The sequence below is a fragment of the Mesocricetus auratus genome, unplaced genomic scaffold, assembly GCF_017639785.1.
Source record: "Mesocricetus auratus isolate SY011 unplaced genomic scaffold, BCM_Maur_2.0 Super-Scaffold_100043, whole genome shotgun sequence".
Classification (NCBI taxonomy): Eukaryota; Metazoa; Chordata; class Mammalia; order Rodentia; family Cricetidae; genus Mesocricetus; species Mesocricetus auratus.
In genome coordinates this window covers 2,418,928-2,659,916 of record NW_024429220.1, presented here as the reverse complement: position 1 = coordinate 2,659,916, position 240,989 = coordinate 2,418,928, and the positions used below count along the sequence as shown (strand labels likewise).

Below are 240,989 nucleotides of genomic sequence, written 5' to 3'. Positions count from 1 at the left end.
ACACTTCTGCCTCCATTCTGAGAGCACTAAGCATATCCTAATGGAACATCCTGCTTTGCTCCCTCCTGGGACCACCCTCAAAACCAAACCTCTTAGTCTATCCCCTTCCTAAGGGTCAGCTACCAACACCTAGAAACACATTTTACCTGGATCCCCAGAGATCACCACATCAGGATCCAGGAAGAATTTCTTTCCAGCCAATACACAGCCACCACATTTTTCTAAGAAGAAAAGAGAGCAACAGAAACCAAGGAATAAAACACACATCCAACAAGAACAAAACAAAATAGCAGTACCTAGAATTGCAATTTCCCAAAACCAAGATGCCTAGATGTCATGGAAAAACATAATCAATAACAACCAGGACAATATTTCTCCACTGGAGCCCAGCAACCCTACCACAAAAGGTCCTAAGCACAGCAAATGACCTTAGAAATAACTATGAAAATGATAAAGGCCCTTAAAGAGAAAATGAAAATTTCCCTTAAAGAAACTGAGGAAGAGGGGAACCAAAAATTGACCAAAATCAATAAATTCCTTAAAGAAAACCAAGAGAAGCAAACAAAACACAATCAAACACAAACCACAGAAATTCTGCAAGTGGAAAGTCTGGGCAAACAAACAGAAACTATAGATGCAAATTTTCACCAACAGACTATTAGATATAGAAGAGAGAATCTCAGGCACTGAAGATACAATGGAGGAAATAGATTCATTAGTCAAAGAAAATTATAAGCCCAAAACATTCCTAACATAAAATATCTGGGAAATCTGGGACACGATAAAACACCAAACCTAAGAATAATAGGGTTAGAAGAAAAAGAATAATGACAATTCAAAGACATAGAAAATATATTCAGCAAAGTCATAGGAGAAACTTTCTCAACCTACATGCGTGTAAAGGTACAAGAAACTTACAGAACACCAAACAGACTGAACCAAAAAAAATTTTCACAAAAGTTCCCTCGACCCAAAATAACCAAAACACTAAACATATAGGATAACGAAATAATATTAACAGCTGAAAAGGAAAAGACCAAGTAACATAGGGTCTGACTCAAGGCCTCTGGTTTCTGCTACACTATTGATATGGGGCCCTCACTGGGGCTCCTCCTGTTGTCCCCCTGTGTCATGGAGATTGGATAGCTTTGAATCTGCAATTCCAGCCCCTCCTGTTACTGTTTAAAAATACATTTGACTTCCATGCAATTTGAGACTGCTATTTTAACTTTATTGTCTACTCGGGAGCTATTGCTATTAAATTTCTTTCTCAGCCAGGACAAGCATAAATATTTTGAGCTGTTGTTGAATTGTGCGAATTCTGGCATCCTATCAGCTTCCAAATCATCTGGGAACTTGGTAAAACTGCAGATGCTCAGGGCCTATACTGGTCTGAACTAGTAGTGTAATGTAGTACATGCTGACTCACACATGCCAAAGGCCTTGAGAAGTGAGGGGTGAAATCAGCTTGAGCTGGATTACCTGTAAGACCTTTGTTACCCTGTTGCTGGTATGAACTTGTGTTATAAGAAGGACATGTGAAATCAAAGCTGGAAAAGCATATTGGGCTGGAAGGAAATCCATCAGACAGGCATGTCATTAGAAATATTCTTCCGTTTGTCATTTACTCGGTTTAGCAGGTAAAATGATACTTGCTGACAGCAATAAAGCTACTCTAGATGGCAGAATGGAGGGTAAAATAGCACTACCTTTATGTTCCCTGGGTTTAATGGAATGAGTTATGTGATTTGCTCAACAATACGAATAGTCGTATTTACTGCACATAAAATAGGAGGCAGGGGGTGGTGAGAGGTACCAAGAGACACCAAGAGATGGGAAGATCTGCTTGGAAAGGGCAGCTTAAGGACCCAGTGGTTCCATGCAGAGCATAGTATACAGAACATCGTAACAGATAGGAGAGCTTCAACATGGGCAGAACCTGGGCTGTATCACATGTCACTGTATGTATATACCAGAGTAGCACACAGGAAGAACAGAGAAAGGAGGATGAGGATGATGTGGTCACCGTGATTATGAGCTTCCTGGGAACAACTGAGCTTATATGTATCATGAGCTGTAGCTCTGCCCTCAACTTCATCCTAAACAGCTGAGGACTAAGGCATTTGTGGAAATCTGGGTCTATAGACCTGGGAGAGGGGAGAGGTGTAGAAGGTGGTTCCACATATTCTCACTTCTACTAAATAAAGAAGATAATTTAGTTTGGGGTGGTTCCCATGGAAATCACCGAATGGATCTAGACAGAAGAAACTGTTAGATATCTCCTCCTAATACAGACTAGAGAAATCCAGAATTTTTTTGCCAGGGTCAATTTGAAATAGCAGTACATAGCCATGTTGCATATTTCCCCATAGATACCTCTGAAACACCTGAACAAGTTTACAGCTTATAAGTTTGTGCACCTGTGTCTATATGAGCTAACGATTTAGCAATTTTCCTTTATTTCCCCCAACTCTTTTCCTTCCTATGGTAGTTATTCACCTAGTGTACATAGAGATTGTCTAGGAAAGCATGAGAGGATTGGAGGCAAAACTCAGTGCTGTTAGGAATTTCTCCTGGGAATAACCTCTTGTCGGAAAAGTAGTGTTCCTTTGGCGCATTATATGTCTTTTCTGTTTTATTTAAGACAGTTAACAGTGTTAATGGAAGAGGCAACTAAAGATGAAAATGTTAACATATGAGATACCAAACATGATTTTTGTTGAAAATATCCAGGGATAGAATGAGCAAATGTACATGAGACCTGAAATGTACCGACACCCGTATCCACGTGTGTCATACATATGCTACAATTGCCCCCTGCTGGAAGCATGCATATTACAAACACCAAATACCTTTGGCCCTGAGTTCTCTCCAGATGTGGCCAGCTGTACCTGATCCGTGCTCTGTTTACTTCAAGAGTAAATCTTGCCTTACATTTTCTATTCTTGTTCTTACTTTCTCAAACCCAAACTCTTGACTTAATATTCTCTAAACATAAGACAAGTTCAATAATACACATACACACACACACAAAGTGAGAGAGGCGGGGACGTCTGCTCTCTGTCCCGCTTTTGTAAACTACTTCTGTCCACCCTACCTGAATCGTCTAAGTTGATTAACAAATCATTTTTATGTTTTGTTTGATATATTCTGTTCTGAAACTATACCTAGTGGTATACCAGTGAGGTGCCATTGGAGCAAGTTAGTTTTCTACTCAATATTATGGCACATACTAAGATTTAAAATAAGTTTCTCATTGCTTAGAGTAAATAATCATGCAGAATATGAAGAAAATTCAACATCTTGAGTAAATCATCAGCATCATATACAGGTGAAGTTTCAAATGTTGAAACGATTTTGGAAAGAATTTTAGTTAGTTAAGAAAGATAGGCAGATAGTACTGACATTTGTGGGGTAGGGGTGACAGAAGTAGCAAGGTGTGTACAGGAATGAGAGATGATCCTAGAGCCCACGGGTAAAAAAAGAAGATATTTGCAAGGATAGCCACGGAATGATGTGTAGTTTCAATCATTAGCACCGGTAAGTGGGGTAAACATTTATAATCAACAATTTAACCCATTGCCACGTCGGAGAAATATTTATAATCAAAGTTTAACATTCAACGTATAACATGGGGTGATTGATTTCTAAGTATTAAAAGTATGTTTAACTTAGTTTTATATGCATGTTGAGTAAGATATTTATCACTGTTGGACCATACTCTAGCTTCCCTAAATAGGAATCAGGGATTTTTTCTATTGAAGAACCAGTTAGAAAATATAAATTGTGATTATTTAATTGTGTATGATTTTATGATGCCTAGGATATAAAGGAGTCCTGATGAAGTGTTTAGTATTTGAAATGTTGGCTGGCTCCTTATTGTCAAACTTCTCAGTAGTGACTTCATGGTTTTCATTCACACTAGAAGCCACATTTTTTACTCCAAACCTACCATTTGGAAGATCACCACAAAATGTTTCTTAAACTTTATTGACAAATCTGGAAAACATTACTAACTGTGAAAGAGTCAGTGGCAGTTCCTAATGGCTGGTCTGTTCTCATGTTGTTCAGATTCCTCTAAGTAAGAGGAAAGGTACCATAAATTCTAACCATTTGTTTGATGAAGGAAATAATCAAATCTTCCTTTAAATTCTTTTTATATATTATTTTTATTTATTTAAATTAAGAACAAGTTTGCTTCATATGTTAATCCCAGCTCCCTTTCCTCCCCGCCCCCCACCAACTCCACATCCAATCCCCACTAGACTCTCCAGGGAGGGTGAGGCCCTTCATGGGGGATCTTCAAAATCTGTCCTATCTTCTGGGGCAGGGCCTAGGCTCGCCCCCATGTGTCAATGCTGAGAGAGCATCCCTCCATGTGGAATGGACTCCCAAAGTCCATTCAAATACCAGGGATAAATACTGATCTACTACCCAAAACCCCATAGGCTGCCAAGGCCTCCTCACTGACACCCATGTTCAGGGGGTCTGGATCAGTCCCATGCTGGCCTCTCAGCCATCAATCTGGGGTCCATGAGCTCCCCCTTGCTCAGATCAGCTGTTTTTGTGGGCTTCACCTGCCAGGTCATGACCCTTCTGCTCATCACTCCTCCCTCACTGCAACTGGTTTCCAGGGGTTCAGTTCAGTGTTTAGCTGTGGGTGTCTGCCTCTGCTTCCATCAGACACTGGATGGATGAAGGCTCTAGCATGGCATACAAGGTAGTCTTCAATCTCATTATATGGGAAGAACATTTAAGGTAGCCTCTCCAATATAGCTTAGATTGCCACTCTGCAGCCAACATCAGTCACCATCATGCAATACTTCTGTTCATGTAGCCTGACTTTCCAGAGTCATCACTCTGCTCATAGGCTGGACCCTTGATTGACAAAGAGAAGCTGGAAAACATTACGAACTGTGAAAGAGTCAGTGGCAGTCCCTAATGGCTGGTCTGTTCTCATGTTGTTCAGATCCCTCTAAGAGGAAAGGTGCCATAAATTCTAACCATTTGTTTGAGGAAGGAAATGACAGGCAACTGTTTAGTAATCCCTAGAAGCACAGAAGAGTTTTCAGATCTCTGTCAACTTCTAGAACAACTGGAAACAGCACCGAGGAGATGTGAAGCTGTGAGCAGCCTGCTTCCTGATTGGCTGCCGAGAAACTTCGGGACTGTGATTGGAATGTCTTGAGGATTTTGTGAAGAGACATGATTGCAAACATTTATATATTAAAGAGTAGTTTAAATAATTGGAGCTTCTCTCAAAGCTGAAAGTTTTTCAGGTTGTCTTTTTGAGCTGTGTTCCAGCCACACTTCCTGTAGTACTGTCCATCTATGTCTATTGTAGCACATTTACAATAGCTAAACTATGGAATCAAGCCAGATCTTTATAACCAGAAGAACAGATAAAGAAAAAGTGGTACAAATTGCATCTATTATTCTATATGTATTTATACAATGGGGCTTTGTTTGAGTATAAAACATGAAATTATTCTGTTGTCAGAAAAGTAAATGCAACCATAGATAATCATATAAAGTGAGATAATTTAGCCACTCATGACTCCAATGGATGGTACCATCTTCTGACTTCCATGGGCACATATACTCATGAGCACACACACACACACACACACACACACACACACACACACACAGACACACACAGACACACACAGACACACACACAGACACACACACACTTAAAATAAAAATTAAATCCTAAGGAAAAAAGTAGTACTTTTTCATTGGTGAATACTAGAGTGTATATGTGTGTACATGTGTATACGTATATATATATGCATATATATATCACAGACATACACATAAACACAAAACGCATATACTCATATGTACCTATATAAAAACATAACAGTATTTGAAATATCATTTATGTTTTTCTCTTGCACTGTCACTGACAGTCACTGGACACTAGTAATGACTACATAGTTTTCACTCTGCACTGCACGCCACGTTCCTGAGTTACACATCTATGGAAAGAGGAAGTGGGTGGGACACATGAGGACAGACACAGGGAAAGTGCAGGAAACACGTGAAAATGGAAACGCCTTATGAAGGTCATCACCATGACAAGTGCATGCCAATAAAACATATGAAAATATAAAAAAGAAACAAGTGTTTAATATGCTGGCATAGTGAAATACTCATATCTAAGATCCAAAGAGTGAACACATGGTATTTCCTACAATCATTTAGCTATATGACAGATTACACACTAGCTATATGGAAAGATTACACACTCTATAGAACTGCTGAGTAGTCAACAAACAAATAAGCAAGATTAATGCTCTTAGACACCATAATTCTTTTACTGCAGTGTCTTTGTAAACTTTAGCATGAAACACATTCTGTCTCTAGCAGATACCTGTGGTTTATAGAATTCCTACTGGACAAATATCGACACAGATGTAATATACCACCTCAGGACTTCTGTAAAATACCAATCATTCATATTCTGTATAGCTAACAGCTCCATGAAAATTTTACTTCAACTTTAACTTTCTGACTCATAGCAAAATTGTTCCACTTTGTACATGATGGTGCAGCATAAAATAGCTGAGATATTCAGGTTTCTTTTATTATGCACACAAATACATATATTGATTGACATACCTAGCTGTATATAGACTGTGTTTATATAAGAGCACGAAATGACGATGTTTCATTGAATGTTAGGTTTCTCATGTGAACATATACATGTACAAATATAAAAGATGATTATCTCATAAACATAAAGGATTACACAAAATTCAGTATCAGCTGTTCACCTTGTATCTCTTTTTAAAGAAATCCAGTATCATCAGATCCTACTTTTTAAAATTTTCCTTGAATTATGTGGTATGAGAAATTAAAAAGAAATGTAGCCATTACTAAAATTATACTGGTGTCTTGAAGTGCCTGGTCTACTCCTTGAGTGGCTTTTGTAACTATGTGCACTATGGTAAGAAGGATGGCCCTAGTTTTTTTTATTTTAAAATTCATGTTTCCAGAAACTATTGTACACAATGATGAGTTTCAAGATTCCTACAAACTACAAATATATATTGTTCCATGAAAAGGACTTTGGAAATGTAACAAAAGTTTCAGGGTTTTAGGGTTTGAAGCTGTAATAACTTCTTTAGCTTCCTGTTTAAAATACTTGATTCCTATCTAGTGGCTCTATAAGGACACTTTCTGTCAGTTTTGAAAAGAAGAGCTAGTTGGAGGAATTAAGTCTTGGGAATGGGTATTCATGGATGTATTTTTCCTAGCTTCTTCATGTCTTTCTCTCTACTTCCTTTCCCACAGTGAACTTCTCCATCATATCTTTCCCTTTGTGGTGGATGTAACCCTCTGAAGCCAAATAAATTTTTTATCTTTTGAGTTTTCTATGTCTTATGGTTAGACCAACAGCTAGGGAAGTGACTAGGACATCGGTATTATAGCAGGAAGAATATCAAGGATTATCTAGCATGCCTAACGAGAACTTCCTAATGTTCTTACACACACACACACACACACACACACACACACACACACACACACACCATATATATGTATATATATGCATGCATACATAAATAAATAGACAAGAAAAAATAGAGTTACATGAAACTAGTGTTCGATTAGGATTAAGGACACCACATAATAATCCATTTGACTGCATCAGGCTATATGTTCTTTTTTTATTTTTTAATTTTAAATAGCTTGTTTTACATGTCAATCCCAGTTCCCTCTCCCTCCCCTCCTCCCACATCCCCCCATCCCCCCCATCCTCCCACCCTATTGCCAATTCCTTCCACATAGGGGATATCTAGAGTCTATCATTTCATACAGGGTAGGGTCCAGGTACTTCCCTAAGAGTCCAGGCAGAGAGAGCAACCCTCTTTGTGTTATGGACACACGATGTCTGTTAGTATTCGAGGGATAAACACTGATCCACTGCTCAGGACCCCATAGGTATCCCAGGCCTCCTCATTGACTCTCACATTCAGGGGATCTCGATCGGTCCCATGCTGGCCTCCCAGCTGTCGGTCTGGGGTCCAAGAGCTCTCCCCTGTTCAGCTCAGCTGTCTCTGCTGGTTTTGCTAGCCCATTCTTTGCCAATTTGCTCTTGGCTCCTCTCTCTCTGTCGCTGGGCTCCTTGGGCTCTGTTCAGTATTTAACTGTGGGTGTTTGCCTCTGCTTCCATCAGTCACTGGATGAAGGCTCCAGGATGGTTATAGGCATCAAGTTCACTATCAGGAATAGGCATTCGAGGTGGTCTCTACACTATTGCTTAGCTTGCCAATTGGTGTCATCCGTTTAGATCACTAGAGGTCACACTGGTGCCTGATCTGTCTTCTAACCTATGATTCCCTCTTCCCCCTATCCCACCCCACCAGTCGACCTTCTAAGACCACAGAATACTCTACAAAATATAACAAGTTTTACATGATAAAATTAAAATAATTTGTACTTTTTGTCTGGTCACAAAGGAATAAACTAGAAACCAATCACTACTGAACTATAGAAGATAGCCAAACCAGTGCAAATTAACCAATGGATCATTGAATCCTTATTTCAATAGGGAAATTAACAAAAATGAAAACAAAAAAACTAAACAATAGCAGCAAAAACCCTCCAATTAAACGAAAGTGAAAGTATAAGAAATACATCTATAGCTGTAAATGCCTATATTAAAGATCAGAAAGTTAAAACAACCAGATAAAGCAACTCATAGCTTTATAAAATGAAGAACAAGACAAGTCCGAAGTTAGCAAAAGAGAAGCAATAATGGAACCCAAAAGGGCAGTAAAAATAATCAGTAAAACAAAGATTTGATTCTTTAAAAAGACTGGATAAGGTCAGGCAATGGTGGTACATGTCTTTATTCCCAGAACTCAGGAGGCAGAGGCAGGTGCATCTCTGTGAATTTGAGGTCAGGTTGGGTTAGAAAACAGGTGCCAGAACAGCTCAGATACACTGCCTGAAAAAAACAAGAGGAGGGAGAGGAACAGGAAAAAGGAGAAGCAGGAGAAGGAGGCAAGGAGCAGGAAGAAGAGGAGGAGGGGGAAGAGGAGGAGGGGGAAGAGGAGGAGGGGAAGGAGGAGGGGGAACAGGAAGAAGAAAGATTGGGTAAGATGGATAAGAAAGCAAACTAAGGAGAAAGGGGAAGGAGCTGAGGAGTAGAGATATGACCAGAGGTGAGTTATATACTCTTTTGAAAATATATACTTAATAAAACATGTTATATAAAAAATTAATACATTTCCACACAAATGGTGTATCAAGTTTGAATTAAGATTAAATCTTACTATACTGTGTAGACAAATGCTTATGGAACGCTAATACAGGTTTGATTTTTTTATTTTTTGATGTGATTTGTCAATCTTCCACTAGATGGCAGACAAAATCTAAGGTTAACTAGATGGAAAGGAAAATGAGGGGGTGGAAAAAGTTATTTTATTTTAAGCACAGGCTTCTGATTTTGACAAATGTATTCAATATATTTACATAAATTCTAGCACTAGATGAACATATGTATATGAACTTCATACAAATAACTTTGTAAACACCTTTCATTTGATGGCATGCCATGTCTGCATATGTAAACAGGAAGTTATTTGGTATACTGGATAAGGAGCAAAATGAAAGTTGAGTCCTAGTATAGTTTTTTCCTCTCTATTTGTCTGTCTGTCTGTCTCTCTCTCTCTCTCTGTCTCTCTCTCTCTCTCTCTCCTTTGTCCTTTGACACAAAATCTTACTGTATTACGGTGACTGCTTGGTACTCACTATGTTGACCAATGTGACCTCTCTATGTTATAGCCATTTTTGTGGCCATGATTACATGTAGGCACCACATCTTCCACCTTACATTTTAATTGCCATTGAAGGTCCTTAAAAATCTTTGCCCAAATAAGTTCATCTGCAAGGACAGACAAGACTTTTGTCTTTTGTTAATAAGTGGAGACAAGTGAGAAATCATGGAAGAAACAAACTGATAGACAATTTATTTTCAGGCTACTAGGTATATAAAATTGACATCGGTGGCTGTAGCAGCACATCTTACATCTATAAGTAGCTACCCTCCAGAGCAGGGATATTTGGAGTTCAAATGAACACTACCTAGTTATGTAGGACCTTGTATTCATTAGGTCACTTTATAAGGAAAACCAAGTAAGAAATGATTGATTTTGGCTGGATTGGGAATCACCTAGGTGATTACCAAAGGGCTTCTCTGGGTATGTCTATGAGACTATTACCTAAGAGGATGAGATTAGGTGTGTTATACTCCCTCAGTGTAAATGCTACAGGAGAAAAGAAAGATAAGCCAACCCAGGCATTTTGTTTCTTCATCCAGTTCAGAGATAAAACAGCTCTTCTGCTCATTGGCCAACTGCCCTGATGCTCCACCAGAGCATATACAGACTGAATATCTGAAACTGTGAGCCAAAAACTCTTTCAATTGTTTCTGTCATTATTTGGTCACGGCCATAGGAAAGCTAACCAGCCTAGAATTTTTATGCAAAAAGCCCCTCATTAAGAGTGATAATGAGCCGGGTGTTGGTGGTGCACACCTTTAATCCCAGCACTTAGGAGGCAGAGGCAGGCGGATCTCTGTTGAGTTCCAGGCCAGCCTGGTCTACAGAGTGAGTTCCAGGACAGTCTCCAAAGCAATACAGAGAAACCCTGTCTCGAAAAACCAAAAAAAAAAAAAAAAAAAAAAAAAAAAGAGTCCTTCAAAACATGGTGCTACTGTTTTGATAGACAGCTTTTTACCTACATAGTTCTATAATGACTGGTAGCAGACTTGGCTGCATAGATGGAACAACATGAAGGAGGTCAGGGGATGTATACATCAATAACCTTGATCTCCTGGGAGTTGGACAAGAGCTCCTCAAAAGTTCAAAGAAAATGGGAATCTTGCCTGTGTTGTACACTGATGAAGGATTGGGCATCTATAAAGCATTAAGAAGAAGCTAATACAAAACAGAGAGAGTTAGAACAAAATTGTGGGTGAAAGGGACTCTTCCTGACACTAAGAAAAGAAGTGAGTCTAGCAGACAATGCAGGCGATGACCCAGGGAATACAGCACTCAGGCTCCAGCTCTATGTGCCATCAAGTTGGGATTTAAGGTTTCAACTCAGCAATTTTGCCATCACTTTCAGTCTTTCTTACTAGATAAGTTTCTTGGAATCTCCTCTCCCAATTAGTACCATGCAAACACAGGCAGATGGCTTCCCACAGGTGCTTGTGGTGGCTTTAAAAGATGAATCGGTTTCCTGCATATCCATCCAGGACGGGATCCAGGTTCTGTTTTCTGCATGGGTTTGCTTCAATGACTAATTTCTAACTAATAGCACATGCTGGAAATAATTCTGTCTACCACAGGTCAGATCCTATAATATGGCTTTGTCCTTCTGCTGTAACATGTCATTCTAGACCATGAGATCCTCGTGAAATCAGCTAGGCTACACTAAGTAAAAGACAACATAGAGAGAGGGAAATGACTATAAATCCTCTACACTGCCATTCTTCAGCTAAGAGGTGAGTTCTCCATCTTCCTCAATATGTAAGTCAAAGGGACGTTTTTTTGATGGCTCTAGTCCCAACCATCATTGTGCTATAACAAAAAAATGAAGTACTCAGCACAAGTGAGCAAACATGATAAGATATTACAGACAGGCAAGGTTGAACAACTGCCTTGAGGTCTTCACTGAGATCAAGGTGTCCGTGCAGGCACATCCTACTCAGGACTGTTTTCTGAGTTATAGTAATCTACTACCTTCTTATGGTGGCGTCACATGACAGATAGTAAGCAAACACACAAACAACTGGCTCCATCAGACAAGCTTCCAATCTCACCATTTCATCTTATCCAAATTCTATCCCCAAGGCCCCATCTCTATGTGCCATCAAGTTGAGATTTAAGGTTTCAACATAAGAACTGGGGGCATGGTAGGGATAGCTGACCCATATGTAAATGGTTACTTGGGTCATGACACAAGAGTTGTAAGAAATAATAAAGGGCTGTGGTCGTTTTGTTTTATGAATTAAACTGCAGATAATTTGAGACATGGTAGAAAAACCAAATTTTAGGTGACTCCATTTCATGCTTCAGTTTTCTGCTATTTCTGCAGAAATGAATTGTCTCTTTTGCACTTCCTCATTTCCTCCAGACAGATCTAAGACAGACATTCCTTCTGTATCATTGTTCCCAATCTTTAATAAAATGCATATCAAATAAAAATCTGATTTACATCCCTACTATAAAATGATCTCTGAGGCATAATACCCTAGAAGGTCTTTTTAAAAATACTACTGAAGTATAAACATTTTAAAACCTCTAAAAGAATTCCTTAAGGGCAGAGTTGTTGGTAAAAGACATGGGGACCTTTGTTGTAGGACTATATATTATACCAAATAAAAGTTTGCCCCTTATATTTATTACCCATTATGGTATAAGTCAGCAAGAGAGTACTAAGATAGGAGAGAGCACAAAGAAAATCTTATCTATGAGTCTCCATTAATCTGAAGTCTTTACAGACATGCATGGTTTATATGTAATTATAGAAATTCAGCAGAGCCCCAGATGGTGATTAATACTGTAAACATTAAACAGAAGAGAGATTCCAAATGCGCTCAATTAATCGAATGATATTTATTGAGTATTTGCTGTGTCTGGATTCATCTTCTTTACTATGAAGGAAATAAGAGACATATAATAATTCTTTCTAGGCTAAAGCAAAGTACTAGGAATTGAGATAAGAAAAAAAATTACCTTCAGGCTATGGCAGTAGTAGCTCATGTCTTTAAGCCCAGCACTTAGGAGCTCTGTGGTTTTGATGCTAGGTTGGTTTACAAAGCAAGTTCCAAGACAGCCAGGACCACACAAAGAAACCGTCTCAAAAATAAATTACCTAAGAAACTCTGGAGAGACAATAAATAGCTTATCTGTGGTAGGCTATAGCAAAATAGGAAATAATCCATGTTAATTTATGCTCAAAAACAGTTTTTTCTCTAGTGGCTATATTATGTGGAAAGAGGAGGATATGAGGAGACAGAATGCAAAGTATGGGCATATGAGATGAATAAATCTAGAACCAAATATACAATCTGAGAACCACAGTGAATGCCGTATGAAGAATTTTTTCTGAGATTTAGCTGCTCCTGCCATTAACAAAATGGCAACCATGTAAGATAGTCAAGATGTGACTTTCTTCCTATCTGCCTGCAATCTGTGACATTGTATTACATGTCTTAAATATGATTCATTAACAAAAACTTTTAAAAATTCAGCATGTATTATTTAGCAGTCATTATTAACTATGCCAACCTGAAATGAAAAGAGACCTTTTTTTCCCAAAATGTAAGAAGTATATACAAACAAGTGTTCCCTGATTTGAACAAAAGTACCAAGTCGTTAAACTTTTGGAAATTAATGATAAACTTTTATTTATTGATTTCTGACTTTCAGTCTTTCAACTTTACATTTAAAAGATATTTATAAAATATTGTTCCTTGGTGATTTTAAGGATCAGCCTTTTAACTTTTTTTCTATAGAAAAAAATGCTACATTAAATTTGATTCCAGCCATCAGCTAAATTATGAGTGAGAATCATTTTGTTTCCAATTTTTACCCTGAGGTTCAACTTGGTAATTTTTTTATAAAAATATTAAGTTTTTCTCTCAAAAAAACGAAGTTAATATAACTGCAGAAGTAGGAAAATACCTAGGAGGTATGACAGGACAAATATTTAGTTTAGCACATTAATCCAACTGCCAATTCTGTCTTTTTCCTTTTTTCTTGATAAAAGTGAACGAGTCCTTCACTCATCTTGTGGTAACGAAGATCACTCCAAGTAGTGTCGATTTCCTGGGCATGCACACAAAGCAAGAGGACACAGAAATCTATTGTTATGTCCTGTGACAAAGGCAGGATGGAAGCCTATGGGAGCAAGCAAAAGAAAATAACAAGGAAGTATGGAAAACGTAGTTACGGAGAAAATCAAATCAGAGTCCCTTCTGGGAAGAATTAAAATCATATGAAGATTGACAATAGCAAGAGGGATAAAGCAGCCAAGCCAAGCACATGAGCTGTAGTGTTAAAGGCAAATTGGACACTGACTAGAGCCGGGCTGGCGAGAGGACAATTGTGTAAATAGGCAAAGGCTTCAAGCAGTAGGCTAATGGCTACTGGAGTTTCTGAGGGCAATGTGGAAATACGGAATCTTATAAAGGAGAGTGATGCCATGGAAAACAATTTAGAAATATTCTACTCTAGAGAACTAAATGCTGTTTAACCAAGTTTTACATAAGATACTAGAAATCTGGTACTATAGTGAAGTCTGATATTGAAATACCAAGTGAGTTAAGATTTACAGAGATCTTTCTCAAAGTAGACCCTGGTGCAAACGTAGGATAGGCTGATATGCTAATCACTTTCATAGCCAATGTGAAAGTAAAAATAATTGGAAATGACTGATGGTAGATTACCTATGCTTGTCCTTTGAAGCGCTGGTATTTCTTAGGTGTATAAAGAGCTTGTGACGAGAAAGGAGTAGAGATGAGGGAAGTAATGTGAAACCGCCTTGTTCACATGACTCATTGGGTAGAGGTAATTAAAGCCACAGATTTGAATGAAATTACTCAAGTCATGAGAATCAGTAAAAACATAAAGTAGTCTAAACAGAAATCTGAGGAGCACAGATTTAATGATGGGCTGGAAGAGGAAGTACTCTGACAGAGACTGAATGGAATGTTAGAATAGAGTAGCCGCAGAGGCCAAGGGAAAATGCCCCCTTTAGAAAGGAGGTTAGGTGGTGAGTGGCCCCTGTCCTATGGAAGACACTTTCATACTGTTTGTAGTTACATCTCAACATATATATATATGAGTGTGTGTGTGTGTGTGTGTATTTCGCTCATACATTACATCCCCACCACACACTCCCCTCCCAGTCTCCCCCCACCTCCTCTATCCCCCAGAACCATTCTTCCTTTCCCTTCAGAAGAGGACAGGCCTCCCAAGGATATCAACTCTGCATATATGTTATGTTTGTGTAGGGTAGTGTTGCTGTTGGACTACTAACAGTGGGAGCAGGGGTGTTTCTGGCTATTTTGTGTGCTTTGGGGACCCTTGCCTCCTGTGGAGTTGCCTTGTCCAGCCTTAATATGATAAGATGTGCTTAGATCTCTTATAACTTGATATGAAGTGTTTGGTTGATATCCCTATGGGAGACCTGTAAAGATCTGTGACAATGGTGAACAGAGGTGGTGATCAAAGAATGATTGAAGTACTAAGTGTAGAAAAGACAACAGTTCTTTCTCTCCAGACCCTGGATAAATCTTATCATATAGACTAGTCAAAACTACCAGGCAAGCAGAAAGGCTCAGTGGGTAATTGCACTTGCACGGGGCCTGACCAATTTAATTTAATTCCTAGAACCTACATGGTGGGAGAAGACAACTGAATCCTCCAAGTTTTCTTCTGACTGTCACATGCCACATGCATTCAAACACACACAAATAATGTAAGGACAACTTCCTTTAACAAGTGCTCGCCCTCAAAATCTTAAACACAGGTACCTGGAATTTTTTTTTTTTGGTTTTTTCGAGACAGGGTTTCTCTGTGGCTTTGGAGGCTGTCCTGGAACTCGCTTGGTAGTCCAGCCTGGTCTCGAACTCACAGAGATCCGCCTGCCTCTTATGACAGTTCCTCTACTGCTACTCTTCCAGTGCTGCCTAAGTGACACATTGTACCAAAATCCCTTGACAAGTCTTAGAAAGCCCAGAGGTTTCAGCTTACCACTAACGCCTCAGTGGGTAGCCAGCTTAGATCCCTTTCACCCCTTCCCAGTTATGCTCAAGTTCTTTTCTCCTCCTTCAAAATCAAAGAATTTTCTACTGTTAGAGGAATGGGAGTGACTCAGACCAAATAATGGCAAGAGCTTCACTTTTGCTGCCGGATAGGAAGAACACAGGCTTGAAGAATATCTCCAACAACCTTTAAGTACCATTATCAAAATTTGACCTCAGCTAGGCCTGTCTACTATGGCATTTCACATTTCAGTGTTCTGAAAGCCTCTACCAGGAAGATAGTTTCTTTTGTTTGTTTTTATTTTTAATGATTTTCGAGGTGTGTTTGCCTGAGTTCTTTTTTATCATGCCAGCATCAGTTGGCACAACTGTCTCCATAAGAGCTATCCTGGCACAGGATTCTACCCATACCTTTTCCTCTTCTGGATGTTGTGCATTACTATAACAACTTCGCATAAGCTATCACCAAATTAAACCTGTGAAGTAAATCTGCTTTTGATGACATAATTTAGACTCAAATGCCTGCCTGCCAAGGTTGTTTCAACCAAATAATGAAAAAGACTACAAACAATAAACTTTGTTCAAGACAGTCAGTCTGTTAGCAGATTAACAGAATTTCAATAATTCAAGAAAAGGGAAAAGGAGTGGAGCTTGAGGTAGTTTCTTCAGCAATGGAATTTCAATTCCTTTATTGTAGCCTTCCTGTGTAATTTTATATATAACCAAGCCAGTATGAATGCTCCTTATACCACATGAAATTATTCTGGCTTACTAGAATTGACATATACTTATCTCTTTTGCAAACATCAGAATAATCTTGACCCAAAGTGCTTTCATTCAAATCCTGTATCCATCTCTTACTAGATTTGTGACACTGGGAAAATAGTTTAATCGTTCTGTCATCAGTTTGCTCATCTCTAAGATGTTGATACTCATGGAATATGATCCACTGGGGCAAGACTTAATGAGTTAACTTTAGACTTTGACATAGTATATAAAACTACATACTCTGCCTCACACATAGTACATAGTAAAACAGAGTGAAAGGAAGATGTCCAAACTCTTCTGGGAAGCTAAAGTTACAGTGATAAAAAAAGCCAGATAGAGACACCACAAGACCAATAGCTATGAGTCCCAACGCTCCCAATAAAATGCTATGAGCAAAGTCTAACATACCCATGAGACCATTTTGCATTTTCCTTGGATACAAAAGCAAATCAGGCAACATGTTACACTATACTAGCAGACTGATTGATAAATCTATATAATTGTATTTGACAAAATTTAGCAGCGTTGTTTTTAGAGTAAAGACTTAGAGAAAAAGATTCTTCAAACCCATAAAAGTCAGTTTTGAAAATCTCATAGTTAACATGATAGTGAAAGGGTGAAAAGCCTGAAAATACTCTCCTAAGATCTAATAAGGGCAAAGATATCTACTCTAGCTACTTGGCCAACAGAGTTCTAGTAGGTTCTGGGGAAAATAAAGATCAGATAAGAGATAAAATTCACCCAAATAAGAAAAAAGTAAGATTATTCCAGTTAATATATTATGCTTTCTCACATGTCAAATGCCTAAAGAACTCATCATAAACACTGGAACTGATCAATGTATTCAATAAAGCTGAAGAATAGAGAAATCAGCATAAAATCATTTACATTTCTCTATTCTTAACCAAACTTTTAGTCTATTTAATTTATATATAGCTCCTTAGAAATTGTTAAAATATCTGTATGCATTTGTGAGTTGCAGTGTGATACACACACTATATATATATATAGTGTGTGTGTGTATGTATATATATCCATTAAATCAAGGAAATCAATAGATAGATTAAACCAATTAAAATATTTCTCCCAAGAGGAAATTACCATCTGCACCATCATGCTCTTCCCCATACCATTCTAAAAACTAAGAAATACAAACACTATAAATTCAATATCAACAGATAAAGAGAGAATATGGCACTCATTCACAGTAGAATTTTATTCACCACAAATGAGGAGATCCTGTCATTTTCAACAATATAGATATAGCTGATACCATTATGCTAAGTTAAACAAAACATGTATAGAAATAATATATTATCACACTATTTCTTTTTAACTTATCACAGTGAGGCTGAGAACAAAGTAAATAATGAAGAGGATAGGACTAAAGAAAGTTTAGACAAAGAATGATGATAAAAGAAGGAAGACATTTTGGCATGCTCTTAAATAGCGGTAGTCTATATTTCACTGTTGCAAGAAGTAGTTCTAAATGGAGTCATCATCATAATAATAATTAATATTTAAAGAGCTACATCTTTTTAACCTGTTTTAAGTTTTACACGATAAATGCCTGGATCAGAACATCACGTGGCTCCTGTTAAGTGGGTCTAAATTCTGTTGCTGACAAGATTGTTGGATTGTGATAACAGTCAAATTAACTACAGCAAATTTAATGTTTTAGACAGTTAAAATGATTGAATCTGAATTAAACATAAACAACTTTTTGTTTGTTTGTTTTTACGAGACAGGGTTTCTCTGTATTGTTTTGGAGGCTATCGGTCCAGCCCAGCCCAGCCTCGAACTCACAGAGATCCGCCTGCCTCTGCCTCCCGAGTGCTGGGATTAAAGGCATGCGCCACCACTGCCCGGCTATAAACAACTTTTTGTTTGTTGCAATGTTGCTCACAAGGAAAATAACCTGAGTACCTCTGGAGGTGTGAATGATACAATGTAACAGTCTGGGCCTTACCGAAAGGACATTCTTCCATTTGCAATGTCATGGACAAGCCTGGAGACATTGTCTTAAGAGAATAAGGCAATTGCTGTGATCTAAGGAAGAGGTACCATCTTAAAAGGTGAGCACACTGGAGCAAAGAGAAGAGTAATTTTTACTCTAGGCAAAGAACTGGGATAAACAGGAAGATTTTGATTAAAATGCACAAGCTTCAAAGCCAGTGGAGGTACAGCAGCATGATCAATGCTAACTCTACCTGGTGTCAGAAGCTCACTGAAGATTCTTCAAGGGACCTTCCTGGGGATAATTCACTTGCTGCATAGCAACATAATATGTTACCACACGAAAACATCTCTAATTAAAATAATTTTTAGGCAGTCTAAATCTCTTTAGCCCCCCAATTGGCTTCAGTCGCATATGTGTTGCAGGTTGCTGAATCTAAATTCTTAAGGCACAGTTCTCTACGTATTCCCACTTGCGTTTCCCTGCACACAATAATAATTTTAAAGTGACATTTGTCAGTTTCATCCCTGTGAGTAAAGGTCTACATAGCATTGAAGAATTAGAACCAGGGGGTGTTCTAACTGCATGCCAAAAAAGAAGACAGAGCTCTGGGAAGTACTGTAACAACATGAGTGTACCATATGCACACAGTGGGATTTCTGGTCAGAGCTGTAATATTCGTGCTAATAGCAAACATTTCCAAATGCTGAACATGTGATAAATGCTGCTATCCTGCCTGTTATGAGTTTATTATTACCAAGCAACTCTGGCTCACCATTGAATTCTTCCTGGCCTTACAGTCCTCCTCTGTGTATACAAATGACTCGGGTTGACGCTTCAGGCCTCAGGGGATCCTTTGGCTCTGCTCCCTCAAGCTATCTGCATTGCATTCAGCACAGTCCACACCTCATCGTCAGGCACACCCACCTGGACCCTCTGCCCCCTGGCTTGCAGTCCTGCCAACCTCTCCATCATGTTATTGAGTCACTATCCCTTGGTGGCCTTGCATCAGGCTGAGGGACCTGGAGAATTACAAGTCCAGCCCAGAATTCCTGCATGCTTCTCACTGCCAACAGGGATTAACATCTGTGCTGGACAGGAAAACCTTTCAGCTTTTCTGAACTAAGGAGTGCAGTGGGCTAAGGGTGTCATGGATGACGGCTGATCACATCCCAAATTCCCAAGCTTTCTGTACACAGCCAGTACTTAGAATTCCTCATTCCTATCTCAGTCTGTTGTACAAGGGCACACTCTTATTCATCTTTACATTAGCTATTGCTCAGTGAAGGTCACACTAAATGAAACTCAAAGAATTATCTTTTCATGGGATTAAGAAGCAAGGTAAAAGTATTTTAATGTGATAAAGAAGACTCCTTATTTAGCAAGGCTTACTTTACTTTGGCCATGAACAAAATTTAAGGTATTAAAGACACTCATCTCTGTACTAGGCTTTTTTTTCTTTTGGACCACCAACCAGCTCCCAAATCATGGCATGGAGGCTTATTAATATTTTGAATGCTTGGCCTATCTTAGGCTCATTTCTGGCTAGCAATTTTAACTTAAATTAACCTGTTTCTCGTTATCTACCTTGTGCCTAGGGTTTTTTTTTTACCTTTCTTACTTGCACTGCTTCTCATGTCTGACTTGTTTTTTTTTTGTTTGTTTTTTTTTTTGTTTGTCTTTTTTTTTTGTTTTTCGAGACAGGGTTTCTCTGTATTGTTTTGGAGGCTATCGGTCCAGCCCAGCCTTGAACTCACAGAGATCCGCCTGCCTCTGCCTCCAGAGTGCTGGGATTAAAGGCGTGTGCCACCACCACCAGGCCTGACTTGTTTCTTGACACAGGCACATCCCTGGTCGTTTCCTCCTTTTTCTTTCTTTCTTCCTTTTACTAGGTTTCTCCTCCTATTTACTCCCTCTACCTACCAGACCTGTCTATCAGCTCCCTGCCTACCTATCGACCTTTCAGCTTTTTATTGGACCAATCAAGTGCATTAGGCAGGCAAGGTGAAACAGATGCAAACATCTTCATATAATTAAAAACAACATAAACAAAGTAACACATCTTTGCCCAGTATAAATGATATGCACAATATTACTACTTATGGCCTGAGTACTAGTTCCAAAAACAATTAATGGTATTCTTAAACAAAGAAGGAAGGAGGAGTTGGCTGAGATGTGCTGGATGAGGAGCACAGAATTTAACATTGCTTTACTGCTAAATTCTTCTGCCATAAGTAAATATCAGTGTAGTATGCAGAAAATATTCCTCTAAGGGCATTGCTACTGACAGGCTCACACAAGTCATGTGAATATATCAGATATGAAGGTTTGCGTTAGTATGCATATCCATCATGCATAATCATCACCCACATTTCATACAGATTCCCTCATGGACTTAGCTCTGCAGAGTCTGTGCTTGATTGACTTAATTAGGTAACATGTTAATCAGTTGAACACACTAATGTCAATTTCAAATCCATTTCTTTATCCAGACTGAAAGCATAGTTAGCCTGGTTTCTTCACCAGCCAAATGCTTTCATGATCACTAAAGAGCCCATATAAATGGAAAGGTACAAGATAAGAGACATCTGAGAAGGTTTAATTTGCTTTTTTCATGTCTTTTTTTTAATTTTTAAATTTAAATTAGAAACAAGTTTGCTTCACATGTCAATCTCAGGTCTCTTTCCCTTGCCTCCTCCCATGCTTTCTCTCCAACCCCCAACCCCCTCCCCTAGTCCCCACTCCTTTCCCCAAGGAGGGAGAGGGCCTCTATGGGGGGTGTCCACTGTCTGTGATTTCATCCAGGGCAGGGCTTAGGCCCTCCCCCAAGAGTCTAGGGTGAGAGAGCATCTCTCATTGTGGGATGGGCACCCAAAGTCCATTTGTGTGCCCTGGATAAATATTAATCTACTACCCAAGGCCCCATAGATTGCCTAGGCCTCCTCACTGACACCCACCTTCAGTCATCAGTCCGGGATTCAAGAACTAACCCTTGTCAGATCAGCTGTTTCTGTGGGTTAAACAAGCCCAGTTTTGACCCCTTTGCTCATCAGTCCTCCCTCTCTGTCACTGGGTTCCTTGAGTTCAGCTCAGTGTTTAGCCATGGGTGTCTGCCTCTGCTTCTATCAGTCATTGGTTGAAGGTTCTGTTTCCCAGACTCTCTGGCAGTGGGACTGTAGGCCGGCACTGATCCATGTCTAAAATCCATATATGAGTGAGTACATACCATGTTTGTTTTTTGTGACTGAGTTATTTCACTCAGGATGGTTTCTTCTAGTGCCATCCATTTGCCTGCAAATTTCAAGATTCCATTGTTTTATTTTTTCCGCTGAATAGTACTCCATTGTGTAAATGTACCACATTTTCTCAATCTGCTCTTCAGCTGAGGGGCATCTAAGTTGCTTCCAGGTTCTGGCTATTACAAATAATGTTGCTGGTCTGATTACCTAGTGACCAGATTTTCTCTTTGCACTTACCGAAAACATGAAGGAAGTATAAAAGTACATGTTGAGAGTCTGGTGAATTCTATTCTTGCAGTTACACAGCTGAGAATGACTAATTCCTGGAAGACACAAAGGAAGAAAAGTTCCTATTGTCATACTGTGGTCAGAGGGGGAAGGGCTGGCATAGAGAAGCTAGAAAGTAATGAGCCCAGAATTCTCCAGTGCTGTGCCTGAGAGAACTCTGATGGCTTTTATCTGTGCATGGAAGGGCAATGAGTACTTAGAAAGGATGAGACAGGAGTTCCAGGACTGTGAATTATGGAAATCCCATTACCATATTTAAACAATTTTGGCAGAGATCTTATATAATAATACGAATTAAATTCCCACACTTAGATATAGAGTTTTAATTTATAGAATATGTATAAAATAATATATGATTAGTAGGATTGAAATTTGAATATAACTTTATAGAAAAACTTTTGGGAAATAAACTTCAGTTAGTTAATGAAGGTAATGTGAGCCTATAGTGATTCAGAGCATATGCTATTTGATCACAGTAAAGGGATATGTATGTATGCATGTATGTATGTATGTATGTATCTATAGTCCATCAGCTAATAAGTGGAGAAACAACTAGTGGTAGCATAGAGTAAATAGTATATTTTGAGGTCACAAGAATAAACTAGATTTTGATGATGGCTGAGGACTTCTGGACATATTGAAAACCACTCGAATGTGTATTTAAATGTGTGGGTAGTATGTATATTATATATCAAAAAAGTCATGTATGCAGTGGGGTGATCCTATGTTATAAGATCATTTTGCACAATTGTTATATGATGATTCAAAGGTTGTTGAATGTGTGTAACAACTGAAGGGAGACTGTTGAGCTATTTTAAACTAACTCCATGTATTTTTCCTTTACCTCTTCAGTCTTCAAATAATTCTAAATTTGCTCTGGTAGCCTTGGGAAGCCCCCCATTTCCCTCTCTCTGTCAATAAGCTCTGTGACTGTTTTGTTGACAGGATCTGTACTTTGTTTTTGATGTATGAAGGGTTTCTGCCATGCTGAAATTCTACTGGTTTGAAAAAATGTAAATTAGAAGATGTTTTGTATTCCTTTATTTTGGAGGTAACTCAGTGTTAACAGCATGCTGTAATTCCCTCTACTGAGATCTGCCTAGAACTGTGGGCTGTGGTTTAGTGTAAAAAAAAAGTAGAGTAAGAAATTCATCGATGATGTAAAGGAGTACAAGTCCGATTTCTCAATTTCGAAATCAGCGCAACAAATTTATCGCTTACTAGGTAACTCGGATTTTTAGAAACTATTTCCTTCACTTCCTGTGGGAGTGTGCAAGAGTAAAGGTGAGGGCCCTTGTGGATAATGCTGTCCAAGGCTGGAAGACTCAAACCACAGCTGTGATCAAATAAGGTCTTTGTCTGAAATGTCTGCCACTCTCCAGGTGCCTATCATGTCCCAAAGAGCCAAGATGTCTCTTGCAGTCTGGGAACAAATGGTTTTCCTTCCTTCTCACTCTCTAGAAAGCCAATTCTACCTCCTGCCACCACCATTCAGTCTTTCTTTGGGGGAAACTACAGCCAGAAATATTCTCCATGGCAATACACTTTTTAGATCAAGCTTTGCCAATCTCCCGAGGTGACAGGGGACACCATGGTTTAGGAGGAGGGAAGATGCAGTGTATGCAAATTAAACTGTGCTCAATCCATTCTGAACTGTTGAAATTCTTAACACTTCTGTAATTACAGGAAGCAAACCAAGATATGTCATTTGCCAGAGCTGATCATTCACATCCCATGATCCTTGTTACTCAGTGGTGATTCTTGCTGCTGATGCTGCTCAGTCGGCTCTTCAGTGGCAACCGCCAGCCACAGTACCAATGTCAGCTAGTTTCCCTTTTGCCAATGCCCTCCCATCGCTCTGCATGTGATGCTTCATCTGAGTCATGTGGGCCTCCAGGCTTTCTGCTAGACAAACTTGCACCTCACACAGCACATCCCCCCATCCCGCATTTGCTGGCTTTTTGTGGGTGGTGGTTTTGTGTGTGTTGGTTTATTTGTACCTGATTTCTCATGGATCTTTTACTCTCCTGGTTTATTTTTATTCTTTTAATTTATAGACTATGGTAATAAACAAAGACTACCATACATATTTGTAATTTCATCATAGCTTCTACAACATGTTAGTTATCGTGCTAATTATGAATATTTAAAACTAAAGATTAATAAATTATTGTTGTTTTAAATGAGATTATTTCTTTAACACACTTGCATACCAACCTGTGTGTCAGAGTGTGTGTGTGTGTTTGTATGTGTTCTTTCCTGTGTATGTCTGGAAGCAAAGAGTGAATAAAATATTTACATAAACCCAACAGGAAGGGAGACTAAATCCTCACAATTGCCATGCATTTTTAACATCTCAGAAAGCTTCAGTGGAATCCCTGAATTAGTTCACTTTGCAATGAAATAGAGCATTTAAATTCTTGTCCCATCCAGGAAGCAGGTAGGTCTGTATTTGAAAACTGTCTTTCTTTTTCTTCTCTTTTTCTGCTTAAACTAATAATGAGCAAGTGAAACATCTAGTAAAGGTAGGAACAGGAAAGCAACCTCTTTAAATAGTTCACTTTGTGTCACATTGCCTATTGCTTATGTCAAAGTCACCTGATGTGACCCTTCTGCAAAAATAAAATCAAAACAGGGAGCAGTGACCTCTGGAGGTATTTTTTTTTCAAATTCATATTCTAGGTACTAAGTATTCTTTTCTGAAACTTAAGAGAAGTCAGAGATTACACAAGGAACTGATTATTCATTGGGCTTATATTTTTTTGGGGGGGGACCATCCTTACATATGAGCTCAGGACTGAAACTGAGAGATGGTATTTAAAAATAAGATTGAAAAAGGAAAAGCAAGAAAAAACTCAGAGAGAAGGAAAGGACCAATGCAGAGTGGAAAAGGAGGGACATATATAAAAGCAGCACAGGAAGAGGTCAACAGTGAAGGAGGGACATATATAAAAGCAGCACAGGAAGAGGTCAACAGTGAAGGAGGGACATATATAAAAGCAGCACAGGAAGAGGTCACCAGTGCCACATGCTCAGCTGCACCTGGGTTGAGTGCCCGGCACAGTGGGAGGGTGTGGATGCCTGATAGACGTCAACTCCGTGTGAGCACATCACTCAATTCACCTTAGTCTCGTTTTTCTTTTGGAAAAGGGTAAACCTCATGCCAGTGAGCACCAAGATCCCTTTTTACTGGCAACTCCATCAAAGGTCACATACTAAGCCAGGTGGCAGCTGGGCAACTCCAGCAAATGTTTACATTCCAAACATACTCCAAAAGCACCCCATGGAGTTTGCACAGACCTCTGAATACATTCTTTAAAAAAAAAAGGGAAAAGAAAAAAATCTTAAATATGAACCGTTCTTTGGAATTTACTGAAGTGCTCTTTCATTCTTTTCTAAGAGAATTCTGTCTGAAGGAGCCATCTGGGAAATATTCAGCTCACATTTTCCTGTGGGGTGGAAACACTGCTGCCTGCTGACTGTACAAACCAACCCAGTGGTCACTCTCTGACACCGAACACCTAAATCACTTTCACCATAGAGGAGACATATGTGTTGGGATGGATCCCATTTAATTAGTCTGTTGTAGCTTAACTCCAGAGTGAATCAGGCTTAAGCCAAATCTTAACAAATCCAGCAGATTTTAGCATCTGGAAAGGAGGCCATCCAAAACAAATGATATGATTCTCATAGCATGCAGCTCTGGTGTGGTCATCTGATTCCCCAACAGTGGCCTGCACTGATTGTATAGGATGAACTTTTAACCCAAGACATGGCAGTGTAGCAAACAACAGCTGTACAGCCTTTTGCGGGTGGAACTGTAAAAGGTCAAATAAAATGATTTGTGTTTACAGATGTATTAGCACTTCAGTAATGGCTATTTCTTTCAGAGTCAGAAAATGAGAAAGCTTGGGGCTCCCCATCAGGAGATAAACGGTAGGCTGGGTTATTTTTCCTACCCTGAAACAACTGGATTCTTTTCATTATTTTTTTTTACATCTGAAAATTGCATGGTGGTACCATAAATTCATCTGTCCCCGTCCTCATGTGGACCACCCCCTCTGACTCAGTGTGGGATTACTTATTGCTGCCACTGTAGGCTCTTCCAGGTCATCGTTGATCGAATCTGCACGCTGAGCTGCAGCTGATGGCGTTTTGTTGTCAGTCTCTTAATTACTTAATGTAGTCTCTGCTGATCATGACAATACATACAATGAAGGGGCGTTGTAAATAGAGCGGGGATGTGATGTGCCAAGGCAATTTCGGTAAAAGCTCCTGCACCTAAATAGGAGGTATCACATATTCAGTTAGACAGAGAATTGCAGTGAATGAGATACATTATCTTAAAAAGCCATTGGAATAATGGTGTACATTGTAGACAAAGTGACCAAATTTAAAGAATCAAAGAACTCTCTGTCTTCTCTTTCTCCTCTCTGTCCCTCTCTTTCTCTCTCTCTCTCTCTCTCTCTCTCTCTCTCTCTCTCTCTCTCTCTCTCTCTCTCTCTCTCTCTCTCTCTCTCTCACACACACACACTCACCTGTGATCTAGGGTTATCTGGGAAGTTCTGTGATTTCTTTGGCAGTACATTTGCTTTTCCAGGCAAAAATAGGAAAGCACCATTTGTATAGTCACTGAGCATAGTTCTGAGAGACTTCATATCAAGGACTTGAACCGTGTCCTCAGAGTCAGGGAAGCCTCTCTAAACAGTGAGTGTGGACACCGAATATGCCACAGCAGGGAATCAATTCATCTACACATCTGGCAGCTTTCTACAAGTTTAAAGAGAGAATAAAATGAATTCTCTTGCTATTCTCTATTTTTTGGTAGGTTGAAGGTAGTTTGATGAATATTATTTTGGTGATTCATTTGTTTTTCCTCCCTCCCTTTTGCTTTTTCTCTCCTCCTGTTTGGCACAAAAGGATTTCAAGGAAGCATTTTCTATTTTTTTTTTAGAAATTTTGATACTTAAAAAATCCTTGCAGCACCTGAAATGTATATTTTCACGATTAATTATTTCATGCATATGTTCCCATCAAGGCTTGTATGCATTTTCATTAGGAACTTTACCAATAATAAATGTATCTTGTTTTTGTAGAACTACTAAGACTCACTGTCCAGTGTTGAAATGCTGTGATATATTTCATACAAGATCCTGTGTGTTTGTGAGCATATGTGATTTTATACACACAGAAATATAAGTGTATATATATGTGTGTACACACAATCAATATATAAATATTGATATAACTTTGAAAACTGCAAAGTAGATAAAGGTTTTATCACCAAAGGCATTAATGTTTTTCTGACTTTTATAATTACTTTCAAAAGGTAGTTAAGTCATCACTTCAAAAGACTAATATAATCTACTGTAGAAATATTTCATGCTGATTTTGTGATATAGGAAGGGCAGTGTCCTTGAGAAGATGAAGTTATTTTCTCACCTGAAAACCAATTCAATTTGTTAATAAGCATAAAAAAAGACTGTCAGAGAAATTAAGCTTTGACCAGGAACTAAATACATTCTAAAGGCATAAGCAAGTGTGCTATGGATATTGATTTTTGAAAAGTTCAATTGCTTGTTGTTTTTCTATGTGGTCATCAAAGACATCATGTCTGAGATCACAAGACATTTCTTTAAAGCTAAGGAACTTGAGTCATTCTCTTGTGACACGGAAACCGCAAGCCCTGTGCCAGTTTAATTGCACTGTTGACTAGTTTCATCTTTAATAGTAGTGACAGACAACTTCCCTTTGCTGACCCACTGCCAGCTGTCATCCTGTATCCCACCTACAGTACATTGAAGGAGCTACAGAAAACAGGTTTTACCCTGGTGAGGTCACTGCCCAGCCAATGGCAGCTGACTGGGTCACTGCAAATATCCAAATTACTTCCAAATGGAGGTGCTGACAGACACTGTTAATAAGCATGGCTTTGTCAGATTATTTATGACCTTTGACAACATCTTTCTTCTAGACTGCCAAGGTTAGTCTAATCTCTCTCTCTCTCTCTCTCTCTCTCTCTCTCTCTCTTTCTCTCTCTAACATCTAGGTGGCATTTGACACTTAAATGCACCTTGGAAAGTAATCTCAACATAGTGTCTGCAGATGAAGTTGCAGAAGTGATAAAACCAATGGAATAGTTACCCATCCATTAGCTAAGATCTCAGTACAGACCTAAGCCTGCATCTCTGGATGACTATTACCGAGGAACTAGCTGTGAGGTAACGTACGTGAGTCTGAACATTTGTAAGTAAAGTCCAAAGATGGTGACAGAGGAAACAGTTCTCTCCATATTGCTGAATTCTCCCATTCTGCCTTGCCTCTGCTGGCAAGTAAAGTATAGAACACAGAATAAGAAAGATCAACTTATACATTTCATTCATAAATAAGGACATATGCCTATGCTGATCTTGGGCTATTGACAAAACTGCCAGGCACATTGTTTTCAAAAAACTCTTTAGAGCATATTCTCAAATGAACAGTGTTTGTGGTTTCCTAACACCTGACTTTAAATTACATGACAGAGCCATATTACAAATCACACACACACACAAAACACACACACACATCTCAAGACAATATACAAACATAAACCAAGACACATGAAGGATGAAATAAGATAAAAGAAAAGACATAAACGAATACTCAAATAAGGCACTGGGATATGCTTTGAAGAAGACAGTCTCGTTAGCAAGTGGTGCTTTGGAAACTGTATATTCACATACAGAAGACTGTGGGTACCCCCAAAATGGTCTTGACCCCTTTGCTCATATTATTTCTGATCCTTCTCTTTGACTGAACTCTTGAAGCTTGGCTCAGTGCTTAGTTGTGGATATCATATATGCCTCAATCAGGTGCTGGATGAAGGTTCAACGATGGAGTCATCAATCTGATTACAGAGGAAGGCCAGTTCAGGTACCCTCTCCACTAAAGCTTAGGATCTTAGTTGGAGCCATTTTGACATCTTTGTGGATTCCTGGTAATTTTCTTCATGCCAGGTTTTTCACTAGTCCCATAATGACTCCCTCAATAAAGGTATCTCTTTTCTTGTTCTCCCTCTCTGTACTCCCCCTATCTAAAAAAAATAATATATGAATCTAAACAGAGAATTCTCAACAGAAGAATCTCAAATGGCCAAAAGACTTAAGGAATTGCTCAACATGCTTAGTCATCAGAGAAATTCAATTCAAAATGACTCTGAGATACCATCTCATACCAGTCAGAATGTGAAGACTGAGTTTCTGTTCCACCTGGTCCCTCAGGCCTTAAGTCCCAAATAAATATAGAGAAGCTTACATTAATTGTAAACTATTTGGCCGATGGCTAGGCTTCCTACTGGCTAGCTCTCTCTTGATTGTTAATCCATTTCATTAATCTATGTGTTGTCAGGAGACTGTGGCTTACTCGTAATGCTCCTGCATGATACTTCTTCAGCAGCCTCAAGGCATCTGCCTCTGGCAACTCTCTGCCTTTTCTCTTCCCAGCATTCTCCTAGTCTGATAGCCCCACCTATACTTACTGCCTGGATACTCGACAATCAACATTTATTCATCAACCAATAAGAGAAACATATATTCACAGCATACAGAAGGGCATCCCCCATCATCATGGCTAAGATCAAGAACACCAACGATGGCTATCTGGAGAGGATGAAGAGTAAAGGGAACACTCCTCCATTGCTGGTGGGAGTGCAAACTTGTACAAACACTTTGGAAATCAGTATGGTGGTTTCTTAGAAAAGTAAGAATCAATCTAGGTCAAGATCCAGCCATGTCACTCTTGGGCACATATCCCAAATATGCACTTTCATACCACAGCTTAACTGTGTTTGTAGCAGTATTAATCATAACAGCCAGAATCTGGAAACAACATAGATGTCCCTCAACCAAAAAACGAATAAAGATAATATGGTACATTTACCCAATGAATACTAAACTTAGTAGTAAAAAACAATGATATCATGAAATTTGCAGGCAAATGGATGGAACTAGAAAAAGACCATCCTGAGTGTGGTAACACAGACCCAGAAAGACAAGCATGGTATCACTCATAAGTGAATATCAGACATAAAGCAAAGGATAGCTAGCCTATAGCCCATGACCCCAGATAAGCTAGGCAACAAGGAGTGCCCTAAGAGACACATACATGGATCACCCTGGAAAAGATAAATAGACAACATCTCCTGAGTAACCTGGAAGCATAGTAGGAGAGATAAGGAAAGGTGGAAGAGGGGGGAGAGGAGAGAAGAGGATGGGGACGTGGACATGAGGGAGCTCAGACTCATTTGTAATTGCCTGCTCTGTCAGGATTTCTCTAGCTCTCTTCCAGACTAAAGTTTGAAGGCTGCTTCCCCACTACTTTACCACTTCAGACAAGTAGATGTTTCCTCAGAGGATCCATACTTTGTAAAGCTATAGTCACAAGATATTATCAAAGACATTCACTCTATCAACCATTCTGTTTTTAATGAAAAAGTTGTATGAGAGATGTAGATTGTTTTCATGAAAAGACGTTTGATCAGAGTCAACATTTATACGGCTTTTCATCTGCAATGCAGTAACTATTTTTTAAAGATCATGTGCTGTAAAGTACCGAAGATTTTTAAAATATTCCTATGATCTAATGTCTCAGGAAAAAAATCCGAAAGTGACTGAGACATAAATAAAAACCTTGACACAACAGACATAGAGCTGTTGAATATGATGGGATCATTGCTATTCTTTGTCCTTTGTAATTTTGTTCAGTTATTTTTTCTTTCTTGTGTCCTCTCTCTCTCTCTCTCTCTCTCTCTCTCTCTCTCTCTCTCTCTCTCTCTTTAAGGAGAGTAACAGTCTATTCTCCAAGATTGGCAAATTAAGTCATTCTCTTTCTATGTCCATGTTAAATAATTCTACACTAGGTTCTTTGGGCTTTTTCCTGTCAGTGATACTTTCATCATGAAGGCAAGCAAATGCTACCTTTGAAAGTCCCCATCAAGTAGATCAAGGGAACTGCTACTACTTCACATATGTGCACAATCCCTCCAATTCAGATAATGTCTTGATGAAAGCGACTTTATTTGGAAAAGACCATACCAAAATAAAATGAATTTACTAAATGATTGCTAAGAAGAAAGCAAAACAGAGTGTCTCAGCAAAATCATCACTGTATAATATTCCAAAAGATGTCAGTACTTAGATGACAAAGAGAATGTTATAGTCTCAGTTGTTTCTATCAATGTTTGCAGAGAAATGAATGTATAGCATTTTACTGTGAAATGCAAGGAAGAAAGGAATGTAGAGCTGAACTCTATCCTCTTCTATGATTTCCTTTCATTCCCTCTATTGCCAATTGTAAGAGTCTTGCCCCTGGAAGTTTGTGCTGACGTTCAGCAGCCTGAGCATCTCAGAGGAAGCTCAGTGACCTGTACATCTCACAAGACGGTCAGCAGCCTAAGCATCTCAGAGGATGGTCAGTGGCCTGCACACCTCAGACGATTGTCAGTGGCCTGAGCCTCTCAGAGGAAGCTCAATGGCCTGAGCATCTCAGAGGATGGCCAGCAGCCAGAGCATCTCAGAGGATGGTGGTACAAGTGTAGAAACCTCCTTCAGAGTTTCACAACTTTTGCATGAAAATCTACCTTTCATCAAAGCTCACAAGTGATTTGTCATTACACTCAACATTCAGTAGCAACCAATTAAGATAAATGGAAAGGGAGGTGGGAGAGGAAGAGATAATGAACGGTAAAGTGATTTCAGGTGATGTCATCAGGTGTTTGATACAGTGCCTTCTCCAGGAGGACAAGACACACACTGGGGCCCAATTGTCGCTTTAAATAACTGCTTCCAGAGGCCGTTTCCATTCCAAACAGCTTTGACTCCTCATCTTCCTCTTGATGCCATTTTAAAAGGAAGATGAGGCTGACAAGACAATTCTTAACTACTGTTGGGGAATCTAGAGAAAGTTAACCATTTGTCCTGAAGGCTGAGGCTTTCCACTTCTTCCCCAAGCAGATGTAAATCCATGGAAAACAATATTTTCCTGTCATTTTGACCTGTTTCAAACGAAAGCCCATGTGTGGCCAAGCAAAGCCAATGGAGACAGGCAAAAAAATGAAAGAAAATCTGGCTTAGTTATACAGGGCAGCTGAACAGCTGCCAGGCCATGAACTAGAATTCCAGGAATTCCTGCCGTTTCTTAATATGATGCTGACAGCCCAGAAGAATAACTGTCTAGTCATGTGTGTATTTTTCTGCTACATAATCACGTCTCTGGGTCACTCGAGTATATGGAGAAAGCACTGCAGGGAGCCATGGACGACTTGGCTTTGTTGTGAAATGTATAGCCTCTTACTTTACCGTCTGCACATTGCTCTCCTTTGACAGGTCTGGGGACAACCTTGGTTTTCCTACCTGCCCTCACATTTACAGTGCAGACTATACTGTTCTGTGGGAACCACTTAACTAAAAACAAATTGTTCCCTGGCCCCAGATGTTTCATCACATCCTGATCATGTATTTGCTTTGCCTCCATGCTTTTAAAAGAGCTTTAAAACCTTACAATAGGTTTGCCTCAAAGCGTTTCTCAATTAAAATGTGTACAGATTTGCAGATTTCCCAAATAAATGCATAACTGTTAACTTCATACTATTTATTGATTTTCTTGTGATAAAGTATATTCTGAAAATGTTTAAATTATTAGCAGTAGAGGTCCTAAGATCAAATGATAAAATCATTATATATCAAGAGGAACATCTATAGATGGAAAAAACAGAACTTCTCATTTAGACAAATCACATTGATGCTTCCTGTACTATCACCAGCATTAAAAACTGTCAGAGTCTCAAAGGAATGCATTTAATAGTTCTGCCTAATGAAATATATCACCAAAGTTTAGCAAATTCTGCTCTTGTTAATGTAGCTTCTTAGTATTTTTATGCTCCTTCACTTGTGAAAGGAAAACAGTAGCAGTAGCTCCATCTAAATTTGAGCAACAGAACCAAACAAGATCATGGCATAGACAACAACCCCAGTAACCAATCAGCTTTCTTATCATTTCCTGCTTTTAAAACTATTCCTTTTAAAAATTGTTAAAATTCTGTAGAACTCAAATGTGTTCAACAATTATATACTTAACCAAAATTGAACATTTGTGTTTTGGCAATACATCTACTAAAAGAATAGTTTCAGTGTGCTTGAAGAATCATTGAAAAAGTTAAACTATTCTTATTAGCATAATTCTCACTGTTGTGGTTTCTGTAAAATTTGGTCTTGTGGTCTTAAGGTTGCCCAACCTCAGATAGCCCTTTTGGGTACGACCAGGTTAGAGAAAGGCAGGATTTCTGCACAGAGTGATTGCTGTTGTGGGAGATGAGATAGCAAAGCTCACTCTGCTGGAACATATAAAGTCAATTTCAGGTTTCACAGAGCTGGGGTGTGAACAGAAGACCATGTGTAACCTTGTGGTGCGTAGCTCAGCCGAGAGGGAAGTGACAGAGACCCTGGGCATTCTGCTTTTCTTTACATGAATCATGAACAAAGGGAGACATTATTTACATGACGCTAGTGCTGACCATCATGCATTACTGTTGATTTTCACAGTGAAATGAGGAACACATAGACCATAGGCCACCAACCACAGAGAAAGTTTCTACCAGGCCAATGGTGATAGTGCATGAGGGGTTGCAAACAAATTGTCAAACCTAAAAGTGGATGCCAAGGTAACTCTATTAAACAAATGCATGATGTGATGACTAAGCTTCATTGACCTCTTGACTTTTTGTTCCCCTAAACATATTCCAGACTGGACAGCAATCAGTTAATTCATCAGTAAGTGTTTGCCCTCATCCTTTTTTCTAAATATGAGCCTAGGACTTTCTACACTGATGAACCTTCTTTAAATTTACTTCTACCTTATCTTTGTATATATAAACCATAATATCTTTCTTGGTGCCAGCTTCTAGTTCTTGGGTTGGTGACAATTGGAAACTAACACCAAAAGACTGTAAGTCTGTCACTTGTTTTCTCATTCTCAGAATAATCTTCTTTACACTTTTTCTTCTCCAAACGTTCATAATTATTCTGTCACAGAGAAAGAAACGAGAATTTTCTCCAGTTTCCATCTTCAATGCCACTCAGACATCTCATGGAAATCTGCAGAACACATTTTTTAGAAATGGGAGAGGCATCATGAGAAGTGACAGTTCCTTGTTTTGGTGCTGCCCTCTGATCCTTAATCAAAGGCTGAGGTCCCAAACAAAGCATCTTGCTCTTCCATAATGGGTTAAGGAACACAAACTCCATTGTACAAATATCCTTTCACTTAGCTTGTTTCCAAATCCTGGAGCAAAATACATCCTTTCCCTGTAAGTAATGTCAGGATTAAGCAATAGGGTATTGAGGCACAAGGCCTTACAGAGAGTTGATGCATCGACACAACTATTGTATCTTCAGCTAATGTTTATCTTAGTCTGTTACCCAGAGACGGGACTGCAGCCTCTAAGGTGTAGAGCCACTGTGTATGGGACACAGCTGGTCTTAGACATTAGCAGCCATACTGCACATTGTTGTTTTTGTTTCCCCTAGTGAAACCTGAGTCATTTATTCCTCTGGATATTATGGTATTATAAATCCCCCTGACAGTTTCTATGTTTTAGTTTCAGCATCATAGCCAGAGCTCCCTTGACCTCTTTCTGATGCTGCTGTTTCTCCCAGAGCAACTACCTGACACTTGTGGGATGGAGATCAGTGCGTTTTACCCCTTCTCTCCATTTCAAAGGTGTGTCCTAGAAGAGACTTTTACAATCCTTTATATCTTTGTGTAGATGGAAGACAACACTTTGATGTATTGATTGTCTTAGACCCTAGTTGGATGTCCTGCTTTCTTCCTTCCTTTCTTCCTTCCTTTCTTTCTTTCTTTTCTTTCCTTCCTTCCTTCTTCTCCCTCTCTTTCCTCCCCTCTCCTTCCTTCCTTCCTTCCTTTCTTTCTTTTCTTTCTTTCATTTTTCCATTTTAAAGAATCTCTAAACAGAGCCAGATGTATATTCCGTAGAACATAAACCATTACTGTGACTTTCTTGACTTCTATAATGTTAGAAGCAAACATAAGCGACTCATTTGTGGTCAGCTGACCCTGATGGCTTGACTGATTGACCACACATTTTTTGTTTGTTTATTTAAATTAAGTCTTGAATTGTCTCCAACCGAGTGCCTTACTGGTTTGCTCCTCTGTCTGGAATGCCCCTTGATGTATCCAGGATCCCTGCACCTCCCTTTTTTTTTCTTTCATACACTGAGTCTAACTTACAGGACACTTGCTTGGCTGCCCATTTCCTTCCACATGTGGAGAGTTTCACACAGGCAGGATTATTCCTGTATTCTCTGCTACGAACTCCATGTTTTAGCACATGCTTTCTACCTAATGAACACTCCACAAATACTTGGTGAAAAAATTAACAAGTAGTTTTTTTTAATAGCAGAGTCAGTTTTTAAGAAGTGGCCAACTTTTTCTGATATTAAATATTCTTTTTACATCAGGTAATTACTACCCATTCTACGTGAATAATCTCAATTAACCTTGACCACAGGGCCATGTGATGTGTGTTATGATAACTGTAGATCTGCATAGTTAAGAGTAGTGACAAAGCATAGGCATCTTTAGTTCATGGCCTCAAGAGTCCTGCTAACCAAATTACAAAGCCTGTTATATACAAAACCTGAGCAAATGAGCTTGTTTTCTAACAAATATTGCTGAAGATGCGAAATGCTTAATGTCTATAACCACATGCTTTGTTCTCCATATTTTTTAAGTCATTTAACTAAAGGCAAACTCTAAAGGCATCAGACACATCTAAGCACATCAAAAATAAATTTGCAATCTACGGAACAAACTACGTATTGGTATTTCAGAACATCCTAAGAAGAAAATAGACATTTGTGCACAGCATGAGCTCACAGACAATGTTCCATCAATGGACATTAGTAAGGAGATTGGAATCCTTATGCTTCCTTAACTTTTACATCGAGATCTACATCAAGGTGTTTGGATGTGTTGCCTGGGTGAAGTCAGAATGATGCTGCAGGAGACCTGGGTAATTACAATGACAAAACCTTCATGAGGCTTTAGAACAGAGAACAGACAGTGTTAAAGTCAAGATCCTTAGCTGCTGGGCCTACGGAGAGAGCTCACTGGTTTACAGAACTCTTTGCTCTTCTAAAAAACTTGGATTTGATTCCCAGCACCCACAGGTTGGCTAACAACTGTCTGTATGTAATCCCAGTTTCATGGCATCTAATGTCCTCTACCACACTCCTTATGTGCCAGAAACTCACATGTTTCACGTACATACATTCAGGAGAAACACCCATCCTAATAACAAAATTAGATTTAAAAGAAGAAAATGCAATAATTTATTGAAAGGGATTTAAAAACATGTCTAAGCGTAGGAGATAGAATAGAAATCTGAAGCAGAAATTGAAATTTATTCTGCAATAGTTAGTAAAGTAAATCGGGCTTGTCTGTGAATATATGTACATAATACATAGATCCACATATACATATAAGCCTATAAAGAAATTACTAGGACAGTCTGAGGTTTGTGGGTCTCTGTTACATTGTGCTTCCTGTGGCCACTCTTCCCTGTCCATGAAACAAACTGTTGGCATCACGTCACACCTATAAACTGCAGTTCCTATGGCCTCAAAACAAGTTACCTCATCAGTCTACACTCTGTGCCCCAATATCCGAGACGTGAATGGTTAGTAAAGGGGATTATGATTTATCCTCAGATGAATACAAAGAAAACGAAAAGGTGTAACTTTTTTGTCTCATTTCAAATTGTAAGAATGAAATTTTGACAAGACCTGGGAAAACAGAAATCTTTTCATGTCATGTGCCATGGGTCACGTGCACATTGAATGACATTCAAAGAAGCAATGATGGTGATTTATTTTCATAATAATCCATTAAACAGCCATTATTCCTTGCAAAAATAATTCACTTTTGACCTCATAAACTCTTTGGATGGCATTATTGCATGCATAACTCAAAAGGAAGAAAAACACTTGAAGAATAGCAACTTACCCTTTTATTCTTCTTTGGGTAGAGAGGTAACCTTACATAGAATAAACAGTTTTAATGTGTTTGTTATAATGTCATTCTTTAATAGCTCTTTATGTAAGGAATACTCAGGCATGGCAACATAATAGCCCTGAGAAATACACAATTCTAACTATTTGGAATATAGAGTTTTATGAGGTGAATCAATAAATACATTAGAGTCACTAGAACAAAGATGACAGTTGTTACATCATGAAGCTTGCTCTTCTGTCTCTTGATGCCTGTATGTTGAAGATAATATTGTTGAGGAACCATGAAAATAGTAATGTAAATCAAATGTCACTTATGTGAACAACTTATTGGTGGTAACATTCACCAGTTGGCAGGCACTTGTGATTTGTTTTGTTTTTGCAGAGGAGTTTAGATTCTTGTGAAGAATTTTATCAGTTGAAAAAATGGTGATTAAACTCTTACAAAAATAAAACATTTTCCACAATTATCTTCTACTACTTTATTGTCATGCACACAATTCAGCAAAACTCTGAATATCCAGTTAAATAAACCCTGTGGTTTACTTGGTCTGCTTATGTCTTTGTCTAAACTTCAGCTTTTTAACAGCCTTAAATACATGGTACAGCAAAGCTGGCTGCCTCTCCTGACTTTAGTTACGCTATTACATGTCGAAAACTGTTGACTGTTACCCCAAATTTCTTCAAATAGATAAGAAGCATGGAACATCGGAGGCATATTAAAGTTTTCTAAAAGCACATTAAATTATTTTTAAAACATAACTTATAATTCAAATATGAGGCAGAGTCCTAACAAGCATGAGGCCACTGAGTTAAAGCCCAGTTATCTTGTTGGATGAGGTGTTGCAGCACCTCTCTGTCTCTTAGCACTCCTGCTGATGCAGCCAGATTCCCAAAAGAAGGCAGGAGAAAGCTGCAGTGGCCCAGTCACTCTGATGCACCATATGAGCCATCTGTGGCTTCCTCCTCATGTTTATACAGCCCTCTCCACTTGGTCGGGTACCAGCCGACCCTTTGACAACAGGTTTTCTACCTGGATAACTGACACTGAATTGGACATAGAATACAAATGAAGGATTCTTTCATATTCTAGTGAAATTGGGCAGTGTCATAACAATTTTGACCATGTGCATATATGATGTGTTCTGTCCTATGCAAAATATTGAAGGGCCTTATGGAGAACATTAAGGAAGAGAAAATATTAAATCTTTCCCAAACTAAAATCATGAGCATGAACTTAAATGTAGGTGGAGTGGATCCAATCATTAATATTTCCAAAATATAGCTATTGAAAATTATAATATGTTATGAATAACTACAATAGGTATGGGTAAATCTAAAATACCGAGGTTAAAATGTATTGATTTAGATATTCTAATATATGAATATACACAGAATGTAGAAGCAAATGAATGGATTCATGTTTTGGCTTGAATAAAGGCCACTGGTAAAAGAGATATATGTGTTCTAGAATTCTTAACTTATGAAGTATTTGCTGGTTTGCTTTCACAAAACCAGATATCTTTAAATGATAATAATAATTTAGTAGTTACTATCACATTATCAAATACTATGCTAAAAAGAAAAGTGAAAGGCATCATCCAAGGAATTCAATGTTTTATTTTACCAGACAAACGATTTCTTCAACATCTAATTAAATTTTCATGTGGGAACTACATCTCATTTTCTTTCTCTACACAGGTTGAACATTCACTGTTTCATCATGCTATGTCTATTCACAAACCTACACTTTGGGGGGAAAGTGCATTTCTAGGTAATTTTATATACAATGCATATGAAAAACATGTTAAATCATCAAATTGCCCAAGAACACAAAATAAAACCAACTAGTCACCCATATTCAATAAGTATTAATTATGATTTTGAGAAAAACTGTGTATTTTACATTGGGCAGGGTTGTGATGAATAGTAATTTCTATATTCTTAGAAAAAGAAATGAGTATTTAAAATGTAATTATGGTACCAACAGGAGATAGCAAGTAGAACAAATAATAGCATAGGATTTATCATCCCCATCCAGCAGTTTGAAGCTATGTGGAACCAGGGCTCTGTGCTTTGGAAGTCATTTTACTTTAACTATGTGCATACAATAAATAAATTTTAAAAAACACAGAGGACCATGTTAGCATTGCATCAAAAAACATTGCTATTTTTGCATATATAAGAAAAAATAAAATGTGAATGTTTAAACATGAAAACATTTGCATATGGGAACACTACAGATTTTTGTCGCACTGTACAAATTTGAACAATAGTGTAAAAACAAAATTGGATGAAATTTCTTCTCTTTTTTTTTACTTTTTTTCCCCCTATGACACTGAGGTCCCCTTTTAGAACACTAAAATGAGCATTAAAATTTACCATCACTTAACTAAACACATTTTTATCTTCTGATAATGGATTCCTCCATCTTTCCTCTCCTTCTTTTCCTCCTTCCTAACCTTCCTTCTTTCATGTTTGTCTGTCCTGCCTCCCTGCCTCCCTGCCTCCCTGCCTGCCTGCCTGCCTCCCTCCTGCCTGCCTCCCTGCCTCCCTGCCTCCCTGCCTCCCTGCCTCCCTGCCTCCCTGCCTCCCTGCCTCCCTGCCTCCCTGCCTCCCTGCCTCCCTGCCTCCCTGCCTCCCTCCCTCCCTATCTCTCTTCCTTTCTTTCTGTATGAGCCCAGGTTCTGTGAATGCTAAATGTATAATCTACCACCAAGTCACACCCCTATACGTGATTTCCTTTCTGGAGTTTTGTTCACAATACTCATAAAGGAGGCAGATCCCCTTTCATTACTTTCTTTATGAACTGTTAGTAAGAACTATGTTTCACCGTACGGTGGTGGCACACACCTTTACACCTTTAATCCCAGCACTCAGGAGGCAGAGGCAAGCAGATCTCTGTGAGTTCGAGGTTGGGCTGGACCGACAGCCTCCAAAACAATACAGAGGAACCCTGTCTGGTAAAAAAAAAAAAAAAAGAACTATGTTTCAATAGTGTTTAGCACAATTTTTCTTTTTCTCTGGAAATATAAGTGTGTATTAAAAATAAATTTAAATTTAAAAATGGAAGTTCTATCATTAAAAGAACTATGAGGAAATTTTCCATATTTATCCATCTAGATTTTAAATTGGAGAAAATAAGTTTAGTTACAAAACAATCCAAACATTTTGATGGCTTTGCTCTGCATGGAGAAGTTGGATGTTTTAACTATATTTTCTCCTTGTTTTGTTTAATTTGCCAAGTAGACTAGAAAATTAAAATCAAACAGTAAATCAATTAAATAATGTAAGAGTATATGTAAGTCTATAATAACTTAAATAACTTCCAAAAAACAAAGTGCTTTTGTTTGGAAGATGATTAGCATAACAGTAGAAATGTCAATGCCTTACTGATACATCTCCCATCAAAGATTTGGATGGCACAGGTAATTCATTTTATCTTCCTGAAACAAAAGAACAAAGATTGATGGCAGATCTCAGTAACTGACACACATTATAATCTTAAACAAAGAATGAGCAAAAATATAATTCACTGGGAGCATATGAACTCATCACATTCTCTTTATGAGTCACTCTTGCTTTTAAATAACATCTGGATGTTCTCTTCCCTGTCATTTGTCTAGCCTACATGACTTTGGATGGCTATTCTGTCACATGCATTTATATGACATTTACTATGTGAAAATTGTGAATTGGAGTTCACTGTCATGTATAAAAACCACTGACAATTAAAAAGCTAAACCCCTAGAGCAGAGTAGGAATAGCACAGATTAATTTATGCCCCGACCTCAACCGAGGGTGTAACAGTTCTGTCGCTGCATTGAAGAAAAGACACATTAAGATATAAATAACATCTGGGACAAGTTAAATACTTCTATGCACCATGAGGACCATGACATGTCTAGTGCTAGTAGGTATCATACAAGAAGATGCATGCTCATTTAAGTTCACAGAGAACACACTTGAGAGCGAGTCTCCAGCTTTTGTCAGGAACTTCTCATGGGTAAAGCACAAGACTTTGCTCAGTAGTTGACCGGTGAAGACAGAGCATTTGTTACTGGAAGCAAAGCCCCACAGATGAACGCTTATGACTCTGGAAGCTGATTCCTCCTGTTCCTGCTTTTCCTGCTGTTGATGAGAGCCTTCAGCTTGCCATAGTCCCCCCTCGTCTTCTGTGGTTCTTCTCCCAGCTGCTGCTGCCGGGTGTCCTTACAGTACTGGTTGATGAGCTGCATCTCAGAGTGGCTGAACGCCCCCAGGATGTCCTTTGGATGATAGGGTAGAGCCCTCACAGAGCCAGCCCATGTCCATGGGGACCACTTGTCTGTCACAACGGCCACCATTTCTGAATCTAAAACTTTGAAGTTAATCTTGGCTATGGTTTGCTTGAAGCTGTTCTCAGTGGCGATGCAGTGGTACAGCCCTTGGTCTGAATCCTGGACAGATCGAATCAGCAGTCCTTGAGAAGTGGCTATAATGCGCTCATTGAGCTTAACCTAAAAGACAAACACCATGAGTGTCCCAAATGGAAGACTACAATTTCTAAGACAATACACCGAATATATACAAAACTAGTTGACTTTCACAACTAGGCAGAAGCATTGGGGATTTCCCTCTCAGAGTACACAGCGTTATGATTAGTTTCACTGCACCCAGGCACTCTCTTGTCTACAACGGGCAATCTTGTCTCCGCCGGAACTACTGAAAATGATAGTGACGGTACCATCCACACAGGGAAATCTCAGGTGAGCTCCTGTGCTGGCTAGTGTCAAATCAGTTTGACACAAGCTAGAGTTATCTGAAAGGAACATTCGAGAAGATGCCTCCATAAGATCCTGCTATAGGTCATTTTCTTATTAGTGATTGGCAAGGGTGTGCCTTGTCCACTGTGAGTGGCACCATCTTTGGGCTGGTGGTCCAGAGTTCTGGACGGTAGTAGGCCGAGGCAATCATGGAGCCTACATGGGTCTGTGTTAGGTCCTCTGCGTATAGGTTGTGCTTGTTTTGCTTGGGGTTTCTGTGGGACTTCTAACAGTGTGAATGGGGGTATTTCTGACTCTTTTGCCTGCTCCTGGGCTCCTGGGTACTGGCTACACACATTAGATCCACTTGCTTTACAATTAATTGCCTTACAATTGTAGCTTTTGTGTTATCAATGAAGAAGTTGATGACAGACTCTGGAGACTCCCATGGAGGGCCTCACCCTCCCTGGGGACTGGAGTGGGGATTGGAGGGGCTGGGGGGGCTGTTGGGAGATGGGAGATGAGGGTAAGGAGAGGGAGCTGGGATTGACCTACGAAACAAGCTTATTTCTAATTTATATTTTAAAAAAGAGAATTCATATGCTAACAAGTTTTCAGGCATTTATAATATGGATTAACTCTCTTTGAATAAAAATGAAAAAGGACCAAAAATCATGAATGGTAATACATGTGAATATTTTTATATTACCAAATTTCTGTACAAAAGTACATTTCATTGTTAATAAAATCCAAATAAAAGACAGTATTTCAATTTAAAATATGTAATCGTGAGTGAGTTAATAAGCCTCATGTACCTACTGGTGCTAGGCAGCAGAGGTCAGAGTAATTTGGATTCTCAGAAACTGGAGTAGCAGTGGTTTGTGAGCTTTCTGATGTGGTACAGGGGCCCAAAGGTAACTGGGTCTTTGCAAGATCCTTAATCAAAACTTTTAACTATCAGTGGATTCAGGGGAAATGGGGAGCACCAAGGCCCACTTTCCCTGTCCTTTCCTCCACACAATTGAATTTCCACTTATTCAAATGGTAATTGGCCTATGATTTCATCTTTCAGGCTCATGGATTCACAGTTAGGAAAGAACACATAACACATTTGAATAGGCAAGGGTGAGGGCTGGACAAGTTTTTCCCTATGGAGTCAAGGTCCTAGTCACTTTGACACTGTGTCTGTGTTCCACAGCTTGTAGTCATGGGCGCTTACATCTCCCTGATTAACACCACACAGAAACAAAGTCACCTACAATGGAACCCACACAGATGCATCCAACTTCTGCTTGACACCATCAAAATTGATGGTATAGTAGCAACGTGCATGTAATTCTTCTTCCCACTTATCCAGACAGTGTGACATCAACTTTATGGAATTTGGTATTTACAGTAAGTCACTGTATACCAACTCGCATTGCCATTCTTTTCAAACAGTTCCTTATAACCAATAAAAATCTGGAGTAAGGATGTATTTATTCACAAGTCTAGGGGTCTTTTTCCTTAGTAATGAATAAATGCGGCGGTCTCATAAACAGTGACTGCGCAATTTACCTGAGTGTCACGTAAGGGTCATGAATGCTAATGCAATGGAAACATGACCACATAGCAGAAAAATGCTCCTCGCAACAAAGGGCTATAGTTCAACATAATTTCTTGCTGAGGGAAACGGAACTGTGGCTTTGCAAAGCTCCTTTATCTTGTGACTCACACAAAGGTGCTGTTGTACGCGGGGCTAGCTTCTGGGTGTGCACACATCTTGTTTCTTTCCCAAGTGATCCCTTACATCAGTACTCCATCCTGGCTCTTGAGCTATTGTTACAAACACTGAGGCTACAGAGGTGGCTGGCCAAGGGGATTTCTAACTAATCCTTCAAGTCTAAGGACAAAGGATTTTGGAGAAGATGGTAATGACGGGTCACTGACATCAAAGGATGGTTCCATGTCTTTACTTCCAGTTTCATCTCTGCCTCCCTGAGGAATGGTGATTCAGTGTTCCTCCCAGGTCTTGATGGATGGCTGGGGAGGTGGGGCAGGCCACTCACCTCTTTCCTCCTGTCTTTATCTTTCTGCAGCAGCCACCTGATAGAGGCCTGTGGAGACTTGGGGGCGCACTCCAGGAAAGTGCTGTTATTTCTGACTCCGTACTGAACAATTTCAGCTGCATTTCTGTATGCTGAAAAGCAGAAGTCAGAGAAATGAGAAAGAACAGATTTTAGAGATTACCCCTCTGTGTGAACATTTCTCTCTCTAAAATTGTGCTCAGGGCGGTTGTCACCATATGGTAGCAGGTACAATTTATTGGTCTAGCCATTTTGTTTAAATGTAAAGGAAAAGGGACACTAAAAGCTATCTAAAGTTGTGTTGGTACACATTTATCACTCTGCATTGAGGATTGTCACAGCTTCGATTGTCTAATTATTATAACAGCTTTTTAGTTAGATTTTCTCAGTTGCACAAATGAGACCATGAGTCATGAAGATATATATGCATAAAATATCTGTACATATATAACATGTGTAATATATGAAGGAAGATAAGATGGGAGCTCAGTTTATGCCATCAATGGATATATAACTCAGTGTAGAATGGAAGAAACTCAAATAGAAAACACGGTATGTCCACAATATGATACAATCGTTAAAAAGCCAGGCTTAGGAGTAAAAGGAACCTGGGGTAAATTAAAGTACATCCATACACACTACTGGTTGTGTAACACGATACCATTTACTTGAACCATCTCTGTCTTCTTTATTCATTTCTAATATTTCTAAACTTTTAATTTTTATGGCAAATGAAGCACTAAGTGAAATCAGGTAGACATTAAAACAGGAGCAGAAAGCTTCATTCATAAATCAGGGATAGAAATAGATGCTAGTACAGGGTTTAAAAAATGAAGAAGGTCGTTACAAGGAAGCACTTGAACCGAAGCTCAGACCCACAGTCAGCACAGATACTTGACATTACTTCAAGTGTCTCGCCACTGCAACCAGGGGCATTATAAACAGGAACTGACATAATGGCTTATAAAATTGCTCCATGAATAACAAATGACAAAGTGGATAAATCCCCTAAATTAGATGTATGAAACAAGAAAACAAAAGTCTATCTCAGAGTTGTATCATGGAATTAGCATAGTGATGGGGATGTCCTTCTGTATATAAGTTTCTCTTATTGTTTTTTTAATAAAACACTGATTGGCCAGTAGCCAGGAAGGAAGTACAGGTGGGGCTACCAGATCAGGAGAATTCTGGGAAGAAAGAGCTCTTTGGTAGAGAAAGTGATCCATGAATAGCTTAACAACATAGCATTTCTTTGTCAGGACAAAGAGAAAGGGGTTGCTGTAAAACAGGGCAGGCCTGCAGTTGAGTCTCTGAATAGATCTTTGAAGGATTAGTCTCTGCATCTGTAGTACCGGGAGCAGTACATGTCTTTAGAAAGGGATGAGTAAATAAACAAAGTGTGCTACAAACATATAATGGATTTTATAAATAGGAAAAAGTCATACCCATGTTAAAGAGTAAAGGGACTCTGAAAACATGAAAGGAACCAAGCATAGCACACAGATCTGGTATGATTCCCCCAAACAAAGTGTCTAGAATGCTCAAATTCTGAAGAAAGTAGGTTAGTTACTGGCAGGCATTGGGGAAAGGAGATGCTGGGTAAATATTTAGTAGATGCCGTGGTTACGATGAGGAAGACAGTAAGCATCCTAAGATACCTGGCAGATGGCTACACAGCATGAATGAACTAAAGAGTACAGTGGTCTACAGTTCAAAATAATTAAAATCATAAATATTTTCTTATGTATATTTTCTTCAGTAGGATAGTATTTATTGTGTTACTTGTTAGTAAATTTTAAAAGCAGTACTTTTGCTTCAGAAAGAAATAAGCAGCTAGGAAAATCTGTGTGAGAGGCCTGCCCTACCCGCTCACACACTTGCCGCCACACACTACAGAACATTTGTTTTTGTATGATTCTCCATAGACACACAAATAGCACTTAAGGTTCATTACCACGAATAGATACTTTACAAACTCGAGGTGACACATTCTCAAGCGAATGACTTGAGTGAAGATCCCCTACTAAGTAAGACACAGAATGTTGCTACCGGTCACCATGTTTAAGGCCTTCCCATTTCTGATACCTTTTAGGTTGAACCCTCGGCATTGAGTCAGTGGGTTCCCGTGCCTCACATCTTGTCTTCGGCTCCTCCTGTAAGTGCGGCAAAATGACAGAGGGATTTGTCATTACTCACAATTATGCTACATTAAAAGCATCCCCATTTTAAACTTTTCAGCCGCTTGATTGCCTAAGATTTAGTTTAGAAAGCAAATAGGGGAAGTTTCATTATCTCTTGCAGCTCCCTAACCAGTCATGGTGCCTGAGTGACACGTGGCATCCATCCTTCCTCTAGATCAAGTTAGTCCCTCTTTGTCTGTCATCTCTGATGAAATAGCCACAAAATTACTAGTATACATCACTCCCAAATAGGTGCTGGATTGTCTAAATAAATGTATCAAATATTATTTCTCAGATATTAATCCAAAAATGCACTAAAATAAAAAACTTATCAATGGTAAACTAAACAGCATTTTCTCTTCTTTTAAAAGTTTTACTATAATAAGCACACAGTTATTTAAAAGTCAGTACTCTGTAGATGCTTTAAACACTTTTGAAACATAAATGGAATTCGTGAATATGTTTACTTGAAAGACGTTAAGGTTTTCAAAAATGGATATATGTGTACATTGAATTCTAGAATGTTTGTATGCACAATTTTTTTCTATATATGCTATATTTTCTCTCATGAAAGTACATACACATAATAGCATATTTACTGTTATATAGATATTTAGAAAACTTTTAGAAATGAGATATAGTTAAAATCTTACCCTATAGACAACAATATTAATATGCTAAAGGTACTAATATTTATCTAATAACACCAGTGAATATATGGGATAAAATATTTTCTCCATTCTGCAAAATACTTATAAGGAGACTCCTTGAAGTTTAATCATACCCAAGTCAAATAGATTCTTTGTTTGGAACATACTAATAGAAAAAGCATTTCAAAAATGAGTTCTAACCTTTGTAAATTGAAAATTAGTCATACAAAATGTTTTGGTATTTGTTCATTAATGATTTCACTTCTTGAGTTTCAGGTTTATGAGGGCTCTGAATTTTGACTTCATAATGGATATGAGTGTGACAAAAGACAGCAGTTGGATACAGAGAGCCACCCCTGAAGCCCATGTGGATACGGACTTTCAATATTGGGAACACACAGCTAAATGATTTATGAATAATAATACCATTTAATTTGATTAAGCAAAATGAGCAGAAATAAAAATGCACACCATGACTATTAGACATAAAAATAATATCAATCTCAAAGTCACTCATGACTTAAAAATCTCAAGAATTATCAGAAATGGTTAATACTTTATGCTAACAAACATATTTATGGAGTTATCGGTGTATATAAATTGTACCACTCAATTCTATATGTGTATAGCATCACACACACGTAGAAGTACCAGTCACTCTCATATAAGGAAATAGGACCAGTGTCCTCCTATTCTAGACCAGCTCCATGTCCACTTTTACTGCCAAACATTTGCATTTTTTACTACCGTTGATCCTAGACAACCTTTTTGAGTGCTCTTAGGGATGAGCTGGTCATTTCTAGCCTTCTAGACACTGAGTGTCATTCACGGCGCCTAAATTTATTGTCCTGTAGTCAGCACTGTAGGGTGTTACTCGTGCACAGTATATATTGTCTCAAGCTAGGCAAAGCGAACTTGCCACATCAGCTTCCAGGCATCCAAATAGAAAATCTTGTTAGAGCCCTTTTTAAATGATGAGATCAGCGAGAGCCTTTGGTACATGTCAGTTTCCTTGAATGCATTCCTATTGCATAGCAGAACTATGCTGGTAGGCAGCGTAATATTACATTACACATAGGATTTGGCTTTGGCTGACTCTGCTGATGTGTCATCATTGTTCTCAATTCCTTCGGATAAACAATGAAATCATTTTCTAGCTTCACAGAAAAGATATTTGTAAAGATTGAACTGATTATCCCATCTTACATTTTCCAGCTATATGCCTGAATTCAAGATAAATAACATTAGTATTAATACACACAAATAGGTAAGATACTTCAGAGTGATGAGAAAAAGTGCATAGTGTTTACTATATACAACTCATTAAAATTGAAATACTGAGTCAACATTTAATGTTGTGTGAATATATGGATTTTGCTCCTTTCTGGCTGTGTCTCTGCCTCTTTGCTTCTATACAAATGGTATTTTTTCTTTAATTACAATGAGTTCATCTATGTAGTATTTGCTACAGAGAGATAATCCAAAGACCATAAAGACAAAAAATACTAGTAAAACAGTAAATGTAGAAAATATTGCAAAAAGTCTTTTCCATCCCTCACTTTTAGTCACTATAGAAAATAAACAGGCAAACTGTGTCAATTTATTCTGAAAATGCACGTTATATTCTCCGCATGATGTTTGAGTTGGAAATAATTTGAAATATTTAAACAGTATAGGTATTTTTAATGAAACTTCTATTCACTAACCAAGAAAGAATATGTGGTAAACTCATCCAATGTGTGTGTGTGTGTGTGTGTGTGTGTGTGTAGTGTGGTGTTTGTGTCCATGTATGTTGTGTGTGTGTATGTGTATGTGTTTGTGTACTGCATTTTCTAAGTCTTCAGGGTAGAATTAAGATACTGGTAAAGATATTCAAACAGCTATTTAAATAATTGACACTTTGATTTTCAACCCAGAATGCATGCTTTAATTCTAGGCATGGTATTGGAAGAGAGAACAAGTGCAAGTCACCATCAGTACTTTTTACGTAAAGATCCAGGACTAATTTCATGGTTTGTGGTAGTATAATAGTAATGTGCAACCCATGTTTCAGTATGAATCTTAAAAATGTAACTGGATTTGTAATAGGTGAGGCACTGTGTGGACATACTTTAAGACCTCCACACATGGAATGAAATTTTACTTGAGAAGCATTGCTTGTGTGAAAATTAAAAATTCCTGTTGGCATGAGACAAAGTCTTTGCAAGGAAGGGGTTCCACCCTTCCATTCTTTCACATCACAAACAAGGACTGATTTATCTCTAGGATGTGGCAATGCTCAATTTATGTTCACTTTGCTCTTTAGAATGTATCCTGTACTAGCTTTGTTCATCAGTAAATCTGGTTAAAAGACCAAAGACTCTAACCCTGGTACTGGAGATGCCATACTTAGCTCTAGAACTTTTACCAGGAAATAAAATGTATTGTCAGGCAAATATTTAGCTGTGGGAACACTTTCACACACTACTTTTATTATATTTAGAGCTATATGACAAATCTACTAAAAGTTGAAAAAACAAAATTCATTTGAGATCATGTTTGGAATTTGCATCCCTCACACTCTGTATCCAGGTTCTGATCTCTTCAGCCAATGCAAATACAAACAATTGCAAGGGAATGATCGTCTGTAAGAAAAGGGAAATTGACATGCGTGAAGGAGAGCCTGCCCGACTCCTACGACAAATGTGGGAGGATACTGAGTCTCTGAGCACAGATGCAAGACGCCTGGTTCAAAGACTTGTGAAGAAGGGGATCCAGTCCAGGCCACCCTGCTCTACTTCAGGCTCACATTTCTTTCTCTACTCCGTGCCCTGGCTGGAGTGTCCCATAGGCGTGCTTGGATTAATCTTTCTCCCACACAAGTGCTCCCTCCACAGGGTTCGCTCTCAGGCAATGATGCCATGTTTCCTAGTGCTCTGGTTTTAAGAAACGTGGACTTTTTTTATTCCTATAGTTCTCTAAGTCCCCATACCTAGTATTTGATGACTCCTCTATCTGGCCTAAATTATAACCCCATTCTGCATCCTTTGTCTTCTTACTCTTTTCCAACTACTTCCAATGCCAGTGTTCCAATGGAAACAACCACAGCTAGTGATCTTTTTGACCAAGAATCAGGTGACTTCCATCCTAAACAAAAGGGCTGAGTGCTGGTAAGTTACAGACAAAATCCTACCTCATTTGACGTTGGAAACTTCTTTCTTTCTAGCCTTTCTTCTCTCGTCATAGGCTACTAAGTGCCAGCACGGGCGTTGGTGTTGTCTCTTGACTGTTCCATGGCATACTTCTGAAGTGTTATTCCTCCAGAGGATGCTTCGGTGCCACCCTTTCCTCATTTTTTGCCTGCTTCACTCTTCTGTCCCCACTTTTGTCCTCTCTGACCATCTGTTCAGCCTTTCAAGCTGTTTCCCATGTGTCCTAACCCTCTTTCCTTTCATATCCAGAAACCTCATGGTTGTGTGACACGTTCATGGGCTTCTTTATGTGTTGTCTTCTCTCTACAGACCATTTTGTTTTATACCCAAACACAGGTTTTTGTCTTTTGTTGTTGTCTTTCATTTTTGTTTCCTTTGGTTTTAAAAGGGGCAAGATTAGCATATGAAAATTCAGTGGCATGGCTCTAGGAAAGCTCAAAACACATCTACAGTGGGATCCAAAGGTTTTTTGTGTGCTTTAAATTGATTACAATTTTTTTATTTGTTTTGTTTTTAGGCATGATTTTATTTTGTTTTCTTGATTTGGGGAGTTTCGTTTTGTATGGAGGTTTTGTTTTATGAGAAAGAACTTAAATTTGGGTAGGTAGGGAGAGGGAGATGTGGAAGGACTTGGAGGTGGAGGAGAGTATGGTCAAAATATATAAAATTCAGAAATATAACAAGATACAAACTACTGTATTATACAAATATGATGTAATAAAAACAATTGAAAAAAATCACCCAGTGCTTCCAGGGACAGTTCATTGATTCTTAAGACTGGAGTCATTTGCTTCTGCCACTGACCCTAATTTTTAAGACGTTTTGGTGCACTCATTCATCATAACTTATATCTCAAAAGTTATTGCAAATATCTAGGAGCTCAACCAACTGTGAGTTCTGCATATTCTTTGCTGCCTCAGCAGTTTTTCCTCTGCAAATGCCTTTCAACTTGCTTTGAACATTTCTGGGATGTTACTTAGACTGCTTATCCTATACAACAATCATGCTGTCACTGTCCAAACAGTGACAGGTAGGTTCTCAAAGCAAGCCAGGTGGCTATCTTTCCTAGATTCTGGCAAGCATGATACAGGCAGTTGTATTCAAAATACTAACTTTTGAAATTCATCTCCTTTTATCATTTATATGAAGAACAAACACTCTTTACTATAATTAAGCAATGTGGCCATACCTAGCCATGTGGTGTTTAAGGCTACAGTGACTCAGAGGACACAACAGAGCCACACATTAGTTAATTTTAACACATAGTTAAATGCCACCCCGTGCATTGGCAGGTCTGAAAGCACAAACTTTCCGTGAAGAAGAAGAAAACAAAACGTCAAATGAAGTACAGCATCTTCTTCAGCAAAAGGGTGTATGTAGTGTTAAGCACGTCACTGTTTCTTTAGATGAAAGCAGCCATACAGCTGATCCACATCTCTGCACTGCCCTATTAAGTCCATTTGGATTTCCACATGAATGCTTGGTACTCACCGCTTCCCCGTGGGGTAGAACCTGGAGCAAGAGTAACCATCCCAGGCACAGTATGGGTCCCTCGCCAGGCAGCAGTCCGCACAAGCTGTGCCATAGATGTGGCAGCGATGCAGAGACACTTGGGAAACCCCCTCATTGGAGCTCACGTACAACTGTTGCTATAAAGAGGAATCATGAGGATTTATTTAAGATGTGGAAGTTAAAAGACGTTCAGCAGGGGCATATGGCCACTAATCCGTGGATTCATTCAGAAACAGGCTCAAAACAAGAAGCAAAGAGGGTATAATGCCAAAATAAATAGAATGTTCCTACCGTTAATATGCCTACAACATTACCACTTCTACTAAAAATAACACCTCTCGTGTACCATATAGAATGGCAATGTGTTTTAAACATTGGGATCCATTGTCCTCTCAGACTTGAGCTAATATGTTGCATATTTAAATTATGATGTTTTCTTTTTCCTTTGACTTATGCCTCTCAGCAAATCACAAGGAAGCTTTCATATATTTCAAGTCCAGCAGCAGAAGTCAATTTTGAAACAGAAGACATTTTGTTTAGAAGACAAAGGACTAGGTAATCAGTCATAGTCAAAGTGAAAACGGTTAAATAATTTCTTTGAAAGTAACACATACTTATTAAAACTTTTTTTAAACATTATTTAAAAATTTCCAGTGCTTACTTTTTACATGTAAGTGTGTATTTGGGCTTGTATGTCTGTGTGATACATGCATCTCTATCTCTCTCTCTCTCTCTCTTTCTGTGTGTGTGTGTGTGTGTGTGTGCACGCACACGCACACTGGTGTACTAATGTAGAGGCCAGAGGAGGACATTGGGTATTATATTTTATATATGTGACTATGTTTTGGGGCTTGTATGTTGACATATGCATGTGTGTGTGTGTGTGTGTGTGTGTGTGTGTGTGTGCCTGTGTACTCTTACAGAGGTCAGAGGAGGACAATGAGAATTTAGCCCTATCCCACTCTGCCATAGTCCTTTAAGCAAGTTACTGAACCTGGAGATACACTGGCACCTAGCAAGCCACAGCCATCTTCTTCTTCCCTGTGTGGTACAGTGATGCTCATGGCTACCTCTTGTCATTTAAAGTAGATTCTGTGGTACAAACACAGGTTCACACGTTTAAACAGCAAGTATTGTTACATTTGGGCTGGTGAGATGGCCTGGTGAGTCTAGAGATGTGCTCAGTGGGAGAACACGGCAGGCATTCAGGAGGCCTCTGAGCTCAGTTCCCAGGGAGTGTTTATTGAGTAATAAATATATCCAAAGGACACAGACAAATAACAGTGTCCAATTAATTAAAAAATAGTTTTAGGAACACTAGTTTGTTTGAGAAAAAGGCAAAAGGTAGATTTGGGCTATATACTTTAATAATTTAGGTATGTCAATATTTTTGCAATTGGGTACAAGAGTATGTTGAAAGGAAAATATGTAAGAAATATATGACTGATTAATTGAGTACTGGGAAAGGTATCAAATTCATAATACTTATACACCTTCACAAAATGCAGTCTTACTACCTCAGGAAGTAGTACAGTATTTAGTAAAGCCAGCAAGTTTCAGAAAAATCAAGTCACTACACTAGCTGTGAAGCTCACTGCTTTCCTGAAACATATTAAACTATCTGCAGTGTCAGATGTTGAAAACCAACATAACATATGACCTATAAATATGCTAGACATACATTTTATATATGACCACCATGACACAAACATGACTGTGAAGATGGTGGATCTTGTTTCTATACTGTCCCTTTCCATTAAGCCATCGTAAACCAAAGGCTTCCCTGCTGGCTTCAAAGACGATTCTGACTTGAGGTCAGCTCCGCTGGACATTAGCAAAATGAAAAATGAGTTCTTGCTACTTAGGAAAATGTTTGCTATGCTCCATGCAAACATTTTTACAGATGAGGTCCTTAACTCCATTACGTCATATTTATTTGTTCTCATAAAATTTGGTCAAGTGCAAAGAGGACAAGACTGACTGTGGAACCACATTGTGTCTATCCAGTATACTGGACACAGCAAAGAGCACTGCAATTATGAAATCAGTTGTCCAAGCATCTAAAGACTTTGGTCTCTGTCCCAAGAAAAATAGAAACTAAAGTTCTTACAGACAGTGCTAGCTAGTGCCATTTTATCCTAGGCAATTTACACACATCATTTGTGAGAAAGGCGATGCTTTCTAGACTAAAAACTTAGGTCAGGGAAGTTAAACAACTGGCCTATAATTTATAGTCAAGTGGGGATTCAGATTCATATAAAGCTGACTCAATCTGACTCTAGGGAGGCAGCTCTTAGGGCTTTGGTTTAAGATAATGCCTTTGATACTTAGAGCAGGGTGCATCATAGACAGAAAATAATTAGGATTGCCATCTCCTGCTCACGTTCATGTTCTGGGAAACTTAGATTAGCTAGTTCTTAATAATCACCATCTCTCAGTCCCATCTCAAATCCAAAATTGGTGGATAAGGCACACTAAGGGTTTTGTAGACATATGTAAATCATAGGAAAAAGCATTGCATAATTGTTTCAAAGATATATGGCAATGGCAGGAAAGAAGAAGTGGGTGGATAAGAAAACTTTGATTTTACAGTAGCTTAAACATGATGCTAAATTCTCTTATTAGAATGTTGATTTTCATTATACTGGACCTCATGAGTCATAACAGCTGAGGTGTGGCAAACACAGAACACTGGCATGCCTTTCTGCATAGATGGTCTGCTCTCATTAGCTTTTATGCAAAACCAAACTATTCCGTTTTCACTAACAGAGAGTGAGGTCTATATCAAAGTAGAGATTATTCTATATGATTTTCAATAGGAAAACTAGCTTTTTATCATACACAAAATAGAAAAAAGTCTCAGTTCTTACCTTCTTGGATGAGATTTTCATTGTTGTTATGGGAACATGATTCTAAAAAATTAGAAAATGGAAATTAGTTGCTCATATGATGTTAAGAGCAGTTTTGAATGTAAAAATTGAAGCTTTGTATAAAAATTCAAAATGTCATGGTATTCTCTCAGTGCATAATCTCTCTGTAAAATACCTTCCTTCTTTGGACTAAGACTAGACTTGCTGTGTGACATATGCTTAAACTTGAAAGGAGTACCTTTACCATACACTTACCACAAAAGGCGTTAAAATGCATTGACGATTGAGACAACTGAAAGAAGTGTTTGAGACATTGAGTTGAGGGTTGGAACTGGGTGTCAAGTTGGGGGGTGTGATAGGAGAAACTACAGGAATCATGCCAAGGGTTGTTTAGGAAATGTCATAGTCTAAACTATCAAGTTTTACCGGTGAAACAAAGATATATGTAATCAGAAATGTTATTTTTTTGGGAAAGAATTCCCTGCAATAGTAGTCCTTCTGAAAGCCATTTGATAACTCTACTTCCTAAATATTATTAATTAGTTTTAAACTTCAAGTTAAATTTCTGATAGCCTGATAATGATTCATGAAAGCTTAAATAATTTAAGCAGAAGCAAGCTCTCAAATTATTACCATTATTGTTTTTTTTCAGATTACATGGATTTGTAAATATTTAAGATGGAAAAATGACATCACTAACACTTAGTTCCAAAATTCTTGTTATCCTTATTAATATACACACATACATGTGTAACAGATTTGACAATTTCTAGCCACCAAATCAACTACCAAAGTTGTAACTCAGTTAAGTTTAAATTAAAGAACCTAGACACCTTTAGAAAACATGAATATAGGATTAAAAGAAGAGATTATGCTTCGATGCTCTGTAATAACTCTGCCTATTCTTTTCGGCTCCACTGATATTTCTCGACTATTTCCAGATGTATATTTAAGGACATTTTTCCTACTTAAATCCATTAAGTCCTTACATGATCATCACAATATTTCACGCACACCCAATTACTTTTACCTCACCTCAAAAGTGTCACACAAACAAATGCCAAAGACAGTTACTGCATTTGTTCAGAGTGTCTTTTGACTCTTCTTATCAACAAACCACACAGGCATCAGTAAGGAAGTTCAAACACCTTTTAGGATGATGTCTCCACATCATTGTGACTGGCTGTGAATTTCCACTGAGAGGGATTCTTGTCCTTGATGATAACAATGGAGCAGGTCGTGTAACAGCCCATTCATAGATCTTACTTGATCAGGATAATGTGCATGTCATTACAGCTTTTTCAGAACATATATGTTTAGACTTATGTCAAACTCACTTCATTAAACATTTCCCAATAACGACAAAGATACTCCAGTATTAAAAATGAAGTGTTTGTACTATATAACTTTTCGTTATCTTCAGGAGTCACCAACTTGTTCCTAGTTGGTTGCATGAGAAAAAATATGCATAATATGTAACACAATTTTAGTTAATGCTGTGAAACATTTAACTTCCTTACAAAACTAAGCAAAACCTGCTGTGATAGATGCAGGTACCATTTATTTTTTGGGGCATAATTTTAATGTGCTAGTCACAAAGAACCTTGTGCAAATTAGAGTCAAGTATTTAAAGTGATAAATTTAATAACACACTGGAAAGTAGTGTGCCTCTAGCTTATATTAGACTCCATTCTTTGTTACATTTTTTTAATGTTTGAATAGTCTCATTTCTTTTTTGTTACATTCTTTAATTTTAAAATGTAATCACGAAATCTAACAGTATATTAAGTGATTAAATACTTATAAGACAAATAATCCTAGTAACCACAATAATGATCTTAATAAGACAAAATTTTCCAAGTCAAGTCAGCTAAGTGAGACATCCAAGTGGACCAAAGATGCTCTGTTTCTGGGAGTTCTGCGTGCCACAGAGTAAAATCCTCAATCAGTGGCAGGCTCTGTGCTCCGGGAACCATTGTGTCTTAAATGGCTTAGTCATGAATAATGGTCTATGAAAGAATTAAATCTAAGCCAAAGTTTCCTTGGATTGTTTTGCGGTTGTTTCCCCTTAGTTTCCAAATGCAGAAAAGGACACTCATACAACAGCAGTGGTCATGTAAAGAGTAAGCCAGCAAGGCAGGACTACTCAACCAGTTCTGCTGGTTCTCAGAAACTTAAAGAAATGGCAGCTAAGGCTGATGGCCTCAGTTTGTAATCCCAGCGCTTGGGAAACTGAGGAAGGCAGGTCCCAAACTGGAGGCCAGACTAGAGGGACAGACTTTGTCTAAAAGTAAAAAGAAGGAAAGGGCCTCTGGGTCTGTGTCCTGATTGGCAGAGATCTTATGCAACTGAAATACTCTATGTATACTTTTTACTTTTGCTTTTGTGGTTCTTCCTTCCTGCCTGCCTGCCTGTCTTCCTTCCTTCCTTCCTGCCTGTCTTCCTTCCTGCCTTCCTTCCTTCCTTCCTTCCGTCCTTTCTTTCTTCCTTTCTTTCCTCTCCCTAAATACAAGGAGACTAATACATTGAAATCTCAAGTAAGTGCAGAACATAAGGCTTTAAGTGCTTAGAAGGAACATTTTTTTTTAACCAGAGTGACATGTGAATGGCAAACAATCAAACAACAGCAGTTTTTCTTGAAATGACTGGTTGCAAAAATATGAGGAAGCTTATCTAAAATCAGTAGTGTGAAGGCATTTGGAGTACAGTGGTTTGTGAAGGGAATGATAAAACCCTATTTATGACAATCTCCTCTAGACCTTGGCCGTAGGGGCTCATTTTAAAAAAATAATGATGACCAAATTTCTTAGAATTGTGATGATAGCTGAAAAAAATGTAAGCTTTTTATGTTAAGATAACTTGAGATATAAGAAAACACTTCTAAAAATATTTGTTTTCTATTTCTCCTTTTATCTTATGCTTTTCTACTCTTAAAATTTATTACAGTTGCTTATTTAATCTTTTATTAGATATTTTTATTGGCTAGAGGAGTAAAGGAGTGATGTCATCATGCATGTGTTGAGATGAATAGAAGCAATAGGAAAACCTTAAAGACTTGCAGCTCCTCCAGAATGAGCTCCCCGCTGGCAGAGCTGTTGCTAGGAAGGACCACCACCTTCTGGACAGTGCCCCGATCTAGATGGGAAAGAGAAAAGCAGACACTGTCAGAGTGTTGTTAACAGAAGAGCCCGGCCCTCAAATAGACCAAATGTTAAGCAAATGCTATTTGTAACAAATTGAATTTATGTCTAAGCCCACATGTTTAAATTAAGAATTCATACAACTAAGAAATATGTCAATCTTCTATTTTTCATTTTACCTAGTGTTGAATCACAGCTATCAAAGAAGAATATTCAAGTCTTAAGTCAATAATGTGAGTAAGGAAATTGTGCATATGTGTGTGTGTACACAATTATAAAAAATAATTCTGTAAAAGAACTTGTGAGCCAAGTACATATTCTGGAAATATAACAGGAAGTATTAACTTTGGTCATTAAACACATTCTTTACTTCTCCAAGCTAGCATTATAGAATGATACTCCTATGATTTAACTTGTATTGATTTCATTATCTGAGGAAGTAGTAGTAGAAATGGTCGACTATCACAATAGCATAAAGACCCTACTATGGAACAATAGACATTTGATCTATTATTCTGAGTTTAGATAGGATAAAATATCTCACTCCAACTACAGTGTACAGTTGAAATAAGAAATATAAATGAGAAACATAAATAAATTGGTTTATTTCAGGTATGCATACCATTTATAGACCAAACATATCGATACAATTTTACTTATAATTTGGCCACTGTTTTGGATGTTCTTAAAATATGGGAAATTATTTTTAAATTACATGGGTAATGTAAAATAAAAATGTTCTTGTATCTTCTAGCCATATTGTACCATATTGTATAATAACAGTACAGAAAATGAATTTTGGATGAGTTCTATGAATCAGATGTTTCAAAGTCATGTAGACAACTTTATGCATATAATTTTGCTTTACCAATTACATGAATATTAGACTTAAGAAAACTAGTTGGGCTTTAATGATGAGAAGATGAAAAATAAATTTCTCTTAAAATGATTCATAAGCTAGATGATAATATGAAGTTATAAATACTATCAGTTGTGATAATGAAGTTATAATTTATAATTACCCACCATAATCAACAGATAAGATGGCTTTTTTCAAATTTGGCTGATAAATGTCCATAGGAAATGTTATGTAGAAGTAACCTGTGCAGACTTTCCTAGCTAAGAATCATTTATGTATTGATGCTACAAATCTTAAACCTTAGCATCTAAAAGCATTTTATAAACCTTATCAAAAGACTCTCAGAAGTTTTCATTTCAAAAAAATCATGGTTTAAAAAGTGGTACAAACCAACAGAATGGTTTTTTATAAACAAAGGAAACTCCTAAAAGACATCTAAACAGCGAGACCTGGTGTGTGCTAACCAGCCACTAAAGTGAGGCTGGAATGGTGGGTGTGTGGTGTCTGTGAGTGTAATTCACAGTGTAGACAAGCTGACCCGGAGTGAGGGCTCTGTAGCACCGGAGACTGCAGGAGTGCTTTACAGACTGAAATGGTTGTGCTTGCAGTGAACAGCTTCCATAGTACCAGCCCAACTGATGATTTGGGATATTTTTGTTCCACAGGATCATGTAAATAAAAAATTTGCAATAAGAAACCTCTTAGAGATGTTAGATAAATGTCATAATGGAAAATGGATGAATGTGGTTACATAGCTCCTCATTTTTGAATGACGATACATCAAAATGAACAGTGGAGATATCTAGAGGAATATCATATAACCAAAATTCCTAATCAGAGAACCTTGAGATTATGACAGTTTATAGAAAGGTGTGTGGTTTTGCTCCCCTACCCTTATCTCCCCTGTGTGTCTATGTCTGTGTCTATGTCTCTGTGTGTATAAGTATTTACATGCTGCTATTGAATACATGAGTCACTGATCGTAAAGGTGTACAGAAATAACGGCAGGAATGAGAGCATCCAATTTGACTGACATCATGCTATGATAAAGGTTATACTCTTTTCTGGCTCCTTACTCTGATGTGTAAGGACTGTCAGCACCCTAGACTTTCTGTGGCAGCATCCTCCAGCAGATGATGAGGACAGGCTTGTGTACCACAATCACAAGAAGAATTCCACGAACATGTATCTCAATTGCAATGTCTCTCAAAGATATATAACTTAGCTCTGAAAACATGTGCAGAATACCTGCTTTGCAATATAAAAGAAACATAGTTGCATGTTCTCAGATGAGTCAAGTGTTTCTTAATTGCTTTTTCTATTGTGTGAATGTATTATGACAGCAAAATTTTTATGAATCATCAATCACTTCAAAAATGTTTTTGGTAGAGATACATTATTTATCCATTGATAAAAGATGAAAAGCTACAAAATTCGCTGATAAAATATGCTGAAGAACATGCATTTGACTCACTCATAATAAAAAGCAGGAAAGCCTCTTGCTTTTCTCATTTTAGATTTTTAAAAATGTATCTGGTATGGTGAACATGGAAAATATTTTTTAAGTATCTTAGGCTGTGCAACTCACTATACAATAAAGTAAATTTAGGTTATTTGCCATCCATTAGAATTAACTGACTTGATAAAAATAATTATCAAGAATCTCCACTGAGTCAGTCTGAAGAGAAGAAAAATAGACATAATAGTCCAGTGTGGAGTCTAGAATTTATGAGTTTTTAAGTCATGTGTTCACATTAAAGTGTTAGTCATCATAAGATATACATTCCAGAACGGCCATAAAGTTCCCTAGTACTGACACCCACATAGAATCATCTTTGTCCCATTTCATTTGAAGAAAATGTGGTTATCAGAGATTTTCCTTTCTGGGTGCTCCGAATGGTTTTCTTTGGCAGTGTGCACTATTTTACATCCTCTCCATGGCTTTGTTTCTTAGGGGGAAGACTCATGATCATGATAGACTTACAACTTCCACCTGTTTTTCTTCTGCTTCACTTGGCTTCTGTGTAAACAGAGTCTCACTACACTTTTGCAGTAGATGTTGGTCTCTACAGCTTATGTGGAATCATTTTCTCTTCTTGTACATCTTGATTATTTAATTGCCTTTGTTTATTAAATATCTGAAGAAATTTCCCCAAATAAGCATTCTTTCTGATTCTTCATTTTATACTATGTAGATTTCCCTTTGATTATAAGAGATCACAGCAATAATTGTTCAAGTGCTCTTCTATCTCTAACCTAGAGGCCAGGCTGCATGTGTTCCACAGTAGGTGTTGCTGTCTAAAGCAAGTGATGATGCATAGCTCATTACTCAGCAGGTCACTGGAGTCAACATTGGTATTTATCCCCTGGTTGCATTTTAACTGAAGTACTCCTCAGGTTTCCTGGGAAACAAGCTGTGCTTGCCTTGGAATGGAGGAACACTGCCACCTTAATCAGATCTAGTCCCTCCCTTCTCAGTGGTTGCTAACTAATGCAAGAATTCTAGTCAGACTGGATTCCTCCCTGAGTCACCCACATAATCGCATAGGCACCTATGCACAGGGACTTGACAAGTTTGATTTAAATTTTTTTTGTGTAGGGTCACATCTATCTTCTCTGTTTCTTTTTCTTTCTGTAATTTAAATTAGAAACAAGCCTGCTTCAAATGTGAATCCCTGTTCCCTCTCCCTCCTCTCCTCCCCAGCCCTCCAACAGCCCCCCATCCCATTTTCCCTCTGCTCCCCAGGGAGGAGGAGGCACTCCATGGGGTTCCCCAAAGTCTGTCACATCATCCAGGGCAGGACCCAGGCCCTCCCCCATGTGTCCAGGCCAAGAGCACATTTTTTTCCAGGCATCTGGTTCAGTCCCATGCTGGCCTCTCAGCCATCAGTCTTGACCCCTTTGCCTGTCACTCCTCCCTGGGTTCCAGGAGTTCAATTTGACACTGTATTTTCTTATACCATTTCCCTACAAATTACGCTCCCACTTGTGATTCTGAGAGCATGGTAATCAACAGTCATTCACACAAAACTAAGAAGCAGCCTTACTCACTCACGTGAGAAAATACACAATCCCAGATCACACACTAATCTCTTTCTTTTTCTCTTTTCAGCTCAGTGACCCAGAGTGTCAAAACTGCCGCATAGTGCATGGCTTTAACACAACTGTCATGCAAGTTCTAATATTTATTTTTAAACTCAGACCTTACAAAACAATAAGCAAATGTGTTAAATGCTCACATTCCCTCATTATATTTTTCAGAGTCAATTCGTTTATGGAAGGAACAAAAGGGTAAAGTCTAGCAAAAACTGAAAATCTCTGGCAAGTGGAAGCAATTCAGACAGGAAAGAAGCATCATTAGGTTTCCATCACCTACAGTTTCAAACGCTGGATCTAATCAAGTGACTGCTTCATTTAAAGCCCGGTCAAACATCCATTCTGAGTGGAAGTCATTTTCCTGTTTGATTATCAAATCACTGCTGCTGTATTCTTTTATTGCTAGTTTCATAATTTGAAAATGAAATGGAAAAACAAGTGTTATTCTCACACACTCCTGGTAATAATTGAAGAAAGTGATATTGACATTTTCAGCATGCCCCGTCACAGGTGCTGACTCCAACAAATTCTTAGTTGTAAGTAGCATCTTAAGTGTCTCCATTTAAGAGGACACACTTGGGGTCATAGCACCCATCAAAGCTAACTGCACAGTTTGCTGATTCGAGAGTTTATAGGGTCACATAACTGTGAATGTAATGGGTGTACCTAAATTAAAAAGGGTTTCGTGGGGGAAGAACTTTTCAGAAAGGTAAAATACTTCTCTACATTGGAAAAAAACAAATAAAACAAAATAGGATTTGATGATTATCAGTTTCACTTGCTGATAGCATTTAATTTTACTTAGCTCCTTAGCACTTCTGGTCAGGTTCAGTTATGTAAAATCCCAAACACATGGCCTTCAGATTACCTCAGCCAAAGTCACCTACAGAGTTTACCAAAAATACAGATGTTGTCTCCCATGTTAAATTACAGAAAGAATTTTTAGAAGTACTGCATATGCATAAACTTTACAGAGAAACATATGCCTGATCAAATGCTTGAGACTCCCAAGTAACAAAGAGTATAGTTGATATAAATGTATTTAACTTCTTTGTAGTTGTCTATATCCATCTTAAGCAAAACCACCAAATCAATTTTGATATAATCTGTGAAACTTTACTTCCATTTTGTGTCAATTAAGCTGAAATAACACATTTGTAATTAATATATGAAATAACTTATGTACTCTTCTTTACATTATGTAAAACTTCTATAAAAATTATAATCAATAAATTTCAGATACTTAAAAAACTGGACAAATATGTTTTACAAAATTTCACAGGGCTACCAATCTGCTTTGATGAAAGCTGAAGCAGATACAGCAATAAGGAAAAAGGATATCTCAAACACTTTCAAAAGATATATGAGGAAAATCATTCTGGAGGGCACTTATATCCATTGCCCAATGGAATCAAGGGTGCTGGGGAACTTTGCCACAATGAACAATGTAAGATTGGGTAAACTATCTGAGGAACTCTTTCTAATTTAGTTAGTTAATTATGTGAATGTATGATCACTCAGCCTGCACACCTGCCGTGTGTGTGAGGAGGTCAGAGTAGATTTTCTCTGATTATCATGTGCTTTATAAGATCAAACTTGGGTCCTTTGGCTTGAACACACATGTCTTTTCCTGCTGAACCATCTTGCCTGACCCATAGGCAACTTTTTTTTTTTTTACATCATATGGCACCTTCAGGGTCACTATACTCCCTGCCTGGGGACAATTTCCCAAAAGAGGTTCTGAGAGTCCAAGTACAACAGTGAATCTTGGAGATCACACTGAGATGAAGAGCAGATATTGGAATTTGGAGCAACGGAACAGGGGATGGGCTATCCTTCAGGGCAGCTGGACAAGACCTGATTGGGCTAACATGACTGAGAACATGACTGTGAGCAGAGTAGAGAGGATATATTGGAGGTTCTACAGTTGTTGGGAGGGGAGACGGGAAACAATGTTGTGGGAAGTCAAAATGTTAGCCTCATTCAGATTTCATTAACACTTTACTAATTCTTGATCTCCCCCAAAGACTGAGATTGAAGTAGATCATATTTGCAAGTGAAGACCTTGTTTAGGTCTAACCTAAACATTCAGTAACCTGACTTAATAAGGCTAAGGAAAGAACTTCTAGCTGGGTCCCAGCAAAACTGGAATGGTTTACATGCAGCCAATAAACCCAGCAACCAGAAGAGTGAGACCTAATACGGTCAAAGTCAATGCCATAGCATGCTCCCTACAGTAATAATGAGTTCTATTTAGGAAAAGGCAACAGATCCATAGGCAACAAGGTCTTTTCCATACATCCAGACACCAACAACAAAGTTCATTAAACATAAATACCAATAAGAAAATAATAAGTCCAGGCACACAAATATTAGTGTTAGTAACTAATAACCTTGGGACAGATTTTACTGAATATGGTGACCCACATCTATAATCCTAATGCTATGTAGTCCAAGACAGGAGAATTGACCGAAGTGTGAGGTCAGCATAAGCTACAAGGTGAAGCCATGTTCCCCCCCCAAAATAATTAGCAATATATTTGACTATTAGTTATCATAAATATGTTCAAATAATCAAAAGCAAATTTAAAGAAGTAGAAGTAAATTTATTCAAATATTAAAAGAAGGCGTGGCTTTACTGAGTGAACTGGTGGAAAACTCCGATGATAAATCTATTTGGAAAAACAGAATTTTAGTTCTCAAATACATAATAACAGAAGTAAAATATTCACTCTACCGGCTAAATACCACACTAGGATGTGTCAGTTGAGTGAATAAAATGTCAATGACCTTAGATAAAAACCAGCAATATCCTACCTGACCCAGAAGAAGAAAAAGAAAGAAAGGAAGTTCTCAGACTGGCCTGCATGCTGTCAAATGCCCTCTCATTCTCAAGTGAATAGAGCCCCATATGGCCAAGGAAGGAAGATCAGAGAAAAAATAAAAAACAATATTGAAGGAACTAATGGCTGAAAGTTCCCACACAGATGGAAGCAACTACATTGCAGATCTATAAGAATTTATCAAGAATTAAGTTGAAGAAAATGAGTCAAGGCTCAGTGCATTGCATGTGGAAGGATTCGGGCATTATGCTTGCCTGCCCCTGTCACCTGGCAGAATGCACTCAGGCAGTAACCTGGTCAGCCCAGCGTTCCATGGTTTCATAGGTGCATACTGGTGCAAAGGAGCCCTTTAAAAGAAAGACCCCCACCCATTTATGCCCTCCCTCTTTCATACTGTTCCCCTGGGGCAGACAGGACTTTTCTGTCTCCTCTTCTGTCCTCTCTGTCTCTTTACTTCGTTTCTCTTTCGTTATCCCCTTTCCCTTTCTAATAAAACTTTTTCACTAAACTTTGTCTGCCTGGCATGTTTGTCCCCTGCCTCGGGTCACCCTCTCCTGACACAGAATCGGCCAAGGTTCCCCTTGTGCTTTATCGTAACAGCATGGAAACTTCTGAAAACAGAACAAAGGATCAAAGGAGGAAAAATCTTCGGAAGCATCAACGACAAAAAGGCACTAGCAGCACAAGAGTTGGTAACATTTAGGAAAATATTTGGAAGCCAAAAACCCAGGAAAATAGTATTTTCTAAACAATGAAAGAAAAAGACACAGAGAATTCTGAATTGACAGGAAGTACTCTGCAACTGAAAGTGAAAACAAATTTTCATTAAAAACCTTGTTTGCCTACAGAACGGATGCATAGAAAACCTGCTTAGTCATCTTTTAGTTTACAGGAAACAGCCCAACAAAGAACCCTGGTCTTTAAGGGGAAGATGGAGTAAGACGGGTCTGTTTCACCAGGGACACCAGTGTTGAAGACCAACCGCACAGAACTGCTGCAGTCCATCAGGAACACAGCCAGGGCTAAGGTGACGGTGCAGCCCACCACATCCCCCTCCTAAGAAGAACAGCTAAAAAAGTACCTAGGAAAGATTCTGGAGACCCCTTAATCCATATCTAAGGCGTGCCACACTATCTTTTTCTGTTTTAGGGACCATTAAACTGATTAAGTAAGCAAATGCACAAGCAACAATACTCAGGATCCAGGTGATAGAAAAACAGGATACTAACCCCCCCAACAGTGAAACTGATCTATTTGCGTTTTCTGACCTTGTAAGACGAATTCAGATTCCCATAACAACTTCCATATGAGTTGAGGATCACGGCATTTTTAATATGACACCATTCATTAACTATACACAACCCTAAATTTTAAGCATTGTAGTGTTTTTGTCTGCTTAAAATTTATGTAAACAAAGTCTGTCCTTGACTAATTTTTTATAAAGTCTGACCTGTATGGATATGAATCTATTTACTTTGATTGGCTTGAAGATTTATATGTAGACAACAGTAGAGTGTGCTATTATGGTGCTTGCAAGGCATCTTGTATATGTACACATTCATATTTTCCCTTCAAAATATTCTGAATTTTAAATTACATTCTGAGGCAGTAGGGCCTTTAATAGATCCCTACTAGGCAAACCGGTCAAGCATGGGACAACAAATAGGTAATAAAGACAGCACAATTTCATATCCCACCTTACAGCCTCACACTTCTAACTGAGAAGAAGGCTTTGTCTCTTGTCAGTAGGCCTTTCCTGACAATGCGCCACCCAGCTAAGTTCAAGACTTGGACCAGAATATGGTTACCTCTCAGTTGTGTCTCTGTCTTTGTTCAAACTGAGCCACCCTAAATTAGGGAGAAAAGACACATGTAAGGAAACTTCAATTCCCCAGCCCTCAGATTTCAGGCCTCTGGGGACTCCATGTGCTTGAAAGGATCTTTCTCTCTGAGATCCTTGCTGTCTCTTCATTTCTTTCCGTCATTCTGTGTCTGTGTGTTCTCCTGGTGCGCTCTGTCTATTCTATTTCTACTTCTCTGTGACTTTGTCAGTGTCTGCCTGCCTGCCTGCCGGCCTCCTCGTCCCCGCCCCTGTGTGTGTGTGTGTGTGTGTGTGTGTGTGTGTTTCCACAACCCTCACAAAAGCACTTTTATCTGCTGTGTCTGATTCTTCCTCTGAGAAGTTCCAAGGCTTTCAAAAATAGCCAGACTGAGGTGCCTAGATGTTAATAATTTGGTTCGAAATTAGGTATGGTAAACTACAATCTATTTTTCTTCTTTCATAAACATGTTTTTTACAATAAACATTTGCAACTTAAAAAAATTAAGAGCTGATTCCAGTAAAACTGTACAGGGAAATCATATCATGTTTTAAAGCAAATAGTTTGCAAATTCCCCAGAAGAAGAGTGGCTTAAGGTCCCCTGCTAATTATGGACCCCACAGCTGTGTTTCCCCAACAGCAATTGTCTTGGGCTGCTTCCCACAACTGCACCCCATGATGAGCGCAGGTATGCCCTGTAATGGCTATTCGAAGTAAGCACTTGGTGGGGACAGAGCTGCTTGCCCCGAGTAGCAGAGTTAACAGTGCATCTGGAACTGCTGCTCAGCAGATCATGCCCATAACCACGCAATCCAAAATTGTGGCTTGTAAATTTTCCTTTGTGTATTAAATATGAGTATTGCATTTTCCCTACACACCTGACAGGCTGTTAAAGATCAAAGGAGACAAGGTGTATGACGCTACCTGTAAACCCCAGATAGACTCTATAACTGAGCTTCTTTCCCTTGGCCACATCTTCCCAGTCTCTAGCACCCAAACTCCTCATAAACCAGTGCTGTGTTCTTTTCTCTCACAAATGCCATCAGTAGCCCCAGCAGGGATTTGTCACTAAAGTTAATTTCTCTTTCTTCTTCTTCTTCTTCTTCTTCTTCTTCTTCTTCTTCTTCTTCTTCTTCTTCTTCTTCTTCTTCTTCTTCTTCTTCTTCTTCCTCCTCCTCCTCCTCCTCCTCCTCCTCCTCCTCCTCCTCCTCCTCCTCTTCCTCCTCCTCTTCTTCTTCTTCTCTTCTCTTCTCTTCTCTTTCTTTTCTTGGTTCTTGTCTCCTCTCTTGGCATTCCTTTCGTGTCTCTGCCCTTGCTATCCTCTCCTCTTTTGCCAGAAGTGAATATCTGTAACTCTAGCTTGGGGTGAGATGGGAAGACGTATCCTCGAACCTCACATTCTAGCCATCTAGTGATCTTGAGTTCCGTGAGAGACTGTCTCTAATAAAAGGATGGAAGTATGATTAGAGGACACCACTTGGCATCTATATCTGGTGCACACAGACACACATGCACTTTACACACGTATGTACACATTAAGAAAAAAAAACCCAGTTTCAAATGTTAAACAAATACACTTTCCACAGAGGAGGCAGGCATGCTGTGTAAGGTTCTTCTACTCCTATTCAGGAAGCAAGGACAAATTTCAAACACAACTGTGCTCGGCCTTTCTACTTCCTCCTAATCACCCAGGGAAAGACATGTCTTCTGAAATAAACGAATTGTGTGATCACAAATGAACCCCTTTCTCCAGCGCCATTTTCATCACATGGTGAGCTCTTCTGCTTTTGTTTTGAAGTTCAAATCATTTGTGCAAAATGGCTTGGAACGTCCTTGTTTCTGGCTTTTCAGTGAAGGAAGCTCATTCGCCTGTGGTCACATCCAGACCGACCATTAACTTGCTCTTGTTGGCCTTTCCCTTTTTTCTGGGTACAACTGTACAGATGGAATTGTTATTTTCTCTTCAATGCTGCTGGTTTACAGGAAGATAGCATACTGGGGGAAGCAGCCTGTGACAAGGACATTCAAATATAACGGTCTCGTCCATGACTTCTTCCTCCCTGCCTTGTCTTTCTCAAGGTCACCGTAGGGCTGCTTCCTTTTATTCTGCACTTACTTTCATGATCATTCTTCACCCTTATTCTCAAGTACTTCTTAATTTTCTTGCTCATTCAAGGAAGTCTCAGAGTTAAATGTTTATCATTGCAGTTCTCTAGACTGGCCTCAGCACTGTCAGGGATTCATCTAACACACCCTTGGCTAATGAGGCTCCTCTATCTCTAGCACAGCACTCTCAGCTGAAGTACATCTGTAGTAACACCCTCTTTGACTTATCAGGAGAGTCCACCAGAGCTTCCATCCATTGTGACACAGACTTTGGCTTTATTTCAATGCTGCTTCTACTGACAGTGCAACTCGAAATAAGCCATTCAGTTCATCAAATTCTTAGTTCATACGCTTAGAAAAGGGAAGGAGAATTTTATTTGTTGGGTCTTTGATACTTGGAGAAAACATTGAAATTTGTGTTTATTATGAAATATAATATTAAGCATATATTATATTGTTAAATTCAATTATACATTTGTATTTTTTGATGAAAAACACCCACTGATGCATAATAGGTCAAAAAAAGGCATATTTTCTAATCTTCATGATAATATATATAAAATTCATATTATATATTCATGCTAATATATAAATCATACAATCAATATTTATGATGACAACAAATTTGTTATCATTTCTTCTCTTCCTCTGTATAATTCTTGATCTAAGTAATCCTTTTGAAACTTCAGCTTCCAACTCCTATTTTATACAGGCATCATTTCCTGCTTTTGATAAACAAAGACTGTCTTTTCTCTTGGCCATTTTAATGTACCTTCTTCATTGGTATTATAGGACAGATGAGATGGCTCAGTGGGCGATGGCAATCCCCCTCCCTGAGTTGGTACCCACATGGTGAAAGACAAAAACGAGCCCCAGATCTCTGCTGTGACCTCCACATGTGTGCCATGTCATGGTAGCACATTGATGCTTGCATACTTTCGAAACAAGCATTAAAACATAACACAAAATTACATTAAAAATGAATATAAGTGTGAACAGCACATTCTGTTAACTCCCTATAATGCACATGGTTATAGGTGCATGTGGCCTGCTTGTAGGTAATAGCAGAAGGAGAGCTGGTAAGACCTCAGTGTCATGGTTGTGCTGTATTATATGATGGCAGTCTTAACAGACTGGGAAAGTGTCATGCACACCATCAAGCATTGTGATTGCCAGGCACTGTTGTAGTTTCTTACTGCATTGCACCTCTGCAAATGAGAAAGAAGCTTAGTCTGAGATTTTCACCTTTATGCAGTAGTGAGTACTGATTTTCCTTTCAGAGTATAAACACAGGAAATTTGACTAGCACTTATTTTTAAGTTCTTTATATTTATCAATTAAGCTAGAATTCACAAAACCGATTTAATTCTTTTTAAAGGGCTACAAAAACGATTATCAGCAACTTAGAGTTTTTGAGTAACACACATTGCTCCTCTTAGCATTGTGGGACTAGAAATTCAACATGGGTCTCAGTATGCCAAAACCAGTATTTTGAGCATCACAATCTGTATGTTCTAGGGAAAACTGGTTTTCTGTGGTTTAAAATTTTTAGAGACATCTTATCTTCTTCCATATATGTTTGCTTTCTTCCAATTCCAGGGACGCCAAGTGACATTCTGACATTGCTTCCACTGTCTCATCTTTCTGGCTATAGCAAGGACAAGCTGTCTTTTTATTTTCATTTCGTTTTTTAACAGTCACATGTTTGTGTTGAGCACATCGACACAGTTCAGAAAAATGCCCCTTTCTCAGGGTCAGAAACATCAAATACACCTGGGAGAGCCTTTTTCTAATTAAGTATCATATCTCCAGTTGCAGGAACTCTGCGAAAGATATTTGGATGCTCGGTATCCTGCTACTACATCAGTAGAGCAGTAAACCAAGGATACGTGTAAAGAACATCATTTTAATCCCACATACTTAGCTCTGAAGTTCTGCATTTAAACTTCTCTACTCTAATTTTTATTGCATTTCTCATTCTAAATAAAACACTTCCTCTGATTTTCTAAAATTTAAATTTTCCCCATGCAATCTCTTTTTTCTTCAGAGCTGGCTTCCACACAGCCACCACAACAGGGAGTCACAGGAGGCCCCGTGCATTCTTCCCCTAGGACAAGGGCTGCAAGGGCTGTCCCTAGGGAGCTGGCAGCACTGCAAGAATAAAAACCTAGCACGGTGATTTACACCCCACAATCAGACAGCAGACTTCATAAATCAACGTCCGAAGGGTCAGAAGCATCCTTACACTCCTAAGAGAACAGGACTAAACAAAAGCAACAAGTAGGAAAAATGTCAGTGATCAGTGGAAAATGAGCCAATCTGATGGTTGAGAGCCTACACACTTGCGTGTTCAGAAACCCTTAATGTATCAGCCCATTGTGCAGAATCCATGTTAATTAAATAGGGAGAAACACATCAAGGTTTCCTATGTGTTCTGGTAAACGTGTCACACTCTTTGGATACAGGTATACTCTAAATTCTTAAAAAAATAAATAAAATCTGTAAATGTTGGGATATTCCAAAAACTTGGATGTGTGCCTCCATGTCAAAATGGAATATAACATACAAGAATGTTTCAAATTCACAGGTTAAATTTTAGAACAGTAAATCTATATTCAAAAACTTAATACACTTCATTGAAAAGATTGTCTTTGTCTTCTCTGTCGCCTTGTTAGACACATGTGACTCACATGTAGGACTTGGTGACAAGGTTTAGATAAGGTTAAGTGTGTGATATTGTTCACACAAAGGAATTCCAAGGCCAGTGTCCTGTCAAGTCATCAGCACCATCAGTTTGACACGTGCGGATTAAAAAAAATGTTGTCCAAAGTCAAATGAGAAAATGAAATTAACTTCAGTGAAAGAAAAATGAAAATAGACTACGCTAAATAAAGCAGGAATTTGAAGATAAATATTTAGAGTGTGAAATCAGTTAGCAGGCATTTTCATTCTGAATTTATTATAGTCAATATAGAAATGACTTTACATGATCTTGAATTACATCTGAACCAATGCTGTGTAATACAGGAAACCTATTCTCTCATTCACCCAAAAATTCCTATAGAGCAGATATTCTGGGTAACATATAAGTCCAGGATTTTCAATACTAAATATACCAAACCAAGTTTCCTGAACCCCTGAGGTCTACCGTCTTGATAATTTGGTTATCAGACTAGCCTTTATAGCTGAGCCATCTCTCCCCTATGGAACCTAGCTACATTCTTTTTGTCTGTTTGTTTTATTCTTCTCTTGTATATTTTATCCTAGCCTCAGTTTCCCTTTCCTCCACTTCTCCCAGTCCCTCCTCTTCCCATCTTCCACCCTCTCCCCCAGATCGATTCTTCCTGTTTCCCTTCAGAAAAAGAGCATGCCTCTCAGGGAGGCCAAACAACCATAGCGTAAAAAGCTACAATAAGACTAGGCTCATACCCTCATATCAAGATTGGCGGAAAGCAGCCCAGCAGAAGGAAAAGGGACCCAAGAGCAGGCAAATGAGTCAGAGACACTCCCACTTTTAGAAATCCCATAATAAAACCAAGCTATATAACCATAACACGCAAACAGAGAACCATCATAGACCCATACAGGCTCCCTGATTGTGACTTCTGTCTCTCTGAGCTCCTACGATCCCAGATTAGTTAATTCTTTAGGCTGTGCTCTTGTGGTGTCCTTGACCCCTCTGGCTACTATAATCTCTTCTCCTCCATGTTCCCAGTTCCTCCTAATGTTTGGCTGTTTCTGCATCTGTTTCTATCAGTTGTTGGACGAAGCCTCTCTAATGAAGATTGTGGGAGGCTCTGGTCTATGAATATAGCGGAGATATCATCAGGAATCATTTCATTGGCTTTTCTTCACAGCCTTGCTTGGCTTACCCTAGATCTCTGAGCTATCTAGTCTCCGGTTCTAGGCACTCCAGGCAGTGTCAGGGGTAGGCTCCTTCTCCTGGCATAGGCCTCAAATTGGACCAATCATTGGTTGGTTACTCCCACAACTTCCATGCCACCATTACTCCAGCACATCTTAAAGGAGGATGGATTGTAGGTCAAAGGCTTTGTGGCTGGGTTGGTTTCCAAGTGGCATCACTTGGAAACCTTGCCTGGTTACAGAAGACGGCCAATTCAGGAAGCCTACATTCTTATAATTAACTATTCAAATAAGAATATTTATGAAGGATAGATGATATCATTCATGTATTCTGAAAAATCAAGCATCATTTTAATAATACTAAAATATTTCAGAAATATAAGCATTTACTTACTGAAATACAGTGATACCCAGTATGTATTTTAAGCAGTATAAATAATAATTATATGAGACTTCTACCTTTCAAAGAATGTATTTCCAAGGAATGGCTTATAAGAAGACCTTCTGCTGTTTGAAATAATTATTTTCAGAGATTTAAAATATATTCTGGTTTTAGTAAATTGTCATCCCATGGCATATTTTAAATAGATTGTGTGTGTGTGTGTGTGTGTGTGTGTGTGTGTGTGTGTGTGTGCATGTGTGTGATGTGAGCGTCTGTGCATGTCTATGGTCTTGCATGTGTATGAATGAGTGCTGCCAAGCATGCCCTGGTTCCTATGTGGAGGTTGGTCAACAAAGGAAATCACCTTCATTTTGACATTCTGTCTTGTTCACTGCTGGTATGCTGCGCTCACTGGCCTAGAGACTTCCAGGGAGTGCCCTATTTCCATATCCTGTCTCCTGATGGAGGTGATGACAAATGCATACGCTACTGCCTCTGGCTTTTAAGTGTGTTCTGCAGATTCACACATAAGCTGCCAGGTTTCCATAGCAAGGACTGTACCCACTGAATCAGCTCCTCATCTTACAGGGCACAGTTCATGTGAGAGCATTTGTCTTTGCACAAAAGATAACTTGGAGACTGTCCTCTCCCTTTCTTATTTCTTTTCACAACTTACCCCTTTGCTGCTCTTTACATGATAAAGCATCCATGGAAAAATGAATTACCATTTTTCTCCCCTCATTACTGTCCTGGCTCTGTCGTGTCCCACCAGTACTGACTGCTGTGAAAAGCCCTGCTGAACAGATGATAAACTCTCAGAAGTTTCCAGAGTCCATCACTGATTTTCAAGAGTTGTGTTCTTCACTCAAATGAGGGATAAATGTGTGCATCACCCTTAGAGGATTTTCATGCATATATCTCAAAGGGTGGTAGTCTTTTCCCAAATCAAACCCGTTTCTCCAGCTATCAACTTTTACATGAGCATTTTAGGGAGTTCTTTAAAAACTCAGAGTTCCTGGCACAACAGCTCGTTCAGGATGCCATTTCAAGAGCAGCAAATGCCAACACCTCTAGTTATGAAGCAAGTGGTTATTCTCCAGCGTTGCCAGACAGGCATTTTCAGGCTTGCTCACACATGTGGCACATGCTTCAGAATTCCACATACTGGGAAGACTTCCTGGAGCCAACATTCTGACTCAGTTCTCATCCAGCTATATGAAAGCTAATAAGAGGCGTGAAATGGTATAAGGCATATAAGGGTTGTGGTGGAGGACCACTCACAATAGTTCTACCTCAGAAAGCCACAGCACTGTTAAATCCTCCTAAATCTTTAACACCCATTCACAAGAACACTTACCCTTTCACCAAAAGTCACATCATTCTGATTCATGTGCAGTGCTAAAAATGTAAACTTGACAGAATGTGTCTGAACCTTACCCAGACACTAAAAATATTTTCATAACTCCAGAAGCAAATGGAAAACAGGCTAAAATCTCTTGACTGTGTATCAGAGTCTGCTCTGGACCAATGGTCTCAGTATAATTGGTAGGTGGAACGTTAGTAGAGAAAAAGTATACCCGTGAGAGCCTTTGCCTGAATGTTACAACCTTCTTAAAGAATAAGAAAAAAACTGAATATTAATTATTAAAACAAATAGTTGATTTTACACACACACACACACACACACAAAATGAGGCTTTTAAGGGTAGTAGCAGGAATTATATGAAAATAATTAAGCATGTAGTATATAAAATAAATTTTTATTGGGGAAACATCAATACCTATATAGCCTCCATGGGCTAAAAAATAGCGTCTTTAACTTCGTGAAAATCCTATATTTATCAACACAAATAAGCAAAAGTAGTCTTTTTCTGTAAAAGGCCAAGGAATTTAGGCTTTGCTGGCTGAAGCACTCTCTGTCTGTCCCCTCCTTGTTTGACACTCCTACCCTTGTGTCTCTCTTCTCTCTACCTTTCACTTACTTAATTTGCTTGGAACTTCATAGCACATAAAGGAAACATTTATCTTGGATTTTGTAATTTGGGCAGTGAGCTTTAGCCTTTAACTAATGAGCCACCTCTTCAGCCTGATAATTTACTTGGCTGTCTGGTGATGAGGTTGGAAAGTTAGATCATTAGCATTTGAGACTCAATTAAATTCTATAAATGATGATATCAGGCTTTGAGCCCACATAGCCAAATTGGAGGCTCTAGCAGCTACATTTTCATTCATGGTACTCACACTGGGTACACTTCTATAATCACATAATATCCTATTTGAATTCCAATGACCTGGCACATCAGTTTTCTCCATGGAAACTTTCTTGACAACTGGTGCTTTCATTGAATTGCCCCGAAGGTCTCAAGATAACAGAGAAGAAGGTAAAACGTGATAATTTCTTTTTTTATTGTCACCAAAATTGGTGCATCATTATTCATCCATGGCAATGGAAATTCTCTCCTGTACTTAGAAATTTGGCAACATCTAAAAAAATTGATATTCTCCCACTTACACACAGAACTAGTTATGCATAGGATAATGATGCATGATCCTTCAAAAGTCATTTCAGGAAGAGCTTAAATGGTTTTTTGATAAGGATACTTGAAGTATTCTTTTTCAAAGACATTTCATTTCATATGAGTGTCCTCATCATTCCAGTTTTATAAATGTTGGGACAATGTGGACAAGGATCCGTTAAGACAGTGACCATCTTTCCAGAAAGATGCTGTGGGCAGAGGCCTTGCCACAACATGCACTCTACTACTTGGACAGAATTCTCCAAACACTCATGAGGCTTTGCAAGTAGTCATTACTAAAGCCTCCACTACAATTCAAAGCTTATGCCTGAAGACAGCTTTTGAAATGACACACGTGTTTAAATACACATAAAAAAATCCATTTCAAGGAGCCAGAACTTATGCGGGAAGAAGAGCTGAAGCATCTTTGCAGAAATATGCTTTTTGCTGTCTTCTATTTAAATAAACATTGCTGAACATTTTCAAAAGACTTGACAATTCCACCCATGAAATCTACATGTATTATGTAGATTTGCAAAAGAAAAGAACCGTATGGTGACAGCAGCATCCACCTTCCAAACAGGCATCAAAAGAAGCAAACACAAACGAACGATTTAGCTGACATGAGAAATTGAGAAAATTGGGACTCTAAACTGTGACTTTCTTTCAAGAAATACAGGGGAGTTTTTTTCAATGCAAACTCCACCCTGAATATTCTGTTGGTAGAAGTACAACTCTTTTTAGTAATTTAGGAATCATTTATGAAGACAAATATATATGCAAATGAAGATTGTCTTCTGGGGGCATGCACGAATCGATTGTATTGCCTGTGTAACAGTATCATACACATGTTTGCTTTTAAGTTCAGCCTGACAAATATTTATTGGGCTAACAAAACCCTGTGATATGCCTATAGAGAAATTAAAGACTACAAAGAGATCAAAGCATGGGAAGAATGCGCCACAGTGGATCCACTATGGGGGAAGTGCAGTAAGTATTAGTTAGAGAGTCTTGGAAGAATATAAACGGAGTGATTAAAATTCCAATTCAACTAGTGAGTTTCCAAGGATTAATGACACACTTTTAAAATTTGCTATCACATGATACATAATTAAAGTGAATAAAATAAGGTGTAAGGGAATAGGAGGACATGGAAAAAACCTGCAGCTACAGCAATATACAAGGAGAATGAGGACAAGAACTACGTGCCATGCCACATGGTTGAACCAACAAAGAGAGATTCTGAAACACCATAAGATGCAAGAGCAGGGTTTCAAACAAAAATCATGGGTGAATGAAAGTTCCAGATCCAGGGTCTTAGCTCTAAGAAGGGATAAAATAAGAACTCCATGAGAAGAGCAGGCTGAAAGTTTTAGTTAGCCAAGAAAAAGGAACCACATTTGGAAGCTGACTGAAATATGAGTGCAAGTCCTTCAATTCAGAGGACATATCCCACACCCGCCCCATTTCACAATGTCTTTCACAAGTCTGTTTTATATCTGCTTCCTTAATTAGAAGACACATTGCATACCTCGTGGAGCTGTTTTTGCATTCTAGAAGAACAACTGATGAGATCTGTATCAGTGCCTACAAGGCAGTAAGTGTGTGGAATTCTGCTGCTTGGAGGAACTTTGCAGACACTGTATAAATGGAGTCAAGCAGGAATGGAATTTGTAATCCTGTCTACTCAGCAGGAGAAGGCTCCTTTCTCCCTTCTAGTGATTTGCAAACTTAGTGTGCATTAGAAGCACCAGAAGGACTTGCAAAAGCACAGATGGCTGTGTTTTGTATCTGGCATTCTTGGAGGAGGGCCTACAAATGTATTTCTAACAAGGTCTAGGCGATATTGATCTTGCTGGTCTGAGGACCACACTGTGAGAGTCAATGCTACAAAACACTTGAAACTCATCGACCCCAATAAAGCAAGTCTTTGTAAATAACACTATTTTCATTGAATTTCTAGCAAAAGAATTAGAAAATTTAAGAATATTTGGCTCTACTAACATAGCAACTACAATATTTTCCAAATAGCTATCCTTACTTAAGTCTACTTTCCAATGTTACAGAGAATATCTTATCTATCATTATCACTGTGGAAATGAGTCCAAGTATTGATTAATAAGTCACTGATTCTGCTTCACTTCAGAAGAACACTGCTCGTAGTTAAAACTTCCAGCCCTAGTTTATCTGATTATTTTTATTTTCCACTTTAATATGGATGAGGAACTATTTGGGATGCTTTCAACATGAACTTCAGTTGTTTCTCACAATCACATAAGTAATTTATTCTATTAACTCCATTTACAGTTGTGGGGAATGAGGCGGGAGAGATAAAACCTCCCACTGAAGGCTAAACAAAATGAAACGTTGGTCATATTTTGATCTTTCCTTTCTACCTAAATTGCTGACCATTCCTTTATAGTACAACATGAGCTCCATCACTCACCTGTCCCGAGGAACAGGACATGGTAACGTCCGTCAGCAGCATTCACGCGGTCCACAGCTATCTTTGTGTACTTGTAGTCGGTGCCGATGCGAACGATTAGAGGTCTTCTGTGGACAGGGTAGATGGAATTGTACATGAGAGGATGGTTCCGGATAAAAGTGACAACATCATCTGGGAAGTCCTTGGTGGTTCTCATATTGGGTGTAAATGCCCCTCCTGGACACTGAAAAAAGAAAAGAAATTAGTGAAATGGTCCCTTTGTCTTAATTATAGTCATTTTCAAAACACTTATTGTCATTGGAGATCTACTGAGAAGAAAACGAATAGTCTGACCTTACAGACAGAGAGACCACTACCTGCAAAATGTTAATATATGTGATGCTCTTGATTAGATTTAATTAGTCTGTAGGTCTTGCCCTGTGCAGCTACCTATCTGACTTTGTCTGCTCCAGGCTCTGGCTTCCCTTGTTTTCTCATTCCGTGTTCACTTCAAAAGGTACTTTTTCCAGTGTGGTCACACACATGAGACCAGCCCTGTCTCCACCTCTGCTCTGTCTCCTTGGCAGTGTTTGCCTTCACAGTTGCTTGTGAATGGTGCTTTATACACTGATTGCTTCCATGTTTATTGCATGCTTGTTGACTAGATCATAAGCTGTGTTACTGGTGATTGGTTCTGCCTACCTTGCTTATTATCTTGTCATACAACAAATCTGGCACTAGTCGGTGTCTGGTGAATATAGTTGAGAGAGTAGTTATGTTCTTAATTAGATGATCTGGCCTGGACTTCTGGTATAAGGACCAGATGAAATGGGAGATTCCCTTCTGTCCAGAAGAGGAATGATTAGTTTTCAGGACAGATAGGAAGCAGCTATGGCATTGGAAAGTAACAACTAGAAAGCTTCCACAGTGAAAGGGGGTCTAACAGAACTTCAGAGGAGGAAGATTACTCTGGTACCCAGGACCAAAGTTCAGGTAAAATGGGACTGCTGAAGTTTGAGCTCAAACACACTCACAAATAGCATCTGAGAGTTAAGTTCTGTGAGCCAAGTTGTCAATAAGTATGTACAAAGAGTATGTGCCTAAATCTACCACATACTTCATAACATTACTTTCAGAAGCAAAAATGACTTTCATATTTTTCTTCAGGGAAAATTCCTCTCCTTCGCTTTTATTTTACAGTCTTTCAGGAAGTTCTGTATAAAACACAAAGGGAAATGGCCATTCTTAGCATCTTGGTAACTGTGGTATGGTATAAGGACTGGGACCCACTAAAAGTTACGCATCACTCAAAGCTGACAGTGACCCATTATAACCACCTCTTTACTCCCATCAGGACCATAAGGTGAACACTGTCATATTTTAACAGAAGACAGAAATGGGAATTTTGTGTGAAATCTGTCAAATCTTTACTGTCAATTTTGTTAAGAAAGAGAAACAATACTGGAAACTGAGAAGATGTGTCATTCTCTGTGTTGAATCCTTGATATATATAGCTATGACATCAGTGCCATTGGATCAACATGGATAGGCAAACATTTGTAGGAAAGTTTCAGCAGAATCCAAATGCAAACCCATTATCATCATGAATGTAAGTTTTAAACAAAGACCAATTTAGCCACAGACATTTTACAGGACATACAGATATAGACAAACACACACACACACACACACACCACCACCACCACCACCAACAACAACACACATATTCTCTTTTTGGAGAAATGCAACAGGAACAATTGAATGACTGATGAAATAAGTAATAAAAGACAGCCTGTCATATTCCCATGACCTGGAAATATGTTTTTACTATAAAAAACATTATATTTAAATGTTCCTGTTTATAAATTCCCCAAAATGAAGACCAAATGGGGACAAAGAATTTAACTTGAGGTTGTTCAAAGCTGACAGTTGTGCCCCACACTTCTTCAAAGTATGGGTTATGGGTGTTTCCAGCCCTCATTTTTCACACAAAGTGGAAAAAAGGCAGTGTGCTGCCCACTGAATGAAAATATGGAAAGAACAATGCAAGGGCAATTTCAGTAGCTCCAGACTCTCCGAAGACACCACTAATTATGGCTGGCTGTGTCGATCAACCTCCTTAAGTATTTGTCTGAATTTTCATTGCTAGGTCCTAAAGAAGTACACAGTTAATGTACATTACTAGAAAATTTGTATAATTTCTAGTCAGTTTTGTAGTTTTGATGTGTGATTAGTATTTCTTTTATATTTTGATATCATGATATAATTATGGTTCACTCCTCCACTTTTCCTGCCTCTGAACTCTGTCATGTACCTCTTCTTGCTTCCTTGCAAACTCATGGCTTCTTTTTTCACTGAACATTGCTATATACAGAGCCCTATTTAGAGCTTCTACTTAAAGAAAATCTAATGAAAGCTTTGTTAAAGTTGCTCAAAATCATGCTAGTTAAATAGGTAACACAAACCAGTATTTCTTAAAATTTGTATTTTTATTATTTTTACATTACTATTACAATTATCATTGTTGCTGATGAGAGTATATGTGCGTGTGTGTGTGTGTGTGTGTGTGTGTGTGTGTGTGTGTGTGTGTGTGTGTGCATTAAGGACATCTTTGTGGAGTCAGTTCTCTGTTTCCACTTTTACATATCTTCCAGGAATCGATATCGAATTACGGTCATAAGGCTTGACTAGCAAGTTCCTTTATCTGCTAAGCCATCTTGCCAGCCCCAAACTAGAGATCTTTACCTTTCTACCTTCAATAACTCCTCTTCTCACACTTTTGTCATTGATGAACAATGTACTCCTACTTTGGAAATGATTCCTTAATGACATAATTTTCAAATTTAGAAAGGAAGTAATTCTGATTATGAATCATTCTGCTGATTTGTGTCATAGGATCAGCAGTCAAGACAAACTGAGTCGTAAAAATGGTGACAAGATAAGAAGTTGACTTCTGCTCTCAATATGCAATGGTGAGTCTCCTCATTCTAAACCTGGCAAGGACATTTAGTGTGGAATAGCTCTTTTATTGTCATCTGGTACAGGGAAGCACATCTACTAGAACCTTGGGATAATATAAACCATATCTTATTCTATAAATTTCAGCAGTTCAAATTTCACACTGAAGTCTTTTGTCTCCTCAGAGTTGATTATTGGGCAGGCAGTGTTGTTTCACACTTCATCAATGAAGCTTCTTTCTGCAGCAGATGGAGACTCTTATAGGGAGTCACAATTGGTCAAAAGACAAATAGATGACCACGGGGTACCCAAGCCCAGTCAGCAAATCCACAATGTAGGTCCTACACCTAAGGATTGGAGAATCCCCAATAAAAGAGGGGCAAAGTTTTGTAAGAGTAAGAGAATGAGGACACTTGATGTCCCCTAGATATGACTGGAAGGCTGCATCTATGGGATCTTAGCACACATGCTCACACACACACACACACACACACACACACACACACACACACACACACACACACACACACAACCTGCCTAGGGGTAGAGAGATGGCTCAGAGTTTAAGATCACTAGCTGCTCTTCCAGAGGGCTTGAGTTCAATTCCCAGCAATGGCATCGTGACTTGCAACCATCTATAAATGAGATCTGGTGCAGGCAGAATACTGTGTACATACCTGCCTAATGAATACCAGTTCACATGCCAATGTGAATGTGAGAAATTTCCCAAAGTCCCCGTACTAGATGAAGAGCTCCTGAGAGACTAAGAGTCAGTTTTACCCAAAGACCAGACCCCTGATAGGTTAACCAATCTAATTTGGCCACCCCCGATGACATGTACATAGGAGCAACATCAAATGGGCTCAGAAAGTTGTGTACATATATGTGTGTGTAATAGTAATTATAGAAATGATTACAGAAAAGGTCATGAATTTGAGAGTGCTGGGAGAATTGGGAGGGGTAAAAGAAGGGTGAAATGATGTAAATACTAAAAGAAGAAAATGACGTAATCACTAAGCACCATCATAAAACATTGACGTTCTGTAGTTAATTTCATTAGACAGATAATCACCAAATCCTTTTAGTTAAACTCCTCCTTAAGTGTTTCTTTTTCCTCAGTTATTTTATCCTACTCTTATGAAGCAGCAGTAAAAACCACTTTCTGAGACACTTTGCTTTAAGTGCCATAGGAAAAGCTGAAAAAAACTACTGCCATGTAAAAGAAAGATGAACAGTTGTGCCCTGCCTAACTCCTGAGCTGCACTCAAGTGCTCATAAGCACTGCTGCCACTAGTCTTCCTATGTTCTCCTTCTCAGACCCATGATTAACATTTTCAAAATCAATACAGTTCCAAACTAATACATATGCATACCTTTCTTAGTTTATTCAAATGCCATTTGATGACTCCTATAGTGAGCATTAGAACTAGAAATCACTGTGACTTTCTAGATCCAAGCACACTAACAGAGTAGATGAACATCTGTTTTTGACAGCAAAGTCATAACTGGAGACACACTTAAAATATAAATGACAGAGCCTGATTCAGTACCAATTATCTTGCACATGAAAGAGTCAATATTTTAAAAATGGCGAGGGCTCAGCAGGTAAAGGCATTTACTACAAAAACTTGAAGAGTTGACTCTCATTCCTAGTACATACATGGTAGAATCCGCAAATTGACCTCTCCCTACCTACACACACATATCATTGAACAGGTAATATTTAGGAATACAAACATATGTATAAATATATGCATGGAGCAACACTTAGTGAAATAAGAGGCCATGAAATTGAAGTAAAGTAGAGAGGGGTATATGGGAGGCTTTGGAGGGAGTAAAGGGAAGGGAGAAGTGTAATTAAGCCATAATCTCAAAAAGAAAAAAGAGAACAAATTAGAAGAGTGAGTACATATGCCTGCTAGGATCAGTGCAGAAGAGAAAGAGAGACTGTGCTTTTTAAAGAACTGTCCTCCTTGGGATCCTGGAAGTTGAGGTTCTGATATACTTCAAAATAGGAGTTAAAACTGATCGCTTTATTAGGCTCTGCTTCAGCAGGGTGTGCAGGCTATACAAAAAGCCTACAGAAGCCTCACCCTCACTGCAGCATGAAAGGTAACTCATTAGCTCAGTCACAGAGTCTCTGCAGTCTCGCATACCCTTCGCAACATACCAAAGGTGTCTTGTTTCTTCCACAAACTGAGATACTTATGGGAAAACATTATGACACACTTGGCAGCCCTCCACGCTCTTGTGTGTGCTTGCCGGTTGGGCTGTTCCCTAGCACGGTCACACACCCTGCTTTGAAGAAAGCACCTACAGGGAACTTGAAGATGAGGGTATAAGATTTCTGCCAGTGTCATTTATTTTAAAAACACAGTTATATATTTATGAGGTTGACCCAGCAACCAGACTACTGTGTGAAGAAATAAAGAATGACAATCGCAGCTGATCCCTCATTGGGAAGACTTCAGAGACAGACATAGCATTCTTGACCTAGAGGAAAAGGACTGTGGAGTTCACTTGGCCAAAGATCTTCTGGCTACAGAAGCAGGAAGTGCCGGGCTGAGGCAGCCACTGGCAACTGCCTTAGAAAGCTGACTTCATGCTGTTTTTCTGGGCTCAGGGTGGAGTGACCAGATCTTTGGGGAAGCATACTTCTCTAGGAGGAGTTTCGGGGTCATTCCTCCACCCTGCCCCGTTGATTCCCCAAGGATCACTCATCTGACAATTTCTGGATTTAAAGGAGCTGTTGTGGTCTCAATACCAGATGTAAGAAACCACATTATAGAAAAATGTCTCAAGTACTGACTACTCCCTTTTTGCTTGGAGTCTGTTCCAGATGTGTGTCACTAATCCTGGGCTTATTCCACACTGTTTAGGACAGAGGAAAATGCTTACTCTTAAGAGCTTTAAAAACTGGGACTGTTAGCAGAATTTTCTAATTTAGCACTGGTTTATTTGTGGAAAAGTGTTGGTCTCTTCCTACAGTGTACACAATTATGTTTGTCGACACAGTGGTTCTCTAAGTGATACTCAAAGCCCTGTTGTGTCAAGGAGGCCTTCAAGGAGCAGTGTAAGTGAAGAGCCAGCGGGGAAGCGAGGCTGGTTTCAGCTGCATGACTATCCACAGCACGGCTAATTGCAAGTAACCGCTGCGATGTCTTTGGTTGAGCAAAGGTACAACTACCATACTCAGGAGGCAGCAGCAAGTTGGCTTTGGAACATTCTTCATGAGACTCGGAGGCCTCAAATTAATAACGCAATTATAAGCTCCAGGAGGGAGGGGTGAACATTTTCTGAGTTTACAAACCAGTTGCTCCTGCACTGTTTGCTAACACAATGGAGAAAGTACATCAAATGACAGCATCTGTGTTAAAGTATAGGCTTAATTAGGTCAACTTCTCATCATCTTAAAAAGCATAACTTACTTTTGAATCAGCTAGTAGTTAGGCTTCTGGAAATGCATGAAATGATTTGAATGAAGTAAAGAGAGACTTATACTTAAAGTGCACTATTCTCAGCCTTTCCCCTCCCTTCTCTCCTCCTAGGTCATCTTTGCTCCATATCTACTCTCAGACTTGAAGTACCCTGAGATGACTTTAACTGTGGATTGTTTTCCTTGGTAGTAAAAGCAATTAGTCAGTGTTCCGCCCGTGTTTTTTTTAACTGTGAGCATAATGTAGGCACAATGTTAAAGGTACTTGTGAATTCTATGATCAAGTTAGTTGTTAGATATGATTAAGTGTGACATTTTAACTACAGTGTTTTTAGGGACTGATAGTGAATCTCATGATTTTCAAAAGCAACTAAATGTCAGTTCTTCTATATAAAAACAAATCAATGTTCAGTCTTTGAGTTTCTTATCCAGAGAATCAAACTCTAGTCTTTTTTTAAATTTTCAGGAGATAGAGAGTCCCTGTGTACTTAATAGATCATTAAAAAATTGATAGAAAGACAAGTATGGTATGAATTCACTCATATATGGATATTAGACATTGAGCAAATGATTACTAGCCTACAATTCACACCACTAGAGAAGCTAGGGAAATAAAGAGAACCCTAAGAGAGACATGCATGGTCCCCCTTAGAAGGGGAAAGTGACAAGAGCTCCTGAACAAATTGGAAGCGTGGTATGGGGGTAGGAGGAAGAGAAGAGAAGAAAAGGAGGGGGAAGAATAGAGGAGAGCAGGAAAAGAGATACATTAATAGAGGGAACCATTATAGGTTTGAAGAGAAATCTGGCACTAGGGAAATGTCCAGAGATCTACAAGGATGACCTGAACTAAGAATCTAAGCAATAGTGGAGAAGCTACCTTAAATGCCCTTCACCTATAATGAGATTGATGGCTACTTTACATACTATCCTAGAGCCTTCACCCAGTAGCTAATGGAAGCAGAAGCAGACATCCACAGTTAAGTACTGAGTTGAACTCCTGGAATCTAGTTGTAGAGAGTGGGGAGGAATGAACAAAGGGGTCAAGACCATGCTGGAGAAACCCACAGAAACAGATGATATGACCAAGTAGGAACATATGGACCCGAGTCGAAAAACTGGAGAACCATCATTGGACCAAACCAAGCCTTCAGAATGTGGGTGTCAGTTAGGAGGCCTGGGAAGTCTATGTGACCTCTGACAGCAGAACCAGTATTTATCCCTAGTGCACAAATGGAATTTGGGAGTCCATCTCCCATGGGGGATATTCTCTCAGTCTAGATACACAGGGGAGGACCTAGGCCCTCCCCCAAATGATATGAGAGACTTTGATGATCCCACATTGAAGATTTCATTCTCCTGGGGAGTGGATGGAAGGTGAGATGGATGGGGGGGTGTGAGTGGCATCGGAGGATGGGAGGGAGAGGGAACTGGGATTGATATGTAAAATAAGATTGTTTCTAAATAAAAATAACACTTGATAGTAGAATATCTTACAATGATTAGAAGACAAAGGACTGGGCAATATAAAACATGTCCTCTAATAACATAAAAATTAGGTGAACCAACATAAGAACTCTTTTGTGAGATTCATTTCTTGAATAAAAATATTATTAAGAATATTTTTATCCACCAGGAAGACAGGGAGGAAGAATTGTAGGAGTCAGAGGGATCAAGAACAGGGTCCACAGAATCAACTAAGCAGGGCTCATAGGGGCTCACAGAGGGGCTAGGTCCTCTGCAAACCTGTGTGGATGTCTGGCTTGTGTCTTTGTGTGAGACTCCTAACAATGAGAATGGGGGTGCCTCTGACTCTTCTGCCTGCTCTTGGGACCCTTTTCCTCCTGCTGGGTTGCGTCCACCAATCTTGATATGAGGGTTTTTGCCTAGTCTCCTTGCATCTTGTTTGCCAAGTTCAGTTGATAACCTTGGGAGACCTTCTCTTTTCTGAAGGGAAACAAATAATTAAACTGGGCGAGAGAGAAGGTAGGGGCACTGGACAGAGAAGAAGGAGGGGATACTGAGGTCAGGATGTATTATATGAGAAAAGAATAAAGAAAAAGAAAAATATTATTTGTATCTGTGTTCACAGCACACAGTTTTGTTTCATTTTGTTGTGTTTTTATCTGGCTTTACTTTCAAGATAATATTGTGTTAGTGGAATTATTTTGATAGTGTTCCTTCTTCTTTTATTTTATTTTTATGAATAGCTTGATCAGTACTCTTGTCAGCTCTTCCATAAAAGTTTGGTAGAATGGATCAGTGAACACATCTGCTTCTTTTCTTCTTAGGGAGATTATTTTTTTAATTGCTGCTTCAGTCTCCTTGTGTTACGGCTTGTTTAAGCTGTTTGTGTTTTCTTAATTTAACTCTGGCAGGTCAAATGTACTAGAAATCTAGGTTTACCAAGATTTCTGGAATACAATAGTATTCGCCAATAAGAATGTGTGTTTCATCTGAGTGCTCTCTGAATGATTTTATTATTTTGAGTCTTCTTTTCCCCTTTGTTAGCTCAGCTAGGTATCAGTCAATCGCATGTATCTGTTGGCTATATTACCCTTGATTGATTGGATGTATTGTTCTTTGCATGTACATTTCATTAATATCTGCCATGATGCTGGGTTGTGGTGGCCCATGCCCTTAATCCTGGCATTTCTGAGGCAGAGGCAGGTGTATCTCCAAGTCTGAGACCAACCTGGTCTACAGAGTGAGCTGTAGGACAGCCAGGACTGCACAGAGAAACCCTGTCTTGGAAAACAAAACAAAGCAATGGGCCCAGACCTTCCTTACCTTGCTTTCCACTGTTTCTGAACTTGCTGTTGTCTTACTTTTCCAAGACTATTAAGCTCATGGTGGGTTATTTGAGGTATTTTGATATTTTATTACATTAATTCATTTTATTTGATCTCTCAGTGTTTGGCCTGCATGTATGCAGGTGCATCATGTGTGCACCTAGTCCCTGAAAAAGTCAGAAAAGGGCAGTGGAACCCTGGAAATGGAGGCATGGATGTCTATGAACCTCCATATGGGTGCTGAGAATCAAACCTGGGTCATCTGCAAGAGCAACCAGTGCTACTAACTGCTGAGCGTTCCAGCTCGCTTAAAAATTAGACTCATTAATTTTATTTTATATGTGAGTGTTTTACCTGTATGTTTGTATGTCTGTGCATACTTGGTCCCCACAAAGGTCAGAAGAGGGCGTTGATATACTGGACCTGGAGTTATAGATGATTATGAACCAACACATGGTATGCTGGTATTTGAACCAGGGCTCTCTTCAAGAGCAAGAGTTGATCTTAACAGACAAGCCATCTCTCCAGGTCATTTTGACTTTTTAATGTAAACATTCACAGTCATAAATTTTCCTTTTAGTAGTCATTTAGCCCTACCCTCAAAAGTTTTGGAAAGTTATGCTTTCATTTTCATTTGGTTCAAGGATTTAAAGAATTTCCTCATCATTTTTTTCAATTAACTGCTGGTTATTCAAGCCAACTCCTAGTCAAAGAAAAAAAACCCATTTAACATGAATTGTCCCTAAGTTAATATTCATGTGAGTATCATTATATGTTAGGAACTTTCTTAATGTAAAAATGTAAAGAAGTATTATTTTTAAAAAAAGAACAGCTAGCAGGATGGGCATGTTGGTACACATCTTTAGTCCCAGATCTTGGGAGTCAGAGGGAGGTGGATCTTTGTGAGTTCAAGACCAGTTTGGTCTACTTTGAGAAAGGAAGAGGTTTGGGGAGGGGGGCATGATGGCACAAGTGTTAACTTATTTAGTTTTCCTCTGAAATTCACAAAGAGAAAGCTTTAAAATTAGAGACAAAATTCTCTACCATATTTAAATAAATTTGTTTTGGAATGTCCGTGAGAATTTCTTGGTAATTAGAGCAGCTACAAAAATTGAATTTATATCATTTGTAGCAGGACCTTGGCCCTCCCCAATGTATCTAGCCTGAGAGAGCATTCTTCTATAGGAATAATGGGATAAACACTGGTTCCACTCCCAGAGGCCCCAAATGAAGTCCACTTTCAAGGGGCCTGGTTTAGTTCTATGTGGTTCCCCAGCTGTCAGTCTGGGGTCTGTGAGCTCCCACATGCTCAGGTCAGCTGTTTCTGTGGGTTTCTCCTGCTTTATCTTGACCCTTTGCTCATCACTCCTCCCTCTCTACAACTGGATTCCAGGAGCTCAGCTCTGTGCTTAGCTGTGAGTGTCTGCTTGTTGATCTCCCATGTGAGGCCTCACCCTCCCTGAGGACATGGGGGTGGAAAGGGGGTATGGTTGGGGGAATGAGGACAGGAGGGAGAGGGAAGTGGGATTGGTATGTAAAATAAGATTGTTTTTAATTTAAATAAAAATTAATGTTTAAAATTGCACTTTCTATAACATACATGACTTATTAGCAAATCTCAAACCAGACAAGGATAAAGCTAGAAACATAAAGCTGAAAAATTATAATGAACATACCCAGAGGATCATTGTCAAATTTAATACATGGGAATGTAATATTTGCTTAAGTAAGATAAAAGTAAAGTCCATAGATACTTACAGTTCCAGGGCGAGGATATGGAATTCTGCCTTGATAGGATATCAGCTGGTGATTGGGTCCTTCTTTGTGGGCAAAAGGCCCATTGAATACAGTCTGTATATCAGATAAATGATACACGCACACTGCAGACCCTTTAAAAACAGAGCTGAAAATGAAAACAAGGAATCTGTTTTACTTTATTTAAAATATATTTCATTTGTGCCAGTGAGAATTCAAGCATTCTGGCTTGGGAAGCAGATCAGTGCCTTACTCAGCCATTGGCTCCTGCAACAGATGGGAGCCAGTACAGAGACCCACAGCCAGACAATATGCAGCATTAAAGGCCCTGTAACACTCCAAGAAAAACTAGAACATATTTTGAAAATCAAAAATATTGTCGTATTACAGAGAAAGGAACAGAAGCGACCAGTTTTTCTAGCGTCTCATAGTCATCACTTTAGATGACTGAAGAAGTGAAAGCGATTTCAATGCAAATTCAGTATTTTTAAAATTTTAATAATGCATATTTATTATACAAATTTAAATAATTAAATATATACACTTCTCTGACTTATATGTATATACCTGTACTACCACTGTCAAAATGCAGGAAAGAAACATATTCATCACCACCAAAACCTTCAGTTCTGATCTTATTAAAATTATTAGTTTTGTCGTTTAAACAAAATACTTCAAGCACTTTGCTTCCACAATTCATACCTTTGTTTCTTCTGGAGAACGACATGTGATTGTTTAAAATGCTTTGTAAACTATTTGTGTAGTTCAGTAATCTGCAAGAGTGAACAACATGAGAGGATTGATTGTTTATCAGAAGAGCTGCAACTATTTAATAATTACCTGGAGGTGGTGAAGATGCCGTATACTAGGGTTGTCCTCGGATTGTCAGTTTCGAGCAGAAACACGTCCTCTACAAAAAGGCAAAGCACATCCTTTTAAAGTTTCCAAAATTCTAATTGCTAATTCGAATTACCCTAAGACAATAATTTCAGCTATGAAAATTAGTTCTCAGGAAGGGATTAATGGGCAATCACACCAGTTTCGTGTAATGAGATAAGTAGTTGTAATGTAAATCAAATGCTAGTCTGGCACTGAAGGCATTCAGGAAGACTCTATCTCTGTGGAAATGATGGTGTGTGTATAAACACTAAGTGGAAAGTCCCAAAGGGTGAAAAATATAGAATAGAACCCCCAAAACCTTAATACACTAAGTCTGCAGATATGACAAAATGTGACCATGGTGTTTATAGTAGGAATGCCACATATATTTATTGTTGCATGTTTCTGTGTCTCCTGAAAATCCTCTCCTGTTGGTACATTAATTTTAACTTAAAAATAATTCAACTCCCTATTGAATTCAAGGAATTGCAATCTGTGATTTAAAAATGCTATTCTGAGTGTCTTTGAGACTTTGCTAAGGCACATGATGCTCATAAAGTCCCCCAAACACATAAAGTCCTCATTCTCACGTCCACGCACCTAATTCATCAAAATGTGTCTCAGGGCCATCTTCATCTGTCACGGAGCACACAAGTCTTGCCTTTAAGAATGTGGTCCACTTGTTGACAAGACTACGTTGTCCGCCAGTGTCATTCTGAAACAATTTTGTAAATACAACTCAGGTGATTGGAGAAACAATTGTGTATTACAAATTCAACTAGAACTTTGATTTTTAACTTATATAATATAAAGATTAGAAGAGATTATCATCAATATAACATGCAAGGATCTAAAGTATTTTATGATTGATCTTTTGTAGTACAGTATCAACTAGAAATGGAATATCTGGTAATATAAGTATTTGGCTCAATTTTTGTAATACATGACATAAATATTTATATATGGTGAATAGGTAACCATTTGCCACTTGCTGAGAAAAAATATTTGTTCTCTTAAATGAAAATGAAAATTACTGCATACAGTTATAGTTTTCAGAGTTTACTATGTTCAGGAGAGTAGGTATCTCCCACATCAGAAGGCTCCAGACAGTTCTATTTTGTCTCCAACTCCTCAGCAACTTCACTTAATATTTCTGAGTGGATGGTTTGTTACATACGTTGTCCTAGCCAATACACAAGGCATGGAATTTTGCTCTTTCGTACAATTTACTGGTGACTTTGGACTTCTTTTGAGTCCATCAGCCTATTTCTTTCTGCTAACTTTGCCATATTAACTCAAATTATTGAGAAACAGCTGAATTCCAATCAACAGAATATTGCAATATTTAAAGATAATAGACACTGGTTGCTTAATGAACATTTCTGGCATAGAAAATAATCACAAATATACCAACAAAAGTCTATAAAGGGCATACAGAAGAGTGCATCATGAATTTTATTCAGTGTTTTTATATGTAATGCTAGTACACTGACATTTTGTTCTTTAAAATTAGAACAGTAAAAATTTTCTTAATTTTCCACTGTTAAAAGCAACGCCACCATAAAAATGTTTTACTTACATTCAGATGCAGTTTATTTACAAAAATTATTATGTACTCTTTGGCAATTCACAATTTCCCATTTGTTAGACTGCAACACAGCAAATGGAATTGCTAAATTAGCCAAAACTAGTTCTGTGTTTAAAACAACAATCAAAATATTTCCTTGGATATTTTTTTACTGAAATACAGAGTGATTGTCTCGCATAAACTGTGAAATACATGCTGTGCTAAAAAATCTTCTCTCTGTATTTTATTCATTGGTAATAGTAAATGATGAAACCACTGAAATTTTGCAAAACATATTACATAATTTGAATTATTTCTTTAACTAGAAATTCCAGTGCACTTACAGGACATATTCTTGCAATCATGGAATGAATCTGTTTTGTGCTCCTATTGTTGTCAGTCAGTTTTTCTTTGAAGAAGAAATACACCTTAGCATCATTTGGATCAGTGCCATCTGGGATCACATGTGCATCCACAAACATTGGTTCTGCAAAAGAAATATGGAAACTATGTTCTCATGATAAAAAGCTACCTACCGTTCTTTGAAATAGACGACACATGTATTCCTTTCTCAGCAGTGAATAATTTACAGTTCATAGACCAAATTTCAAAAAGCGGTAATTGCATATCAACATACTTCACGGAGATTAACAAATTATAGCTCTAGTGTGACAAACCAAACTTCATCCTTCATCTCTGTCTGATGAACATTTAAGAAATATACTAATGTAGAGATTCTTTGTACACAATTGCATTTCAAAGAAATTGAATATTATTTTGCCAGTTATTTTCCATGTAATTTAAGGCTTGTTTTATTTTTATGTTGGCTTTTAACTGTGGTGTTTGCATTCTAGTGTATGTAAGTTTAATTGATTGAAACAGGTAACAAAATGGGAGAAAAGGACGAGAAGGGATGAAGAGGAGTAGGAAAAGAAGGAGAAAGAGGAAGACGGGGAAAGAGGAGGAGGAGGTAGGAGAAGAAGGAACTGTGGATGCAGTATCAAAAATATGAGTCTGTTTTCCCTTAAGGTACAGCAAGAGAACAAGGGAAAATGTCTCGAGGAAAAAATGGAGTCATTGTAGACATAGAGGTTTCCTTATTTCAGGAAGAAATCAACTTAGAATATTCTATTTCCAGATGTGCTGGTTGAATAATGGGATGAAGTAAAAGATAATCAATGCTTTCATGTGATGACCTATCAATGAAATAAAATGCCTAATTGTGCTGATTATTACTGAACTACATCATTAACTAAATAGGCAATTTAGAGTGTGCTTGGCCATCTCCTGAGGATGGAATGGCAAGCACTCAGTGGCTTCCTATACCCTCTACATAGCAGAAACTATCATAAAGTAAAATCAAAGTAGCTTCCTTTCAGGTTATGAATTCCTTATGACCTTGAGAATTTGAATCAACTAAACAAGGATTATCATAAAATCATTGTACCATCATACATTTAACACTAGTCAATTTTTGAAACAGTGATATGTAATATTCAATAGTTGCAGACTATTAGTGTAAGCAAACACAAAGCGTTTATATATCATTAATAAATCATCCAACTGGAATAAGAATGATGGCTATGTATCTGTCTTAAATATTTGGTAATAAAGTATAGAAATATAACTACTCATGTAAAAGCCTGGTACCTTAGATTTAACTTCATTCCCTATTATCAATATAGAATTAAATGTTAATCAAGATATCATAGAAGAAAATGACAGTAAATATTTTCTTACCACTCAGCCATTTTGAATTGTGCTGATCAGTTCGAACTGCATTCCTCTTAGTTAAACTTCGAAAAATAGCAGCATCTGTTCCCATGAAATCTATGTACATTCCTGAGAAAAGTTCCTCATCTATGAAAAAGGAGCAATTGTCAGAGATATTCTAATGCCTTTGAACTCACTTGAAGTTCAAGGAGGCTTAACTCAACACACTGTCCCAAATACTAGAAGAGATTTGTAGTTATGAATTAGTTTCTGTTGCCCACCAACTTTTCAAAGGACTCATTTTAATAGGCTCTTAGTGAGATGATTCTGTAATTATAAAACCAACTCCAAGAACTACTTGTTCCAAATTTAGCAAGTAAGCAGCAAGCATGGTTTATGGGTGATGTCATTCAAAATACTGAATCTTAATATTTTCATTTCTAAATCATAGAAATGAGCTACTATCCTAATAGCACTCATCACATAATAAACATCTAAGATCCGACTTGATAGGGTGGACATAAAGATTTTATTATTTTTATTACTATATTACATAGAAACTATATTAATATTGGAAAAATATTATTGATAAGAAAACTAATCATTCAAATTGTACATTTTGATCTTTAGCACTACAAGGTTCCTAATGACATGACATAGGCAGATTTTTAGCAGTAATCTGTTATAAAAGTTAAATTGATAAGAAACTATGTTAAAAATTAAAAAGTTGTCCAATTTGTCATAAGTGAACTGTTTAGTTATTTAACCTGTTTGTGTGTACCTGTTCTCACTAAATATGTGTACATTTATAATAATTTTTGTTGGAAAGGGCAGAGTCCAAAATGAAACACTTCTAAAATGAGCTCATCACGTTTTGAACTGGGTCTCTATCAATTAAGGAGCTGGTATGATAGGCATCTTGGTATCAAGGAAGGATAGAAGGCCCATGACAACATTTTAGAGGTTAACGACAACAATAAGAATGAGACATTTTAAACAGTGCAGCTGATTAAATATTTGTTTAAATATCTTCTGTGTATAGACATGTGTAGATTTGGTTATTAAATCAATATAATACATAATTATTCCCCATGTGGTTATAGCTCACTAGTCAAAAAACCATGGATTATAAATCCCCACTGCTCTATGTCATCGATGAGCACAGCTCTCAATAATATTTACTTACAGGATTGGGGATAAGTAAGATACTCAGGTTGGCTTAGCGCTTATTAACTCTATTGCACAACACACAACCAATTATAGCTTAAAACTTACAAAACCCTGCATATCAAACTGATTTCATTTCTTACCCCTTACATTCTTGTTTCATTTTGTATGAGTAATAAATTCTTAAATGATAACCCTTTGGGAAGAATTTTAAGAGAATTTTCAGGATTTCTTTGTACAGTTTTATGGAAATATAAACTTGTGCCTTTTACCTTTAACTCAAAAAATATTGTGCTTTCTAGTTGTACAACCACTCACTCAAAGAACTTCAGGAATTCTGTGAGGCGTTCTTTAAAAGACAACATCTGACTTCTTTGTAGTCCTACGTTAAGTTGCCTAAATAGCGAATGATCACTGGATTTTCCAGTAGGTTAGATAATGCAACTGTGTTGTAAAATAATGACTTCTAATTCATAATGTGTCTTGGCATTCAGTGAACAGAAGTATGCCATACTTATGTGTTCTTCAATGATCAAGAAGAAATGGCAAACACAACCCAGTGACCACACAAAGTATGAGAGGTAATTTTAGGGTTACAACCCTTTGGGAAGGAAAGTTAAGTACATACTTAAACAGACTGGAGATCTCATAGACAACTTTAAAATGTTTTGTTACATAAACTAATTAATAAGCTGTGTGGATTGTTATTTAGAGCACCCTCCCTCTTTCACATTCTACTTACTGATCATGACAGACAAAGTGTTCACATTGGGATTTCTACTTACTGATCATAACAGACACAGTGTTCACATTGGGGTTGAAGGAGCATCGTCCTTTTCCAGATTCACACTTAGAGTCAATCATGAAAACTTGGTCCTTTGTAACAGAAAAAGGTAACAGATGATAATGATACAGCATAATAAGTACAATGAAATATAGTTCTATCCAAGTTACTTAAAATGCTTGTTATTTAACAAAAAAGACATCTTCTTAAATACTTTCTACTCCTATATCTCCAATATGTATATTAAGAGCCAGTTGTCCTGTAAGAAGAATCCACCTGGAAATTAGGCTCTAACATCAGCAGGGCTAACACTTAATCTATTTAAGAACCCCAAGAACTGAAACAATCATGAGATCTCCTTAAATAAACTCTAAAGCCGTTATGCATACAATTAGATGTGTTTGTAGAATGCAGCCAAAAGAAGAAAAGTAACACAGCGGAACAATGTATGCAGTGGTTACAATGCTACCAAAAGGAGGCTTTTAAAAACTAAAATTCTATGTTGCTACTTGATTTTTGTGTAACACATGGCACAAGATTTAAATATCATCTGTTTGATTATCTGTGTAAAAAATGTGGTCATCTGCTGAATACCTGAAGACTAACAAAACTCTGATGGCATTGTAAGTAAAACTATAGAAAGCAAAATTGCTGAAATCTTAGACATTGAGTAATTTATATTCTAATAATAAAGATGAAAACTAAAGACAACAAAATACAAACATTGGTTTTCTCAGATTCTGATCAATGCTTAAGAGAAAATGTGTTCAGAGAAATGGAATAGGAATGATTGGAGATTACAAGGCAGTAAATTCAGTTGCGCTGAATTGGGGCTCAGAGAGCAGTACTAAGGGAGTGATTTTGACATTTTTCATACAGCAGCTTACTAGAAATTGTTACTAAACCACAAGGGCAAAAATGAACATTTTTTATGGATTACATCAGATGATAGAGAACTGTAATTATCAAGTAAAACTTTTTGAATAGTATGCTGAATAAATATAGTCTCATATTTTTAAGGTAGAGAGAAAATGACCAGAACTTTGACCAGAAATGACTGATTATACACTTGCTTGGGAAGAAAGACATAAAGTAAGATGCTTGACTCAAGAAAATAGTCTGCTTTTATTAAAACTATGGAGACATACATACAGACACACACATATATATACATATAAATATTTATATACACAGATATATATATATATATATATTTAGAGAGAGAGAGGAAGATAGACAGAGAGAGATTAAATAAATTTACTCCTCTTGGGGTGGTAATACTCCCAAAGGAGCCATAGACTACCTAAGAAAAACCCCAGTAACTTGCATCAGAAGCATTCTTTTGATCTCTGAGTTCATGCAACATGGTCTACAGACTGAATTACAGGACTGCCAAGCTTAGACAGTGAAGGAAACCATAAAAACAATAAAGCTGCTGAGAATGTATTTGAACAAGGGGGCAATGTTCCAACTTCAGGAAGCAGTAGAAATTTTAGCTTATCACACATGGTTCTGGCTATATAGAGGTGCTTCTAAACCTTCCTAATGCTGCAACCATTTAATATAGTTCCTTATGATGTGATGACCCACAACCATAATATTATTTTCATTGCTGCTTCATAGTTGTAATTTGGTTACTGTTATGGATTGTAATGTAAATATCCTATGTTCTAAGGATAACCCTAGTGAATGGAGTTTTCAATTCCACTCCCAAAGGGGTCCTGACCCACAGGTAGAGTAATACAGCCTTAGAGCCATTATACGAGAAAGGGGTTATAGAATCTCCCTCCACAACTAAAGAAAGCTGTGGAGGCCAGGCAAGTAGCATGGGTTTGTGGACCTCCAAAGAGGTCAATGCATGAAGTTGCTTGAATAAATAAATGAATGAATTAACAAATAAATAAATAAATAAATATTTTTATTAATTCTTTGACAATATCACACAATATATTCTGATCTTATTTACCCCACACTCTGTCCCCTAACTCCTTCCAGAATGAACCTTAGCTCCCTAACCCTTGTTTTATGTCCTCTTTCTTAAAACAAAAAAGAACCCATTGACTCTCCTTCAAGATTTTCACAATGTCTGAGCCTTACAATATTTCTTCTCTACACAGAATGCATGGTAGCCCCATGACCAGGTTGGCCAGAAGTCCCCTTGTTTGGAGTCAGTCATAATTTATGTCCAGCATCCCATCATGAGAAACACTGGAAACCTGGTACTTAAGAGACTGAAGTTCCAGGACAGGGGAAGCTCAGACTTGACAAAGAGTCTAACATCACAGAAGGGCTAACAGAGCATGACTACCACTGCATAACCTGCACACACATGGGGACAAAGGACTTGGCATATCTCTGGACAGCTTGATCATTCATGCACACAGGTTTTTGAGTGAAAGATCACCTGATTTGGGACAAGGAAAAGCATGTGCTTCCAGGAATCTCTGTACCTCACAAGGTGGGCTCTGCCTGCAACTCTATTGTCAATCATCCATGCTGTATGTATTCATTCATTATTCATCTATGCATTTTTGTGCTGTTCATTCTAAAACCCAGGGACACAAAAATGCCAGGCAAGCACTAGCTAATAATCCACAACCAAACTCAAGATCACTGATGCAGAGAGTGAGGTAGAAAATAAGATATAGTTACTGTTGGAACCAGGTAGAAGGGGAAGAAGATGGTACCCCACAGGCTGAGTGCCAGCAGTAAACCATGGTGCCTATGGAGAATCTGAGATGATGAGGCAGAGTGTGAGTTCAGACAATTGAGCTGAGGAAGCAGCATTGTCAACTGTGTTGCCCCTCTTTAGGGTGATGGTAACTGTGGGAAGATGGAGGAATGACAGGAGAGAAATGTAATGGATCCTCACAGAAATATCCCTGAGACAATTCTAGGTGCTTTCCCAAAGCTAACTGCTTCCAAGGATGTTTGCACATAGGGTGTCAAAGAACAAGGATGGGTCAGGCTGGGAGAGACCTGAGGTCTGGATGACCTGGGATTCTCAGAATGAGGTGGGTGAGTCTTCTGTGACCTCACAATAGAACCCTGCCCTAGTAATGCCAGGGTCTTACCTGAGGACAAGCCAGAGTCCAGAAGGAGGGCTTGAATCACAGCAAGTGCATGTGACTGGGTAAGTTTGGGCTGTTTTCTGGGATGGACACTACCTGAAGTGTCAAGATCCTTACTGAGATCTTAAATAGGGAAAATGAAACATAGTGAGGTATTTGAAATGTCCCAGCCTGAGGAGAGCTCATCATAAGAAGAGCTAGAAACAGCAGGAGTCAGAAGTCTCAAAGGAGTGGGACTGGCCCATCAAGACCACATGGGGAGACCCCTCTACTCAGAGAGAGGACTTGGGATGAAGCCACACAGGTGGATCTGCACCAGGACTCTAGCCTCTCATCTAGCTGAGAAAGACAGAGGGTTCCTGTTTGTGTGCCCACATTTGACCATCAAACTTGGGTGATCAGGGAGTGTGGGCAAAGCTTCCCTGGCACTGATATTTGTTCTTCCCTCAGAACTCTAGTCCCTGGTGGTAACAATGTTTTCATTTGTACTCAGATGGACAGCCGCCATAATATGGGAATAGACACCAATGTCACTATCACAGGAAGCACCATGGCAGTACTCTCCTTCTAATTATGTCCTTATAAATGTTTTCACTTGCATGTGTTTAGAGGAATGTTTAGGCACTGTGGAGGGAGAAATATACACAGGTTTCCTGGGATGAAGGCCTAATTTAACCTCACTGTGCTACACTGGGAACAGGGGTGATAAAGGACATGAGGCACAATGTGGTTCTTTAATGGGACCTGTGCTATAGCTGTAGAAAAAGCTGCAGGCAGTATCTGTAAGATGTGTGACAAAAAACTACTATAAAAAGACTCAATAGGACAACTCCAATATCTCTCTGGAAAAAGAGGCCATAGGATGTCCACACCCAGCCTGTATCCTATGAGAAAACTTCAGTCTCTAGGCTGGTGCAGAATAAACTCTGCTAGTGGGCCCAAGCCAGGGACAACCATCAGCTATGGCAGCCCACAATGTCAGGGCAGGTAGGGAATGTGTCAAAGTCATTACTGCAGAAGTCTGAAGGGACTTTGATTCTTCTAAGCATGATCCTTACCTTTTATAACTATGGGTTAGGCCCAGCATGGCTGGGGTCAGGGACACAATATGAAACACAACCACAGCCATCTCCCTAACCTATACATTTAAATATAAATTGTATGTAAAATTTAATGAAGAGAGGCCTCTGAAGAAAGTGTCAACTTAGTGCATAGCCTACGACCTAAGGCTTGAGCCTCCAGAATGATAAAGATAATTACTTGAATCACCCACCTGTTTGTGACATCACCACAGGGAGCACATGCTCCACAAGTAGGTGTGCTTCTCTTGGGCTGCTCTAGAAATGAACCACCCTGGAAATCCTCCTTACATTCAGCTCGTAGTCCCTTCCCAGGTTGGGCACTGACACTGATGTCATACTCACTCCATATTATTTTCAAACTTAAGCCTTTACTTTTGAACCCTGTGTTAATATATTTGTGGTTGAACCTGTGTATATCTAAGGGGATTTTGTCAAATTTCTTCTACTAACCTCTACCTGTATTTGTGAGAAAAGGTGACAGCTGCTGAGGCAGAGCCAGCACCTGACTTGGAACTCCAGTTTCCAAACGACGACAGGATGAAGCTCTGTGTTATGCTGGTCTCCAGAGTGACATTCTCAGAAGTCATTGACTATATCATGGCAGGACCAGGTAAGGGAATTTCATCACAAACTGCTTTCTGGACAATCCTCCTGCAAGCTATGTTTAATGGTGGTGATGGGAGAGGTTGAACCCCAACATTATCCATCAGCTTGATACCCAAAATCTCTAGACAAGAGAAAATTGTTGATAAACTGAGGAACAGAAATGAGACACCAACAGGTGAACTGTGTACATTAGGGATGAGTATGACCCTTTCCCACTGAACACGCTGGGCCCAGGGATGAAATTCCCTGCAGAAGGAAGACAGGATATGAGCTTGTTCCCAAGAAATGATCTTAAGGGAAGACTTCAGGGACTTCCTCTAAGTACCAACCGAAAGACATCTGTGCACATCGACAGCCTTTGAGTTTCAAAGACAGAGTGAGGCCTGCCCTCTGTGACCTCACATGAAGGTCACTGTCATGGTTACAGGTGTGACCCACATCTGAGGGCAGCAGAGCCCATTACAGTGGACCAGGATTTAGCTCAGGAGAAGGTGGGAAGTGATCTATTTCAGGTAAGTGATTGCAGAAATTTCTGTGGGGAAGAAGTGATTTCACACCAGTGTACTTGGCAGGGGGCTCTCTTGAAATGGGTGTCAAAGGGAGATTAGGAGTCTGAGGGGTTTTTGATGGATAAGACAAATATGACCTTGAGAAGGGTGGCAATACCAAACACCACAGAAATACCTCACTGAACATGGCATGTATGACTTACAGAGAGAGGACGCCATCCCCACACAGCAAAGAGATCTTGTGATGATCTGTAGAGACTTCTATTCACTAGCAAGGCGTCCTCTAGGAGCTGGGAGACTACCCTGTGCTGTTTCCTGTAACTGTGAGAATCCATCAAGTGTTCAGACCACAGAAAGGAAATACAACATGGTGTCTTGGTGGGACTCTCCTATGTGTATCTCACGTCGAAGGAAGAGTCTTTCCACATGAGCGCATAGATATCCCCTCCACCATAGACAGTAAGCTGTGCAACAAGAAGGACTTACACAACCAGCTTTCTCTACTACATACATATTTCATCTTTGTATAATGTATAATTATTTCAGGGGAACTGTGAGCTATTTGTGTCAGTGTCTGTGCTTGCTTCCTCGAAGACAGGTCAGTGAAGTTCTGAGAAAATTTAAGACGCTTGTATTTTCCACTATAAATGTTCACCTGCCTTTTCTATTTTATTTTTCAGAAATACTGACAATAGATCAAGTCAAAGAATTTGGCAAGCATAGGCTGAAAAGGATCCACTATCTCCACCCTAAACATAAACAGGTACCATAACCTTGAAAAAGCTTGGACCCCAAATCAGAAGATATGGGGACCCAACAAAACTCAGACCCTGAAGAAGCCTGGGCACAATTATGCAGAGAAGTAGGCCTGGGCCAATCAAATGAAAGATGCCTAGGCCAGACCAAGAAAATAAGTGTGCCCAGGCCAATCATGACCCTGAAAAGGCCCTGAAGCAAGAAGAGATGTGGGCCTGGGCTAACACCTGACCCTTAAGAATCCTGTGCCCCATTATTGAGAGAAGTAGGTCTGGCCCAATCAAATGAAAGATGCCTGGGCCAGACCAAGAAAATGAGTGTGCCCAGGCCAATCCTGACCCTAAAAAGGCCTGGGCCCAAAGCAAGAAGAGATGTGGGCCTGGGCCAATCCCTGACCCTCAAAATGCCTGGGCACAATTATCCAGAGAAATAGGCCTGGGCCAATCAAATGAAAGTGGCCTGGGCCAGACGAAGAAAATGAGTGTGCCCAGGCCAGTCCTGACACTGAAAAGGCCCGGGCCCAAAGCAAGAATATATGTGGGCCTGGGCTAACCCCTGACCCTGAAGAAGCCTGGGCCACAATATCCAGAGAAGTAGGCCTGGGCCAATCAAATGAAAGTGGCCTGGGCCAGACCAAGAAAATGAGTGTGCCCAGGCCAGTCCTGACCCTTAAAAGGCCCGGGCCCAAAGCAAGAAGAGATGTGGGCCTGGGCCAAACCCTGTCCCTCAAAAAGCCTGGGCACAATTATCCAGAGAAGTAGGCCTGGGCCAATCAAATGAAAGTGGCCTGGGCACAATTATCCAGAGAAGTAGGCCTGGGCCAATCAAATGAAAGTGGCCTGGGCCAGACAAAGAAAATGAGTGTGCCCAGGCCAGTCCTGACCCTGAAAAGGCCTGGGCTCAAAGCAAGAAGAGATGTGGGCCTGGACTAACCCCTGACCCTGAAGAAGCCTGGGCACAATTATCCAGAGAAGTAGGCCTGGGCCAATCAAATGAAAGTGGCCTGGGCCAGACCAAGAAAATGAGTGTGCCCAGGCCAGTCCTGACCCTGAAAAGGCCCAGGCTCAAAGCAAGAAGAGATGTGGGCCTGGGCTAACCCCTGACCCTGAAGAAGCCTGGGCCACATTATCCAGAGAAGTAGGCCTGGGCCAATCAAATGAGAGAGCCTGGGCCAGACCAAGAAAATGAGTGTGCCCAGGCCAGTCCTGACCCTTAAAAGGCCCGGGCCAAAGCAAGAAGAGATGTGGGCCTGGGCCAATCCCTGACCCTGAAGAAGCCTGGGCCACATTATCCAGAGAAGTAGGCCTGGGCCAATCAAATGAAAGTGGCCTGGGCCAGACCAAGAAAATGAGTGTGCCCAGGCCAGTCCTGACCCTGAAAAGGCCCGGGCCCAAAGCAAGAAGAGATGTGGGCCTGGGCCATTCCCTGACCCTGAAGAAGCCTGGGCAAAATTATCCAGAGAAGTAGGCCTGGGCCAATCAAATGAAAGTGGCCTGGGCCAGACCAAGAAAATGAGTGTGCCCAGGCCAGTCCTGACCCTGAAAAGGCCCGGGCCAAAGCAAGAAGAGATGTGGGCCTGGGCCAATCCCTGACCCTGAAGAAGCCTGGGCCACATTATCCAGAGAAGTAGGCCTGGGCCAATCAAATGAAAGTGGCCTGGGCCAGACCAAGAAAATGAGTGTGCCCAGGCCAGTCCTGTCCCTGAAAAGGCCCGGGCCCAAAGCAAGAAGAGATGTGGGCCTGGGCCATTCCCTGACCCTGAAGAAGCCTGGGCAAAATTATCCAGAGAGTAGGCCTGGGCCAATCAAATGAAAGTGGCCTGGGCCAGACCAAGAAAATGAGTGTGCCCAGGCCAGTCCTGACCCTGAAAAGGCCCGGGCTCAAAGCAAGAAGAGATGTGGGCCTGGGCCAATCCCTGACCCTGAAAAAGCCTGGGCACAATTATCCAGAGAAGTAGGCCTGGGCCAATCAAATGAAAGTGGCCTGGGCCAGACCAAGAAAATGAGTGTGCCCAGGCAAGTCCTGACCCTGAAAAGGCCCGGGCTCAAAGCAAGAAGAGATGTGGGCCTGGACTAACCCCTGACCCTGAAGAAGCCTGGGCACAATTATCCAGAGAAGTAGGCCTGGGCCAATCAAATGAAAGTGGCCTGGGCCAGACCAAGAAAATGAGTGTGCCTAGGCCAGTCCTGACCCTGAAAAGGCCCAGGCTCAAAGCAAGAAGAGATGTGGGCCTGGGCTAACCCCTGACCCTGAAGAAGCCTGGGCCACATTATCCAGAGAAGTAGGCCTGGGCCAATCAAATGAGAGAGCCTGGGCCAGACCAAGAAAATGAGCATGCCCAGGCCAGTCCTGACCCTTAAAAGGCCCGGGCCCAAAGCAAGAAGAGATGTGGGCCTGGGCCAAACCCTGACCCTGAAGAAGCCTGGGCACAATTATCCAGAGAAGTAAGCCTGGGCCAATTAAATGAAAGTGGCCTGGGCCCGACGAAGAAAATGAGTGTGCCCAGGCCAGTCCTGACCCTGAAAAGGCCCAGGCTCAAAGCAAGAAGAGATGTGGGCCTGGGCTAACCCCTGACCCTGAAGAAGCCTGGGCCACATTATCCAGAGAAGTAGGCCTGGGCCAATCAAATGAGAGAGCCTGGGCCAGACCAAGAAAATGAGAGTGCCCAGGCCAGTCCTGACCCTGAAAAGGCCCGGACCCAAAGCAAGAAGAGATGTGGGCCTGGGCCAATCCCTGACCCTGAAAAAGCCTGGGCACAATTATCCAGAGAAGTAGGCCTGGGCCAATCAAATGAAAGTGGCCTGGGCCAGACCAAGAAAATGAGTGTGCCCAGGCCAGTCCTGACCCTGAAAAGGCCCGGGCTCAAAGCAAGAAGAGATGTGGGCCTGGACTAACCCCTGACCCTGAAGAAGCCTGGGCACAATTATCCAGAGAAGTAGGCCTGGGCCAATCAAATGAAAGTGGCCTGGGCCAGACCAAGAAAATGAGTGTGCCCAGGCCAGTCCTGACCCTGAAAAGGCCCGGGCTCAAAGCAAGAAGAGATGTGGGCCTGGGCCAATCCCTGACCCTGAAGAAGCCTGGGCCACATTATCCAGAGATGTAGGCCTGGGCCAATCAAATGAAAGGGCCTGGGCCAGACCAAGAAAATGAGTGTGCCCAGGCCAGTCCTGACCCTGAAAAGGCCCGGGCCCAAAGTAAGAAGAGATGTGGGCCTGGGCCAATCCCTGACCCTGAAGAAGCCTGGGCACAATTATCCAGAGAAGTAGGCCTGGGCCAATTAAATGAAAGTGGCCTGGGCCCCACGAAGAAAATGAGTGTGCCCCGGCCAGTCCTGACCCTGAAAAGGCCCGGGCTCAAAGCAAGAAGAGATGTGGGCCTGGACTAACCCCTGACCCTGAAGAAGCCTGGGCACAATTATCCAGAGAAGTAGGCCTGGGCCAATCAAATGAAAGTGGCCTGGGCCAGACCAAGAAAATGAGTGTGCCTAGGCCAGTCCTGACCCTGAAAAGGCCCAGGCTCAAAGCAAGAAGAGATGTGGGCCTGGGCTAACCCCTGACCCTGAAGAAGCCTGGGCCACATTATCCAGAGAAGTAGGCCTGGGCCAATCAAATGAGAGAGCCTGGGCCAGACCAAGAAAATGAGCATGCCCAGGCCAGTCCTGACCCTTAAAAGGCCCGGGCCCAAAGCAAGAAGAGATGTGGGCCTGGGCCAAACCCTGACCCTGAAGAAGCCTGGGCACAATTATCCAGAGAAGTAAGCCTGGGCCAATTAAATGAAAGTGGCCTGGGCCCGACGAAGAAAATGAGTGTGCCCAGGCCAGTCCTGACCCTGAAAAGGCCCAGGCTCAAAGCAAGAAGAGATGTGGGCCTGGGCTAACCCCTGACCCTGAAGAAGCCTGGGCCACATTATCCAGAGAAGTAGGCCTGGGCCAATCAAATGAGAGAGCCTGGGCCAGACCAAGAAAATGAGAGTGCCCAGGCCAGTCCTGACCCTGAAAAGGCCCGGGCCCAAAGCAAGAAGAGATGTGGGCCTGGGCCAATCCCTGACCCTGAAAAAGCCTGGGCACAATTATCCAGAGAAGTAGGCCTGGGCCAATCAAATGAAAGTGGCCTGGGCCAGACCAAGAAAATGAGTGTGCCCAGGCCAGTCCTGACCCTGAAAAGGCCCGGGCTCAAAGCAAGAAGAGATGTGGGCCTGGGCCAATCCCTGACCCTGAAGAAGCCTGGGCCACATTATCCAGAGATGTAGGCCTGGGCCAATCAAATGAAAGGGCCTGGGCCAGACCAAGAAAATGAGTGTGCCCAGGCCAGTCCTGACCCTGAAAAGGCCCGGGCCCAAAGTAAGAAGAGATGTGGGCCTGGGCCAATCCCTGACCCTGAAGAAGCCTGGGCACAATTATCCAGAGAAGTAGGCCTGGGCCAATTAAATGAAAGTGGCCTGGGCCCCACGAAGAAAATGAGTGTGCCCCGGCCAGTCTTGACACTGAAAAAGGCCCGGGCCCAAAGCAAGAATATATGTGGGCCTGGGCTAACCCCTGACCCTGAAGAAGCCTGGGCGCATTTCCCAGAGAAGTAGGACTGGGCTAATCAAATGAAAGACGCCTGGGCCAGACGAAGAAAATTAGAGTGTCCAGTCCAGTCCTGACTCTGATAACGCCCAGGCCCAAAGAAAGAAGAGATATGGTTCTGGGCCAGTTCCTGAACCAGAAGAACCGAGGTTGAAAACAAGGAGAGAATTGGGCCTTGGTGAATCCCTAACCCTAAAGAAGCCTAAAAATTGATGAGATTTGGGCCTGCGCCCTCCAATTGAAAGATGCCTGATCCAATATGTGAAAATGAGTTTTCCCAGGCCCAAAGTGAGAAGAGAAGTGGGCTTGGGCAAATCAATGACCCTAGAAAACCCCAGCCAAAAATGTGAAGGTATCAGAGCCTCTGACAATTCCTCTAAAGAAATCATCCAGGGCCAAAACAAGTAAATGAGTGCACACACATCCCAGCTTGTCACTGATATCCTTGGATTAACCCTCCATACTTCCTATGCTGATGGATATAACCTGACATTCTGACATGCAGATGTGTGGGTCTCAGACACACTTCATTCAATCCAACATCCTCAAAATGTGAACAAGGATGACAACATTGCCAGAAAGAGCCAAGGGCTCACCTAAATAATCCAGTAACATGGATGCAACTTATTAACAAGGGTGTTACCCTGTACCTGCACCTTATCTTGACTGACTTTTTTTAAATTTCTCATACTCAACTTGAGCCATAGACTGCTCACCAAGAATCTTGGCAAACCCAGAACTTGATGTGAGTAACTGAAACCTGGACACATTTTTCCCTCCAAGAGAGGGAACTTGATTATGACATGATTATTGACACAGGTTCAAGGCCATAAACTGACATCAAAGGAAACCGAGCACTTCCTTGAACCCTAAGTAACCTGAACTAATATTAGTGTGTGGGCCATACCCTCTAGTCAACCCAGGACAAGATCCCACCACAAAGCGACAATACTAAACGTAAATGACCAAAGGAAATGGACATACCCATGATGCTGACCTGATCTGAGGCCAGGCATTATCTCATGTCAATTTATTTTGTTGGACAAATCATAGCCTCATTTGTGACCTGGAACAAACATCACTTTAATGATAAAAAAAAATTGGATGTACCCATGAAGAATCCTGGTCAGAGACCAGGCATTTTCTCATTTCAATTTTGTTGGACAAATCATAGCATCATTTGTGACCCAATCCATGCTACTACACTTAGAAATTTGGACTCAACCACAACCATTCTTGCACTGATATCACATCATAGACCATGAACTGTCATCAATGCTAATCTAGAATCTTCTTTGTGGTACCACTATAGCTTGTGGGATGTACCTGCTATTCTTCCAACACAGGCAACAACCATTCTCACATCAGGTAAATTAAGACATCATTGTTCTCTAGTAACCTGGACCACACAGAAACATCAAATAACAATAACACAGCTTGGGATCAAGGGTGTGTGGGCCGCACCCAGGAAATCCTCTGTGCCCAGGTCTTCCTGTATGAGGACTTTCAGAGAGCAAGGATATAGAGCTGACTTGAAGTATGACCTAGGCCACACATGTTGCTCCTAGAAGGTTGAACACACTTTAACACCATGAGTGTGTTGTCTGAAGAATGACATACTCTGAGTACCTTCTACTACCTGGGTCTAGCTTAAATGTAAGGGTATGTGGGCCGTACCCTCTCTCCATAGGACCCAGTGATACACTCACAGCAAGGGAGCAAGGACTATGCAATGACCTTTAATGGAACAAGGAACCACTCTCCTTATTATCAAGAAGAATTAGATGGTATAGGGTCTTATTGTGATTCAGCTGTTCCCTGCCCCCACCATTCCATCCATCAAAAACCTTGGATTCTTAAACAAGGCTTCTGAAGCTGATGACTGAAGGACAATCAAAATCAGTGTGATCTGGGGGCTAACTTACCACCAAGAAGCCTGGGACAAGTTTAACTTTGACAGTTGTAGGCCTCATTCTCTCTTCATCACACCCAGGAGATTTACTAACTTGGAGGAACCAGGGCCACAAGCTATGGCCTTCAGGATATCTGGGCCACATGCGAGAAACAATCTAGGCAGACACTGGCATGATGGGTGTGTGGGCCGCACCCAGAAGTCATTGTGTGCCCAACTGCTGCCTGGTCTTCAAGACATCCAGGAAAAGATGATCTCATGTGTGTTAACAATGCCAACAACTCAGGAAACTGGAACCACCACAAGGACCAGCACAAGCTTCAAGACTGTGGTCCAAACCCTCATATCCTGACATCAATGTTACCTAACCACTCTGTTGACCTTGACCTTCAACTTGGCCACTCCAATGACTTTGGCCTTCAAGTTTATCTGGTTAAAGACATCACATAATTTAAAAATGTGATGACCCAGGAGTACAGACACAATTTTAATGCTATGTGTAGTAGAATACGCTGAAATCCACACTCTGGTGGCAACTAGACCTAGTTGCTTATGTTTCCTTAGTGTCACCATAGCCTACCTAGAAGAAGCAAGACTTATACCCTGATTTGTATAGATCTTTGCCTTTATCTTATGTACCTAACACAGTTCTGAAGCCTTGTCCTCTTACATTATTTGTCCAGTATTCCCTGCCCTACAATTATGTGTATAGTCTTCAATAAACATAAGATTCATTTGTCTTAGTGTTTCTGTTACTGTGAAGAGACACCATGAACATGGCAACCTTTATAGATGAAAACATTTAATTGGCATGACTTGCTTAGAGGTTCAGAGGTTCAGTCCATTAACGTCGTGGCAGGGAACATGGCAGCATGCAGGCAGATGTGGTACAGGGGGAGTTGCTGAGAGTCCTATGTCTCTCTGGAAACAGGAATTCCACTGACACTGGGTGGGATCCTGAGTGTAGGAAACCTCAAAGCCCACCTCCACAGTGACACACATCTTCCAACAAGGCCATATCCACTCCAACAAGGCCACACCTCCTCATAATACCACTCCCTATGAAATTATGGGGACTAATAACATTAAAACTACCATAATCTTCGACCTTGTTTAATCCAGAAATCCATATTTGACCGTTTCCCTCTATTTTTGACTGATGGTTTTCAATGTTTGGATTGAACTTAAGAACAGGCTGTGATGAAGATAGCTAGCACAAGTCTTTCTCCCCTGTTGTCTCAAGGTATGGCATGTATTTGCATGCTCAGACCTCAAGAAGATCAGCACCTCTGTCCACGTTTGTATATTTACCTTTGGTCGGGTTCTCCCAACGAAATCTTAACCAAGGGTCATAGTAGCCAGGAACCCTCACCCAGTCATGAAATCACAGAGATAAAATTTCTATATTGGAAGTGCAGCTGCCAAACTCTTCCAGTGCCCAAATCAGATTAGCGCCAATTTTTAAGAGAGTTACTGGTAAAGGTCTGGGATGTGGGGGAGGAATATTTTCATTGTGGATCATAGGACACCAGGCATTTGAAAAATGTTTCCAGGAGGCTCCACATGAAGATGAATGGACCATCAGTGAGATTCCATGCATGAAGTCTAAACACATGTAGAGATCCATATTTTAGAGATGTGCCATGGGAACTTGAGCCACTGGTGGACATGCTGGGGGTACCCGAGGTACTGGAGGAACATTTTTATTACAGCCTTTAGACTTAAGTTTTTCTGACTGATCACATCGTCTTCTGATAGTAATGGAGGTACCTGGATCACACACAGAGAGATAGTGTCCACAGGGTCATGGTGTATTCCAAAGGGACAATTGCTCTGGGTTTTATCTCATCCTATCACTCTATAGACAAAGTCAAAAAATGGTTTACGGAGCAAAGACAGTGGCACACCATTGTAATCCCAGCACACAGACGACCAAGGCAGGAGGATATATTTGGGTTCTTTTCTAGAGTTCTACTGCCCTAAACCTTTTTCAGAAAATGCTCTGACATGTGGACTCAAAGTGGTTTCTTCAAACCTCTGATCTTTATAGCTCTTGGGCATTTACTAAAGCAATTGTTAAGTCTAAAATGATTTACCAAGATAATTTTCCAAGTATTTAATTTCTAAAGCATGCTGTAGATATACTACATTTCAAATAAAAATGATTTAAAAACGTATTTTCCAGATAACACAAATGCATAAAAATTGAAATCTCGAATTTAAAAAGTGAGCATGCCTTCTTATAATAGGATTTTTTAGAGTTTCTCTCTTTTTCTCTACACCTCCTTAGGCGTCCCCCAACCCTAGTAAAAAAAATTGAGCCTAGGTCTTGCATCAACCGGTGCCCCTTTTCCCTTTTATAGTCCATTTAATTCCCCAAAGAATTTTATCTGGTTATAATGGGCTTTATATTTGAAAGTCTGCTTACCTTACTATACAATTCTACAATAAATTATAACATTAAACATTTTCTGTGATCTTATGTCTTTATCTGTGACATTTTCCTCATTTTAGTTAGTACACAATTGATAAAAATGACAAAATGTATGAGAACATTTGTAAAATATTTTGGAATTGTACCTCAATGGCTGCAACACACACACACACACACACAAATACACACACAGAGAGAGAGAGAGAGAGAGAGAGAGAGAGAGAGAGAGAGAGAGAGAGAGAGAGAGAGAGAGGAGAGAGAGAGAAGAGGACATACAGATGAGAGAGACAATGTCACACTGTTCTAGAAAGAGACAATGTTTGGCATTAATGCTATTCCTGTTTTTTCCTCTTGCTCTGACCAATGCTGGTACTGAGCAATTTTTCCACATAAGTAAATCAGCAGGAATGGGAACACTCTTGCTATGGTGATGCCAGTTATTTGCACCTCTTCATGTTATGATAAAATGCCCTAGACAGTATGGAGGTCTATCATTAATTTGTAATGGTTCATTAGTTGATACAACTGCCTTCCTTCCTTTTTGTTGAAAAAAAGGTGGTGGAAACTGCTTGGCTTGCAGGAGAAGGAATCATTAGGCAGCCATTAGAGCCTGTTTGTCAGTATCTGGGATGTATACAAAAACCAATATGACATGAGTCTAATTTTACCTCTGACTTGAAAAGCATTCTGCTTAAGCTAATCAGTCTAAAATATTTGAGAAATTGAAATATTGTATTTTAATAGTTACTGTGAAACTGTCTAGAGAATGTGCTCGTTAGTTTCTGTTGTCAATTTGATTCAACCAAGAGTAGCTTAGGAAGAGGCACCTTGAACTGAAGAACCGCCTTGATCAGATTGGCTGGTGGGAGTATCTGTGGGAATCCTCTATATGTCTATGCATGCATGGGGGCAAAGCCCACTTTGGGACAACATCTGTAGGCAGGTAAGCCTTGTCTGTATAAGAAAGCCCACAGAACAGAAGTCAGAGAGCAAGCCAGCAATCAAGGTGCCTCCATGTTCTCTGCTGCACCTCTTGCTTCCAGGTTGCTGACTTGAGTTACCTCAGTGATGGGCTATTTTCTGGAGGAGGAAGTCAAATAACCTTTCCCTCCCAAGTTACTGATGCTCTTGGTGTTCACCAAACAACAGAAAGTAAGCTAGTTCAAATAACATTTTAAGTGGAATGTTGTCCATTCCTAGAGGAAGAAAAACGGTACACTGATTCATATAATGAAATTATATATGTATATAATATAAATATGTATATATACACATATTAGAGTTATCATGTATAGGTATCTTGTATCATGTTCACTCCTATTCCTTCTGATAATGTAAAAGGCAGTTTTAGATACTGTAATAATTTCTTCATATAATACCAAAAAAGTGGGAAACTCATCCTTTATTATTATCAATTAAAATCTCAGTGCACACTTTGTATTACTAACTTTGCTCATTTCTGGAATGAAATACCCAACACATAGCAACTTAAGGAAGGGTTTACATTGTAGGGGCGGGAAGTGCTTCCTCGTAGGGGAAGGTATAACAATAGTAACATACTGTAGCTGGTCACATTACATAGGTATTCAGGAAACTGGAATTCAGCGGGCTTCCCCACTTTCTCCTCACTTCATTCATCTGTGTTTGTGGACCATAGAATGTGTGGTGCTCATGTTCATGATGGAGCCTCCTCCTCTCTTGAACTCTAGAAACACCCTCATAGACATGGCAGAGGCATGTCTTCTAGGCAATTCTAAGTGTAGTCAAGTGGACAATGAAAACTGACAGGCATATACTTCAAACGGTCAAACATTCAGGGCTCACAGTACCCCAACAGTCTCACATAAGTAGTGTATGCCCTTTCCTCTAGGGATTTAGAGCTGTTTCTCTCTTTTAATGATGTCTAGATGTCATTGAGGATCACTGCCTGGGTCCTTCAATGTCTTGGCATTACAAAATGATGTCACCTCAATTTTACCAAACCTCTGTGGGTGACAGACTTGGGATAGTCCTACAAAAAGAAAGCTTCTGCCCTTGGGAGCTCTTTCAGTACATACATCATACATCCCAAAATATGTTACTTTGACATCAGAATTATTTTAAGCTGAAGACACTAAACAAACAGGAAGTGCAAGAAGATCACTCTGATACTTGTTGCTTTTAAAAGCCCTAAATGAAATTCCCTTTTGTAAGATTCTCCACCCACCTATTCCTTACCAGAAGGACATTGATATTCTTGTCATGAAAGTAGCTGAGACTGAGGAAAAACTATACAAACACCTACATTCCTGGTCACTTCTCTACCCAATTGTTTTTACTTGTCTTACAACATTTTCACAGATCACTACTTTCTATACAAGCCAGAGTATATACGTATTGATGCTCACTGCTTCTTGAAGTCTTCAGTTTCTCAGGAAGGTGAGCACTTGGTAAAACTTGAATTAACTACATTTGCATCATTTTCCTCTGCTGAGCTATCTTATTTCAATTTAGTCCTTAAGTCCAGATGTGTGTAATGCCATGAAGCTGTCTGTGGTTGTTGTGATGGCGATTATTCCTGTGATGGCAACAACAAGCCATTCAATAAAACATTTTGTCCTTTTTAGGAACCTATGGCTTATATTCTATATAATACAAGCAACAGGCCCTTCTTCCCATGACCTGGTCAGATTTACAGACAACCATAATCCTGTGCTAGACTTTATCAGAGTAACAGAATGTAGGAACTTTATTGAATGGTGTTATTGAAGATCATATATAATCGACGGGTGAGCAGCAGAGTGCAGGTGAGGGTCGCTTAGGGTCCACGGGCACTCCAGCCCCAGCCCGGACTGCGCTCAGCCTGGCAAGTGAGGGAAGGTTGGGGAAGGCAGCAGCTGTGGTGAGGGCAAGATGGCAGTGGGCCTTGGGCAAGCTCGGGGAGGAGCGACCCAGCGATGGCAGTGGCTCCAGATGATGAAGATGAGGACCAGGACAAAGAGGAAGGGGAGGTTCTTCTTTTCCTCATCCCAGAACCAGCAGTGTCCAGGAGGCAAAGCCCTGAACTGGGGAACTTGGCGACTGCAGGGAGCCCGGGCTAGGATTTCTCTGGAAAAAGATATGACTGTCTGCAATGATACATCCTGACAAGAAGTTGATGCCAGAAAAGGAAAAGAAATTAAGAGCCAGTGAACAGAATTTTAAACAACCAGGGTTTTGCATACTTCTGTTACCCACTTTTAAATTAGCAGGATTCCCAGAACTTGAACAAAGATATTTTCTTGTGTGTGTTTTTTTGTTTTTGTTTTTGTTTTTTTTTTTTGGTTTTTCGAGACAGGGTTTCTCTGTGGCTTTGGAGGCTGTCCTGGAACTCACTCTGTAGACCAGGCTGGCCTCGAACTCACAGAGATCCGCCTGCCTCTGCCCCCCAAGTGATGGGATTAAAGGCGTGCGCCACCGACGCTTGGCTCTTGTGTATTTTTTTTTTTTTTGACATTGAGAAAACTACAATGTCTAGGAAACAAAGCCAGAAGGATTCATCAGGATTCATTTTTGATTTGGAGTCCAATACAGTACTGGCCCAGGGAAGAACTTTTGAGAACATGAAAGAGAAGATAAACGCAGTGCGTGCAATAGTTCCTAATAAGAGCACCAATGAAATCATCTTGGTTTTGCAGCACTTTGATAATTGTGTGAACAAAACAGTGCAAGCGCTTCCAGTGACTGGGGAAGGCCACAGAGCTTCCCATCCTGGAGGGAGCCAAACACACCAGATCCCAGGTCTTCTCTTCTACCATGGAGACCAGCGGACCTGGTCCACAGGACCAGGTAAAACAGGCCCTGCATTCAGACCTGCATTCCAGTGCCTGGGGATGCCTGGGAACTGCACAGAGCTTCCAATCCAGGCTGGAGCCAAGCACCCCAGATTCCAGTTCTTCTTTTCCACCAAGAGAACAGGAAACAAGCAGATCCAGGAAAAGAAGGCCCCACATCCCTGGCATGCCTTCCAGTGACTGGGGACTTCCACAGAGCTTCCCATCCAGGTAGGAACATGGTAGATCCCAAGTGTTCACTTCCAGCAAAGGGACCAGGGGACTAGGTGGGAGGCTAAGCACCCCAGATTTCTGTTCTTCTCCACCCACGGGACCAGAACTAGGACGAGGAATAGAAGAACTTCGGAGTATTAGATTTGCTAGCATCCACCGAAATGGAACTCTGAGCCCCTAACCACCAGACCAGTAAGGGGCTCTTTCTGCACCCACTAGAAGAAGAGATGGGAGACAATACAAAAACATACTCAGCAACAGAAAAACAAATATAACACTGCCAGATTCTACAGACTCCACACCAGCAAAACTCCAACATTCCAATTCAAATGAAGCAGAAGAGAATGACCTTAAAAATAAATTCATGAAAATAATAGAGGCCCTAAAAGAGGATATAGGAAAATCCCTCAAATAAAGGCAAGAAAAACAAAGCAAAAAATGCAAGAAATGGAACAAAAAACAAACCAAAAAATGCAAGAAATGGAAGAAAAAACAAACCAAAAAATATAAGAAATGGAAGCAAGAACAAACCAAAGGATTCATAAAATGCAAAAAATGGACGAAAAGATAAACCAAAAATTGCAAGAAACAATTTAAACAGTGCAAGCATTGAAAACTGAAATAGAGAAAATAAAAAAAAACACAATCTGAAGAAAGGCTGAAAATAGAAAAGCTGGGCAAACGGTCAGTTACTACCGATACCAGCATTACCAACAGAATAGAAGAAATGGAAGAGAGAATCTCAGATGTTGAAGATACACTAGGAGAAATGGATTCATCAACCAAAGAAAATCTTAAGTCCAACAAATCCTTAACATGAAACATCCAGGAAATATGGGACACCATGAAAAGACCAAACCTAAGAATAATAGGTATAGTAGAAGGTGAAGAAAACCACCTCAAAGGGGCAGAAAACATATTCAACAAAATCATATAAGAAAACTTCCCCAACCTAAAGAAAGACATGCCAATGAAGGTACAAGAAGCCTACAGAACACCAAATAGAGTGGATCACAAAAAAAGTACCCTTGCCACATAATAATCAAGATGCCAGAAATATACAGAATAAAGAAAGAATATTAAGAGCAGCTAAGGAAAAGGCCAAGTAACATATAAAGGCAAACCTATCAGAATTACACCTGACTTCTCCATGGAAACTCTGAAAGCCAGAAGGTCCTGGATAGATATTATACAAACACTAAGAGACCATGGATGCCAGCACAGACTACTATAACCGACAAAGCTCTCAATCACTATAGATGGAGAAAACAAGATATTCCATGACAAAACTAGATTCAAGCAATACATACCCACGGATAAGAGAAGCATTCACCCCTCACCAGAGAAGCAACTGTGTGCAGTAGAAGGAGATCATTACAGAAAGTCACAACTAGTCACAAAAATGCAGAGAATAATTAATCATGGGCTTCCCAGCCTCAACTGATACACCTACAATATAACTGCAGAATAAAAATTATGGAAAAGGGAGCAGGAGCAGAAGATTATAAGGGACAGAAAACTGGGAGGTCTGTTATTTTATTGCACCTCCTTGGTATGACAGTCAAGTTCTACTCATCAAATATCTCTGACATAACTGCCTAAACAATATATGAAAATTTCCAACAAGAGTTGACATCCCCATATATGTAGGGGAAATTTCATAGAGCCTCACCCTTAACTGAAGAGCAAAAAGTAATTAGCAGCTCCCGAGAAAGTGAGAATTTGGTTTTCCCTAAGAAGAGATCCCCTGATTGCTTACCTAATACGAAGTAGGAAGCCCTAGAAACACATACACACAAGCAACACTGAAGGGGCTGAGAAAGTTGTATTAATGCGTTTATTCATTCATATGAATGTGGAAAAACAATGGTTAAAGAAGTGGTGTCTGTAAAATTGAGAGGTTATGGTGGAGATACTCATGGGAGAAGTATCAAAGAGGAGAGGAAGGGGAAATATTGTAATTCTATTTTAATATTGAAAGGTCTGGGTACTAGCTGATAATCATCTGACCTGTGATCTCAGTGGTTCTGGTGAAAGCAATTATAATACAACAGAATTTGTCTGGTGACAATCAGAGTTTAGAGATTAGTGAGAAATGGCTGTGACTCAATACAGAAAAGATGCATTCAGAAGTTTTGTTTACTTGATAAAAATTAAAGTCGTCTGTTTTTGATACATGAACTCTGATGTAGTGAAGTTTATCACCAAGCCAATCATAGCTAAGTGGAGCTCAAATCAAAATCCAAATTCAGACTCCTGACACCTAGCACATCTGCTTTCCAAAGAAAATAATTATGAAAACAAGAAAATTGAATAATCTTGGTGGTGTTCCTAGAGCCGGGAACAGATTTTCCTTGATAAGCCAGTGTTGGCACTGGAGGAGCTGATGAAATAGGTACCAGGTGTTCTGGAATGGCCCACTCCTCCATTACTCAGCCACCTCTTCTCCACGTGATCTTAATTACAGTCTAGTTATAGTCAACACTGGGAAACATGTGGGGGAAATACTAATAATCTACTTCAAGCAGAAGTATGACTCTTCAACTACATTCCTAAGAATGCAGCTCTACTCTCCCAAATCATGAGTCTTCCTTCTTTTCGGTCTTTTTCCTTTTGACTTTACAATATTAGGTTAAATAGTTTCAATCTAGTAACTTTTGAGTGAGTTTCTTTATGGCATTTCATACATACTCTGTTAAACCTCCTCTGACTCTATTCCCCTGTGTCTGTGCCCCTCAACCATTCTCTTCATCTCCTGCTTTCTTGACTCAAGTATTCCATTGTAATCCACGTCTCTTTCCCCTCTCATGATGTCTTCATTTTCAAGGCCCACCTTCCACCTGACACGCATATAACATTTAAACTCTATGTTGTGCATGTGAGATGAAACATGTGGTCATTTGTCTCTCTTCCTTTGTTGTCAAACTTAATGTGACTAGCTGATTCGAGGTACCGCTGCTGTGACTTTCCTATCACAATGAATCATATCCTAGAACTAAAACCTAACAAAACTGTTTCTCCATAAAAGTTGCTTTTGGTAGAGTATTTTTTTTCCCAAGAAAAGAAAAGAAACCAAAATAGAATCCTCTGGAAGTGGAATAGTCTTTTCAGAACCTCACATGGTGATATCCCTGAGTGGCCATGCATGTTTACACTCCCATGAGCAGTGAGTAGGGCTCCACTTTCTTCATGTCCTTACTAGTATTTTTTTCTATGTACAGATAACAAACTTGCTGATACATAAGTTAGAGGAAATATCCCACTGGCAGAAGCTTAAAACATTCCTAGAGCATAAGCTTAACCCTGGGACCAAACAACCTCTACAATGAGGTATAAGATAGTGAGGAGACAACTTGACAAGACTAGAAAATGGAAAGACCTCGTGTGCTTATGGACTAGCAGAATCAACATTGTTTCAATGGCTTTATATCTGAAAGTGATTTGCAAATTCAACAAAATGAAAATTCCAATGATGCATTTTGCTGAATTAGGGAAAATGAACTAAAAATTCACATAGAAACAAAAAAGTCCTGATTATCTGAAGCACAGTTGAGCAGAATGAACAATGCTGGAGATGTACAATTGCTGACATTAGATTATGTATGGAGTTACAGTGACCAAACAGCAATTGAGCATCTGTGTGGTCATTCATCAGTTTGATTTACTGAGTGAAATAAGAGTTATGTTTAAAATATTTAATAAAGTCATGGAAAATGTGATTGAAAGTTATTAGGAAAAGCTAGTCATCTGAATAGCTTGTTTACAGAGTAAGAGGAACAGAAACTTGAAAACTTACAGAACTCAGGCAACTTTACGGGAAAGAAGCAATTCACTTGGAATTGAAGTCAAAGTGAAGGCAGAGCAAGGATGGACCAGAGGAAATGGGTAATGGGTGGCTCTGGATTGGGTAATTTATTAACAACAAACATTGTTTTCTTTTGAAAGAAGAGAACAGCTACAAATTCTGCTGGGATGGGGTAATTTGAAGGGGGGTTTGTTTTGGTAAGCACAGGAATCATGGGAGTGTTCAGAGTCATCTATGACAATGACCACCATTCAAGGTAAAGGCATCTGATAATAAATAGTGGATCAAGGCTTACATATCCTGGGGAAAGATGGCATGTAAACAGCTGATGTAAATAATCACAAATGGAATTGCTAACTTTTCCAGAGGTTATAGTAATGCTACCCAAGTGCCTTTTCCTGATGAATTCTCCGTTTCTGGGAATCATACTTTCCTGATGCTACTCTGTCCCTTACCGGGAACAGAAGTGAGCAGTTGTAAGATGGATACAGAAGAGAAGAATTTGGATTTTGATTTCACGGGAAGGTTTGTTTTTCAGATGACCAGCAGCAATCTGGCAGTGCATTCACGCAGATTCACACAGTAATGGAAGAGTGGTCAGGTTTCATGAGGTGCATGGCTCTCAGACATGAAATATGCCCCCGAAATAGTCTCCAAGAACTAAAGAATTTCTCTGAAGGTAGGTGATTGAAACTGAGATAATGTCTCAAAATAAAGCATCAAGAGCTATGCCAACCCAACTGGCTCACTTTTAAATTGGTTTTAATTGTAGGAAAGGCTATGACTTAATATCATTGTAAGATTTTAGCAGTAAATCCTATGCTCTGGTCATTAAAAGTGCAATTTAGTGATAAAAGTAGAAGACTTTCTCAAAACAACATATTTGCATTGCATATTCATTTCATGCTAAGGTATCCTTTGTTTCAGACTGAAGAGAATGGGAACATTTACATTGTGTTTTACATGCTGAGGGTTTCTAAAATAATGTTATGCTTAAATTCTTTGACATGGATTGATTATCAAGACAAAGATAAAACTTAAAAATCACAATGCCTTCCTACTTGAATTGCTTACTAAGATTTCCACATGTTATGGAAAGACTGAAATAATGGAAATGCCTTATGCCTGTGGAACACATCTTTGTAAGTGATAATAGTGTGGTTCCAGTTCCCCAAGGGGTTTATAAGTATTTTATGCCAGTCTTTCAAAGGAGATTACTTTTAGACAGACTTGCTAATTAAGGTTTGAAGAGAATGTGGGCAACTTTTAAAATGGGAAAACAATTGTATTTGAAATCTGTCTTATGAAAACTGCCATGCTACCATTGACCACACAGTGGTTGTATGGACTTCAGGGTAGTGCTTGGGAGATTTCAAATGTCTAAAGCATTAGTTTATTTAATCAGTTGATCACAGGCATGTGGCTCTAATGCTCAGTTCAGTGCACCCCATGACATTCTCCCCAAAAGTCCAACTTTCCCTTTAAGAATATTAATATTTCAGTAGCATTTTGAGCCTCACTTAGAAAAACATATCTGAGGTCTAATGATATTTAGTTCATCTTTAATGATATTTTATGCATCTAACTATATATGTGTAGATATAAATTACATGCCTTAAATGCAATTCAATAAAATGAAGTACAGAGGAATCTTTCTCCAACTACATTAGCAGTAAAGTATATCAATTGTTACTCAAGAAAAATAACTTCGTAAAGAATATCAATAGCGATATTTGTGGGTTTCCCCCATAACTCTGATCTTTAAAAGCCAATTAAGACATGACATAAGAGCTAGATTTTCTAAATTTAAGTTAATACTGAACTAAATGTAGTTTTAAATAATTTAGTTTCTAAAGTAACCATATTAGGTGAAATAATGCAAATGACTGAAAGAATGAAAACTCCTTAGGTTTTTCTCCTTAGCGCTAGTGTTAGCAGCTGTGATAATGGGGAAGCCTTGATATCACAGTTCAAACCCAGCGAGTCTTATATTTGACTGTGTATTAGCTGACTACATGACTAACATTTAGCAAACACCAAGCCATAACTACTCATATCATTTTAAGCAATAAAAGAATAAGGTGAGAATGAACTAGCACAGGGTAATGTTAGTTTTAAATGAAAGCATGATTTATCAATTTATAAAGTTATTTTTCAACAAAACATTTCACATCCTGCTTTAAACACATCTTAAAGTATATACCCATAGGATATACTGAAATTAAAGTATACATAAGAATAAATACATACTTATGGAAATAAGTATAAACATGGTATTTCTGTACTTTAGCACTTTATATTTAATACAATTATAAATTTACAGTTCTCCTTTATTTTACAATTTGTATGCTTAGAAACAAGTAAACATGATTAATTGGAAAGCCAAAAGTATGCAACTTAGCTTGCCTTGGCAGACAAAGACAAAATGAAATATATTCATGTTTCTAAAAACACAAAAATATTTTACTGTCATTAAATTCCCTAATTTTTAACTCTGCAATACAATCAAATTTCAGACACGAACGTCCAAATGGACAAAAGGAAGCAGTCAGGCTTACCTCGGATCTCCGTCCCCTGTTTAGGTAAGTGCACACGGGGCTGAAAGCTCCGCTTCCGCAGACATACAGGTGAGTGCGGTTGAAAGTCTGAATAACACGGACGAAATTCCCACAGCCGTGCTGGCAAAAGGAGAGCAGCAGTTAGTGAGGCCACGCCCATTGCACCTGCAGCTGCTCTGTGAAGCAGGGGTGTGGTGTCCGAGGTGACGACGAGGCGACATCTGCCCTTGTCCGTGTCTTGGGTAACTATGTACACCTTCTGAATGCCATCCAGAAACACTTATTTAACTCGTGGAGATAAGAAATCAAATGTTGAGAGATTTGGCTACTCAGCAATAGTTAGAACTCTATTACAGAAAGAGTACCTCAGCTGAGATTTGCCAATTGTAAGCCACGTGATTTCAAAACTCGGGGCTTTTGTAGAGAACAGAACAGGCAAAACCTTCTATTCTCACAGTTTAGTAGAACAAACACTGCTGTTACTATTGAATGTCTCGTTATTCTACGGTTTTGTATGAAAATGCTCTCGACACATTCACACATCTGATTTAGACATGTTCACTTGCACATTATATTTCTATCTTTTCAATGCTGTTGTTAAGAGACATCTTCGAAGATACAATAAGAGAAATATTTGGTGTATCTCATTCATTTGTCTTGGGAACAAGCAGCCGACCTTATGTATCAATTAAAACTATTTTTTCTCTTATTGCAATGCTTCATATGCTGTTTTGAGATTTTAATTTTCATGTGTATGTGTAGGTTTGTGGTTGTGTCTCTGAATGTTCATACCCGTGTGCTTGTGTAGGGAGACTTGGATACTGATTTCAGGGTTCCTCCTCCATCGCTCTTCACATTATTCAGGGAGCCATAACTTCTCTACAGATCCCAGAAGTCACTGATATGAATAAGCTGGCTGGATCATCTGGGAGGTTAAGTCCACCCTCTGCGCACCAGCATGACAGGTGACTAGGCCAGGCGTTAAGCCAACCCCGCATAACATTCTCGTGGTTTCTCTGGATTTCAACTCTGGTCCTCACACTTGGCCATTTGCATTTGTAAGTTCTTTAACTGTTCAGCTACCCTCCAAGTCAATCCTGTATGAGTTTTCATGCTCTAAAGTTTAGAGTTTGTTTTATAAGCTTAATCTTTTATGTGATCCAGTTCAGAAACATAGGCATGCAGAGGGCACGCAACAAGGTGGATCAAAATGTTTAAGGTTGCTTGCCACCGAGCCTGAAGACCAGTTTCATCTCCAGAACCCACGGTGTTAAAGAAGAAAACACCTCTGAAAACTTGTTCTCAGACCTCCACTTCTGTTTGCACTTGATCACACAAATACATACACACAACAAAAACAAATAAATGAATGCAAAAAAAACTAATAAAGACATATCACTACTTGTCTGCTCTAGTTTTCCTTAAAATACCACACACACACACACACACACACACACACACACACACCCTAAAACATGTTTGAAGTCAAGTTGTGCTCATTCACATTCCCTATTATCATGAGCGTACCATGGTAACCACAGCTACCCTATCCAACTGAGAAATGGACGTCGCTTCAGAACATATGAGTAGCTGCTGCTTCTATGAAGAATGGTATAATCGTTCTCTCTACCCAAAGTCCCCAGGAAATACATTTTTCATTTTTCTCAAACCAGTTTTTCAACTGGCTCCAGTTAAACTAAATAGCCAAGGGTGTCATTGCTGTACTTCTAAATTAACTGTGACCTTGCAGGAGTTTGTAAGTTCCCTGTGGCAAAATTAATCATCTCAAACTCCACCACTGATATGCTCATTACTTTTTCTGATTATAAATTAATCAAGCCTGAGCCAGAATGATGTCCCCTTACAAAGTCATTTTCTTTCAAAGAATTTTATTGAGAATAATTTTATCATTTGTGGTGTAATTTGTTTAATAAAGACTATACCCACGCATTAAGAACCCACACTTTTCTTTTCAGGAATTAATACTTATACAATCAGTATTTGTATGTTAGTAAGATTTTTAGGTCTCTTTATCCATATACCTAGATAGCCTTAACTGTTATAGCAATGTTTGAATTAAGTAGCTGAATTTCAGTGTAGTAATAAGGAAGTTGATCTCCAAAAGAGATTAAATAGAATTTCTTAACCTCAGACTGAAATTTGGTCCACTACCACTGTCCAGATTTTCTGTAGGGTTGTTACTGCCACTCCAAATTCCTACCTGTCATACTCCATGCATCTTTTGCCTCTTCTCCCATGGAAAACAAAAAGTGATGTTGAACAGCTGAGTTAATCACTGCCAACCCGTATCTTTGAGCTCTGCTTTTCCACTGCAGGGCATCAGCTTCTGACCTTATCATGTCTGAGCTAAACTCTTGTGTAAATTCCCATCAATAAATGCTTGTTAAGGCACTGTATCTAGGGTTAGCATCACTTCATTGCCTGGGCAACTTTCTCCTTTCAAAGAAAGGAGAGGAACATTCACACGTGAACTCAGTAGAAAGGTTTAGCATCTGGGTCTTGCAGTATATTCTTGACAGTAAAGATGCATAAAGAAAGAATTTTCCCAATGAAAACTGTATAGTCAACAAACAAAGGGAGGTCGTTGGTGAAACAGCACCATGGCTTTTCCAGAAGACTTGAATTTTGTTCCCAGCACCTACACTGAGTGGCTCACAATAATGTATATCTCCAGATCCAATGTCTTGAACCTCTTCTTTTGGTCTCTGCAGGGACACTGACATACACACATACACATAATTAAAAATAAATACAAAACAAAAAGAAAAACAAGTACATGAGTTAGTGAGATTTTTTGGAGTGAATATTCTAGAGTGGTGAGTGTAATACAGAATCCTGTGTCATGAAACAGGAAGCAATTGGAGTTGGTCTGTCACTATGCTATTGCCTTCACATAGGCAGGAGGGACACAGATAGGAACAAGTAATCAAATGTGCAATTCACAGACCCAAGTGATATGGAGTCAAACCCAGCCTTCAGCTTTTTCTACATGTTATTAGATTTTCTACAGTTATATAGGTTTTTCTATTATTCAAATTTCTCATTAGTAAAATGGCAGTAATAGCATTTATTTTGAGCAACACGTTAATAAAGCAGTAGGAACAGTTTGATTTGGGCAGGCCATATGTCCTTCCCAGGTTAGTACTAGTCCTGTTCATAATACTGATGTGTGTAAAAGATTTTATATTGAGTACATTAATAGAAATAAATGACAAAGATGTCTTTTTAATTTTTGAGATTATGATTTCATAATTTCCTTTTTCTCTTTTGCTCTCCAATCCTTTCTACATGGCTCTGCCTTCAGTCTTCACTCTTCAATCATGGACTTTTTAGAATTGTTGTTGTGAATGTGTGTGTGTTTACTTGCATGTATGTGTTTTCAGCATGACCACTTGGTATGTGATAATTATTTGGTGTGTTCTTTGGCTGGGGTTGTGACATCAAGAGCATTCCCCTATCTGCATGAGTTGTTAGTCAAGGCTGTCCAAGAGACTCCAAAACACTGTAGAATGTATGTATGTATGTATGTATGTATGTATATATGTATGTATGTAAGTACGTACGAACGTATGTGTGTATGTATGTATGTACGTACGTACGTATGTGTGTATGTATGTATGTATATGGGGATTTCAGTCCATCATGGTGTGGAAAGCATGGCAGAGTGGCTCTGTGGTGGCGGGAGCTTGTAGTAAGTAGCAAGGGTTTACACAGAAAGGACAAAGAATCAGACAGAGAAGTATAGAACCAAAGATGGGTGCAATTTTCAAAGGCAAGTCTCTGGTGACTTATTATGTCACATGGGCTCACCTCCTAAAAGCATCATAACTTTCAAAATAGTGCCACAAAATGAAGAGTAACCTATCCAAACATAAGCTTGAAAGGGATACTTTAGAGCTAGACCAGAACACCAGATATCTTTATACCGGCTCTTTCCAGGTAATGGGAAGTGTCATTCCCATTCTTGACCAAGGAGAAGGCCATCATCTGTGTTGAACCAGTTCAAGCACCATGCCCATAGTATTCAAATTGTATGATTAAATAAAGCTATGCCATTACTTTACAGAGTTAACTCTGTCAGTTAAAACATTAGAATAAAATAGCTTGCATACCCTCAATTGAGTAAAAAATGCTGTATTATCACCACAATAATATATCCTCAATAAAAATAATTATTGTAGAATAATATTTGTTATCCGGTGTAACCCTTAAAATGCTGCTGTACTTGACTCTCCTGATCCTTGTCTTAGGAAAGTGTCTCTGATAGTACTGACAGGCCTTCAGTTAGCTCTTCTTGATAATTTTGTGCCTCTGATCCAAGGGCAGGGATTAAGGGTGGGTGCCATCATGCTGGTCTTTCATGGTGTTGGGTCAGGGCACAAAGGATGGCTTCCATTCTGGGCATGCACTCACAAACTAGATACATTCTTATCCCCCTCCTAGAAAAATAAGTTTATTTGCAAATTGCTGTCAATATCTAAAAATGAAATTTCTGAAATACAAATTCTGGTGTCTTTCTGCTATTATGATTAGATTTTCACTGCTCCATTCTGTTTTACTAAAGAGATGTTAAATACATTTTCAAAGAGTAAGGAGATATTTTTCTGAAATACACATATTTGCTATAGACACTGTTAATCTAAGAGCCCCAGCAAACTCATCATCTACCATGTCACATTGCCTGTACCTAATAAACTCTTTGAACTGATTCCCTTGCTTAATTGCTTTCCTTGCTATTAATTCAGAACTCGTTTAAATTTGATGCAGTTTCTAGATACTGAACTTGGTATAGTGGATAATGACATTTACCACACAGTGTTTCCAATTAGTGCAGAAAGACATACAACTAAGAACTGATGCGGTGAGTGGTAAGGTGCTTCAGCAGCACACACAGGAGGAGCACCAACACAGGACTCCTGGAGAGGAGTTCCCAGAGAAGCAGCCAGTGTATCATGACCAGAAAGGATCAGAAGACGGTTCAAAAAACCAAAGCTGCAAAGCAATTAGAGTTGATACTCAGATGCAGCACAAACCAAAAGGATGGGAAAAAAAGAGGGTTTACCTAAAGTGAATCTTCCTGTGGTTGATATAAGGGTAATATTAACAGATCTAGCTAATATGGTTGCTGCCAAACCTATAAAAGAACGCTTTGCAAAATACCCCAGCTCCATGGTCGTCCTTTGCCTTTTGTCTCCCAAGCCCCATGGTTCTCCCCTAGGAAGACATGCAATTTCGCTGTGAAGGTCAGGATGTAGGGCTGCTCTCCTCCATCAGACAAAGGCCATCCCGCTCACAGCTGGAAAACTCGGAACACATTTCTCATTCTCCTTACTCGTTCCGTTTCGTAATCTTTAAATCATGGCTGTTTTCAATTTCTAGCTGGCATAACTGTGCAGCTTTCGAGATTAGGATGGAACACTTAGAACAGAGCCTTGTTTGTTCCTTTACACTTGAGTGCTGTTTCTCATAATCGTTACATGTATGTCTCATCTTTCTCGTGTTCTGGAAAGTACGTATACTGCCTTGACCTCACTCTCTATGCTCTTCACAGACACTGGTTTACACAACTTCTAAAAAGCCAATAGGGGTAAATTGGGGGTTTGCTACGGGAAGAGGATGAACACAATCAAAACCTCTGAAACTCTCAAAGGAGCAATAAAAATACTCAACTCATATGTCTTAGAACGTCAAATACTATGAAATATTATATGTTCAGTAGGATGGCAAATACTTCAATAGTGTGAAAACATTTGCAAACACTTAGAATCAATGAAAAGTAAAATAAAAATACTATCTAAAGAACATTCAAGTATCCGTTTCCAGTGGGCTTTTCTCCTGAAGTCAGATAACAGGAGGTCTGTTTAAGGGCTGCCCATGTAGGATATGAAAAGTATTTGTTAGGTAGTCTCCCCTTATACAGATAAGTAGGTAGTTGAAAGAATTCCACAGATTTATTTTGCAGAACTCATCATTTTATCTGGAAAATCAAAACCTGTCCTATTAAGTCATAAAAATACAAAAAAGACATCTCTTCATAGATGACTTCTCAAGTGTGTATCTATTGGCCATGCAGAAGAATTAACAATACTCAATGCTTGATATTACAGCATAGTAAAATTACAGGTAAATGTAAGCATGCATTGAAGCTTTTATCAAATATGTTAAATTATCACAATGCAAGTAACAATAGATTTCTATTTCACCAAAAGGAGAAAGGGCTCAATTGACGAGGCTAGACACTTTGGAAGATTTGTGATCACTTTTTGGAAAGTGAACATGCAAATTATCTACAGTCTACCCTTTCTGTAGCAATTGCTGTGAATTAGAAATCCAAACCTTCCTGAACAAAACATTAGGAAACTCAGTAACATTGCCATGGGGTATTATTTTGGTAAAAGGCAACACAATCAGACATGCATCAGTGGACAATGTCTTCATTAGGAAATGAAGGAGAATTGTTCAATTCCTGCCCAGTTATTGAAAGAATAACCTAAGGAAGCCATCATACTCCACTGCACTGCACCCCATAATGTATTTTTCCCCGGAAAGTCACCAAAATGTATACTTTGTTCTGGATGTCCACCCTGCATATTTCCTTTAGATTGTAATGATGCATTGTCGTGTTTCTTCTCCTTCTTTTAAGTTCTGTTAATGGGATGAAATATAAAATTGAAATTGTAAGACTTACGACTGAGTCACTCCTGGTAATGGTTTCCAAGAACACTTGTGGAATAATATGCAGAGACCTTTCCCTCTACAGAAGTGATTGTCAACCTTTCTAACACTGTGACCATTTAATGTAGTTGTTTACGCTGTAGTGACCACACCATAAAATTATTTCCATTACAACCTCATGAACATAATTTTGCAACGGTTGTGAATTGTGATGTAAATAGGTGTTTTCCAGTGGCCTTAGGTGAGCCATGTGAAGGGTTGTTGATCCCCCAAAGGGGTCATAACCCACAGATTGACAAGTGCTTTTCTAGAGTCTTCTGTTGGCATGACTTTCTCCAGTCTAATATCTGAGACTGTCTTGAAAGTCAGTCATACTGAAAAATTTCCTTTTGTTATGGATTAGTCTCCCCCACGAATATCTTTTCCCCATATCCCTTTAGAACACTTACTTTCAAGGCTCCATATGGACAATAATCCTTTCTGCTCTTCTTCTATCTATTGCAATGTGGTCAGTCAAGCTTTTCTGAACATAAACACATATGATATCTTGATGGACTTGAATCGACATGTGTAAATATACTGGATTTTCTACCCAATAACTATATTTCTATCCATTTCTTATGTAATATTCAAGAATAATTTAATGTCAAGTACAGAAAGTCATTCTAGAAATCAATGCAGGTTCCTTGCTTGACTCTTTCCATTGAAGTCCATTTAAGGGACTCCAATTTGTACAAGTGTTTCACTTCACATTTGACTATATGTGTATCTGTTTTGATTGTAGGTTGTGATATTTTAATTAACAAATGTATCAATCATCACTGTTGACTTCTTTATCTGGAATGTGCAGGCTCATGGCTATTTTTCCACCAAGAATCTCAGGAATAGTTCCCAGGGTATCTGGGAGGTACTCCAGACACTCACATTATCGTCACTGCAGCAGCCTGCTGAGAATTCTGCATGTTGGAGCTACTCAGAACAAGGTTTATTGGTAAAATCAATCATGAAAAGTGTCTGTACTAAATAATGAAAGCAAGGCAGAGAAGTTTAACCAGTAGGAATTCTAAAGTAGCAGATGGTCTGAGAATTCCAGTCCCATTACATTCATATTTTCAATGTCTGTCCAGCCAAAGACCTGAAGACTAAGTAGTTGGTGCATGTGTGTGTTTGTGTGTTGTATGTGTGGGGTATGATGTGTGATGTTTGTGTGTATGTGACATGTAGTGTGGGTGATGTATGTTATGTGTACTGGTGTGTATATGTTTGTGTATATGTTTATAATAAGAATGTGTGTGGGGGTGGGTGCATTTGTATGCATGTGATGTGTGTGTGTGTGTGTGTGTGTGTGTGTGTGTGTGTGTGTGTGTGTGTGTGTGCTCTTCAACTACTTACTGTAGGATCCTTGCCAGCCATTTTGCACTCTTCAACTTTGATTGCTGATGCTGGCCAGAAAACCTGCTCGGGAAGAAACATAATGTTTGTACACTAGCATTCAGGCACAAAGCAACCCAACATCCTTCATTTGCTTTTGACTATCTGATTTCTTTAGAGTGTTACTGCCGTTGTTTTTCAAAATTCCCCTTTTACCTTCTGAATTCAAGTTATTTGGCTATTATGTCGTTATACCATTTGCTGTTTGCTCATCCAATCAGCTTTTTCTTTAACAAAACCCGCTCCATAACATGCATAAATCTATAATTGTGCATTTAAAGTCATGATAAATTTAAATGTGCAAAATACAATGCACATTTTGCATTGCATTCAAATCCCATTGCAGTCCCTTTGGACTCATACTTTTACCACCTGTCTATAGCATTATGAATTATGTTTGTGTGCTATCTTAGCTGATTATTTTACCTTTGATAAACAGCACAGCCAGACTGACAGATTTACTCAAAATGAGCCTTCATGTTCCTCTACAATGAAACCAGTCTCTGAAACTCTGTGCTGCCATTCTAAATCACTGCTGTTTCAGGTCACAGCTGGTAGAGACGTTACTTTAAGTCATCAGCCTTTAATATAAAAAAATGCACCATTTTGTGAAGATAGTGTGTTTTTTCCAGTATATGTTTCTGGCTTCTTTACCAAAAAAACAGATGTGGATAGGTTTTCAGATTCGTGTGTGTTCTTTCAATTCAATTCTATTGATCCATGTGTGTGTTTTCATGCCAATATCATGCTGTTTTTATTACTATAGCTCTGTAGTATAACTTGGCACAAGAATAGTGATACCTCCAATAATTATTTTATCATTCAGTATTGTTTTAACTATCCTCTTTGTTTTGTGTTTCCACGTGAAAATGAACATTGTCCTTCCAAGATTTGTGAATAATTGTGTTGGAATTTCGGAGGGTGATGGAATTTTTAGGGTCACTATATATACTACCACAACATGGGCAAATAAAGATACTTGGCTTCTTCCCATCCAAAAAAAAGATGCAAAGGGTCCTGTTTATAATAAATGTATCAACACAGTTTTACTCTTCTGGTCCGCTGATGGTTAGGTTTGCCTCCTTACTATAAAAGAAGACGGGTAAAAGTAGTTATGCTTATTCAAATATCCATGCAGATAATAGCCTTACACTCTGTGGATCACACATAGAAGACATGGGTCTTCTTCTAACCAGGATTTTCATAGTAAACTTCCCCCACCTCACTACTTTTATTTTGATTAGATTAGTATTAAATGAGAGTTCTTTTCATTTTTTCAGAGTTTAAATTGAATAAGTTAATTTTGTAAGTTAAATTTATAACTTTTGAAACCAAATGGAGGAATTGGACTAAATATATTTTTCAGCTGTGAAGAAAAAAATAACTTCAGGATATGTGTGTGTGTGTCCATGTGTCTAGTATTTTCTGTGTTTCTGATACATTGTATATTATCTTCAATGTATTTAAATTATTTTCAATACCTATAATGCCAAGACTTCCCTGAAAAACTGCAAACTTACACTCAAAGGTTCTTGACTGATATTGTTGATATTCAAGGACAGGATGTGGTCTTTGCTCCCCACATATATCCGGTCTTGATCTTCATCCATTAGTAATATCCTGTAGTCTAACTGGTGGTGGGATAGGCTGAAATATTCAGAGGTTTTGGTTTCTCGAAGCTCTGAAATAGTGAACATGAATTGGTAAGCATAGTGGGTTGGTTCTAAAATTCTATGATTTTGCTGAAAGGTTAACCAAAAAAAGCAAAAATAAACGTATAAATCTTTCTTCTATGATATCAATGTTTCTCCAGTGCTACTTATATCTTTAGTATAGCCAACAGCTAAAATGTGAAGCTAGACTTAAGGCCCAATAAACAAAAAAAGGAACTCACACCTGGTGCTGTAAATGCTGACACCTACTTGTAGCTTAAGAAGCTGCAGCTTCTAGAGGAGAACCTACTAATGCCATTTCCCTAAACGAATACAATGTATTTTAAATACTTACTGTAGTTCTCTCTCCTTTTCAAATAAACTTTTTGCAACAGATAGAGACTACTACAGCGATCTACAACTGGTCAAAATACAAAGAACACGTGTCCAACCCTGATCAGTACATCAGAGGTTCAACTTCTTCACCTAAGGTACGGAGAACATTACAGAAGAGGAGGAGAAGGAATGATTTTAATGGATCAGGATGCCTGTTGCTAGACAGTGTAGTATAGACAAGGGAAAATGCACCCATGGACTGGCAACAATATAGTTGCCTGGACAGGAGTGTACAATGACAGCTCTTACTGCCTTTACAACGTGAGCTGAGAAAACTACAGAAGTCCTGCTGCTAGACCAACAGCTACTGGGTGTGAATGGCTGCCAAGAAAGGAAGACTCAGTCTTCTGTAGGGACAAGCTCCCACATAGCTTGTCCTCCCTGGACGCAGACATACAGGCAACATCAAATGGTCTGTATAGGTTATGCATATGTGTGAGTATATATGCATACCTGTGTATGCATGTGTTTGTATCTGTTTATATATATATGTATATATATTTGTATTAAAAATAAAAATGAAAGTTGATGAGAGGAGAGCGTGAATTTGGAAGTAGAGGGCATGGGAGAGTTGGAGAGTGAGGGAGGCGGAAAAATAGTGACAAAGATGACATAGTCACAAATGAAGTAATTAAAAATTAGATTTAAAAATTAATTAATTTGAAAATAATATTAGCATATATGTTTATTTATTAACTCTCTGCTGAAATAAATCAGCAAGTTAAAGTTCATGCTGATGCTATATGATTCAAGGATTTTTCACACTTGTAGAAATCTCAAATTTATCAGTGAAAGTTGTCAGCCAGTAGAGTCGGTAGAAAAAGAAAACAACGGCATGGAGACTGCCTTACTCCTTGACAATGTTTTATTCTCAGAGTCATTACATTCACCATTCTAGGTCATCTCTAAATAACTCTAAATCACTGACTGTTTCCTCAGTGTAATTTCCAGTACCTTAATGTGCTTTGCTACAAGTCACTTGAAAACAGTCCCTGTCCTATGTCTCATTTGAACGATAGTATGCCCATGAATACGGCAAAAGGAAAGCACGGAATCAAACATTTAAATCCTCAGAGTTGTAACCGCTCAGTGCTCAGTGCCTCATGTTCATTAATCTTCTTTTAAGGTGAATGTCTGCCTACAAGCTGAACTTTGACCCAGGAAGACACCAGGACAAATAAAAAGAAGGTCATCTGTCACAAAGTACCTTTCTCTGCAGGTAAAAAGCTCCTCTGCAAAATTTCAGAGCTCTATGCAGATGGCCCTAAATTTCATTGTTTAAAAATAAATAAGCTTTCCTGTGTTTCCATTGATTTTTCAGTAAATGAGTAGTATTTTAGTTTTTATGATATGAGTGTGTATGTGTGCATGTGTGAGTGTGTGTGTGTTTGTGTGCATGTGTGAGTACGGGTGAGTGTGTGCGAGTGTGTGTGCATGTGTGAGTACGGGTGAGTGTGTGTGAGTATGTGTGTGTGAGTACGTATGTGTGTGCGAGTGTGTGAGCATGTGTGAGTGAGTGAGTGTGTGTGGTATGTATGTGTGTGTGTAGATTATTTCACCCTCACTTCTGTGTGATGGTCTATCATCAGGAGAAGCCAAGTCAGGAACAGAGACCATGGAGAAGTGTGGCTTCCTGGCTGCTGATCCATGGCTTGCTCGGCTACCTTCTTCTTATTTATTGCTACCTTTTAATTAAATATTGACATCACTTCTCCTTTCTTCCCTCCACCTCCTCTCATATCCCTTTTCAACCTGAATGCAACTGAGTTTTCCTCTACCTGTTTCAATAGAAAAAAACCGAAGTCATGATTAGACTCAGTGCCAGAGAGGGCAGTAACCACATCAACTTAAAGGCCTTTCTAGTCAAAGGGTTTTATCTATCTTTCTGACCATAAAGCATCTTCAAATTTAATTATCTGTAGCCCATTGACAGCTGACAGCTGTTAACTAGGAGGATTTACTTCACAACCATCACTTCTGTGATAGAAGCCTGGGGTGTTTTGTTAAAATGCTGCTTAAATTACTATGAGTGGTGATAATTGAGCTTTGGAGCTTTGGGGGAGAAAGGAGTGAGAGTTCAAAGCAATGAGAATTTTATTAATAAAAAGAACATCGCAAGACTATCATTTCCTTCATGGTAGATCCCACTCGAGTGGCTCTAGTCCAGTGGCTTTGTCAAGCTTATAGGAAATGAACAATCTAATGATTTGACTTCAGTGACGGGAAGAAGTAACTGTTGTTAGTAAGAACTGCTTCTAAACAAGGCAAAGAAGGAAGTCGACTTGCATTTCCTTTAAATACCACTAGTGATAGCATCCTTTTTTACATCATCAGGGGTATGGCATTGTTTCTCAGGTGATGCTGAAATGACTTAGAATTAAATTAGCTGAGGATTCAGTATGCAGCCTTAGAAATCTCAGTGGCTCCACAAAGGGCAAACCAGATCTCTATGTTCCTGGGAAAAATAGCCCAGGGAAGAACATTAAAAAAAATACATATTTCTGATCTGATAGCCACATCATAGTAGATGTTCATGATGGAAAATTACTGTCATGCCTTTACACCAAGGTTTGTTCAGGGAAATTTTCCAGAATAATAGGCTTACCTAGAATTTCCATGTTCAAGACATTTCTGCATAATAGCAACCATTGTGAACCATGAGAATTTACATAAAACTGGGAGGACAGCAGGGTCCCCTGGTAAGATAAGCTCATCAGTCTGCAGGAGTTAGCATATCATTACAGCACTGATAATATGTATCTTTCTATACTGTATTATGTCTGCCAGTAGTGTAATATTCCTAACCACGTGAGAACTAATTTTGACCAGCATCTTAATAATTGAATGTAGATGGGGTCTTACAACTATTGTTAAGAATTTCCTTCACTAAAAATTTCATTGCTATGTTCTGTGATGATGGTAGAATGCACGGGTTTCTTTTATGAATGATAACCATTACTCATGCTTCCTAATAAGGGAAATCAGTTACTCAGAATACTACACTGTCTTTGTCTTTGGTAAAGAATTACTGCACTGAAATTCAATTCCCAGGACTCGCTCAGTTAAAAGCAGATACAATGGTTACTCATTAATTACATTTAAAGCTCAGGCTGTGCAGTAGGTTTATTTATTCAGCACACATTTATGACCTGGCTAGCACGGTAAGGTATATGCTTCATGAACACAGATGATGCAGGTGAGAAGATAAGCTCTTGTGACAATTTCACACCTCTGCTTTGCGCTATTATTTTATGGAGCTAGCCTGCAAAAACAGTCTGGGGAGGAAGCTCTACTGAGCCTTCGGCAGAAAGCACAGGGTAAATTCCAAAGTCTTGGGTGGTTTTGACCTTAGAGACAGCGGCTCTGACAGGATAACATCCTCTCCAGGATGTCTTATCTTAGAAAGATTCTTAAGTAGAGAGGGCTTCATGATTCATCCCCTCCTGGAGGCTGTGTTTTGAAACTGGGCTACAAACTGAATTTTACCCCTCCCTTTAGGAAAAACCAGTAGATAAGGAGCTGAAAGGGCAGCCCAGCAAAATTATAGTTCTTAATTCCTAATGTAAACAGAGAGCAGCAGGCAGGTTGTTAAAACCACATTTGCTCAGAATTAACAGCCCCAAAGAGCAGCAGTCTGTGAGCTCATCAGCAGAGCAAGGACAGAGCCTGAAACACTCACCTCACTCCATTCCTTCTCACTGTTCAGTATTCAGCCCTGACATGATTCCAGGACTTCTGCAAAACCATTAGCATTCAGTGAGTTTCACAGGTCATCCCAAGCAAGGTCACAAGGTCAGGTGCAGAATATTTGCAAAGCAGGGGGTAGTTCTTAATCTCTGAGCAGAACCAGATAGCCCCTACTTTCCTAGGCATAAAGACATGACACACACGGAGTACCGGCATGTTCTTGCCCTGCACAGGTCTCTGCAGAATCTAAAGAAGCAAGAGAAATGACTGAGAGGCTTGAACTTTCTTTGCTACTTTGGAAAAGGGAGAGACCAGACTGCAGGTAACTGTACCCAAATCTGTCATAGCTGAGTGACGGGTCCTCCTTACACTATGCCAGGCACAGGGCCCGATGCATGCAGTATGAAAGGCATGGGTCCTGCAGAAGATAAATGGTTCTCTCATCTATATTTCTTGATGGATGAATAAGATTAGAGCAGAGGCACTAAAGTGGCAGATGGATGGAAAAACAGACCAAGGAACACAGCTCTATTCAGACAGCCTGGCCAGGGAAAGGCAACTGTGACGTAAAATGGATTTCCCAGGCATTGCATAAGAGCAGGAGACGCACAGACATACAGGACGCTTTATGAAGAAGAAGTCTCACTTCAGTTTGCCACAGACAGAGCCAGTCTGTGCCTGTGTTCCTAGCGTAATAACCAATAATGCCCCTTTGATTCTCAACACGCTTACATCTAAATGACCAGTTCGTTCTGTGCTCTCTGCCTTAACGCTCCACGTCGTAATTGTCATGAATGGTATGCTATTACATCTGGAACCAAGTCCAAGATTTTAACCTGGCCTTCAGGGCCTGGTGTGAGCAAGCTGAATCACTTCCCTTCAAACCTCAGTAATGCTTTTTTTGTATTCTTGCCTTTCTGGCCATTTTTTAAAAATTTTCTTTTCATCAACTTCAAACCTGCCTTGCTCCTTTGTGGCTAAAGGCCATGAGGTATGCTATTCTTCTCAACTGCAAGATTCTTCTTGCAATTTTAAACTAAGTCTCAAATAAGAATTTGAAGATAATTTAAATAGGGCAGGGTTACAAAGGCTGACTCGACACAAAGAAACTCTGTCTCAAAGAGAAAAAAAAAAAAGAAAGCTGACTCGAACTTTTGATCAGGACTGGCCCTGAGTTGCTGGTACTTTCTCCTTTCCCTTTTGGGCTGTTTTCCCCTCTCCTGCAGAACATTTGCAAGATCTCAGGATGCCGTGTTTGGAAGTTAGAAGATGACACAGAACCAACTGTTAAATATACTTTGTCTTCTGAATATAAGATTCTGAAGATGAGACAAAAGTTCATTTACGTCATCCTTTCCCTGCTAATCAATTTAGGGTGTTTTAATGTCACCTGGCCACAATCTAGAGTTATGTAGGAGACAAGCCTTTCAGAATGGGTTAGCTTCTGGAAATAACCATAGGGGAATTATCTAGATTATGCTAATTGAGCTAATTGGGTGGATTTGCATTAAATATGGCAGTGCCTTACTAAGGGCTCTATTTCCTCCACTAAATTAAATAGAGAAAGCAAGTTCAATATGAACATCTATCATTCTGCCTTTCAGCTGTGGGTGGACTGTGACTCCTGCTCTTGCTGCCATGCCTTTCCTGGATTAATGGCATATTTCCATTTAAAATAAATGTCAAACCATTTCTTTCTCCTCTAATTTGCTCTGTTGCAATAAAAGTAATACAAGTAACTAAGACATTTAGTAACCAGAATGAACTCTTGTGTTCCCTGCAGCAATAAACTAACTATGAAAGCAATTAATTCTACAGTGATTGCAGGTAACATCCATAAAAATTTTATTTATATCACTATGGAATATACTTTTTATTCTTCTATGAATCTCTAAAATGAGAAATATTTCTAATATTTCTAATACATTTTCTTAGAAATATACATTTATAACATATAAATAATCAAAACTGTGTTATTTTCTTCAGGAAAAGACTTTATTTTCCTACGCAAACCATACTGTATTTCTGCTGTGTGCTTCAAATCAATGAGGAATCTTAACTTCTAATTTATATTTCTAAGCTCACTTACGAGATTTGAAAGATATTAGGTACAATTTTTAGGTCCCTCATTGGAGAGTCAACAGTCAGGTAGGTTTGTTTGAGGTAGAGAAGATTCAGATCTGCACATGCATCCAGGGACTCAGAACTAGAGGAAGTGAGTTCTGGAAAGGAGACTCAGATCGGAACCTATTCCTACACTGCAGGAGGATGGCATGGGCATACAGAGCAATCAACGTTTATCATGCTTCTCCATCAGAAGACACCAGTGTCATTGTATCCATTCAAGACAAAAACATGGAACCACACTAGAGACTGAGCACACATCTCCCCTGACACCTGCCTTCCAGTGTTCTCCACACCTCTAGGAAAGGTGCAGCAGAGCAGGGTGGACAGCAACAGTGGTGCCAAGGTGACCAGCAAAGCAGAAGCATGATAATAAATTCAAAGGGAGGTTGGAGAATTACAATTAGAAATTGCTTTAGTGCGGAGACCTCTATTAAGTGCAATGTGCTCTTCTGATATCTGCCTATATATGATCTTAAAGATTTGTAACACATTTATTCATGCTATTATATTTAAAAGGAATTAATTAGCCAGGCTTTAATCCCAGCACTCAGAAGGCAGAGGCAGGTGGATCTCTGTGAGTTTGAGGCTAGCCGGGTCTACAGAGCGAGTTCTGGGACAGCCTCCAAAACAATACAGAGAAACCCTGTCTCGAAAAACCAGAAAAAAAGGAATTAATAAGTATTCATAAGATCATAAAGGAAATAGTGTGGAGTATATATATTAAAAGTTCTTGAATGGCAGCACAAATTTAATGACAAGTTCAAGCAGTTTGTGTGCATTGAGCAGGGATGAGCACTGGACCTGGGTTTTCTGGTAAACAAATACCTAGAAAAGAAACATGGCTATCCCCTCTCATGTTCCACTGTAACATCTGCAAATGTCTTCCAGCAACAGCTATCTTTTGTCTACTACAAATTTTCCCACATCTGTTGTTTTCCTTTGCTTAAGTTGGACCTCTGGACACATGGTAACTTTTGAGTTGGAACTTCTAGGGAGAAGACTTCATGGCAATAAAAGTAAGAGGTCTCACAAAGATGTGAGATCTGTCTAGTTCACTTTTATCAAAGTCTTCCTCAGTTCTTGCCACGGGTCTCCGCACAAAGCCTGTATTTGTACGTAATATATCTGGCTCTCTACTCAATAAGTTTTTATTTGAAGCACATTTGTTCCACCTTTCAACAGATTGGTTGTATTTGAGTCAATGGATTAGGACAAATTAGCTAAAAAAATGTCTTGTTACCCATGAAGAAGACAGTCTTGGGGTGATCTACACTGTGAACAAGATTACTCAGAAATACTATGGAACAAAGACTAAGACTTCCTGATTAGACAGAAAGAAATACTTGACTTTCTTCTTTTCAGCAAATATGACTGAGCCATTGTGAGTACGAAGGCCCACAGTATTAAATACGTAAAATGAAGTTAAAGACGAAGACGTTTAAAGGCAAGGATAGCTGTCTTTTATTAGGAACCCAAGGAGTGTCTGGCAACCCATGACCTGAAGACAAACATGAGTCAATAATGTGAAAAGTATTTCCACGAGAGCACACATTGCTTCTGAAGAAATTAGGACCAGATGAGGAAGAGTCAAAAAATGGGCAGGAATTTTGGAGTTGAGAAAGGCAACTTGGGTTGGGTATTCTAGTCAGAAGAATGGATTCATCACTATATAAAAGAAAATCTACAAGTTTCTTGATTGTCACCATCTGTAAAGATACAAACTCTTCAATGTTAAACCCTGGTTGCTGGATTGTTCCCAAGTCAATTAACGATATCAACAACAACTGAGAGAAAGTGTAAGACAATATATATGAGGTTTTAGAAAGGCAGTGTTAGCTAATAAAGATGTTGGGAGAGATTATTTTTGATACAATATTAAGAATGTAGAGAAGACTGAGAGTATGTATATGCCGAGGTGATTGTATATTTGCAAAGAAATAAATATGAATAAAAATAACTGGAGATTTTGCATATATGGATTTTAGACATAGATCTGGGGAGTGCCAGCCTACAATCCTATGGCCAGAGAGTCTGGGAAACAGAAACTTCATTTAGTGGCTTCATTAAGTACTGAGCTGAACTCAAGAAAGCCAGTAACAGATAGGGAGGACTGATGATCAAAGGGATTAAGACTGGGCTGGTTTAACCCCCAGAAACAGCTGACCAGACAAAGGTTAACTCTTGAATCCCAGGCATCAGCCTGGGAATCCAGCATGGGACTGATCAAGACCCCCTGAATTTGGGTGTCAGTGAGGAGGCCTAGGGAACCTATTGAGCCTTGGGCAGCAGATCAGTACCCATCCCAAGTATACACACGGACTTTGGACTCCCATAGAACAATGTGAAGTGCACTCTCACCCTGAACTCTTGGGGAAGGGTCTAGGCCCTGCCCTATATGAAATGACAGACTATGGACACCCCCATGGAGGGCCTCACCCTCCCTGGGGGAATGAGGGGATAACGGGGGGGGGTTGGGGGGAGGGCACGGGAGGAGGGGAGGGAATGGGAGAGGGACCTGGAGCTGACTTGTGAAGCAACCTCGTTTCTTATCTAAATTTAAACTGGAAAATAAAAATAAATAAAAAAAAATAACTGGAGATTTTGACCTATTAATAACTTTCTTAATGATTTGCTCAACTCAAATGAGGGGTAACTTAGAGGTTTTCCAGTGTTCTGCAAGCTCATAGATCTGTACTTACTCAGGATGTTTGAGCTTTCTGTACAAAACCACTATAGTGAGCATATAATCTCAAGCAGGCTCTTCTTGGATGCCACCTAACAAATGATTGAACTCCATGAAGGAAGAAATACAAATTACTAACTGGAAAGAAGCTACACACTGCCAAAAATTGTCTATCTCTAATTCCTTCAGAATGATAGAGGACCACCCAGTTTTTAGTAAGTTAGATTACTCAGGACTCAACAACCCGGCTCCCCTGATCACTGCAAATACTTGGATACTTTTTCATGTGATGCCTTTTAAAGCCCATTTTTAGCTTGAGTACCGGAAAAAATATAATAAACTGCATATTGCACCATCTCAAATTTAAAGGGGCCAGACGTTATGAGCAAAGATATGTGGAGAATTTTCCCTAAAATGGCATCTATTTTATCCAAATATTATTTAGTTCCACGTGACTCATTGTTTAACCAAGTTATTTCACTTGGCTTCAAAACAAGACCCAAGTTTGGAGAGCTGAAGAGAATAAGCTCATTTTGCTTGAAACACATTGGTCAGACTTCAATGCATAGTCCAGTTCTACTGCTGTCTTCTGTTTTTCTCTGCAGACACAGACTAAAACATAAGGTCAGTGACTGAAGCCGTGCTCGCTGCTCATCCTTGGGCATATGCTTCATAGTCACGAGACTGCCTCTTGATTCCTTTCAAGAGAATAACCAAGAATCCACCTGTGTCCTGTGTTTTAAAGCCTCAGTAGTATCACATCTATACCCCTTATACCACAGTCCTGTACAGCATGACGAGCTGTGAAGGGCTTTCCCCTCCCTTCAGGCTATGCTGGGAATCCATTTGATTTTCCTTTCGCTGGTTGACATTTGAGATGGTATCACTCAGGGTCTCACAAGAGGATGTCAGTGTTGCACGTCTTTGTTTTTGCTGGGGAAACATAATATTTATCATTTTTGCATGTGCGTCAAGGAGAAAAGCAGAAAATGGGACTCAAAGTTTATTTTACAAAATGCTGCCGCCTTCATGATGTAAACATTCGCCATGGCTGTCTTTGAATTTTCAACAAACAGGCGGGAAGAAGGCATACTGAAAAGTGGTAGAAATAAAGGACATGCAGAAGATATGGCAACTAACAAAGTATGTTTAATCCAAATATTAATGAAGTAGGGTCATACCTTTAATGTATGGAGGTGTTTTATTCCATTTACTTATAGTGATTTTAATCCATGAATCTCAAAAGACAAGATGTATTTTATTAATCAAAGTAGCGGTTTTAAATGACTGAGATGAGGGGCTTTGTAGTGAAGCCTTCAGGTGATTTAATGGGATTAAGTTGAGGAAGCCACCTCACTGAACAACCAGAGGAAGGCAGATAGGTTTCCAGTAAGGTACTTTCCTTGGATTTATTTTCATCAGAGGCAAACACATTGTCCTTCCCTAATTTCACATATACTGCAAGCTTTGTTATTTCAGAAAAATTAATGTGAAAACAACGAGGACTGCCTTTATAAAATATCATGGAAAATTAAGTTTTAGACAATCCAAGTTTAAAATCAACTTATTCAAGAATATAAAGATAAACGGTTTTTGTTTCTAATTTAATATATTTTCCTGGAACAATATCTGGGTTTTGAAGATAGAGCTATCCACAGATCTTGACTCTGCATTTGGCTAGCTATGTGGCTTTAGGCAAGTTATTTAAACTGTGGTTGCTTAAGCATCCCTACCTGAAAGATGGAGATAATACCTGTCTTCTGGAACTATGAAACTAAATTGAATGAGAAAATAAGTGTGAAGGCTCAAGTCTCATAGTTGTGGGTCAGAGCTGGGGGTCTTCACATCAAGATGAGAGTTTCAGTTGTAAATAAGCGATTTCTGTACAATTTGGGTTTTAATGTATTTATCTAGAATTGTTTCAGTATTCATCTTGCTAAAGAAAGGCTGGTGTAATAATGTCTTATTTTTATTAAGGTACAATCTATCCATAGAAATAATTATAACACATCGCAATTTTAACAAAGTGGTCCTTAATTCCAACATAAAAATAAATGAGAAAAATAAAAACAATTTCCCTTCATTTTACAAAATTTGACTTATGTTGATCTACTTCTCATATGACCAAATTTTTATCAGCAAACTACCCACACAAAATACCTATATTTTCTAATAATGTTTAGCAAGCAGTGTCTTGTCTAACCAAACAATAATCCTATTAATTTGGTCTTAGAAAACTTAGAGAATACATGAAATATTGGGAAACTATTCCTTTGTTCTTTGTGGAAGATTAGAACATGCTCAGCTGAAGGAACTTGACCTTTTGTCACTGGCCTGAGGGTAACTTTGGTTTTCAGATTTCAATGCACAAGAGATATGCAAGTTGCTTATAAAAATATAGTAAAATTTCTTAGGGCTACAGGTAGCTTATTTTCACCAAGACTTACTTAGAGAATGTATCTTTTCAGAGCTGTTTGCTGACCTATCAAGTAACTTGAGTATCAATGCCACTCCCAAGATTGTTTTCTGCATCCTCCCCTCCCAAGATTGTTTTCTTTATGGGATTCAGAACTCAAGGCTATCTACTCAAGGAGACCTCCCCTACCTCTCTTGTAAAGGGACTAGCTACTCGGATATTGCTTTCTACCACAGTCATATTTTGCTGTCTTCAATTATTTCTGGACTTAGACTCAAATTTGTGTTACATAAGTGATTTGAGGTAGAATTGGTGTCAGTATGTGATTAGTATAACACTCACTAGAAGTATACATTTGTGAGCTGTGGTAACAGCATTTTATGCTTGAAACCAAGATACGTTACCACCCTGTTTTCCTTCCTAAAATTAGTGCATATCAGTGATAATTTACAATTGCCAACTTTCCTCATTCGCTAAGGAGGCTGGCAAGTGTCTCAGGACCTGTGAGATGGAATTTGAGCAATGTTAAAAGCCCTGTGAACAGTGCAAACTCCTGTACTACCAAGCTCTTTCCCCAGGGTTGTGCATAAGAACTCTCTTTAGAAAAGTTATTGAAAAGCTCATGATACAATCACTGATTTGAGGTTCAGAACTGTTTTGAACATCCAGCATTTACATTTTATTTTAACAATAATTTTATTTCATGTGCATTAGTGTTTCTGCCTGCATGTCTTGGAAAGGTATTAGATCCTCTGGAAATGGAGTTACAGAGAGTTGTAGCTGTCATATGAATGCTGGGAACTGAATCTTGGTCCTCTGGAAGGGCAGTCAGGGATTTTAACTGCTGAGCCATCTCTCTAACCCCTGTATTTTATAATCTTAAGACTTTCAGGCCTCTTCCAAAGTTCACCTGACAAATTTTCCTATAAATATTACCAATAATGTTAATGAACAACATATTTTCCCTATATTTCTTTGGAAGACTGCACATGAACTATCCTTTATCTTTATTATACTCTTATAAGGTATAGAACAGTCTACAATGTGGGCCCCATGATCAAGGTGCACTTACTTGTGTAATTAGCAGTTACTTCAGTCTTTGCAGCCTATTTGCACATTGATACAGTAGAGATGGTGATATTATCCATCTCTCATGCTTGCCCCCTTAGGCTAAAGTAAGTCAACAAACAAAGCAGAGCAGTCCCAGTTATACTACATTGTTCACAACAGTCATTGTCCTCATATTCAAGCATCAGTGATAATCCTCAAAGAGGTCAAACATTCTCAAGGACACTCAACAACAAAATACTGTTGAGGAGAGAAAATGGAGAGCACCTCTTGTAGCACTAGAATACAAGGCTTGAATAGTCTAGAAGGGCTGCGCAAACCCTTTCTGAGCTCTTGTCATTACAGCACATGCCTGCAGAACCCCTATACCTCTAGTAATTGTCACACATCATATCCATATTACAGAAAATCGGTGCATTTACCTGTACCTGTGGGTACAGTTTAAATCATTACTGCATTTACCTTAGAAAGACTCAAATACTTTAAGAGATTGGATGATTATGTGTGTTTAACGAAAATTACTTAAACTGACTGTGATAAAGTCTTTAATTTTCTGTTCTATTTGGGAATGGGAAAGGAAAAGGGAGAGGAAGATCAATTGGTCTCAAGTCTCAGTGCTGTCTGGCTAAGTATTTTTCATTCACCAGGCAGGAAGTTTAAGGCCAAAATAGTATAGATATTCTCAAATGGTCTGTAGTGAAGGGAAAGTGTTTTAGGGTCGTTGTTTCAATTCTGCAGCTCATAGTAAAAGTAAACTTAAGTCAATGAAAAATTTAAAATTCAGCCATACAAATACAAGCCAAAGTTTCCTTAGCTTTGGAGTTGATTTTTTTTTAACAAACTACCATTCTGAAGATATAATCTCCTTGTCTGTTCTTACTTTCTATGGACTGGTGACAACAGCGACACTAAGTTATAGAGTTTGTCTTTCTCTTTCCAAATGTTTTAAGAACAACCTCACTTAGAACCCTCTTTTCACTTTTCAATAGTTTAGGACACATTACAACCAGTGGGCCACATACATGCATAATGCCTGAGGTGAATCATATCTTGAGATGCCGTGTTCTACCCTGTAAGCGAACCAACGCAATGTGGAAACAAATATTTTTATTAACAGGAGAAAGCACTTACACGCAAGCTGGGAGATCAGAATCGTGGCAGGTTTACAAGAGAGAGAGGTTTTCCTTGTACTTTCCTTAAATATCTCACCTGTGCCCATCCCCTGTCCATGCTCCTATACTACCCTGCAAACTACTGACCACAACCTAGATGAGGCATATGAACTAGAGGTGTGATACACCGGCCTGAATGTTAGAGCCAGCTTTTTAAGCCTTGGTCATGTCATCTAAGCCTCAATTTTAGTTATACTTAAATTAAGGGGCATGGCATAAATAATAAAACTCAAAATAATGTAAATATCAAAGTTTTAATGTTGTGGTTTTTATGTATGATTTTAGGAACTCTAAAACTTTCTTTAAAACCAACTACAATGTAAATGTTGAATTCTCTTTATAAATTTATTTATAGTGTACTCTTTATTTTTGATACTATTGTCTTTCCTATACATGGTATTAACTTTGGTGTCTAAGATAGCTACATGATGATTTTTAAGTGATGTTTATTATATAAATAAAGCTAAATCTAAGTGTATGTGTTTCTAGTTACTTTGATTAGACTTAAGAATTAACCCAAATAACTAAATTATAGAAAGATAAATATAAAACTAATTCAAGCCACTTGCCTTCTGCAACTTCACAGGGACTGTGTTCTCTCTAGTACTTTCATAACTGAAATTGAAACACTAAGTTTGAACTTGACAAAATTTTGTATTCCTGACTAAAATTTTCTACAAATAAAAGTTTAATATTTTATAAGTTGCTCCACTATGTACTCTGTATGAGTGCAGAAAGTCAAATGTTTTAGAAGTTGATTATTCCATGATAATTCTATTTCATTCATGCCTCTCTAGACACTGAATAAAACCCAGCTCCGTTGCATTAGTGGGCAGGCACTATGCTCCATTCTGCCAAATATTCATTCCCTTACTGGGCTGTAGAAAAATTCAGTTTCATCTTTAAATTAAATTAAAATAAAATAAAGTCTCACTTTCCTCTGTTTTTAGAGTTAGTGATATTTTTATTCTTCAAAGTATTCAGATTTTTATTTCCCTGAAATGTCTTTAGAACAGACAAAATGAAGTCCAACATTTTCCTCAAAGTAGGCTTTTTTTTTCATCCTTCTCTTTATCTCATTCTTAACTTAATGTTTCCTTCCTTTTGTATAATTTAGGCAGCCATGTATTCCATAGAGGATTGTCATTTTACATGTTGTATTTTAACTTCTTTCTCAATGTAGTGTGGGTCTGTTGACAATTCTTATTGTGGAATGTAGAACAAGGAAATGTGTTTTTCTGAATCAGGAAGATCTCCCTTGAAACTAAAAACAGTCTTTTACACAGGAGTTGATAAGTTCACTCATAAACCCAGTTCAATGCCTTTCCTTCATCCTGTTTCACAGCAACATATGTTTCTAAATACAAGAGATATTATTGCCTTGTAATTCCGATTTTGAATATCATCTGAAGCATCATTATGTGGCTAGCTTCTAAATTTAGCCTTGAGTTTGTCTACCTAATTCTTCCTGAGTGGATAATTGCTCAATTTTCTAAACGAATATTCTGTACTGTTTGTTATTCAGGAGAATAAAACAAGATTATTTATTTGACCTTCATTGTATACCACTTATAATGAGATTTTTTTCATACCACATAACTTGTATCACCAACTTTTGTAACTGCCAAAATTAGTTAAATTTGATGCTTTTGCTGAGTAGAGACATAGAAAATACTTGCCTTGACTGAAAAATGCTTGACTTTAAAGGCTTAGTATTTCATTTTTAAATGGGTAGAGGATGTGATATTTGATAACAACCTCTCTGACATGGAAAATAAAATATGTCTTATCTTAATGGTGGGTGCTATTCCAAGACAAGGAAGATACACAGATGTGAGGACAGAGGTGGAAAATGCTGAGTTGGTGAAAACACAAATTAGAATTTGCTTCTGGAAGGCTAGCATGATAAAGACTGAAATGTGAAAATTTATATGACAAATTATCTACAGTGTGGTTCAGAAGATCATTTTCATGGCCTTGAGCTAGGTGGAAATATCGCATACCGAGAGACACAGCACAAAGGTGAAGCCTGCCCACTTGTGTCTGGCGTGGCTTGCTTTACCACACCTCAGAAGCCCCAAGGCCTCTGCTTCACATTCCAACTCTGAGCTGCTGGAGCAGCTGCTGTGAGCACAATGGAGAGTGCCACCACAATGGAGAACCTCTTCTTCACCGGGCCCCTAACAGACCCAGCCACAGTATTTTGGCAGGAGATGACCTCCTTCATCAGAGCCCCTGACTGGAGTAAGAATTTCCCATGGAGTCAAGAGTCTGCCGTGCACTGGCCCTCCACAGCACTGATACACAGTTCAGCTTAATCCTGAACCGTATCCATGTTTTCATGCTTTGTCTTATCCTTCTAAGTAGCTGCTGCCACCTGCTACCCACACATATATCTGTGGGGAAAACTAGAGAGAAAACTTCTTTCTGATATCTTATCTGTGAAAAATAATGTTGTATTACTATAATAAAATCTCAAGTCTACTCTGAAGAAATAATCTTGCTCTAATTCATCTGGTCTGATTATAACTGGGAAATGACAAAGAATAATTCCGAACAAACATGTCTGTGCTTTTATAGACATTATTGATTAAAAATATATTTTCATCAATCTCAATATTATGGAGCATTGTATCACCCCAAGCAAATGCTCTGAACTAAAACCTCAAAAAGTCTTTCAAGAGTTTCCATTTGTCTGTCTTTGGCTGAAATGACCATTGGAGCAAACCTCACATGAGCTTGAACAAAAAAGTAGATTATGAGTGTGCAGAAAAAGGGAAAGCTTCCATCGCTTCTTACGAATGGGATAGGATCTCCCGTATCAAAACCTAAAGCTTTGAGTTGTAGCTGAGTTCCACAACACATACTGAGCTAGAAATGGACCCCTTACATGTTAGCTCCTTGAGTTGTTCCATTCTTGGCTATGACTGGGGGCACCAAGGTGGGATTCAGAGATGGTTACTGATATATGGTGGTTCAGACCAATTTTTTTCTGAACACTCAGCAGAAACAGTGCTTTATATTTTGAATTCTGATATTTTCCTGTGCTGCAGATGTGTGGCACGGTAGTGCAACTCCTGGTCTGTCATGCGATCATGAAGTTAAGTGGCTGACTCTGTATTTCACTTTAAAGTAGGGTTTGAGCTATATGATTTTTCAAATTGCAGTGTGAGTGTTCTGAAATTGCTTAAGTCAAGCTAGGCTAAGAGCTATATACAATGTTCATCTGGCTGGATTCTTCAAACACATTGTGACTTAGGATATTCTCAACTTGCAGTGAATTTTGTTGTATACACCCATGTCTTAAGTAAACTAGCATAACTATTGTAAAGTCAAGTTAGTTCGAGGCTTATCAGCTGAGTGGCAAGGAGCATCCATTGCATGGCTGGCCAGACATTCATTTTGTACTGCGATAGATTAAGGAAAATTATCCAGCAGTTAAAAAAACAATTGGGTAATTACTGATACATAGCATAACATAATGTTTGCCTAAAGTATCTACTTGAAATATCAAGACAAGCATGGTCCATATTTTCTAGCAACAATATCATTTCCTATTTTTGTATTTTATTATTGCAATGTTTTGAAAATTTTGAATGTGGACTAACTGGTAGTCTTTGAATATAGATAAATATGAGAGATTATCAGATATTCTATAGACATTTGAATGCCTCTCAGATACCCAGTATTAACAGCACTTCTGTATTTCTTGTTAGTAAATCACCTAATTTAATCCTCACACTAACATGTAAGTAAATACTGTATTCATCATCATGAATAGAGACAACAAATAAAACATTTTCAAGTGTGTGGGGGCACAGAGTTAGCAATAATTACTTCTCAACAATTAGTATAGCTGGGGTTTGACTGCTCTTGGCAAACTATGATGAGTTGTTAGTCTCAAATAAGTGTTACTTTTATCCTGATACAAGTTAAGAAGCCTGGAGCACAGAAGCTTCAATAACGAGTCCACATTCAGAGAGAGGCAAGCTGGGATTGTAGGAAACCTGTCATCCCAATCCTCATTCCTCACTAAGAGGCAGAAAACCCAAGCAGAGTCACCATAATGCACACACAGGCAGCAGCTCCAGTGTTTATCTTCTTTGAGAGACTCAGCTAAGCACTACTGTGAGCCAAGGCTACGGTAATTTTGTTTTTTTGGCTTGTGTTAAATTTTACTTCAACAGAAAAGATTTGAAAAAAAAAAACAGCTTCCGAGCAGTCATGTTAAATTTTAACTAGACTTGACACATGTTTAGCAGTCTCATTATCATATATGTATGTACAAGATAAGATTTTTATTAATATATTCCTTCCTTCTTAAAATAGGGGACATGTAGAGGGATATCTGGACTACGCAGAATCAGATAATATAGCCTCCCATTAGTTAGCAAAAGAAAATTTCCATCAAGTGTAGTTAATTAAATTTGATTTTTTAAAATAATTTTATTATTTCTTAACAAGCTCGCCATAAATATCCAGAGTAAAACTCACTGTTGTGATTTCATAAACATGTTAGGATTATAATGACTTTGAGAGAACCCGAATCCTACACTGGGGTTTAGCATTTTGGAACATTTGTTGGTTTTCATCCATTTTCTTCTATGAAGAGCAGGTGAGGCATTTTACTTTTGAGACAAGAAAATACACCCACACACAAAGAAAAAGGACAAGGAAGGATAATTAATCATTGACTACCCACATGGTGACCCTGGAAGGAAAGGGGATTGGTGAATGCCGAGTGTTGGCACTGCTGGCATGCACAGAGTCACAGCAATGGAGACAGCCTAGCAGCAGCTTTGCAAAGGGCGAGCAACCCCGGTAGCAGGGAGAGCAGGTCAGGAGAGCAACTTCACGCTTAGAGTTTAAAGGATTAATAAACAAAGGAGCATTGTGAGTATAATTTTTTCCTCTAAAAAATGTTATTACAAACGTCTCTTCCTATCTTCCTGGCGCTTATGTTCCCAGACAAAACTCTTTCTCTGCACCTAACTATGGTGCCCACAAGAATGTGTATCTGACCCTTTATCTAACTCAGGCCCCAGAGCGGTGGGAACAAGGAGAGATTCTGCCTGTTATCAACAGCAGTGGCTGAAGTCTAAGGCGCTATCATTCTAAATGGTCATTCTGTTTGCCTCCCTTACATTGTGGAATGAATATCACTGCTGGTGAGATTGCATTTCACACAAAAAAGCAACATCATCTCCACCCCTGAGTTCCTCCCTTCTTCCTCCCTCTTCCTTCGCATGCCACTGAGCGGGGGAGGTACCGTCACCTAGACAATTCTCAGCTCACCCACTTCACCACCGTCTGTGTTAAGGAGAATATCTCTACACCTCAACTTCCAAATTGCTACCTATGGCTCCTGTAATTAAAACATCCCTATTTCCTTTTGCCCCATTCTACATGTATATTTCTCCCTTAGGGTCAAATTCTTGTCAAAAACAGCACTTCTTAGAAAATGCTTCAAGCTAGGCAGGTACTACAGTTATGACATAAGGGGCTGGAATCTTCAAGACAGTCTTATGGGTCATGTGTTATTAATCCTTTGAGAAAGAATTTCTGAAGGACTTTCTAAGTAAAGTAGAAGGGAAAGACAAGATTTTTTAAAGGAAAACAACAACAAAAAAAATCAACCAACCAACCCAAACAAACAAACAAAAAACCCTCATCTATAATCCAGGCAGGGTTTCAACTGCATGTCTCATGACTAATTTGTCAGGCTATCTTAAACTGATTTATATAAAAAGGATTTTCATCAGGCATTGCATACCAGAATTGCATTTTGTTTTTGTTGCTGGGGACTGGACCCAGGACTTTGTATATATTAGATCAGAGGTGTACCACTAAGGCACACACTACTCCAGGATTGCTGCCTTTGGTTACTGCCTGCAGTCTGATATGGCAGATCTTTACTCAAGAGGTTTTAAGGACATCATACACATTTAGACCTACCAGAAAATAATTTTAGAGAGTATAGGTCTAAATTCTTGATCATTTATCAATATTTGAAGGAGGTATTTAGTTTATAAATAGAAGCCAACTTGAAGACAATAATAAGAAACTTAAAATTCATTAACTGGACCAAGATTTTCACTAACTCAAAAGCTTGTTAAAGAATTATAAAGCCTTACCATATTAATTTATATTATTTAAATGACATTTGAAATTACAGGTAAGCATAGTTTATGGTCACAATGTACAAGTTTCAATTAAATAGAATTTTTTTCAGTTAAAAATGTCCAACATGTTTTTAAACTGAATTGTAATATGGACATTTTAGTTTTAGCTTAAAATATCTAAAGGATTAAACCACATTTACAGCACTGCCATATTGAAGAAAAAACTATATTGCATATTTGCTATGCAAGATGAGATGTATGTCTTGAAGTAACTTCATGTGAAGAGGCCCTCTAGAAGAATCTATGTGGGTAGATATCTAGGCCCTCTATAAATAATAGAGTCCCAATTCCCCTGTGTGGAGCTCAGAGTGTACGCTTTAAGTACATCTTCCCGATGACAGTCAGACCCAAGGGGATGGGAGAAACCCTGGTCCACATGATGAACAGAAGAGGGACATTCGTTTGCAGAGTTTCCACCAGGTCTGAAAGACGGTAACACACAAGATTCCATAGGGAAAAAATGTTATGTGGACTTACATGTGGCCATATTCCAAACTGAGACATCTCTTTGATAAATGTGTAGGAAAACACTACATTTCTCTTGAAACAGCTTAATACAGGGGTTTTGGGTTGCAAATTCATAAATCCCCAAAATTTGTAATGGAGGAAACCCCAGTTTTTATGTATGAGGAAAACATTAAATAATGATGGATATAATCTATCAGTGCTTAGAAATCTTCCATCCTCAAAGGAAGGTATATGAATCAAAAACAAATAAAAGGCAAAGGCACCTAAGAGGGTAGAGCTGCACTAGGCTGATAATCAAAGCAGGGGAGCTTCAGGTTATGCACTGGAAAAGGTCCTGGCAATGGTTGTCTTCTGAAGCCCAGCATCATTACTTAGAGAAAAAGCACTTCAGCTCTGCCTGCCAACAGGTCTCCACAGTACAAGCATGAGAAAGATGTAGCACTCCATTCTCCTCTCTCTCTCTCTCTGTCTGTCTCTGTCTCTCCCTGTCTTCTCCACTTCTACCAATCTTCAGAGTCTTATTCGGGATAGGAAACATGTCTTTCTATGCTACAGTTTTAGACAAGTTCCTAGACAGGTAGAATAGGATGGTGCCTTAAAGAGCATGAAATGTTGGCCCCTCAGAGTCGATTCTTGACTCCCACACCAGACATGAAAACAATTTAAGTACTCAGGTTTTCAAAATTACCTTTTTTCACTCTTCATCATTTGAAAATTGTATCCCAAGTACCTTCTTGATAGAAGCATTCATCATACTTTAATTTTGGTCATAATTTTCCTTCCTCCCGCCTTGACTACATGCAGAAATCCCCTGTCCACACAATGTTATACTTTCTCTTTTTCAAAGAAAAAAAAAACACAGAAACAAAATCATACCAAAGAATCGAAAAAGCAAATGAGACGTAAAGCTAAAATGAAACAAAAAGTTCAGAGAGAAAGAGAAAGAGATAGAGATAGATAGATAGAGAGAGAGAGAGAGAGAGAGAGAGAGAGAGAGAGAGAGAGAGAGAGAGAGAGAGAAACAAATAAAAAAGTAATGGCATACCACTATTACATAGATCAATGCCTCAGGCAACCCTCATCCAAGAAGCCTATCATTACAATAGACTAGAATGAAAACAGAGGCCCACAGCTGGGCATTATTCAGAGAGTCAGAGACTATGGCACACTCAGTCCTAAGTAAAAAGTGCTCATCAACCTCACCTCCCATGACTTAGGGATCTATGCAAAACGTGGAGGAAGAAGTCATGGTAACAACCATGTATGATGAATGACAACAACAAAATGGTGTCTTTTATTCACCATTCTTTAATGGTTAGATAAATAATAAAAAAGAAATGGATAAAATCCAGGGAGAAATTTTGTATGTGAAAATAAGTATATTGATTTTAACTGTGAAATTAGTGATGAGTTATCATGTATTCAGCATGTATACATTCAGGAAGACACATTCACCTGTGGTCTTAATGCTTCCAGTGGGAGAAACCATTTCCTGCAGTGACTAAGTTTAGTTATACCTGTCTCAGCGTTTAGGAGTGTTTTAGGAAAACCCTCAACATATTCTCTTCAGAGGACACCACATCTATCCTGTCCTTTCCAAACCCACCCTGGATATTTCCTGCAGGGCAAATGACCCCACAGATGCTCAGGAGAACCTGTCTGAGGAGGAGGAGCAGCTCAGTATCTCAGTCAGGGCTTTCTAACAGCAAAGCAGGCTCAAGGACTGTCTTCTGTAAGTAACCAAAGGGGCTTACATCAAACACGAAGCTCGAAAGCTATGGGTGTGAGCATTCATGTTTTCAAACACAGCCCCTGCTGCCTGCACGGTGTTGAGAGCCTTCACTTATTTCTTGCTGGGGTCCCTCACAGTAGGCTCCTCTCTGTCAGAAGGCAAGCGCTGAGCCCCTTATTTGGAGATGAGAGCTGATTCTCTGCTCTGTGGCTTACAGAGAGAATGTTCCTGCATGAGACTGCGACTGGGAAATCTGTAACACCTCACACATCTGTTTTGGTTTAAGAGTCCTTTGTATGTCTGCCAGACACACATTATTTTTTTTTTTAATAATTGGGTTTCAAGAACACTTCATCCATTGGTCTACAAATCCATATTTAAACTTGGTAAACAACACTCATAAGTATAAAACACAATGTTCTATTTATGGAGTACCCACTAATTTTCAATTGAATATCTTGATTCTGCTCACATAATCCTTGAATATAAATTATAATGTTTTACCCAGTTGTTATTGGGTTATTTCCTAGGAAATATTAGCTCTTGATTAGTGTTTGCATCATAAGCCATGGTCATTGTCTGACTGCATACATTTATATCTATAGGAAAGTTTTTATAAAATGGATTATGAGAGTTTGGGATACAGTTCAACAATGGGGCACTTGGCTGCCATTCCCAAGTCCTGGATGAAATCCCAGCATCCCCACACACACACAGGCACAGACATCAAAAATCAAGAATGCTTCCCTGCAAGCTGTTTCTAACTACTTCATTTTGGTTTTAATTGCTTCCCCCAAATATATTGCCTACTTTATTATGTCTGCTTTTCAGGGAGGCACAACACTGTATATTTGATAACACACCTGAATCCATGACCCGGCCAAAGCATTTACAGCCCTGACAGACACCAGTATAACAGGGTGAAATCTGTAGCACTAGCTCTGCTGTGGTAGTCACTGAGACGTTACACTGTGTCCATTTGATGGTTTTGAAACAATCTCAGGCAGAGAGAAAGGAGGAGAGAGTGGGAACGCTCCAAGTTATAAATTGTGGAAATAAAAGTAGATGTTTCAGATTCAAAACCCCAGAGGCCAAAGGTCCACGTTCATTATTCTTCTGCAGAGGCAGCAACCAAAAAGACCAGTGAGCTCAATCAAAACTGAGGATGAACCAAGACAAGGCCACCCATGGGAACACTGGCTTGCTTATTTGGTTCTTTTCATTAGATAAGATGAAGACAGGTGTTGTGTGTTTTGAAAATTCTACTAGGAAGATCCACTGGCTTGGTGACTACTTTCTTCCCAGGGTACATCAGAAGCAAGATTTTCTTATTTTTCCTTTTAAGAGATATTTGTTTTAGCATCAATCACATTGATATAGTTTTAGATGTGGCTTTTAATCAAAGGCAGACTCAATGTAATACAGATTCTCACGTAATTCACACGGCCTTTTCACTTTGACTAGAGGATTACATAATGTCTTTCTGGACATCAGCACTGCAGGACAGATTTCAAGTTTTGTAAGGTTTTGAAAACTTCATTTTAAATATCTATTAAAAATTATCTCTAAATTATCAGAATGCCTCTCTTCGAAAGGGATCACTTTGTAGGTCTATCTGTGTAATTCTTTCAACAGTTAATTGCCTCAAAACTAGTGGGTTTTGAAACCTTTTCAGCAATACAGTGGAATGTAATAATGTATGTTTTACTTAAACTTGCCACTCAATATCATGATTTTCTATACTTACATTCAATGAGTTTTAATGTTCTAGATCATGATTTGAACACACAATGCAACATCCAAATTTTAAATGCTATTTCATTTGATGTCGGAATCATAGTTAACAAGAAGTACCTATGGCAAAATACCAAGGTAAACATTTAACAAGCCAAATTTAAGGCAAAACGTTGCTCTAGCCTCACATATTAAACAACTATAAATTTAAAGAATAAGCTACCTTAGAAAGCAGATTTACAAAGTTATAAGATGGAAATACTATTGACAGAGAAGAATTCATTATTTAAAAAATTATTCTGTGATGTATTATTTGTCAACTACTGTACTATGCTCCAAGAATACTGCACTGAATTAAGCAATGTGTCCTTTTCCTAGTGAATTTGTACTCACAGCTTTGTTAAATGAGACAGGGTTTACTATGGTGCTGCTAACATAATTAGAGAAATATATTGAGGAAGATAAGATATAATGCAGGAGGGAAATAAACATCAAAGAATCTGAACACCTTGTCAGCATCCACCAAATACAAACATAAGACTGCTTTCACCTCCATTGGTTTACATAGATAGAGTACTCTGAACTCCTCCTGAACTATTTAGTTCTCATTCTCCAAGGGCCTACTAAAGGAACTCTTCTAGTTGGTGGCCAGATCACATTATCTTACCTTCAATCTTCCTATCTCTACTCTTACATTTTTTGTTGTGATCCTAGCCTTTGATGGCTGAGGCATTTCTCCAAACATACATCTCTACTCTTAAATGAGCCTTAATGTATATCATTAGTCATATCACTAATGGGAGGCATTCTTTTCTTTCTTTTTTTTTTTTGCATTTTATGAGACAGGGTTTCTCTGTATTGTTTTGGAGGCTGTCAGTCCAGCTCGGCCTTGAACTCACAGAGATCCACCTGCCTCTGCCTCCTGAGTGCTGGGATTAAAGGCATGTGCCACCACCACAGCCTGGCGGGAGGCATTCTTATTGTATAGAATATACCTATTTATTTGTGGATACTGCAGCTTTATCAGCTCCTTCTGGAAGGAAAATGAACAAAGCTATCAACTTTCCACAGAAGAAATCCTTGCTCTCTACAGCAGATTCCTGTGCCCAGATAAAGTGTGGGAAGCTTTGTGAAGTTGAAATGCTAGAAAGAATGGAATTAGTCAAGCTAGACATTTCATAACAGGAAATATGAGAGAAGAATTTAGAGAAGAGGACAAATTGTTGTGCTCATTGGGGCAATCTTGTACTTGGAAAACACTCATTCTTTTTTTCCTCAATATATGTTTTTATTTAAATTAGATCCATGAATGCTTTACATGTCAATCCCAGCTCCCTCTCCCACCCCTCCTCCCTTGTCCCTCCACCAGCCCTCCCAACACCCCACCCAATCCCCACATCACTCCCCAGGGAGGTTGATCCTTCCTTGGGGGTGGTCTCCAAAGTCTGTCATTCACCCCGGGAAGGAGCTAGGCCCCTCCCCATGTGTCCAGGCTGAGAGAGCATCCCTCTATTTGGAATGAGCTCCCAAAGATCATTCATACACCATGGTAAACACTGATCTAATACCCAAGGCCCCAGTGATTTCATGGAGTCTGGATCAGTCCCCTGTTGGCCTCTCAGCCATCAATCTGGGATTCAAGCCTCTTATCCGGTCAGCTGTCCTTATGGGTTTCATCATCATGGTCTTGACCCCTTTGCTTATCACTCCTCTATCTCCATCACTAGGTTCCAGAAGTTAAGGTCATTGTTTAGATGTCGGTATCTGCCTCTGCTTCCATCAGTCACTGGATGAAGGTTCTAGGGTGGTATATAAGGTAGTCCTTAACCTTATCATCAAGGAGGGGCAATTAATGTAGTCTCTCCACTATTGCTTAATTTGCCAGTTGGTGTTATCCTTGTAGATCTCTGGAGATCTCACTAGTGTCAGCTCTCTCCTCAAAGCCTATAATAACTTGATCTACTATGGTATCTCTCATCCTAAATAGAGAGGGGGAGAAGAGGAGGGGAGAAGAAGGCATGGGGGATCAGGAAGGTTGAGTCGAGGTAAGAATAGAGGAGAGCAGGATGAGGGATACCATTCATTCTTTAATATATGAAACACAAAAAAATCACAAATTTAGCATGTTGTTATGATATTCATAAGAATATATTTAATGTTCTATAAAATATTATAAATGAAGTGTTTCTTTAATAACAGGCAGAAGACACATCTTATTGGAATACACATAAAATATATTTCTTGATCCTACTAAGACCCGCCCATTAAAGAAAAATACCTTAAAACATTGCAGTGTGGAAATCACGGAGAGCATTGATATTAACTCTGTCCTCACATCTGGCTATAATGTCTGATGTTTGACCCTTCTACAATAGTCTGTCTTGTTGTCTCAAGAGTTCTATGAATTTAAGGAGTAGACAGTCATATGGGAGAATGCTGGAAGGGAATTGGGCTGCAGAGTAGTGATACAATAAGAAAAACAATTTTATCATATCTTTGTATATAATATATAGATGATTGATAGATGGCACTTTGTGTTTACAAATGGACATACACATCTGTTTTCCAATCAAAAAGTCATGAAAATTAATCATTTTTTACTTTTTTTCAATGTTGACAATTTTTATTATTTAACTTTTTTCATATATTATGATTATAATCTTTTTCTTCCCCCCAACTCCTCCCAGAATCTCCTTATCTCTGCACCCATCTAATTTCATGTTATCTCTCAAAATAAAATCAAAATCTATGGAAATCATAACAACCAAAAGACCTCAACAGAACAAAAAGTATCAAACAAACCCAAGACAAAAAGTACCCCCCAAAATGTGGAGTATTGTTTTGTGCTAGCCAACTATTCCCAGGCATGCAGCCTGATGTGGAGTGTGACTGATGTCATTTTGGAGAAAACTTGTCTCTTTCCCAGCAGATGTCATTTGCAAAACATTCTAAGTTAGGGAACAACTTTTAAATCATAGTAAGCATAAACATATTTCATGCATGTTTTCTTTAAATGCTCTATAACTTTGCAATTTCTCAAAAAGAAGTAAAATTATCATAATTGACACAACTTTAAAAGCTCTCACTGACTCCTTTTCTACTCAGCCCTGGTGTGACCTTGAACCAATAAACCTGTGGTGCATTATGGTCTCCATCTATAGAACAGTGTGTCTACAACAGGAAATCATAGGAATTAAATTAATGTAATCTTTATATGCAATACACAGAAAAGTGCAACAGTATTCTGACACACAAGTACTTGGTTACTAGTAGTTTCCATTTTGTGTTGCCATAGTAACAATTGGACTGTTACGCAAAGAGGGGGAAGTCTATTATGTGTCTGTGGCTGTTCTTTCCCCATTAGTGATATATTGCCTCAGACACTGAACAAGTCTATCTAAGGCCAGAAACCATCAGCCTCCAACCAGAGCTGGAGGAAATGCGTCTCTAGTGCACAGGTCTTCTCTACCTTCTGGGTGTGGATGAGACACCTCATGGCCCCATGCCTGTGCCACCCTGATGGGCTGTCCATCTCAAACGTGGGCCAGAGTAAACCCTTCTTCTCTGCGTTCCTCTTGTCAGATCACAGTTTGTCACAGCAATGGGAAAGGTAACCCAGCCCCCCTCTGTCTGCAGAATCATCAATAACTGGCCAAGGTATTCTCACCAGTGTTCTGAAATTTCCTCTTCTACCTTAAGAACCCTGGTGACGACTTTGGCACACCCAGATAGCACAGGATGTCACAATTTTATAGACATGACTAGTAACTTCAGCTCAAACCTTACCCCCAATACACTCCTGGATATGTAGCAGACATGTTCAGATTCTGGAAATTCTGGAAAAGAGGATGGTGTCACCCAAACCTTACCCCCACAAATATACCTTGCCATATAACGTGACATGTTCAAATTCTGGAAAAGAGGATGGTGTCACCCAAACCTTACCCCCACAATATACCTTGCCATATAACGTGACATGTTCAAATTCTGGAAAAGAGGATAAGGTCACCTTCAGGAAATATTATTCTGTCTATACTCCTAAGTATCTCTTCCATACCAGTTCCAAAAATCTGCTTTCTCTGTTTCAAGTTTCTCCACTTTATTTTAAAAGCACCTTTCAAGAAACTTTCTTCCTTGCATTTGAAAATACCACCATTTCTATTTCTAATTTCTCTAAAAGCTTTGGTTTTCACTTTCTCCTGTCAGATCTCCAATGTAATTACCAACAGGTTCCCTCCTCTGTTATTCCCTCAGCCAATAAAATTTTTTGGAGGGGAACAACCTATTTCTATTCTCCCAAAACTATAATTAGTTGGACTTGCCATGACTTCAGTATACAATTACCAGGCCATGTGTTTGATGGCTATTGCTTCAATTTCAGCATTTACCAGATAGATGTTCACTGTACCCATTATAACATTCACCCACGCCTTGTCATGTGAGTGGTTTCATTGACACAGGCTAGCAAGTCAAGAGGGAGGTTACAACTGATGACAAACAGGGGGTGTCTTACTGTTTAGAAAACCAAAGAGATGACAGTGAGAAGGTAGTAGAGCTCAGAAAGTATATCTTATCAGTGGGGAGTAATTACTTCTTTTTTATCTTCTTTTTATTTAAATTAGAAACAAACTTGCTTCACATCTAAATCCCAGATCCCTCTCCCTACCTTCCTCCCCCCTACCAACCTTTCCAGCCCCCCACCCAATCCCCACTCTATTCCCCAGGGAGGGTGAATCCATGGGGGATCTTTAGAGTCTGTCATTTCATCCAGGGCAGGGCCTAGGCCCTCCCCCATGTGTCTAGGCTGAGACAAGGACCAATGTGGGATAGGCAACCAAAGTCCACTTGTATGCCAGGGATAAATACTGATCTACTACCCAAGGCTCCACAGTTTGCTGAGGCCTCCTTACTGACACCCAAATTTAGGGGGTCTGAGTCAGTCCCATGCTGTCCTCTCAGGCATCAGTCTGGGGTGCATGAGCTCCCCTTGTTCTGGTAAGCTGTCTCTATGGGTTTCATCAGCCCGGTCTTGACCCCTTTGCTCATCACCCCTCCCTCTCTGCCACTGGGTTCCAGGAGTTCAGTTCAGTGTTGAGCTGTGGATGTCTGCCTCTGGTTCCAGCAGCCACTGGATGAAGGTTCTAGGAAGGTATATAAGGTAGTCATCGAACTCATTATCAGGGAAGAGCATTTAAGGGAGCCTCTCGACTATTGCTTAGTGTGTCAGTTGGTGTCATCCTTGTAGATCTCTGGAAATCTCACTAGTGCCAGTTCTATCCTCAAGCCTATAGTGACTCCTTCTATGATGGTTTCTCACCCTGCTCTCCTCTATTCTTCCCCCTATCACTTCTTAGTTGTTACATTTTCCAAGGAAAATACACAACTTACTTTTCACTATGAAACCTTTACCACTTAAAACCACTGACAACTAAACCATTGGCTCTATCTTGTGTAGGCCAGGGTGCACACATCTGTGTGTCAGTCTGACCAACTGTGGAAGTCCAGGACAGAGGCTGCTACATCCTCTCCTCTCCCGGTAACAGAGAAAGGAACTGCAGACTTGGAACAGCGGCAGAACAAATCACATTCTTCCCTGTGCTAGCTTCCTCTCTTGTATCACAAATTAGGATTTTGATTTATTAATATATCCATTAATCACATGTTTATAACCAGATGATGACCACATACCTTCTCTGCAAGCAAAGACTATTCATAAGATTTCAACAAACTATGTTGCTGAAGGGAGGCACTGCATCTGAGGAAATCCCCTAAGTAGCAGCCCAGGAGTCCACAGCTGAGAGCTGAGAGGTCTCAGAGCCTGCTACTGTGAATATACCACGGCCATGAAAGGTCTGGGAGCAAACAGCCAAGGACATTCTGGAAAGTCAATCGTCTGAAAATCAGGAACCACCCTTACAGGATTCACAGCAAGTTCTTTCATCAAAGCAGAAACCCCAGTGCAATTAAAATGTACTTTTAAAACAAGGCATATTGGGAAACATGGCTGATTGTTCCTAAAAGCCAAGTTAATTTTATGTTTAAGGATGCAACATAGCTTGTACATTTTAATGAAAGGATTCACAAATCACTATGATTTCAATTATCATTAGGGCAATGGCAATTTTTCAAGTGTGTTTTTTTTTAATTGAAATCTCTAGTGTTGCAAATCCTCACTGCACTCACTCACTCAAAAGCATGAGTGAATTTGTGTAGCTCCTTCATCTTTTTGCACACATATAATTTGGCAGTGCGACAAGTAATCACATATGAATTTAATGTTCACAATTAACTGTAATTAGCTAGCAAATGATAACGAAAGCATGTCAGCCACAGAGACTGTCAGCATCTCATTAGGAGGCTAGCTTGATACACCTAGGAGCTCACAGCCCAGTTCTTATATGTGAGAAGCTCCCATTTGCTGTGTCTTGGGACAGATGTATGGCCACACAAAACCACACAGAAGAAGAAATAACGTGTAGCTAAGGTAGTTTTCTATATAGCTTTGTTCCCCTTGCTACATTCTGGGTCTTCACAGAATCCACGCACCAGAGCCATCAGGATTAATGGGAAAATAATTCTTGATTAGTGCTCTTCTCTGCACTAAACACTGTGGTGGATACGTGAACCAGAGAGTCCAGCACAATCCAGTATGACTTAACTGAGGGTTTCCCTCCAATGGTATTTACGATAAAATTAAGTAATTTTATCAATATACGTGTTGTGCTCTTTCCCAAACAGTCTTTGCTTATGCTAACAGCAGCTCCCCAGTTTCTGGAATTCAGAACTTAGCCTCATCTTTAACAGCCGGCCCCCTTTTCTCTCCAACTCTGAAGAGCCTGTGTTGCACAGGCTCTAATTTGGCACTCTCAGACTTTAAAACCACTCCACATTGCTCCTGCCTACTGTCTCAGATGGTACTTTCTCTTTTTCCTCGGCCTTTCTTTATCTTCTCGTATGACAAAAGATCAAAACCTCTCACACTCAGAAGTTTTCAGCATCTTCCTCCTCTTACAGAATAAGAGCCAAATGTGTGGATTCAGAAGCTCTGGTATTTTCTCCAATGTTCATCTCCTCTGTGCCACTTCATATCATAAGCTCCTGGGGCTTATGCGAAAGACTCAGTCATTCTTTACTGTCCTGTTTGGAGGTAACCCCATGTGTCCAAAGTCCAGCTGAATCATGATCGTGCTGTCGCCTGATTGTCTGATTCCACTCATGGGCATCATTTATTTTCTCTTCCAGGACATCTTATTGCTGCTTTGTGAAGGACCCGGAAGAACGATCACACTCTTAGGCTGTACTAGTTCCTTCTCCGTAGGATTAGGAATTGCCTAAAACCAAGGCCCTTATCTACTTAATCAAAGAAACTCTTTGATAAATGGATTTTCTCCTTCTAAGCAACATAACCAAACATTTCTTTACTACTTACTCTTACTTTTATACAAAGAGACCAAAGCTCAGCCATACCTACTAAGTTATTCAGGGTCCCTTAGCCATTGAGATGTAAAACTAGCATCCATGACACAGAGCATTTTCTGATTCCTCGCCTTGTCATGAGGGGAACCTCTCACACTGAAGGTCACACACAGTTCTTAGACGTCCATGTTATGTAATTTTCACAACTCAGTAGGAAGCCCATGTTACAAATGCTTAATTAAACTGAAACACAAAGACCTGTACATTGCCCAAGATCATGGGGCCAGTTAAATATAGTCTGTTGGCACCAGATTCCAAATTCCTAATGCTGTCTATTATGGGATTTGTATTTTAAAAGCTGAACAGAGAAAGGCATTTTGAAGAATGGTTCACTAATGACATTCTAAACTTTCTAGTGAGTTTAGACACTCCTGCCCCTGGGTGGAAAGGAGAAAGACCTCCACAGAGCAATCTACCCCAGGGGCCAGGCACCTCACCTCCTGGCTTTACAGTTACAGCTTGCCTTGGAAGGATACACATAATTTTGCTTCAGTGAGCTCAGACTTTAATATTGGATGTCTGAACAAGATTTGGCCACCTAGAATTTATGTTCTCCTGTAAAAGTCAATCCGATTCTCTGGCTATAAATTTGTCGTGCACAACTAATGAGCTAAATTGTGTTTTCTGTCAGTGTTCCACTTAAATTGATGTGACCTCATTCTTTCGCACATAATGCATTTCTAGTTGGGAAGAAAAGCACAACGATTTCAGTAACGTTTGTCTGCTCAGAATGTCCACAGGGAAGGGGGCAAAGGCTGGTACAGAGAGTAGAAAACGGGTGGAAATGGAAACTTGATGTCACCTAACTTTCCCTGTTAAGTAGTATTTCTTATGTATCATTTCAATCCTGCAACTTGCCTGTTTGAAGACCTTTAATTTTTGTACAGTGATTTCAGTTTCACGTTTGCTGTTGTGATTTCAAAGTTTCCTACTCAGCCAGCTCAAAGCTATGCTGTTCCTTGAAGCTCTCATCCAGATGTCTTGATGCTCACAGTCACATACCCTCCTTGTGGCCTTCTTCCTCAGGTGCTCTGCTGGGTGCTCATGGGTGCTAAGGTGGTAATGTGCACCCCACAAACTCTTCCTTCATAATGATTACACTTTAGGGAAAAAGTAAGTAAATAGGTGAAAGGTTTAGTGTTTGATATATTTCTATGGTATAATTTTCAAACACTCCATTCTCAAGTCTGTTGGAATTCTGAAAAGTGGTAAAGAAAAAAATTCGAACAACTACATTTGTTAAAATTTTTAAAGCATAATAAAAATTAAACCTGAGTTTAAGTGATTTAAAATAGGCATCTTACATAAAAGTAAAATTTTATGAAAGCTGAGTTTTAAGTATAATTATTGAGAAGGCTAGCAATACATCATACTTTCATCAGTCTCTTTAATGCCTGGCTTCACAGAAGACTGAAATCCTTGTCATGTCTGCAGTCTGATCATGGTCAACTTTGTATCTTTTCTTGACAATAATATATTCATAAATGAAGGAAAGAAAAATACAAAAAGCTGTATCTCTCTCCCTCATGAAAGTTGTATTGGGGTTTTCAGCTCTAAGGATCCAGGTTCTCCAAAGCACAATTTGAACCCCAAATAGGTGTTAGAAAGACTAAAATCAAGGTGGGGAGTCATGTTGAGCCAGGATGAGGTTACAGGAAGAACTGTGAAGAATCTGAAAAACTGAAAGCTGAGCTGAGATTGGAGGATTGCAAAGGCCCACACACCTAATCATAGGGAACAAGAAGCAGGCAGGACCTAAAGTGGCAAGGGGTTCGAACCATTTGAGAGCATGAAAAGAGACACTGTGGTTAGAATACAGAGAACAACGGAAAGGCCATTTGGAACTGTGGCTACAGAGCAAGGAGAGCCAGGCTGCACAGGGCAGAGGCCACAGGCAGCAGCCTGCGGTGTCATCAAACAACATCTATCACACATGTTGGGTTCAGTCATTTCACTGTTTTTATAATGATGACATGAATCAATTTCAAAAATTTATGCACAAGAATCTGGATTCTCTTAAACAAATTAGAACACCAGGAAGTATTAGCTCTGCTTTCATATGCAGCATGGGAAATGTTTAGCACCTACTGCATGGGAATAAGCTACTCCTTATTGCCTAATCAGAGTTCAAGCTCTCTCTTCATGGCCGTTCTCCCTGGAGACCTTCCTCATGAGCAGGAAGGCTGTGAGGAGAAGGGGGCATTGTTACATTTGGTTTTTCGTTCCAGTGCAAAATCCTTGAATTATGGTTTTCTAGGGACTAATAAACTCTCTGTTATGTTTTCAAGACTACCACTGTATGGAAAGTGGACAGAAAAGACCCATGGGGGACAATTCACCAGATAAGCAGCATTTTCCATAGCACTAGCTCTGTCTTGTCTATGTGCTGGTGACGCCCTCACACGTCTGTCTTTCTCTCTCATCTTGTGTCACAGTAAATACCAATCATTATAGGATGCTGTAAAGAGTAAGTGAGATAACTCATAGAAACTACAAAGTTCTTGTTTACTAAGTACCCTATAAGTGCTAGGTATCACCAGCAACCTCCCGGGTATTTGTCTGACATACAACAGTAATGATAGTTACCCATACTATTCAACATTAGCAAAATACTATGAGATTTTCACAAATTTCATCTTTGTTAAAGATCACATGGAGCTATATCTCCTTTCATATTTATTTTTTAATAATAAGATGTTTCTAACACACACACACAGTGAGGCTATGTATACACAAATATATATGAAGGAAGCATAAGTTACTAATTCACATATTACTAATGTATTATATATAGCAATTTTTCAGGTGATCAAAATCTTAGTAACTTAAGAAATTTGTGTTCTGTCCATTGGGTTTCAAGGCTCATAATCTATCTCAATGCTACGATGATGAGCAGGTAGTCTTAGTTTGAAAAGACTATGTAGGACAACTTGGGGAGAAGTGGAAAGGCTGGGAATCAAGGCCAAAGACACATGGGTTGTTGTAGGCCCTGAAAAATCTCCCATTCGTTTAACCTCCTCGGGGCTGACCTCTCAGCCATAGTCACTATACTCATCTGGATAAGGGAAGTAGTAACAATGTCTAACTCGTTACTTTTTAAATTAGTTAATTCTGTAGATGCATTCTAATTCATTTTGTAAACTATCAAATGTATTCCTTAATTATTTAGAAAATTATTAAAATATAATCAGTGTTGCTTTCTAGTCGTTGAAATACACATTTAAACTTATTTTGATTATAAAATGGCTTCCTTTACAGTAAAAATTAAAACCCTTTGATAATCATTAAATTAAGGTACACAAATTGTCAATTCCCTTGACAATTTGACCTGTCATTTGGAAAACCCCCTTCTTACAGTGTGAAATCTTTCTCAGCCCAGTGTGCATGCTTATGTCCTCTAAATCACTGCTTTATTGCTCTTAGTATCCTTGCTCTTCTGCCAACAATTCCTGGCCAGTGACTTTGGGGTTATGTGAAACTGGACTCAACAGACTACAATAACTGTATCCCACTGTTGCTTATCATCAGCTTTGTCCTGGGGGCCACTGAAGACAGACAGGGAGCCATCTGTCAGATCTGATGGCACCAGTTAGCTAGAAATGGTGTCAGTGTCCCTGTGACTTCCAGTCATTCCACAGTTGGTGTCTGAGTAAACCTAATCAGAAGAGCAGCTAACTATCTACAATGACGACCAAATTTTCAATAAGACTCCCAATTTGTTATGTTTGCCCAGGATATATGTGAGTTATGCTTACTAAATTCTCAAATCTGAACATTTGGCTTCACCTTGCTTCAATTTCCAAGCTCTTTCGAATGTAAGGTTCTCCGGCTTTGACAGACACTTTACAGGGAAAAATGATGCCCTGACCTTTGTAATGAAGACTGTGAAGTGAACTTGTAATTCCCAATGCTCATCATCTAATCTGGTGCTATATCATCTGCATATTGTCTTTCACATGCAGAATATAGCATATATTATATATACAGATATATGCATATATACATATGTGCAAACTATTTTACATGTTGGTGTAGTATAACATGAAGAAATGAGAACAAGAAAAGAAAAGTATAAGGAGATGAGAAAGGACTTAGGTAATGAGAACACGTTATGAAAAGGAAATAAAGTTCATTGCTTCTCTAGTTCTAATTCTGTCTGTGCCACATAAATGCCTGAAATATATTCAATTCTGAAAGTGCAAAACTTATGGGAAACTCCATGGCTTCTTTACTGAATGGCTGCTCTAAATGTGTAAAAGATCATTGAGATGTGTAGACTTTGGGGCTGGTTAATGTGGGTGTGTGATTTTATTTTAATTTATCGACAAGAATTTTTATAACAAGAGTTTAGAAAACAATAATCAAGCTGAATGGGGGTTTGCATCCTATTTGGCTACAGTGAGCATCGATGTTTCATACAGTGTTTGACCTCTTACTAAATACAAATATTGGCTGGGCATTGGTGGCATACACCTTTAATCCCAGCACTCAGGAGGCAGAGGCAGACAGATCTCTGTGAGTTCGAGGCCAACCTGGTCTACCGAGTGTGTTCCAGGACAGGCTCGAAAACAATACAGAGAAACCCTGTCTGGAAAAAAGCAAAATAAATAAATAAAAAATAAATGCAAATACAAGCTGACAGATGCAACAGAAAGATATGTTTACACTGTTTTTCTCTGTACATAAATGCCACATTTACACATATTTAATAATTATATAATTATTTCCCATCTAGATTTTTATGCATTGGTATTGTTTATGGCACAAAAATGTTAAAAATTTCCTCTAAAAATGTTCATGAAATTTAAGACATAATTTACAAGTGAAACTGAATATAGTATATTAGAAGCAACTGACCAATAAGGGCAAACTTATCCTCAAAGAATCTCATATCATGAAGTCACATACAAGGGGAAAACATTTTCCTACCTAAAATCACACCTTTTGTTTGAAATATGTAATGGTGGTCTTAAGATGTATCTTCCTCACTTAAATTTTAACTTCATTTTATGATCAAAGCCTCTTATATTGACATGGAATTGAATTTTAAGGCAGAGCTGATTTTGTTTCAAAGTATATAAAATGAAAATAAGTATAATTTCACAAAAAGAGTGACATTGTGTAACCAAGTTAACTGAGTTTTAAGTTCTAAAGGACAGAGTTGTTGATAATTTGGTGAGAAGAAATGGTTAAAGAAGGTATCCAGATGGTGGGGTTGACAGTATGTCTGCCTATGTTCACATTAGTCATGAGTATAGGGATAAATATGAGAACACTGCATACAAGAAAGACTTGGACTTGAGAAAATTCTAGAAAGGTGTTTCAATACAGCCAATGTTGCCCTGAAGATTCAGTGTGACCTATAAGGACACTGAATTCTAATAGAAGGAACAAAAGATGACTTTGAAAGGACTTCCAAGAACATTTAAAAGCAAGGTATGGGGATGCATGTCTAATCCCATCACTTGGGAGGCAGAAGCAAAAAAACAGCAAATTTAAGGCTAGTCTAAGCTTCATGGTGGGCCTTTAACACAACTACTTTTAAAATATTCACAAAGGTAAAGAATGATATGAAGTAAGACAGCACTACAGCTCTAAAGAGTTTTCACAGTACTAAATGTTACAAAGAAGTCAAATCAGATGAACTGTAAGGAAGCCATCGGCCCTGCCATGAGACATGTGAAGAAAAACCTCCTTAATCGCCAAAGACTGAAAATCAGTCATCAGGAGAGAAGACCTACTTACAGCAACTCCCAAAATGTATGCATAGAATTTATGTTCATTAAAATGCAGACCAGCTGGAACACCAGGTCTAGGAGGGCTTCTTGATGCAATATCTGAACACAGAGAAATGAAAATGGTTCTTTGAGAAGGACTTCTTGGAGATCCAGGAAAGACAACAAACCAAATACAAGTTGCCAAGGAACAAGTAACCAAGCATCTTAAGTAAGGAGACATAGAGCACATGACATATCTCATCAGGAAAGCAAGTAAAAGGAAATGAACGTGGGGAAACCATGGACACCTGATTGTCCTATCCAAGATGCTGTAGAAACAGGAGTGATGGAACAAATTCTGATCAAAGAAAACCCTATGAAAAGTCCTTTTACAGGAAGTCCTTAGCATAAACCCAGGAAATAAGTGACTAAACTTCATGAGTAATTCAATTCATGGCCTGTTTTTTAATATTGTAGACTTCCTTCTATCCACACAGAACACGACTATCCTACTTACGTTTCTCTCTCTCTCCCTCTCTCTCTCTCTCTCTGTGTGTGTGTGTGTGTGAGAAAGATTAGAAATTTGTCATTGTCTAAAATACAATGTAATTTACTAACTTGTATGTTTATTATTATATATCCATCTATTTTCACAAGAACATAAGGTCCTCTACGATAGGAGTACTTCAGAGCATTAGGACTTCCAAAGTCCATATAAACACCACTGTTTCATGGTGCTAAACAATAAGCACTTGTTAAATATTCACAGTGACACTGTGGTGAGGTACTGTGTTTAAAAATCATAGTAGTTGTTTAGGTTAGAAATACATGCTACACAATCTGCAAACTCTTCAAAATATCTAAGCTCTTCAATGGTTTTTCCTTTAAACGAAAACCATAATCTCTGACTTATCTCCACCTATACACACTGTTTTATTACAGAATATAATTCTCTATCATATTTTGGGGGATGTTCTTTGCACTGAAATTGCTGTACAGTAATGATTTTTGCAGAGTTATTACTGATGGCATTCCCTGAATTGAGCTTGGTTCTGGGAACATGGTTCAATGGGTAATAGGCTTGCCATGAAAGATAAGAACCTGCGTTTAGATGTCTCTGTCATTCTTATTAATTTAGGCATGGTGGGAATAGTCTGTAATCCCAAGAATGTGGAGGCAAAGACAAGTGGATTCCTGTAGGTTATGGGCTAGCCAGGAAAACTGATTTGGTGAGTTCTAGCTCCGGCGAGAAACCATACCTCAAACACATAAAGTGGTGAGCAATTGAGGAATCATTAACATCAACCCCTAGGCCACACACACACACACACACACACACACACACACACACACACACACAGACACACACACACACACACACACAGACCCCACACCAGCAGCCCAAATACACACAGAGGACAGGAGGTCATTTCCTACCAAAAATCTCTACTACTTTTGTTGCCTGAAGAAGAAAACAAACTCATAAAAATTCTGTCAAGGTTTTTCAACTGCTTCAATTAAGAAATTGATATGAATAATATAATTCTTTTTACAAATGAACATCACTTACAAATCTGCCTATAGTTTCATAGCTAAACTTCTATCATTACATTTAAAAGAAGTTGTAAGAAACGGAGAGATTTGAATGCACAGTAAGTTGAAGTCAATTGTACTACCAGCGTTGCACCACCAGTTTCCAAGAAAATCTAATTGATACATCCTCTGAGTCCACTTTGTGATTTATAGAATCCCTACAAAAATAATGGACAATTTCTGGCACTGCTAAAGGACTTTGCATGTGTAATTGATTAGGAAAGTGAATGCCAGGATTTCTACATTCACCCTCAGCTTATCTTCTGTAGTGTGGAAAAACCAAGCCTCTTTCTCCCACATATGATGTTTATCTTAGCAATCATGGGAACAATAAACTGCATTTGCAACTGGCTGCATAGCAGCAGCAATGAGTTGAAATAAGGTTAGAGAATTATATTCATATTGTCCCTTGTGCAGAAAGACAATTAGCGAGGCAAACGATCTCTAATCAGCCAGTGCAGGAAAATGAAGACAGCACAAGGGGCAAAATGTCAAGCCATGAAACATTTGCCATGGAAAGACTGGTTTCTTAACATCTCAACAGCCCCAGGACATCTATTTATGTGTGGGTCTGCTTCCACCTACGCATACAAGTATGATTCAAAGAGAAGACAGCGGTGAATTAAACTATTCGTGTAACTTGTTAATTTAATAACACATATTTTGGAATATGCTATACCTTAACCAAGTGGAGATATTCTAATAAACAAAAAATGCTATAGTCTATGGATTATTAAGGTACAGAAGAAGAAAACATGTTCTATATGTGCAGTGCAAAATGTTCCTTGGTCAGTGATGAAAGAACCAAAATAAATGCTGACTGTGATCAGCAAAATTGATAATACATCTATTATAGTCATGTCCTTAAATGCTATTGATTCTAGTATATGCATTAGATCACTGAAATGGCTCTCTCCACACCTTAAATAACCCCCTTTAGAGATCTGTGCTCTATTAACCACATCTATCAAAACACTGTTCATATCCTTGGAGGCAACTTGTTGGCCTGAGATGAATATATATATATATATATATATATTGCATTTACTTGATGATACATTAAAGCAAAAACTTTGAATTGATATATAATACCTCTCCATGACTGTAACTTTGCATTTCAAGGTTTCAGTTACTGGCAGTCAACCAGAGTTGGAACCTATTAAATTTAGAATTCCATAAAATAATTCTTGTTTTAAATTATGTTCTGTTTTAAGAAGCATGATGAAATCTCTCATTATACCTATTTTACCTTTCACAGGATGGGAATTATCATTTTGTCCAAAGTATCCATGTATCCTACCTTCCTTTTTGTGATTATAGCCAACTGAGTTATAATGCTGACTGGTTTTGTGTCAACTTGATACAAGCTGGAATCACTGGAGATGGGGAAACATCCATTGCAGGGGGGAGAACACCTCAAATGATCATCCAGCAGCTGACTGAAGCAGAGGCAGACACCCACAGTGAACTGAACTCCTGGAACCCAATTGCAGAGAGGGAGGAATGATGACCAAAGGGGTCAAGACAGGGTGGGTGAAACCCACAGAAACAGCTGACCTGCACAAGGGGAGCTCATGGACACCAGACTGATAGCTGCAAAACCAGCATAGAACTGATCAGACCCCTTAAATTTGGCTGTCAGTGAGGAGGCCTCAGCAATCTATGGGGCCTTGGGTAGTAGATCAGTATTTATCCCTGGCATCTGAATGGACTTTGGGAGCCATTCCACATGGAGGGATGCTCTCTCAACCTGGACAACTGGGGTAGGACCTAGACCCTGCCCAGGATGATATGACAGATTTTGATGATCTCCCATGGAGGGCCTCACCCTCCCTACAGAGCTGAGTAGGGATTGGGTGGGGGGTTGGGCAGAGAGGGTGGTGAGTGGGGGAGGAGGGGAGGGAGAGGTAGCTGGGATTGACATGTCAGGCAAACTTAGTTTTGATTTAAATAAATAAAAAAGTTGGGGATGAAAAAAATCAGGCTATAGGCATGTATGTAGGTCATTTTGTGGGTGGCACCACTACTGGGCAGATGGTCCTGGGTTCTATAAGAAAGCAGGCTGAGCAAGTTACAGGGAGCAAGTCAGTAAGCAGCACTCCTTTACAGCCTCTGCATCAGGGATAAATACTGGTCCACTACTGAGGCCCAATAGACTTCCCAGGCCTCCTAACTGACAGCCATATTCAGGGGACCTGGTTCTGGCCTATACTGGTTTCCCAGCTATCAATCTGGGGTCCATGAGCCCCTCCTTGCTCATTTCAGCTGTTCCTGTGGGTTTCTCCAGCTTGATATTGTCCCCTTTGCCATCTCTCCTCCCTCTCTACAACTGGATACAGGAGTTCGGCTCAGTATTTAGCTGTGGGTATCTGCTTCTGCTTCCATTAGCTACTGGAAGAAGGCTCTAGGATGGCATATAAGGTAGTCATCAATCTCATTATAGGGGAAGGGCATTTAAGGTAGCCTCTCCACTATTGTTTAGATTCTTAGTTTGGGTCATCCTTGTAGATATCTGGACATTTACCTAGAACCAGATTTCTCTTTAAACCTATAATAGCTCCCTCTATTAAGGCATCTCTTTTCTTGCTCTCCTCTATCTAGCCCCCCACCCCACCATGCTCCCAATTTGGTTCCTTTCCCCTTCTCCTAGGGACCACACACGTCTCTCTTAGCGTCCTCCTTGTTTCCTAGCTTCTCTGGCAGTATAGATTTTAGGGTGGTAATCCTTTGCTCTGTGTTGAATAGAACTTTTAAGATGCACATTTTCTGGTATTTCGCATGATATGCTATGCCTCATATAGTTTACATGTTTGTTATAAGAATCATAAAACGCCACTCTGCAAAGTTCTTGGTGCATAGAAGAGGACATTTGTGATAGGCTAACCACCGATGTGAGTGAAAAATGTTATCTCAGGAACTATGTTAACACAGATGAGTACTGGTGTTCTCCTGAAGGAATCACAATTACCTCATGTCTCACTTCAAACAATTTATTTTTCTTGTGTGCATGATTAGGTTCAAGAGTTCTTTTCTTGTTTTAATTGGATATATTCTTTATTCTTTTTGTCTAAATCCTAGAATAGTTTAAAGACATCCAATAGAACTCTGAGTGTTATCTGGAAAACTTTTATACATTAGTGTTTAATCTGGATGCATTCCACATAAAAAGATACATAAATATGAAATTTCTTCTTAAAAAGGCTGTAAAGGAAAGATTCATACAAGGAAGTGATATTCACCTAATCCTTTTATGCAACTAAGAAAGCTGGAAGATAAATACATCTACAGGAATGAAATAAAGATGCATGGAACTAACAGGGCGACCCAAGGAACCAACATTCTCTCTCTATCATGTGAACTACTTGGAACACTTTCTTCTATTACACGTTAGGTTTTTCTCTCAGTAATTTAAGATGTCTCGTGTCATTTTATAAGTTCATCATTCTATTTAGTAATGAATCCAAAATACACGAATGAGCAAAAGTCACTTCTAATAAAATAGCCTCTTTCCAGAAGTAAAAAACCGGAAGGGGGTTGTCTTATTCTGGGATGGCATAGATGGCCCGGGATGAGAGTGCTTGCTGCTCTTCCCCTACCCCCTCTTCAGTTAGCTTACAACCACGTGAAGTTCCAGGTCAGGGGATGTGACGCCTGATTCTGGCCTCCTGAGGCACCTGCATCCACATGCACATATCCCTACACAGATAGACACATACACATAATTTTTTTTAAAAAGTTAATTCTGGCCTGGCAGTGGCAGCTCATGCCTTTAACCCCAGCATTCATGAGGCAGAGGCAGGCAGAGCTCTCTGAGTTCAAAGCCAGCCTGGTCTACAGAGTGAGTTCCAGGACAGACTCCAAAGGTACAGAGAAACCCTGTCTCAGAAAAAGCCACCAAAAAGTAAATTCTAAATTAATAAAAAATGGAACAGTTGAGTCTTTGTACCCGGTACATGAATGTGAAGCTCAGACTCTGCTGCAGATCTTAACTTAAAGGTATGAGCACACTTGATGTCTGCCAGACTGAAACTGTTACCAGCTGAGTCAGAGGCAAGTCACTTGAATCGCCAAGTGAGATGAATTTTATCAGTCTGCATAAGCTTTGAAGAGACAATTTGATACAGCGAACACAGGCACCCCTAGGACAGCCACTCTTGCCTCCCCGGCACACGCTTGGCACCCAGACATAAGATCACCCTATTTGGAACAGCATTTGGGTTTTGTCTTATGTTCTTCCCAGAGAGGACACCCACACAGGGTCAGAGTGCCCTCAGGACTGTTTAGCTGGACCCCTGCAGGTACATGAGCTCTGGAATCCTTCTCGACACCCAAACAAAATTTTTAAATCATGAGGAAATGGAACAAGGTGTCAACACAGCCTTCATACCATCAGTCTTCCCTAATTTGAAATAATCACCACTCGCTCTTTCTTTGCACTTAGGCATCATTATTCCCTTGAAGAGGAGTTTCTAAAGTCCACAGTATCAAAGCATCACTGTGATAAAGATGCTCAGGGAGCTGCTTGTCTGACTCTGGTATTTCAGTTGTTGCCCCAGACTGTGAGACCACTTGGGAGCAGACGTTTTATTTCACTAAATATGGCGTTAGGCTTAATAAGTTTGGCTTGAATTTTATTAGCTTGAATAATAGACTAGAATAAAAATAATAAACACCTAAAAATGCTTTTTTTATTTTATCATTATAACATAAGCAGAATAAACTTATCCCCAATTTTATGTATAAGCAAATATTTAACCAAAATGGTTGTCTCAAAGGATATGAAATATTTCAGTTATAACCCTATATTTGAATTGCTTTGCTTTATGGACAGGATGACTGAAATTAATCCAACACTCTAAGATCAGAATAAAATGTTGATTTCATCTCTTATTTCACCAGTCTCTGTTACCTGAAAACTTTGTCCTTTTTTGCTACAAAAATTTTAGACCTTAGGTAGAACACAAAAAAGACTACTGTGTGACAAGCCAAACAAATCACACATCACATGCATCACGGACTTCTGCCTGACAATTCTATGATGAAGATAAGCAGAGAGCATTTTCTATCCATGTAAACAGGAAGGCCAGGCAGAGGGAGGCCAGCTTGGGGGGGAGGGGCGCGGGTGCTGATGGGAGAATATAAGCAATCCACCCTTTACAAATGGCAGCACTGTTTTCCAAATAAACTAGAGGGAGGCACCGCAGATGTAAACCCTGGCCACATGTCCCATAGCAATAGTGAAGTGACTGCTTTTCTGTGTGGAGGAATGTCTTTATGTGTTTATGACTGCTTTGATGTCCACCATAAATTTCTCCTTAAAGGTCACCAGATTGTGACGACACATCAGAAGTCAGGTTGTAATAATATGTTGATGATACACAAAAACTGTTCAGGGAACTGGAGAATAATAACATCAAGACCAGCATATGTACCATCAAAATACAGAAAGCAAACCTTTAAAACGCTTTAAGGAAATTTGTGTTCCCAGGAAGTGCAAGCCCAGTGTTTTATGTTGAGCAGAGGTTATCTTTTCTATGAAACCCTTACCATGGAAGGCTTCCATAGACTACACTTCTGTGAAAGTATTTCCTTTATAATCAGACTACCATCACTGGAAACAACTCTCAAGATTAGATCTTGCAACAAGCTTATATCTTTGCAATTTAGGATTCTTTCCAACATTGTTTCTGAAAGAGAATCCTACCTAGGTCCGGAATAGAAGTATAATGTCTTTTTACCATATTGTGCATTTGATGTATACCTTATCTCCCATTTTCTTTCTTGTATACCCGCTAGGTAAGCAACAAAGAGGGTTATATCAGCCTCTTTAAATCTCTAAATATTGATGAACTGATATAAAAACTACTGTGTAGAGTGAAAGATGAAGGGTCTTGCTGGTGTGAGAAGTAAATACATACCAATTCACAGTGATTGCGCCATCTATGTAAGTTTGTGACTTTTGAATGTGTGGTGAATATTACATTAAGTAGAAGCATCTAGACACTCTATTTTTCCCTTCTGGCCCAGCTCAGTTCACTTACAACAGGGTACATTTGTTGATTTGCCCCAGAGCAGGGAGTCCACGAGTTCAGTCTTCTAATCTGTCCTGACTTGGCTCCATGTGCCCTTAGTTTACACAAACTTGCTGAGCAGAGCATCTTCTCCAGCAGTCCTGCTGAGAATGGATTGCTTTTTCTGTTCCAGTAGTCTCCCTTGACACTGAGCAGCTGTGTTTGTAAGATTCTACTGAATCTATAACATTCTGGGATTTTAGGGCTCCTTCAGACACAGGGGACCAAAATGATCAGCAAATGCTTCTGCTGATGAAGACTTTACAGCGAAGGCCAACTGGAAAAGTAGACTTGAATAGCAAGTCTATTTCTATTTGTTTTTGTACACTGCATGTTCAATTTTTTATGTATACACACAATAAAGGGGGGGAGGGCTTGGCTGCGTGTTTTACATCTCAAAAGTAAATCTTTTTTTAAAAAAAAGTTTGTGTGTGTGTTGTGTGTGTGTGTGTGTGTGTGTGTCTGTGTGTGTTGTGTGTATGTGTGTGCGCGCCACAGGATGCATGTGGAGTCAGAGGACAATTTGTGAGTGTTAGTTCCCACTTTCCACGATTTGGGTTCTGGGAACAAACCTAAGATCATCAGGCTTGGTGATAAGTGTCTTGACCCACTGATCCATCATTTCAACAGCCCCTTGAAATTTGATTCCTTAAAGAGCTCTGGTATCTACTAGTCTTACCATGGGAAATGACTTACAGGCTTGGTGAATAAGGGTTCAGATAGCTAAAATTCGACCTTTTACAGGTAATGTTATAAAGTTTATGAAATTTACCTGGTGCTAAAAAGCCACCAATGTGCATTCAGTTCCTAATAATAAATATTATTATAATATTGATATTGTTACATAACATAATAATATAAAGAAACCATAGCAAAAATAGCAATGGAATTTATATGTGTGACTAAATAAATAGAATTCATTAATTCAATGAAATAAATATTTATAATCGCAAAGCCTTGAAAGTCATTTATTGTTGAGCAATAAATTCTAGTTAGTAGTTTTCTCATTCCAATGTTGACCACATGGCTCTTCAGATGTGTGAATAGAGCTATAAAATCACCCAAACATTAATTAAATAAGACATGCATTTTTTCAGTATATAGGTTCCAGGTTTACACATAGAGCTCCCAGAGAGTGAAATGAAATTACTCAATGCAAAATTGTACTGTAATGCACTAACATTTCACAGAGAACATCCAAAATTTAAGGTGTGATATATCAAGTTAATTTTAAATATCTTACGCTAATTGTGTATTTCAAATATTCAGTGTTTCTAATTAGTTGTCGAATTTCTATACAAATCATCACCAATTGTAAGATGTCATTTAAGTCATCTCAATGTGATAAGATAGAAATTGCGACTGTGAGGAGGTGAGTAACAAATTGGAAAATGTGTGTCATCATGACTCTACCTTCAGAAACTGGATTTAAAATAAGACAGAAAGATTAAAGTGATGATTCAATCTCTAAGCCAAGATTAAGCGGATGAATCAAATGCCCAAATCAAAACGCTATATGGTGTCTAACAAATTATAGTATTAAGAAATACAGTAGCCTGGAGACAAAGGTTAAAGACTACTCCTTTCAGTCTGTCAAACTCCTTATTAAGGTGTTGGTTGTAGGTTTTACTTGTCTTAGAGGTAATTAGAACCCAAATACATTGAGTCACATGAAAGAGCTGCTTACTCCACCTACAAAGTTCATTTCATATTGGGTACTAGTCATTGCATGTCAGAGAAAAAAAATCTAAAAAGCCTTCAAATACAGTCAACTCTCCATGGCAATAGTCTAGTGTGTGACATGATCTAATAGACAGGATTTCAAACATTGTATGATGGATGCATGCCTGGTATATGCATACACATGTGTGTCTGTGCACATGTTAGACACCAAAAGAAGGAGTCAAATTTCTCTATCATTCTGTGTCCTGTTCTCTCAAGGCAGGGTCTCTTTTTTAACTTGCATCTCGTGTCTTTCCATGTAGGCTGGAGCAGTCAAGTGGCAGTGATGTTCTTGTTACTACCACACACAATGCTAAGGTTACAGACATATGTATGTGTGTGCATATACCAGACATCCATCCTTCACACAATGATTAAAATCCCATTAGATCATGATAAAGACTAGACTATTGCCTTGGAGAGCTGAACACATTTGGAGTCTTTTTAGATATTTTTTCTCTGTGACAGGTAATGGCTAATATCCAGGGTGTCCATGTCCAGTTTTTTACCTGGTTGCTGGTATTTCAACGAAGGACTTCATCATCGCACAGCAAGCACTATTATCTCTTCTGCCTCAATACAAAGATTTTTAAAGTATTGAGTTTATATTGTTCTAGATAATCCATGTTTATATTTTTAGGTCTTTTTTTCTGAGTCTGTGTCTATGAGGTTGTATGAGTTCATGTGCACCATATGTGTGCAAGAACTTGTGGAATACAGATTATTAGACCCCCTAGAGCTGGAGTTACAGGGGTTTGTGAGCAACCATGTGAGTGCTAGGAACCAAACTTGGGTCTTCTTCAAGAGCAGGAAATACTCATAACAACTGAGCTATTTCTCTCATCTCTTGTGCTTATAATCTGAAGTCATAGTACGTTGAGAACATGGAAGTTGCAGTTGAAAAGACTGAAGGACCTATTAAGGCTACCCTTCTGATAGGCTCTCTTATACATATTTTAAAGAGTAAATATCGTTTATGTTTTAAAATAATGAAGTAATAAAGTTTTCTTGTGCTTTGACATAAAGTTAGATATGAGTCCTGAGTGGGCCGCTAACAAACCTACAAATAAATAATTTTGAGGATAGTGTGGGATTAATGACATGAACACTGTTTCCAAAATTAGTAATTGTTGTAGAAAGCAGCTAGCTGCAGCGAAAGGAATATACAGAGGAACAGTACAAAAACTGCAGTTGACAAACTGGGCAGGGACATTCAGATTCCTAAGAATAGGAATTTCTACTGTCACTGCTTGAGTTTCATGTGTCAAAGTATAAAACAGTTTAAAGGATAACCAGCCTGCAAACCACAATGCCTGAGAAGCTAATAACGGTTTAAAGGCTTTAATTTGATAACTAAAAAAGTCACTAAGTCAAATTCAGAAGATATGATATGCTGCTTTTTATTTCACAAGTTCATGCTAAGATATAATTTGGTTTGATCTTTTATTTAAAATGAATTATCAATTTTGTTTTATTTGTTTGTTTGGGTTTTTGAGGCAATCTCTCACCATGTAGGTCTTGCTGTTCTGAGGTCACGACATAGACCAGACTGGTCTCAAACTCAAAGAGATCTGCCTGCCTAGGTCTCCTGAGTACCGGGATCAAAAGCCTGTGCCACCACACCCAATAAGTTTTATACTACATGGACAAGAATCCGGTTCATCATTTAGGTTCCCTTCTTAGAAATGGCAGTAATTTCATGCATTTTGGTATAAAATAAGTAAGATTATGGTGTTTACAGGAGTAAGAGTTGGTACTATAACCTAAGTATCTGCTGTGTAATCTTGTAGAGCTTCTATAATATACTATCATCTTTTAATGTTAAAACAAATATATAAGTAACTAGTTTTTTCATGTGATTATATCCATATCCTCCTTCTTAGATTAGATTCTGTGGCAGAAGTTTGCAATCATGTATAGTAGAGGCTTTAAATTATACTTTAATTTTTAAAATATATTTTCTCAAATAAGTATGACTACTAATTTATTGTAACCCTGAATGTTATTTTGTCGGCCATGAATTCAACCCAGAGTGAGTACACATTTTTCTGAGAAGCAGAAATGTAACTGCTTCTCATTATGGAGGTAGACATAACAGTAGGTCACAAATTATAAACACAGGAAAGGATTTATTGGTAGAATCCTCTCAAGTACGACCCAATAATAGCAATATTTTCACTCAGAATAATTTTCAAAAAATAGATTTACAAATAAGTAATGAGTCAATTTCATAGAATTGTACAGGGCTGCCACTTAAATTGTATTTTTAAAACTTGTAGGCAATTTTTATTAAATAATTGAGTTTTGAAATGATATCGCACATTTCATTATTCTCATGATTGGAAAAACTAATTAGACTACGATGAAATGAACCAAAGTGGATTACATAAATAGAAAACATTGGTTTTCATACATGGGAAGAACTAACCTTTGTGCTAAAAAAATATCTATTATCTGATAATCTTGTCCATCTCCAATTTAAGGTATACATTTTTCAATATATAAACCTTTAAAATTGGCTTGGTTTTCTTCACCTTTTGAAGAAATATTTTCATTAGGAAATCAAAATCAGAGAAAAATAACTTTAAAGAAGCTCTTGGGTTTATAGGCTCATGTTTTCTGAAGTTGGGCTCTCACAAGACTCCAAAGCCTTACAGACATCCCTCCCTTTAGGTTCAGATTCTTTTCTCACTTAGTCTTTGATTCTTAGCAAAAATACTAGTATTAGGGTTAAAAACATTTTAAAGAAAAAGGAAACATGTTCAGAAAGCTAATTATCGCCAAGAAGAATCTGGTAAAGCACCTTCTATAATACAGTCCTAAACAGCCCAGTGTCCAGGATGAGCTATGCTTATTACTTAAGTTAAGCTAAATTATTTCATTAGACATACTTTCTACTTTAAAATCTGCTGGTCTAAAAGGCAAAATGCTTAAATTTTGTGGAGGCTGGACTTGCCCCAACTATATTGGCACATGAGAAGTTACTAAGTTCATGGAGTTCCAGAGACAATGAAGCAGAACCAAGGTCTTAGAGCATGGTTTTTACAGAAATTGTGACTGGCAAGTTCCTAAAACATTTTGTTCTAGGTCATGTAATATTGGTAGCACAGCATTAGTTTCCTCCAAAACTAAAGGAAGAAAAAAAATAAGCCAATGGACTATCCAATGTGATGCCATTACTTCCCAACGCTGCAGGCTTCCCTGAGTTAGCAAGATTAAATGTTCATATTCCAACTGCAGAGCCCTAAACAATGAACATCGAGGAATCCCACATACCAGTCCCTTGTATTTTGTTTCATCTCTTGGTTCACAGAACCGGAGTTGGACTTCCTGTTCTAACATTGTCCTGGTTTTATGGAAATTTCAGATGCACTCAGAATTTTTTGATGCTTGGTTGATTCCTTGACAGTCCAGTCTAACAAAGCAACAAAGCTCCCCTGCACCATTCCTTCTTGACACTAATCTGTGGACTTCTTCACCATGAAAAGTCTGTTAGAGTAAGTCCCACTCCACTACCCTCACCCATCCAGATCCATGTGTTCACAGGCTTTCTTCTGCTTCCTCAATAAAAGCAATCCAGAGAAACAACATATATTATCCAGGCCCTGTTAACACCTAAAATATTAAAGGTTTTCATCGAAAACTTCAATTATTTGCAAAACTTCAGGAGAGATGCGGGGAAAGAACAAAAATGAAAACAAGGAAAAGAAAAAAATAGCATGTATTTCCTTCATTCGCATTATTCTTTCCTCATTTTATATGATAGAATACATGAGACACATAGAATGTGGTAGCCCACTCTTGTAATCCTAGAACTCTTTCGCCTGAGATGAGGTACAGATATCACAAATCTGAAGTAGATCAAAATACATAACAACACAAAGGCAAGCCTGGACTCTACAGTGAGAGACTATCTGGAAGATAAAAAGGAAACAAAGGAAAAACATGATTAGAAGAAGACATCAATTGATCAAAATAAACTTATTTTAAAGGGTAACTCTTCGCTTCAAAGAGGAAAACAAAATAGAAACTTCTTGAGTTCTAGCAGAGAATAGTCTTCCCTTCTTTTAGAAATGTATAGTTACAATCAAACTGGGATATTAATCCTCACAGATTTAGAAATCAACTATAGGTAATTCATTTGAAAAAATCAGTCATGGAGTAATTTTTATCAGTGAGAATTTAATGATCACATCTAAAATGAGAAGTCACACACAAAATAGGATATGATATACTATTGCTTTTAAAATTATCACACACAAAATAGGACATGATTTACTATTGCTTTTAAAATCGACTATATCCTTTGATATTCACATTTACAACCATTTATAAAGATATATCCTATAGGACGTTGGTTGTCTCAAGTCTATAATCTCAGAACTAAGTTAACAGTGGATTGTGACTTTTATGACAGCTTCTTGGGACTGGAGAGAGGGATCCGTGGTTATGAGCACTGGTTGCACTTCAGTTTGATTCCCAGCACCTACAGAATTGCTCAGAACCATCTATATCTCCAGTTTCAGGGAATCTAATGTCTTTTCTGGCATCCAAGGTCACCATACACATATGGCACATAGACATACTCCCAGCCAAAATACCCATACATGTAAAATGTTTAAAAAGACCTTCTCACAAACTAAGGGATGTATCTCAGTGGCAGAGCTCTTGCCTAGTAAGACCCTGGAATCAAGCCCAGGACTGCAGGAAGATTACACATGGCTACCTTGCTTTCCACATACTGAAGTTTCTAACAAGACTCCCACTGTGGACTCTAGCTGATCTTTGTGGTTATTTTACGATGCTTTTCCCTATAGTTTTCATTGCTCTAATAAAAAATACGTTTCTTGTGATTTTCCTCAGAATAGTTTTCCAATTCTTTATTAAAGAAAGATAGCAGCTAGGAAGAGGCAGAATCTCAATGTTGTGCTTTAAACTCTTGTCTCAGAGTTCTTCAGTGAGCATCTGGCTCTAGTCAAAAGATGTACCCTGAAGAGTTTCTACTTGTTTTTAGTTTTTGTTATACCTTATACTCATCTCCTTCTGGGCTATTTATATTGGCCTCCTTGTGCAGCTTTCTGTGTTAACCATGGTTGTCACCTTGACTAGATGTAAAATCAGCTAAAAGCTACCCTTAGTGAGGGTTGTAATGACCAGGTTATTTCACGTGAGGAAACTCAGGCTGCATTGACAATACCATCCAGTGGTAGCCCAGACAAGGAGACGGAAGCAGCTCTGCTTTTAGCCTACTTGCCTTCACTACGCTGGTATATTCATCTAGTGTGTGGCCACTGTACGCCTTCCCTGATACCAGAATTCAGCATTGTTTGGCTTTCAAAGTATATTAAAGACCCGTGTCTCTCCTGAAATAATCTAGTACTTCAATTTGAGATTGGGGCTACTGAGGCATCCAGTCTCATAGACTGGGTAGCTATTACTTAGTATCCTAAGTCTCTTTCATTGAGACATCCATTAGTAGAATACATGAACCAAGCCAATAAATCTTGTTTTAATACATGGTCTTTCTTTTAGTTCTCTTCCCCAGAGAGAAGCATGACTAATACACTCTTGCTTTCTTCTGTGTATACCATAGACACCAACCAGCTCCTTTTTGATGGCAGCATGCACATCATTTGGAAAAAGGCGTTTGGAAGATAGTTTAATCCCATCCCATTCCATCTTCATCCCTGTAGACAGTCTCAGTATCGTTTTGTGTTAGATACTAGACAGAGTAAGGTAGGGGGTTGTCTATACCTTTGTTTTACCAACAATACTGTTTCTTCTTTCCTGAATGTGTTTTCCTAAACAGTATCTTTATCCAGGATAATTCAGATTTTACACTTTCTCTTATATTTTCCTCTCATCTGTCTAGCATTTAAAGCTAAATGTTAGCAGTGCCATCTGTTGTACAGTTCTTGTCTTTCTATAGGATTATATATGTGATGGAAGCAAGAAATAGACAATGTATGGATGTTGTCCTCAGTCCAAAGCCTTAAACACAGGTGTAGATACTCCACCTAACTTCCAATTATTTTAAGGAAAATTGTGTCTATTAGGTCATAATGAATTATGAAGATTCCAATGTTATAAAAATAATTCAGATGATATGTTAAAGATATTGCAAATACTATACAGAGTTACTTAAATGGAAAAGAAAGACTACCTTAACAATAAGAAAATTGTTGAAAAACACAAATGAACCTATAAAAGTTATATATATATATATATGCACACTTAGTTATTATATGTGATATATATATATATGTAGCATTCCTAACTGGAAAGTAATTAAAAATCTTCTAAATTTTAAATACTATTGTTGTGACTCACTGGAATTTTAAATTTTCCAAAAGCTAATACTGCAAAAACCAGTCAGCTCTCCAAAGAAAATTTATTTTTGCCATTATTTTGAAGGTGGAATGTTTATAAGTATCCATTTCCTTATTGGCAACACAAACTACTGACAATGAATTCTGAACACTGTGAAATAATTTTAATTACCACAGAAAGTAAGGAGATGTACTGGAATATACAGTTCTGTTTTGTATTTAAATATTGTGACAGCTTTTCATAAGGAATATTATGAAGGAACACTAAATTCAATTTGTGTGCTGACAGTTTGTGCTTTTCTAGTCAAACACAATATAATTGTTTCTCTTGTCGTTCAGTTGTTTAAATTTCATTTTAGTAGATTGCTTGTTATAAATGAATGTTAGTTGTTTTAGATCTTTATCTTTTTTTCTACACATTGATTAAAGAAAAATTTCAATGTTGGTGTCATAGATGCATGCTTCTATGGCTCAGTAGAATGGCTAAAATCAAAAACACCAATGACAATTTATGCTGGAGAGGATGTGGTGAAAGGGGAACACTCCTCCATTGCTGGTGGGAGTGCCAACTGGTTCAGCCACTTTGGAAATCAGTATGGAGATTCCTCAGAAAAATGGGAATAAACCTACCACAAGACCCAGCAACTCCACTCTTAGGCATATATCCAAAAGATGCCCATTCATACAACAAAGATGTCTGTTCCACTATGTTCATAGCAGCACTATTTGTAAGAGCCAGAACTTGGAAGCAACCTAGATGTCCCTCACCCAAAGAGTGGATAGAGAAAATGTGGTACATCTACACAATGGAGTACTATTCAGCAGAAAAAAATAATGGAATCATGAGATTCGCAGGCAAATGGATGACACTAGAAGAAACCATCCTGAGTGAGGTAACCCAGTCACAAAAAGAGAAACATGGCATGTACTCTCTCATATATGGATTTTAGACATAGATCTGGGGAGTGCCAGCCTACAATCCTATGGCCAGAGAGTCTGGGAAACAGAAACTTCATTTAGTGGCTGATCGAAGAAGAGGCAGACTCCCTTGGTTAAGTACTGAGCTGAACTCAAGAAAGCCAGTAACAGAGAGGGAGGACTGGTGATCAAAGGGATTAAGACTGGGCTGGTTTAACCCCCAGAAACAGCTGACTAGACAAAGGTTAACTCTTGAAACCCAGGCATCAGCCTGGGAATCCAGCATGGGACTGATCAATACCCCCTGAATTTGGGTGTCAGTGAGGAGGCCTAGGGAATCTATTGAGCCTTGGGCAGCAGATCAGTACCCATCCCAAGTATACACACGGACTTTGGACTCCCATAGAACAATGTGAGGTGCACTCTCACCCTGAACTCTTGGGGAAGGGTCTAGGCCCTGCCCTATATGAAATGACAGACTATGGACACCCCCATGGAGGGCCTCACCCTCCCTGGGGGAATGAGGGGATAACAGGGGTGGGTTGGGGGGAGGGCACGGGAGGAGGGGAGGGGATGGGAGAGGGACCTGGAACTGACTTGTGAAGCAACCTCGTTTCTTATCTAAATTTAAACTGGAAAAAAAATCACATTTTTTTCTAAGTAGAATATTTTGATATTTTCACAGTAGAGGAACTAGGATCCTCTCTGATATGCATAAAGAGAGCGTGGTGATGTTGAGCAAAGATGACTTCGACCTGTTTTTGTTCTTCCGTTTTGGATACTAGTGTAAATGGTGGGCATTTTAACTAATCAGCTCATGCAGGTGCAGTTGCAAGTCTTGGGTCTCTATGCTGTGTCCTTACACCCTCACCGTGTCCTCTATTTGGCCCTCTTATCCTCCACACTGTATTTTCCCGTTCTTCCATTTACTTCCTAAAGTAGTTAAGTAAAACAGGAAGAAAGTAGTGAGGCAGGATTGCTTGGATAGACAAGTAACCAGTGTAGGCCATTTTTACTCCTCTTGGTCGGAGGCCAAGTTTGTTGGTCTTTTTGGGTCTCCATAAGCTATAATATAAAAGGACTAGATTAGATGACATCCAGCATTTCTCTCAGTAACAAAATTTTGGTTCTAAATATAGGGAAATGGTGCGTGTTCTTTCTGAGTACAAGGCTATTGCTTAACGTGTTGCCGCATTGAAACTCTTAAAATAAGGCTACAACATAAAACTTGTTTAATCACTGGTGGTATCTGCCAATGCCAAGTGATTGTTTTGTTTCAATAGTGCACAAGCAAACTGACTGCATAAATCCATGTTCTCTTTAAATGTGCCATTTATTTTAGCTAAATTTTCCTGACCTATTATTTACAAATAGACCTTAACCCCGTGTGGTTTAAAGTAACAAATTAATGAGTGCGTGTGGTATACGTGTGGTCATGAATAAAAGAAAATATAAATTCCAGCAGCAGAAAGTTATGGAAAATAGAAGCTAACTGTTTTCTTAGCTGTTACACTGGCAAGTAAATCTAATAAAATGACTTTGTTTATTGCCTCATTAGCGCCCTGTTTATATGGACAATGCAAGGCTCTATGAATTGTGTCCCATGCACATGCATGCATGGCAACTTTTCAGTTATTCTAACACATTTCTTGGCACCAGACTTTTAATAAGTGGGAAAATTTCATGCACTTGTTAAAACATGCAGAAACTCTAACCTCTGATACACAAATCACATTCAGGTTCTTAAGTATGCAGATCAATCTATACAACTTGCACAGACAAAAACCAACAGATTTCAGATATTATAAACTGTAAGCATAATAAGGCCTAAACTGTGTAGTCTATGACTAGGTGACAATAATGAATGCAGAAAACATGCAGGAGACATTGAAAAACAGACAACAAAATGTTCTAGCAGAACTTTCTAACAGTTTCTTCAATCATAGATACATCCCCAGGAGGTGGAAAAGTCAAGATGATGTTTCAATTTAAGGCTCAAAAAGGCAAAAATATGTTACATAGAATTTCTGCTCATCACTCTCATTTTTGAACCTTCTAGGGTTCACCATAGTATTTCATTCATCTTTAGGCATATAAATACAACTTGAGGCACTCTAAGATGTCACACTACTTTATAAAACAATTGAAAGAAAGGGAAACTACAGAGGACAGGAATTTGAATGTCAGATTCAGGTTCAGTTTTTATACTGAGGATACAAAATGACAGTCTCATACCACAGTTAGCATCATCCCAGAGCTGCAGTTAACACTAAATAGGTTTCTGAGTGCTTGGCCTTTCTAGGTCCTTTTCTTTTAAATATGCCTCCAACTATAGACATATATTATTCTTAATAGCCACATTTAGTTCTAGAAAATTTTACAGGTTTTGAATATCAAAGAAAAGGTCATAGATGAATGACCCTAGCTGCCTCTAGTCATTTGTGTCAAACCCAGGTAAACATTTTGAAGTCTGCACACATCCATTACTAAAGCCATAAAAATTCTCACTCATTGCATTGTCTCTGTTCAGTGTCATTTTGTGAGGTCTCTGTCTCAAACCTACTGTCAAGAATAGGCACATCACAGATTGTCTTTGGTCAGTGATCACACACACACACACACACACACACACACGAATGTGTGTATATGTATAAAGTAACACAGAAATCACAAAACCATTTCCACAGTTTCTAGGGCCAGCGTAATAGTGAGTTGGCATTCATCTAGACTAAGCTTGAATAAGCAGAGAGAACCTTGGGACTCTCTCACCATGCTACTTGTTGGTCTCCAGACGTGGCTTTTAATAGGATTTTTTGCTAGACATTAGCCCCTGGCATTCTGTAGTACATCTAGCCCACACCTTAGCCTGTCTGCCAACTTTTCTCACTTTCCTCGTGAAGAGCATTCTCTTACTTATAGCATCTAAGGCTATTTTTAAGTATCTGTATTTCTCTCAAGGTATGTGGATTTCTTCAACCTTACCAGTGCTATGACTTTCAAAACAGGAACCCCAAAGAGCCTATGTGTGGCTAGTGGGAAGGATCTGTGGGGTTTCAGGATGTATAATGGGGTACACAAACTTCTCAGGGCAGTACAGTGCTCTGAGACTTACGGTAAGGCTAGACTAAACTCTGAAATCAGCAGCATTCAAATCTAGTCTAAACCACTGACCCACACTGTGTGAAATTAAATATCATATTTTATGTTTACACCTATGAGTTCTCTTTAACCACTATAAGAAAAATCAGTCTCACTCAACAAGACATAGATAAAATCATTACATGTAATCATTTAATGCTGGTTTTAGGCACTGTGTGGAAACAATAATTGAGCAATGTAAGAATTTTAAATGTAAGAGAAATAAGAAACAACAGGAGAAAAATCAGTGCTCTTTTCCTTTTTGCCATGTGAAATTCATGGATCTCCAGTGAGGGTGATGTCTCTTTTTGAAGATGAGAATGGCAGGAACAATGAACTAGTAAAAGGCCACTGACATAAGCTTTAAGCAATGATCTTCACCTGACAACAGGGCTCAGACAATTTCTCCCTCCTTCATGGAGCCCAGAAATGCAAATGGTAAGTGAAATGAAAGGTGGAATAAATAACCAAGCACATAGAAAAGATTTGCCCAAGTGTAAAGAAGACAAGGAAGAAAGAATGCAAAACAAAGATGTTGATAAAAACCAGTTTGACACTGGGTAATGGGATCGTCTCATCTCTGTATAACCAGGACAATGGCACATTTACCAGACCTGTCAATTTATTTAGATACTAACTCTCCATTTTTGTGCGACACTCCAAATAACAGAAACTCTATGCTGCAGGATTTTAAAGAGACCACAGAAAGGGGGAAAGAAGTCTGGGCTAGGCACTCTGCCTGACACTCACCAGCACCACTATCCACTGATTTTGAAGCAAATGAGGAACCAAGACTGTCCACTAAAATCTCTAGTCCTTCCAGTCAATGGATAACTTGATTTTAAGTAGTAGATGAGCCAGGAACATTAGGTCTTCCCTCTGTATTTTAATGTTTCCTGACACACTAGGCAAAATATTTCTTTTTCCTTACTTTGTATCAAATAATTATAACCAGCATTTGCCATTTGTATGTCATTTGTTTTATAAGTACTACCTCACTTAATATTCACAATGACACTACCAGAATACAAATAATACAATCTTCACTTTGTAGCCTAGTCAATAAAGCTTAGAGGAGTTACATGCTTTTGCATAGTTGTGAAGAAATCTGAGCTTTGCAGATTTCCTGTACTTGCCTTAGCTAGTAAAGGTTGTGCAAAGTAGAATCAATTGTTTGTGTTTTGGATTAACTAAAGCAAGTTAATTTTGTGAGCACCCATTTCCTATTGCTTTATAAGCCATCTATTATAGACAAGTAAGAAAAGTTTCTCTATGTAACAAATGAATACAACCATTTCATTAATTCTTTTCAAGGCACTGTAAACACTTGATTTTTAGGTGGTAGGTTTTTGTTTGTATAGTTAGTTGATTTGTATTCCTTACTGCTAAGATGACATGGAAAAAAAGAATGCAATATTCACCTATGTGCAATTTGTGTTTCAGGGAGAGTTGCCTAGGACGGAAGATGATGTATAAACAGTTGGCTGAGTGACTTACAGATAAACTGGAAAATACTGCAGTAACACCTCATTTGTACATGGCACTTACAGTTCTGCTGTAATTGGGTGGGGAACATGAGTCATAGATTTGCCTGCTTAGAGGGTGGTACAGGGAATTACCACATCTAATTTACATGGATGCACTCCAGAAATTAAAGGAGAACATGAAGATTATAAGAAAGCCAAGCAATTTTCAAACTGCCAACGTAGAATTAAAGATGATTTAGGTTAGTCAACAATGTTCCAATCATCAAATAAGTCAAATATTTTGAGAAACCTCTCTTTATCTACAGGATTGTAATTTACCATATGACTGTTTTACTACTGAGCAGAGTAACTTCTGCTGAGAAAGTTAATTTCCCTGTCTCCATTCAGGGAAGTATAGTTACTCAGCTCACATTTTGATTTTTACAAACATAGTAGAGTTTACCAAGCTGGATATTGACATTTTACTCTTGGATATGTGGCAAGCATTTCTTATTTGTCATTTGCTTCTCTTTGTCTATATACTAATAAGGCCTCCTGCAAAGTGCGTGTCTTTGCAAGGCAAGGCACACATTGTTTACATTATCTATTCCAGCAATGAATTCATAGATGGGATCTTGGAAACAAGATTGTTTTATGTGACTCTAATCTCAAGAATATAGTGTCCTAGAATATCACCTGCTGTAAATTTAATAAAATAGCTGTTGGTTTTTCTTCTCCCACCAACACTGCATACAAAGCACAATAAACCTTTGCCACTTTCTTCAGTCAGGATGTGGAAGATTATAAATTATTAAATTTATATCACCCACTAAACTATTAAATTTATGTCACACACTAAAAGTGCATTTAGCTCTTTTCGTATAATTAGAAACATTATAGATTTGTTCATTTTGATGCTCAAAAATGGTATAAGTAAGCTCTTTAGAAAAATGCATGCAAATTTGAATTTATGTTGTTCAAAAGTTCATGATGACATATTGGCGATAGTGAACACTGGCATTGTCAGAGGCTCAAATACTCAATTTGCATGAAGCTGTTTGCTACACTGCTTTAAATAAACCTGAACTTGCCTATTATACTGCATAAGTTAATTCCCACTTCATAACTCTTCAGAAGTATATAGGTAGGTTTCATAATTAATGAAAACACCTAAATTTATCTATATTGCAATGAACTAATTTCTCATCTATTTGTATGAAACATGCTTCTGAAAAAGTCCACATAGCAAACTTTTTTGCACACTACAAACACTTTGTTCTAAACTATTTTTACAACCTCTCACAAACAACTTCAACATTTTTGATTCTTCACAAAGTACATCTAGTAATGACATCATAATAGCCTAGAAAAATTGTGTATAGTTATAATAGCAAGACAAATCTTCCTTTCCAGTGAAGTTTTTAGTAGTTTTTTAAATAAAAATCCAGACCAAACTCCCACTGATCTATGGAAACTTATTCTTCACTCTACAATATAGAATCTACTAAGGCAGAAATAGGTCCATTATCCCAGGAACCTCTTACAGCTTCTATGGCAGTTGTGGTATCAAAGAAGTGACCTAAGATAGTAGACTTATTGGTAAAATGATTAAGTTTTTATACTTAATTATAAAAGATAGTTTTAAGACTTAAATCAAGATGGTCTACAAAGGAGGAAAAGGCCACATTAGGACAGACTTTGGAATCACTGTCACTTTAGGACCCTGTAAGAAAAGCTACAATAAGATGTGTTACTACTTTCCTTCTTCATAACTCTCTGAGAAATTTCATGCTGCCATAGCACATTAGCTAAGCTTGAGCAATTTTTAAATAGCAGAAATGTACTTGTAGGAAGCCCTGAATTTTGGGTTGTAAATTCCTCTCATCCTTACACCTCCAGTGGTAAGTTTGAACTCTTAGGTCTTTGTGCCCTTAAGTCCCTCTAGGTGGCACGGGTACTTCTGACACCAGAACTTACTGGCAGGACCAACTTCTAGACGCCCTGCCCCACCCAACCTCTTTTGACTTGAGAGCTAAGGAACACCCGGTGATCCCATCAAATCCTTTCTAAAGGGCTGCACAATACCAAACCACTTCTCCCGTTTCCTCCTCGCACACCATCAATTCGCCTTTCCTATTCCATCACCAACTTCCCCTCTCCAACTACTTCATAGCTCGCAAATGCCATCCGTGCAGGAGGGTGTAAGGAAAAGGGACCAGTCAAAGAAACACACCCTGAGCAGAGCCAAAGAAACACACTTTGGGCCTGCAACCAGAACTAAAGAAATGTACCCTGACCCTGAAACCAGTGCTAAAAGAACATGCTTTGTCCCTGGAATCAGAGTCAGTGAAAGAAATGCACCTGGCCCTAAAATTGGAACCAGAAGGCTAAAAAGGACCAGAGAAAGAAACACACTTTGGCTCTGAAACGCCAAATCTGACCCTAACCCGGTGCAGAAAACTAACCAATCCTTGAGCAGAGCTCTAGCCAATCTGAGCTCAGCACTGAAATCGGACCAATCCCTATCCTGGAAAAACTCGCCCCCCCCCCCAAGAATCAAGAATCCCTATATAAACCCCGTGTATGTTCAGCTTGGCTGGTCCAGCTTCTTCCTTCCAATAAACCCCTTCAATGAGCTTTGGGTGAAGATCTTCTTTTGCAGAGTTGGCAGAGGCCAACTGAGCAGGGCTGTAACACTTCTGCTCTCTGCTCTCCCGGAGCAGAGCTGAACTGAAGCAACTTCACCCAAGAAACCTCCTGCCGAGCAAAACTGCTACACTGGGCAAACATCCCCAGCAGGAAGACCCTGTCCTGCGGGAGTGGACACTGGGAAAGCCTTTCCCTGAGGCAGGGCTGTAACCTGCTAAGCTTACTACAACCTGTGGTGGTTCTTGGCTCCTGAGCTCCAGGATACCTTTTCACCTGAGCTGTGTAACACTCAGTATCCTTGGCTCCTGAGTGCCAGAATACCATCCCGATCCTCATCCAGCCCGAAATGCTTACAGTATTACCTCATTCTATGGTGGAAAGGAGGAGGAGAATGGGTGCCAGATAGGGATGGAAGATGAGGGAGGATAGAGAGAAAATGATGGCTCACAACAGCAAAAATTTGTAATAGCAACAAATCACCAGTTAGTCTGAGTTGGATCCAGGCATCAGGATTTTTTACAGCCTCTAAGTGACCACACTCCATATCCGTGATTGGAAATCACTGTTCGAAAGTCACAATTTAAACCTACCTGTCATTTTCAAAATTCATAATTACAGATTTCTTCCAGATTATTGTCTAATTTTCTTCTAAATCCAAGACTTATGTTCTTATGTGTTGACAAAGTACCAATGAGAATGAAGTCCACAGAAAGAAATGTTTGAACTCTGTGCACAGCATTTGTACATAATGATAAAAGATATTTCAATTCATTTTGACAAATTTATTTTGGATACCTGATATTCAAAATAAATTCCTTCAAGTAATCCTCATACTCTTAAGGGGCTGAGATAGGGGGGTTGTGAATGTGTGCAACATTCTGTATTAAATGAGCAGACAAGGGTTAGACATTTAGCTAAGTGAAAGACAGATTGCCAAGGAAGCACAGGCTTTGAATCAGATCTTCAGCTATGAAGATGATAAAACAAAACAAAAAAACAACAGACAAATGACCAGATGGTCTTTTTGATTCAATACTCAAACATGGTCACTAAGGAAGAGGAGGAGAGGAGACTGGGCTATGGGAAAGAGAAAGGAAAGTGCACTCAAAAGCAGTGGACATCAGCACTGGAGGTGGGCAAGATTTTAAGTGATCTGGGCATTCAGAGTCACCTTAGCAACCAGGTGTCAGCCTTCTTGTCAATTATGAATCATACAGACGTAATGACTAAAGTTACATGCATTGGTAGGAATTTGGAGGGAAAAAACAGCAAAAAACAAGCACAAAGTTTAATTTACTCTTAATTCTGTCTACGTCTGAGATATAGTTCCATTATTTGCTAGAGAGATAATTAATGCTTCCAATGGGCTTGAAGCTAAGATTCTAAGTTCATTTAAGGTATATACTTTGTTCATAATCACCTCCCCTGTAAGGTCTTTTTCTCCTTTTATGGCACATACAGGCTTTGGCTGCTGTATTAAGTATTTGTGTGGTTGGTTTATTCTGTTTACTCTAATGGGAGGTCCCTGAAGATGGGATACATACTTTGTTGCTTCTCTTATATACAGATGCAAAACATGACACTGCATGGGTAGGTTGTAAAATACCTGCAGAACTAAATGCAGTTCATCAGGTCTTGTTTTTAAGAGGTTACTAGACTGTTTCCACAAAGAGACTAGGCGGGTGACTGAGTGGCAATGAAAAGAATGAGGGAGGTGGATATACAGTCACTCATAAAAGACCCCACTTTCGTTCTCATATTGATCTTTAATTTCAGACAATCTATTCTAATTATATTTCCCAGCTTCTAGTCTGAAGTGAATGAGATCTGGATGTCTGTGCCTGAATACTAATACATAACTTGAAAATATGCAGTGAATTTCAGCAGTTACCTTTAGTTATTAAAATTCTCATGTCTTCTTTTGGCTCAGAAGCAGTATTAGAATGTGTTTTAAATTCCGTCTTAGTTGCATATATTGACTGTGAAATTTGGAAACCAGTCATCGTGGAAGAGACTTCACTGAAATGCCACTTGGCGCTGAATTTGATTTCCAAATGTGAATAAATAGCACATCTTAACACATAGCTTCCTCTAAATCCATTCCTGCTAAGCATCCCAGAACCTGGACTGTGGTTTTTACCATCATGAAAACAATACTGTAGTCAGCATGATTGTCTTTTTTCACATCATGTAAACCCTTAAACACATTAACGAAAGGCCATGGTGAAGCAGGTGTCAGGAGACCCACCACTACACGAGCAAGTACATAATACATTTTAAATTTTACTGTCTTACAACTTTTGCAGGCATATGTGTGCAGGTATGTGTATGCATGCTCCCATGTGTATAAGTACACGTGTATGTCCTGCTGCACGTGCCTGTGTATGTATGTGTTTGTGTAGGTCAGAAGTTGATGTCAGATCTTGTCTTCCATCACTCTCCACATTATACGTTGGGTGTGAGTCTCCAGAAGAATAGGTTGTCTAGTATGGCTAGCTAGCTACTGGAGGACATCCCTGGTCTTTGTCTCATGAATGCTGGAATTAAAATCTGGCCCTTCCAGCTATACAGGGTTCACATGGGTGTTAGGGAGACTAACTCCATTTCTAATGCCTGCATGGTAAGTTCTTTACAGCACTGACATTGAAAATGGATAGTGTGATGGACTTAATTATCCATACAAAAACATTGAACACACGTTAGAGTACTTGAGGGTAGGTATAAGATGAAGGAAACAAATGTGGGCTGGGAGGAAAAGTTTCTAGGAAGCAAACTTGAACATAAGCTGATCTAAAGATGACACAGACTTTTTGGACATAGTCAGAAGGAAGGAAACCATTTACGTTAGCCCCAAATCTGAGTGTTTTAATAGCCTGCAGCTGAGCCATGTGGACCTTTTTTTAATGTGCCCAAATGAAGCCACTGAGAGCATGCTTCCTTCTGTAACAGACAAGTCCTTATGGCACTGTAGTCAAGAGAATCAGGTGATACAAGAGATACAAACATAGCAAAAAAGGTATAATTATTTGCTTATCCAGTTTCATATATCAAAATAGAGAGAACGTAGTTATACTTTGGACATTGGCAGACTACCTTGAGAAAGGTTTTGCGTAGTTAGATTTTCACAGAGGCCTTCTCACTCTGGGAGCAGCAGGTTTGCTGGACTAATGGAAACTGGAATGGAGGCAATTATGGAGAACAGTGGCCGGAAGCATGGCTTTTAAGAGAATCAGCTTAAAGAATAAAAGCCCAGTGGCATGTGCATTAATGCTGTCAAAACTCTAAGCAAGATTGGCTCTTTATGCCAGCTAAGCCCCTGCCTGACTCTGGAAAGTAATTTTCTGAAGCCACGCCAAGCTCTTTGCTTGAAAATAACATCTTAATTGGTTCCTTCTAATAAAATTCAAAATGCTCTTTTGGTGATGATAATACAGTCATTGTGTTATTCCGGCATAAAATTCTGGTCTCCTGAATGTCCCCAGTATTACTGTTCAGGGGAAGGGAAAAGAGCGCATATGCTTATATTTATAGAGCGACAATCTGGCTGGAAGGATCAACAACGTTGGAAGCTCTTGTGGCCAGAGAGAGTGTTTCCATAAAGAATGGTTATTTTAAACTCACATTTCTGTAAAGTGGCAATGAGACTCCAACTTCTTTCTATTATATTCTACAGCTTTTAGATATAAATATACAAAGACAATGCTCAGAGACGAGGGAGGTGTCTGCTTGCCCACCGACACAAATTAAATCATCCAATAATTTTTTTGAATTAAAGAATAATCTATGCCAATTTCCTCCCTTGGGCTTAGTGTGCCTAGTATCTATCTAAGCAACTTGAAATGTTATCAGCAGACCTCCACAAGTTAAGATGAATAGGCCTAATCCACAACAAATATCTCTTTATTAAGAGTTATTCAACTCAAAAATTTGTTGTGATATTGTCTCTCCTAGACACCTCAGGTTCCAGTTTGTTTATAGTGCCAGTGTGAAGTCTTCAGTCCTGTTATGTTCATTAATAATCTTTTACAATGAATAAAGTACCAGGTTGATGTACTTGCCAGAGTCTGTTCCAAGTTACACTTATTTTAAAAGGAGCACAAGTATTTTTCTGGTCTGTGTTTATGGAATGAAGACTGTGGAAAACAAAAACACATCACTGTATTTCCTCTTATATATTTGAGATCCTGTTCACTGTTTGTCAAGCTAAAAAAACAACACTGTACTGTACACAGCAGCCCTGGAAACACTGGCTGAAAGACTTCACAAGCTAAACCAGCAAGTTGAGACTCAATGACCAGAGCTTTTCTCCTACAGAGTCCTTCACTCCCTAAGGTCCCTGTGACCTGTGCAAGGGTAAGTTTCTTCCTTCTTGCTGGCGGTTGTTCGGGAAGCCAATTTGTTGTGTCACTAACATTGAAAGGGGACAGAGTTCAAATACACAAGTCAGTGTCCTTTTCTCAACCCATTTGCATCCTAAGTGTTAAGCTACAAGATGAGTTCATCCTCCAGTTATTCAATAATTATAGACCTGTGAGAAATGACAACAGCACATTTATGACAAAGTCACAGATACTGTGAAGTGTTTCATTGTCGGGTTTTGTTCTACTGCCTACTTTCAATAGTGCATTGTTTTTATTTGAAGATTTTATATTAAGTGTATGGGGGAGTGTGGGTGTGTGGGGAGTGTGGGTGTGGGTGTGGGTGTGGGGAGTGTGTGGGTGTGGGTGTGGGTGTACATGTGTGCCACTGGGAGGGCCCAGTGTGGAGGTAAGAGCATAACTTGTGGGGAGTCACTTCTCTCTGTCGCTTCTGTAGGTTCAAGGGATTGACTATCAGGCTTGACAGCAGGTGTCTGCCTGGTAAACCAGCTTCCAGACCAACAGTATGTTACTGGATATTAAACTGAAGTGTGATCTTACTATTACTCTTCATGTAAAATATACTAATATTCAGATTCTCTAAGGTTCATGTTTTAGAAAGCATGCATTTGATATGAGGAAGGTTGCTTTATGATAATCCTGGCAGAAGCCCTGCTATCATGGTTAATCTGACACTGAGTCAAAGTTTTACTTTGATAGGTCAGCACTCTGCTCTTCTTCTTAAATAGATGTTGTCTTCTGTAAAATCATATCCCTTTAACTTCTTTGACCTATGAATACCCATAGACTAGGAACTTGATCTCGGCCACTACGCTGTGGTGATATATTGTTTATACAAATAAAGCATGTCTAGAGATCAGAGGGTAGAGCTTGTCACCAGCAAACAGACAGACAGGAAGGGAGATGCCTGGGCAGGGAAATGATTAGAGGCAGGAGAAAATGAAGCTCGCTCTCTTTTCAGCTGGGAAGTTGGTGAGGTAAGGTGTGGCTGTGGTTTGCTCCTTCATCTCTCTGACGTTTCAGCTTTCACCCCCCCATCTGACTCCAAGCTTTAATTATTAAGAACAATTAGAATTCAAGCTACCCTGCATTATACAGGACTGATTATATAAGATCAGCATTCTAAAAGGAACAGTTTAAGTTACGAGTGAGGCAGCCATTTTTCTACTTTCATTGTCAAGCACCTCAGCTGCCGGTCCATGTTAAATTCAAACAAGGCAATAATGTTTGGTACTTTTACTGGCATCACTTCAAAGCAGACAGAAGATGCATTTAATATGTAGATATGGACAGTAGAATAATCTGGGGACTGAAGATGTGGAAACTGAATTCTGATGCATGTGGCACATCAACTTAACTTGATTACAAGAGCAGCAACACGGAAAAGCCAAGAGAAATATGCTAATTAATTCCCATGAATTACAGGATATAAACCTAAGTAATTAGCATGTGTAAGGTTGAGGCTTACATAACATTATACAGACAGATTGAACATGTCATGCTTAAGAATTTAGGGATATACATATATATGATTTGTTGAAGGTTAAAACAATTAATAAAAAAGGTCATGAATTTGAAAAACAGCAAGGAGGGGTTTATGGGAACAATTGGTAGGAGGAAACAAAATGGAAAAGTGATGTAATTATATCATTATATCAAAAATTCAAATAATGTATAAGAGAGATATCTAATTTTAAAATATGCTTATTCTTTTTAAGTAATGAATAAATATGACAACTGATTGATCTCAAACTTTGAGCACATTATAAGACAAATTATTTGTTATATAAAATTAATTAAAGTCTATAATTTGCCTGTGGATGTGAGTATATAATTTAGTTGTGGAGTGCTTGTCCAATACATCTGAGACTCTGGATTTGATTTTAGTACTGTAAATAAATTAAAGTTAAAAAATGTGTTGTCAAATTGCCTTAAAATATTGTAAAAAAAAACAAGATCTAATCAAAATTTTAAGATAAAACTAATAAAGTTGAGGCATGTCGAAGCCAAGTATTATATACACATTAGAGAAAATAATATGATTTAGGTTTGCTAATATTCATATTCATGGCCTGATATTTCTTTGGATTTATTGCTCTGTTTTGTAGCGTGTTTCTGGTTTGACACCAGATCTGCTCGTCATTGATCCTCCTCCAATGCTTTCCTGGCCTCTGCTGCTGCCAGGGCCGTCATCAAGCTGGGGAAGGTGAACAAGGACTGGGCTTCTACCCTCAGAAAGTCTGTACCAGATGAGATAACGGGAAATTCTTCAAAAAGGAAATGCACTCTGCAGAACTAGCGTATTAACCTGGAGCTCTCGAGGTAGTAAATTCCTGCTGGATGAGAAGGGAGGCCTGAGTGATGGCTGTGGAGAAGCCCGCCCCTTGGATGAGAAGATTTGCCATTTTTACAGCTCAGCACATTGCTTCCTGGCCTAAAATAGCACAGCTAACCCCTGGGCTGTGCCTGTCCTGGGTCTCTCTTGCCAACTCGGACTGTGTGCTCATAAGAGTCTCACCTTTCTTTTCTTCTCTTTTAAATGTGTTTTCTTTGACAAGCAAAGCAACCGTTAGTCCAGATATGACAATGCACACAGCAAAAGAGTGTTGGGATCCTCTCATAAATTGAAGGATCCTCTCCCAATACTTTTATATTTCATTTGTGTTAATAGCAACAGAATGCAAACCAAGACCATAGTTTCCTTGGGCCTCCTCAAATAAAAGAGTTTGAAGAAATGGAAAAGCTGAACGAATTGTGGTTGCATACTTAGGCAGTACTGTGGGGCTGTGAAAAAGAACATGTGAATCATCACTTCTTCAGGAGAAAGAATATGATCCCATGGAATGTACCTTGACCACTGTGCAAGAGAAATAATGAGAGCAAATGGTACGTTCCCCCTTAGTGTGCTCTCGCCTGAGCTCAGGCTCCTGCTGCAATCATGGAATCAGATCCCATGGCAGAAACCCAAAATGTATGTTCTGGGGAGAGCTTCTGCTCAGACCCCTTCTGTCATTTCAAGGAATAGTGAAATACTTCCCCCACCCCTTGTTTTCTGGCTTCCTTTTCATTTTTAAACTCTTCTTTGGATCTACACAAAATAATTGTGCATGTTTATGGAATGTGGTGTAATAGTTCAATGCATTCTTATAATGCAATGACTAGAAAAGACATGTCTCCATTTCTTTAAGCAGTTATTCTAGATAGCTTTTTTGTTTTACAAGAGTTGGGTCACTTGATTCGGTGCTACAAATTAAGATCAGGGCCTTGGGCACAAACTTCTCACTGAACTATACCACTGGCTCATCATGTCTTTTTTTTCATTTTTAAATTAAATTAAAAACAATCTTATTTTATATATAAATCCCAGTTCCCTCTCCCTCCTATTCTCCCATGGCCCCATCAACCCCCATCCCATCCCTCTTTTGCTCCATAGAAAAGGTGAGGCCTTCCATGGGAGATCATCAAAATCTGTCACATCATTTGGGAGAGGACCTAGATCCTCCCCCATGTGTCTAGGCTGAGAGGGTATCCCTCTATGGGGAGTGGGCTCCCAATGTCCATTTGTACACTAGTTATAAATGCTGTTCCATTACCAAGGGCCCCATAGACTGCCCAGGCCTCCTAACTGACATCCACGTGCAGGGGTTCTGGTTCATTCCTATGCTGGTTTCCAAGCTGTCATTCTGGGGTCCATAAGCTCCCACTTGATCAGGTCAGCTGTTTCTGAGAGAATAAATTTAAAATGAAGTCCCCTGCATCATTAATACCATTTTCACTGAAAAAGAGTCCAAACTAATTAAAGTATATAGCTATTTCTGTCTTTGGGAAATCCATGAACCATGATACATTTTCCTACCAAAATATTTGATTGGAGGACATAAGAAACGTGGTAATAAGTTCACCCTTTGGACTGAGACATTCCTTCTTGGTTCTGCTTTGCAGACATCTAGTGCTTTTTTGCTGGCACAATATCATAACCTCATATTTTGGTATCTAAACAAAGTTATCAGAATCCAAAGTAACCCATCAAGAATAATAATTGGTTTTAAGGGGTAGTATACAAATTTTCAAATTCTTTTTAAGGATTTCTGAGAATATGTCAACATTGTATCATAAAAATAATTTCTGGTCTAATATTTTTCAAGTCACTTTTGTAATAACTGAACTAAAATGTCTCCTCTCCAACTCAAGTTTATGAATGAAATTTGGCATTACGTGGGCTTGCCTTACTCCTACAGTGGTGTACAAGGGAAGCTGCATTTCCTTCATCCTCTTTTCATCTCCTAATATTTTCATTGTTTTTCAACTTGTTTTACATTAAATCTTAGTGTTACCCTACTCAACGATCTGTTTTCATAACATCTGACCCTCATTTGCATTTATCAATAACGTCACAAAAGAAAGAGTTAAAAGCCTTTTATTTGCACTGGGCCCCTTGTTGAGTTTGGGTTCATTAAAAAATGCAGGTGAGCAAATCCTCAAGTGGCATTTCACTTAAACCACTGTAAGGGGACTTCAAAGATGCCACAGTTCCCTGGCTCTCATGAGAACTAAAGACTTCAGAAGATTTATCTCATCTGCAGTGAGCATTCTTCAAATGAATGGGAAAATCAGGAAAAAGGGCTGCAATTCTATCTCATGGGGTAACCACAAGGCAATCTGTTTTCAACAACTGTGCCTGCTAACATCAATGTTAGCATAGTTCATAAAGAACTAATTCATTATTTTCAGTTGATTATCCAGTAACAGTTCAACAGGTTTTGCATGTGGCTCACTAATTCTCTGGATTCTTTTAATGTGTCCCTTAATTAACTAAGGTGCTTGTTAAACTAGGCAGATATTACAAGATAAAAGATGTTTTGTCTTCGTTAATCTGAAATGAAATTCTCTCATTTGCATGTTATCCATGGCCTGAGGACTTTCACAGCTTGTTACTGAATATTCAGCAGTGAAAAAAGGCAAAAAGAAAGATAATGTGAAGAGCAAACCAGCAGGCCTATGTCAGTTCAACAATCCTGTTTCCCAACTATGAACCTGCCGTTAATCACTTCTATGCATCTAAGCCAGTGGTGAAACTTATCCTTGAGCTGGAAGATTGGTCAATTTTAGCACAGAAAAAAAATATGTCAAGCTGGAAATCCTCAGAGAGTTCTAACCCTATAAGTGTCATTTTCTTTCTGGGTACCGTGTAACATAATCAGTGGCTAATGGTTAGAAAGCAGTCTTCCAGTAGGATGTCTTTACTACCCTAGTGAGCCCAGGCCAACAATAAATTGCAGATTCCGGCAGCTAACTTCTCTACAAAGCATTTTCTATGAGCACCTTGATAGTTACAAATTTTAAGCCAAAATAAAATGTCAACAGATAGCTAAACAGTGTGTTGAATGAGATGCTCATCAGACTAAGTGACTTCCAGGGCTTAGGGAGAGCACCTTCATTTTATTTTACTTCATTTAGGATATAATACTAAACAAAAGAATATATTAAACAAAAGACAAAGCTCAGCACTTAGTATTATTTCTAGGTAGCACTGGATAATTTACATGTCTTTAAAAGAGATAACCCACACACACACACATGAATAATTTGCTTTTCCTTTATAAGTTTTTCAAGACAGGGTCTAACTATGTAGCCCTGGCTGACCTAGAACTCACGTTATAGATCAGGCTTGCCTTGCATTCCCACAGATCTGCCAGCCTCTGTCCCCAGAGTGCTTGGATTAAAAGTGTAGACAACCACACCAGGCATAATGATCTCTTTAATACCAGATTGTCACAGATGAACTACCTAGATGCCATTCAATCATAAGACACAGCTATTCTGTTATTGTTATTTTTATAACAATAATACATGTCTGCATAAATTCACATAGAACTCTTTATTCTAAATACTGTACCTCAGTGAAAAGCTAGAGCTGACTCCCTTTTAATTTCTGCACAGTTAAAGTATTTCAAAGGGCATATATGTCTCAATTTCAATTTATTCACCTTTGGTATGGAGGAAAAAAATCTAAAACTCTAAAACCTCTTTCACAAGGTATACAAACATATACACATAGGTATGTATCTAACAAATACTTTGCACTTATGGCAATTTACTAATGTTTTCTTTAGGATGATTTTCATAAATATAATTCATATCATCACGATGTAAGGGAAACAATCCCACATGCTCTTCTTTCTGAGTTTTCTTGTCACTACTAACTAGCCCAGAACATTTCAGGCCACACACTACGCCAGACGATCAGAGCAGCAAATCAAGGACATTGAGTCTCCATTAAGTCCAAGTTCATCACAATAAAATAGATTTTAAAGAGAATCTTAGAAAGAGTAAAGACTTTGGAGGCAGTAAGTACATAAAAGCCTAAACATTTCTAGAGATGCTTGCATATATGGAATTTAATCAAGACCACCAACCAAGATCTTACACAGGCCCAAAAATATATAATACTTTTCCATTCCTGAAAAAGTCACATGTCCAAAGGTCTATTATGAAATAAATAGAATTTTGTGGACTAGCTAGGAAAGACTCATATAAAAGTTTAATATTGGAATATATAGACATCTTGGGGTAGGGAATGGACAGGCTTGATAGATTCTTTAAAATATCAATCACTAGCTATGTATCAAGGGATGAATCCACAGGTGTTTGTACAAAGCAATAAAATTCTCTGTGCTACTTGCCTTCTGCAAGTGTGACAGATAAATGAGAATTTTTGCATTCTGTATGGAATTTATCATTGTTTTATTGTAACCAAATTCCCTACAGGATGTCTGTGGTTTAAGGATGTTTTTATAGCTATAGTAGCATAGATTTGATAGATATCAAATCTTATTTTAATTCAAGATTTATTAAGTAACTATGAATGTTAGTTTCTAGAGCAGTGGTTCTCAACATGTGGTTACAGGGGGTCTCCTTAGACCATCAGAAAACATGGATATTTTTATTATAATTCATAACAGTAGAAAATTATAAAGCACCAACAAAAATAATTTTGTGGTTGGGGTTCACAATAATATGAGGAAATGTGTTAAAGGGATGCAGCACTGTCAAGGTTGAGAACCACTATTCTAGAGAAAGTAGAACAGAGGCCATTATAACACAAATGAAGACCACATTTGTGTGATAATTGGCATTTGTAAATATTCCAAATTTATAAATGTGTTTCATAAATTAGGAATATTTACAAATGCCAATTATCACACAAGCATTCAAGTATTAAAACATAAACATTATAGACAACACTCAAAAAACATAATTCATTTAATTTTCAAAACACTCATAAAGTATGTACTGTCCTTATCTTACAGAGTATATATAACATCTGGATTAGGGAGATTAAATAGCTTCTCAATATACAACACTCAGATAGTATCAGAGAGCCCAAAACATGGATTTTAGCACCATTTACTTTTTTTTATTCTTCTTATCCAGCTCCTTTGTACAAAATATTCTTGAAAACACTGTCAGATATTATTAAAATGTCCTTAACAAAAACTAAACTTCACACAATAAAAGCTAAACTTAAATTTCATTTCAGGGCATTAAAGAGGATAATGAGATCAGTTGGTCCCAGTTATTTTGGATTGATCGAGGGAACTGAGGTCCTGTAAAAGAATCACAGTTATGCATCAAGAATATAAGCCTTGATAGTCTTTATTTCAGGTAAATCTTGTTCTCACTATGTTATTCCTTTAGATATATATATATATCTGTTTACATAGATGCCTATTTAAATATATGTCCTAAATCATATAATTTGTAATAAACATTCCTCAATTATAAATACATTTTCATATTTTTTACTACATAAAAAGGTAAATGTCAGCCGGGCTTTGGTGGCGCACGCCTTTAATCCCAGCACTCGGGAGGCAGAGGCAGGCGGATCTCTGTAAGTTCGAGACCAGCCTGGACTACCAAGCGAGTTCCAGGACAGCCTCCAAAGCCACAGAGAAACCCTGTCTCGAAAAACCAAAAAAAAAAAAAAAAAGGTAAAAAGGTAAATGTCACATACATCAAACATATGTGATTCTTTTATCAGAACTAATCAAAGATGTTTCAGAATGCAAAAGGATTCAGTAGTTGAGGGCCATAGTATTTCAAAATATGTCAGCAAATAAATGGAAACTAAAAACACGAAACAAAACCTGGTAGAATATGAAGGGAAACACACAAATATATAGTTTAAGAGTGAGGAGGTCAAGGCAATCTATGGGGGCCTTTGGTAGTAGATCAGTATTTTTCCCTGGCACACAAATGGACTTTGGGTGCCCATCCCACAATGAGGGATGCTCTCTCAGCTTGGACTCTTGGGGGAGGTCTAGGCCCTGCCCTGAATGAAATGACAGACTATGGATAACCCCCACTGAGAGCCTCCCCCCCACCTGGGGAAAGGAGTAGGGATTAGGGGAGGGGGAATGAGGGGCAGGTGGGAGGGCATGGGAGGAGGGGAAGGAGAGGGAGAGGGAGCTGTGATTGGGAGGAGGGGAAGGAGAGGGAGAGGGAGCTGTGATTGACATGTGAAGCCACCTTGATTCTAATTTAAATTTAAAAATAATTTAAAAAAAGAGTTCAACCACTTCCACCCACAACTGAAAAAGCAAATAGAAAATAAATAAGTATATAAAAACATTATTAACCATCTAGATCTACTTGACTTTCCTCATGTAATTCATGTCATATAAACAGAATATATATTATTTTCTATATGTAGCAAATTATGTATAATAATATATATTTAAATAAATTTTACTTAAGTGTTCTTTCAGGAAATTAAATAAAAAATCTATTAAAAATATATTTTAATACAAACACTAATAGAACACCAATATATAGGTAAAAGGAAGAAATAGCTAAGCAAATTGAAAAAAAAGATAAATCAACTGAATAAATGAACTTTAACAAAGTTTGTGTTAGATTATAAAACATATTTGAGGATACTCTATGGCATGAGTAATTACATTAAAAGAAATAACTAAAATCTACTAGGTAAGCTTTCATTAAATGAACTTCCAAAAGGAAAAACCTATTGAACAGCAAGCAAAAAGAAATTAGGTAACAGTGAATTTTAGTGCGTGAATTAATAAATATTTAACAGACAATACAGAGAAAAAGGAAAACTCTGCATATCTGAGAGACTGCTAAAATCGGATAATGCACTAACAAGAAGAACCGAGACACAAAGTGGGCAGATACACAGTGCTGGTCTCAGAAACGAAACAGAGAACATACTACAGACCCTACAGATTCAGGGACACTTTAAAAAATTGATGAGTAATTCCATTTCAATAACTTGAACGTTTAACAGTCATGATCTGAGTAGTCACCCGAAAGGAAAATAATATTTTAAGACTATATTTCATTTTAAAAGAGAAGTAATATTTAAACTGTTTAACACAATAATTGGACTTTATGTAAATTGAATATTTATAAAACTTTCTGAAGTGCAGAATATTTTCTTAAACTTGTACAGACCACTGACTCATTTTATCAAATTACAGAGTACTGATTTTTGGTCTTGCATGGTAGTACATGATATGTTGGAATATCTGTGGAGAAAGATGAAACTTTTCAACAAGGCTTTCCCTAGTATACTAGCAAGTAAAACACACCCTTCTCCTTGAACACCCAGCCATCTCTTTCCATACAATCCTTATAGGTTATAAAATATTTGATGTGGAAAAGAATAATCAATGTAAATAATGCATGGAATCTGAATCTGTCAATCAGCTGGCTTTTAAGGCAACAAATACTTAATCCACTAATAGAAAATTTCTATTTGGTTGAAAGCTATTTGGAACAAAGTAAGAATTATAATGCTTACAAAATACCTATTAGAAGTCTCCATTTTATAATATGAAAATTCAGCTAGTAAGAATTTAGCTAATTGACCATCTGAGGCATATTCGCAGGTAGGACTGATAGCCATCTGCTTGACCTTGCACTAGATCAACACGGGAAGGTGGCTGTGAATCACTGTTTGCCAAGTGTTATCACTCCATCAATGCACCACATGAAGGGATGGAATGTGGACATGAAGGTACTTCTTTTTCACACACCTTTACATTGACAGCAGTGTTTACCTGGACTTCAAGTAAGACAAGTCTGAACAGTTTCAATAATGTTCTACACAGAAAGAGACAGACAGGAAACCCAGGCTCAGTGACTGAGATTTCAAGACAAAAGAGGGAGGATGCAAGGTACTAAAAGGAGGTCATGCGGATGCAGAGACATACGATGTAGGTGAAACAACTGACCTTTGTCTAATGCAACAAGAATTTTCTCAAACGCCTTCAAATTCCCTTTCCTAAGTTCAGAAACAGTGCCACACATTTGAAATATAAAACAAGACCCAGATCTGTTTTTAAATAAGTATGTAAGCACATTTCTGTAAGCCCTATGAGTAGATTTTTCCTTAGATCTTAAGAATAAATCTTTTTAAGTTGGGGGTGGTAGTCCGAGGCTGGAACCACAATGCTAATAAAGGCTGCATCAGGAGAATTGTCAGAAATTCAAGGCTAGCCTGGGCTACACAATGGGTTCCAAGACCTCTTAAGCCCCAGTGTTAGATAATGTCTCAAAAACTACAGAAAAATAACATTTTGGAGAAAACTTAACAACCTGTTCTGGAAATCTTAAATAATAACAAATTTATTCGTGTTAAACAGATAAATGGTAAAATACCTTAAGAATATGATCTTGAATTAATTATTGAAACTTGTACATTTTAACTACTTTTTCTCATGTGATTTTTTCATAACATATTAATATATACTACTCTACTACAGAAATGTTTAGGTGTTAACCTAAAAATTAAGAATTTAATTTAGATTATTCTTGTGGGTACACCTTTTAAATCAGTATCAGAGATACAAAGATGACTTTGTGATGAGTGATACTCTATTCTAACTTTGTAGCAAGAAAAGTATGTCAGGAAGTATTGATAAGCAGATTATTTTATCAGTCCATAGTCTACACAAACCACACATTAGGACTATCTGTTCTTTGTGGATCTGTTTTGATTTGGAAGAGTTTAAATACTGGACATACAGTAGTATAAAAGTCTATGATAACTTCCAGTCCACATGGCACGACAACCACTCTCCTCCACAGAACTGACACTTAGTTCTAAAAGATGGAACTTCTTCTAGAAAATGTAAATTATAATTGCCCTTTCAAAGACAGTTACTGAATTGTCCTAAATGAATAATCACTAGTAAGCATTTACATAGAATGTCTGGGTCAGTATTGACGCCACAGGAAGGACTACACTGAGGTATCTGGTCTGTGGGACCACTTCACCTTCTCACACAGTGGAAAAAGTATAGTTAATTTTACCTTTTTCTTGAGGTTTCCTTTTGTTCATTTGTGTGTTCTTTCCTTTTCTGATTTGATAATCTCAATTTGGGAGACAAAGTGAAAGCGACTGTAAAATGCTTGTGTAATTGAAGAGAAGTAGAGGCATTTCAGAGCGGCCATCGTGTCTCCTACTGTCCCCCACCACCATTTTCACATCTAAGCAGCTTGGTTATGGCTTTCAGGGGAAGTGTCAGGCACAAAGGTTAAAGGTGCAATTAGACACTCACACTCCATAACCTCTACACATGGCTTCTTCAGTGCTTATGGTAACCTTGGGGAAAGCACTTAAAAACCAAAAAGAAAGGGCTGTTAAGTGTTAACCAATGTACTATTCTCAATTCCTGTGTGAGTGCCTTAGAGCACCTTCATTAACAAAAGTAACTAAACACATGTGCAATGACAGAGAGCATGTTAGAATTAGAAATATAATACACACACAAATGGTCTTTAAGGCAAGATGATGCTTCTCACCCAGTTCATATTTCGTCTGTCCAGTTAATGAGGGTCACATGACTGACCCAACCACCCAGCTAGAACTGATGTGAACAGTCTACTTTAGCCTCATTGACACAATTGAAGACCACACCCTCAGAGGACCTTCTGACTTTTTATATAAATCAAAATTTGAAATCGTAACATTTCTAAGCTTGAGAAAGCAATATTTTATACAACAATAATCAATTCATTGTCCCTAATATTGTTAGGTCATTTTCACGTCATTAGAAAAACATACCAACCATGGGAAATACTTTTGCAGTAGAAAAAAAAACACTATTAGAACAACTCCAGTTTTGAAGCTAATTCTTGGAACTTATGGGAGTTATTAGAGTGACTAAACTCATTTAGCCCTTTCTAATCCTGAAGTTTGGCACAGGCAGTTGACACAGAAGAGCTTACACTCTGAGGTCTTTATTGTCTCCCTGGAATAGACACTCAGCCCAGAAGAAAAGGGGAAAAATGGCAGCAACATCCAACGCATTTTCACAAATATTCCCCCCAACATAAACATTAACCAATTATAAGCAACCATGCCATCCAAAAAGGAGCCCATAAACCTTAAGAACTAAATAATGATATTACATATTTTCAATATGTTAATTTTTCATTTGGATAAGAGAGACAAAAGCAAGGGCCTTCAAAAAATATTTTTCATAAGTTTTTATCAAATTTCTTACCATCAAATGTTAAATAAACTCTTGCTTGGGGCTGGGAAGATCCTCCGACAGAAATAGAACAAATAAATACTCCAACCAACACACAAATCGCACGGAAGGCCATTTCTTCTGATTTGAAAATTAATGTCCAAGGGAAAATACCTTCAAAAGAGAGATGAGAGACTTTTGAAACGTCATTTCACATTTTGGCAAACCAGAAAGACAGCAATGGCTTTGGAAAACTCAGCCTAAGGTCTGCAGCCACCAAGCAGTAGGAGGTGCTGTGACTTTGTTTCTCAACTGGAAACAGCGTTTGTCTGTGTATGGAATTCTTCACGTCAAGGAATGGCATTATCTTCCTATAAAAACAATGCTGACCATCAAAGCAGAACAAAGCATCAAGGGAAAAACTTAGTTGAAACCCAAAAGCTGAGCTCCTTAATATCTGTTCCATTTTGATGATTGAGTATTAATGAATAAAAAAGAAAAACCTCTCCCTAATACATACAGTAGGAGAGACATTCCACATCGCCATTCATGGGTACCCACTTGTCCCATAGTCATTAACTCTTCTGGATTGTCTCTGATATAATGTTTCCATACATAAATCTAGCTGCGCTCCATCCCACATTTGTAAATCACTTCAATCAGGTATTTGCCAACGCACCCAGATGACCAGGCAGCGGTTAAATGATGCAGATGAGGTAACCATGGACTCATGCCAAATTTAAACCAATGACCTAGTGGTGAGTAATCCCCCCCGAGCTTCACATCCACCAATGCATATTTCACATAAATCAACCAGAGAGTGGGCTGTCAAAATTCCCAACAATAAATCAAAGGGACAGCATTCTTGCTTGAGAAGTGCAGCTATAAAATTAATATAAGCTATTAACTAAGGTCTGAATACAAAGGGTGGCCAGGTACTGTTAGAACAAACCTATGTGAGTACCACTGGCCACATCGTAGCAGTGATCTCGGGAGCAGGAAAGGGACCTCATCACTTTTCATCAGGTGTAAGTACACAGTAAAATGACCAGCAGCTTAATTTGGAAATGCATCGTTACAGATTCATGTTACATGGCTTTTTAAATTGATTCTAGTCAGTAAGGAAGTGCAGTTAAAAATTGAAAGGGCTCTTTTCACGGACACACAAGGAAACGAACAATTAAGCAGAGCATGCAATCTCAAACAAACATCTGAGCTGTTCTCGCTGGTAGCACATATGCTGCAATAGTTAGACATGAAACTCTATGCCTCTGCCACACAGACGGAGTAACCCCTAGAGATGTTTGTGTTGGTAATTTTCAAAAGACACAGTTTCTTCCTGCTTCCCCAACCTCTTCACCCTGCCATCCCTCAATTAACTCAGAAGAAAATTGATTTTTATGGGTGACTTTCCCTTAGCAGTTTATCCCCTGGGACTTGTTGACTTAGTAGCTAAAGCCAGGGGGAGGAGAGTACTATTAATATGTCCAGCCTTGGTCTGTTTATTAACCAGGTTGGAAACATTTATCCATCTTTACATACTGCTATTACCGGCGTATAATCTGATATGCATCCCTTAGAGAAGACATACTTCATAAATTTCAAAGCATAATACCGTCTAGATGACTTGGTAGATCAGAAAGTTCTAGTCTGTCTGAAAGAACAACCTGGTTTCAATCACACCTACTGATGGGCCCTGAATGCCAAATGTTTCTCTCAATCTCCACCACCTTAGCGATTTACAACTTTATTTCTCTAACTCGCACAGTTAAATATGCTGGCTGGTGACTGTTCTTCTACTATCAGCAAATATGAGAATATCAGAATTATATTGTGTCATTTCCACCGGATTTTTTTCCTTAGAAGGCATTGGAATACCCAACTTAAACTCTTGGCAGGTGCCACAATCTCCAGCCAGGCACCAGGCTCAGGTCCGGGAGCGCTTTCCTCAGAAGCCGCGTGGGCTGCTAAGAAAATGCCCAGACTTGAGCACACCGATGGAAAAAAAAAAGTCAGTACACAGACCCAGAAAAGTTCGATTTCTCTAACCCAGCGAGGCTGAAAATCTGAGACCGGCTTACCGAGTTGGGAAGAGATCCACCAGAAGTCAGCCCACTTGCTCCCGGCTCGGAATCCCAGTGCCCCAAGTGCTTTCCCCCAGAAGACCTTCAATGACTTAGAGAGTCCCGAGGGTGGGATTCTTACTGGCTGAGTTTCTTTGTAGAAGAATCCCGGGCGGGAGAGCCGCGCCACCCGGAGCCCTTCTCCACCACGTCGCTCAACTCCGCACCTCGGAGTGAATGGCAAGTGGCCGGGCGCCGGGGGCCGAGCGCTTGGTGTCCGATTACAGCGACGCGGCGCGCGGCTGAGGCTGCCCGGGCGCACCGCCCAGCCGGCTGCAGCAGCGGCCCCGCGTGGCCCGTCGCATGTGCACGGGCCGCCGCCCCACCCAGGGAGCGCCCGGCGGCGGGTGGCAGGGAGCCGGAGGGAGGGCGGAGCGCAGGCTGGCTCGGAGCGGCCAGGCGCCGCCGCAGGCTAGACCCTGCCCCGCAACGCTGCCTCTCACAGCGGACGCTCGCTTGGCTACGCGCTGCTCACGGCGAGCTTGCAGGCTTGGCTGGGCTGTAAATATCCAAGCGCAAAGCAACGTTTTGCCAGATGAAGGATCCCTGCATCCTTTTAAGGCAAAGAGTTACCGTTTTTAAACTGGCAAGGATCTTGTCTTAACCCTGCAGCAAAATTTCTAAAGCCAGCGGAGAGAAACCTACTCTCTTCTCTCAGAAGGGTAACCTTGCCTGAGCATTGTTTCCTATTGCGTTCACCTAAAGTCCCCGAGTCAGTAATTAAGCTGACCTTTCCACTCCGAATCATATCTAGCACCTTCCTCTCCCGGACACTCCCAAAACAGAGTGGTAGAGAATTCCATCTTTCTTTTCGGGTTGTTTGTTTGTCTGTCTTTGTTTTGTTTTCAAGAATGCTGTTTTCAGTCGTGCCAACGCTGGGGCTCATAAATCTACGCACCAGTCCTGCTTTCAGGAAAAGTCGTTAAACTGTGGAACTGACTTTAATGGTGCGGGGCGGGGGCGGGGAGGGGGAGCGAATTACTTCTCCTGGCCATATTGAATTAAACGGTTGAACATCAAAAGAAAAGACTTTCACTCCCTGTAAAGTGAGCCGGGCTTGCTTAGAAGTCACTGTGCACTTCAGCCCAGTAGGTGTCAGTGTGTGAGGGAACCTTGAGTGCAATTTGTTTGCAGCTTAAGTACTTCACCTAACTAAACGAAGTAGAATCTTTAAATGCTTTCCAAAACTGGGACGGGAAACACCTCCAAGGGTACCGAGGAGTCTCACTGCTCACTAGGGCCTAGGAAGGAGACTTTGTCAGAGTGATGGAGAATATCAAAGTACACTGTGTCTGTATCCACTGAACCAGGGACCTGAGTAGATTTGATCGAAAGAACATATATGAACAGGCAAGAGATGCCGGGACGTGTCCCATGTCACTCATCACGTGAGTCTTCCCAATGAAGAGCTCTAGGTGTCACCTCACAGCTGTTTCAAGATTAATACCAAGAAGACAGAAGGAACACCTCTCGCCTGGATGCACACTTGGGAGATAACTAAACGTCCTCTGAGCATTTTCCTGAAGTATCTGCGGTCAGCTGGTCTACATGTTTGTGTTCCCACACTCCTTGCAGGAGTATTTACAGTAGCCATGCCAGTCCAGGTGCCAGAGGCAAACTGAACCAACCTAGGAAATGTGCATGTATTTTGAACACCACAATCACAAATTCAACTGTACATGCTCCCCAGACTTAAGGAGGAAGAAAAGTCCTTTGTACAAACATGGTTGGAATGGGAGGGTGTGCGGAATAGGATAAAGTAAAAAGACAAATGCCCTGTCTTCATTTATCTGTAAACATGGAAACGATTTTCTCAGAGGAGCAGAGATGAGAAAGGTGGGATCCAGAGGCAGGGAGATGATGGACATCAATCAAATTGGATGAATGGTTTGGATTCTGTTTTAAATTCCATAGCACAATGTGGTGAGTATAGCTAATACCTGAATTCTGACATTGTCACCTCCAAATATTAAAGGATATTTAGCAATTGCTCCTTATTATATTCACAAGTCATACCACCACACTGTCCAGTAAATACAGCTATCATTTGACAATAATAGTAAAATTATTTAAATGTACTTCTTTATACATTGATAAACTGAATTCAAGAAGTTGAAGACAATATTCCAAGAATTATCTTCAAACGTATATGAGATTAATTGGGGAAAAGCATCTATTTAATAGATGTGTTACATTTTAAAAATCAATGTAGAATGGATTTAACTGTTTTAGAACATGTAATAAAAATTTGAGCAGCTCCTTGATCAAGGTTTATAAAACAAGTCAGAAACATCTGTGTATATTAAAAATCAATCAGAAATAAGCACTATGCTTGCTTGATGTACTTCACAAACTAAGATCATACATATACCTTGCCCAGTTGTTTTTATGTGGATATAAACAAAAATGGAATCAGGGTCCTCAAATATATGATGCAACACAAATCAAATCACTAGAAACATAATTGAATTATCAATTGAGAAAAGTGAAGCTATTTGACACCAATTAATGCACCAACTCATGCAAAGCAGAATTTTCTTATACATGTTATCTTTAAGTTTCAAGGAATCAAGACAAACCACAAGGTTTCTGTGGCCAAACAGTGATTTAGTTGGGTGTCTTAATTCAAAAGTAGGTTTACAAAATCCCAGAGAATTAGGTCATTCTTTCATGCCTACTCATGAGACTTTGGAGACTGTGACAAATGCTTAGATGTAATCAGAGCCTGTGAAACATGACCAAGATCCTCTTTATCCAGGCTTGGTAAATCCTTTTCAATGTGCTCCTGAGATTTAATGGTATTTACTCAGCCCTGGGACATGTGTAGTTTGGCCACACCTCTAAATGAGTCATAAAATGCTGGTAGGCATTAGCCAACAAAAGTTCAAGGCCAAGGACATAATCAGTGCTCAGACTTACCTGAACAGGAAACAATAGAGTAAACTGTTTGGAGTCACATTAGGTGTCTCTGAGATTTCCCCCAAACTGCTCAGGAGCCTGAAACTCTTTCACAAGGCAGCATTCAGGTGAAAACCACTCTTTTTAGGCCATAACCTGGACTCTTTCCTTACAGATGGGAAATCACATTAACTAATTTTGGAAGCTGTGGTGATATTTTGTTTATGATCTAACAAATAAAGCTTGCCTGAGGATCAGAGCACAGAGCTAGACACATTAGTTAGCTGTAGAGGCCAGGCAGTGGTGGCACACACCTTTCATCCCAGCATTTGAAAGACAGAGGCAGACAGATTGTGTGAGTTCAAGGCCATCCTGGGCTACTTGAGATAGTATCTGTCTAAAAGAGAAACAGCTCAAACAAAGGTGATCCAAGCACTTGGGATCCCATGCCTTTGATCCAAGTACTAGGGAGGGAGACAGGAGAGATATGGCTGGGAAGAGACAGGAATATAAGAGGAGACAAAAGAGAGGTTCTGTAGATGCACAGATTAAGATACACGGGGCTTGGTAAACATAGGTTATTTTATTCGGGGAGAAGTCACTTACAAAAGAAACTGATGACCCATGACCCGCAAAGTCCAGTTCCAAGGATCCACACCCACGCTGCTCTCCGTGACCCAACTGGAACCAAGCAGAGATCTGAGGTCCCGAGACCCCAGACTTAGCCTTCGCCCATCACATCCGCACTGTGATCATGCCTGAGGAGGTAGTCTGAGGAGACAGTCTGAGATATACTCAGAGGAGGTAGTCTGAGGAGGTAGTCTGAGATATACCCAGAAGAGGCAGTCTGAGGAGGCAGTCTGAGACATGCTCAGAAGAGAGTCTGAGGTTGCAGTCTGAGGAGGCAGTCTGAGGAGAGTCTGAGATATACTCAGGAGGCAGTCTCAGGACAGGATCGCCCCCTTTAGTCTGAGATAAGAACTCTCCAATGGCTGGCTGCTTTGCTTATCTCATCTTTCAGCTCCCACCCCAATATCTGACTCTGGGAAGCTTTTGGGAAAAAGTAGTCAATGAATGAACACCCAAGTAAATTTGGAAGGTACCAATTCCCTAGTTTTCACATTAAAATGTCTCAGAAAAGAACAGTTCCAATTTGAAGTCCTGAAGAGCACTATTTTTTCAAAGTCTGTACTACCAAAGGGTACCTGTCTGCATCACCCCTGTGTCTCCTTGGCCAATGTTAGTAGCTCTGACACCAGGGCCATCAGACAAGTCTATCTTAGAAATCTGTATGTGGAATTACTATCTAAAGGGCTTTGTATTTCCTCTATCAAAACCGTAACTGCTTATTTTTAAATCTGGATGATTATATACCCACCTTCTTTCTCAATTCATTGTCTTTCTCTGTCCCTGTCTATTGATCTTTTTCATTCCTTCCTTCCATCCTTCCTTCCTTCCTTCCTTCTTTCCTTCCTTCCTTCTCCTCTCCATCCCTCTTTCCCTGTCTTTTTTCTTTCCCTTCCTTCCTCCCTTTCTTCCTCCCTCCCTTCCTTTCTTTCTTTCTTTCTTTCTTTCTTTCTTTCTTTCTTTCTTTCTTTCTTTCTTCTATCTTCATGTTGTTGCTGTTTTGTTTTTCAAGACAGGGTTTCTCTGTGTAGCCCTGGCTGTCAATATTTTTCTTATGTTACACTATATGGTTTCTAATTTCAGGATCTGAGGCAGGAAGAAGAAGGAGGAGGGGAAGAGGAGGAGAGGGAGGGCAAGGGGAGGAAGGAGAATCGTCAGTGGTATCAGTTTTCTATTGGAAAAGATTCACCAGAAAGAAAATTTTATTGTTGACATTATAATTTGAATTAAGATATATTTACTTGTGGAATTTAAAGTTCAGGGGCAAGGTAGTCAGCTCAGTGGTAGAGTTCTACCACTGGTTCAGTCTCCAGCACAACAGGTAAATAAATAGTAACTGAAAATGTCAAGCCCAGGTTTTCAGTATTTCTCTAAGAATTATTAAAGTCTTAACCACAGCACAGTAGTGTGCATCTGAAGCACAGGAAGAGCCTACTGCCTCCAATGTTTATGTTTTAGAGTATTTCACTTGGAGAGTAGAATGAGAAGGCACACCAGTAGTATGACTGTTAGGTTGGTTTTTTTTCCCCCTTTTCTTTTCTTGCAAAAATGTCATGCGTGCCCGGCAGCAGTGTTAAAAGAATGTTGTAAGCATTCACACTTTGGTCATAGGGTGAAATGCGAACTCTTTGTTAGTCCTTATGGCATCTGCAAGGCAAAATCCCAGTGAGCCTGCAGTTTGTGTGTCATCTGGGGCTGCAGTTGCAGGTGTCTTTATAAATAAAGTTTCTTCCTCAAATATATACACACATACTCAGGGTCTTAGTCTTTCAAGGAAAGCAATTGCTTTTATGGAACTACTGTAGTTACAGCTTTCATTCACCCTTTCCCAAATGGATTTCCCTTGAGTAGCTACGGGGGGGGGGGGGAGGGGGTATGATTGTCAGGTGTGAGGAATGAGACGGAGGAGTAGGGACAGCTAGAGAAGTAAAAGCTGAACTGCTAGTTATGGCTAGCTGAGTCCCATCTGTAGCCCACCAACATGTCCCAAAGCCGTGTCCATGAAATCTTCAGAATTTACCAATTTCCTACTCTTCTTGAACTTTAAATGGTTGACTGGAAAGGAGTATTAAGTTTCATAAACAACTTTTTTTGCCCTGGCAGATGCATTCTTATAATGAATGGCATATGACTCTCTCGAAGCAGTTTCCACTAGACAAAGTGGTGAGTGCAGAAACCTTGAAATATTGACTGTTTAAGTGGTCTAATTTTAGTCACAATACTTACAGATCTGGAATTCAGATGACATTCACCAGGTCTGTAGACACATGCAAAGATCACTTTTAATCTCCAGAACCAACATAACAAGAAGATATAAGTACATCCACTCTGGAAAAAAAAATCTAGTTCAGAGACTTAAGCAAACTCCCTCTACCTGGGATAAGGAATTTGATTGTACTATACCAAAACCAGTACCTTCACTTATTAAGATTCTTGAGGATTTCTGCTTATTTTGGGTTCTCATCCTATTGTTTTGAAGACTAGACTAGCAAATACAAAGAGTGTATGTCTTTGCTATGAAAGAACAGACAGCTTGAGAGAAAAATCAGTGTCTCACTCTACTTTGGATTTGGTAGGAATACCTAAAACAGACATGGTAAATTGGAAGCTAGAATGCAAGAAACATGTGTAGAAGGGAAGAACAAATCAGTAAGATGTACCCCTGGTAAAAGAACACACAAATATAAAATAAGATAATGGAAATGATTTCATCATCCATTCAATACATTCATAGTTACATAAATACACTATGTTACTTTTAGACATCTAATTTGTTACTGGGGAAGATAGATTGAATTGCAATCTAGAAACAGGCTTGCATGTTTCCTCCAGACCTAAGTTCATCACTGTCAAGAAAGATTGAGTGTACCCAGTCTGCAAACTGTCAACAGAATTACCTAAAACCCTTGTGCTCACCCGCTGGGAGGTGGTTGCTCATACAACCCCTTACACTCTCTGTTCCCTGTCCCTCTCACTCACTTTGTGGCTGGTGCCTCTCAACTCCATTTGCATCAAGAGACTTTCTTTTCAGTTTTGACTACATCACGCCTTGTCACACTTCAGTGACTTAACACACTCTCAGTTTCCTATCCTGGGACCATCCTCATGTAAACCCCTCAAATATGGATCTCTGTGCAGTCCTTTCCTATAATCCTGGGCAAAACAAATCACTTAGTATTATTTATGCCAAATAGCAATATCATTTCTGATGTCAAGCACATTTGACTTTTATTTCTAATCCTTCTAAAAAAATCTTAATTTACATGACAATTCCAGTTCCCTCTCCCTCATGTCCTCTCATTCCCCCTATCATCTCCCTATTCCACCCCTATTCACTCCTCAGAGGCCTCCTATGGTAAGTCACCAAACTCCATCATATCGTATGCCTTGCTCAGTCTAGATATGGGGAAGGACACTGGTCCTGTCCAAAATGATACCCCCTCCATCTGTCACTCAGTTTAGTTTCATGCAGGTTTCCCAGCTGTCAGTCTGGAGTCAGTGAGCTCCCACTTGCTCAGGTCAGCTGTCTCTGTGGGTTTCCCCAACATGGTCTGACCCCTTTGCTCATACATTGCTTGTCCCTCTCTACAATTGGACTCCAGGAGTTCAGCCCAGTGCTTAGCTGTGGATCTCTGCATCTGCTTCCATCAGTTACTGGATGAAGACTCTATGACGACAATTAAACTAATCATTAATCTGATTATAGGGGAAGGGCATTTAAGGTACCCTCTCCACTATTGCTTAGATTCTTAGTTGGGGGGGGTCCTTCCTACAGATTCCTGGGAATTTCCCTAGTGCTAGCTTTCACTTTAATCTCATAATTGCCCTCTCTATCAAGGTATTTCTTTCCTTGCTCTTCCTCTATGTCCATTCCCCACTTGACCCTCCCAGTCCCTCATGTTCTCATTCCACACCCCCACCCTGCCTTCTCCCATTCCCACTATATTACTACCCTCCCTGTGCTCCCAATTTACTTAGGCAATCTTGTCTATTTCCACTTCCTTGGGGGGAGGGTCCAAGTATTTATCTCTTACAGTTCTCCTGGGTTCCTGGCTTCTCAGGGATTGCGAACTGTAGGCTTGTGATCCTTTGCTTTATGACTAATATCCACTTACGATTGAGTACATACTATGTTTGTCTTTCTATGTCTGGGTTACCTAACTCAGGCTGGTTTCTTCTAGTTCTATCCATTTGCCTGCGAATTTCAGGTTGCCATTGTTTTTTGTTTGTTTTTTTTTTTTTGACAAAGAGTAGTACTCCATTGTGTATGACAAATGACATGCTCCCACAGTCATTTTTTTTATTCATTCTTCAGTTGAGGAGCATCTAGGGTGCTTCCAGGTTCTGGTGATTACAAATAATGCTACAATGAACAAGAAAGCACCTGCAACAAATGGTGCTGGCATAACTGAATGTTGACATGTAGAAGAATGCAAATAGATCAGTATCTAAACCCATGTGCAAAACTTAAGTTCAAATGGATCAAAGATCTCAACATAAATCCAGCCACACTGAACCTCTTAGAAGAGCAAGTGGGAAGTAGCCTTGCATGCATTGCACAGGAGACCACTTCCTAAATATGACATCAGTGGCATAAACTCTGAGAGCTTCAATCAATAAATAGTACCTTCTGAAACTGAGAAGCTTCTCTAAGGCAAAGGACACAGTCAACAAGACAAAAAGGCTGCCTACAGAATGGGAAAACATCTTCACTAACCCCAAATCTGACAGAGGGCTGATCTCCAAAATATACAAAGAAGTCAAGAAACTAGACATCAAAAATACCAAATAATCCAATTTAAAAGTAGGGTCAGTTCTCAACAGAGAACTATCAACAGAGGAATCTCAAATGGCCAAAAGGCACTAAAGGAATTATTGAACATCTTTCACCATTAGGGAAATTAAAATCAAAACAGCTCTGAGATACCATCTTATACCTGTCAGAATGGCCAAGATCAAAAACATTAATGGCAGCTTATGTTGGAGAGAATGTGGAGTAAGGGGAACACTTCTCCATTACTGGTGAAAGTACAAACTTGTACACCCACTTTGAAAATCAGTATGGTGGTTTCTCAAGAAATCTACATCAAGACCCAGCTGTATCATACTTTGACATATACCCAAAGGATGCTCAATCACACCACAGTGACATTTATTTCTAATTCTTAATGTGTTTAGGGAACTGCTTGATGTGAAGTTTTATTTGAGCATATGAACTAAAACTGTTGCTCGACTTTTTGCTAATTAAATACAATAATGTGCCAACAGTTTTTGTTTTCTTCCTTATTCCAATCGTATTTTTTCTGTTCCTATGTCTTTTTAATGTTACATTTATTTGAAACTTTTGAGTTCTGAATCCTCTAGAATAGACTATAATTATTGGATATTAGATAGTCAGCAGCAAAGTTAAGTTTAGCACACATCACCACTTGGCATCCTGCTGCTAAATTAAACTAAACATTTGTTTTAAGGTTGTCTTGTGTACTTTTGAAACCTAAGTAGAACATTTCAATATCCTTTATAATACAGCATTTCAGCACTTGTGAATTAACAGAGACATTGCAGGTAACAGGTTTTGAAGCTCACATTTTTACCACCAAAGGCAACTCCTTTGTATGTCTGCCTTTAGAACATACCTGAGGTTTATATTGCTTTTGTAAAATATTTATAAAATTCTGAAGTGTCTTTAATAGCTGGCAATCAGTTACTACAGTGCTATAAGTTAATTTTAGATTCTTTTCTTAAATTTTTTTCTGAAAATAAGCCTGATTTCTGTGCATAAAATTTAAAAAAAGATTTCATGAAAATTATATTGCGTTAAAAATAAAACAAGATTTTTTTAAGTCTTAGCAATTCCTGGCATATAAATGAAGGAAATTATCTGCCTTAGAAATTGAATATGTATTTATTTATTCTCATAGTTAAGTTCAGGTTTGTTTCATTTAAGATTTCTACTAAAATCTTAACAAAACACAGTCTTTTATGTTTTAAAATTGTATTAATGTTTATATTTAATTGATATGTTATAAAAGTCACCATCTCAGTTCTTTACTTAATTTTAATATTTGTGTTACTCAAACTAACTCATACAAAGTCTATAATCATCTAATACATTAGTAATTCATTTTTTAAATTCTTCCTTTAAGAATTCTTCAGTTGACCCAAAAGATTGCAAGTTAAACATTGTCATCAATTTTCAGAAACTGTGATTTAAAATAGGAAAGACCTACAAGAAAATTACTAGTTTTACCAGTTTCCCCAGTGTCTAAAAATACATGGAAATAAATCACCATTATTAGTATAGTCCTTCAAAATAATGTTTTATATTTTATGTAGTTTGTTTAGATAATGTGTATCAAGAAAGAAAGGTATCATTACTGCATTGTGACTGTGGGAGCATGTCATTTGTCATTTCACAAGAGCAAACCCTGGTGAGAGTGACTGTTCTGTGGCCATAGAGGCAAATGTGGTTTTGGATATTTTTCCTACTGGTCCCTTAGGGTAAATATGCACACCTGTGATCCTAGAAGTCTCATATTTTAATTGCTTCATGGGAGTAATATTTTAGCTAAAGAACTTCCCTTTTCAAAATTAATTTCTTCCTTGTCTTTATAAAATCACAGTCTTCACAACCTTATATACATGCTTATTTGGGTGGATAAATGTTACTTTCAAGATCTTAAAGAAAATTTCTTTCTTGAAATCAAAGTGGCTAAGAATATTAAAATCTACTATGTTCCTATTACAACACAGACACTTCAAAGTCTTGACTGCACTTCTGTAGTATGCACTAACTACGTGTACCCATTTATTGCTTATTGGTGTTAGCATTTGTCTGTGTGTGCATAAAGAACTCACTGAAGACTTTGGCGCTGGAGACTATCTGCTTCTTGTTTAAACTGTGATATGTTCATTCTCAAAGGAATGTATGCCCTTAATATGCTCTGTCTTAACACACACACACACACACATGCACTCCTGGAATATGGAAGGTTTAAATGTATGAGATATTTATATCAAACACAAAAAGTGCTTTGTTTAACATTTCATTTTCACTAATGGGACTTTAGATGCTCACCCATGTGTTGCATTCATTTCTTCTTTTACTAGTCTCCTCTTACATTATTATTTAGGGAAATAATTTAAGTGAACCCAAAATATGAGGAGAATGTATTCAAACTAAAATGCAAGAAAGTATTTATATCAAAGAAAGTAGACATTTGTGACATCTAAAACAATGGCAGTTTGAACAATGCTCTATAATCTGAAGCTTTGGATAATCCAGTTCATAAATTGTTGAAGTTTATGTATCATTATGCACCAACAAACGTTCTCTGTTTTGACAGATGAACATTCCTTATGTTTAGCCTAGAAAAAAATTATTTCATTGGTTAGTTTCACCATAGTATAATTCAGATCCCCAATCATAAATTTTCATTTAAATCTACTTTCTACAATCATGGAAATGCTAATCAAGATCCAGTAGGGTCTCATTCTTGTTGAACCTTCCAGTTTACAGGGCAGACGACACAAACTTGTTTATCATTATGGCAACGGTCCGGGTGTTTCTGACGTGCATTGTCAATAGATGCCATCAGCTACCTAAGCAGTTACCGCCTCTTTTCTCTCTCAGTGCTCAACCTGCACCCTCGAGTCTGGCGGACAGCCTCCGTCCTGAGGCTGAAGTATGGATGTCTTTCAAGGATCAAAGTTCTGTTTCCCGCGATGCAAACTGGGGGAGAGGTGAAAGCAGATAGTGTGCAGCTTGTTTGCATCACTTGGAAGCAGAGAGCTGCATTCGGGCATCTTTGTCCTTGGGACTTAAAGAGCCACTGAACACTTAAAGAACACTGATCAGTGTTCACAGCTTTTGTTTGCAAGTGCTTCCTACCTAACTCAGCTCAAACAGGAAGAAAACAGGAAGCTACAGGGAAGGACGGAAACAGGGCTGAATCAAGGGAAAGACAAAGCTCTGTGCTGAGGAACTCCACTCCTCCTCTCCCATTCACAGTTACAGACCTGGTATCTATGGAGGCCAAGGGCCCTTTGCCTTGACATAGAATTCAATGGCCTTGGGATGATGTCTGCATTCCTCAAAGGAGGTTATGCGATAAAATCTGTACATGAGGAGGCAGGGGAGGAAATGGCAGAACTCTTAACTCCTTTTGGATCTCTGATAAGACCTTATTGGGGAAATAGAGATTTTTGCATATGTAATCACGTTAAAATTTCTCATTAGACAGCCTCTTAATACAACATGATTGGTGTCTTCAAATGAATGTCATGTGAAGAAAGAACCAATAAATGCTGACTACCAGAATGCAAGGAACCACTGAGGTTACTCTAACTAGTTTAAACAAGCAAGCAGCCCCTGCTCAACAAGAGGCAATACAACCTGTTATCGCCTTGGATAGACTTCTAACCTAAGGCATAAAGAGGATATGCTTCCATTGTTGAAACCATTGATTTGATGATGTTCTATTACAGAAGTCAGATAAATTTAGTTATTGTTAATTCTGTAACTTTAACTTCTGAAGTTTTGCATCTTCTTTCTTATGGTACATACTCCTTACTCTAAATTAATATTTTGTGAGCCTGGACAAGTTCTTCATTCTCTCTGAGCCTTAGATTTCCGGCTTCTCAAATGTTATTGTGTGTTAAGTGTTTATACAAGTGTGTGCATATGTACATGTATTGTTGGTTCTACATCTTTGGAGAACCCTGCATAGTGTTTATACACAGGTTCATATAGACATTTACATTATCTAATTCTATCAATTCTAGAGTCATAGAAGCCAACACACCACAGTTACAATAGGCAGCACCAACACCTGCAACACTGATTTTTTAAAATATGTCTCTATAAAACAATATGCTGAGTCTACTTATTATTGTTATATATGTGTGTTTGTAGGTCTGATCACTTGGTTTTGAATAACCCATCAGGAGGTTCTTTGCTGGGGGAAAATTACTTGCCCTCTCTCATCACTATTGATTACCATCTTCCATCTTTTGAGATTTCCCTGATTCACAATGTGTATCAACTGGTGTCACTGCGGGGGTTTTGTTTACACAACCATATTGTTAAGATTTCATGGGTATGGCATTCTGTTTCATAAAGAAGACCTTATCTCACAGCAAGCACCCTGGTGCTCTTGCTCTTACAGTGTTACCTTCCCTTTCCTGAGATGTTCCCAGAGTCTTAGGTGTTGTGGATATATCCATTGGGAATGGGCATTCCACAGAGTATTGGTCTCTGCATTTTCACTCCTGAGGATTCTGAATTGGTTTCTGTCTGCTGTGAAAATAAGCTTCTTTGATGAAAAGTAAGAAATGTATATGTAATTCTCACACACATGCACGCATACACACACACACATCCCTGAATATATGAATGGATATCATATATCCATTGGGGATATAATTGGTTTAGGAAAGCTCTCCTCTATTGTCCAGAGGTAATTGAAAATAAGGCATGCATTTTCTACTATTGAGCAGTACTCATCTCTAATTAAATAGTTATTGGTTTAATCAAAGTATAAGAACCACTATTATGTCCTTGGGTATATCTTGTTGTACTGGTCATTCCTGAGGTCCATAGGCTTTAAATCTGGGTGGAAATTTTAATTGCCTTTTTTTTTCCTTAACAGCATCTTCATATGCAATGAGAGCTACTCTTCAGGTAGGAGGCTTCCAGGTCAGTATCAACTCAATTCCTTCAAGTCCTATGTACTATGAAAAAAAAGCCAACATGTCTTGCCATCAGTAATTAGGGTATTACTTTCAAATTATAGAAGCAACCAAGGACAACCACAATGTGTTTCTTGTGTAGTCTTTATTCTTTGGGTATATGATCCCTCTTCTATTTCTGTTTTCCTTGAAATAACTCACTTTTCTAAATTGTGTTCTATTCAATATGAGCAGATGACTGGACACATTTTAATATGACTGCAAGCATTCAATTTAGTCTCCTCTTCCTCTCCCTCTTACTGCCACCTTCACCCCTCTCCTCTTCTTCCTTCCTTCATCCTCCTCTTCCTGTACCTCGTCCTATTCCTCCTCCTCTTTCTCATATCCTTTGTATTTCTTTCAAATTATTTCATCACTCTATTTTTTAGTTCCTGTAATTCCAGACGTGGGAAAGTGATGGCAGGAAAATGATGAGATCAAGATCATTCTCCAGAACATACTGAGTTCAAGGCCAGGCTGAATTATATGAAACTTAGTCTCAAAACATTGTTTTTGAAATTAAAAAGCCTGTGCTATATTTGTGGCTGTTGTCTCCTGTTTCATGAAGTAGACTCCTTCTAGGTAATTTATTTATTTATGTTGGCTTTTCCTTATTTCTAACTTGCCTAAATTGCCCACTGGATTTTGATTATCCAGTTATGTTGGTCCACAACTATGGGTTCTGCAATATTCAATCACCAGTTTTTGCTTCAGTATGAAATCAGTGAGCTGGAAGGTTAACAATTGCTTTCCTTAATATCAGGGCAGAGCTGATGCTCTTTTGGGTGGCTATACATGCAACTGCTATTAAACATGAAATAGGGTAAAAAGGCCGAGTTGTCAGAGACTTCTTCCAAAATAATAGGCCAGGCTATGCAGCCCAGGGGTGGGGGTGCAGTCTAGGATTTCTGGACAGATATTAAGGGGTTCAGTGGGTGGTGGGCAGTGTCTTCCCTGGGGTCCCCAGGTCCACTCTGGCCTCTAATAAAGCTAATGGACTGTGGGCCCTAGTGTGGAGCTCAGTGGAGGGGATGAGGAGCCCACATAATGGATTCTTACTCAGCTGTTGAAAACAAGACACCTGGAAATTTGAAGTTAAATGAATGGAACTAGAAAAAAAATCATCTTAATTGAGGCAATCCAGAACGAGAAAGACAAACATGTTACATACTCACATAAGTGGATTATTAGCTGTAAAATAAAGGGTAACTATACTATAATCCACAGCCCTAGAGAGAATAGGTAACAAGGAGGGTTCATGTGGGGACACCCAGATCTCCCTGGAAAGAGAAAATAGAAGAGATTTCATGAGTGGACTGAAGGCAGGTGAGGATAGTACAAGAGTGATGAGGGTGGGGGGCACAGAATGGGTGAGTCCTGCAGGAGACCACCGGAAAGGGGTCACTTCTGGCTCAGGGAAAGACCTGGTGCAAGGGGATCTCCTAGGAATCTAGAAGGATGACCCCAGCTAAGATACCTAGTGATGATGGTTATATAGCCTGAAGTAGTCATCTCCTGTGAACAGATTTTGCCTGCCTCAATTGTCATCAGAGAGGCTTCACCCAACAACTGATGGAAACAGATGCAGACTCAGAGTTCTGGGAACCCTGAAGAGAGGAGAAAGGACTGTAGGATCCAGATGGGGTCAAGGGCATGACAAGAAAACTCACAGAATCAACTAATCTGAGCTCATAGCGGCTCACAGAGATCAAACAGACAATCAGGGAACCTGCATGGGACTGACCTAGGCCCTCTGCATATATATCACGGTTGTGTAGCTTGGTCCTCTTGTGGAACTCCTAACAGTGGGAGCAGGAGCTGTGTCTGACTCTGTTACTGGCTTTTAGGACCCTACTCCTCATACTGGGTCATCTTGCCCATCCTTAATATAAGGGGAGGTGCTTAGTCTTATTGCAACCTGATATGCTATCTTTTGTTGATACTCATGGGAGACCTGCCCTTTCCTAAACAGAAAAGGAGGAGGAGTGGATTCTGGGGTGAGAACAGAGTCATAGGTGGGGGAAGGGACTGGAAGGAGGACTGCAGCTGGGATGTAAAATAAATACATAAACATGTCTATTAAATAAACGAGACTGACCGGCAAATATTCTGTAGTCAGTTGTGGGAAGGAATAGATTAATAAATAAGTCCCTCAAGTTTTGCCGTGAAGGGTGTTTGCCCCATGTAGTTCAGGAGTGCCTGGTGCCTCCTCCCAGGTACTGGCTTCTCCCGATCTCATACCCACATATTCTGTGTCCACTGATTTCTGTCTTCTGAATATGTTGAATGTCTATGGATAGCTCTACATGGCTTACCTTATTGTTCTATATTTACACTCTTCAACAATAACTTCGGGTGATTCTCAGTTATAAAACAAGAACAGCAAACTATTCAAATCTCCTGTCAATAGTTTAAAAAAAGAAGCCTCCCTTGTACTTTTTGCTTATTGTTGTGGGGATAACAGACCTTGGCCAGAGACCCACTTCCCCATCAGCCTGGGACCAGGCAGCTGTAAGACAATGTTTACTAAAAACATGTTTACTAAAAACAATACAGTGCCCGGGGCAATAAGTCTCTGAAAAGGGCTCGCCCATGGGAACGCCCTGACCTCGACCTTTTCCAAAGACTAACCACCTCTTTCTAGCCCACCCACCTCCACATCTGGTGTCAGGGTATATAATAACCAGCCAAGGTAGGAATAAAGGAGAGCCTTCTTGAGGAGCCTTCTGGAAGCCACCTACGGGTCTCTGTGTCATCAATCCTGACACCCTCCGCACATTCTCAGATACAGGCTGTGCAGTAGGCTCGGCAATTGTTTTTACTAGGAAGATTTGCTCATTAAGAGAAACAGGTGATGGCTCAGAGGTTAAGAGCACTGACTGCTCTTCCAGGGATCCTGAGTTCAATTCCCAGCAACCACATGGTGCCTCACAACCATCTACAATTCAATCTGGTGTCCTCTTCTGGCATGTAGGCAGAACACTGTATATGTAATACATAAATAAATCTTTAAAAAAAAAAAAGAAACAGGTGCTTGTCCCTGTATTTTCAGCAGCCCTTGCTTAAATTCCAGTTATTCTAAGAGGCTACTACAAAAGAGAAACTTGAAAATTCCTAAACAATAACAGCACTGTTTGTGGAATAGAACTCTGGATCCCCATTCCTTATCTGCAATATGAAAAAATAAAACTATAATTTTCCCTCTCATTTTTTGTTTCTTAAAATTATTTTGTTTGTTTTTGAGGGATGGTCTTTCAATATAACCAAAGATGGCTTTGAATACATGATCCTCTGTCTCCAAATCTGTGTGCTAGCATTATAGATTACTAAGTCCAGCTTGAAGATCCTGTTTAAATGGGTGTATTCAGTTTTACACATCACCCTCAGCTATTATTTTAAATTCATAAATTTATATAAAAATCAATATTATAAGACAGAAACATTAAAAAATACATGTTTAAGTATACTACATAATACTTCCATAAGTGATTTTGTTAAATCAATTAAAAGAATCTCTCAGAATTTTACACAGTTCTTTCTATTTAATATGTCATGGCTTCATTATACACTCTGCTGTTTTACTTAGAAAATTAACAAGAAGCAGGCATTTGGTATTAAAACTTCTCAATCATTCGCTACTCTTGGACTTTAAGTCAACCAACTTCTTTAGGAATATTTTTCTTTATCACCGGACAGTATAATTACCTCTCAAGTAGAGTGGATCAGTGGCTTCAATGACATTTTAATGGGTTTAAGTGGATCCTGACCCTCACCTTATCTTATTTGTATGTGAATTTCCGGAAACCATTAGGCCTACATTCTTCATTCAGTTCAATTCTGTGGAAAAGTGTTGGTTCATTATTCACCCACCTTTCATTGTTTTTGCTTGTATGATAAAACAACATTTGTCTTTTTAAATCAATATCGTGAATATTGGACCCTTACTTTAATTATGGCATAAAAATAATGCTAAGTCCGTTTTAGAATCTTGCCTTGGAACATTCCATTTCCAGTTCCAGGAGTGGCCTCTGTCTAATCTAAACTCGTTTCAATAGGAGTGTAGGCCATCTTATCTTTCAATACTGGAAGTATTTATAGTCTCTTTATGTAGTGGCTGGTGGCTGTAAATGACCTATTATAAATCCATGCCCATCTTCATTTCTGTATGCATAGCAAAAGCTAAATTCAGAGCAAATGCACTGCAGTAGAGGGTTTGTATTCATTGTTTTGGTTGTCATAACTAATAAGCTTAGACAATTATATATGTGCCTTTTCCTTACTTCATAAGGTATCCTTAATTTTCTCCTGGGTGAGAAACAGAATTATCTTCTATTTGTTTATTTTATCAAATTGAAATCTTGTTGAATAATTCTTCACTTCAAAATTATGGTAATATCTATTGTCCTAGAATTGGAAGGGGGCTTTGGCCTCAGGGGGTCAGCCTGGTGAATTGAAAGTACTATAGACTTAAGGTTCAGCAGAGTCTCAGAGAGAACCTACATGAGTTAGAATTCCAGTCCATAGGTCTCTTCATTGTCATGTTAGGTCTGTTTTCAACCCACATCTCAGTGAATGAAATGAGGGGTTATTTCTAGCATCTGTTTTCTCTTTTTCTTTCATTCCACTGGATTGTCAATGTTATGCAAAGAATACGTATTTGTCTGTTTCTCTTCCATGGCTTCTAGTCAGATAACTGTATAAAGTGGCTCACAAGATGCATAATTTCAAAGACTGTCAGCATATTCTGTGTAGTTTAATCTCATCATACATGTCAATAAATATCTCAATAATACATTTTCAGTTATAGTATATATATATACATATATATATTGTTCTGTTCCAGATGAATTATAATTTGTTGCACAATTTTCTATTTCATAAAACAATTTTTCTATGAAGGTTTGGCTGGATTATATTTAAGCTTCTTGGCTGAATGTCACTGGCATTTTGGAGTGGATATTTCTTTGTTGGGTGTAGGCTACTGTTATGTGCCTTGTAAGGTTTATAGTACTGTCTCAAGTCTGAATGGACCAGTATTAAGTAACTCTTCATTCCTGAGCTGTTCAAAAAATTTTTTTCCAATACCTGAACTTGGGAACCATATCTCTAAGTGAACCATATAATAAATACATTTAGACATAAAATTGATTCACAGACATGACAGTTTGTCTAAGGATTAACATTTCTGGCTCATTTTAGAGATAGAAAAGTGATGTTTATGCAGCAAACATTTTAATCTGGACTACAGAAATTGGACTTTGTTTCGCAACGCGTCTGAGTTCAAGGCTTTTGCTAGCGCGGTTTCAGGTCCCTAATGCCTACTGTGGTTCTACATGTTGCCAGTTTACTTTTTGATGGCTGCTTCCACCTACTCCGGGCCTTGGTCATGCGGTGACCAAGAAGTCAGCGGTTTCAGGTTCATTAACGAAGGCCTCCAGGAGCCCTTGCTCAGGGAGTTGGAGGAAGAATGAAAGGGGTGGGAAGGCAGTCACGCCACGGGGCAGGGGCATCCTCAGGCCTGAGGCAGAGAAGTTAGCTGTAGCATGACTGCTGTGAGCTCTGGAAGGTGTTTTATGCCTTAGAACTGCCACAACCAGAGCGAAGAGAGCTGGTTCCCAGGGAAGCTGCAGTCTTTCAACACCGTTAAGTGGTAGACTCTATTCCAAGCCCTTAAAACTCTCCACTGCATTCACAGAATTTTTTTTGTATGGAAAAGGACCCGTAAGAAGTTCCTTACATTGTACACTACAAGTGTTTAATGTAGGAAATGCAGACTCTCCTCCACCATGACGTTTTCCATTTGCACATTTTTTTTTCTGTAACCACTTGACTAACTAGTTATTAGACAAGGAACACTTAAGCTTGATATGAATAACGTGGGAACCAGAAAGCCAAGGCAGCCTCCTTGAAAATGGAAAACTAAATCAGAGCCAGTTTGCATGCATGGAAACACTGACTGATACTCAGATGACAACTCTTTTGGTCCAAGGTGACTTTTAGAACACTGCCCATTTCAAATCCCAAAGTTGCATAGACTTATGTAGAACTAAATTTCTGGCCTGATGAAAATGACAGTTCCCAGTCTCAATAGCAGACAGACGGCACCCTTATGAGGATTTAAGTTTAGATTTTCTGTTAGCCACTGACCATCTTCAGCTTCAGGAACACGGACAATTGAAGTAAGGACTTACAAGCAGTAGGAGAGACCCAGAAAACACAGCTATAGTCTTGTTTCAGAGCCATAATGAAATTGCCCTGTGAGTTTTGCCACACAAATTCCCACAACTGAGGACAATGCAGCTATTGCCCAATAAAGCAAATACGGAGATTACACTTTGGTTTAATTAGCCAGTTTCCATTGTAAAAGAGAGGCGATGATTAACACAGACACACATAATAAAGAATGTTTAAAACCTACTTACCTCAGAGACTATGCATACAAGCCACAGGTAAATGTCTAACTTTCAAACCTCCACCCAAGCTACATACCTGCTGTCATTTGCTAGGAAGAAAAAAATCACACTATCAGTAAGATGCACTCTGGCCTACTTACTTGGCTAACTGTACCTGCCTTCTCTCTCTTTTACCCTGTTGCCATTGTCCAATTTAGTACTTTTACAGCAACAATTTAACATGTCTTTTAATTATCCCTGCTGATGGACATTTCCTTACTTTTCATCTGGGAAAAAAATCTCACTATTTGACAAAGCATTCAATCCAAAGAGGACTGCAAATGCCCACAGATTAAATAGTTGCTCTCAAGGCATTTAAAATGAATTAGCAGAGTTGGAGAAAGTCGTATGTAGAGAGCAGACGTGTACTCATTTTAATTCTGTTATACTGACAAAAGTCCACACATTTATAATCACATTTCTTTCTGTGAGCCCCAGTTTTAAATAACAGACTCATTTTTCTCTTCCACAGTCTGTGAGCACTGGCTGTTCCTCAGAGCCTGCCGGCCCATTCCTAGCTGCCCCAGACAGCTGGTTGCAGAAACTGGCTGAGTCATGTCTCTCCGCAGCTACTCAGTAATGAGCCATCTCTAGGGACATTGTGAAGACATGCCAGAGATGTGTTTTTGATCTCCACCTAGTTTTTAGTCATGCCTCAGGCTGTGCCCACATTACTGAAATTTCCAGGACATTGCCATGCTTAGTAGGACAAAGGGAAATTCTACAGAATTGCTACTTAATGTTGCTCAATAAATCAGTAGCAGAAGCAATGAATGGAATGAGAAATTCTTGGCTCTGAGCCTCGGAACCACTTCCTTCCTACAATCAAAGAGTGGTTAGTAGGCTGGCTTGCAGGAGCTGTGGCCAAAGGACAGTTTGATGTAATTAATATTACTATGAAAAATATAAGATCTACTTAGAGTTTTCAAGAGAAAGAACCACAACCTTTCCTTTCTTGGGGTATCTATTATCTATCTACACTGAACTATCTACCAAGGGACCAAATGCCTGCCCAGTTATAAAATAGTTAGTGAAAATGTAATGGGATACAATAAGTAGCACAATGATTTACATATGAAATACATTTATTAGCATCTACAAATATTATATTCATTTATTTAAAATATTATTATATATCCCCCAAGAAAGTTCTGAAAAAAAATTACTGGGGCCAATTTAGAAACATTAATCAATGCCTTCTGTAAACATTAATGAAATAATAACCCAATACTGTAGATACTCATGGAAAATAAAGGATCAATTCTTTTATCTTTGCTTTTGCTAATGACTCATTTTTAACAAAAAGCAAACTTCAGAAATGGGCAATTTCCTTCCATATAAGAAATCTGGCCCACATTGTTGTACTCTAGTTCTTTTTTCCATGATTATGTCCAGCTGCTGACTTCTGGAAGTTAAAGTCCATTATTTTAAGTGATCCACTTGGTCCCCCAAATATCCCAGTGCTGCAGAATCTGATGTCCCTCCTGCTTTTTGCCACTGTCACCCATGGCCCTTCTCATGACTAAGCTCCTGCCTACACATTTTGTATCTATCTCTAATAAATCACCGGTGTTTTCTGTAGTTTTATTGAATGTTTGCTTCTGCTTTTTTATCTTTATTTTTATTTTTGCTGGACTGATCAGCAAGTCACAGTTCATGGAGAATGGTGAGCAAGATATAGTCTCTTCTGATTTGTAGTTATTTAATTTACTCCATCAGTGTTTCTTTGGATAATGTGGTCCACTCCCCTATCTAAATGTTGAATGACTGTTTATTTCCAGTAGGGCAGGAGGCAAGCTTCTCAGCACAGTCATGTGCTTTCCAATGCGACCTTAGTAATCCAGTTCTTCCTGGAATCCAGGATCAGGGCTTTGCATTGCTCTCGGCTTGTGATGTCTTGTCATGCTTCAGTTCTGTCCCTTTGTTTTGCTTTTTTTTTTTTTTTTTTTTTTGGTTTTTATGAGACAGGGTTTCTCTATATTGTTTTGGAGGCTGTTGGTCCAGTCTGGCCTCGAACTCACAGAGACCCGCCTGCCTCTGCCTCCCGAGTGCTGGGATTAAAGGCGTGCGCCACCCCCTGCCTGGCTCCTTTGTTTTTCACTTCATGGCTTTTACATGTAGCTGGGAGATCATCTATCCCTTTTTCGGTTGCCACCAGTGCTTTCGTTGCTGCCGTCAGAACCCAACTTCTTTGTGCTTCTAAGTGGGACTGAAGACTAGTGACTTTCCTGGAACCTTCAGGGCTTCAACACCACATTGGGACAGCTCAGACATGCAACTTCATCAACTGATCAACATAGGTTCTCATCCCCTTCCATCAGGAAGGCAGCTGATGCTGGAGTACTCTGTATCACATAAGCCAATCTGATAAATCTTTCATATATACTCGTTCTGTTGGTTCTATTCTTCCAGTGAGGCATAGTTCATGAGAATATATTCAAAGGGTAGATTGAGAAGACCAGAGAGATTTAAGGATTGGTTAGATTTTTGCAATACTAATATTCTATATTTAATTATACAACAGTGGGCAGAACGGTACAGGAGTCAGCTGGTGAAATAGTGAGGAGCTCAGCTGGTAGAGCATGGACATTCTCTGTACCAGTTGTCCACAGAGAAAGTAAATGAAAGCTTGGGAGGAAGTCAGCCACAGGTAGATATGGAAGAGGGTAGAAAGGGAAGGACAAAGGAAGTAAAGGCCCAAGGAGCTGGAAGCTGACATTTAAGACTGGAGGAGGAATCAGCTAAGCTGGCTAGGATTACCTGTGATACAGTTTACCAGATGGAGAAGTTTGCATACTAGAAAACCAAGAGCCATGTTTGACTTGACTGGATTGGGAAGAGCCAGCGGATGAGTGAAGTACACCTAGGTGTGAGTCTGTGAGGGCAATGCACAGAGATATAAATGGAGTAGTGGCGACTGAGTAAGGTCAGTACCATCCTTTAGGAGAGAGCACTGCTTGGGAACAGGGAGCGGGAGGCTGGCAGAGGGTTCTCTGGTCCCTGGCCTCCTTAAGGAGGGCTGTCCTGTCTGTTATATGCTCCCTCTGCGATGAACTGAAGTCTAGAAAAGGAAGAGTCAAGACAATATGTTCTCCATGAAAAATAAAAGAAGAAAGCACTTTTGCAAAACATATATTCCCTAAAGATAGACATTTTTGTCAAGGAAACTTTTGACAAGGTCTAAGAAAGTATCTTATCACATTCATGTCACTTAAATGAAACTAAAAAAAAGAAGTTAGTACACCTAATTGTTATAAAAATAACATTAATCTAAATACCATAAAATCTGAGATGGATAAGTAGTAGTTAGTGTTATTATCTTAACAGAAACAAAACTAATTTCTTACTGAGTCATAGGAATAATAACATTGGATTATGAGGACTGTGATCACAAGTCCTTAAGATTATTAGAAGAATTAAAGTTTAAAAAGAGTACAGGATCTTGCTACCAAGTCTGACTACCTGGGCTCAATCCACAGAATCTTAATGGTGAGAAGGAGAAAACTGCCTCCCTCAAGTTATCCGACTTCGGTATGTAAGCCATGACATACAACCTCCCTACCACACACCCACATTCACCACCTCCCCCAGACACATTAGGGTAAGCATACATACAGTAAGTGCATGTTAAAAGATAATTTAAACAGAGTTATTAGTAATTATGAAAGCTTGGCCTAAGCTTAGGCTTGTTACTAAGTAGCTTTTGTAATTTAAATTAACCCGTATTTTTAAATCTGCCTTCTTCCATGGGCTCTTTACCCCATCTCCATGATTCCCATCCTGGATGTCTTGCCTCTGGCTGGAGATTCTGCTTTCTTTTTCCTAGCACTCTCTCTGTCCAGAAGTTCCACCTATACCTCCTGCCAAGCTTTTAATTAAACCAGTAACAGTGATGCATCTTCACACAGTGCAAAGGAATATTACACAACAAGCTAATACCAATATTATTAATTATTTTGTCTGCTAAAAATAAGAATTAGTCACAAGCCCAGTGCTATTGAGGTCATAGGCCCTGGGTGGGGGGGTCCTGATATTATTTAGGTAAGTAAGTGGTCTTGTTGCCAACTTGCTGGTCAAATATCTATGGTTAATACCCATATGTCTGTATTGCTCTCAACTTTTGTCAGAAAAGCCCCCTTTCAGTGAAAAGGAGAAGAAACAATATAAAAACTGAAAGTTGGAGGGTAATGTTGTGAAATGCTGACTTTTTGCCATGACATGGGTTTGGCATGCATGAACTGACAGCAATTGTAGTTATCTGAATGCACTGAAGCCAGTGTAAATTCCAGCCTACACTGTGGAGAGAGAATTATTCTTCTTTTAGGGTGTGTCCACTGGTAAATTTCCCGTGCTCCAGTAATTTTCCTATACTCTTTCACATGTGGGAATCAGTAACTGGAATTGCTTACTTAGCAAAAGGAGGAGGAGGAGGAGGGAGGAGCAGGAGGGAGGAGGAGGAGGAGCAGGAGGGAGGAGGAGGAGCAGGAGGGAGGAGGAGGAGCAGGAGGGAGGAGGAGGAGGTAGAGGAGGAAGAAGAGCAAGAGGAGGAGGAGGAGGAGGAGGAGGAGGAGGAGGAGGAGGAGGAGGAGGGAGATTAGTATAGTGTTCCTGGTTGATGCGTTAAGCCCAAAGTCTGGTACTGGAATCACTGCCGTGAGACACACTCTGATGTAAAAACAAGGAGTTTTGATCTGCGAGCTAACCTGGGACCCTCTTTTCTGTCCAAAGCGGCAGTAATGATGATAGCAGCAGGGCAGGAGAGACCCCCAAAGGGTTATGGAGAAGATAGCTTGGGGAATTCCAAGCCGTGATTGGCTGCTCCCCCCACCATGGGGTGAGGGGAATTCCCAAACTCAGAGGTTTGCTATCAGATGCCCCCACGGGGTGAGGGGAATTTAAAGCTCACAGGCTTGTCATTGACTGCCCCTCTGAGCCAGGGTCCAGAGAACGTCTCAGTATGTCTCTAGGACAGTGGTTGCTACGCCACCATTTCCCTGGGCTGGAAAGGTCGCTCCCTAGGCTGGAGGTTACTGCTTTACTAAATAGGGATTGGTCAGTTTTTCCTGTTCAGGGATTGGCTGGTTTTGTGACAAGGCAGAGATGGCTCCTGTTCCAGGGACAAACTACTTTTCCTAATGGTTCTTTTAGGCTCCAGTTTTAGGGACTAGGCCAATTTCTTTTGCAGGTACCGATTCTAGGGGCAAAGTGTGTTTTTGGAGTTTGGGTGTTTTTCCCTGGCTTTAGGTTTAGGGATAAATTGTATCCTCTACTGGTTCAGATCCTGAATCCATGGTGTTTCTTTCACTGGGTTCGGGACTTGGGGCCGAGCCATTCAGGGACTGTGTAGGGGCTTCAGACCAGGGATTTGCTGAGGCCTGGGTCTTGCAGATGCATTTGTCTGCTTTCCATCCACGCTGTGGGGGCTTGGCTAGAGTTTTGCTGCAGGCCAGGGTCAGAAACCCATGCCTCTATTAGGCTATGTTGTGATCAATGCCCATTCAAGCCAGGGTCAGGTGGGTGGATGGCTCCTGCTTGTATGAGGCTCCCACAGACCCTGGGTAGGCACCCTATGTGTGCATCAGCGTCTCCTATATGTGTAAAATTCTTAAAGAATAGAAAGTTTAATTAAAAAGTTTACTTTCTAAATCACATTTTTACCATGTTATTACACTTTCTTCTAAGACAGATGTGCTATGTGGGTGATGGACACCCTTACCATAGGGACAGATACAAAAACAAGCTTAAGATAAATTCTGTTATAGGTAGAAATAACACATATTGAAACATATGTCAGTATTGTCTTAAGTATTTATTGATGATTTTAATTGTTTTAGAGCAATCTTTTTATTATTTAATTATTTATTATTAAATTAGAAAAAAGCTTGCTTCACATGTCATTGAGGGATGGGCACCCAAAGTCCATTTGTATGCCAGGGATAAATACTGATCTACTTATCCAAGGCCACATAGATTTTCTAGGCCTCCCCACTGACACCCACATTCAGGGGGTCTGGATCAGTTCCATGCTGGCCTCTCAGCCATCAGTCTGGGCTCGCAGAGCTTCTCCTAGTTCAGATCAGCTGTTTCTGTATGTTTCACTAGGTGATTCTTGACCCCTTTGCTCATCACTCTTCTCTCTCTGTCACTGGGTTCCAGGAGTTCAGTTCAGCGTTTAGCTGTGCATGTCTGCCTCTACTTCCATTGGTCACTGGATGAAGGTTCTAGGATGTCATATAAGGTAGTTGTCTAACTCATTCATTTATTTGTAATAATCAGAACCTGGAAGCAACCTAGATGACCCTCAGCTGAAGAGTGGATAGAGAAAATGTGGTACGCTTACAAAATGGAGTACTACTCAGTGGAAAAAAAAAAACAATGGAATCTTGAAATTTGCAGGCAAACAGATGGCATTAGAAGAAACCATCCTGAGTGAGGTAACCCAGTCACAAAAAGAGAAACATGGTATGTACTCACTCATATATGGATTTTAGACATGAATCAGGGAGTGCCAGCCTACAATCCCACTGCCAGAGAGTCTGGGAAACAGGAAGGACCCTAAGAGACATATGCATGGTACCCCAGAGAAGGGGAATGAGGCAAGATCTCCTGAGCAGATTGGGAACATGAAGGGGGGGGAAGAAAGCCAAAGGGGGCAAGAGGGGGAGAAGAATAGGGGAAAGGTGGACCTGGGGAAGCAGGAATGTTTTTGTGGGGAAAAATAGTGGAGAGAACGATGAGAGATACCATAATAGGTTTGAGGAGAGATTTGGTACTAATGAGATTTCTAGGGATCTACAGGTATGACACCAACTATGAAAAAGTGTACAGCAATCATTTTTAACAGAAAATTAGTCAGTGCAATGGTTTCTTTTTAAATGAAGAAAATATACTTTAAGGATTATGTTTCATTTGCAGGAAAATCAAAGCATCAACAGCACAGCTAGTGTGGAGGTTGACTCTTAGTGCCTCTGGGAAAGAGACAAGGATTGGAGAGTGAAGTTGGCAGCCATGAACCTTTCTATAATGATTGAAATGTCCTGGACTTCAGGGAAATATTTACAGGAATTCTTGAGATGTGGATGAGAGGTTATAGCAGTAAGGACAAAAATTTTCCAAGTCAAGAGTTAAGAAGAATCTTTTCTAAAACACACAAGCAATGGGAAAGGATATCATTTACTCTTAGAGTCAAGTAACTGTAAAACCTTCCATAAAGTAGGAGTAGATTGAATTCTGGAGAGGGAGATCATTCCAGAAATCTACTTTGTCTCCAGAAAAATTAGCTTTTGGGGTAATGGAATAAGGGTTTGTTTGGTCTATCTGAGAAAAATTATGAAGGCTGTCTGAAAATGGAAGAAGACTGAAGACTGATACTAGGGAGAACTCCCAAGTATCAAATCCATTATAGAATGTTGTCAGAGGTGAGCAGCATAAAAAGCATGCTGGACAGACAGCAATTGGTCTGTCTAGTCTAGTTTTTTTTCTGGGAAAGGCAATATCTTCTTTGAATAACTACCTTCTCATCTTACTCCAAATATGTGGTTTTATTTAAGTTTCAGTTATGATGTATTTACTAGCTCCCAATTCTTTTCCAACCATAAAAATGGCCAGGTAGCCATTGCCAGCATAACAAAAACCCTTCTGCAGAAAGTTTGTAAGTTCAAAATAAGGACTGATGACAACTTTCTTTTCTCTGTAGTATGTTACATTGTGAGGCACAATATCTCCCTTTCCTAAGATATCCTGATTATGAACCATAGGGGCTGGGACCACACGGACAAATAGCTAAGGGAGATTAAGTTTGAACATGAAATTTAAATTGCCAATCTGCTGACCTTACAATAGGGAGTCTCTTACATCCTCCATTTGAGTCAAGTGTTATCAAGGACAGTTTCTTAAATATGGAAGAAGAGAGAAAAAAGAGAAGATCAGATCACATCAGAGTGATGCTCTTCTGAAGGAGTCAGTACACTTTCACTGACTTTGGAGAATGAGGAAGAGGGCTATGAGTTGAGGAAGGTCCATTCTTTCAAGTTTGGAAAAGGTATGAAAACAGATCCTCTTATCATAACCACCAAGCATCTTGAGAAGGATACAGCACTGCTGGCTTCAAAACAATATTGTAGACAACTAGTAATACTGTCCTGTAGCAGATTATTTCTACTTGGAATGACTACCACCAACTTGGATTACAGTGACCGCTATTGCTGTACCGATAACCGATACCTCATAGATCATGCCTATCAACATTCTATTAAGGAAGGAGACAGCATCTTCCTGAGGCCCCTTCTTCCAAGCCTTCATGCTATCTTCAATAATCCCCTCTCCTCTCTAAGAGTACATAAACAATAAGCAATTGAGTAGAGAGATGACTCTTTAGTTGTATAGCTGGATGCCACAAGTTTCACAATGGGACTCTAGGGGTACAATTTTAAAGAGTTGTTCATGCTGCTGGTGGGAATGTTCAATGTTGTAGCTTCTTGCAAGGTGTTCAGGGTACTCCTCAGTGCTGTAGGTATCTATGAGTCATGCATGCTCCTCTAAGTCACCCCCAATAAATGCACTGATTTTGCAAACTGGACTTGGGATGAATACTTTCTTTGGCTTATTGGCGGCTTTTCTGCTTGGTTTAAATATAGGTTTCTTTACACTTCATCAGGAAATTTCAGACAATAACTATCAATACTTACTGTACACAATGAGGCTTAAAGAGTAGACATTTATTTTCTCATAATTATTGATGTTTTATGTACTAGATACAAATGCTATTAAAGTTAATATGAGATCTTTCTCACTGTTTTATGTCTGGTTGAATTTTTACAAATCCACAACATAACTTTTCTTCTGTGTCAGATACTGAATTCTAGATTTAGTGCCTCTTCATTTAAAACATCAGTTCTATCGAAAAAAGGCCCACCCTTGTGTTCTAACTTTTAGTAACTGCTTGTAAGATTTGTCTACAAATATGATGAGGTCTGTATTTATGGCTATTATGATTTGAAATTGCAAAGATACAAATTTGGATCCTGTAGATTAGGTGGAGGTACTCATACAGACCCTGAGGAAATGGATAATTTTACCTATAAATTTAACTGTATATGTTTACTGGATGGAATAATTCACTCTGAAATTTTAGTTCATGTCATACAAAAAGTATGAGGCTGTCAAGGTATAAATATAAAGCATTTCCACAAGTGCCTTTGTCTTCAAGTGTCAATATGATCAAGAAGGCTCTACATCCTGATATTGCTAAGTTCATCAATAGATTAATCCATGGATAAATTAAAAGTTGAATAGGCAGTTAGTCCATTGTTGAAGAAGCAGGTCACTGGGTCAGGGCCTCTGAACGATATATCTTTATCTTTTATCTTCTCCTGTCTTTGATTTCCAGATGCTGTGAGGTGGACTGCTTTGCTATGATGGAACTTTCTGCTATGGTTTGTCTCACCACAAGCCCAGAAATAATGGAGGGAGCTAACTATGGAAACTCTAATCTAAAAGTGATCTCTCTTTAAAATTATCTACTTCACACATTTTGTGAAGTAATGAGAAAGGTGACTAATGCAACTACTATTATGAGTTAACTTCTAAATTTTAAAAAAGGAATTAAATGTTTGGGGAGATGACTGTCAATAAAATAATGCTATTAAACACAAGTAACTAGGTTTGGGCCCCAGAATCTAAATAAGAAAGACAGGCATAATTGATAACCACTTGCAGATGAAAGTTTAGTGTTCTCAAAGGAAATCCTACTTGAGAAACATTACTCTGAAGGGTAAGTCGCATCCCAATGGTAAATGACCTACAGAAAATCAACTCAGTGGCATAGTTAGAGGCTCCTTGTGTAATAAGGTCTTCTCGGGTCTTTCCACAATTAATTCCATCTATTCACTATTTATTTATTTATTTTTATTCTACACTCCCTTTACACACACACACACACACACACACACACACACACACACACACACACACTATGGCTTCCAGTTTTTTAGTTTTGTATTTCTATGGGGCTTATATTTGGAATCCCAGCACTGGGGAGGTAGATCACTGAGGTTCACAGACCAAACAGTCATGTCAAAACAGTAACCTCCAGTTTCAGTGAGAGGTTGTGCCTCAGCAAAGCAAGGTGATTTTTAAATGAACAAGGCTCTCATGCACGCACACTTATATGCACAAGCACACACACATACACAAACACACACACACACACAAGTCAATCGGTCAATGGATTAGAGTTTTTAGTCTTTTAATACCTTTTCTTTCAATCCATCTAGCTTCTGGAGTTCAACATGTAGAGGAGTTGGAGGGTATATAAGGACTCTTCTGATATGCTATATGAAATTTCTGGAACCACACTATCATCTTGCTTTTGACCACTCACAGTCCTATCTATATACACTGTAGAGATGAAAAGGAAGCTATTGAAAGAGAATGAGTATCTGTGTGGTGAGGGCAGGCAGAGAGACAGAGAAAGGAGAAAGACACAGAGAGTGGTGTTAAAATCACAACTGCTTTCATAGAAACAGCATGTAGCACCTAGGCATTGATTTTGATGTGCACTGAGGAAGATGGCTTCACAAATGGCCTTGTGTAGAATGTCCCCTTCTGAGGATGTGCCTTCCAGTTCTGTGCCTTCTCAGCAAAGTCTTAGTTCTTAGCACTGAGACTGTCACTTAAATTATAAGTGCTGCTCAAATGTCAGTCATTACTATATATGTCATCACTTCCTTTGGGAGTGGATCTGGCACTGGACACACTTAACTTCAAATTTGCCGTCAGTAAATGAAAGAACATGTTTATGATAAATCTTTGCTCAATCTGAATGACTGTATTTAAGCCCCTAAACAAAGGAGGCTATTGTTTGGAAGCCATTAATTTTTTTTTCAAGTTTTTTTTAATTAATATTTTTTTTATTTTCCATTTTAAATTTAGATAAGAAACAAGGTTGCTTCACAAGTCAGTACGAGGTCCCTCTCCCTTTCCCTCCCCTCCTCCCGTGCCATCCCCCCCATCCCCCCCCCGTTATCCCCTCTTTCCCCCAGGGAGGGTGAGGCCCTCCATGGGGGTGTCCATAGTCTGTCATTTCATATAGGGCAGGGCCTAGACCCTTCCCCAAGAGTTCAGGGTGAGAGTGCACCTCACATTGTTCTATGGGAGTCCAGAGACCGTGTGTATACTTGGGATGGGTACTGATCTGCTGTCCAAGGCTCAATAGATTACCTAGGCCTCCTCACTGACACCCAGATTCAGGGGGTCTTGATCAGTCCCATGCTGGATTCCCAGGCTGATGCCTGGGATTCAAGAGTTAACCTTTGTCTGGTCAGCTGTTTCTGGGGGTTCAACCAGCCCAGTGTTAATCCCTTTGATCATCAGTCCTCCCTCTCTGATACTGGCTTTCTTGAGTGCAGCTCAGTACTTAACCAGCCAGTAAATGAAGTTTCTGTTTCCCAGACACTCTGGCAATAGGATTGTAGGCTGGCACTCCCCAGATCTATGACTAAAATCCATATATGAGAGAGTACATGCCATGTTTCTCTTTTTGTGACTGGGTTACCTCACTCAGGATGGTTTCTTCTAGTGTCATCCATTTGCCTGCGAATCTCATGATTCCATTATTTTTTTCTGCTGAATAGTACTCCATTGTGTAGATGTACCACATTTTCTCTATCCACTCTTCGGGTGAGGGACATCTAGGTTGCTTCCAAGTTCTGGCTATTACAAATAAAGCTGCTATGAACATAGTGGAACAGACATCTTTGTTATATGAATGGGCATCTTTTGGATATATGCCTAAGAGTGCAGTTGCTGGGTCTTGTGGTAGGTTTATTCCCATTTTTCTGAGGAATCTCCATACTGATTTCCAAAGTGGCTGAACCAGTTGGCACTCCCACCAGCAATGGAGGAGTGTCCCCCTTTCACCACATCCTCTCCAGCATAAATTGTCATTGGTGTTCTTGATTTTAGCCATTCTGACAGGAGTGAGATGGTATCTCAGAGTTGCTTTGATTTG

The 240,989-nt window shown here is 39.1% G+C and overlaps 1 protein-coding gene and 1 long non-coding RNA gene across 2 annotated transcripts; one reads left to right on the top strand and one right to left on the bottom strand.

Annotated features, from left to right (window-relative positions):
• Nucleotides 1-40,137: 40,137 nt before the first annotated feature.
• On the bottom strand, nucleotides 40,138-209,586 carry Sema3c (semaphorin 3C). Its single transcript, XM_040735157.1, has 18 exons — nucleotides 209,232-209,586; nucleotides 207,184-207,324; nucleotides 129,396-129,556; nucleotides 127,837-127,899; nucleotides 119,749-119,868; nucleotides 94,425-94,515; nucleotides 92,500-92,619; nucleotides 91,104-91,246; nucleotides 89,793-89,907; nucleotides 89,154-89,223; nucleotides 88,317-88,461; nucleotides 77,397-77,619; nucleotides 57,371-57,459; nucleotides 54,325-54,366; nucleotides 51,434-51,591; nucleotides 46,007-46,074; nucleotides 43,904-44,034; nucleotides 40,138-41,609 (listed from the first exon to the last, which is right to left on the bottom strand). Exons 2-18 carry the CDS (start codon nucleotides 207,284-207,286, stop codon nucleotides 41,199-41,201), a joined length of 2,253 nt encoding a protein of 750 aa, XP_040591091.1. The 5' UTR covers nucleotides 207,287-207,324; nucleotides 209,232-209,586; the 3' UTR covers nucleotides 40,138-41,198.
• A 13-nt stretch (nucleotides 209,587-209,599) lies between these two features.
• On the top strand, nucleotides 209,600-223,003 carry LOC121135833. Its single transcript, XR_005872954.1, has 3 exons — nucleotides 209,600-211,196; nucleotides 222,449-222,495; nucleotides 222,917-223,003. It is a non-coding gene; the product is annotated as an uncharacterized LOC121135833 (long non-coding RNA).
• Nucleotides 223,004-240,989: the final 17,986 nt, after the last annotated feature.

Bases quoted from the DNA above. Each gene is read 5' to 3' on its own strand.
- Sema3c (XM_040735157.1), bottom strand. From the start codon at position 207,286: ATGGCCTTCCGTGCGATTTGTGTGTTGGTTGGAGTATTTATTTGTTCT. The intron at 129,557-207,183 runs GTAAGAAATTTG...TCACTATTTCAG, and splicing joins AGTTTATTTAACATTTGATG to AGCTTCGAGAAACCAAAACC. The intron at 119,869-127,836 runs GTAAGTAGTTGA...TCCTTTTGCCAG, and splicing joins TGGCTGGCAAGGATCCTACA to CACGGCTGTGGGAATTTCGT.